General features: G+C 36.6%; 1 protein-coding gene across 6 annotated transcripts; it reads right to left on the minus strand.

Annotated features, from left to right (window-relative positions):
* Positions 1 to 21,603: 21,603 nt before the first annotated feature.
* LOC131061655 (U-box domain-containing protein 62) lies at positions 21,604 to 164,952 on the minus strand. 6 transcript variants are annotated; one of them, XM_057995459.2, is made up of 8 exons: positions 163,390 to 164,952; positions 122,888 to 122,966; positions 102,063 to 102,120; positions 66,317 to 66,411; positions 66,106 to 66,201; positions 63,692 to 63,762; positions 63,404 to 63,538; positions 21,604 to 21,920 (listed from the first exon to the last, which is right to left on the minus strand). In XM_057995459.2, exons 1-7 carry the CDS (start codon positions 164,442 to 164,444, stop codon positions 63,412 to 63,414), a joined length of 1,581 nt encoding a protein of 526 aa, XP_057851442.1. In that variant the 5' UTR covers positions 164,445 to 164,952; the 3' UTR covers positions 21,604 to 21,920; positions 63,404 to 63,411. The 6 variants fall into 6 exon arrangements, with proteins under 6 accessions (XP_057851442.1, XP_057851439.1, XP_057851441.1 ...); XM_057995456.2 differs by having other exon boundaries at positions 122,885 to 122,966; positions 163,390 to 164,951; XM_057995458.2 differs by lacking the exon at positions 21,604 to 21,920 and adding an exon at positions 22,141 to 23,112 and having other exon boundaries at positions 122,885 to 122,966; positions 163,390 to 164,951.
* Between the last annotated feature and the right edge of the window lie 123,406 nt (positions 164,953 to 288,358).

The raw sequence follows: 288,358 nt of genomic DNA on the forward strand, positions 1-288,358 counted from the left end.
TGTTAAAAAAAGTTAGGGTTAGCATGTGAACTTTTAGAATTCTTTTAAAGGTAAATTAAATTAAAAAAAGAAGAAAAGGAAACCCCCCCCTTCTCTTTGGAATATATATATATATATATATATATATATATATATATATATATATATATATATATATATATATATATATATATATATATATATATATATATATATATGTCTTCGATGTATAATTGTTTACACACATATATATGTAAGTAAATTATACATATTAAATGGACACCAAAGGGTTAATTGTAAAATTAATTAATTCATCTTCAATTACTATATGTATGAAGAAGCATTTTAATAAGATGTTTTAGAAACTCTTTGGTAGGATAAATCCTTGGGGAAAATAAAATGATATATGTAGGGTCAAGTTGGCCCCTTTTAAATTTTAGATTTTAAGGTATTTTAATTTATGGAAATTTTAATTAATAGGTTTATTTAATCTAAGAGCTAGGGCAAATTAAATTAGACCCTAGGCAAATAAGGGACAACATGAGATTAATAATATCCCCTATCAATTAATTTTGAGATTATTTGTTAAGTGAGTTTAATTATTTAATGGAAGATAATATTAATTTTGTTAGAGAATTATAATCCGCTTTTAACTTAGATGCTTTATTTTGCCAAATTGGCTTAGTGGTTAGATTCATTCCAAAAAACATAGTTAAGACTAAACTAGTTTGCGTTATTTTAATAAGTTAGTTGTACTAGGCTAAGTATTTTTTAAAAATTTTTTATTCCGTTTGTGCCCAAAAGTTTGGGCATGACAAGTTCTAAGCATTTTACTCACCACTGTGTCTTCTGCAATGGTTCCACCAACACTTTTGATTCCTCCAACCGCCTCTTTTATCCTTTGACCATACTGTGTGATGTTTTCTCCTTCCATCATCTTCATGTCATCAAACTTACCTCTAAGAATTTCCTCTTTAACTTTTTGCACATGCTCATCTCCACCATAGATTAACTTCAACTTTTCCCACACTTCATAGGCAGTTTCTAAACCATGGACATCAATATACTCAGAATCAGAAAGTGTACTTACAATGACTTCCAATGCTTGAATATTCTCCTGCTGCTCTTTGAGCTAATCTATAGCCAGAGTACTGGGGTAGGAGGTGAATACTGATTTTCAACATACAACCAGAGTTGTGCCCCCATTCCTTTGATGTAGATCTTCATTCTATCACTCCATATTCTGTAGTTGTCCTTTGTAAACTTAGGACCCTCCTTCATCATCTCGGATCTTTACCTCAAGCGGTTAAGCTTCTGCACAAAGAGGACCTAGTTCTCTGATACCAATTGTTATTATGAGGATTCAGTAACTACTGAGAGTGGGGGGGTGAATCAGTAGTTAAACAAATTTTGCAATACTTCAAAAACACTTCAAAAACCAGTATCGATAACTACTTAAACAGTCTTCAAACCATATTTACCAAACTATTACCGGTAGCTACTTAAGTGTTCATCATTAAGCAAACATAGTAAAGACATTAAATAAATAACTCAATAATCCATCCACAACATGAAAACAAAGATTTTTCACGTGGAAACCCAAATGGGAAAAACCACGGTGGGAATTAGCACCCACAAAATATTTGCACTCTTTTGGAATGCACTCGGTTAAAGGCCTAGCCCAGTTAGGAGCTTTACAATATGCCCGGTTAAGAGAAGACCCTGTTAGGAGTCACCCAGTGAAGGGATTTACAATATTAGCCCTGTTAGGAGCTCTACCCTATTAGGAGTAACCTTGCTAGAGAATTTTCAACTCAAACTAATGAGTCACCTGGTGAAGGGATTTACAAATAAGACCTGTTAGGATCTACCCAGTTAAGGGATTTCAAACTGTTGTAACTGTTAGGGAACAACAGGGCAAATGATATGATCACAACACTTCCTTGCTTGTTAGTACAAATCCTTTTTAGCTCAATTCTGCTTCTCACATGCAAACTCTTCAATTTGGTTCGGCACACTCTTCTTCTCAAAACCACCGACACAAAATCTCTTCTCAAACTCAACCTAAATACTCTTTTCAACTAAGTCACTTACAAAACCCTAGGAACATTCAAAATACATTGAATTTACATCAAGCACGAGAAAATAGTCCACCAAAATACATTACAGGTCATTACAACAAATTTCAAGACAATTTCCATCGTTGAATGATCACCGCACATCGATTTGATAAGGAATAAAAAACTTGTCACATTTTGCTAAGCACTTTGTTGTTTCCCAAGAAATCCGATCCTTGTATGCGCTCAAATATCATCTTATCATTACACACAATTTATGACATGTCATCACTAAGTTATGAACATGATAAGATCCCTCGCCAAACCATAAATCATTACCGGTCAAAGATCTGTTACCAGTATACATTCTTCTTCATAGAGTTTATGATCGTCAATCATAACTCACTCAATATACTGAATTTGCTGATGTGGTGTGGAACATAGATGCATGTTCCTGTCTTCAACACTCCTGTAAAAGCGCAACGCCTAACTCATCAGTAATTGTCTATACCGGTGTCTTGATCATCACATTGTTCCTGCTCACCTTGTTGTAAACCGGTTTAGCAGTTTTGTTGTCTAACACATTCCTCTACCGGTCAAGCTTTACCAGTAGGCCTAGATGACTTAGATGACTCAACAAACATGGTTGCCATTAATGACAACACAAATAAATTCATCAAACAACTTACAACTATATCATCATCATCTAGCCAACAATATAACTTTATCAACTTTACTAGTTATGCCAACAATAACTTTACCGGTTATCTTCTCATCTCATCATCAATTATGTTCAATGCCAATAAGTTGGAATATGATAGATTAAGTATGCTCTTAGGTTCACTATGTCACATATTTTACCCACCCACCTTGAATTTGATGAAGGATTGTAATGGCATGTAATCTATGAAAAACATTTACCTTGTAACATGTTGTCCCTTAAAATTAAAAGTTGGCTTGGTATACATAAAGAGAATATGCATAATTGGACCAAGTATCTTTGTTGGAAATGGCACATGAGGATTTCCTTACTAGAAAAGTTTTCTAAAAGTCTTCAATATTGAACCCAAGCATGTTGAGTGCGTATATCACTTTATTTTTCAATTATAGCCTCTTCTTTTTTCACAGGAAACTTTTTTTTTTCAATAGATTCCTTATTGTAAAGGTGTTGACAAATAATGCAAGTTGTAATTTGTTAAGTGCAATTAGTTTATCCACTTTAGATATATTTATCCAAAGCAATATATTACACTTATTTATTAAATTTACTTAGGTAGCATAAGATAATGAATTGAACACATTCTCCTTTCATGAAATTTTGTCCCCCCGCCCCCCCCCCCCCGCCTTATCCTCAAATATTTGCAAACTAACATAAGCAATCCCTTGTTTTTTGTTTTACACCTTATCTCCATCCTTATTATATTTAGAAATTACAAGGTTGTATTTATTGTAGCTTGTTTTGCTTCTTGACTTAACAACTTCTCTTTGTGAAGTCTTCATGCAAATTTATCTCTTGACATTCACACATCTCTTGAAAATTATACTCTATAATTTGTTTTTAAATTTATAACTTATTATAGCTTATTTCTTTCATTAAGACTTTTTTAGGTTTATCATTTGTTTATCAAATTTTAACATGGTAGAAAAGCTTCATATTATGAGAATTTAAGTTCTTGAGCTATCCAACTAGAAGAATGAGTGCTTACTATTTTGTAACATTTCTTAAACACTTGTATTTCCTTCTCTTAAATCCTACAATGACCTTGAGAATAAAGAAGGATTTATGGAAATATATTAACACTCTAGATTTGCATGTGTTCTCTTGAATTTCAAGTGATTGCAACTTTTTAGTCAATTTAGCATCATTTTAAGTTGCTTTGTTGCCTTAAGGAGGCTCAAGATAGTCATAATATTGCTTCGTTTCATCAAAATTAGAGAATAGAAGACCAAGTTGCAAATAGGGGTTTGAAATTTGGATCTAGTGGATTTCTTACAAAAGGGGCACTTTTAGGCCAAATGGAACTTGTCATTATGTTTGAAATGATTAAGAACCCTCATCTTCATATAATATTCACTCTATTTCAATGCCTAGAGTTGAAAAGATGAAAAAAAATGTTCATAGGTCATACAAGCCTATGAATTATGTTTTTAACTACGAATATAGTTTCTGATAGTGAATAGCATTTTTGGCTATCATCAATACTTTTCTAGTTCTGAATGCTATTTATCAACTACTTTTCCTATTTTTTGGCCATCAACAATGTTTTCAATAAGTCCCCATCTATTGCTATGTTTAGTTTGATAGGTCAACTTCAAAGCATACAAAGTGTAGACACCTAAAAATGTCTCATTAATTGCACACTAATTATTCGTCTTATTAATTAAGTAATTATTTAATTATTTAATTAATCTAATTAATATTATTTCTTCTAAATTAATTCAATCATCACCTTTCACATTACTAATTATTCAATTTCTAATTCTCCATTAATTAATCATTTAACCCCTTTCTCAAATATTAATTAAATATTATTTATTTAATTAATTGCGATTTTATTTCTTAATTAAATAATCTTTATTATTTAATTAATTCCATTTCTAATGATTGAATAATTTCATTTAAATTATTCAATTAATTAATTCATCCTCCAAATCCCCAAATTCAGATTTCAACTAATTTCAATTAATTTCATTTCTTCGAAAATTTGCATTTCACTAATATTTCAATTTCATCAAATTTTAAAAGAATGTGCATTTCAGTTTCATTATTCGAAAATCAAAATTCAAATTAAAATAATAATGAAATTGAATTTCAATTAAAAAAACCTACAACACATGTTGAAAATTGGGATTGATCAATCAAATCAGTTAACCCAGTTAACTCTCCAATCTCCCCTTTTCACTCCCAATCGCCTTTTTCTAACAAATCAATCTATTCAGTCTTCTCTCGATCAATTTAGTTAACTAGACAATCTATCTAGTTGACTAATCAATCAAATGAGCTATATTTCCAATTTATCCTATTAACAGATCAATCAATCCACTTAACAGATCAATCAAAATGAGTTGACTAATCAATCAAATTAGTTCAATTGTCAATCAACACTTCAATTCTTTTTCTCACCCAATCTGTCTGAAAAATCTATAAAAGTAACCTCATTTCTCCATTATCAACAATCACGATCTTTGAAATTATTGTGCTTAATATATATAGGAATCCCAATACGATATCTAAGAGCCACACACACAATATTGGAGAAGAGAAATGGAAGCTGCATTTTGGATCAATTGAAGGAGTTTTTGATTTGGCTCTTTTATATTCAATTGATTTAATCTCATTTCATTGTTATTTAGGAGTTGGTTTAATTAGATTAGAGTTTTCATGATTTACTCTTCTAAGTCTGATTAACTATGACCAATTTTACCTTGAAAAAAAATGGTGAACCTGACGTGAACAAACATCAACTAACCTTTTTTACTTGATTTTATGTTGTTATTACAAATTCTTACAAATTCCATACAGACAAACATGATTCATTGCGCATTCGTCTTGATAGTGAATCGCATTTATCCTGATAGGAGATCGCATTCGTGAAGAAAGGAATTCACATTCGTTATGTTAGAAATTCACATTCGTTGACATATAAATTCATATTAATTGACACATAAATTCAGATTCGTTGACACAAAAATTTGCATTCGTTGACATAGAAATTCACATTCAACTGTTAAAAAAAAAATGCTTTTACGAAAATGGGCATAACTTTTGCATAACATATCGGATTTTCGAACTTCAAAATGCGTTGGAAAGCTGATTCAATGCTCTATCATTTGGTATAATTATTTTTTCCATATATTTCATAAATATTTTTGGAAAATCTGTTTAATGTCACACCTTCTTGTTAAAACTTCATTTTCTCATATCTTTTCCATACACGATGATATTTTAGTAAGAGTTTTTTTCAAATCTATGAGAAAATAATAAGTAATTCACTCAAAAGATTCCTTATATCATTTTTTATATCAATAATTTTGGGCTATTATTGGTGTGAACAACCTATCTTCTGTAGCTTGTCTTTCGTTTGATAAACTTGGAAGCTTTTTGTTTCTATGTTTTCATTCATATTTTGGTTTTCTGGTTTTACTAATTCTTTGTTTGCAGCCTATGAAAAAAATAAAAGAGAATAAATGATCGATCAAAGAATTTCATGAAATTCCTGAGATGTGTGAATGCAGGATTTGAAAAGATTTTAGCTCATATTTCATTTTGGTGCTTAAAATGAACAATACAAATCTCACACTTGGTTTTGGTGCCTAAAAATGAGCAATACAAATCTCACACTTGGTTTTAGTGCCTAAAAATGAACAATACAAATCCCACATTTGGTTTTGGTTTTAAAATGGACATGAACTTGCAAATCTCACATTTGGACTTTGAGTTTAAAATGGACATCTGCCTACTTTATGTTTAGAATAGCTCACATACTACTATCTTAAAGGAAAGAGAACTCAAGTGCGTTTTCTCTTTGTCTTGGGTGGACCTACCATTGCATGAAGTACCTTTCTACCCACCTTCGAGGTCTTGGGAGATTGAGAAAAGTGATAACAACACCTATCTTTTTTTTTTAGTAGTGAGGGATATCTTTGACAGGGGATTTCATCACCCCATAGAGATACTTCGAATTGGGATACGTTGGGAATATCATATCTCCCAACGTACTCTCGAGCGGGTTTTTCGAGCCACTATATAAATATATTGGTCAAGCGGCTGAAGTGTTGAGTGAATTCCACATATGTGGGGGCCTTCCTTGCACTAATAAGCTTCACTAAAACCTTAAGTGGCTTGCTTTGAGAATCTGTCATTGGATCAAGACCCCTTGAAATTACAATAAGAACCAAAGTAGTAGCCCAAATCCCACATTCAATGGTTCTGGGAGTGCGGATTGAACCCCATAGATACCCTTCACGTACCTTGAAGATGAGATATAAATCCCTCAATTATAAGATCTCTAGATCTTTGGGGTAAGAGAGACTGGCATGCCTGAGAAGTGTGTGTTGTGGAGTGGAGCAAGTGTTGCCAGACTCTCTAGCTGTTCATCTTGTTTTGGTATTTTGTAATGGCCCCATTGAACGGTTTCCTCTTTCCAACCTAGGCTTTGTCTACTGTGATTGTCTGTGTATCATATATTCTGGACCAATATAGAGTCAATATTGATATGGGATATTTCAGGCCCTCCCTTGCATAACTCTTGTTTATAGAGTCTTTCTGAACATAATTCAATTGGCCATACCTATCTACCAACTATGTTCTTAGAATCAGAAAGTTGTCAATCAAACAAAATTTTATCCTCAAACAATCCATCCAAAACTACAAAATTACCAAACAAGGTCCTCAATTCAAAACAAAAACATCTTATTCACATCTTTTGTGATCATAGGTGTGTCCAAATTCCTTAGTCCCCATCTTGCATCTAATCCAAAAATGAAAAGAAATGAGTCCTAACATAAATCAAGATCAAGATACCATGACTCTCTAATCTAATCCAATTTTTTTTATCAAGATCCCACCTACCAAGAATCTCATGTTGATCCCCTAAGCTTTTTATATTCCATCCACAATTATCCCCTTCCATCTCAAGAGTAAAGTGTATTTCCCAGTCCCATTCAAAATCCACTTTCTAAGCAAGATCATGATATCTCTTCTATTCCCTCCAATGATCCAATTCAAAATCAAGATCGAAGCACAAACTCTGATGATCCTATTCCAGGTCAAGATCAAAGTATCCCTTCTTCTAAATCCAAGCATACACAGTCTCTCTCCTCCAAATCCATTTTGGGTCATTTTATTCCAAAGTCGAAGCCTTCCTTCCGTCCATCCATCTTAGGACTCTATATTCATCCATCCACTATTCATATGATCCCTAGCTCACAATCCAATTACCCTATCATTAATCAAGATCAACAAAGTCAGACATGTTTGAGCACCTTCAAACCATCTACCTACATCAACCTATCCAAAAGACCTCCATATCATTCCTATTCATCTATGAATTCCATTCCCTTTGGAAGCAATTTGCATGCCAAGAAAAAATACACAAGTCCAAAAATCCACATACATACAAATATCAACATGTCCAATCTAAAAGACATGTCAAATGCAAGAAAAATTTGATCCAAAAGCAAAAAGAAATTTCAAAAGGCTACAAAGGCCCATTATGGGAAAGTAAAAATAAAAGCAATGAGTTCCAAAGAACCAGAAGGAAAAGAAAAATCAAAATCAATGTGGATTCCCATAAGAACATTATGTCCCAAAGGAAAATCAAAACTGGCATCCAAACTTGCTATTCCAAATGCTTCCCTCAATCACTTGTCTACACATCTCCCGCTTTCCAAATATATTCTTCCATCATTTCCTTCATCTATTTTGGGTCCTTATGTCCCAAAATTTAATTTTCTTCCATCACTTCACCACCCCTCAAGGTGTGTGCCTACATCGACCTTGAAGACATTTACATCTATCCTTGCACAAATCTTCCAACATCCTATCTACTATCCAACATCTCTTTTCCATCATTACATCCCTCCCATTCAATCCTTTTCATAAATCCTTCATCTGTGAAATAAGAATTTGTGTCATTTGGTCACATGCTCGCTCACGCTCAATCTTGTGTTCAATCTATTTCTTAGATATATATTCATGAAACACTTTAGAATTGAGGTTGTTCCTCTTTAGCACTATCTTTTTGTTGGGATGCATACTCAATCCAGAAAATAATCACTTATTGTATCTTGATACCGACATCTTTTGATTACTATATCTCACACACTTAATTAATTTCCCTAAGTCATTGTGGTTTCTTACGTGAAGATGTGGCTAGTGAAAAATCTAAAATCCTACTTCAGCGCCATTGGAATTCTCTAACCAATGTGAGCTTCATTGCTTATGAGCCAATGCACAAAAGAATAAATGATAAGAGCAAAAGCAAAATCAGAAGATCAAAACAAAAGCATGAGCAAGAAGAGAAATATCAAGAAAAGAAAAAATACAATGTCAAAATGCTTGGCTATGGGAACATGCGAGTAACTCCATAAGGTCTATGGACGCCTGGCTGGCAATGGAGCAATATTTGTGAGATTACATCGATAACCTCGTCGGAGTTATAAATGCTTGCTGATAGCGAGGCTCTGTCTAGGATGCTTTTGAAGTCAAGGTAACTCATGTAACTAGTCACGGTAGATTCTAAAGATTACAATGATCATATGAGCCAAAATGAAGCAACTTGCACACACATGGGTAATCAAAGAATAAGTACCTTGATCCAGTTTGGGATTCTTCTTCCCTTTCGAGTATTCTTCCTAGTCACTAGATATGTTCGTTTGAATTTTTCAGAGGTTCTTACTGTGGGTTGGGTCTCTATCTTTGCAATGTTCAAGAACACTTATTTGGGTGGTACTACATGTTCTAAAGATTTCACACATTTCCTTTTTGGCAAATGGATACCTCTACACTTGGGGGCAAGTTTCATACACTCTATCCTTCCTACCAAATCTTCTCTCATCCTTCTTCCACTATCTATCACCCTATCTACAACCATTTGTTTTTCCATCTTTGATTTTGATAAAGATAAGGATCTTAATAAGCATCAGAAATCCTCTAGTCCATATCCCTTATCTCATATATTCCTTTCTTCCATCATCCATCACTGTCTAGGATCTAGCTTCACCTTATCCATACCCTCTAGTCCATATCCCTTATCTTATATATTCCTTGCTTCCATCATCCTTTACTACCTATGATCTTGTTTCTCCTATCTATATCCCCTTTTTCATCCCTTGGACAAAAATAAAAATGCAAAAACATGGTTTCAAAAAGCTCTTGATATGTCCCTTCATGCTCCATAATAAGCTACCTCTGTCTTTCTCCTATCCATCTCCACCTCAATTGCTCATTCATCCATTCATAATATTCCTTGTCTTGCTAGACATTGGGGCAAACAAATACACCTTTCTTGTAATCCAAAAAATCAAATAATATCCTGAAAAAATCCAAAAAATCAAATAATATCCTGAAAAAAATCCAAAAACAATCAAAATATCTTTCACAATCCAAAAAATAAAAATAAAAATCTTCAAACATCCAAAAAATGAAAAAATCTTTCAAAAATCCAAATTTTTTTTTCATAACATGTCCTGAAAAAAGCCCTAAAAATCACAAAAAACAAAAAAATCAAAGCAATAAATTATCCATTGCAAATTGAATACCTAGGTGGATACAAATCAAGAGTAGACCATCCATCAAATCAAATCAACAACAGACAAACTCTACAAGTCTACAATCAAACTGATCACATGTCTTGTTAATCAATCCATTGATCAAACTCTATCAAATATCAACATGTCTTATACAAGGAAGGGTACATTCGAAATCAGACAGATCGGTCTTACATGGGGTATTCACTCTCTGAAACCATACCTTTTTATCAACCATCGCATCAAGTAATCAAAACAATGGCACAGATCAATATGATTGTTGGATTTTGTCCTAGTTAGTCTTATCTTTATCAATTGATGGTAGGTCATGTTTCATCTTTCAAAAATCCAAAAAATCCAAAAAGAAAAAAGTCTCCAAAAAACTCATAAAAATAAAATTAAAACATCAAATAAACTTTGGAAACCCTAAAAATCGGAAAAACAATCAAAAACCCAAAAACAATTCATCAATCACAATCACAATAAATTATCCTTTGCAAAAGACAAGCATTTCAACAGACACAAAATACAAAATAGATCAAAACATTGAGCTTAACAAATTATGTATCAACAGACAAACTACCAAGCTAGTCTACAACTGAATTGATTAATTGCCTATCAATTTAAGCATCCTTATCAAACAACATTCATTTATGGATATTTCGTTCCTAAAATAGGCAACTTATCAGATATCATGTCCTAACGGATACATCTTTCCTACAATGGGCATCCTATCAAACAATCATCAAATCAAAAAACACTTATCCTTGGCAAGAGATCAGTATGGTTGTTGGCTCGTTTGGACAAGTTAGTCTTATCTTTTATCAGTTTATGACAGATCATGTTCCTATGCTACTCAAGGATGTCCACAAGTGACTAGAGGAGTCGGAATGGTCATGATCTTTTTCCTTTGTTTGTTATTTTTGGTGTGAACCGATGAAGTTTTGGGGCAATGGTGCCTTGGATGTCTATGTTGGTACGTTCATTCAGCAAGTATCCTATGCAAAAATAAAGTCAAGGATAGCTATGCTTGTGACTATCACGCATACCTCGACCCTTGGTGCTACACTCAGAATGGAAGGGTTCACTCTTTGTCTGCAACGAGATATCTTTACACCTTGGTTCCTTATACCCTAGTGTACAAAGCTCCATTGGAACATAATAAGGCTCAATGATGAAAATGTTGTGCTAAAAAAAGTAAAGGCACAAGAAGTCATGGTTATATCTTTTTCAATCTGTTTATCTCATCTATAATTCCATCTCAAATCATTTGCTCACATCAAATATCTATCAATCAATCAATTCTATTTCCTAAGATTCTTCACTTCTTACTAATCATTCTTTACTTTCATAATATCTTCATTATTCCTCCAACTTTCATCAATCATTTGTCTTATACAATATTTAGCTTTCCTGAAACCAGAACGATCATCTATCTTCGTCTTATACAATATTTATCCTTCCTGAAAATCAAATCATTCAATCAATCTACAAATCACTCTAGCCATTTCTTCTATCCAATCAAACCCATTCATGTCATCAACTAACCATTCTTTCATTTCTCATATAACATTATTTTCATTTCGAGAGATCATTCATGCTTTTAATGCACAAACAATCTCTCGAGGGGGCATCCTACCTCCATTGCCGGGACATACTAGGGCACGATTTTTTTCCGTTTTCTTTGAAACAATGTCGTATCGACATTGTATCAAAGAGGGGCAATTGTAGACACCTAAAACATGTCTCATTAATCGCACACTAATTATTTGTCTTATTAATTAAGTAATTCTTTAATTATTTAATTAAATCTTATTTCTTCTAAATTAATTCAATCATCACCTTTCACATTACTAATTATTCAATTTCCAATTCTCCATTAATTAATCATTTAACCCCTTTCTCAAATATTAATTAAATATTATTTATTTAATTAATTGTGATTTTATTTAATTTAATTCCATTTCTAATGATTGAATAATTTCATTTAAATTATTCAATTAATTAATTCATCCTCCAAATCCCCAAATTCAGATTTCAACTAATTTTGATTAATTTCATTTCTTCCAATTTGCATTTCACTAAATTTCAAAAGAGTGTGCATTTCAGCTTCATCATTCGAAAATCAAAATTCAAATTCAAATAAGAATGAAATTGAATTTCAATTAAAGAATCCTACAGTACATATTGAAAATTAGGACTGATCAATCAAATCAGTTAACTAACCAATTAACTCAGTTAACTCTCCAATCTTCCCTTTTCACTCCCAATCACCTTTTTCTAACAAATCAATCTATTTAGTCCTCTCAATCAATTCAGTTAACTAGCCAATCTATCTAGTTGACTAATCAATCAATTGAGTTATCTTTCCAATCTATCATGTTAATAGATCAATCAATCCACTTAACAGATCAATCAAAATGAGTTGGCTAATCAATCAAATTAGTTCAACTGTCAATCAACACTTCAGTTCTATTTCTCACCCAATCTGTCTAAAAAATCTATAAAAGCAACCTCATTTCTCCATTATCAACAATCACGATCTTTGAAAGTATTGTGTCTAATCTGAACAAAAATCCCAGCATGATATCTAAGAGCCACACACACAATATTGGAGAAGAGCAATGGAAGTTGCATTTTGGATCAATTCAGGGAGTTTTTTATTTGGTTCTTTTATATTCAATTGATTTAATCTCATTTCATTGTTATTTAGGAGTTGGTTTAATTAGATTAGAGTATTCATGATTTACTCTTCTAAGTCTAATTAACTATGGCCGATTTTACCTTGAAAACACCAAGGTATTTTCTTTAGTAATCTTTTATATTTCACAAAATTTTATAGTCTACACAGTAATCAAATTAGTCTTTTGATTTGACAATATGACTTTCCAAAAATAGTTTTTCAATAAAAATAAACAGTCACTTTTTCAAACTTCAAATGCTTGTTATTTTCACAAATGGGCTCTTTTTTAGGTGTTTTTTATTTAAGTTGATATTTTTTTTCAAGAACTACAAGTTGGTGTAGTTATAAAGTTGTTATTTTATACACAAATTGTAAATTCAACATTTTATTTACTTTTAGGCCTTGAAAAATATTGTAATATAGTGAAAATCATTATAAACACACTAATTGTCAAACTTTGTAATTTCAAGGGAGGTTCATTTCATAAACTAATAAAAAAGGGTGTCTTATGTGTCTTTTTCTTCACATTTCTATAGCGTATTTTTTACGACACTACAACAATCTACTTTTCTGTAATAATAGATCAATTATCAATTTCTATCTTCACACCACAACTATGTTGAATAGAAATCCAAAATAACAATTTATCTTATATAACAAGGATTACATATGATTACAATGGAACTTGAGGTGAAAATTTTAATCATTTAAAAGCCAAATCGTATAGTATGCCTGATGAAGTCATGGTACTTTGTGTATTTTGTGTCTCCTAAATTACTCTTTCACATTGAATTCACTACTCCAATTGAGGTCTAAACCACATTCACAAGTCTCTTTAACAAGCTAGATGAATTGAGGGGTCAACACTTGAAGAACAAACTCAAAAGGTTAAGTCCAAACAATTTTAAAACCATTCAAGATATATTTACAAAGCTCAAAGCCATCATATTGCAGCTAAAGTAGTGTGTGACAAAAAAGAAAACATTTGACTTAACTTGAATATTCTCTTCAAGGTTGGTACAAAATATTTTATTTTTGTTTCTATATTTCATGCCACAAAATGTGTCTTAGGTTCCACCTACAAAATGTCTTTTCTTGATTAACTTTGTTATAAAAAATTCACTAAGAAGCAAGAAAATTACTACATAGGGGTACAATCAAACCGCCAAAGTCACAGGTGTTGATTGCAAATAAATGGATAAAAGAATAAAAAAAGTCAAGCAAACAAGATAAGAAAACAAAAACTAATAGAAGAAGAAAGATCAAAAACTTGTTGCCTTGAATGGAACTAATGCGAACTCTTCTTCAAAAGGTGACAAGCATAAGAAGAAAAAGTTTGTGTTCCTTTTGTAAAAGCCTTAGAAATGATGAACAAAAATGTTTAAAGAAGCAAACAGATCACATAAATCATCTTCTAGAAAAGAAAAATATCAAGGTGCCTAGCTCAATCAAACAATGCTCATCAAAGGGATCTTCTAAAGGTAGATCACGGTAAGGGGAAATGAAAGAGCAATGTCCTAGTTGTAATTGCTACACAACCTTATTCCTGGATTATTGGCTCAAGTGCTTCACATCACATAGCTTCATTATAGGATGTTTTACCTCCCTAGAGCTATGTTTTATGCCAACCATATTAGTGTGTGAAACACCCCTATTGAAGTGTATGTGAATGGGTTTATTGATGTGGGCAAAGGAAGATTTCAAGATATTCTCTATGTACCATCTTCCTAAACTAATCTCTTGTTTTTCAAATCACTTACACGGGCCTTGACAAGTGAGTTGTCCAAATCAAACTCACTAGTAATCGAAAAAATCCATAATGGATTCATAATTGTCATGGGAAAGTAGATTACTATACTAAACTTATCACTTTTCTCATTTACTTCTTCACTATTCCTTGACAACATTGTTCACTCATTAAAATAAGGTGAGTAATTTGTGGCATTAACAAATTGGCCACTTCAACTACTACTACCTACTATAACTTAGTCAACATGAAATGGTTTCAAGGTTACCTTCTACTTGTGTTTTTGAAAAAGTTTGCTAAGGGTGCACTTTTGGTAAGTATCCTCAAAGAAACATGCAAAAAACAAAGCAAGGATAGCCACAAAACTTTTGAAATTACTACAAAATGACTTCAGATGGCCATTGCCACATCCATCTTTTAAGAGGGCTTGATATGTCTTTATCATGCCCTCTTTTTCAAAATCAAAAGAGATTGTTTTCTTAGAGAGTCATTGAAGTTTGAGGATCCAAGCTACCATCTGGCTCATGCCAAGGACTTGTTGGAGGTTGGGGTCAAGGTTGTTGCTTGATGCGCACCAAGAAAGCATCAGAGGTCAAGGATTGAGAGTGCAGCCTAACACATGCCAAGGAACCATTGGAGGTTAAGGATTGAGGGTGTGGCCCAATGTGTGCCAAGGAACCATTAAAGGTTGAGGATCGAGGGTGTGCTTCGAGACATGCCAAGGAACCCATTAGAGGTTGAGGTGTAGCTCGATGCGTGGCTAGGAACCAATAATGATGGGGGATCAAGAGTGCAACCCAACATGTGACTAGTTAGTAGGGACAGTGGGAAAGTTTGTAAAGCCTGTAAAGTTGACCTATGATGTAGCGTGTGGATTCAAATTTGGGTTGTGGCACCTTTTTGGGGCTTAGCCAACTAGTTCACTCTTTTGTTGTGTCGCATACAAATCCACACAACATTTCAATTGAAATGGAGAGGTCATATTATGTATCTTCTAGGTACTTTGTGTTCAAGTAAACTTTTGTGGATGAAAACTCATGGGAGACTATGATCAATGGACGAAACCCCTTGATTACTAGAATTTGAGAATGAAAACCCAATGGTTCTTTGGAGGCATTCTCAATTATGCATAAGAATTTGCAAGGAAGTTTAGTGTGAGCATTTCATATTTGTACTTGGTTCTTGTTGTCTTGATTGTCACAACAGTTCATTATAGATATGATTCAAATAAATACAAATGGTTATTCGAGGTTGTCATTCTGTGCAAATTCACAAACCAACTAGCTAACTTGATTTTTGTTTTTGTTTATAGATTATTTATTTGTTGTTTTCATTAAAATTTTGGAAAGGAAGATTACAATTTTAATGGTATTCATAATCTTTCCAAATACACTTGGGTTTACTTTCCTAAACAAAGACTTCAAACCATTTAAAAATAAACAATCCAAGTAGGCCATCAAGATTCTACGCTTATATAATGGCAATAAATATGTTAACCACCAATTTAAATAATTTTATGCTTCAACAAAATGGTTTTGCAAGACACAATAACAAGTCCTTGAAAGGGAAGGCCAAACATATAATTCACTCTAGATCATTAGCACTTCAATACTAGTTGGAGACCATCAACTATGTGTTATATATAGAATTAGGTTCCTTACCAAGTTGTCAAGGGGGGAACTCCTTTCAAGCTTGGACTAACCGAAAACCCATAGTGAAACACTTTTGAGCATTTCATACTCTAGCATAGGCTCAAATTCAAACAAAGCAATGCAAGGCTATGAATCTATTAAGCAAGCCTTGTATATTTGTTGGATACCCTAAAGGTGCCAAATATATAGCCTTCTCCATCCCATCACTCGTGAGTTCTTCACAAAGGGGTATTTGTTTCAAGATCTCTTCTAGTTCTTCTACCAATTCTACCCACCATCACATTAGAGACATTGTAATGTGATGACAAATTTTAAAAGGATCTTAATCCTTTTGGTCTTGATGAGGAATTTGCAAGGAAGTTTAGTGTGAGCATTTCATATTTGTACTTGGTTCTTGTTGTCTTGATTGTCACAACAACTCATTATAGATACGATTCAAATCAATACAAATGGTTATTCGAGGTTGTCATTATGTGCAAATTCACAAACCAACTAGCTAACTTGATTTATTTTGTTGAGTATAACTAAATTGTTTTTGTTTATAGATTATTTATTTGTTGTTTTCATTAGAATTTTGGAAAGGGAGATTGCAATTTTAATGGTATTCATAATCTTTCCAAATACACTTGGGTTTACTTTCCTAAACAAAATTCGAAAAGCCTTTGAATATTTTTGGGACTTCAGACCATTTAAAAATAAACAATCCAAGTAGGCCATCAAGATTCTACGCTTATATAATGGGAATAAATATGTTAACCACCAATTTAAACAATTTTATGCTTCAACAAAATGGTTTTGCAAGACACAAGAACAAGTCCTTGAAAGAGAAGGCCAAACATATAATTCACTCTAGATCATTAGCACTTCAATACTAGTTGGAGACCATCAACTATGTGTTATATATAGAATTAGGTTCCTCACCAAGTTGTCAAGGGGGGAACTCCTTTTCAAGCCTGGACTAACTGAAAACCCATAGTGAAACACTTTTGAGCATTTCATTCTCTAGCATAGGCTCAAATTCAAACAAAGCAATGCAAGGCTATGAATCTATTAAGCAAGCCTTGTATATTTGTTGGATACCCTAAAGGTGCCAAATATATAGCCTTCTCCATCCCATCACTCGTGAGTTCTTCACAAAGGGGTATTTGTTTCAAGATCTCTTCTAGTTCTTCTACCAATTCTACCCACCATCACATTATAGACATTGTAATGTGACGACAAATTTTAAAAGTATCTTAATCCTTTTGGTCTTGATGAGGAATTTTCTACCTCCACTTAAGATGGCAACAACAATGAAGAGGGTTTACTTCCACACCTAGTCATCACTCAAAAGGCATTCCTCCAAATTCTCTAAACTCTCTAGCCACAAGGCCTTTTTGAGCTTATCAAACATTGTAATCAACACACAACAAGTTTAGAAATCCTTTACATACTAAAAGAGCTTGGTCACAATTTCAAGCTCCCCATCTCTTCATTGCCTCAACTTTTGGTCCATAGTCCCTTTAAGACGCTTCTAGCATCTTTGAGTGGGATATTGCTATGCAAGAAGAGTTAGTTGTAAAGAGGGGAATCAAACTTAAGATTTAGTTCCCATTTCAAAGGGAAAGAATCATGTTCAATGCAAGTGGATCTATCTAACAACACTTGTTGCCATAAGGCTCATTTGGTCACTAGAGGATTCTCTCAAGCTCCTAGAATTGACTACTCTGAGACTTTTGTGCCAATTTTCAAAATGAATTCCATCCTTGTCCTCACTATTGTTGCAACCCACCATTAGTAAGTTCATCAAATGGATATAAAGCATGCTTTCCTTCATGATGACCTTTAAAAGGAAATCTACACATAGTAACCAAAAGGTTTATTCAAGATTCCTCACTAGTTTGTTGACTTTGGAAGCCTCTTTATGGCCTCAAATAGGCTCCTAAGGCTTCGTATGCCAAGATAGACTCCTTCCTTTTGTTAGTTGGGCTCACTTGATGCCACTCTAATCTAAACATATACATTCAATAACAAGATGACACACACATTTCTGATTCTCCATGTTGATGATGTGTTTATCACTTGAAGTCACTCATCCACCAATAAGGCAATGAAAATTGCTCTTCATGATTGATTCTTGATGTCAAACTTTGGCTTGCTACACTACTTCTTGGGGTTTGAAATCATTAAATCTTCTTATGTTACCTTCATTACACTGCCCAAATACATTCTCAATATGCTCTCCAAATTTCGCATGTTTTAACTATGAACCTACACTAACTTGTTTTCTATTAAGGGTCAAACTTGAGGCTCATTATTCTACACCATTAATGGATGCTAGTCTACATCACCAATTAGTTGGGAATCACATTCATTTGACCCACACAAGGACTTGCCTTTCACATGTCATGGGTTTCATCTTCTAGTGGAGCTTCTTAATCATTTCACACTCACTCCACTTCAAGGATTTTTTTCTCTTTTGAGGTGGGGGAGAGCGACAAGAGGTTTTCATAAAAGTATTCTCTTTTTCCTCTTTCATGAGATTTTTATACACTAGCACTTCATTTGGCCTTATTTGTCAAGACTTGTTTCTTCTTTTCCTCCTAAGTTACACTTAAAGTGGGGTGTTAGTATATTATTATTATTCACTTTGAATATGTTTAAACAAAGCACAATATTTCACTTGATTATTAATTTCACTTAAGCAATATAGAATAATGAGTTGCACTCGTATGTTCCTCCTTTTTTCTTTACCCTCATAAATTTGAAAACTTTGGACAAACAATCCTTTATTTTTTTGGTTTTTGCCTTATCCTCATCATCATCCTTGTTAGATTCGGAAACTATAATGATATTAATTATAACTTACTTTCCTTCCTAAGGTGATTCAACTTCTCTTTGTGAGCTTTTGAAGCAAAATTGACTTCTTGATATTTGCACAACTTTGAAGACTCTACCCTATAATTTGTTTACATATTTACAATTTTAAACTTATTTATTTAATAAAAAGTTTCTAAGCTTATCATTTGTTTATGATATTCTAACACAAGGTCTATGAAGTATTCTACTACTATCAAACCAAGCACTACAAAGAGGCAGTCCAAGTAAGAGCACTACAAAGAGACAGTCCAAGTAAGACCAGTGGAATGATTATATATAGTATAGGTGAAGGATTGAAGAGTTGTATTGCAAATTGTTCTAGAGAGTTCCAACTTTTTCAATTGAATTATGAATAGAAATTTTATGTGTAAGGTTAACTTCCAAGTTTTTACCACGTGTCATCAAAATTTTGGTGAAAGTAAATATGAATAGGATAATGGCACATATAAAGGGAATACTTATATTTGCAAAGGCTTGGTAGAATGATCTTACAAGAAATTGCATGGTCTAAAGGGAAGCATCCACTCAAAAATGAAAGATTAATAGCCACAAGGTCTTGCTGGTCAACGAATAATCTACCCGTCTAGCTCTACCAATATACGGATTACGAAGTGGCGACCAAAACCAAGAAAGCAAGAGAGCCCTTTCAGAGCTAACAAAACATGAGATACATGAGATCCACAAAGACTAGACAACATAAAATGTGATGGTACGATCAACTTATTTTCTATAAACGCTCCCATCTTCTCTTATCTCATATAATCTTAAAAGATTTGTACTAGAATAAACTTGCGAGCATCATAGATTGCCGGAACAAAATTTAAGTCTTCAACGAGGATAACATCTCCCACCATCGAGTTACTAAGAGGTCTCAAGATAAAGATCAATGAACAGTGATTCCCAACCCTTGTTAGAGCATGTAGTGAGAAACTGGAGGAAAGTAAATTACTAATTTAAATAGTTTGGAATGTAAAGCTCCTTCGTCAATTGCTAGTTACATATATCTAGCAAAATGGTCAGATCCCTCTGCTCGAATTTTGAAGATTAGAGTCTCATATAAGGAAATATAGACCCCATAAACCTAATGAGTAATGCAGAGCCCTGTCCCAGAGAACCACAGGAATTCAAGTTCAGTAGAGGTTTGTTTCTTGTTCCATAAGTCTCTATGAAGATCAAGTCTTTACCTTTGATAACATCACTTGAAGAACCAAGAGAGAAGAAAAGACAACATCTACGGTCCTATATAGCAATTGAGATAGATTCATGCAGGCAAGACCAAAAAGAGTAGTAAATATCATATGTTTTTTTTGCACTTAACAAAATACATTTGTAAAATAAATTCGATTTACATTGACTCTCAGATAACTGAGCATTAATATACAACTTATTGAACATTTCTACAAAGATTGATGAACTAAAAAATAGTACAGAAGCTTACAAGACAAATATTTGTCAGGAGGTTTCAATATAACATAAAAAATATATATACATATTGAAGAATTCAATCAACGACATAAGATATAATTATTTTAAAATAACTACGTTACCATGTTCGCCTGCCGCCAACCCGATCGGGGGCCGGTAAAATCTCTGCAAGGTATCCGCTGAGAAGGGAAAAGCAAATCTATAGAAAATATCGCAATCGCCTGTAGCGGAGTACGCAGTTGGGTGGATGAAATGCGGAGTATACAGTCGGGTTTTAATTTTAGTACACGTTATAATACTTTAAAATATTTAATTTAAATTCTTAAATAATAAGTATATTAACTTTTTAATATATTTATATTCTACTATTTTTTAATTTATATAAGCTGAATTTAACTATGAACTTTTTCTTCTTTCATATATATTTATATTACATGCACATACACATAACTGTAACTTATACATGTTTTTTTCGTCCTTATGAATCCAAACCCCCCCAAAAAATTAGCCAGACCAGCGAATCGGCAACTTAGTAAAATATAGAAAATTCAAGCCTTTATTTACGCATCTACTTTATTTCCCAAAACTATCCAATACAGACCTGATATTCATCATTAAAAAAAAAAAGATTCTTCCTATTAAGGAAGCAGCAATTAAACCAAGTAGCAAAAATTAGTTTGCCTAAAAATACCAAAATATGCAATAAAAATATTTATAGCACTTATCAGAAATATACTATAATTTACTGGTGTAGAGAAATTTCTGAACATTATTAAACAACCTGGGTAATATAAGAAAGAAGATCCATGAACTAAAAAAACAGCAGAAAAAGCTTATTTGCTATTGAATTTCAACAGTCGGGAATTTATAGAATCCTTCATAATCTACAAGCATATCGTAGGAATCAATCAACGACACCGAAGAATAATCATTCAAGATAGAGAAAAGTCATTGACAACGTAATTGATTTACACATTAAATTTTCTTTTTAAAATGTGTACAGACCTGACATTTGATTTATTTATTTAAAGAAAGAAATTCAACTGTATAGGATGCAGCAATTAAACTATGCTTTAAGTTTATTTTGAACGCTGCCTTTTTTAGCACTCACCTAATACATTTTCATATTATTTACTAAAGAGTGTGGTAGCTGCGAATACTAATTAACGTGCAAAACATAAGGATGAAGATTTGTGAACCAAAGAAAGTAGAAATGCTTACAAGCCATATAATTTAAACAGTCAGGAAGTTCCTGTATCCTATAAAATCTGCAATTACACATCATAGAAGTCAATCAACCACATAGAATACAGTAAATCATTCTAAGTTCAAGAAAAACCAATGACAATGATATTGATTCAAACATCAATTAAATATCAGTTTGCCTATGATGCACAGTAATATAATCAATGGCAGCCACATATAATAATGTGACATGCCGCATAAATATTGAAAAGAACTTAGAAATAAATGAAATACAGCCCTACAAATCATAATTGAAACATCAATGTGATTGATCAATGGGACTTCAAGTAGCCATATATAAACTGAATAATTATGGCATCCATTGTTTCACTTTCAATACATACCTCAACGAGAACTAGTCTCTCAAAATGAGACTGAGTTCCAGTATAAGATTAATTGAATATAACATCTGATGAGACTGAGTTCCAGTATAAGATTAATTGAATATAACATCTGATGAGACTGAGTTCCAGTATAAGATTAATTGAATATAACATCTGATGAGACTGAGTTCCAGTATAAGATTAATTGAATATAACATCTGAAAGCTACAGTAACTAGCATTTTCACAATTTAAGCATGTAAACGATAAATATGTTCTCACCTGTTTAAGAATATAATACTCTTCATGCATATGTCTTGCAATTATATAATACATTTTGGACAGGGCATGATATTCATCAAATAGTATAATGTGAACTTTGTATAGAACACCAGAAAAATTGTTACTGTGAAATGCAGATCTGTCCATTCACCCCCCATGATAAGAAATTTTGGACATAATGACAGATGGAAATTAAAAAATATGACTACTTCAGATAGACAGTAGACCCAACAATAATCAAATCTTTTAGAACACAACCACCAACTAGAGTGGTAAGATTAATATTAGGGATAACTATGGGCTATACAACAGCAATGCACTCGCTCAGAGCAGCACAGTTAGTTTCACGATGCAACAAAGTCATGCCACTAGTCATCTAAGCATTTTTCACAAGTATGCCTTCAGCATGTAGCTTAAAAGAGGAGGAACAATGTGCAAATAATTGACTTCTCACTGCTGCCTTGTTGCAAAGTCAACATAATAATGTTACAGTGTCAACATTGAAGTTCCAGAGAATCTGCATCAAAAAATCAAGGATACGGTACTCTATTAACACCAGCAAGCGGGTAATCTGACTATGCGTGCAAGACAGCAATCATTCTTTTGTACAACTGCAGTGTCACATCACATCAACTATTTCAACTCAAGATCACAACCTACAATAGAAACTCATGGAATTTCATAAATTGCATCCCATATCGACAATCTTCAAGTTCAGACTATCATTCTAGTGAACTTAATTTTGAAGTCTTAAACTTTTTGCACTTGAATATTTAAAAAATGCAAGGTGCAACTGGCAAACCAATTTCTATCATTTAGATATGGGCCTATCAGATCGCCTTACCATACATTACAAAATCTGAGTTCTACCCAGAACACTGCATGCCACAAATTCATATCTTTATAAACATTATTTTGTAGTTTATAGAGATTAAGCAGGGAAACTTCTATGCAGCAATATTTTAGAAATCTTGGTGAACCATATTTAAAATTATTCAAGAAAGTATTCAAACTCCTGTTAGATCTTAAATGTTCAAAACAAGAAGTTCGGGAATCCTGACAGAAAAAAATATTATTCTACAGAAATTGGGGAATAGCATACATTTTTTTATAGGCAAATAATTTGTTAAAAAACATGGAGAAAAAGGCAGTTGGCAAATATTACCCCCAAAAACTTTCCACAAAAGGCAAAACGGCAGTACTCTTCTGAAGCTCTAACATGTTATACATCAACATAACTTTTAGAAAGCCATCATCATAATATCAGAACGCATAGCTGTTTCTGTATGAAGTACTTTGCAAAAGTATACCCGAAGTCTATTCTGATCCTCCTACTACAAAAAATGCACTTTTGTCCCAAGAGCACTGAGATGTGAATTTTAATGTGTTCAAATTTAACTTCTTGATGTCATATTTATGTGTAAATGTTCACATCAAAGGTATAAAAATAACAGTTTCTATAGACCAGAAAACCAGCAATCCGATTCTAGATTCAGAAAAATATAAAGTTTGAAGATAAAAAAGTTTGTCAGCATCTTGGATATAACAAAACCATATTGAGCTCAGGAAAAGCGCACACAAAAGATTCAATGTTTCTAACATAAGAATTGAGAAAATTTGTAAATAAGGCAACAATGCATATCAGGATCCTTTGTTACTGTGAACCAACTATTTATTCAAAAACAAAATTCAAAAAATTAGATAAAAGAGACAAGACTACAGCAAGGAACAACATAGCAGACAGATTCTTACCCACATTTAACTTTCCTGCATGTGTGTGTTTGTATGTATGTATGTACTTATACTATGAACAACAGAGAAATGCCTCTTCAGACAGTTTAAGTCAATTCAAGTGATCAAATTAGACTTTGAAATACTCATAAATGAGAACTATCAGGTGGAATGTTACCATAACCAAATTTTACTCACCAAAATAAAATACAAAAGAGATATGGTTACGGCAAGGAAGAACTTAGCAGACATCAAGGAGATAGATTCTCAAAGATTCTTACCCAAGTTTATCCTTCCCATATGTGTGTATTTGTCTGTATGTATGAACAACAAAGAAAATCTAGTCAATTATCATCTGTAAAAGTCAGTTTTGATGAAGAGATTAGGGCTCCTAGTTTTATGTTCTTTGCCAGAAAGCTGGAATAGCTTGGTTATAGATGTAAGTAACTTTGTTTCTGATTCAAATACGTAGAAATTTGAGGATGTTGTTGGTGTAATTTTGCGCGAGGAAATGTGTAGGAAAAGCACAAGTGAGACTTCAACATTGAGTAATGTTTTGAATGTAGAAGACAAGGGAAGATTAAAGGAGATAGGGAAAAACCCTAAAAGTAATGGCAAGTCATGAGGGAGATTGAAGAATAGAAGGTCTCAATCTAGAAGATGAAAAGATTGCTAGTATTGTGGAAAACCAGGCCACTTGAAGAAAGATTGCTGGTCTCGAAAAGGCAAGGAAGGAGACAAACAACAAGATGGCAACAAAGAAGCAAATGTTGTAAGTAAATGTAAATATGATGCCTTACTTATTTCCCTAGATCGTTCTGATTATTCATGGGTAATAGTTTCAGGGGCTTCGTTTCATGCTACACCCCATAGAAATGATTTCATAGACTATGTCCAAGGAGATTTTGGACAGGTATATTTGTGTAATAATGAAGCTTGTCAGATTGTTAGAAAGGGAAGAATAAAGTTGAAATTGAAAAATGGAAACCAATGGCTACTACAAGAGGTAAGGCATGTTCCAAAACTGAGTAGAAATTTAATTTCAGCAGGGCAGCTTGCAAATGAAGGTTGCTAGTTACATTTATGGATAAAATTTGGAAAGTTACTAAAGGTGCATTGGTAGTATCAAAAGGTTTAAAGGTGGGAACTTTATATTTATGCATTGGTAATATTGTTTTTCCTACCCTAGCCATTAAAAAAACTGTTGCAGGAAAAACTGCAGAGACAACTACATTCATGCTTGCAGGAATAGACACAGAGACTAGAAAAATTGTAGAGTCAGCTACAGCCATGACTGCAAGCAAAGACAACGACAATAGAAATTGCAGAAACTACTACAGAAGTTGCAGCTGAAACAAAAACAGCATTGTGGCACCATAGCCTCAGGCATATGAGTGAGAAAGGTATGAACATTCTTCACTCTAAGAGGTCGTTGCCAAATTTAAAAAAAGTTAACATGAATTTTAGTGAAAGTTGTGTTTATGGGAAGCAAAAGAGAGTGAGATTTCTTAAAGATGGACAACAAAAGAGGAGTGAAAAATTGGAGCTGGTGCATACAAATGTATGGGGACCAACCCAAGTATCTTCTCTTGGTGGCTCTTGCTATTGTCACTTTTATAGATGATGCAACTAGTAAAACATGGGTGTATTTCCTAAAATAGAAATCAGATGTATTTGAAACTTTAAAAAAAATGGAAAAGCTTGGTTGAAAATGAGAAAAGAAAAAGGTTAATGTGTCTTACATCTAATAATGGAGGCGGAAATTGCAGCAAAGAATTTGAACATTACTATTCATTTATGGAATTCGTAGGCAAAAGGCAGTTCCAGGAACTCCTCTGGAAAATGCGTGGCTGAGAGAATGAATAGGGCAATAATGGAGTGTGCACGAAGCATTTAGATTTTTGGGCAAAGGCCTATATATACTGTTGTATATTTAATTAACAGAGGACCTTCAATTCCTTTGGGTTGCGGTATTCCAGAGGAGGCATGGATAGGTAAACTAGTGAGTTATTCTTTTCTCTAAAAACATTTGGCTGTGATGCTTTTGTCCATGTTGATATTGCAAATAGAGCCAAGTTATAAGCAAAATCTATAAAATGTACCTTCATTGGATATGGAATAGATGATTTTGGTTATAGATTATGGGATTTTGAAAATCAGAAAGTCGAGATGTTATATTCGATGAGAACTCGAGATGTTATATTCAATGAGAAGGTTTTGTATGAGGACCAGCTACAAGAGCAGCAGTAGAAAAAGAAACAGAAAGAGCAACAAGAATAGGTACTGAAAGAATATGTGGTGTAGGATGATATTCTAGAGAGTGACACTTCATCGATACCTAATGCTTAGCAACAACAAGAAGTACCAGAAACTCCTACAACTCTTAGACGTTCTACAAGGTTAAGTAGACCTCTGGACAGAATTTCTCCTACTTTATATTCTATTTTATTAACTAATGTTGGTGAACCAGAAGGGTATGAGGAGGTGCTGCAGGTGGAAACCAAATAATAGTGGGGGCAAGGAATGAAAGAAGAAATGGATTCCTTATTGCAGAATCAAACTTGGGACTTAATCAAGTTGCCTGCAAGAAAAAGTTGGTATGAAGATTACAAGGGGCAGAAAAACATAGAAAAGATACAAATGTCTCAAAGTGAACATGTAGAGAATTTTGTTGTCTTCGGAGGTGTAGTGTTGTGGTTAAAACACTTTGTTGGTGAAGCGGCCACCAAGGTTCAAATCCCTATTGGGCCACTGAGCTCACATGCCTTGTGCTTTCGTTGGGCCGTTGTGTTCACGGGTTTGATCAAGTGAAGTGTGGGGATGAGATCCCCCATTTGTGGCCTCACCGATTCATAGCTCTGGGTCAAAAGTGTTTCACGTGGAACCGGAGGGTGTGTCATGCTAGTGTCACTAATCATGTTAAAAAGTTTACCAGGCATAGTTGAATATGCAGAGAAGGTGCTGAAATGGTTTAATATGCACAATGCAAAAGCTGTGAATACACCTTTGCCTAGTCATTTTAAGTTAACTAAGGAGATGTGTCCAAAGACACATGAGGAGGCTGAATTCCATATGCTTCAGCTATTGGTAGATTACTGTATGCCAAGGTATGCATGAGACCCAATATTGCACATGCTATTGGAGTTGTGAGTAGATTTATGAGCAATCTTGGAATAGAAGATTGGAATGTCGTTAAATGGATTCTCAAATATTTGAGAGGTACAACTACAAAACACTTATGGTTTGAGAGATCAAACACTATTCTCCAAGGCTATGTTGACTCTGATTTAGTGGGAGATATTGATACTAGGCACAGTACTACTAGTTATGTGTTTGTTGTAGGAGTAAAAATTGTTAGTTGGATTTCACGGTTGCATTATCACAGAGGCAAATATGTTGCTGCTACTGAAGCTAGCAAAGAGATGATTTGGCTGCAATATTTTTTGTAAGAGTTGAGAAAGTAGCAGACTGATAATTTTTTATACCCTAATAGCCAGAGTGCCATTCATCTTGCTAAGAATTCTGCACTTCATTAAAGAACAAAACACATACAACTTAGGTACCACTTCATCTGGTCCATGTTAGAGGATGATCAATTAAAGTTGCAGAAAATTCATACAAGTGACAACCCTACTGATATGTTTGCGAAGGCAGTAACACAGGAGAAGTTGATTTCCTCATCACTCTCCCTTGGTCTTCAAGACTAATAATGGTGGAATGAGAACCAACAAAGTCCAGTGGGAGTTACAAGTGCAGTGGTGTTGCTCTTGGATCAGTCTCCAAGTGGAAGATTGTTTTGGTGTGGAGCTTGATCAATCTCCAAGTGGCAGATTGTTGATGTGTGGCAACAAATCATGCCGCACAAAGTTCACAGTGCAGTTAGTGGTAGGAAGGACTTGAATTTGTTAAATCATGCCATAGGAAGGACATAAGGGATTAGTTATGATTTTATGGGTAGTTATCTTTTAAGTTATATAAACAATAAAATGTATGAAACTGAAGTTTTTTTTTTCTTTTTGGTGAGAAGTAACAATGAGGGTTTTGAGAAAAACTCATAATAGTAGATTGTGTTGGTGATTGGTTTGCATTGCTGCAAATCTGTCACTATCATTGCTGGATAATAAGAGTATTGGATGTCTGGCTTCTCCATGGATATAGCCGATATTGGGTGAACTACGTAAATTTTTGTGTTTGTTGTTGTTGTGTACATTCTTCTTATTTTTATTCCTGCACTTTTAAATCTGCATTATAATTGTTGTTTTTATTACTTCTTCACCTATCAATTCCTAACAACATACACAAGATACACCTAGTGGGAGTGGCACTGCATTTAGTTGTGGTTCAAATGATGTTGAAAGTGAAGCAAACGATGATCTAAATATAGATCCTTTTGATGATTGATGCAGATTGAAGACAATTATTATTTTGATTGTGTTTATTTCAATTTTGCAATTGTAATGATTTTCATTTGAATCATGACCCTAGACATATATGAGATATATTATATGGCATATGACAAGACATCGTAGTATTAGCTTCTAAGTCTTTATAATGACACTATTACATTTGATAAATCAACTTATTGAATATGCATTTGATTGTTTTTGACGATGGACATCTATGGTGATTTACTGACAGCTATGTATTAAAAATTATTAAGACTTACTTTTGTAAACCACAATGAGTACCAATGACTTGCTTTTGCTGATTGAATGACACCAAATTTAGAAAGTAAATCTTATCTTTGGTACCAATAAATGATGAATGACAAGCAAAGCCAAGGGCTTAGATGGAAAGAATTCAATATGACCTAGCAATTCACTATGAGCAACCATGGAAGGGAAGCTACTTCACCTAATTAACTAATTCTGAGCATATGAGAATGGTGGTTTCGGCTCAAGGTGTGACACCTTATTAGAATCTACAACTCTACATCAACAAACTTAATCACCGAATTAAGCACAATGTTCATTTGTTGGAACCTTGTACATTTGAGAAAGCTATTCAACAGGCATTGCATATTGAAAAATAGAGAACTCTGCCATGATAAGTTCCACACAAGCTCATATCATAGGATGGAAAGACATAAATGTGATTAATCATGCCAATGGAAATGGGAACTTTTTTTAACCCAAGGCAAATTACTAATCTCTCTCATCAAAAAGAGGCAAAAATGAGAAAAAAAGTTAATGTTGGAACAGTGATAGCAAATGGTCTAGAGGTCAAGAACACACTAATAGGAAGAAAAAAACTAATGATTATTCAAAATGAGGTTGAAGATGAGGGAGAACTAGCTACAAAAGAAAAAATGTGGAACTTGGACATGCTAATTCATAGAAGGAAGAAAACATTGCTCTCCCTAAATACATTGAATGGTACAAGCACACTACAAACACTCAAAATGATGGGTTATATCAAAGCATGAAAGATGACAAGGTTGATTGATACAAGTAGTACAAAAAACTTTATTGATAGAAGATTAACAAATGAGCTCAATTGCCTTGAGTAACTAATCTCCAAGTTGTGATATCCAATAGAAAACAGCTCTCTTGTGGTGGTAAATGCCATCATAAACAACTCTCCATGGGAGATTATCAACCATATTAAAAAATGTTTGCTATTCCAATTCGGGCAGTAGATGTAGTTCTAGGTGAGCAATGGTTTAAACAGTTGGGAACAATGTCTTTCAATTTTTAAGAATTATTCATGAGTTTCAATACAAATGGACAAAAGTATAAACTTATAGGGATACAATCATCACCAAGTCAAATTATCAGCTATCATATAATGGAGAAATTAATTAAGATTGGTTATTATGGCATGGCAACACAATTACATTTGTGCAGAAGCACAAGACATGAAAACTCAAGATCCACAAAAGCCTCAAGGGATCAATCAACACCATCAACAAAGTCGGAAATAAAAAAAATTGGTAAAGGAAAGTTGGATTTAGGTGTTGTTCGACCCAACAAAAATGCCATCTTCAATGATTATAGTTAACAAGAAGGATGAGTCATAGAGAATGTGCCCAGCAATATCACTCTAAAAGATAAGTTACCTATTCCTGTTATTAATGATTTATTAGATGAACCGAATGATGTAGTTTTCTTTGCTAAGATAGATTTGCATTTAGGTTATCATCAAATTCAACTAAAGGAAGAGGATGTACATAAAACTACCTTTAGAACACATGAGGGTCATTATGAATTCTTAGTTATGTCGTTTGGTATAATTAATGCTCAATCAACTTTTCAAAGTTGCATGAACTCAGTGCTTTGCCAATTTTTTTCAAAAATTGGTGTTGGTATTCTTTGATGACATCTTCATGTATAGTAAAACATTGAATAATGAACAATTCATACAAAAGCTTCTAGAGATGCTAAGCACTGAGGGCGATGCTTTTTTGAAGGGAATGGGAATGTTATGTTTCTAGTATTCTATATTCCTCAATGTGATAAGATAAGTAATTTTATTAAGGATTACAAACGGCTCATATTTGAAGCACTTAGCTAAGCAATCACTACACAACCAACAACCATTGATGTTGATGAAAGAGAGTATTTTTGACACCAAATGTTGAAAAATGGACAAGAAGAATACCATTGTGCAAGGTGCACTACAAAGGATATAGTCATGCAACCGAAGCACATACTCAACCTTACTCCTTTGGTTTCAAGAGAGATAAGTTATATGAAACTTGTCAATGCACATTTGGGCAAGGCATTTCACCCATGCAAGAATTTGCTTGTGATGTAGAAACATCATAAACTTATGGCATCTATCTTGGCAAAATCATATTTCTATGATCAAGATGCTACCTACAAAGCTAAGCCATGGTATTGGCCCATCAACATCAGCAATCATCTCTATCACCTATTTGAGTTCCACTGGAATAAAATTTCATTAGTATCTACAAAGCAATGCTAAAATCTTGCGCCTAATGCACACAAGTTTGTACTTATGGTCAACCCAAAGTTAGTGCAAACATTACAAATAAATACACTCTTGCAGCTCAATCCATTGAATTCATTGCTGACAATTTGCTACAGCAATATGCAAATGTTTTTGTAGAGCCCAAAGGCATTGCTCCATCAAGCACCTAATTGATCTCATCCCACAATTACCACACCAAAACAACCCTCTAATGTACATCAGTTTGAGAGAATGATGTAACTAATAGGCAAATCGAGGAGCTCATCGACCATAGGTAGACTCAGTCAAGGTCTTCACCTTATGACAATCTAATGAGCTTTGCATTATAGAAGATGGTTAATCGCAACTTTGCATGCACTTTTATACACTCAATGAGAATACCATCAAAAACTAGTAGCCTATTATTTGCATCAATGCTCTTTTGTGGCCACAACATTTTAATCCAGCCCCAGTTGGAGTAACCACAAAGAATAGCCAGCTCAAGCAGCCAAAAACAAGCACATACAATCAACAACAACAACAAAAAATTATGAGTCTGTAAAACAAATGAAAATACAGCTTAACATAAGTTGAAGAGCCTCCAATCTTGGTTACAACCAGCTATAGGCATGTAGACTAGATTGGCTTTTTATGTCAATCAATTAGAAATACAAAATTGTTGTCTAAGCTATTTTTCAGTGATAAACTCTTCTGCTTACTATGCCTAGAAGTAAAATATTCACCTTAGAACTAAGACTCCTTTACTCCTCTTCTATCTTTGCCAAGAAGAATATCTACCAAAATTTTGTGGACTATTATCACCCCCTTTTTTCTTTTCTTTTGTATTCTAATTGTACATTAAAAAGTTTGAAGTTGTAATACTTCATATCATACAAGAAGAGATGATTTCTAACATGCAAGAAGAGGTTAAGTGGATTCCTGATTCAAATATATTCAATGATGAATGGTCATGTGGAAATGTTGCACACCCAGTGAAATTGCACGTGCTAGAAATACCAGGACTAAAGTTCAAGGAGCAAGCTTACAATTGAGTTAACAAGTGCTTTAGAGTTGTCACTCATTGTTCCACAGAGGAATTTATTTTTCTCAGCCTGTCAATGGATTTGCTTGATCATCAAAATCTGGTTATGAGGTAGGCAACCCCTACCATGTACATATTTTTGGTCAAAATTTTGTGGTGTTGGTCCCATTTTTGGTTTGTGTCAAGTTTCTTTACTTAGTCCCTATGTTGTGTCTTCCATCCCTTGTTTGTGAGTCTATTGCCCATGGATAACACACTGATCATTGAAGAGATTCTGGATTCATTCTGCGTCCTTGTCCCTAATTAAAGTCAGTTGTTGCCCTAATTTCAAAGCACCCACATTTTAAACTTTTGCGTTGAAGCAAATGTCGGGTTTGTCCTTAATATGATACTTTCAAAAGTTTTCGAGATATGTAATCATGCGGTTCAGCCCAAGTCTTCATTTTTTAGTCGCCATAAGGTGATGAATATGTGTCCTATTTTCATTACTATCAAATTCATTGTGAGCATGCGAGTCCAAAGGTCAATCCATGATTTTAAGTTTAGTCTAATGAGTTAGAACATAATATGCCATGTGCGCCCCCTCCGAGCTTACCTTTTTGTATGGGCTGAAACACGAAAACAACTAAATCTTGAGAATTGTAAAGCGCTGAGGGAAACTGTGTTATGGGCTTGCACTTGGCATCATTTTGAGCAATGTGACAAATTTTCATGAAAACCCAGTTCACCGTTTGTGAGATTTGAATACTTTAATTTTCGTCAGCCTCCATTCAAAAAATATTCAAATCTTGTACTTGGGACCTCGTCATGAATAAATCTCTTTGGGTTATGCTCATCTCGTCCCCTTCAATGTCTGGTTCAAATTTTGGAGCAAAATTCCATTTCAGTCAAAAGATATGTGTATTTTTTTGAACCAGGCTACTATGTTTCAAATGAGAAATATTAAATTATTTGTCAAAATATGTTTAAATATTTTTAATTTATTATATTTATTTCCCATTTTAATAACTTGGGAGGGAAATATTTAAAAACACTTTAAATTATACTCTTTCCTCCCTATTGTTGCTCAAAAATTCAAAAGTTAATCCCTGATCCCATTTTGCATGAAAAATTTAAAGTGATTAACATCTTAACTACATAATCCCCTATACTCCATTGCTCATTTTTCTAAAACCTATTAACTTCCTTGTTTGGGGATCTACCTATAACTATCTTTTTAGAAGCTTTCAAGCAAATGCAACTGGCAGGTGTGAAATCAAATTCCATAATCTTTGCTAGAATCCTTCCTGCCTGTGTCACTGTGGAGGCTTTGAAACAGCCATAGAAATGCATTGAAGCACTATGGAGAGGAAATCTTTGTCAGATAGTATAGTTGGAAATGCTCTGACATGCATAATGTAGAAACATGGGTGAGGCATGTGAAGCATTAACAGAAATACTTCAAAGAAATATACTATCAAAGAATGCCTGAATGAACTGTCATCTCATGGACTGTAATTCCTGCTGTATATGCACAGAATGGATTTGTTTTAAAGGTTTTGGGAACTTTCAAGTCAATGCAATTGGCAGATGTAAAGCCAAATTCTACTTACTTTACCAGCCGTACTGTTACAGAGGCTTTGAAACAGGTTATGGACAGCCATCAAAGCATTATGGAGGATGATTTTTGTCAGACATTATAGGTGGAAATACTCTGCTCAACATACATGCAGAATGTGGATGTGTGGACAAGGCACATATAAATGAACTGGTCTCATTGAGTCATGATTTCAAGGAATGAAACGAAATGATCGCAGGGACTGCACAAAACGGAGATGTTGAAAAGACTTTATAAACTCTCAATCAAATAAATTGTCAGAGGTAAAGACAGATTCCACAATATATGCCAACATCCTCCCAGCCATGTAAATTTGGAAGCTTATGAACAGAGTATGAACATTAATCAAAATATAATGACGGGATTTTTATTAGATATCATAGTTGGAAATGCGCTAGTAGAAATGTATGCAAAATGTGGAATCATGGACAACGCTTCTGGATCATTTGACAGGATGCCTCAAATAAATGTCATTGCATGGAGCGCATGGTGGCAGGTTATGTGTTAATGGATTTATTGAAAATGCTTTGTGAACATTCGGGCAAATGCCATTGACAGGTGTAAAGCCAAATTCTGCCACCTTTTTTAAGTAATGAGAATGCTGAAACAGCATGTGGACATCCATCAAGGTATATATATATATCAGATGATGTTGCGAGAGCCATGGTAGATATGTATGCAAACACGAAGCAAAGGCAGAGCATCTGAACTATTTGCCAGACTCTATCAAAAAGATGGCATCTCACACGATACAATGATTACAACACTCATGTAAACAGAGTTGTTGAAAAGCCTTGAAGAACTTTCAAGCAATGCACTTCCCGGCTGCGACTACCATGTGCATAAACATGCAAAATGTGAAGCTTATACAAGGATTTGCACTTAATGGATTTGTTGAAAAGGCTTTATAAAAATTGAAGGAAATGCAATTGCGTGTATAAAGCCTTGTTTCAACCACCTCTACCAACATATTTCTCAACTTTGGAACAGATTATGGACAATCATCAAAACATAAATAGGATGTTTTTGCATGCAAAATGTGTCACTAAAGACTAGGCTGATGAATGTTCGACAGAATACCTGGACATACTTCTACCTCATGGGATGCGTAATTGCACAAGATGCACAAAATTGTTTAGTTGATAAAGCTTTAGAAATTTTCAAGCAAATATGAGCGGCAGAGTAGACAGAAGTCAAATCATCTCCAGAGACATGAGAGATCTATGCAAAACGTATGAAATTGGCTTGGCATTTGAAGGCAGCAAGATCACTGGGAATGCTAAATGAAACAATATGAAAAATAGACTTGCACAGTTATAATACACACTATATCAAGATCTTTAAAACAGGTTATCAGCATTCACAATCACATTTATGTCAAATTTGATGCTACCCACTTTGTATACAAAATGTGTAGGTAAGATGCAACGCAGATATTGAAAGACCGTGTCAAGTTCAAGGATAAAGTTAATGATGGGGCTCATGGAAGGATGTTGATGAAGGGCCATCAGCCCTTGTTATTCTGGAATATGTTGATGACTAGAAGCAGTTGGAGGCTCTATGAGGTGATTGGTTTGGACCAGCTGGTATGCATTCATGAGGGATCAACATGATGAAGATTATTAAGAATTGTCATGCAAAGCTGTGGATATATGCAATAGGCTGCCATTTTCACTTGAAGTTCTGGGTGCTCACTTGTACAATAGAGGTTTAAGTCATTGGAATCAAGCCATTCAAACACTAGAATATTCAGGTTTGCATAACAAGAACACCATTCTTGGACTCTGTTACAATGGCCTTGAATCTGAAGAAAAGGAGATGTTTTTAGCATAGATGGCCCACTCGCAGAGTACTCGGCGAGTTTTAAAAACTCACCAAGTTTTCAAGCTCTGCGAGTAAAAACATCTTTTAACTCGCCAAGTTTTTGACAAAAACGGCCGCAATAGCATAATAGACAAAAAAGGCAAAAACACATTTTATTTCATCATTTAGCTTGGGTTTTTTGCTGAGAAGGGGGAAGAGTGACTCCAACACTCTTGCAAGGTGATTTCCAGCTATTCTTGCCAATTCCAAGTGGATTTGAAGGGGATTTGAGGTGGTTTTTCAAGAAAAAATCAGATTCCCGGGTTTTTTTGTTTTTCTATGCTTTTTTAAAACATTTTGTTTATTTTTTGTTGCATCTAGATGAATTACAAATCATTCCTAAGTAGTCTAAAACCTTTTTAAGTTATTTGAACAAGATTTAACACTAGTTTTGACAAATTTTATTGATTTTTTCAATATTTTTTTTGAAGAATCTCTAGTTTTCAAAAAAAAATCAAACCCTTCTAGTTTTTTTATAAAAAAGACTTTGAATGATGTCTAGATTTTTTTCAACTAATTTAAATAGTTTGCTAAATTGTTTAACTAAAATATTAACTTTCTTTTTTCACTTTGTATGTGTAGGTTAACTAAGCATTAATTATGGCAAAATCTGATTGGCCACTAGAACCATGCCCATCTGGATATATAGGCACCTGTCCTAAAGGTGCTAAAGATAGGGCTTGGAGGTATGCCTATGAGGGACCGGATCCTGGAATAGTTATTTGCATAAAGTGTGAAAAATTACTTCATGGAGGCATCAACTACCTCAAATACCACCTTGCAGACATAGAAAGGCATGATGCTAGAGAATGCCAAGAGACCAATCCTGATATAAAAAGACAAATGAATGCCCTACTTGCAGCTAGGGAAGAAAAGAAATTGCAAAGGGAGAGGGCAAAGCTAGCCATGAGATCGGCCATAGCTGAATCTCAAGGTGCTTCTATTGACATTGAAGAAGAACAAGAAGCACTTGAGGGCATAGTGGGCTCTCGACGTGACCCACATATCCGCAAACCCACCACCACCTCGCCCATCGCTTCTGCTTCCTCTTGTAGAGTACCTACGGCTGGCAGTGGCACTGCTGCATCACAATTAGGGTCCATGGGTGATTATTTTGTGCCCAGGAACACACCTGGAGCACAACCATCAATAGAGGCCACTGGATGGAATAGGGAGGCACATGAGAAAACCGACATTGCAGCAGCTGATTTTTGGTACTTCAACAACATTCCATTCAATGTGGCAAACAATTCTTATTGGTTGAATTTGGTGACCGCAATGACAGTTGCAGGAAAGGGGTATAAGGCCCCTTCTCGCAAGAATTTGAGTGGGAGGTTAGTAAATTACTAAATAGTCCACTTGATTTCATTTTTAATTGTTTTTTAGATTTCTTGTTTATTAAATCAAAATTGTGTACTAAGCATAGATCGAGAAATCGCCCAAGACTCGCCAAACTCCGCGAGTCCGAGTACGATTCATGCCCCCCGAGTCTAGCGAGCTCGGACTTGGACTCGTTCGAGTCCAGGGGGCGAACTCGCCAGACTCGCCGAGTTGGCGAGTTTGGCATAAACTCGCCAAACTCGGCGAGTCCCGTGCCTGGGACTCGGCTGGCGGCAAGGCCCAAAAAAAGCATTTTTTAACTTCTTTTTTTTATGTTATTTATCTTCCAACCCTAAAAGTGAACTTCATTTCATTCATTTGGAAAAATAGGAGGAGAAAAGTGAGTTGTGAAGAAAAACAAAGGTGCATTGAAGAAAAACCAGCAAGGAGGAAGTTCAAGATTTCTTCCATTTATCACGTTGGGGCTGCATTGTGTTTGGATTTGGTGCATCCAGAGTTGGATAGGAAGAGTTTGCTGCTCATTCCAAGCTTGTTGTAAAAGGTAAGATTGTTTTTTTGAAGATTTTTTTGTTTCTTGTATGCGAAAATTCCATTTTCTATTCTTTATTTTGAAAGTTTTACATTTTCTTCCAAAATCTTTTGTATGTTTGTAAATTTATTATGTTTTATTGCAGCAAACTTCACTTTATTATTTGCCTCAACTTCAAGTTTCACAAAACTATCCTACAATGTCTACTTCAACTTCTAGACCCTCCATTAGAAAGGACCCTGCTTGGAAATATCATGAGGATTTTCCAGGGCAAGGAAAGGGGCAAACAAAATGTAGATTTTGCAAAACAATATTCCATGGAGGTATATATAGACTGAAATACCATATTTCTAGTGTGCGTGGACATGATGCCGAACCATGCCTAAAAGCACTCCCTTAGGCCGTACATGATTGTTATGTAATGGTTGAGGAAATTGAAAGGAAAAAGAAACAAAAAAGGATCGAGCGGCCATTGGGAGAGAGGCAACTTTAGGAAGAGGGACATGGTTAGGTTGTGTTGGAGGCCCTTCTTCCTTACCTCCATATCGTCCCACTCAGTTTTCTATTGCTGGTGCTGGTGCTTCTGCTTCTACTTCTGTAAGTGGCAGTGCCACTGCCACTTCTCATGTTCCCAGCACTAGTAGTTGTAGTGGGAGTGTTAGCATTGGACCTAGGATTCGTAAATCTAGGTTGGATACCTTCTTTGTGCCTCACACTACTCCTGGGTCCTAACAGTCGCTTGAGGGCATGGGTTGGAACAAGGAGGTCCATGATGCCGCTAAAATGGCAGTTGGCAGGTTTTGGGTCTACAACAGTGTTTCATTCTTTACAGCTAGGTGAATGTTTTAGAACTTTTATGTTTGATTGTTTTAATTTTTATACTTTGATTCTCTTCGTTTTATTTTTTCTCATATATACTACATAGTACATAGAGCATACTTAACTTATCTCATTGAATTTATTTGTGACAGGTCTCCTTATTGGCAAGAAATGGCTGATGCCCTTACCATGTGCGGGGTGGGGTTCAAAGCCCCTACTGAGTGTGATTTGAGGGGACCCATTTTGTCTCAATTGGTAAATGATGTGAAGAAGAAATTAGATGAACAATGCCAAATATGGAGCACTAAAGGTTGCACCATCATGACTGATGGTTGGACGGATAGGAGAAATAGAGCTCTCCTTAATTTTCTTGTTTCTTCTGCAAGTGATTGATTAATTTTAGTTTCATTTAGTCTTTAATTTTTTACTTTTTATTTAATGGTTTATTGAATAATCATTGATCTAGCTTTATTTATTTTTTTCAGGGGGTGTTGAAATATGTAGCATCGGTCGGATGAACAAAATGTCTAATTGGCCTTACGGCCTTAGAAATTTGTATTGCATTTATCCATATATCTATCCTTACGACTCTGATCACATATAGATATATATTTATGTAATCATTTAAGTATTGATTGGTAATGTTATGATTAATATTACAATTAATATTATGAATAATTTGTAACAGCTTTGTGTTACTAGTTATTCATAATATTAATCATATTATATTAATTCATTAATTAACATTATCGGTTCATTGCAAATGACGGCATATAACTCTCAGTTTGTTTAACTGATTATATCTATTAAGAATCCAACGATATTATCAGGAATCATTCTTTAGTTAAACCAACGCGACTCCATGTAGGAGTCACGACTCCTTGGGGAATCATGTCGGTTTCACAAGGAGTCGTGATTCCTTCGTGGACCAATGTTGTTGTATACATATACCTTGCTGTCGATGGAAGCAAAGGTAAGTAAGAAAACAAACACATCAGCAGGTCGACATTCAGGAATAGCAACTGACGTGGAAGGAATAACAAACAGTGTGTATTACGTCTTGTATTCTGCATCCACATGAATAGAAGGCAAGGTTAATGTGTGAAGCATGATTATTGAATAATACAAGCAGATCGATTAGAAGAGCAATCAGATCCGCCTTTACCTTCAGCCTGTGCATTATCATTTGCAGATCGTGTTTGGTCTATTGCTGATCATATTAGATAGCAGATTGATTTCATTCTTCAACCACAATGAATTCATTAGAAGAGCAAACTTATTATGTACAAATTGTATTTTTGTATGACAAACCAACTTGTTCATATAGCTTCAAGAAGTGAAGCAATACTATAAGTCATATCCAGATTTTATATATATATATATATATATATATATATGAGAGATATAATTTCCGTGCTCGGGGGAGACGATAACAGTATATCGTTTATGGTTGGGAGGGCAACAATGATAAGAATCATTGCCCGTGGTTAAACGAGCACACCCTATGATCACTGTGCATGGTCATCTTCTTGTGATCCTAGTATTGTAACAAATTAACAGGGGGCACCGTTTTCATCAAGTCCATTGATGCCTCCGCCCATTGCAAGAATGCCACCTACCTATGTAAGCAGATAGAGGAGGTGATTGATGAGGTGGGTGAGGAGAACGTGGTACAGGTGGTGACCGACAATGCAGCAAATTATGTTGTTGCGGGTAAACTTTTGATTACAAACTAATTTTGTTTGCAAATTAATTACTATTTTGTAACTCCATTAATTACAATGCAACAAATTATGTTGTTGCAGGAGAGGCACCCATCTATAGTTTGGACTCCATGTGCTGCCCATTGCATTGACCTCATGTTGGAGGATATTGGAAAACTCCCATGGGTCAAGAGATGTGTAGAAAGGGCGATAAATGTGTGCAAATTTGTATATAATCATTCATGGATGTTGGCACTTATGAGACAATACACAGAGCAGAAGGAGTTGGCTCATCCAGGAATCACAAGATTTGCCACAAACTTCATCACATTGCAGTCCATGCTTCACTCTAAGTCGGCCTTGAGACGTATGATTGTTGGTGAGGAGTGGTCTTCCTTAACCCCTGTTGCCACCCCTGCAGGGAAAGATATGGCATACTGCATTTTTGATGAGAGAGACTTTTGGGTACCTTGTGATGAGATAGCGAAGGTAAATTTTTTATAAATTCTACAATTTAACTTTTTGTTTTATAAATTATTATATATATTCTCTTATTTGCTCATTTTTCTAAATTACACAATATTTTCAATTTTGCAGTTTGTTAAGCCCTTGGTGGTTTTGTTGCGAGTTGTGGATGGAGAAAAGCCCGCAATGGGCTACATATATGAGGGCATGGATAGGGCAAAGGAGGGCATCAAATTCGTCTATGGAGGATATGAGAGCAAGTATGGTCCCATTTGGGAGATCATTGATAGGAGATGGCATCATCAGCTTCATAGGCCCATCCATGCAGCAGCCTATTATCTAAATCCGGCATTCCATTTTATCCCTTCTTTCAAGGCTGATGTGGAGGTCCTTAATGGGCTATACTCGATCATGGAGAAGATGGGACCTACTGGTACTACTCAGATAGAGCTTATTCGAGAGCTGCAGTTGTTCTCAGATGCACAAGGGGAGACCTCTCGTCCTGTCACCAAAGACAGTAGGACAACTATGATGCCAGGTACAAATAAACTGTAAGGCTTAATTTTAGTTTTATTGTATATTGTTAAATGAGTTCATGAGTGGGACTGATTTTATTTATTTTTCTCATTTCAAACTCAGATCATTGGTGGAGCTTTTTTGGCCCAATGACACAAAATATTCAAAAGTTGGCCATTCGCATCTTGAGCCAACCATGTAGTGCATCTGATTGTGAGCGCAATTGGAGTATGTTTTAGCAGATACACTCCAAGAGGCACAATAGATTATCTGTGGAGAAGATCAATGATCTTGTCTTTGTTCACTACAACCTCCGCCTGAGAATGAGAAAGAATGCATTAGTTGACATCTCTCCTATCATTCTAGATGAGGTTGATCCTGAAGCAGGGTGGGCCAATGAGACAGATCCTGCAGTTGTCTTTAGTGATGATGACACTGATTGGATCGACCAAGGTAGATATAGAGGCTGAGGCTGTAGCCATGGCAGAGGAGGAGTAGAGAGCACGAGCAAAGACAGGAGATTCAGAGGCAGATACTGATAGTGACACAGATGTTCCTGATGTTGGTGAGCATGGCATGGTGTCACGGGGAGCGGCTATGGCTACCAAATCATCCAAGACCTACCTTAGACGCCTTCACAGGGGGCCGGAGCAAGAGCGTGCACGCTCCTTTGAGCCATAGGCTTGTAGTTGTATTTACCTTTCGTATTTGTGTGGAACATTTGATGATGATCATATATGATGACATGGATTTTTTATTCCATGAGTTTTGTAATATTGTATACATTTGACAATATTTATATATCTATGTTCGTTAAATCCTTCAGCTACAATTTGTGTTTATGCTTATGTGATTGATGTATACTTGTGTATGTAATCAAATGAGCCGAGTTTGATGATGTTATTATGTCTTTAAGGTGTATTCAACAAAGGGTGCATGAAACAAGTTTTCAATCTTTAAAAATCTCTAAATTTCTTAAGTTTTTCACTTTCCCGAGTTCAGCCGAGTCTGACTCTGAGTCCCGAGTCCAAGTCCGAGTTGAGTCTGAGTCCCGTTTCTATGGTACTAAGACCTAATTTCACATTGTTCTTGTAGGTTGCTCACAAATGCAGTTGCTAGGGCAAAAAAAGTGGTGGAGGACCAAAAAATGAATAAACAAAATATGGCTGCACCATTCTTTCTTATGGATGGACAGATGGCAAGAACCGCACCATCATTAATTTTTTGGTTGCTTGCAAGGACAATGTAGTGTTCTTGAAATCAGTTGATGCCTCCAATAAGGTGAAAAATGGAGAAACATTGGCTGTAATGTTGGAGCACGTTGTCATGGAGGTGGGATTAGAGAATGTGGTGCAAATCATCACAGATAAAGCAACAGCATATGTGGCAGCAGGTAGAATCCTTTTGAATTATCACCTTTAGCAATATTTTCATTTGTTGTAGCTTTGTTTTTCTTGATTGCATCTTTCTTAAGAATAACTTTTTCTCTTGCGGGTAGAATCCTCCAAGAGAGGCACCCCACTCTTTTTTGTACACCTTGTGCAGCACATGTCTTTGACCTTCTTTTGGAGGACATAGGGAAACTTGAGTGGGTGACTCCAGTTGTGGAAGATGCGAGGATCATGAAATATATTTGCAATCACCCTTGGGTTCTACATTTGATGAGAGAGCACACCCAAGGGAAAGATTTGGTGAGAGTTGGTGTCACAAGGTTTGCAACGATTTTCTTGACGTTGCAAAGCATTCTTGTTGCATTGAATTCTTTGAAACAAATGTTTGTAAGTGAAGCATGGCTAAACTCACCTTATTCAAAGAATGTTGAAGGAGAGGTTGTCGCATGCATAGTCTTCGACAGCCAATTTGCACACAAGGCTGCAGAGATTGTGAAGGTAACTTCAAAACTTTTATTTTTATTTTTTCTTGATTCAAGTCTCACACTAATTTGTAACTTCATTAATTAATCTTTTTGTAATTTGTATTTTTCAATTGTAGGTGTCAGAGCCCTTGGTTAGAGTTCTCCGCATGGTGGATGGGGATCAAACCCCAATGGGGTATATTTATGAGGCCATGGATAGGGCCAAGGAGTCTATCAAAAATTACTACAAGGGGGATAGACTCAAATTTGATCCCATTTGGGAAATTATTTATAAGAGGTGGAACAATCAGCTCCACCAACCCATTCATGCAGTAGGGTACTTCCTCAACCCTCGTTTTGAGTTTGGGGGTTCTTACTCAGATCCTAATGGAGAGGTCATGGAGGGCCTCACTACATGCATTCAGAGGATGGTACCCCAATGTCAAGGAGAGAGACCTCATTGTGGGCGAACTCCAAAATTATGAGGAAGCAAGGGGTAAGCTATTCTCTTCAAAGCTAGCTAGGAGAGGAAGAACCACTCGATCCCCAGGTATAACATTTGCTATTTGGATTTTGGGATCTAAAGTGATTGATAAATTGATAAATTATGTTTTCTCTTTTCTCTTTGCTTTCCAACTTTTCAATTTTTATTTATTTTGCAGATGCTTGGTGGCAAAATTGGGGTGGAAACACCCCACATCTCAAAAAGTTTGCCCTCAAAATCTTATGTCAGCCTTGTAGTTCACCCAATCGTGAACGCAATTGGAGCTTGTTTGAAGCAATCCACATGAAGAAGAGGGGCAAGTTAGCGCAGAAATGCCTCAATGACCTTGTCTTCGTGCAATATAATCTTCGATTGCATGTAAGGTAGAGGAAGTAGAAGGCAATCCAATTGACTTGGATGATATAGATCCTTACTGTGATTGGACATCACAGGAGCAACCTCCATTGTTTTCCGAGGATGACATCATTGATTTGGAGAGGCAAGCTATGGAGGAGGAGGGGGGTGGATTCGGTTTCACATTGGATGGCATTGAGGAGGAAGAGGATGGGGGTGAGGAGTCATTGCTAGTGCCAGAAGCAGCTGGAGACATAGCTTCATCCAGGATGGAGGACGAGCCAGCCATACCGAGCGAGGAGGCACAGTCACGCCCACTGCAGACTTCTAGGACTAGACCCTCTAGTTCTACCTCTCCCCTAATTTTTGCTAGAGCTGGGAAGAGAAAGCTGTAATTGTAATGATGTATTTACTTTTGGTTTTACAAAAACTATTTACTATTTTGCTTCCAAGCTTCCACCCATCAGCATTCCTCATGAGGATGCAATTTTGTAGACACCTTGCATTTAAATATATCTAGAATCAGCTTGTTTCTTTTGTGTTCTCATTTATTGACTCATTGGATGCATCTTTTCATTAAATTTTGCAAAAAAATGCATTTTTAATTAAATTTAAGCGTGTTTTTAAGTTGTCGAGTTTTTCCAAGTTTTTCTCGAGTTTTTTTTTCAGGCCTTGGCGAGTTTTGTCGAGTGGCAAGTAGTTCATCTATGGTTTTTAGACATGGCTTGTTTATTCATAGGAGGAAAGAGGGAAAGTCTAATAAGCTTTTGGGAAGCCAATGATTTGTGTCCCAATGCAGGCCTAACAAAATTGTAGCTGAAATCACTCATTAAATCAGATGAGCACGATAGGTTTGTAATGCACAGTGAGCTGAGGAATATGGGATGAGCTATTGTAGTGGAGGAATCAGCAGAACCAAGGAAGCGTAACAGATTATGGAAGCCAGAAGAGGTTGAACCAGTTATAATGCAAGGAAAGTAACTTTAAGCATTAGGAATGGTGCAAATGATGTCAACATGATTCAAGATGCACATATTGGTGCTGCAGTCAGGGAACAAGAAGGAATGCAAACAATAATTATAAATGACTGTAATTTCTCAGTTCTGATTCCCAACTAACCTCCTACTTGTTAATGAAAGGCCATCTTATGTTTGAATTTCAACGTAGTAGTCTTGGCAGCTTTTGAAGGATTTCAATGAATATATTAATCTACTAAAAGATCAAGTTCAAGCCTCAAAGGTTTTGATGGCTAAAGAAGTAGATGTTATGTATTCATAGGTATCACAAGAAAGTACTTATGTGAGAAAAGATGTTAGTATATACATTGAACAGCTAAACGATATTACTTGTAATAAGTCAGAGGGGGTTCCATACGATTACATAAGACTATGAAAAGGTTACAATGCCCAAGAAGAATCTAATTCCATGGAAGGATTCTTAGTAAATGTAACTGAAGTGGATATCCCTAAAGACAGTCATTATTGAGTTGATAATTCATGGATTGGGAGAAGCCTACATGTCCACATCAAAAGATCAACTGTTTGATGGTATTTCTTCAAGGTTACAAGTTCCTAGTTATCTTTTTGAAAAAAGTGACTTAAATCACTCATCATAGCTAAAAGTTAGAAAAAAGACTATTTTTGTGCAAAAGTGAAGACATTTCTAACTATTCCAAGGTTGCATGGGTAGAGGGGTACTTGGAGACGTCGAAGACTAGTATATTAGAATATTTAATTATATTCTAGTCACCTATATTTAGTTCCTTGTTTAATGGTCATTTAGCTTTTTAGTTAATTAGCTTTTAAGCTTTATTTAGCATTTAGCTTTTTCGTTTTAGTTAATTAGCTTTTAAGCTTTATTTAGCGTTTAGCTTTTTGGTAGTTCACTTTAAACGACTTGTTCTTAATTTAAAACGTCGTCTTGTAATCTCTATATATACGCTTGTATATTGTTGAATACATTATCCGATTATTGAATCATTCATTCAATTTATTTTTCATGGTATCAGAGCATGAAAATTAAAAATTTCGAAAATTTTTGTTATTTTAATTTTTTGAAGTTTTTATTGAAGAGATTTTTTTTTAACTTTATTTTTTTTAAAAAGAGCAGATTCTTTTTCTCTTCCTGGGCAGATTTTTTTTGCAAGTTGAAATTTTTCCTAAGGTTTTTGCAATTTTCGACTAGGGTTTTGACCCTTCAGTTCAAGTCGAAATTTTATTTTTCTTGTAGATTCTTGGTGGGTTTTTCGAGACCTCAACTGGTTTGTCGTCAGATTTTTCTGGGTGCATTGTTTTCCGTGCCTCAATTTTTGAGCCGTCGGATCTATATTTTGATTTTAGATTCTTGGTGGGTTTTTCGAGGGCTTTTCTGGGTTGATCTCAGATTTTTATGGTTGCCTCGTTTTCCATGCCTCAAATTTTGTGCCAACGAATTTGCCTGGGAATTTAAAAACAGTCAGCGATTTTTGCTAATTCTGTGGGCGCTGTTTATGCTGTATATCCGACCTAGGGTTTTTGCCCCTATTTTTTTTACTTTTTGTTTGAAAAAAAAAAATCGTCAAATTTTTTTTTGTTTTTTTTACAAAAAAATCAGGTCTTTTTTTATTTTTTGCAAATTATTATTTTTTCTGATTATTTTTAGGAAAAAATTTCAGGTTTTAAGTTTGCAGAAAATTTTAATTTCTGGGTTTCTTCCAAACCTCAAAACTCGCGCCTTGGAATTCATGCCAAAATTCTCCTCCAGGGTTTCAGATTTTTTGTGCAGTTGCTTCTATTCTGAATTTTTGAATCGGATTCTTCTGTCTCATGTTTTCACTAGGTTGACCTCGTTCAACCAAATTTTTTGTGATGGCATCTTTGACCAACATCATGTTGGAACACAAACAGAAGTTCAACAACTTCCACAACACTTGGAAACAGTGCATGTTCACGATATCTGAATATGGTTGCCTTGATCAGATTGATTTAGGCCAAACCTCGTCCTATAGGTCCCAGGGTTTTCACATTTTTTTCCTCAAAAATTGTTCGTAGGGTTTAGAATTTTTTCCTTAAAAATGATTATCTGTCATCTACAAAGCTTGCGTGGGTTTTCTAATTTTTCTCCACAAAAAATTATGGGAGGGTTTTGCTTGATTTTTCCTCAAAAATCAAGGAGTGTTGTTTTACCACGTGATGTCTGCTATTTTGCCGTGTGAGGTTTGTTGTTTTACGACGTGATGTCTAGTATTTTACCACGTGATGTTGTCTGGTGTTTTCCCGCGTGATGTCTAATGTTTTACCGCGTGATGTTTGGTGTCTTATCATGTGATGTTTTGGGTCTTGCCATGCGAAGTTTCAGGGTTTTATTCGATTTTTTCCTCAAAAATCGATTTAGGGTTTTTTACCATTTTTTCCAAAAAAATGATGATTTGTATCTTCAGTTTTGGAGGGTTTGTCGATTTTCCTCAAAATCATGGTTTCAGGTTTCAGTTTGGTTACCCAACGTCAGGTTGGATGGATTTTGGTATTCTTGGTCATTAACACTTTTTAGATCCAGGGAGGGTCTCCACCACAGTAGAGTGTTCTTTTCATTTGTGATCAAAAGACCTGCAGTGTCTTCTGTAGGGTAGTTAGTAGATAGAATGACCATTAAGGGAGGGTATTAGAATATTTAATTATATTTTAGTCACCTATATTTAGTTCCTTATTTAATGGTCATTTAGCTTTTAAGCTTTATTTAGCGTTTAGCTTTTTGGTAGTTCACTTTAAACGACTTGTTCTTAATTTAGAACGTTGTCTTGTATTCTCTATATATACGCTTGTATATTGTTGAATACATTATCCGATTATTGAATCATTCATTCAATTTATTTTTCATATTATTGGTACCGATACAGCTATTTTTTCAAAATAGGAGACGGGGGGTACTTGGAGATGCCAATTTTTTTTTAATATAATTTAATAATTTATATGAAATCTGAAAATATAATGACATTGAACTTTCAAAACAAGAATTAATATTTAACATTAACTTCGAAGTTTAGGTACATAAATAAGAAATGAGTCAAATCAAAATGGCATACAATCATTGTGTCAAAGTTTCAAACTGATTACTGATTACATATTGAAAATAGCTTGATAAGCAGCAAGCTGATATGCAAACAAAAAGCTGAAAACAAAAATCATAAATCTTATATCTAACATCAACTCTTCGATGCCATGATCATCCATATCAAGGTCCTCAGCTATGAGGCTCTCCAAATAGTCATCACTCTCAAGTTCAAGTCCCTCTGATGGTAGAATAACAAGGGGTAAATCAGCTAGTCCATTTGCTTCAACCACTTCATCCAGAATGTCTGTGACTTCTCCATTAGGTGAAATTTGATCCCATTTGGTTGAAGGAGCCTCATTGTATCCAGGATCTACACGAGAGAGAAGATGAAGTGAGCTATGAATGTACACCAGGTTCTCTGCTTTCTTTGATCCTAATCGGTTCCTCTTTAGTGAATGAGTGAACCCATACGTACTCCAATTTCTCTCACAAGATGAAGAGTTGGCTACTTGTGAGAGCAATTGTATTGCAAATGATTGCAATTCAGGGGGTTCACTTCCATGGTTCCACCACCACTCTATAGGGTCTTTCTTTGCTTTCATATCATATATAGCTTCCACGGAACCAAAATCATCTCGCCCACGAGAAAACTTAATCCATTGAGTCCTCAAAATTGAAGCATCCTCACCTTGGCCATAAATCTTTTTTAATTGCTGCCCAAAATCCCTTCATTACCTCTATCTTGATGTGGAGCCCTATTTTTGGTCACTGTTGTATCATACCATTTAGGATTAAGGGCATAGGTAGTACAATGAAGAGGTGTGTTAAGTTTGTTCCACCTTCCATGTAACTTTTCCTCTATCAAAGGATATAGAGAAATGTCTTTTGCATCTGTTATCTTCTTGACTCTTTCACACATAGAATCTATTGATTCATAAACCTCTCCCAAACATGCAATGTCTGAATCTGCAAATCTGATCACCTCACATATGGGTTTAATAAAGTCCACAACAAACTTAATATTAACCCAAAAATGTTCATCAAGGACCATACCTCTCACATCAACTACAATATTTGACGTAGATTGCTTCCAAGCTGCCCATGCATCACTAACAACCGTGGAACTCAAAGTTCCTTTGACTTCACAAAGGTGGTCAAGAAGAATGAAGATGCAAAACGTGTATCTGCAGGTTTGAGAAGTTCCACCTTGGCAAATTTATGATAAATGGCTTGTGTGTGGATATGGTTACATATGAACATTTGTATTTTTCTGCCCTTCTCTATGAGATCTTAAATCCATTGGAACTTGCCAATATCTTTGACTGTATTATTCAACGAACGCACACAACATGGTGTCCAAAATATCTGCCTATACCTTTTTTGCACCAACATGCCTGCTTCTTTACAAACAGGGGCAGCATTGATAACAACTTGGACTACATGTAATGCCCCCACCTCCTCAATGTTGTCACATAGTTGGTTCTCCATTTTTTTCTTCCCCTGAACAATCTATTGCCTTCAAAAAATAAGGCCCTTTGTTGTATGTTACCATGATATTAAGTAGTGGACGATTACTAGCATTCGTCCACCCATCCATCACAATACTACATCCTTCTGTATCCCACACTCTTTTCAATGGTGCAGTTTGTACCTCTAATCGGGTTTTTTCTTTATCAACTAGAGTGCTGCAAAGCTTTGTATATCCAGGTGGTTTGTAGCTTGTTGGTGCAATGTTGATCACTCGGACCATCTCTCCATAGAAAGGTGAGAGAGCAACATTAAATGGTATTCCATTTGCATAGAAGAATCGCGCAATCGCTACATCAACTACTTCTCGACCTTGCACATCAAACAATCTTCCAATGGGGTTTGAGCTGCTAATGTGTGATCTTTTGTGAGCATGTTCACTTATTCCATCTCTAGAAGTCATATCCACCTCTAAGTCTCTATTAACTTTCAGTTGCGGTAGTTGCCCCTATTGTTGAAGCATGAGAGCTTCGAATAGAAACTTTACCATCCACCCTTTCTTGTTCCCTCAAAGCATCATATCGTTCTGACTCATTTTTACAACCTCCAACACCATTTCCTGGTAGGTGAAGGAAATGAGCCTTCACCCTAATGTAGGTGCCTTACCAAAGCAATGGAGACAGTTTGCATTGGATAGTGGCTATTCCACCCAATCCTTTCGGCCCCGGAACTCGATCAACATACTTTCATAGTGGGTACAAGCCTTGCCTTCCTCCACCCAACATTCTACATGTAAAAATTAAAAAAATATCAGATTTGACATGAAATAATTTAGACTATATTTTGTATCCTTTACTATCGCATTCTTCGTTGTATTCTATTTTAGTTTTAATGCTTCAGTTTTCAGCTTTTCATTTGACAATGATACTACATGGTGTCCAATATATTAACATTAGATACTACAATAATTAAAATATTAATATTTTGATACTAATGTCAGAATTAATATCATTATCTATGTTAACATTTTATATTAGTATTCTGATATTAACACATCAGAATTAATCTCTAATGTTAATATATTAACAGTTAACGCAATTACAAACTTAACAAACAAACAAACAAACTTACTAATATTATACTTATTTGATTTGTTCATATAATATTAACATGATTATTATAATAATAGTCATGTTAATATTATACAAACAAGTACAGTTAATTTAAAAATAAAACTTAATACTATACCCAAAAAAAACAATTTGGGATGATTAAAATTTTCAATAAACTATGGTTTGAAAGTTAAAGTTTAAAAATTGAAATTTCGACCTTATGTTGTGAGTCGAATTTTCATTTGCATGTGCATCGCATTGGATTTTTCCTGTTGTGCAATTTACTACCTACTTCGTGTCAAACTTTATCCTCTGCTTGCGTCACATTAGCGGTTTTTGGTTATGCCCGTGTTGCGTCAATATTTACTACGTACATTTAGGGTTTTTTCTGTCTTGTCAGACGACTTTTTTAGTTCCACGCCTATTTTTAGGGTTTTTAAGCCCTCATTTGCAGGGCACGGTGGGAGAAAGGAGGATTCGTTGACATGGAGTCTCCTGTTAGCAGAGACGTCTCCCGATAGGTCTCTGATGCGGGAGTCATGACCTTGTCTCGGGTTCGCGTCCCAGGGAGCTAGGTTCACATACCCATGCAACACACCTCATAATGTATTTAATAATTCATTTTTTTATTTTTGTGCTAATACCCCTGAATAGCCCCCTTTTAAACAACTTTATCTCACTAGGACATGGGGTCCTTTTATAACTGTAATAATCTATTATAAAGTGACATTATTAATCACTTTATTTTATTTTAATAAAATATTAAAGCCAATACTTTAATATTTAATTTTTATTCAAACCGCATCACCTGGCCATCTTGAACTAAAAACTAATGATGCATGTGCCATCCTGGCGATGTCCAAATATGCAGGCAAACTGATAGTCCCTTCCTTAAAAATAGGGATCCTCCCTAAAAAATAGGAACTGTGACCCAAGCTTCCAAAATGATTCTTGAGGTCTCTTGAAACACTGTGATCAAGTCCCAATCAATCCCTTAAATTTAGGAACCCCTCCTAAAAATGGGAGATTGTCTCAAACTACCCAAAACGGCTTTAAAAGCCCCTACGTAGCTCCACAAACCTTTGGATGGGTCCCCTATCCACTCCGCTAGCCTATGGGAACCCTAATGATAGGCCAATCTTGCTCAACTGCCTGTCAACTAGAGAGGGGATATTACAACATTTGCCACCATCTTGTTTGTAATGTCCCCTTTTGGCTTAAGATATAATTAAATAATTAAAAGCATGTTTAATTATTCAGTAGGCCAAATTAATGTAATTATTTAATATTATTCCTTTTTAAAAAGTACATCATCGGGACAATATTATATAATTACTTAAATGACTTAATAAAGTGGGAAATCAATTTAAGTCACCTTTAATTCAAAAGTGAAATAAAGGAAAAGAAAATGAAAAGGCAAGAGGAAATGGAAGGCCAAGGGGCATTCAAAAAGTTATAAAAGAGCATTGAGAGGATTGTTTGAGCATGTTGGGTTTGTTCATTTCTTGGTTTTAATCTTGTGAGGTTCTGGAGATATGGACTTGGTCCATATCAGCCATCCTAAGGACAAAATCCCTCTGGAAGAAGACTAGCTATGATGGTGAAAGATCTACTCTGGCTAGTGTATGTTGAAGATATCAGATAGATTTGTTGTTGGTATGTAGATTTCCAATCCTTCTATACATCCCGTATCAATAATAAGTTTTCATTAGAGTTGGGCTATTTGATTGATCCACTTACTTCCAATATATTAGTTTTAATCACAATAGTTGGAACCATGCTTATGAGCTACAACGATAATTATGTCTCATGATAAAACATATGTGAGGTTTTTTGCTTACCTTAATTTTTTTATTCTATGTTGGGGCTAGTTATTAGCCCTAATTTATTACAAATATATATATTTTCGGAATTAGTAGGAATGTGTTCCTATTTATTGATAGGTTTTTGGTTTACGCGACCCAATGCGGCTAATGCTTGTCAAAAAAAATTTTTAGTGCATCCAATCTTTTTGTAAGCTTTGTGGCTACAATTCGAAAGATAATTTTGTTGTTTTTTTGTTGGAGGTTGTAATGATTTATCTATTTTGATGACAATATTCATATATTATTTCAGATCGCTATTCTAGTCTATTATTATATGATTTACAATATAGTCTATGTGCAAAAGTATTGGATGAAAAGAAATTAGTTTTCATGCAAACTGTTTGTTTAAATTACTGTGGAATATTTGGTAAAATCTGGAGCAAATATCCATAGGGGATATTTCATTGTTTTTCCTCACAACTTACTCTTCTCCTCCTATTTTGCCAATACAATGAAATGAGCTCACTTTTAGGGTTAAGGAGGCAATATAAACTATGTTACCCTGAGTTTTTTGGGACAGGGATGGTAGGGGACGGCAGGATGAGTTTCTAGGACAGCAATTTTTTTTTACCAATTTTGGGGAAGGCGGGGGTACGACTATATAAAATATAGAGATAATTTTAAATATATAGAAAAAATTTATATGTTCATATGAAAAATAGATAAAACATGTATATATACATTATATTCATATGAAAACATGATTAAAGCATGTATGTGTACATTATGGAACCTTCAATACCACATTTGTGTTCAGAATTCATTGTCAATACTCAACATGCATTCATAATTCAGAATTCATTGTCGATACTCAATATGCATTCATAATTGAAAATTTGTTGTCAATATGCCAACACTTGTTTGCGTGTAGTTCATTGTTTCTTTTTGGTTGGAAGATATTTTAATAGTATTCCATTACTATTATGACCTACAACCACTTCTTTATGCACAACCAAGTTTTGGGTGTTTGTGAAGTTCATTACCAAGCTATTATTCATATTTTTAAGTGTTTTTGGCTATGATTCAGACCTGTTTAACTTTCATATCAGTGACAAGTCCAATATTGCAGACCTATAACCACTTTTTTACCCACTACCAAGTTCTAAGTGTTTGTGAAATTTATTACCAGGTTGTTGCTCATTATTTCTAAGTGCTTTTTTGGAAGTGATTCAGACATGTTTACCCATCATATTAGTGAAAATCCAGTTTTACAGACCTATAATTGTTAGGTCCCGGAGACAACTGAGAGGGGGGGGGGGTGAATCAGTTGTCTAATAAATTTAAACCAAAAACAACTTAACCAACTAAATGCTTAATGCCGGTAAACCAGTCTAATATACCGATAGACAATTTTAACAGATAATTGCAATACCGGTAAGGATTAATGCATGAAACAAAAAGACAAAGTCATTCACAACATATAACACCAATATTTGTACGTGGAAACCCTGTAAGGGGAAAAACCACGGTGGGAAACCTTACCCACAATCAGATGATACTACTGCAGATAGTAAGTGTATACAAATGGGGCCTGCACATGCAGAAAGGCCAAGCGCCTAGAGCTCACTGCTCAATCACAAAATAGGAGTCACACTGACTACAATTGGATGGTTAAATCCAATAAGAATGTACTGCTCAAAATAGCATCTTCATATGTTGGATTCAGTACCGGTGTAGTTCTGATTGTCTTCACAAAAACCCTCCTTCAACCTTCAAATGATGTTTGCGTGTATAGCTCTGCTTATTCTCGCATATATCTTCACACAATCCTTTTTCGCATTCCACATCCGATCTTACAAATAAGATCTTACATTTATACCATACCCTAAGACCAATTTTAGTAGGTCGGCTCTAAAGGATAATACAATAAAATTAATTTACAAATCAATTAATACCCGATGCAATAACCGATTCACCATGTCGGCTTAATGCATTTACAACAACAATAAGCTATCTCCATAGCGTGCCATGCTGATCTGGAAAAGATAAACCTGTTGGTGTAACCTGGACCTATTTGCTGGTAACAGCAAATATGTAAATACGAATATGCCAATTAACAAACCTCCAAGACAAGGTGTCCACACGATGTCTTCGACATAACCATGTGTTTTCCATGCCCTTCCAAGTGTCGGTGATCATTATATCCTGCCGGTGTACCGGATACCGGTGACTATTCATAAGTCATTTGCTTGCCGGTGAATGTTGTTGATTCTCCAAAGTGCCAGAGTTGATAAGTGTTTAGTAGGTGTTGACATCAATGACAAAACCATACCAAAATACCAACAATCTCCCCCTTTGGCATTGATGGCAACACAAGATGGAAAAACCATCAAAATGCCAAAACAAAAATGCCAAGTACCAAAAACCAACAATCTCCCAAAAAGAGATCATAACTAGAAATCAAAATACTGATACAGAGAGTAATAATCTCTCCCAAATAACAATCTCTCCCCCTGGGAGCAACATGTGTTTTCCTTGTGTTTTTCCATACCAATCTCTCCTCCTTTGACATCAAATGCCAAAGTAAAAAAATACCAACCAATTCAGTATACCAACTACTCCCCCTGAGAAGTAGCTTCCTCATCAAAGCCGGAGTAAAAGATTTCTCTATTAATTTTGTCGGTTGATGACAAACATCAACTTCTTAAGTCTCTACTGGTGGGGGTATGACCCCAAGCTGATCTTTGAGATATTCAAAAGTCTCCTTAGGTAGAGGTTTAGTGAAAATATCTGCAATCCGCTCTTTAGTATTCACATAAACCAGTTTTATCTCCTTTGCTTCAACATTTTCCCTTAGAAAATTCCGTTTGATAGAAACATGTTTGGTTTTAGAATGTAATACCGGATTCTTAGATATATCAATTGCTGCAGTGTTATCACAATAGATAGTAATAGGTTCCTTGCATTTTATCTTTATGTCCTTCAACATTTGCTTAAGCCATAGTACCTGTGTACAGTTAGTTGCTGCTGCAACATATTCTGATTCTGCTGTTGATAAAGATGTACAACTTTGTTTCTTAGTCAACCAAGAAATCAATCTGTTTCCAAGAAAAAATGCTCCGCCGGTGGTGTTTTTTCTATCATCCAAATCTCCTACCCAATTTGCATCTGTGTATGCACATAATTCAAAGTTTTCATCTCTAGGATATCATAATCCAAGATCTGTAGTGCCTTGTAAGTACCGGAAAATCCTTTTTACATCTGATTCATGATTTTCTCTGGGATTACTCTGAAATCTTGAAACAATACATACTGCATTCATAATATCAGGTTTGGCTTGTGTCAAATACAATAAACCTCCTATCATAGATTTGTATCTAGTTGGATTAACAAGTGTAGATTCATCCCTTAGTGATAATTTGTCATTTGTAGTCATAGGTGTGCTTACCGGTTTAGAGTTCTCCATCCCAAATTTCTTTAGTAACTCCTTTAAGTATTTGGATTGACTCAAGAATATACCTTTATCAGTCTGAGAAATTTGCAATCCTAAAAATAATTTTATTTCTCCAATCATAGACATTTCAAATTCTTGCTACATTTTAATAGAAAATTGTTTACATAATCCATCTTCTCCTCCAAAGATTATATCAACAAAAACTTCTATAACCAAGATGTCATCATTAGTCACTTTATAATATAAGTTGCTGTCAGCATTACCTTTAGAAAAACCAATCTTCAAAAGATACTTATCCAATCTTGCATACCAAGCTTTTGGAGCTTGCTTCAACCCATACAAAGCTTTCCTTAACCTACAAACCATATCTTTGTTATCTATCAAAGAAAATCCATCAGGTTGTTCAATGTAAACTTCTTCTTCAAGATCTCCATTCAAAAAAGCACATTTAATATCCATTCGATATACTTTGTAGTTCTTATGTGCTGCAAAAGCCAAAAATAATCTAACTGTCTCAATTCTAGCTACCGATGCAAAGGTTTCATTATAATCAATTCCTTCTTTCTGAGAATATCCCTTACACACTAGTCTTGCTTTATTTCTGATAACCTTACCATCTTCATTAAGTTTGTTTCTGAATACCCATTTGGTTCCAATTACATTTTTATCTTTAGGCCGAGGAACTAATGTCCAAGTGTTATTCTTCTCAATTTGTTCTAATTCTTCTTCCATAGCTTTAATCCAATATTTATCTTCACATGCCTCATTAACTGATGATGGTTCAATTTGAGAAATAAGACATACCTCTTCATTTGCCAATCTTCCTCTTGTCATAACTCCCTTATACTTGTTTCCAATTATCTGATCTTCAGAATGATTCAGTCTTATAATAAAATTAATTTACAAATCAATTAATACCCGATGCAATAACCGATTCACCATGTCGGCTTAATGCATTTACAACAACAATAAGTCATCTCCATAGCGTACCATGCTGATCTGGAAAAGATAAACCTACCAGTGTAACCTGGACCTATTTGCCGATAACAACAAATATGTAAATACGAATATGCCAATAAACAAACCTCCAAGACAAGGTGTCCACACGATGTCTTCAATATAACCAAGTGTTTTCCATACCCTTCCAAGTGTCGGTGATCATTATATCTTGCCGGTGTACCAGATACCGGTGACTGTTCATAAGTCATTTGCTTGCCGGTAAATGTTGCTGATTCTCCAAAGTGCCAGAGTTGTTTAGTGCTTAGTAGGTGTTGACATCAATGACAAAACCATACCAAAATACCAACAATAATAAAATTAAAAAATGTTCTTTCAGAGCATTTGAGTCTTTTTTTTTAAATGTGTTGGGAAAAGGGGGATGGCTGGCCATCCCTAGGACAGTTAGGGGACCTCACAAACATCCCCAACCATATTGGGGACAAGGGGATGCCCCCTTTGAGGATCACTGCCGTCCCCAAATTTTTGGGATGTTTCTTTAATTTTTTGCAATTTTGGGGACGGGGGGCACAAAACATCCCCTAGCCATCCACAAGATGACGAGGGGGGATTTAGGTCCAGGGATGCATCCGCGGATAACATAGAATATAAGTAAAAAAAAATGAACTTTTTAAAAGTTTCTTTTATGTTTTTTTGGTGTTGAACGCCAGCCAAGTCTGGGCATCGGGACTCGCCAGGTCCGAGCCGAGTCCCTGGACTCGCTGAGTCCAAGCGATTCCCAAAACTCTAGTTTAATTATTGTGCCTTTCTTAATTTCATTGCCATGACCTTCATAATAGGCCATAGATATGCATGATAAAGTTCCTCAATTATGTTTATATTTGCATTATTTTTCCTTTTTGATCATCTATTTGATCCCTATGTTAACATTAAACTTTTTATTCATAATTTCCATTGTTTTTATGTTATTATTTTTATATTTTCAATAATTTATGTTTAATATATATTTATAATGTTTAGATTAGATTTATATTAGTCAAATTTAATAACAAATTATTTGAATTTTATTTTTGATGAACATGAACACAAGCACAAATCTTGTGACATGGTTCTATATACTAAGATAAATCTTCAAGTGCGCATCAATAGACACATGTGAAGAGTAGAACATGACATAGTAGCTGATTTTGAATCATATAGATCAGATATGAATCTTTAGAAACTCAAAATACAATGACACTTTGATAACGTATTTAACTTATGTTAGTAGATTTCCACAATCCATGAGACTTTTACTGTTGTTGCTTTTGGATTTAATAGCATGATTTTTTTTGCATCATTAGGATGGATCATGGAGATAAATGGTCAGCCCTCAAACCCCTATCCCTATCCCGAATGGCATTTTGGGTATGGTGGGATGACAAGGGACATCCCTTGCTTGTCCCTGAAAATCTTCAATTTTTAAAAATATTTTTGAAACACAATATACGAACAGGAAATGTTGTGGGATGTTATATAGTTGTTTCAAGACTATATCATTAGCTATAAATCTAAATGAAATATATTTATTGTTGTAATACTACTGTCATTGTTGTCACTATTGTCATGATTAATTTTATTGCTATTATGTTGTTTTCATGATATATTTTTTACTACTATACTTTTGTCACTGTCTATTTTCATGCCATATTACTCAATATTAGTTAATCTTATTAAAAATTCTCTCTCTCTCTCTCTCTCTCTCTCTCTCTCTCTCTCTCTCTCTCTCTCTCTCTCTCTCTCTCTTTGTATATATATACATATACCACCATCCCCTGCCATCCCCATAAAATGGCCTCTAGGTTGTCATCCCTGAAATGCATCCCTTGTCATCCTCATCCTTGTCCCCATCCATGAAACACTAAGGAACCTAGCATTTAGCCATTTCAAAGTTATACAATTGGCCTAATTATAATTCCATAACACAAGTGATGTCAATTCCATTCCATTTGTTGGTGCACACATCATTAGTTATCCTCATTACATGCACTTTTCATACTTTTTATCTTTCTTACTTCCTGCCGAGCAATATTTTGGCTACACATATACAAAACATAAAAAATGTATTAGCTCTAATGAAGTAACTATTAATTGTACACCGTTACACAATCAAATTAAATTAAACATGAAAGGAAACTGAGAGGAAACAATAGAATAATTAAACAAAAGGATGTTAAAAAACTCTAGCAAAAGTGAGGCAAATGGCTATTAGAATATTTAATTATATTTTAGTCACCTATATTTAGTTCCTTGTTAATGGTCATTTAGCTTTTAAGCTTTATTTAAGCATTTAGCTTTTTCTTTTTAGTTAATTAGCTTTTAAGCTTTATTTAGCGTTTAGCTTTTTAGTAGTTCACTTTAAACGACTTGTACCTAATTTAGAACGTCGTCTTGTAATCTCTATATATACGCTTGTATATTGTTGAATAGATTATCCAATTATTTGAGCAATCAATTTTTCATGGTATCAGAGCGGGATTTAAAATTTTTTGGAAAATTTATAATTCTAAAAATAATTTCTTATTGAAATTTTTTTTAGTGAGATTTTTCTTAAGTTTTTATTTCTGGGCAAATTGGATCCAAGAAGTTTAGAAATTTTGCAGGTCTGGCCGCCTAGGGTTTGCTGAAGGAAAAATAAAACATTTTTTTTTGGGTCGTGATTTTATTTGGTGCAATTTTCTGGGTGTTTCTTTTGCAAGGTCACGTTTTGTCTTCGGCGCGATTTTATTTTCACGGCGGGATTTCTTTTTTTCCACGATCTTTACTGCACATCCCATGCGCAATATTCACTGTCGTGTCTATGATTTTTTGCACGATCTCCTTCAACCTGCACGCAATTTTCAACAGGTTTTGTTGTTCGTGAGTTTTTTCGACCCCATTTTTGCGATTTTTCGGATTGATTTTATCTGCTACGCGCAATTTTCTGAGCGACGTGACTGATATTTTCTGTGCACGAGGGTTTTGCACCTATAACCGCAATTTTCACATTTTTTGCGCGATTTTTTTGTGGTACTCTACGTGTTTTTCGTGCCCTTATTTTGCCATGTTTTTGGGTTTTGTTTTCCACGACCTGGTTTTTGGAACTCTGCTTCCTGCGTGATTTTCGGACGGGTCTGCGTTTTTTCAAAAGCATTTGCAGAGTTTTTCGGCCTTTTTGGGGGCAGCTATGAATTTTCGGGTCTCCGTGTTTTTTTTGGCAACCTATGACAGTGACGGCTAGGGTTTCTGTTGTTGCAGTTTCACCAGCAATTTTTTTTTTCTTTTAAATCGTGTTATTTTCTGGTTTTTGGGGTTTGATTTGCAGAAATTTTCTATTTTTTGGGTTTTCCAGAATTTCAAGTATTGAAATCCGTGCCAGCACAGTTTTTTTTAACTGTTTTTTTTTCACTAAAAAAAGCAAGCATTCAGATTCGCAAATAAATTTTTTTGGGGGTTTTTCAAAATTTCAAACCTTGGGTTCTGTGCCAGCCTTTCAAATGCCTTGGGTTCCATGTCAGGGCTTTGCTTCTTTTTTCCATATTTTTCGGAACTTGTACCAGCAGCTGCTACAGTTTTTTTTTAACTGAATTTTTGACAGAAAAATCTGATTTTTTAATTTGCAGTTTGATCTCGTCTTTTCGTGCATAAGAAAACAAGAGGGATGACATCATTGACGAATGTCATGTTGGAAAGTAGTCAGAAGTTCAACGAACAAAACTTTATACTTGGAAGCAAAGCATGTTCTCAATTTTTGAGTATCGTTGCCTCGATCAGATTGTTTTGGGCAAGGAATCTTGTCCTACAACAACAGGTGATGATCAAGACAAACATGATGTGAAGAATCGAGAGGTTGTCATGCTTATCAAGTTATTCGTCACAGATGATCGACTCCCTCAGGTGCCTTCAGGTAAAACAGCTAAAGAGATTTGGGATCTATTGAAGGATCTTCAAGAAACGTTTGATAAGAGCCGAGCTTTCTTTCTAAAGAATATGTTGTTTTCTATCATGATGGATGAAAAGACATCTATCCAAACACATCTTACGAAGATCAAGGAGATTTGTGACCAATTGGAAGCTATTGGTCGTACCATGGTGGAAGAGGATATGCTAGTGATCACGTTGAAAAGCCTTCCCCGATCTTACGAGCATTTCATTGACATGCTCAATATCTCTTCTACTAGTGTCGATCTGAAGTTTCCTAATTTTTGCACCAAGCTTCTACAACAAGATAGATGGAAGCAGCAGTTTGGTAGTAACAGTGTTAGTGCGGAACAAGCTTTTACTACCAAGGACAAGGGCAAAGGTGAGTACGCACAGCAGAAAGGGCAGCACAACTCTAAGGAGGGGTTCACGCAAAGATTCACATGTCACTATTGTGGTGGACCTGGGCATATCCAGAAGATTTGCAGAAAGAGGTTGGCTGATCAGAAGTCCAACCAAGGAGGGTCTCAAGAGCAAGTGTAAGCTCATGTTGCAGAGCGTTCTCCACAAAATATCATGGGAGGGTTTTGCTTGACTTTTTCCTCAAAAATCAGGGAGTGTTGTTTTACCACGTGATGTCTGCTATTTCGCCGAGTGAGGTTTGTTGTTTTACCACATGATGTCTGATGTTATGCCATGTGATGTCTAGTGTCTTGCCACAAGATGACTAGTGTTTTACCACGTGATGTTTGGGGTTTTACCGCACGACGTTTCAAGGTTTTTTTTACCATTTTTTCCACAAAAAATGATAATTTGTATCTTCAGTTTTGGAGGGTTTGCTGATTTTTCCTCAAAATCGTGGTTTTAGGTTTCAGTTTGGTTACCCAACATCAGGTTCGATGGTTCTGGTATTCTTGGTCATTAACACTTTTCAGATCCAGGGAGTGTCTCCACCACAGCAGAGTGTTCTTTTCGTTTGTGATCAAAAGACCTACAGTGTCTTCTATAGGGTAGTTAGTAGATAGAATGACCATTAAGGGAGGGTATTAGAATATTTAATTATATTTTAGTCACCTATATTTAGTTCCTTGTTTAATGGTCATTTAGTTTTTTAGTTAATTAGCTTTTAAGCTATATTTAAGTGTTTAGCTTTTTCTTTTTAGTTAATTAGCTTTTAAGCTTTATTTAGCGTTTAGCTTTTTAGTAGTTCACTTTAAACAACTTGTTCTTAATTTAGAACGCCGTCTTGCAATCTCTATATATACGCTTGTATATTGTTGAATAGATTATCCAATTATTTGAGCAATCAATTTTTCAATGGCCACCCTTTTCTATTATCTCCAATGAAAAATATAATCTTAGGCTGCTTTCGCACATAACCAGCCTAAAACAATGATTTTTCAATCCCTAAGATTACTTACAAGTTTACGACAACTCTTTAACACTAATTTTCATTTTGTTCACCTAAATAGAATTCACTTGTTCACTTTAAAGTTGGAACACTTGAATCTTGAAATTTACTTCAAATACCCCAAACTGAATTTCATGTATGTTAAAACTGTGAATTCAACTATTTTTTACTTGTGTGGTAACATTGCTACTTAGTGCAACCGGTGGTTATGAAACTTCCACTTTTTGGAACCAACAATTGTGTAGTTGCCATTGAGACCTTTGCTGCACAACCAACATTATTTTATAAATAGCCTGCCAATTGACCTCATGTACTACACAATTTTTTCCTTAATTGACCTTCCACACCTCTTCAGCATACCCATTGACACCAAGGTACAATCAATGTTTAAAATTCTATTATAGTCATAAAATATTAGCTGTAGGAGAATAAAAACAAAGCATGTGGATGCACAAAATGGTGGAATATAGTAATGATTTTAGGAATTTTGGCAAGTTTGTATATAAATGATTGCCAGACAAAGAAAGTAGACAGTGTGTTTTGTAAGAGACATTTCTTCAATTTTTGAAAACTATGTACTTTTCTTCAAAAACAGCAATAGAACGAAACTTTCAATTCATGTCACCTGTAAGACTTAAGTAGTTTTATGTGATCCTTAACGCTCTTATTCTTTTGGAGTAACTGACCACTCACCAAGAGGATGAGAGCAAGTTGATAGTACTGTAGATAAATACTCTGTTGTATTTTTCTTGTGCATGTTTTCATGTTTATTCTGTAAATGTACATGTCACGCTTGTTCTATAACCTACAAGATTTTTTATCATCCAAACAATTTCGTGCAAAGTTTTCTTTTATTTGATTATTGTCACTGGCAAGGTTTTGAAAATAAACAAAAAAGTTTAGAAAGGCTTCATTTTGGATAGCTTAGTTTTTAATGCCACATTTAATTTCTTAAAATAATATTTTGGATAGCTTAGTTTCGGATTGATACCGCATTTGATTCCATAGAATAATTTATCTTCAGCATTTCATTTCTTAGTTAACAAGCACAAGCATTTTCCCTTGATAATTTTAATTCAGTAGTTAAACTTTAGTTATTTAAATTTGACGTGTGCAGTTACACTTTCAGAAGAGGAGACTCCTAGTTCGGATTCCAAGACTCCTATTGCATATAGCTTTTGGACACCACCCAGATTGACAAGAGACAAACTAGCTTCTAAAGTGAGAGATTCAATGACGTCTTCTCAATTGGCTCAAGCAGTTTGTCATAAACAGAAGCAGAAAAATTTCACCGAAGGCTGATTCAGTCTTTGGTGATACCTATTCAAAAAGAGTTAAAACGAGATATCTTCACATAACCATGCCTCTAACAGAAAAAAAATGACCTTTATGGTAGATTAGGCAATTTGCATAAAATATATACCCTAAAATTCTCACATGTAATACTCCAAATACCATTTCAAAAAGAAGATAAAGAATGTAGGGTCATGATTAAAGTAGGAATGTAATAAACGCACCACTAAAATCACAGCCAGGTAGGTCCCAAAGCTTTATGTGAAATTTCATTTGAAGATTGATGCTCTCCAACCTTCAAGAGAGATCGGTATTGGAGCTTTACACTCTCTGCATTATCCAATGTTTTCACTACATACCTGATGTACTCCAAAGTTATTAGTTAGACCATAAAGATAAATCCTGAATATCTGCCACAATCCTAATGAACCTGTAATAATCTAGCAAGTAGCCAAAGTCAAATAATCGTTTAAGGAAACCATTTCAGTCCGAGGCTCATGTAGAGAATTTACCATCCATTCAGACACTGTGTTGTAATAACAGCCTCACGACCAACAAAGCGTTCTGGAGTTCGTTTGTTTCCCTGTGTTAACGGAACAACAAATGATTGCAATTACCGAATCCCCATAGAGAAAACACTAAACCAACAAAATGATTTAAATTTTATATACAAAGACATAAATTCCCACAAGAAGTAAGAAAAATCTAACAATCACGATGAAATTTGAGGGAAACGGTAAAACAAAACATGAAAAACCAATCGCCTTGACTGCAATGCAAACTTTAGAGTAAAACATAAAGAACTTTTAGAATATGTAATCCCAGCTGAATTCAATTTTGATTTTGTTCTGACTGGATTTTGCACTGAAATGTCAACTTGAAGTTCACTAGCACAGTCACACACATTCTATGCATGGCTTAGCACTATTGGACTATCTCTGTAGTTAAAGTCAGGGGCCCAATGACCAAGTCCATTTGACAGTAATTATAATCCATAGATTATGATTGTCATCTTTAGACTCCAAATGATTACAGAAGACCTTAAGAATTTATATGTACCACACAGAAAATAGTAACAAATAAATGTTGAATCTATAGGTATCTTGAACCAGACAAAATATTACATGATCCTACATACCAGCTTGTTTCAATTTACACTGTAAGTACATATACTTGATATTATGATATTACGCAATTTATATGAAAATACATATAATCATTCTGTCACCCTGAAGTTGAATAGGAAGCGGTTACTTTGCAACACTGAAGACAGATTGGTACAAACATTTCAAGCCATACAAGATTCCATGACATACTTCAAGTTCAAGCTGTGATAGTTCACTGGGTGATAACCTATAGGAACCTCTTTGTCAATTAAAAACTGATAAGAATCAAGATTTACTATGAGTTAAAGAAATATGTCGGAATGGAAACACAATGTAAACTGTTTTATGAAATGAGGAAAAAAGATCATTTCAAGAATAGGATACCTCAGAATATTCCCCTTATTGTAGATCCACTTATCTGGAAAGAAGCAATACTTGGAGACATATGAATGGTGCAGCACCATAGAAAGGTTACAAGATTGCAGTTGAATGATGCGACATTCTTTACCATGCGAAAGAAGATGCAACGCAAGAATTCATGGAGAGTCATGTAACCTCAATGTGATGGAATTTCAATAACAATAGTGTTGCCAGAATCAATGCATTTAGAAAATATATTTTTCTCTAGAGAGATTTGGAAAGGAAAGAGAAAGAAAAATACTGACATGTTGGCCCTAGTCCTGTCCCTTCTGTTGCACGAGACTCTCGAACTGTTTAAAAGTTGGCCTCTGCTGTACTCCCTAATGTATCTATATTGTTTTATAATATAATACAAGATGTATGCTGTAAAAAAAATCTAAAATACATATTCCAAACATTACAGATGGAAGTTATGAGAGAGAATCAAAATTTAAAGGTTCAAGACCAAGAAACTAGATTATTCATAATACATATCCATTAAACACAGATTTCTAGTATGACAATTTGGGTCAAGCTATTTCCGGACAAAAGAGAATTCTCTCCACATGTGAACCTAGTAGAGTAGAACAACTTTTAAACATAGAGATTTCATATCCAATATAAAACTCAACAAACTAGATGAATGGGTTGGCATAACAGGCAATGTATTCAAGCCATGAAGAATTTTCTTGCAACCAAAAAAAACCAAATGGACCAGGAAAATCATATAACTGATAAAAATTCTATGTGAAAGTAGATATAGAATGCATAAACGGAATAAAATTACAAAATAACAAGAACATAAAGTTGATACCTTTCATCTGTATTGTATGGTATGGTAAAATATTCCTAGCCAATAGAAGAAAATAGAATTGATCAAAAAGGATCAAATTAGTGAAACTTTGAAAAGCAGATAAAGGAAACGCACAGCACAGCACCCATGGACTATAGCAACAAATTGGCTCAAGTTTGTAGGAAAGGAAAAGTAAATCCAGATGAAAATCCAGGGCATTAAAACAAAATGTTTGTATTTTTCATTAACAATAGCAAAGAAGCTAAGAACAAACACATTATCCCAACTAACAATCACAGAACCCAAGGCCAAAGGAGATCAATTAGTGACATTGGAATGCCACAAGTAAGGTATGTTTTAAAATCTTCCTAAAACAATGTTCAGATAAATAACTGCATCAACCAATCAGAGAGTATTTGCAAAGAAATAACAATAAAATGTGAGCGATGTAGAAGGCATCAAAGTAGACATGATAAAGAAAGAAAAGAAATAAGATTCAACTATGATTGTAACTCATAGTTGAGACATGCATTCCAATCTCATGCACATATACACAATATATAAATTAATTGATGCTTGGAGCTTATTTTGAAAATAACAATTAAAAAAGGGATAAAGTAAGACAAACCTTAATGATAACCCGATCATTAACAACAAAAGGGAATTGAACCCCTTTACCTCTGGAGCAATCTATTGACACTGTATCACTGAAGGCAATCTTATCCTACAGATATGGACCAGAAAAACATCATTAAGATGTTCCGTAATAACAAAACAATGACTCTGCACATAAATAATGATATGCATGGTGGTAAATATTCAAAAAGCGGTACCAAAACCTGCTCAAACTTGTCTCTCCTTCGTTTGGCTGATTTTGATGACATTGATTGAAATTCTTCCTCTCGCCTGTAAGCCTGAACTGCTGCTCGAAGAGCTGAAACAATGCAAAATTTTGAATGTCAACAAGAGATAACTGACAGATTAGAATAAACAGTATGATGAATACTGTGAAATAGTACAAGACATTATTAAGAAAAATTCAATATAACAGATGGACATTGAGTTATAACAATTTACAGAAAAAAAGAATAAGATAGAACTTTTACAAATGATAGCTATAGCAGATGCTATTGAATTACTATAGGTTAAGATTCTGAGAATGATATTATTTATTGCAATCAGATAAAAGATAAATATCCATGTACTGCCAGATACTACGGCATGGATACCATATACAATCTTAGTTTGGTGCAGTATCCAATTTACAGTAATGAAACAATTCAAAATTTAATAGACAACATTAAAAAGATTGCACATATAAATCATTAGACACAAACATAATATAACAAATGCATATCATAAATTAAAATATAAAATCAGAAGTATACACATAAATAAATATTTTTGAGCTTATGTTCCATACCCTTAAATGCTATGTTACCCCGAATTTCCGAGATGGGGACGGTAAGACACGTTTCCGGGATGGCAAATTTTTTTGCCAAATTTGGGGACGGCAAAGGGGACGGTTATATAAAATATAGGGAAAATTTAAAATATATAGGAAAATCTTAAATGTTCATATGAAAACATGTATAAAGCATGCATATATACATTATATTCATATGAAAACATGGATACAGCATGTGTATGATACTATGAAAACATTTTAGAATGTAAATTCTGAACATACAACATTGTCAATACTCGATATGCAACTATGCATTCATAATTCAGAATTTCAATTCATTCACATTGTCAATATGCATATCATAATAGATATTAAAGAAATAACATACAAAATGTCAAAATGCCCAAAGGCTACACTGCTGCCATATAGTTTCATTGTCAATTATGATATGAAAATCAAAATAGTATTAATGAATTAATATTTTATTATTTTGATTTCTTATTTATAATTTATTATTTATTAATTTTAAATTTTTAAATGTTTACCAATTAATTTAACAATTTAATATTTTCTATTTATAATATGAATTAATTTTAAACGTTTAATATGAATTAAATTTTAAATTTGCATATCATAATAGATATTAAAGAAATAACATACAAAATGTCAAAATGCCCAAAGGCTACACTGCTGCCATATAGTTTCATTGTCAATTATGATATGAAAATCAAAATAGTATTAATGAATTAATATTTTATTATTTTGATTTCTTATTTATAATTTATTATTTATTAATTTTTAATTTTTAAATGTTTACCAATTAATTTAACAATTTAATATTTTCTATTTATAATAAGAATTAATTTTAAACGTTGAATATGAATTAAATTTTAATAAATTTAAAATTTAATTAATGTTGCCTTTTAATTTTTTTAATAACAATTTCAATTAATAGGGGCCCATATATTAGAAAATTCAAAAAAAAAAAATTGAAAATACGACAATTATTTTTTTTTTTAATATTTTTAATAATCTTAGATGTGGGGGACGTCTCGCCGTCCCTGGGACGGATTGGGGACGTCCCAGCCATCCCCGGGACGTACGGACGTCCCCCTCAGCTAGGGCAGACATCCCCCCGTTTCGGGGACGTCCCCTCTAAATTCTTGGCAATTTGGGGGCGGGGGGAAACGTCCCCTGGCCGTCCCCAAGTCCCCGAAACATCCCCAGGACTGGGACGGGGGTTTTCAGGCCGGGGACGCGTCCCTGGGTTACATAGCTTAAATGAATAAAAAATTGAATATATGTATACTTTTATGATTGCCATATCTAACTGTATGTGTATCAGGAGATCTTAAAATAAAAATTCCTATACATATTTGATAACATAACCATTTCCATTCGACTCTAGTTAATTCAAACAAGTCAATTTTCATCTATAAGTCATGTACTAATTCTGTTTTATGAAGTTTAGATGCATTTGAAAATTTTGTACAGAGACACTTCCCCATATCCTTTTACCTATTTTCTGAAAGATCACTTCACATCCCCATTGCAAAACACATGAAAAACATTTAGATCCTACTATTTTGTGTAAGCTGTAATTCATAGGCCACTTCACCAACCTTCCTCACAATCCTATAGGGTGCATAGTAACGAGGTTTGAGCTTCTCAGCTCCCTTCCTCTTAATAGAACTCTGCCTATAAGGCTGCAATCTTAAGAAAACAAATCGCTCACTTCAAAATTTATCTGTCCTTTTCCTATCAACATAGTTATTTTGTTGATTGCACACTTGCTGCAAATTATCTTTTAGTGCCCTCAAGATTTCTTGACCCTGATAAATTAAGTCACTTGTTACAGAAACTCTACTATCTGAATGTAAACATTATCAGCAAAAGAAAGTGCATCATAACCATATAAAGCTATAAAAGACAACATTTCAATGGACATGTGGTGTGAGGTATTGTAGCAGTATTCACCCAAATGTAGCCATTTGATCCATTCACTTTGTTGACTTGAGATAAAGTTCCTTAAGTACCCTTCGATCCACTTATTCACTAATCATGTTTGAACATCAGCCTGTGAATGGTAACAAGCGTTGGGAGTAAGCTCTATGCATGTCAAATGAAACAGTTCTTGCCAAAAAGAACTGAGTAATCTGCTATCTCTATCACTGAAAATGTTCTCAGACAGGCCAGGCATATCTCCTCGAAGAATATATTTGCTACTTGAGGTGCCTTGAAATCTGAAGCAATAGCAAAATAATGTGTATACTTGTCAACCTATCAACCACAACATAAATGCAATCTCTACCTTGTACCTAGAGAAGTCCTGTAATGAAGTCCATTGATATGCTCTTCCATTTTTGCGCAAGAATAGGTAGTAGTTGAAGTAGGCTTGTTGGAAAGATTTGTTCTTTGTTCTACTGGCAAGTCATGCACTCTCTAATATATCTATGGACATCCTCTTTCAATCCTTTCTGTGCAAACGTCTAACAGATTTTCCTGTATGTTTTATAATATCCTTGATGTCCTGTAGTAGGGTATCATGAAAGACTTTTAGAATCTTCTCCTTGATTTTTGACTTGGGTACCAAAAAGATTCGACCCTTGTCAAGGATCAGTCCTTCCTTCATAACATACCTGTCATCCTTCACAACCTCATCAAGTACATCAGCAGCAAAATTGTTTTTAACATACTCAACAATAATGGAAATTTTCCAATCAGCAGAAGTAGTGGAAAGAGAACATAAGACAAGCCTTCTAGAAAATGCATTCACTACCATATTTATCTTACCTTTCATGTACTCTATATCAAAATCATAAGCTAAAACTTAAGACTATTGTGATCAATCTTTACCAAAAATCTTCCACAAACCAAAATTGCCTATACCTTCCAATGTATATGCATAATTGCCAGAATTTTCTTATCATATATAGAATAGCCCTTTTCTAATTTGCTTCATTTTCTGCTCCTGAAAGCAATTCGGTGTTCCCTTTGGGTTAGGACACCCCCAATACCCTCTCTAGAAGCATCACTCAACAACAAAAGGTAACGAAAATTCAAAAATAGAAAGTACAAGCCATGAACTCATTACCTCCTTCAATTTGTCAAAATCTTTTTGGGCTTCTTCAGACCATGCAATTACTCCTTTCTTTGTCAAAACAATCAATGGAACAGCTAACTGAGAAAGCCTCTCACAAATCTCTTGTAATAACAGCATAATCCCAAAAATCCTTTCAACTGTGTTAGATTAGTATGAGGTGGCCAATGTAAAATTGCTTGGTTCTTTTGTTGATCCATCTGTACACCCTTGGCACTTATAACATGTCCCAAATACAAGATTTTAGTTAACCCTAACCCACATTTAGACAACTTAGAAAAGAAAGATTGCTGGTCCAAAATACCCAAAACTATATCTAAATGTCTCAAATGATCCTCCCATGTTTTACTATATATTAGGATATATTCAAAGAACACTAACATAAATTTTCTGAGCTGCTTATGGCATACCTGATTCAAGCATGATTGGAAAGTGGTTGGAGCATTAGTGATCCCAAAGGGCATGACCAAAAACAAGCGGCCTTTGCATGATATCTTCTTGACATCTTCACTCCTCATGTGGATCTCAAATGGTATCCTAATCTCAAATCAATTTTAGAGAAACACATAGCTCCATGCAACTCATCTATGAGCTCATTTATCCTTGGAATAGGATAATTATTCTTGATTAGCTTCTTGTTTGGAGCCCTCTAGTCAATGCACATCCTCATAGTTGCATCCTTCTAGACAAGAACTACTAATGATGGAAATTGATTGGAATTTTGTCCTATGAAACCCATATCAAATAGTTATATTGTAGTCTTCCCAATCTCTTCTCTATAACCCCTTGGATGACAATATGTTGTAGTTATGACAGGTTTGGCCCCTAACCCTATAACGTGCTCCAATCCCTTATCCGGTGTTAGTCTTGGAGGCATATCATTGAAAACCACACTATGCTTGTCTAAAAAAATTTGAATATCAATGTGATAAGTAGTACCTTTGTTATTTGATGGAGAATTTGTGGGAAGGACCAAGCAACTTGCTGCCCATGCTACTTGGCCTCTACGGAAAGCTCTCTCCATTGTAGTCTTCCCAATCTCCTCTATAACCCCTTGGATGACAGTATGTTGTAGTTATGACAGGTTTGGCCCCTAACCCTATAACGTGCTGGAATCCCTTATCTGGTGTTAGTCTTGGAGGCATATCATTGAAAACCACACTATGCTTATCTAAAAAAATTTGAATATCAATGTGATAAGTAGTACCTTTGTTATTTGATGGAGAATTTGTTGGAAGGACCAAGCAACTTGCTGCCCATGCTACTCGGCCTCTACGGAAAGCTCTCTCCATCCTTTTCACTAACACCACTTGTGGGGATCCATTTAAGATCCCTCAAGTACAATATTCTTTCCATTTCGTGTCAAATTAAGGTCCATAGTCTGGTAATTTAGGAATACTCCCTTGGGGAATACAACTATTGTACACCCAAAATCATTTCAATATCTCTTAATCCAACAACATAAAAATCATCATATACCTTATGGTCACCTAGAGTTATATTGAGTTGCTTGATTACTGTGGCACATGGAATGGTAGATCCATCAACCAATATAACATTAAACCCTTAAGATTCTTCTATCTTCAAGCCCCTCTTCATCACCAACCCTTCATTGATCAAGTTGTGGGTAGCCCCACCATCAATGAGATCAATCATCCTTTTTCCCACTAGTACTCCAAGAACTCTAAATGGAAGACATTTTGGAGCACCTAAGAGAGCAGCAAGTGTACTCTCCTTCACGCCTTCATTCTCTTCCTCAACATCTATAAGCTCAATTAAGTCCTCAAATTCCACAGCTTCATCCTTAGACACTAAATATTTATCTTACACTTCCTCAATATAATGCACTCGTCCTTTACCGAGGTATCTATGTCCAAGAGTCCATGGTTCTCTACATGAGAGACATAACTTCTTTCTCCTAAGATCATTCTTTGTCTCTTCCTTCTTTGTAACCACTCAAGGTATACTCTCCTAAGATTGAGTTTGATATCCTTTCTAAGGAAATTTCTCTTCACCTTTATCAAAAGTGGATGCCTTACAATGATAGGAAAGTTTGTTTTTAAGTGTGGATGGCTCTAAGGTTAGATTTTTCTTAATTGCTTCTTGTAGGGTGATGGGTGCAAAGGCCTTCACAAATCCCTTGAGGGGCTCTTTGAGCCCTTAACCAAACAAATATATAATCCTTTTTTCAGATATGTATGGTACCATTATTGCTACACACTGAAATTCAACAATATTAGCATAAATTGAACCATGTTGTTTGATTCCTACAAGCTCTCCAAAATCATCCTCATCTTTTCTTTCAAATTTATTCATAATAAAATCATCAGATGTTTCTACCAATTGATGACCTTTAGTAATTAATCCATTATGCCACCAGTCATAAGCAATACCCTCCAAGTGAAGTGAGGCAGATTGGACTGTAGCTTCCTCCTCAATGGGTTAAGTGTAAACAAGGTTTGCACATTTTCTAATACATGCCCTGGCAAACAACTTATCACTACCATCCAAGGTTGGAGCATTCATTTTAGCAACCTTATGTTGTAACGTTTTATTTTCTTCCTCTTTATGATTTTGAGAAAATATTGTATTAGGAACTTTCTTTCCAAGGATGCTCATTAAACTTTCAAAAGACATTGTATTCTTGAAATCCTAGGATTTACCTTGATAAATTTAATACTGTTTATCAAGATCTTCTGGCACCACATCCTCAATCACTTCAACTCCTCGTCCTTCCTTGGTAAGAACATAGGCTTTATGGGCTTGGAAATAGAGCTAGATAAACCCCTTTTACTCGCAGTAGTGCTTCCTTTGCCTAAAGTGACTTCTAAGCCTTTCTTGTTTTGCTGCATCCACATTTTCTCCACAATGATAGCCAATTTATCAACTGTGGCCATAAATTTTTCTCTTGCTTCTTCATCCTTTGACTTTTGTTTTCCTTCTTATCCTTCTGACATATTTTCTTCTTCTGAATCAGAATTTACAGCTGCTATTTCTCTTTGTTCCCTCTGCAGATACCTGGATTCTCAACCACTATGAAACATTAATCGCATCAAAACCCTACATGCTGGCAAGATCATTGCTCTAATACCACTGTAATGTCCCATAGCAAAAAAATTTAAAAATATAGTAAGGTATAGCAAATGTGAGCCAAAATTTATATTTCAAATCAATATGAATTTACTTCTAAAATTAATTTGAAATTTTCTTAAAGATTTGGCAATATTTCACCTCAAAAGGCACAAGGAGGTCAATTAATCAACACCAAATTCAAACAACTTTGAGACAAGAATTCCAACAATTTATTTAATGCAAAATGACTGATTTCTACAGCAAAATAGACTGTTATGACAGTCCTTACAAAAGAAAACTCAGATCTGGAACAAACAGTGCTTATCGGACACCCTAGAAGTAACATCCACTACCAGAAAATGATTGAAAACTCACCAAACTTTGCCCAAACAAAAACTCATGTTCGCAGCCCCTGGAAAAGATCAAGAACACCAACAACAACAGCAAACAAGAATCCTACAACTACAAACCAAACAACAAAAAACTCAAACCATAAACTGCACCCATTCAACAATAACTGCCTTCGCAACCTACAACAACAAACACACAATCTGAAAGAGTGTATAAACTACAAATCATGGAGCTCCAATGCAATCCCTGTGTGGAACTGCCCTTAAGAGCCAAAGGGTTTTGTCCTCTGAATCCAGCAACCTATGGGTTTTTGTTCACCAACTGCATATCTGCTATAGATTCTCATCCACACAAGAAGTTTGACACGGTGTGCTTAGGAAGATAAAACGACATGAGATGAATGAATCCAAAAATGAAAAAAAATGCAAGATATATCTACCCAAAACCCACACCCTCTTTTGGGAGGGAAAATAAATTCAAGTTTACCTGCCCAACCCACTCCATAACTACCAGCCAAACACAGTGAGTTCGCCAATACCCAAAATGCTTCATAAACAAAGTGCCAAAAAGCTTCTAGAAATTTCTAACACCCCCAAAGCTTGTATTATTGAAGTTAATATTTAATTATCCCATAGGAGCTTAAATAATAAATTATTTCCCTATGAGCCTATTGACCCACTGGAAATAAGATGGGTTAATAAATAATCCCAAATTTACTATCTTTGGAAAGGGAGGAAGACATAAACCAGCAAATTTCAACATCCTCCAAGCATATTGAAGGGGACACAGCAGTGATCATGATCTTTCCTTTTCAAAAATTCGGCCTATTTCATCCTCTGAGCACAAATTTGATTGTTTGCAGGTTTATTATTCAAGTTCCAGCACCATACAAGCAAACACAAGAGTGCAGCAGAGTTTTCATGCTCATTCCACATCAGTTATACCAGTTTCTAGCGATTTCATGGTTGCCAAATCACTACTTCAGCAACTGTACCTGCAAAATATTCCTTTCCAGCCCGTTGCAATGATTTTGTGCTGAAAAAATCATTATTTTTGAGCTATCACAGACTAAAATGAAGGAGGATGTTTTGAAATTATGGAGCTCTGTAAAGACATACAAAATCCAAGGAATCATTAAAGATTGGCTCATTTCATGTCCAAGCATCCTTTAAAAAGCAGCAAACACAAAGATGAGGACCCAGGTTTTATTTTCGCATCAATATCATAATTCTTCCACTTTGGAATCTCCCATGACATCGTTCCAATTTTCGGCATCCAATATCCAAAATCTCCACCAAGCATCAAATTAAAAAAGTTCCATATTTTGGTGTTAGTGTCATAAAATCTCCACTTGACATTAATGAATCAAAACTACCATCAAAAAGAAGGCACCAAAATAGCATGTTTTTCTTGCCAAAAGGAAGTGGGAAACAAAGCAAAAGTGGCACCCAAGTTAGCAAACGGGTCCAAGTGAACAATGAACATCAAATAAAGTTAAACAAAAGATACAAGTGATGAATCTGAGCCCTCATTTCAAAGTGACTCCCAAGATGAAACGTAGATGAGGATCAGTTAAAGCAAATTAAAGATATAATCAAAAGATAAAACCCCTTGATATAGATGGATGTTCGGTATGAGAAGCACAAAGTTTATATTATTTTCAGAGATTGAAGATAGAATTGTGTTCAAAGCATTTAATTATGATATTTTTGAAGCTTCAAGAAATTGCAGCTGAAAAGTTATTGTAGTGTCATAAATTGTATACCTTAACAATTTCACACTAGGTTTGGACCCAATTTGGCGGATGTGACTAATTTATGCTTGATTGTGCGCAATTTCAGAACTGTTTTTGTAAACTTGGTGCATTCCCCTATTCACAACCTTTTCTATGGCTTATTTTGCCAAGACTAGGGTGTTGGGTGCCCCTATCTAGGCAATCAAAGCTCAACTTTCAAAGAAAGAAAATTGGCTTTGCAAATAGCAGGAATTTACCCTCCCGTGTCGGCCTTCCCTGAAAATTAAATTTGAAAAGGTGTAAGTTGCATATAAATACAACTTGCTCTCTCATTTCAAACCCCTATCCTCTAGCCTATACTTTCAATCACATTCATAAGCAATGCAAGTACAAATCTGCATTGGAGGAGCAAAAGCATTCAAGTATACAACTTTGTTACAGCAATCATGATCAACTACATTATGTTTCTCTAGGATAAAAGCATGAACTAACATGTTGTAGGACTTCATATCAAGCCTTGCATGAGACTTCATGCCAAGGGTTTCAAACTTGAGATAACATTTGTCGATTCAGCATTTCCATTATTGTTTAGCCTTTGTCCTCCCTAGGACACAGACTCCTTTTCATCATCATAGCTGTTGTGTAGGTGGGAACACCAACACGGGGTTTGACTTAAGCAAGCCCCTATACAACACAACCCTTCTTCCCTATTTTTTTGTGTGTACAAGTTCAGATCCGATAACCAATGTGGTACAAGAGCACAGAGCAGACTATTACAAATTGCACCAAATGTCATACAAGCAAAAAAGCTTGGACTAATTCACTGGGTGCCCTTGTCCTGCTATTTTGGGTTGAATTTCTGGGAGCTGCATTTCTAAGTCTGCTAATTGCATCCCAGCTCACCTCTATCAATTTTGATGACCTTCAAACTAGGGCACCCAGCACCCGTGTCCGACACTTTCTACTCCAATTTGCAAATCCAGGTTACTTTTTGTATCTTTGTTCCAGTTCTGGTTGACCGTGTCCGTCTTTCTTTCTGTAATTTGTTGTGCATTGCTGAAATCACTCATTTTGCTATAGTTAACCTCGATCACATACACATGCTTCATAATCTTAATTTTTCTTGCAACAAAGGGATAGAATCCAGATGTGTGTCTCTCCCCTTTTAGGACTATAGCTAAGCCTATTTGTGTTCTAATGTTACAATACACCATTGAGATTCTTAGAGAACTCAATTCCACATTGTTTCATTTTGGTGAACCTGACTTGTTTTGCATTTGCATATCTTCTGATTTTAAAGCATAGATCTGATTTACTTGCATATATTTCTGATTTAGATGCAATCATTTCTGAAATTTATTGCTTATGTACTTACATTTAATTAATTGGTTAATCAATCACATCATTTTTATCTCGTATCACTTAATTAATGGGTTAATTAATTGCATCATTGTTACTTATATTACATTTGCAAAAAAATTTGTGAGATAAACCAAAACACTAAAAACAAACACGAACCTCACCCTTTCTTCTTCTAGATTTCTTCCATTGCTTTCTAGGAACAATTGTGTTTTTGAAGTTCATATGTGTTTATGAGTTTTATAACCCATTGTTCTAAATGTGAGATTCCTGTGAGAAGAAGTTACCGACACATGGTTTCTTGTGCTTTAACTAGTAATGGTGTTGAGCCTGAGTTGCATGTTGATTTGTTCCCATCAAGAAACTCATGAGGAGGATTTAGCCAAGGAATCAGGAAATGAAATGGTGGATGGAGTGGAAGATAAGATTTCCCAGCAGGCAAATGAGCAAGAGAAAAGTGGAAGGGATTCTAATGATGGAGAGAAGAACTCGCAGTGCAACTAAATAAATGACCAAAAGGACACAATGGATCAGAATATAGTTGAGAGTGAGAAGCGGGAAAGTAGTCAGATGGATAAGGGAGACAGTCAAACCAAAGACAATAAGGAGAAGGGAGATGTTCCTAACTCAGAAGAAATTTCTTTTGGGTCAGAAAATGGAGTAAGCTGGTTTCAAGATGCTCAACATGATAATACCCTAGAGCAAGGGCTCTCGGAGATATCTCTGGCTTCTCCGGCCCAAGTCAAGCTGACTTTCTCGGAGGAAAATGCTCCAATATGGGGAAATAAAGAAGACGTAAAAAAGGCTTTGAGAAGAGTGGGACAAAACAGGAGGAGGAAGAAATATCGGAGGACAATAGAAAGGGCAAGAACAAAAAAAAAAACTATAATAACAACCATCTGACTACCAGAAACACCAGAAATAGACTAGGGGATGTGAAGGCTCAGCACACATCACCTAGAAGATATTCAAATGCAAAGAAGAGGACCATGGAAACCAGCAAGAATCTAGCGGATGGTACTCAAAGAACCATCTTTGAAGCAAGTATTTCCAAAAAATCATGAAGATTATTTCCTGGAATATACGAGGATTGAATAATCCTCATAAACTAGATTTAATAAAAAGTATGAGTAGAGACAAAAACCCGAATATTATTATGATTCAGGAAACTAAAATGTCTAGGGAGAAGGTCGAATGTCTAAAAATGTTTAGTAATGGGGGAGTTAGTGGTGGTAGTTCTGAAGGGGCGTCTGGGGGTATAGCTACTTTTTGAAATAATAATAATGTTAAGGAAGGGGCGTTGATTCAAGATAGCAACATGGCTTGTATTAGATTTAAGCATTTGAAAGATGGTACTTCATGGGTCTTGACTAATGTGTATGCCCCTAACACCAAAGCTGGTAGAAGTGTTTTCTGGAGAAACCTATCCTCGCTCAGAAGTAAGTTTGCTGAAAATAGCTGGATTATCATGGGGGATTTCAATACCCCTCTGAGAGAATATGAGAAGAAGGGAGGGAGCCAAACCAATCTGGACAGCAGATTGGACTTGATGGAGTTCATTATTAACCATGCTCTCCATGATCTGGACTTGCAAGGGGTTAAATACACTTGGACCAACAGAAGGAGTGGTGAAGACTTAATTCAAGTCAGGCTTGATAGAGCTTTAATCTCTCATGACTGGTTTAATTCCTACTTTTGTTCTTTATCTGCTCATATCAGGGCCGGGCCGGATCATTATCCCATATCTTTTAATGTTGATCCCAAGCAGGGAAGGAGACATTTCCCTTATAGATTTGAAAGAATGTGGACCAAACACCCGGACCTTGAAAGCAAAATCAAGGATTGGTGGCAGTTTAGAGTTGAAGGAAATGCTATGTATAAGGTGGTCAAAAAGTTGAAGTTTGTGAAAGACAATGTTAAAAGATGGAATAAGGACTCCTTTGGGAACATTTTTGTCTCCAAAGCTGCCATTCTCTTAGATATGAAAGATATCCAAGCTGAGATTCAGAATAATGGCTACAACAATGTCTCTAGAGAGGCTAAAGATGAGATTCTTATGAAATATCATGACATCATAGCCAAAGAAGAAACTTTCTGGAGACAGAGGTCGAGAAATATATGGCCGAAGGAGGGGGATAGAAACACCAAATACTTTCACATGTCCACTTTGAAACACAAGGCTATCAACAAGATTTCTCAGCTTAAAGTCAATGGCAGAACTATTGATGATGAAGATTCTATGAGGAAAGCTGCCCTGGAGTTCTTCTCCAATCTTTTGACTAAGGATCAGAACCTGGACCTTCAAGCTCAAAGGGACCTTTTGGACTGCATCCCTTCTATCTTGGATGCTGACCAGAACTCCTATCTTACTGCTATCCCAACTAATGATGAGATTTTGAAAGTTGTCAACTCTTTTGAAGGTAATAAGGCCCCGAGCCCAGATGGTTTCCCTATGTTCTCTTTTCAAATGTATTGGCATATTGTTGGAAGGGATGTTTCCAATGCTGTGAAAGAATTCTTTGGTGCTAGGAGAATTTTGAAAGAATTGAATGTTACTTTCATTGATCTTATTCCCAAGAAGATGGGAGCTGACTCCATGGATCTTTTTAGACCTATCAGCCTCTGCAATTCTTTGTACAAGATTATCTCTAAAGTCTTGACCTCTAGAATTCTGACTTTGCTCCCCTCTATCATATCTCCCCAGCAAAGTGGTTTTGTTCCTGGGAGGCAAATTTTGGAATCGATAATCACGGTCCATGAGAACATTCATTCTCTTTCTAGGGCTAAAAAAGAAGGTTTCTTTCTGAAGCTTGACTTATCTAAAGCCTATGATAGAGTTGACTGGGGCTTTATGCAGACTGTTCTTTTTGCCTTTGGATTTGGAAAACTAGTTGAGAAGGGAGAGTTTAGAGGGCTTAAACCTTCATCAGCTGACCAAGTGTGTTCTCATCAGCAATTTGTGGACGACTCAATTATTATGGGGAATTCTTGAAAGATTCTAGAAGCTTAAAGAAAGCTTTGGACAGATATGGGTTGCTACTGGTCAACTAATTAACTGGTCTAAAAGTTTTGTTTATTTCATAAACACTCCGGAGAGAAGACAAATAGATCAGTAATATTTTGGGTAGCCAAATTGAGAATCTCCCTGCTTCCTATCTTGGGCTCCCTTTATGTCAGGTGTCTCCTGATACCTTCAGGGGCGCTCTAGTGGATAAGGTTCATAAGAAGTCAGCTAGATGGAAAGGCTCTTTGCTCAAACAAGCGGGAAAGGTCCAGCTTCTGAAATCTACTCTTCAAAGTATCCCTCTATATGCCATCAGTCTTTTTAGAATCCATGTTAAGTTTGCGGAGGCTATTGAAAAAATTCAAAGAACCTTTCTTTGGACTAGGGTTGAGGAAAAGAAGAGAATAAATTTGATTGCATGGGACAGGGTGTGCAAACCTATAAGAAAAGGAGGACTTGGTCTTAGAAGAATCAAAGATATGAATGAGTTTCTCATGGCTAAGCAGATATGGAGAGGTTATAATACTGAGGGAGAATGGAAATTGATATGGGACAATAAGTATAAAAGACAACTCCCTACCCTTCACAGTTTCCTCAAGGCTGAAGATATTCTGATTGGTTCCAATATCTGGAAAAATGTCACTAGAACTAGAGATATAATAGTCAAAGAAGTGAAATGAAAGGTGGGGAAGGGTAATTTCATTAAATTCTGGGAAGACACTTGGTTATTAGACTCTCCCATTAGTGACAATCCTGAGTGGGGCAAGTTTCAGGATCAGTGTAAGGAAAAATTTGGTACTACTGTGGCTGACTACTGGAATTTAGGTCAGTGGAAGGACTTATCCTCTGTTGATCCTTCCCTTGAGCACCTAAATAAAATTATGAATTCTATGGTGGTGGTTGATGACGAAGACCGGCTTATCTGGAAACTTACTACTGATGGTTAATTTTCTGTCTCCTCTCTTTATTTTCAGCAATATTCTAGTCAGGAGAGTCCTTGTTGGGCTAAGGCTTGGGTGAAAGGACTTATTCCCAAAATTAATATTTTTTTCTGGACTGTCCTTCAAAATAAGATTCTGACGACTGACAATCTCAAAACTAGAGGTTTTTGTTTGCCTAGTATTTGTCATATTTGTATGCAGAATGAAGAAACCATTAATCACATGTTTATCCATTGTCCCTTCTCTGCTGATATTTGGGCTAGATGTCTGGACAACTTCAATGTCAGATGGGTCTTCCCTGAAGCTGTCCAAGATGCTTTTAATTCCCGGTTCCACCCTTCGAAGAACAATTCAGTTACTTTGTTATGGAGATTTGCTTTACCCCATATTTGTTTGGGAATTTGGAAAGAAAGAAATGATAGAGCGTTCAAAGATAAGGCTTCAAAAGCTCAAATTATTTTTGAGAAAATCAAAAGACATATGGTGGAGAACCTCTACATCACTGGTGGAATAATGAACCCCAAAGATCAAGGTGATAACATCATTTTCAAGAATTGGAGAATAAAGGGGAGTGACATCATACATGCTAATCCTAGAGAAGAGGTGAGATGGGAATGCCCCCCTCATGGATGGATGAAAATTAGCTTCGATGGTGCTTCCAAGGGTAACCCTAGCAATGCAAGGTGTGGTGTGGTTTTAAGGAATGAAGGGGGAATATGCAAAGCTATCAAATGTATTCCTATAGGTAATCAAACCAACCATGTTGCCGAGGCCATTGCTGCTTATCATGGGTTGGTTCTTGCTAAAAATTCCAATTGCACTAAAGTTTGGGTTGAAGGCGATTCTTTGAACATTATTAATTGCTTGAATAATGTTTTCCCTCCCTCTTGGTCTATACACAATGCCATCAAAACTGCGAAGGAAATTAGTGAAACTTTTGAAATGTGTATTTTCACTCATGCATATAGAGAAGCCAACATGTGTGCTGATTGGGCTGCCAACCTGGCTTGCCGCTCTGACAAAATCATTGCCCTTTATGGTGAGAGTAATCTCAAGTGTGAGGCGAAATCTTTGATTGAACTGGACTGTATCCAGATGAAGCAACGTGTCTTTGCTAATCACAATTTCTAATGCCTTTTCCTCATTTTTCTATGATTGATCACTATGGCAGCGAGGCTTGTTTTATTATTTGTCATATCATATTTACTTGGCACGGATTCTAGGTGGTTCTTCATAACAACAACAAAATTGTTAGGTTTCTTCACAGAGATCACAGAGAAAATAACAGAGTTGAGATAAGGAGGAATTGTGAAATTAAGGGTAATATGGGAGGTAATAAAAAGAGGTTTGAACCGGCTTCTTGCTCGAACTGGAAGAAAAACAATGTAGTCTGGGAGATTCTTCAAGAGGGAGGTTTGAGTGTTTTTATGGAAAGGCTCTGCGGCGAAGACCCTACTATCACTAAGCATTTCATAAAAAACTGGAAGAATGGTAAGGATCTTGTTGGTACCCAGATGATGAAGGTGGAGGAAGATGTCATTGCTGAAGCTACAAGTATGGTCAAAGAAGGTATTAAATTTTACAGAGATCGAAGTGTGTCTGACAAGGCTGCGGATAGGTTTCCTATCACTAATGGAGAAAAAAAGAAATTGGTGAAGGTGGATAATCCCTACCATTCCCCTAAGCGTATTTGCAGGCCGTGGAGGTTTGTGTTGTTTGCCACCATCAACTACATTACTTTGGACGAGAGATTCACAAGGGCTTATGGGCATTATTGTGTTGCTCAATCACTTTCGCCATGGTGACAAGGTTAGTCTACCTTACTATCTTGCTTGCTCTATGGATCATACTATTCGTGAAGTGCAGAAAGACTCTCAAAGAGACCATGCCCTCCACCAGGGTTTAATGGTTTTAGTTTATAAGATGTTGAAGGGGAAAACTATTGAGAAACCCATTAGTAAAGGCAAACAAATTAGGGATGATGATACTGAAAGTGAGAATAGTGGGTTCAATCTCTATTCCGAAACTTGTTGTGACCTTTTCACACATCGCCCCATTGCTAACGGGGACCCCCTCTTTTCCAGTTTCCTGCGTTGTTAGGTTAGGGTTTTGGCTGCTTAGTGGGCAATTTTGCGTTTCCCGTGCCCGAGTCTCGGAGTTTTGATCATGCCTAGTGCCGTCTAGGGTTTTTGAAGTGTTAGGATCAAGTTGCAAAAGATGATATTTTTAATGATCCTAAGTTTTGCTAAGTGTTAGACCATTTGAACGTTAACGTGTTTTTAAACACGCGCATCAATGATTTTAAAGTGCCAAGATATTCACAGACCTTTTGGAGTTGTTTTCTCGCTCCTAAGGTAATATTTAAGTTGGTTTCGCACTTTATTCCAACATTTTCCTAGCGTTTCGCTCATATTTTTGGAGAATTAGTATAAGTCCAGTCAAATTTAAAGTCGCTGAGTGATTTTGAGTGGTTAAAATGATAAAATCCTAAGGGAAATTCATATTCCAAGGGTTAAAGTGTCAAAATCTATGCTAGAGGTGATTTTCCCCTCACATTCCAGACTACCCAACCCATTCCCCCACTCAAAATCCATACTACACATGGGTTTCCCCTGGAATCCATACTGGCCACTAATTTCCCCCACTGTTTATCCACACCTGGGTCAAATTTCCCCTGGCGATGCTAAAATTTGGCTAAGTGTCAGGATTTATCCAGACTGCCATCGAATTTCCCCTGGGAGTGTGGACTGGAGTGCGGACTGGAGTGCAAGGATAATTCCATGCCTGGGTCGATTTTCCACCAGGATTTTTGTGACAACTAAGTGAAGATTTTTGTCCGGATTTTTATCCAGACAGGGATCGATTTTCCCCTGAGCATTTTTGTAAGGATTTTTGTCCGGATTTTTATCCAGACAGGGATCGATTTTCCACTGGGAACATTATGAAGAGTTTTGTGTCCGGATTTTTGTCCAAACTGAGGTCGATTTTCCACCAGGAAGGTATTTTTTCAAGTTAAGTGAGTTTTGAGTGTGGACTTTTGTCTAGACACCCATCGAATTTCCCCTAGGGGGTGATTTTTGCAAAATGAGTGCATTTTTGTCTGGATTTTTTGTCCAAACTCATATCGATTTTCCCCTGGGATGGTTTTTATGTGCATTTTGATGATTTTGAGCATGGATTTTTATCCAAGCATGGGTCGAATTTCCCCTATGGGGCGAATTTTGACACTTAAGTGATTTTTGAAGGGATTTTTTAATCCCAACCTATAGCGATTTTTCCCTGGAGGCTTTATTTTGGATTTAAATTGAAATATTTTAATAAAAAGCCCCATTTTGATTGCTTTTAAATAATTATTAAATGATTATTTAAAATTTAAAAGCAAATTTAATAACTTGCAATAATTATTAAATGTTTGAACCTTCTAGAAGCAAGTTAGGGTTTCACCAAGCAAGTATTTCTACAAGTGTTTTTTTATCCCACATTGCTTGTGTGGTGAAAGTGAAAGATGAAAGCAAGTATATGAGAGGAACTTCAGCATTATTTTATTATTATTTTTGCCAGGTGTCTCCACGAAAGCAATTTTTCTCCAAGTTGGGCAAATTTTTTTTAGCAAGGCATTTTTGTGAAATGTGGGATTGAGGATTTATTTTCCTCCATTTTTTCCAAGACTTATTCCTCCTTGGCTGCCATTAAAGACCAGTTCCAGATTTTTGATTTTTGCTAAGTTTGGCGATTTTTCCAAATTTAGCAATTTTAGGTTAAAGTTGGCAAAATCTTGATTGAGGACTTGGGCGATTTTTCCTCCACCATTGTTGCTGCTGTTCAGACCTTCATTGTTGCAGATCAAGGCTGCCATTGGCATCAAATTTTCAGATTTCCATTTTTGGCACTAGACTTGGGAAATTTCGATTTTGCTTGGGAGGTGTTTTGGTGCCATTTTTTGATGATTTTCATGCATGTTTGGTGGCTACCATCACTTTCAGCCTGCTGATTCGCTTCAGATCTGAGGTTTGCTTCAGATTTTGACCTCCATTAATGGCTGCCATTAATTTTCAGATTTAAGTTTTCATTGCCCAGCCAATTTCAACTTAAACATTTAGCATTTGGAGGCATTTTATGGAGTTTTCTGTGCACTTTTTTAGACCATTTTATCGCTGTTGCAGGTCTAAAACTCCATTGCTAGGCGGTTGTCCTCAGAAATTTTCATTTCCAGCCACCTAACCAATTTTGGCGAATTTGCTTGGGGCTGTTTCCTTAGCAATTTTTCATCATTTTCAAGGATTTAAACCACTTTGCAAGGTGTTGGTAACTTTGAAGTGTTCGATTTTCAGACTTGTCCTCAGAAAACTAATTTTTACCTGCCATACTTACATTCCAGAAAATGATTGTTTTCATCAATAAAACTGATTGTTATTGATTTCATGCACATTTTGAAGATTACAACATGTTTTGAAAGTCTGATTTTTCAGGTTGTTTTCAGAATTTTGACCTCCATTGTTGACTACAGAAGGTGTCTTCAAACATTCATTGTGTGAAAACACAACCTTTCACACCTTTCCTAAGTCATCATCAATCCGGTATACTCCTTTGCATTCTTTGCTTGCATATTTTCTAAGCATAAGGAGGTATAAATGAATTTTATGGAAGGCTTCCATGCCTTAGTGTTGTCACACATTGAACGCAATTGCTAAAATTTACTAAGTGTATGGATTATTCTCTTGACTCCATGCTCTAAACTAGCTAAATCTCTAGAAAGTCAGGAATTTTATTACAAGTATTTATTTTTTTCCTAGGACTAACTTCCAGCTTCGTACAGGTGCGATGTCGAAATCAGGATACAAGGAAAGGAAAGAGCTGCTGAAGACGTTGGAGACTGGATTTTATCCAGAGTTCAAGATTTCATCCAGATGGAAGGAGATCACTGATACCAACATGCATTTCCTGGACTTCGACCAGATGCAACGTCGGATGTTCGGATCCAGAGATCAGGTTCCTTCTCTAGCATATGCGAACATTATGAAGAGTGGCATTTTCCATGCCGCTGGGTTTCCACAATCCATACAGTGCAATGAGTTGATCCTGGAATGTGCACGATGTTACGATCCGCTCACAAGAATGATCAAGAGTCCCAAGGATGTTGTCATCGCCTACCTTGCTAAGGACGCCATTGCTGAGGTATTCGGAATTCCACGCAATACAGACATGAAGGATGTGACCAAGGAAGATTATGCAGACAAATATACGAAGAAGATGGGTGTATGCAAGAGTTTAATTAATAAAGAGTGGATGATTGAACCTAGGAATCATCATTCCAAGGCTCCCAAGACACTTATGTGCGTAGATTTTAAGGAGGAATATAGTGATTTGATATTCCTACTCAACAGAGTGATGGGGATGCCGCAGGGAGCAATATTTCATGGATGGATGTTCTACTTCATCCAGGATTGTCTTAGAGGAACACTAGTGAATTGGTCCAAGATCATAAGCGACAATCTGGATTTTCAGTTGAGGAATGTAGAGTGGTACAAGTCATTCGCCATGACTTCCTACCTGGTGTACCTGCTTGCACGATTTGTTTCATACAGAGGATTAATATGCAAGGGCGAAGTCAGGAATGGACAAGGACAATTTAAGAGTTATGAATGCTACCCCCAGTTGAGCATGCACAGAATTGAAGACTATAAGAGAGTGAATGATGCATTCACTATGTACATCACATGGATGCTTCAAGGCGGAATCCACAGAAGATTGTCCAAGGAGGCAACAGAGTTAATAGAAAAATATGGATCGTGGTATATACAGTTTCCCACTTTCACATACCTCAGGATTCATGGGTTTCAATCTGAACCCTACAGACTTCCTAGGTATCCTACTGACAGAATGATATTGTTGGAAGTGGTGAGACAGCTTCTAGAGTTCGATGTTATCCAGAGAGAGAAGCACAGGACAGGAATGACGTTCCCTATTTCAGTTGGGAAGACGTCAGAGGTCTGCCAATCCACCATAGCTGCCAGCACTGCAGGTGAGGAGATTGCATTCTACAGATTTGCTACCTACAAGAAAAGAGAAAGATTTGATCCAGACAAGAAGGTCGGAAGGAGCAAAGGAGAGAAGTTCACTCATAAGGTTGACATAGAGGATTATTGGGCTAACTTAATGGACGAACAAGCAGTGAAGAAAAGAATGTGGTCCAGAATGTCAGTGGATTTCATGAGGAAGTGTGGACTTTTCCTCATCCCCGATCAGGTATTAGATGATAGAGATCATACACACCCGCATTATGAGAATGAAATGAAGAAGGCAATCCTATTGCCAAATTGGTCAGAGTCAGAAGAGATTGACCTGAATGTATTGATGAGAGAAGTCTTGAATTTCTCCCGCACATGGGTAGATATGCAAATGAACAAATTAGTTGACATGGGTGTTCCCTTCACTTATGAAAGGATGAAGCCGGAAGAGTCTACTTCCGAGGATGATCAGAGGACTATCAGTGACGTCGGGATTCATGCAGACGAAGACAGTCAAGCTCCCAAGAGAAGGAAGAACATGCCTGGAGAAGTCAAGGCTAGAGGGAAGAAGATTGAGGATGTGAAGAAGAAGCAGAAGACTATCATTCCTCCACTTATCATTCCTTCACCCCCTCCCAGTGTCTCATCAATCGAAGTGATTGAAGTAACAGAACAGAATAAGGAGACTCAGCAGTGTTCCAACACAGTGATACTACCAGAGAATATTCAGGAGTTCCATGCCACAGCAACATCTGCACCTCCTGATGAGAATGATGACCAGCCGGGATCCCCTACTGTCCTTTTGGAAGTTAGTTTGGGAAATGATGTATATGATTGGACCAGGAATAATCCTGATGATAATGATGAAGTTATCTCGGCATTGAAGGACCTTGATCGAGAAATATGTCTCGATGATGGTATGGAGATGACCGCTATTCCTGAATGGTTGAAGAAGAGTATGGAAAAAAGTAAACAAATGATAGAGGTACAGCCTATTGATGATATTAATGACTACCTAGCTAGGAGTGCTAAGAAGGAGGAGCCCAAGAGAGTGGAGATTTTGTTGCACATTGCTAGAGATGAGACAGGAATGCGGATTGCGCAGATTGTTGTTCCTAGAGCCGGCGTGACAGCGGACACTGCTACTCCCATGGATTTCCAGATCACTTCAGTTGCCCTTGGTCGTCCATCCGCAGGGCAGGAATTCCAGGAGATTGGTGACAACCTCCAAGCAATCAATGCAAAGTTAGACATAGTGATTGCGGAGAATGAAAAGTACAAAGAAGAAAATATTAGACTTAGAGAGTATATTGCAGGGACAAGGCGTGGAGATCCCACCCTTATTTCCCCTATTGCAATTGACCATGGAATACATTCACACTGCGAGGTAGTGAGAGGTACACACTCAGAGGTGGAAGCAGGCAGATGATTTCCTTACTCAGTTTGTCCAAGCATATGATAAGACAACAACGCTTGTATTCAGAATCCAGTATTTGGAGGGAGTTTGGGAAGAATTCCGGCCTATCCAAGAGAAGACTATTCCACGCCTCCTGGCATTGAAAAAGGTTCCTAATTCCACCTTGGTCAGCGAGAACATTGTGCACAGTGGAGACATATATAATTTCCATGGCTGGTATTGTGCACTAGCCTTGAAGAAATCAGCTTATGAGAACGCCCAATCGAGTTGTATGGAGATGGAAGGATTAATTCAAGACATTCAGATGAAGATCCTTGCCTCGATTGAGGAATTATTGGGTGTTGATGTTAGTAATGCTAGTGGTTTACACTTAGCCGAATTAAGAGACAAGACGAAATTTATGTATTTTTGCCAGTTGGATTCTTTGCAGAAGAGTCAGATAGATGACTTGGTCTCTTTGTTGATTCATGTTCATAATTCGCAGAAGCTCATGCCTGAATGGGAGAACACTTTGAATGCTTGCTTGGATTCATTGGATGTGATTGATTTACAGCAGGATACCTTGCCTAGCATTTCCATGGAGGAGTTAGATTCAGTATTGGCTAGATTCTTGGAGTATGCTAGGAGAGAGAAAGATGCAGGGAGGAATCTTCTAGAAGATTCCCTATATGATGACTAGGTATCTTTCTATTGGGCCATATGTTGGTGGCACCATTTTTTGATGTAACCCTAATTAGGGCAATTCTAGGGTTTTGTTGGCATGATCTCGACCGTTGATCTTAGATCAATCTGGGCCATCCATTTTGTAAGAGACTCTATATATGCCCCTTTGTCTCTCATTTGTAAGAGAGAGTTTTTGTAGAATTGTTGGTATATGCTACAGCTATTTGAATCCTAATCATTGTTCAATTGTTGGTGATTTTGCTCTTCAAATGTTGTATTTGCATTCATGGTTCTCAATTCCTCTAAGTTAGATTAGTATTTAGATTAGAATTTATTTTCATGTATGTTAGATTGAGTGGAAGATTTGTTGAATTCATTTGTGTGGAATCCTTAGTCCATACCACTAGCCTCTTTCCACTGGTAAGTGCGCTTTGTGTGGTCAACTGGAGTTTGAGTAAGCATAACTTCAACTATTATGCGTCCGTTGACAAGCATCAACTTGGATGGTGTCTGCGTTTGATGGTAATAGTCTGAAAATCATTAAGTATACCTTAGATGATTGCACTAAGCTTGTGTCAATACCTGATTGTGAGACCTTGCCTGGTTTGATTCCACTAGATCCATTCATCATTTCCTACATTCTTAGTATTAGAATAGATTTCCTGAACCCTATTCTTTTTCCCCCTTTTTTTAGTAAGAAGTAAATCCAAAGCGTTATTGATAAATCTTAAGTTGTCAGCACACCTATTCCGCATCATTCATGATAATCCAAACATTTGCGTAAGTCCCCAAAGTGAAACACAGCAATTCACATCAACCACTGAACTTACCCACTCGTCAAGACCTGACATGTAGAAACCTTGGAATCATTTTAGTTGATCTCATTCTTAGCATCTGAGGTGATTTTGTTCAAGAGAGGGTAAATTACCTTGGTACTTTATTCTGAAATGTTTTGTGCATAAAAAACACATCAACAAAACTGAAGGTGAGTCTGAGGATTTCAGCAACAAGGGGAAGACCAAGGGAAAGAGCAAGGGGACTGTTGTGGATTCTAACCTTTCGGACTCTAAGGACAAGTCTTTTGATGATAAATTCATAAAAAGCAAGAAGAGAAAGGGTATGGGTAAGCAAACCCAAAGGACCAAGAAGACCAGTAAGGGGATAAACAAGGTGAAAAGGAAGATTATTATTTCTTCTAATGAGGATACTGAGGTTGAAAAATTAGACAATAATAAGGGTAAGGAGGAAGATGAAATGTTGGATGGTGATCATGGGGAGAACCTGTGCACACAGAGAATGTAGAATGAGGGTCAGGAGGACAACATGGGAAATCAAAATGACTGTCATGGTGCCATTGGTAATGACAGCATCAAGGGTTTTTGTGAGGTCATTAGCAAAATGGCGAAAGAGATTAGTGACTTGAAGACTGACCTCAATATGATCAAAAAGGCTACTATGGGTGAGAAGCCTCTTTCTGAAAACGTTAAAGAATTAATAGTTGCTATTAACAAGGCTGAAGCAATTGAGGCTATGGTTAGTAAAATTCTGGAAACGGAAAAGAAGGTGAAGGAGCTGGAAGGGATCAGAGATGATAAGGGTCTGAATACTAACTTGAACAATCTGGTCAACAGAGTGGATAGGATGGAGCTTACTGTGAAGAGGATTGCTGAGCAAAACTTCTAGATCCTTAACGCCACTGTTGACCATGTTAACATCCTGATTAACAAATTTGAATAGATTAAAGGCAAGGAGGATGATAAGGATCAAATGGAGAAGAAGGGTCACGAAAAAAGAACAAGGGCCGACACTTGGAAACAAGTTGATATCAAGGAAAAAGAGCTGGATAAAAGGAAAAAATTTGCGATCAATATGAAGCAGATGGTGGTTCATGCTAAAGAACTCATGAGAAACATTTAGCTATCCTTGTGTTGTCTCTGTGTTGTCTTTGTGCTTTCCTTTGGTTGTCTAGTGTTGCTTCCTTTGTCTTGTGTTCCCTTTTTGTTTTGACTGAGAACTGTTCTATGTGTGGGTGATCAGGCACTGTTGTTTTATGCCTCTTTTATGCTTTATCTTTCTCCTGCCATGTAACAAGGTTTCGGGTTCCTTTCAAAAACCTGTTTTTAATTAATCAAAACAATGATGCAATTAATTAACCCATTAATTAAGTGATACAAGATAACAATGATCATCAAACACACATCTTGCCTAATATACCTAAAAACAATCCCCCTCATGATTCCCATGATTAGTATGACCCTACAATTCAAGTGTCTAATGAACAATTGAAGAAGTTGGACAAGGAATAGGAAGACTTCCAACAATTTATGTGAATAAAACATTTGGCTGGAGAGGTAATCCCCTTGATTGAGAGTCTAAGAAGATTGGTGCAAGGTGGTCCACATGGTGTGAATATTCTACATAACATAGCTCACATAGTAGATGAAAACGCTATGACCATAGCTAGTTGTGCAAAAGTGCTTGGATACATGGCTCCTCAAAACCAAATGGAGACACAGGTATTGATACCCACAACGATACCTTGTATTCCTACATTCACTTTTTCTATTATGTCTACTGTTACACAAAATGGTAATGCCATCCATGCTAGTTCTTGCCCTAAACCTATTACCCAATATAGCTATGTTCCACTTCCACCTTCCTCCACTCTCCCTTTTGTTTCACAAAATACCCACCATCACATTCTAACTTCTCACAAACCAATTCACCTTTTGATTCCATCACTAACCAATTGTTGCACCATCCCAACACATAGAGATACCACGTTTTGAGATATATAGCGAGAAAGGTGATCCTAGTACTCAAGTGTCGGCATTTACTACTTTATGCAATGATTTTATTGTTCAGGATGCTCTTCCTGTGAAACTCTTTCCTAGGTCATTGAAAGAAATGGCCATGGATTGGTTTTTCTTTTTGCCTAGCAATTCTATTCACTTGTATTCACAACTTGTTAATCAATTCTTACAACATTTTCAAAACAATATTGGACCTCAAGTAACATTAACTGATTTGGTGCATTGTAAACATGGTGTGAAAGAAAAAGTGATTGATTTTATTGGTATATATCAAACTTTGTGTTTGCAAATTTCTTATTCACTTCCCAATGTTGATGTTCAAAGAGTTTTAATTGGTAATTTACAACCACAAATTAGAGATAAGATATTGTTCATGAAATTTTCTTCATTTACACACTTGTGCACAGCCCTTCGTGATTATTAAAATCTGGTTTGTCAATACGACGACTCTTCCTCTATGACTCCAGTTGACCAATCCAATGAGGCTCCTCAAACTTTCAAGCATTTAAGAAACAAAATAAGAACTCTATTAAGATAAATGCTCATTCTTCTAATATTCAAACTCAAGTTGCACTTGTACCACCTCTTGCAGCTCAATATTCTTTTGGACTGAAAAACCGACACTTTTCCCAATGTTATGAGTCCTTAAATTTCATTATGCTTCAATTGCTAAACAATAATTTGATAGGACTTCCCCCTATCCATCCCGTAGACACTTCAAAACCTTTACTTCCTTCGTTTAACCCCTAGACCTTTTGTCATTATCATCATAATACTGGACATGATATTAAACGACGTATGCATCTATGACATGATGTCCAAGACCTCATTGACTCTAATATCATACAAGTCGCTGGTGTGAATGATGAAGGAAATAAATCCATAGCACTTCCTAATCAAAACTTGCGAATTTTCACTAATCCTTTGCCTTCCAATTCTAAAAATGTTGTAGAGCTAAATTCTGATTAAATATACAATGATTCCCAAACCAACCAAGCTGAACATCTAGTCAACGTGATAGAACCTTGCCCTAAACAAGAAAAACCTAAACCTAAGCTTGAAACTAGTATCACCTTTACCAAAAGAGATAACTCAATACATGCACCTCATTTATAGATTAACACTAGAATGAATGACAAACCCAAACTAGGGGTGCTCATTGATCTCGTTTGCATGGTGAATGTGGTTACAAAAAGAATTTCTTTATACATATGAAATGTATCAAGACACTTATAATAAATCTAAAGTCTTGATTAAGATACATGATAGTTTCACTTGTCCCACTATTGGTTCCATAACCATTCATGTTCAAGTTGGACTTAGACGCTTAGATGTGCCCATTACCATAATCTCTACCTCAAACCAATTTAGTGTGAAGTTGGGTCATCCTTGGCTCGCCTCCATGAAAGTAGTCCCTTCCATAGTCCGTAAGTGTTTAAAATTCCCATTTCAAGGACAAGTGCATACTATATTTCATAGTAGGTTCCAACCCTTGTCTAAATGTGGAAACTTCACACTCAACTACTTTGGCCACAACCACCTCAACCCATTCGACCTCGTGAAGATTCCTTGTTCCTTTCTTACCAAAAGTTTAAAGCCAAGCGAATAGCTAAGTTATCCTTAGGTAGTTCTTCAAATCCCACTCCGTCTACTACCCCTAAGGATCCTACGACATCTATGGATATAGAAGTAATGCAACCTGCCCTACAAGTAACAGGTGAAACACATCTTGGACAAGGAATCCTTCTTCCTAGAGTGTCTAGTGTGTATGTTGCAAGTGCACCTCCCTCATCCTATAAAGGGTAATGAGGCAAATACCCAAACTATCTAAACCTCCTATCTCTCAAACTTTATAGGTTCATAGCATTCCTCCTCCCGCTTCTAGAACAAAAGAAAAAAAATAATCAATGTTGAATTATATCCAACCTCCTACAAAAGCTCTAAGTTGTAACCAACAAAATCGTAGTTGGAGATAACACTACAAAAGACACCATGCTATGGCACATGAGCTTGCTATGAGACATGAGTCTTCCCCTAAGCAATTGGATGTTGATTTAGCCCCGCCTTCTCAACCTTCTCTACCTTTACCTACTCCTAGAGATGATCCTTACCATGTCCAACCTAGCTGAAAGTTTTAGTTGTTGATTCCAAGGGATTCTTCTCCTCCTCCTATTGCACAACCTAGGATGATAAATTTGGATGATGGTTTGGATAACATGCTTGAAACTATAGAGAAAGATTTTAAGTTATCCTTGATGTTTTCTAAGGCATTGACTCTAGCTCCTAGCAACACACATAGTGATCCTTCCTCAGGGAATGGTCCATGTTTGAAACTAGACATAGCTCCTTGTATTGTACTAGTCATATCTCCTTTAGCATCTTGCCCACCATCTCTTTATAATAATAAGCAAGATTGGGAGTCGAATGATTTGCTATAGACTAGCTCGTAAGTGTAATACCTCTTTGTCTTTGTGTGTAAGCTTGCATGTAATGCAATTCCTTATGATGTGTTGCTTGGTGTGCTTTTTGCTAGGTTCTCTTTGGATGACCCTTGATGCTTCATTGGCACAAGGATACAAAAGGATCGGTCCTGTTGTGACATTCCTCTATTTGTATCTTCATTCTTCTCTCTATCCTATATATGTTATGTCGTAAATGTGCTTTTGTTGTACAGGTATTTTTGTGTTGTCTTTTGAGGACAATGCAAAGCATTGGGGCATTTTTGGTCTCATCCATGTTGACCCAAAAGCCCTTTGCTCCTTCTTATGTGCTCTTCCTCCTTTGTACTCATAGTTCCACTACATTTGGGGATGAAGTCAATTCAAAACAATCATATTGATATATACTAATCATCACTTATTCTTACTAACCCAAATCTTTGGATCCCTTATGTAGTTTGTATGTGAAATCGCTCTAATTTGTCTACGTTGGGGGCATTTCATTGTTGGGATGTGCTTGTCTTTGAATGTATACTTCCTTGAAGGCAATAGCTCCCAGTTGGCATACGCAATTACTTGTTTTTGCTATCACAGCACCCTTTTGCAACATGTTACCAAGATTACCTTGCAAACAAAGAGTTTTTGCTTGGCCTTGTAATCTTTGTCAGCGTGAAGCTCACCTAGCATAACACAACTTAATAGCCCTTTGTGAGGGCTTCACTTGTTCATCAGCCACCTAGCATAAAACAACTTGCTAGCCTTGTGACTCCTTCGGTACATGGCTCCTAGTAAGTATATGAGGATCTTACTAGTCCTAGAGGCTATGATTTGTGTGTTTGTGACATGACTCCTAGAGTTTGAGAATCTTATGAATCCTAGATGTCATGCCTTTACTTTGTGGATATGGCTCCTAGTGGGAATCTGTGAATTTTACTACTCCTAGATGCCATACTTTGTGTTGTGTATGCTCCATGTATGTACAAATGTTGATCATATTGCTCAATTTGTGCTTGCCTTTTATCTTGATATTGTAGATTGGTAAGATCCCAAGTCTTGGGGGCTACCACCTTGCCTGGTTTTGTATCTTCAATGTTTTGATGAAAGAATTTTTGGCTTCTATGTACTTTATTGGGAGTATGAGCATTCATACTCTCACTAAAGTGGGAGCTAAATGTAATGTAGTAAATTGTATACCTTTACAATTTCACACTAGGTTTGGAACTCAATTTTGGGACTATTTCTATAAATTTGGTGCATTCTCCTATTCACGACCTTTTCTATGGCCCATTTTACCAAGACTAGGACATTGGGCACCCCTATGCAGGCAATTAGAGCTCGACTTTCAAATAATGAAAGTCGGCTTTACAAATAGCAAGAATTTACCCTCCAGTGTTAGCCTTCCGAAAAATTAAATTTGAAAAGGTGTAAGTTGCATATAAAAACAACTCCCTTTCTAATTTTAAACCCCTATCCTCTAGCCTACTCTTTCAAGCACATTCATAAGCAATTCAAGCAAAAAGTTGCATTCAAGGAGCAGAAGCATTCAAGCATACATCTTTTTTACAGCAATCATGATAAACTAGATTGTGTTTGTCCACGATGAAAGCATGCACTAACATTTGTAAGGCTTCATGTCAAGCCTTGTGTGTGACTTCATGCAAAGGGATTCATACTTGAGGTAGCATTTGTCAATTCCGCATTTCCATTATTGTTCAGTCTCTATCCTCCCTAGGACATGCACTCATTTACATCGTCATAGCTATTGTGGAGGTGGGAACACTAACACAAGGTTTGACTTAGACAAGCCCCTATACAACATAACCCTTCTTACTCGTTTTCCGTGTGTGCAGGTTTAGATTCATCAATGAAAATGGTGCATGAGCACTAAATAGACTGTTATAGGTTCTAACAAATTTCAAACTAGCAGAAAAGTTCAAACTAAAATTGGATACCCCTATCTTGTTGTTCTAGGTTGAAAATCTAGGAGAGCATTTTTGAGCATCTTAATGGCATTCTAGCTCACCTCTCTCAATTTCGAACACCTTCAAACTAGGATGCCCAACACCTCTGTTGCAAGTTTGGACAAAATGAGTTGTTGGTGTGTTGTCATGGATGTCAACATGCTTTGGTTGTCATTAGTGATTGGTTGGTATAGTTGATGTTGAATTTGTTGTGCAGTTATGCTAAGAGATTTGCTCCGTAGTTCTTCTATATTGTACATCTATTCATGCAGTTTGGATATGTTGTTAAGCAGCGTTTAGAGATGTTAGATTTGAGATTTGGTGCTCTGGATTGCAGTGCTTACACATCACCCCATTCCAAATAGGGACCCCCTACTTTTTAGGCCCTCTAAGTCTTTTGGTTTTGGTTTTTGTGTCTTTTCGCGGCATTCTCGTGAGTCCTCTGAGTTTGCTAGTGTTTGGGGGTCAATTTGATCAAGTCTGCAGCTCGTTTGAGCGAATTTGGCTAAGTTTGGAGTATGTTTTGTCTGTTTTAGGATTTTGACCTTCAAACTTGAATTTGGGGCCTTTCCTTTGGGGTTTTGAAAAAACTGAGCATTATATTGGAATCAGGACCCTTTAAGGAACCAAGACGTGAAATTTGAGCGAATTCTTAGCAACTTTCTATTTTTAGAAATTTCCTGTTTTTTAGGGATTTCACTGCCTCCCGGATTGGTCTAATTTTGCAAAAAATCAAACTTACTATTTTTAGTGTCTTTGCGTCTTTTTTGCCCTAACTATGACATCTTGAAACACTTTCTATTTGTGGAAAGTCTATTTGTAGCAGGCTCTTTGCAAGCAGACACTAAAACCAAGCATTCCTGAACAATCCTAAATCCGGAAAAGTCAAAAACCAAGCTAAATGGATCAAAATATGGCTGCATGGGCATCTATTCATCTTCCAAGTCTGGCATGTCGAAAATCACTTCAATTCCCCAAAATGGCATCTTGATTGAGAAAAAGTTTGAAACTGACTACGTATTGACAAAGGTAGGTCAAAATTCCTTCACCCAAGCAAAATGGTGCCCAAGGCCAAATGAGGGCGCCAAATGGGGGCAAGCATGGAAAACTCTAAAAACTTGAAATTCCTTCCTGAAGTGATTTTGGCACCCAACGCCAAAATCAAGGGTTGGGCGCCAAACAAGGGTCCTCAAGGAAAAGCCAAAATTCCACCACACAGTGAAATTGGCGCCCATGCACAAAAAAGAGCGCCAAAATAACTAAGTCATGGAAAATGAAAAAATGTTCAAATTCCTTCCTCATGCCCAAATGGCACCCAAGTCAGCTTAAGGGTGCTAGAATCAAGATGCCATGGAAAACTTAGAAATGTAAAAATTCCTCCTACATGGCAATTTGGCGTCCAAGACAAGTAGAGGGCGCCAAAGTGAGGTGAGCATGGAAAAAGTTTAAAATGCCAAATTCCTTGACCAAGTAGAAATAGCACCCAAGAACCAGGTATGGTGCCAAAATCAAAGAGTCATGGAAAACTTAGAGAATTGAGAATTCCTCTGCAGAGGTGAATCAGCACCCAAGCAAGATTGAAGGCACCAAAGGGATTGCATCAAGGGAAAACTTGAAAAGTTGAAATTTCCTCCATGATGAGGATTCCACGCCCAAGTCAAAGATTGAAGAAATTTTCCAAGGCAAAGAAAACTACGGGTCAAGGATGAACCAGAAGGAAAATTCCCCTCAGGAAAAATTTTCAAAAATCCAATTTTAGGCATCAAAACTCATCCAAAATTCAAGATTCTTTCAGATTTGGATTCATGAGAAGATTTTCTCTCTCTTGGACCCTAGAACCTATTGTGACCTAATTCACACATCGCCCCATCACAGATGGGGACCCCCAGTTTTCTGCTTTTTAGGGTTTTATCCTAGCTCTACTGTTTCGTAAATCTATGTTCTTTGAGAGTTTTGAGTTAGAGTTTTGAAGTCATCTCGAGCCCAAATAGAGAAATCATGCTCAGAATCATGTATGAATGTTGTCAAAGTGCTTAGAAGGTCGGAACGAAGGATTGCAATTGCTTTGGGTCCTTTCTGACAACTTTCTATTTTTAGAAATTTTTGTTTTTTTGCTTTTTCTGCTTTTTTGAAAGTGGCATATTGGTTTTGTTCCTCAGGTCATTTCATCTCTGCCCATGTCGTCAGAATTTGAAAAGCTTGTCTATAGGTATAAAAAGCAGGGCTTTGAAATTTTTGTTTTTTTCTGAGATTACGGTTTTGTTCTTTACGTCATATCAATCCTGCCCATGTCTTCAAATTCAAGAAATTTTGCCTTGAAGTGTAAGAAGCAAGGGTTTTTTTTCTTGCTTTTTTCCGAGACTGGGGTTTTGATTTCGCGCCAAACTATTACTAATTTTGCCTTGAAGTGTAAGAAGCAAGGGTTTTTTTTCTTGCTTTTTTCCGAGACTGGGGTTTTGATTTCATGCCAAACTATTACTACCCATGTTCTCAGAATTGAGAAATTGTCTTTAAGAGTAAAAAGCAAAATGCAAACCTAATTAGGGTTTTGCTCCAGAAGATCAGCCATATGATCAGTGCCCATGTTCTCAGATTTTGAAAATTAGGTCTCCAAGTGCAAAAAGCCAAGTGGAAACCCTAATTAGGGTTTCATTCCAAATAAAATGTTGATCAAGTATAAAGGAGAGGGCACATTGAAAATTTCGCCTAAGTTGAAGAAATGAAAATGGCAGATGATCAATCCAGTCCACCAAGGATCAAACTTAGACAAGTGAAATGGCAGATGATCAGTCAAGTTCGCCCAAGAATGTCAAGCATGGAAGATACCCAAGCATGATCAAGGTCCCCCAAGGCATAAGGAAGTTGTCCAAGCAAAAATGTTTGACACTTGGTAAACTCCTACCAAGGGTTAACTAACTCATGGCAGTGGTGAATCAAACTCCTACCAAAGGTTAAGCTCATTCATACACAAGGATGTCTAACAGTCTTCAAGGTCCGCCTCATGATCAAGCAAAATTGTCCAACACATGGTAAACTCCTACCATTGGTTAATTAACTCATGGCAGTAGTAAGTCAAACTCCTACGTGGGGTTAAGCAAGCAAAATCAAGTTGAAAATTGGGGTTAAGCAAGCAAAATCAAGTTGAAAATAAACTAAGGCATGAAAGTGTGAAGCAAGTTGGAAAGATGATTGTCCAAGTTCGCTTAGACATAAAAACATGGCAAGAGTTATGCCAACTCTGCCTTGTCTAAGGCTCATCCAAGTCCACCTAGGAGCCTTCCAAGTTGGTATGCATATGTCAAGACATCACCTAACCTCGCCATGTTGGAATAAAGCTAAGTTGGCGTGAGAATTGCCAAGTTGGCAATGATATTAATGGCATGGCACCAAGGTTCGCCCAAGCAAATAAAACAAGTGACATGGCATTTAAAAACAAATAAAGCTTTCTCAAATTCGCATTCTAAAGAAAGCAATTAAAACAATAAACAATGTCAAACAAGCAAACAAACCTAAAGCTTACCCAAAGGACCATATCAAGTTCGCCTTCTAGAAGAAAGCGAATAAAACTTTCCAAAATTCGTTGAGATTGAAGGAACTTTCTAAAATTCGAACAAAGCAGGGAATAAAGCTTCTAGAAACCGCCAAGAAGCTATAAAACTTTATTGAAGATTTCTTTATTTGCCAACCAGCTTCCAAGCAAGGTTCGAGGTATAAAGCATGCCAAAGTTCACAAAAGATACAAGGAGATAAAGAAGAGATAAGTTAAGTAAGCAAACATATGAGGATATAGAGCGAACATCAATCAAAGTAAGCTAGAAGATGGCAGATTGAAGGTTCAAAGAAGAAGGCAAACCAAATTCGCCAAACAAAAAGCATGGCACATAGCCTTCCAAGTTCACCTAAACAACTTGGCAAAGATTATCCAAGTCTGTCATAAAGAAAGCACAAAACAAACTTGTCCAATGGACAGAGAACTCTGCCTTGCCAATCATTCAAGCATAACAATCAATCCAAAGTTCGAAATCTGTCTTACAAAGCATGGCATAGCATGATCCAAGTCTGCCTAGGGTTGGATAATAAAACATGACACAAGATGAAATAAACCTTGCCAAGATGACATGACAAAGAGCAAGACAAACTGTCTAATCATCATTAAACTCCGCCATGAACAGCAAGCACATGTCAAGACAACCTCCAAACATACATGCCCATCAAGACAAAAAAAACATATGACTGTCCAAAATCCTTCCAAGTCTGATCCAAGACATAAGTTGGCAAGCCAAACATAAAGCATATCCATAGTCAAAAGAATGCTTAAAACCTTTCAAACTTCGCCATGAACAGACAAACCAAGTTGGCAAATAGACACTTAACTCCAATCTGCAGTCAAGGGGAATATCCTAAGGTCAAGTAAACTCCGCCCATGAGTTAGAGGCAATATCTACAAGCCAGTCAAAGTTCACCAAGCATAAGAAGAGAATGTCTAATGCATTTCAAACTCCACCTTAGCAAGCTGTTCATGAAATCCACCATGAAGGATAAAGCAAAATAAAAACATTGGCCAATCAAAAATTAAAAAAAAACTTCTAAGTTTAAGAACCTAAAACTCTATATATTTTCAACCAATTCATTTCACAATTCACTACTTAGGTTGAGAATTTGGAGAGCATTGAAGAAAAGTTCTCTCAAAATTTGTGATTTTTGAAGAGAAATTTTTCAAGAATCACTTCTAAGTGTTAGAGGTCAAGAAATTGAGTGCTTCTCTGAGTAGAAGGTAAATTTCAGTCATTCAAAGATTCGATTTGACTGAATTTTCTTACCTTTCTGTCTTATTTTCCTCAATTTTATCAATTTCTTGGCCAAACCCTTCACTTTCATTCTGCTTTTTCGCAGAAACTTAACCTTTTAACAGGCTGAAAGTGAAATTTTCAGAAAAGAGGATTACAAAAATAAGAATTAAAATCTGAAAATAATATTACATTTTCATGTGTTTTTCAGGGGGGTGACCAAAGAAGCACCAATGAAGTTCGCAAGCAAGGGAGCACAGTTGAAAACCAAGATCAAATCCAAATGGAAGAACATCACTGACACAAACCTTAGACATGTTGATTTGGAGGAATTTAAGAAAAAGAATGTATAGACATGGTGGACACATTCCTACACCTATTGCTCGCAAGATGATGCAGAATGTACTTGTCCAGGCAGCTGGATTTCCACCAGCCAAGGAATGTGTTGAGCTGATAGTTGAATGTGCCTTGCACTATAACACACAACCAAGAGAGACAATTTCACCAGATGGAAGAGTCCTGGCTAATCTTTCAGAATTATCCATTGAAGAGACATTTGGCATACGAAGCCATAGTAAGGACACATACAAGACTAAAAAGCAAACCAAGAGGGTCTATGACAGTCGGTCTAAACTTTGTGCTGTGAATGTTAACAAGTCTTGGTTAGAGAAGAAAAGATCTCCGGGGAAAGTTCCAAAGCATCTACTGCATCCTTACTTCAAGGAAGAATATGGTGATATCATCCTGCTACTGAACAAAAAAATGGGCAGCCCTGAAGGTGCACCATTCCACACATGGATGTATTATTTCATGGATGAAATCACCTCAGGAACCAGGTTATTTAACTGGTCCGGCATAATCAGCGACAACCTTCATGAACAGTTGATGAGCAAACCTAGTAACATCAAAAAACTTGGAAAATCCATGGAAATAGAAAAATATTTGCAAGAGAGAGGAATAATAAGCAAGGATGATATAAAATAAACAATGTACCATTGTCAATAAGGCTAAAAAATTTAAGTACTTTAATGTGATAGTGTTATGATCGTGTCGTCGTCATAATTGTTGAATTCATTGATGCTATTGTTGTTGTTATTGTGCCATCTTTGTTGTTTTCATGATTGTAAGAAAATTGAATATCAAATTAAACATAAAAAAAAAACTGTACAACTTATGTTCTTGGAGTGAGATACACGCCATCTTTACTCAAACTAAATATAAAAAGCAATAACTAAATGCATATAACACAACCCAAATGATAGCACAACTTGCAACAATATTCAATACTCTTTGAAATCATGTGCTTCAAAGAAATGAAAACCTACCCTATTATACTTAAAATTTTAAAAGCTTAAAAGATAATATATAGAAAAAGCGCACTATGAGAAAGAGAAATGTTGAGTGATAAAAATTTTGAAATATGACAATTATATCTTCCAAAAACAAAATTAAGCTTAAAAAGTTTTTTTTTCACCCTAGATTCCATGGTTTAAAAAACACATCAAGAAAATAATATTCTTTATCTTACCATGGTTAGGAGCCATTGAGTCACTTGTAACTTGCTGACCACAGCTGCAGCACACCCGCTATATGGCATAACAATGGTGAGATAATACATTTGAAAAAATTACAATAACAAAAATGTTGCATATACACAATACTTTCACAAAATGCTTTAACCTAGGAACATCAAGAAAACTTGGCATAAATTGTTTCTCTAGGTACCCACATTTTTCATCAATAGTAAATAAGCCTATCAAAAAGTCCACATTTTTTATGAATAGTTAAGCCTATCAAAAAAATATCATTCTTTGCCGCTAAACATCTTATTTGTAATATTTTACAGTTTACTACAAAGCAATCTTAGGACTCAACAAAGAAAAGCAAGTACTCTAAAAAGAACAGACAACAGCATATATCTGATACTGTCAAAAAACATTAAAGAAAATGCCCAAATTTTCAAAATTAAAGACGATCTGTAAATTTAACAAACTTCATATTTTTCCCCAACAAAATATGAATTTAACTACCCCAAGTAGATATAAAAAAATATAGGAAAAAAGAAACATTTATGGCCCGGTTGAGGTTCAACAGAAAAGAGAGGTTTGGAATCTGCTTTTTCTGGTCCTTCAACAGCTGGAAAATGAAATTTGTATCATTGGAGGTGGCTTTAATGCTATAGTAAGCAATGAGGAGAAGATGGGTGGCATACCCAGAAGTGCACAATCTTTCGAAGATTTTCAAAATTTCATTTGTGGTAATTTATTAATCAACATTGGCCCAATAAATGGAACCTTTACATGGACAAACAGGCAGTAAAGAAAGCTTCTTTGCGGCGGAGAGATTGTACAGATTTTTGTTGAGGGGGGATTGGACTAAGGTTTCCCTAATTGGTTAAAATAAAATTCAACCTTTATGTGGGTCAAATTGATTCCCGATTCAACTATCCTTCACTTCTTTCAAGTTTAAAAATATGTGGTTGCAGGATCCTAGGTTAGAAGCCAAGATTGCAGACAGGTGGAACAACACTCGATATATAAAACAATCAAAATCTTTCAAAGTCTTCAAGAAACTCTCCTTTCTAAAAGGGAATTTAAAAGAATGGAACAAAGTTCATTTTAAAAACATATTTGAAGGAAAAGATAAAATTGCAGAAGAGTTTGCTAAGCTGAATGAAACAATGTTTAAAAATGGAATGTTTCAAGATGCTCATCTCAGAGAAAAAATACTCTTGTGGGGGTGTTGTTTAGAGAATAAATCTTTTGGAGACAGAAATCATCGGAATGTTAGCTCAAAGATGGGGACAGAAATACAAAATACTTTCATAATCCAACAAAAGTTAAGAGGAGTGTGAATAGAATCTCAAGCAATAAAAATGAGGAGGGCTCCAAAGTTGAGTCCTGCAAGGAAATTGGTAAAGTTGCAGTAAGATAAATTGAAAACTGTTGAATACTCCAATAGTTAACTCAGGAACTCAAGAGAAAGTCCTAAGAAAAATCTCAAACCCCATGACACAAAACCAAAACAAGCTACTGAATTGTCTACTTTCTAAGGAGGAAGTAAGCATGGCTGCTTTTTAGTTGGATAGTGAGAAAGCACCAAGTCCAAAGGCTTTCCTGCATGCTTTTTTCACAAATTTTGGCACATTGTAGTTTCTGATATTTCCCAGGCGATTGAGGATGCAAGGAAAAAATCAATAATGTTAAAAGATTGGAATAACACCCTCATTGCTCTCATTCCCAAAAAAAATCAGCTAGAAAATATGGAGAAATTTCAGACTCATTTTGCACTGCAATGTTATATATAAGATAGCATCCAAAGCAGTGGCAAACAGATTGAAAAAGATTTTTCTGGTCATAATCTTAGAAGAGCAAAGAGGGTTTACACCAGGGAGATTCAAAACTAAAGGTATTGTAATTGCTCATGAAGCAATTCATGCTATAAGGAAATTGAGGACAAAAAGAATAACCATAAAACTTGACACTAGGAAAGCTTACAATCAAGTAAACGAAGATTTTCTCATTAAAGTTTTAAGGAAACTGGTTTCCTGTGAAGAATGGTGTAACTGGATTCAAAGTTGTATTAGCACTCCAAGATTTTCAATCATTGTCAACGGAAGCCCCTATCTCTTTTTTTGTTTATCATTATGTCTAAAGTTTTGGGACATATTGTTCATGAGACAAGACTCAACACAGATTGGAAGGGTTCTAAAATTGGCCCCAATGTAGAACTTGTCACTCATCAACAATTTGTTGACGACACTTTGCTGTTTGGTGTGCCTAGTCAAAAAGAAGCCAAAACAATCAAAAGAACCTTGGACATCTATTGTCAAGCATATGGTCAGTAGGTCAACTGGTAAAAGTCTGAGATTTTCTTCTTCAATACGGATCTATGGAAACATACAAATATCGCTCTATCCTTGGGGTTTAAAGTCAATCGGCTCCTTATAAGGCAAGGTTATGGGAATCGGTAGTTTCTAGCTGCATGAATAGGATGGATTCAAGGAAAGATAGATGGCTCTCCTCAACTAGCAAAACCACAATGCTGAAATCAGTAATATCCACCATTCCCATATATATGATTTCATTTTTGAAAACGCCTTCGAAGATTTGTGACACAATCAAAAGATGAGAAATTTTTTTTGGAAAGGATTAATAGATTGTAAGAAGTTTCCCTTAGTGGCATGGGAGAAAATCTGCCCTCTGAAGGTAGCCAAGGGTGTTTGGTTAAGAAATTGGGAAACTTAAATTGTGCCCTCAAAGCAAAGTTGGTTTAAAACATGTATTCAAATCCCCAATCAAAGTGAGCTAGAATCATACAAAATAAATAATTAGGCAACCAAATCCAAGCAGAATTCTCACAATAGAAAATCCCCCGACAGGGTCTGCAATATGGAGCTTTATCGTTGACTGTAGAGATATCATTACCGATCACTGCTCATGGGAAATCAAAGATGGAAAGAAAGCCATGTTTTGGGAAGATTCTTTGGCTAGGGCTCTAGCCTTAGCAGAATGTCTGGAATTTGGCACCATTTGAAAACCGTATGGTGCCCCAATGTGAGATATTAGCTCTCCTCTAGCTTCAAAGATGGCAGGATTAAGTGGAAGTGGAGATCCTTTAAGGGCTTAGAATTACCAGAGCAACTGGTCTCAAAATTGATGGAAGAATTAAAAAGCAGGAAAATTTTCATTTCACAAGAATTAGATGAGGTCAGATGGTGTGCTTCAAAGTCAAGTACATACAATGTAAAAATGGTAATGTGGTAAAGGAGAATGCAGAGAAAAGAGATGATTGTTCTGCACAACTGTGTTGGCACAAAAATTGTTTGCTAAAGGTTGGGGTTTTCACTTGGATGGCTTTGGAGAACAAGATTCTCACGAGCTAAGGAAGTTCAGGTTCATTGGGCCTACAGATGTGTCTTTTGCAAAAATGAAGACGAATTGGCAAATCATATTTTGTTGAGGTGCAATTGCACGGAGGAATGCTGGAAGTGGAAACTACTCCTAGAGAAGCTAAATTGGCCTTGCCCTCTCCCTTAGGAAACCAATCTCCATTAACTCATGGCCCATTCTTTATAGAAGATCAGTGTTTGCAAGTCTATGGGTATCTACTCCTTCCATTGAAATCTGGGAATTTTGGAGAGAGAGAAACAGAAGAATCTTCCAGGACAAAGCTTTCGATCTAGCATTATTCCAAAGGAAACTAGAAAGTGCCATAATAGGAGTAGTGAATAATGCATTAAGGAACTGTTGTGACCATTTCACACATCGCCCCATTAGAATGGGGACCCCCTCTTTTTCGCTTTAGTTTTGCTTGTTCTTCTCTCTGCTTTTAGGGTTTTGAGTGAGTGAGTGGTCTGTCTGGGCTAGGGCTAAACCTTAGGGGTTTCTTTTGGATATTATTCGAGCTGAGTCCAGTCAAATTTTGAAAGTTGTTAAGCGTCCTCCCTAGGATTGAGATTGTTGAAATAAGGTAAGCCTGTCAAGAGAGTCAGATAGGTCTCAGGTTAAGTCTAGATTCAGGGTTTTGGGATAAAATCCAAATTTTGTCTAAGTGTTAGCATTTTGAAGGTGAAATTGTGTGTTCTTGCCTAGGTAAATTTTGATCAAATTTTGGAGGTAAGATGATGCCTGAAACAGAGAAATCGCTCTTGACCCTTGCTAAGGGCCCAGGGTGAAATTCATTCTAAGTGCAATTTCTTGTTTTTGATAGGCTTGCTAACTGGTTCCTGGCCTTGAAAATGACCTAACTCTGCCTTGTGAAGTGATTGGAGACTTAAATTTTGGATGGATTAGCCAGAAAGGATAAAATCGCTCCTGTCCCTTGCTGAGGGTCTAGGGCGAAAATGTTATTTAAGGCATATTTGTCAATGACTTTTCTAATTTGTTTTGTGCAGGGTCTCCAGGGGAGATGATTGGACGTGGTTTTGATGCTTTTGAAGATTTGAAGGCATGAAAACGATGAATTTTGAAGGTTAAAGGAAAAAATCGCTCCTGTCCCTTGCTGAGGGCCCAGGGCGAAATTTTGATTTCCCTCACCTTGCAGTGAAAATAGGCCAAGTGTTGAACATGAATGGAAAGCAAGTGACTTTCTCCACCCGCCTGAAGGAGTTTTAGCTTGGGATGATGAAGGATCTTATTGGAATCATCAAATTCGCTCCTGTCCCTCTCTGAGAATCTAGGGCGAAAAAGCTTATTAGAGACATTCTTGACCTTGTTTGGTCAAATTGACATATCAAAGGCGTGGTGGAGGACGAAATGAGCGTGATAAAGCATCCAGACCTGATTGAAGATAATGAAATGATGGAGTTTTGCCCAGAAGGGTAAATTCGCTCCTGACCCTCTCTCAAGGACTAGAGCGATTTTCTTTATATGTATCATCTTGTGACCTTTTGGGACATTGGAATTTATTCATAGCATGAAACAAGATAACATCTTCCTTAGCCAAGGAATTTCGAGATGAAAAGTGAAACAATTTGATCATGATGGCAAAAGGCGCTCCTGACCCTCACTGAAGGTCCGGAGCTTGATTTTCAAATTCGCACTATTCTTGCAAGATCAAAGTGATTTTATGATTGAAAGAGATCAAGGAAAGCATGTTCTATCCGTTGAATATAATTTGAGTGGTCAACAAAGGAGGAAATCGACCCAGAAAACAAAAAGCGCTCCTGACCCTCACTGAAGGCCCATGGCGTTTTTTCAAGATTCTCCTCTTTGTTTGAAATTTTGAGGCAAAACCTAACTTGGATAGTAGGGAGAGATGATGTTTTGTACCTTAGATATGATTGGGAGTCTAAAGAACAAGGAAATATACCAAGAAGCAAAAAGGGCGCTCTTGACCCTCACTGAAGGTCCGGAGCTAGATTCTAAAAGTGCAATTTTTTGGCAAGGACAAAGCAAGTTTTGTGATTGAAATGAATGGAAGAAGGTGTGTTTTGCCCATTGAAGATAATTTGGAGGGCTAACAAAAGATGGATAAGCTTGAAATTGCAAAATCACTCCTGACCCTCTCTGAGGGACCAGGGCGAAAAACCTAATATCCAACCTTTTTCTTCAAAATTGGGCGAAGCTAAGGCAAGGCGCAAGTTTAAAACGATGTTTGAAATGCCTTGAGGTGGAATTGAGATGCTAGGATTACAAATTTTGATGACAATGAGGAAAATCGCTCCTGACCCTCTCCAAGGGTCCAGGGCGAAATTTCCAAGTATGCCCATTTACCTTACATTTCGAGATGATATTTTTGTTTCCAAGACTCAAAAGGGAGTGAAGTATGATATTCTACGCCTTGAGGGTAATTTGAAGTTGAAGTAATTAAGAATTTGTGCAAAAGACTCAAGATCGCTCTTGACCCTCACTGAAGGTCCAGGGCGATTTTTACAAAACCAATAGCTTCCCTCCAAGATTACGCTAAGGCAAGGTTGTGCAAGGATGGAAAAGGTCTTCTAAAGCATGGTGAACAAAGATTTGACTTCAAAACTTGATAATCCTAGGCTAAAATACAAAAGTCGCTCCTGTCCCTCCCTGGAGGACCAGAGCGAAAATCTTTGAAACACCTATTTTGCCTTGCAAAAGCAAATAAAGCATGCATGGAACGAGTGAAGGAGATCATCGCTTATCCCACAAGGGGGGTTGGCAAATAAAGGATGAAGGATTGAGAGCAAAAGTGAAAAATCGCTCCTGACCCTCTCCAAGGGTCCAGGGCGAAAAAGTCCTAAAGGCACTTTCCTCCTAAAGATCAAGTGAAATCAAACTCAAGACTCCAATTAAAAATGCCATTTTAATACCTAGATGAAGTCTTGGACAAGAAAAATGAGGAATGCAAGGTCTAAATTGAAAGTTCGCTCCTGACCCTCTCCAAGGGTCCAGGGCGAAATTAATAGCATTCTTTATTTTTACCATATTTGAGCGTTAATATCCTCCAAATTGCATTAGATGCCAAATTGCTAACTTCGAAATATTTGAAAAAATTAAATTAAATTGGCATTTAATAAAAGACGTATTGGCATTTAATAAATTAATTTTGAGCCTTTAAAAATCGAACTTTTATTGTTAAGGCATTTAAAATTAATTTTTGTTAAATTAAAATTAAAAATGGAGCGCTTGAGGTCTTATTTTTATTTATTTTGCCAAGTTGGCCTCTCCTTTTTGCAATTTTATTTATTTTTTAGGCCTATTTTGACAAGTCGGCCTAGGGGGAGCAAGGTGGTGAGCGCTCTATATATTGGAGATGTTTTTTCACCATTTAAGTCATTCAATCATTACTTCAAGTGCGAATTTGGAGAGCAAGAAGGAAGTGCGAAATCTGGTCTATTTGGAGCGAATTTATCTCAAGTGTTGGAGATTAAGAGGAAGGGGAGTTGATTCTTGTGAAGACTAAAGGAGGCGCATTTTATTCAAGGAGAGCTTTGATCTACATTTTGCCTAGCGAAATTCACCTCTTTTGCATCATTTCTTAGAGTTAGTACTCAAGTGGAGGTATGGCGTAATCACCTTGGCACCATTGTTGAAGATTTGAATTTTGAGCTTTGTTTTGAAAATTCTAAGTTTGACGTAGTGTTGACGTGTATTTTGTACACAATCATATACAGAATAAAATACCTAAAGGCATCTTATCCTCTCTTGAATAAAGTCGCTAACTGCTGAAGATTTCGCAAGAAGGATCAGTTAGGATGACTCCAATGTTCTTCTTAGTAGGGTCTCTACGTGTGGATAAGCACCAGTGGTCGTTGTGATTGCTGTGTCATCAAGGGGCCTTACGTTGCCGAAGATTTTGCTAAACTAAACAAGCTTTTTCAAAAAAATAACAAAAGGATAGGGTTGGCAAGAGGTCTAATCTAGTCTAACCCTAAGAGTAACTTGATGTGGACAAGACTTGGTGAGATTCTACCAACTTCAATTTTGCCATAAATTAACAACTCAATTGAAATTGATGCGATCTTCTAAGATAACAAATGATTTTTCAATACATCAAAGATCAAGAACACTACCACGAAGGTACATATCCAAGATACAATAACGATTGAAGATTTAAGCGATTCAAATATCTCCAGTCGACCACGCAAGGCGTTCCTACAATCAGCAAGAAGCTAGTGGTTTGGAAAACGAATCCTACCAAAGATCAAGTCCAACACTTTGTCCTTCGAATTAACACACTACTTCGATTGAGAATGATTCAAGGAAAATGAACAACCATGAAGATAACCAAAAGAATTGCAACAAAACACCATAACTTCAATATTTCATTGATCTCAAAGCCATCATGTACAACAATTGCTTGAATTCCTTTCTCAAAGCTCAATCTTGCTACAAAAGTAAATTGCTTCTAAACTCTAATCTCTCTAATACATCAATAATTTCTAACTCTCTCTAATTTCTAGTTCTAGTTCAAAATGAAATGAAATGAGGGTATAAATAGCATCCTCAATTACAATGAACGGTCCAGATCAAAAAGCAGATCAACGGTCAAGATCATGACACCTAAACCCTAATTCGGGTTTGTTACAAATAGCCTCCTTTTTACTGAACAATATTAAATGCATAGCCAAATATTAAATTTGGCACAAAAACCTAGGAGACATAGACCAATGACAATTAAGATGCCATGTCATCTATAACAACCTTTCATCTAGAATCTTATTCCCTTTCCAATGCTCCTTTTTAGCATATGCAATGAATCTTGATACGATTCCTTCGATCTCAGCAATTGGAATCTCGGGAAATTCTTCATTCTTTCTTCCAAGTGGATGACCTGATCAAATGCCTCGAGAAGAGCAGTGTCCCATCCAGGTTCAAGTTCCTTAGTTTTTTCAATCAGGAGCATGGTAGCAAACATCTGGTCCTGTTGTTCATCTGTGATATTAGCGTCCTTGCAAAAGATGACCTTGATTCTATCCTCCAATTCATGCAAATCCACATCTGTCTCAACTTCGATCCTCCTGTCAAGAATAGTACGCAGTACCTCAAATACTTTGTCCTGGATTGGGTTGATCACCTCCTCAACATGGCTACATCTAGTACTGATGTCCTCGAAGAGAACTTCCTTCATCTGGAGTAAGGTTGACCACTGAAGTAAATTGTGAGGTCCTCCATCCATGATCTTTTCCTGCGCTAAGACCTTCCTTGATGTTTGTCTGATTACTCGCAAGACAGGAATGATAACCTCTTTGGTATGAGCAAAAGCAACTACTGTTATCATCAAATTGTGGATAATCTCAAGAACCTGGATAGCCCTATGAATGGTCTTCATCATCCTTGTTGCAAATTCTATGGCAACTGTATGAGATTTGTCCATCCAAGTACTCATACGCTGGACCATACTCCTGAATCTCTCTGCCTCACCAATTGATTGAGATGGCTGAAATATGTTCTCCATGCACCAACTTCTCTCTCAAGCTTTCTATTTTTCTCCATTTCTTCCCTAAGCTTATCTTTCAACGCCTCAAACGAATCGGTGGCATCATCTAGTGTCTGCTCGGCTGTGAGTGGACCAAGCTCAAATGTCTCTACATCATATTCTTCTGCTAGGATCTCACCTTCATACTTGTCCACTACCGGTGTAGCTATCTGTAACTTTCTGGATCCAGTCTCATCCCTAATCATCTTGGACATCTTGGTAGCCTTCCTCTTCTCTGTCACTTCCTGAGAATGTCCAACAAGGCTCTCTAAATCAATCACATTGTCTTCGTCCTCGATCACAATCACCTTCGTTAATCTTTCCTTCAACCAATCTGGGATAGCCGATCTTGTCTCTTTAACCTGTATCTCCTTATGCAATGCTTCTTCTTCTCTAGGAGGAGATGTTACCTCGTCATTGTTCTTGTCTTCATGTAACTCATAATCTTGGAGAGATCCACTTGGTGACCCTCGAGGTGCCTGTCCTTCTTTATCATTCTGTACCATTGACTCCATAGACTCTTCTACTTCAAGTGCCCTCTTCTCTTGTCGAGAAGATGTGCCGGATGAGCGATCTCGGTTGGCCCCTTGCTTCTTCTTGGAAGATTCTTTCTTCTCAGGTCTCTCTTTTCTCTTCGAGCCTCTTGGATGGAGATCGCCTTCACTTGCACTTCGAAGGTTGCCTTCACTTGCATTTCTGGGATTAGGATTACCTTCGCTTACACTAGCTCCACCCTTGGCTGGTTTCTCTTCCAAAGTGAAAGTCATAGCTATGCCTTGCTCTCTCAACTTCTGATGTTGCACATCAACCCATCTGCGAGTACAAGACAAGACTGGAGCCACCAAAGCATCTAGATCCACGACCTCGGGCTCATTCCAATCTAACCTTCCTGATTTGCTTTCTCGGTCATAGGATGACTGGAGATGTCTGCCACTGTCCTGAGCTTGGTCGGTCACTCTGTAAATCTTGCATTTCCTGATGAAATCCAAAGGCAATCTAGAATGCATCTTTCTTTTCACTTCATGATCGTCTAGGAGATTCATCATAAAATCTTCTATCTGAAACTCATGCTTAAACTTCCTACCGACTGTCTCCTCTATATATCCATGTGGATCAAAGCTTTCTCTCAAGGCAAAGAATGAAAAAGAATACAAAGCTAACTCCTTCTCTACGTCATCCATGGCTAAAGCATTAGGACATACCTCAACTGAATTGCCCAATATGATAGGTACCGGAACTCCATTCCCATGCCTGTGCCTGAATGCCTTCGCATAAGCTGCCAACTGTCTTGTTACCTCAAGTAACACAATTCTGTTTGTCGGATATCTCGGCAACATGTATGGAGGTGAAGGACATCCATGAACTCTAATATAAGTAAACTTCGGAAATTGGATAAACCAAGCACCGTACTTCTTTACTAGTTCCTGTGCATCCTGTGATAGCCTATTGTGAATCCCACCTTGCAACGTCCTGGTGATGTTCATGGTGAAGGTATCATTAACTAACTTGTAGTTACTTCCTGGCGGATGATGCAAGTGGACATAAGAATCACAAACCCTGACCTCGCCGGGTCCTCTTCCAATCACCCCTCTGTGAGGTAGTCCTGCGTACTCAAAGCTCCTGATTAAGGCATATATGACGTATGAACTCATGTGGAAGGACTTGGTAGCCTTGAGTCTCCTCAACTGTACGTCCAAGCAATGGCTAATCATTCTAGCCCAATGTATTGTTCCGTTTCCCTGAACTATCACCTGGATAAAGTAGAACATCCACTTCTCAAAGTAGAAGGCTTGAGGGGCTCCTGTGACTCGGTTGAGCATTGTAATCAAATCTCTATACTCCTCCTGGAAATCAATCCTATGCGGTGTGTTCGGTATCTTGCTCAGGCGAGGACGACTTTTAAGCAACCAGTTCTTGTTGATGATGCTTAGGCAAGCATCTGGATCATCTTCGTACATGGACCTGGCTCCTTCTATGCTCTTGTAGACCATATCCCTGTGCTCTGGAAGATGGAAAGCCTCACTTATAGCTTCCTCTGAAAGATACGCCAAAGTGTTTCCTTCCTTGGACACGATCGTTCTAGATTGAGGATCATAATGACGAGCACACTCGATCATCAACTCATGGCACTGCACTGCTGGAGGGAAGTCGGCCGCCTTAATGATGCCACTTTCAATTATCCTCCTGGCGACAGGTGATGGCTTGCCAATATAGGGGACCTCTCGAAACTTCTTCGTACTGAAGTTGCCCAAGTTGGTATCTCCAATGTTGCTCCACTTAGACACGATCTTGGTCTCCACTTCCTCGATCTTTTGATCTTCCTTCATGAGAGCTGGACGACTGGTGGATGCTCCCGCCTTCGGGGTCGCCATACCTACACAGAATTTCATAATAAGAAACTAGATTTTGCAATGTATAACATAGATTAGATTAATTTCAGGAAACTTCATGATAAGTCCTTGAGTAATCATTTCCTAAAAAACGATTGAGCCACTGAAATTCAAAATTTCAAAATTCAAAATTTAAGACAATGACGATCAAAATTCAAAATAAGGAATCACATCGCCATACCTTATTTGAGAGCTAACTCTAAAAATGCAAAATAAAGAGAATCGCCTAGGCAAAAATCGATGCTTGAAGCCTTTCCACGTGATGCCTTTCAAACGAACGTCCACTTTAGCAATTCGCAACCTTTGGAGGGTCTTTGACGTAGTCTTTGGCAAGTTCGCTCAACTCAAACTCGCACTCCCCTTTAATGATGTTCGCACCACTTCCTTTGCTAAATTCACACTTCTCCTTTATGAAATTCGCTCCACTTTGAACACAATTCGCACCTCTCCAAATCGCATGTGAAGGATATTTGAATAATGATTTGAAAATGAAATAAACACCCCCCCTTTATAGGCGCTTACCTCATGCATTACCTTAGGCCGACTTGGTAATTAAAAGATAATTAAAAGCAATTTTAATAAAAAAAACCAATGGCCGACTTTGTAAATAATTGAGAGTTAAAACACAAGCGCCCCAATTTGATTTTTATTTAAATTAATAATTAATTAATTAATGCCTTTGCAATTAATTTTTCGATTTTTTAAAGGCAAGAAATAATTAATTAAATGCTCACGCGCAAATTTTAAATGCTAACTTTTAATTGAATTTATCGATTTTTAGCATTTAATAAAATTCAAAAAAAAAATGTTTTAGCGCCAAAATTTGGAGAGGTGGAAAGATACAAACCGTATCGCTCTGGTCCCTGGGAGAGGGACAGGAGCGAATTACCATCTTAGCCTTGATTCCTTTACCTTTTACGTTCAAAATCTTCATCTTTACGTTGAAACTGGCATTTCTGACAAGAACCTTGTGCTTGATTGATTTGATTTCGTAGACGAATGCCCTTTGTGACCATTATCGCCCTGGTCCCTTGGTGAGGGACAGGAGCGAACCTTGTGTTTTCTCCTTGATCCCAACTTCTTCGATTACCAATCTTCATCATATGGCAAGCAATGACGTTATCCCTTGGGTTCACGCTTACTTTATTCGTCCTTAACAAGGCATTTTGATGTTTGAATGGTTTTCGCCCTGGTCCCTTGGTGAGGGACAGGAGCGAATTTTATGCTCCAGCCAAAATTCATCATCTTTTAATCTTAGCTTCTTACTTGTCGCGTTCCAAATGACGTTTTCGATCTTATATAATCTTGCTTTGACATGATCTTCGAAGGAAAATGAGTGTTTTTGTGAAAATCGCCCTGGTCCTTGCCTGAAGGACAAGAGCGAACTTTAGTATTCTGGGCTCATCTTTGTTTCCATCAATTTGCAATCACCTTCACAACGTAGAATGAGGTCCTTTGATCCTTATTGAGCACTCGAAACGTGACCAACATCCAAAACTTAAGCCTCCATAGAAATTTCGCTCTGGTCCCTGACTGAGGGACAGGAGCGAACTAGGGCATTTAGTGCAAAATCTTCATCATATTGACTTGCAATTGTCTTCAAGGCGCAAAATGATGTTCTTCACTTCCTTTCAAACACTTGAAATGTGATTAATTAACATAAATTTGGACACATTTGAACATTTCGCTCTGGTCCCTTGGAGAGGGACAGGAGCGAATTTGGGTATTTTAGTGTAAATCCTTCATCTTTGGTGGTCCTTGCAACTTTGTTCTTCGTCGATACACCTCAAAATGTCCTTGCCAGCTTGTATCCTGACTTAGAGTGGTTTAAACTTGGGAGGAAGGCAAGATAAATACCATTTCGCCCTGGTCCCTGGCTGAGGGACAGGAGCGAATTTGATGTTTTAGGCTCAATCACATTTTGCTAACTTCCAAAATTATCTTCAATGGACTCGATGTGGATCCTTTCACCTATTCTTGGCATGAAATTCGTTCTAACTTAGTGACAAATTGACCTAAGGCAAAAATCGCTTTGGTCCCTTACTGAGGGACAGGAGCGCCTAGGCCAATATGGGCCTTACTTTGGTATCTTGCAATCTTCAATTTGTCTTCAATAGGTTCATTACACTTTCTTTGTTTGCCTCAAACTTAAAACTTTGCTTGATCTTTGCCCAAAACATGCCTCATGAGGAAATTCGCTCTGGTCCCTGGGAGAGGGACGAGAGCTACCACTGAATTTCGCCCTGGTCCCTGACTGAGGGACAGGAGCGATTTAGCTTCAAAGTCATGTTTTCCTCATGTTTGCGCTTCCAACCTGTATTCAACTGATGAAACATATTTCCTTTGATCTTCTCAAATTGCCAAATTGTTCAAATCCTGCAAGGACAAGGCAATGTTTGATTTTGAGCTCCGGTCCTCCACTGAGGGACAGGAGCGATTTTTGCTCCTGGCACATTTCCATGCTTGTGAAATTCTTCAAATTATATTCAACGGAAAGATCATGCCTCCCTTTATCATTTCCAGTCAAAAATTTGTCTTGATCCTGCAGAGACAGTAAAATCTTGAGAAATAAGCTCCGGTCCTTCACTGAGGGACAGGAGCGATTTTGCTCCTACAGGCCAAAATATCAAGATTTTGGGAGTTTAATCACTTCACAAGGCAAAAACAAGTCTTTTCCAATGCCCGGGATCAATCATCAAAATTTTCAAAATTTGGTCAAAATTACTCAATCGGACAAAAAAATCCAAAATCTCATCATTCACACTTAGACAAATTTGGACTCTGCATTCAAAATTCCGACTGAAACTAGACCAACTCACTTAGCCTTTGGCGAATTCACTTTATTCAAAATTGCATTCTACGGGAGGAAGCTCAAAAAGCTCTCAAGATTGACTGGACTCTGGCCTGAAAACGCAGTAACGGAAACCCCAAGGCTTGACCCTGGTCCAGACAACTAACAAACTAAACCAAAACCCTAAAAAGCAAAGCGAAAGGCGAGCAAAAACGAGCAAAAAGAGGGGGTCCCCATTTAAATGGGGCGATGTGTGAAATGGTCACAACACGTAGTTAATTAGGAAATGATAACTCAAGATTTATCATGAAGTTTCCTAATTAATATCTTTTATCTTCCTTTTGAATCTTCCTTGCTACTCTTCAAGATATATTACTAATTATGAAATGTTGTGTAGGTGTCAAGATGGCGACTCCAAAGGCAAGAGCATCTACTAGTCGTCCAGCTCTCATGAAGGAAGATCAGAAGAGCAAAGAAATGGAGACCAGGATCGTGTCCAAGTGGAGCAATATCGGAGATACCAACTTGGGAAACTTCAGTGTGAAGAAATTTCGAGAGGTCCCCTACATTGGCAAGCCATCACCTGTCGCAAAGAAGATAATTGAAAGTGGCATCATCAAGGCAGTCGGTTTCCCTCCAGCAATCCAGTGTCATGAGCTGATGATCGAGTGTGCCCGCCATTATGACTCACAATCAAGATCGATCGTATCCAAGGAAGGGAACACTTTGGCTTATCTTTCAGAGGAGGCTATAAGTGAAGCTCTCCATCTTCCAGAGCATAAAGATATGATTTACAAAAGCCTAGAAGGAGCCAGGTCAATGTATGAAGATGATCCCGACACTTGCTTGAATATCATCAATAAGAATTGGTTACTCAAAAGTCGTCCTCGCCTGAGCAAGATTCCCAAAACACCACATAGGATCGATTTCCAGGAGGAGTACAGAGATTTGATAACTTTGCTCAATCGAGTTACAGGAGCTCCACAAGCCTTCTACTTCGAGAAGTGGATGTTCTACTTCATCCAAGTGATAGTCCAAGGAAAAGGAACGATTCATTGGGCCAGAATTATTAGCCATTGCCTGCATGTGCAGTTGAGAAGACTGAAACCTACCAGATCATTCCACATGAGCTCATATGTCATATATGCCTTGATCAGGAGTTTCGAATATGCAGGGCTGCCTCACAGAGGAGTGATCGGAAGAGGACCCAGAGAAGTGAGAGTTTGTGACTCTTATGTTCATTTGCACCATCCTCCTAGAGGTGACTACAAGTTAGTCAATGAAACCTTCACGATGAACATCACTAGGATATTGCAAGGTGGGATTCACAATCGACTATCTCTGGATGCACAAGAACTTGTGAAGAAGTATGGTGCATGGTTCATCCAGTTTCAAAAGTTTACATATATCAGAATTCATGGGTGTCCTTCACCTCCTTACATGTTGCCGAGGTATCTGACAGACAGGATAGTGCTACTTGAGGTGACCAGACAATTGGCAGCTTATGCAAAGGCATTCAGACACAAGCATGGAAATGGAATTCCCGTGCCCATCATATTGGGGAATTCAGTTGAGGTATGTCCTAATACTCAAGCCTTGGATGATGCAGAGAAGGAATTGGCTTTATATTCATTCACGTTCTTTGCCTCGAGGGAGAGTTTCGATCCTCATGGTTATATGGAAGAGACAGCTGGTAGGAAGTACAAGCACGAATTTCAGGTAGAGGACTTTTGGATGAATCTCTCAAGTGATTTAGAAGTGAAAAGAAAGATGCATTCCAGATTACCTTTAGATTTCATCAGAAAATGCAAAGTTTACAGAGTAGCCGATCAAGCTCAGGACAGTGGCAGACATCTCCAGTCATCCTATGACAGAGAAGACAAAGCAGTGAAGATAGATTGGAACGAGCCTGAGATTTCAAACTTGAGAGCTTTGATGGCTCCAGTTTTGTCATGTACTCGCAGATGGGTGGATGTACAACATCAAAAGTTAAGAGAACAGAACATACCAATGACTTTTACTTTGGAGGAAAGATCAGAAGAAGGAGGAGCAAGCGCAAGTGAAGGCAATTCTCATCCTAGAGGCGCAAAGAGGAAAGAAAGACCTGAGAAAAGAGAGCCCTCCAAGAAGAAGCAAGAGGCCAATCGAGATCGCTCATCAGGCACATCTTCTCAACATGAAAAAAGGACAAGTCAAGTTGAAGGACAAGAGAAGACGGTGCCTGAGGTTGATGAATCTATGGAGTCGATGGTACAGAATGATAAACCTGAAAAGGGGCAGGCACCTCAACATTCATCAAGTCAATCTCCCCAAGTCGATGAGCTACATGAAGAGAAGAATGATGATGAAGTGACATCCCCTTTCCAAGAAGACGAACCATTGCTTAAGGAAATACAAGTTAGAGAGACAAGATCCGCCATTCCGGATTGGTTAAAAGAGAGATTGACAAGGGTGATTGTGATTGAAGATGAAGATGATGTAATTGACTTAGAGAGCCTTATAGGAAATTCTCAAGAAGTAACGGAGAAGAAGAAGGCCACCAAGATGTCCAAGGTGATCAGGGATGAGGCAGGATCCAGGAAATTGCAGATAGCTACACCAGCAGTGGACAAGTATGAAGGTGAAATTCTTGCAGAAGAGTATGATGTAGAAACATTTGAGCTTGGTCCACTCACTACTGAACAGGCACTGGATGAGGCAACCGATTCGTTTGAAGCACTTAAAGACAAGCTTAAGGAAGAAATGGAAAAGAATAGAAAGCTTGAGAGAGAAGTCGGTGCTTGGAGAGGCTACTTTAGTCATCTCAATCAGCCTTTGGGACGTCAGGATCCAGCAGTATCTCCCGTGCGAGCGCTTCCCCTTGAATCAGTTGGCGAGGCAGAAAGAGTCAAGAGCTTGGTTCAGCTTATGAGCTCTTGGATTGACAAATCCCACACAGTAGCCGTTGAATTTACAACAAGAATGATGAAGACAATCCACCGAGCTATCCAGGTCCTTGAGATCGTCCACAACCTAATGATAACGGTAGCCGCTTTCGCTCACACTAGAGATGTTATCATTCCTGTTCTGCAAGTAATCAGGCAAACACCAAGGAAGATCCTAGCACAAGAAAAGATAATGGATGGAGGAGCTCATAATTTACTTCAGTGGTCAACTCTGCTCCAAATGAAAAAGGCTCTTTTTGAGGACATCAGCACCAAATGCAATCAAGTTGAGGGCATCATCCATCCAATTCAAGATAAGGTGTTTGAAGTGTTGTGTACCATTCTTGGCAGGAGGATCGAAGTTGAGACAGATGTGGACCTTCAAGAGTTGGAAGAAAGAGTCAAAGTCATCTTTTGCAAAAATGAGAATGTCATCACAGATGAGCAACGGGATCTAATGTTCACTACTATGCTCCTGATTGAGAAGATCAAAGAACTCGAACCTGGATGGGAAACGGCTCTTCTCACTGCCTTTGATCAGGTTATCCACTTGGAGGAACGAATGAGGAATCTTCCCGAGATTCCTACTGCTGAGATTGAAGGAATTGTGTCCAGATTCGTTGCATATGCTAAGAAAGAACATTGGAAGGGGAATAAGGTTCTAGAAGAGAGGTTGTTATAAAATGATGTGGCATCTTAATTATCATTGGTCTATGTTCCCTCGATTTTTGTGCCAATTAAATATTTGGCTATGCATTTAATAATGTTCAACTAAAAGGGGACTTTTTGTAACAAACCCTAATTAGGGTTTAGGTGTCAAAATCTCAACCGTTGATCTTCTTTTGATCTGGGTCGTTTATTGTAATTGAGGATGCTATATGTACCCTCACTCATTTTCATTTTGTCATTAGAAATTAGAAGATTAGAGATTAGATATTAAGGAGATAGTTAGAGCTTTTGGAGAGAAGAAAGTTATTTTGTAGCAAGATTGAGTATTGAAGAAAGAATTTCAAACAATTGTTGTCTATTTTGGCTTTGAGATCAATAAAATATTGAAGTTATGGTGTTTTATTGCAATTCTTGTGGCTATCTTCATGGTTGTTTACTTTCTTGAATCATTCTCGGTCGAAGTAGTATTTAAGTTTGAAGGACTAAGTGTTGGGTTTGATCTTTGGTGAGATTCACGTTCCAAACCACTAGCTTCTTACTGATTGTAAGGACGCCTTGTGTGGTCAACTGGAGATATTTAGATTGCTTGAACCTTCAATTATTATTGAACTATTGATATGTATCTTTATGGTAGTATCTATAATTCTTGATGATTTGAAAAATCACTAATCACCTTAGAAGATCGCATCAATTCCAGTAGAGTTGTAATCCCTTGGCAATACTGAAATTGGTAGAATCTTACCAAGTCTAGCCTACATTGAGTCATTCTTAGGATTAGATTAGAATTCATCTCTTGCAAACCCTATCTTTTGATCTTTTTTAAGAACCTATTAGCTTTAGGAAAATCTTGTTCCTACAAATCGAAAACGTAAGGCCCCTTGAAGAAACATCATTTACAACGACCACTGGTGCTTATCCACACGTAGAGATCCTACAACGAAGAACCTTGAAGCCATCCTGATTGATCCTTTTTCGGGATATCTTCAGCATTCAGAGGCTTTACTCAAGAGAGGATAAGGTACCCTTGGGTATTTTATTCTGTGTTTGATAGTGTACAAAATACACGTCAACAGGAACCAATCTCTAAAGCACAATTCCTTTAGCTTTTGGGATTGCAATGAGGAAGGCCTGTGATGGCCTCACTATCCCCCCCCATTCATGGGGCTTGTAGAGTTAATTCTATTGCCAAAGCCAGGTTTAGTGCAATATGGATCCCCCTCCCCCTCAAGGAGGGATGGATTAAGATGAATTTTAGCAGGGCTTCGAGGAGGAATCCTGGACAATCCAGAGCTGGTTGTGTATTCAAGAAAAATGAAAGTAAGGAGTTGCAGGCAGTTTAGCATGGTCTTCATGAAGGTTTGAAATTTTGAATTTAAAAAATCATTTTAGAAAGAAATTCCCTTCTAACAATCAATGCAATCTGAACAGAAAACTTATGCAATTAGAAGCTCAATAGGGTCCTAAAAGGCTACTTGGATTTGCTAAAGTCTTTCAAAGAGCATAAATTCAGCCACATGTATAGGGAGGCAAACAAGGAGGCTAATGCTTTGGCAAATACAGCAGCTGATGTTGTGGTTGAACCATAACTTTTATTGAGGTGGTGTTTGTGAGTATCACTTTGTACATGGGAGGTCCTATTAATTATTACCTCCCCCATCTTCTAGCTAATAATATCTCAAGCGTGTGAGGTACCTTTGATGGGCCGCATTACTACTAGAGAGAGATTTGGGGCATGCAAACAATCCTGTTTGCTCATGCTGCTGTTATTACAAATGGGGAAACATCCCATCCAAAAATTGCAAAACTTTCTTGTTGGAACAATGGGGTTGACGGTGTGTCTTCAGGCCAAGAAGCGGTAGATAGCATTTAATGGTGCCATTTCTGATATGAGACTAATATAGATTTTCAAAACAAATCCCCCCATTGTTTTGGAGGCTATCAGAGTATGCTTGGGAATTTGTTTTTTATGGGCGTGGTTAGGTATAGGGTTAAAATTGTAATTTCATCCCAATTTGTCGCTAAATATGCTTGATCTTGGTGAGGATATATCAATTGTTTGAAAGGTGTCTGAGTCCCTCATTCATCCTAAATGGTAAGTAGGGCATAAATCTTTCTTGCAACATGCAATTTTGGAACTAGGGCTCTAGAGAAATGTGGGGGTGTGGCCTGCGACGCACCCTAAATATAGCGGGCCCTAGGTTCCCTATCTGATCAAGGTGATTGGAGAAAACGTGAATGGTTGCTGCAACCATGCTCACTAGGGTTTGGAATTCTTAAAGACCATCAGTGGGGCTGCAAATCTGGATTATCTCGACTCGTCCTTCACTTTTGTGCCCTGCTCAAAGTCTGAGGAGAAGAAAGGTGATAATGTTATGTGAATGCAATTAGGAGTTATTGCTGATATTATGTAGTGGATTAACAAATATAGTTAAACTCTTTGTCTCTTGGCTGTAGCTATTCCAACAACATTTTGAATGTAATAGTCTATATTATGTAAATCAAAGTGGATAATACTATCGCCCTCTGCTAAAGCAGCCAGTTTTGACAAATTCTTCTGCATTTTTCTATATTGAGGTATTGCTCCCTAAGACCTCTCATCGATTAAAAGAAAAAAAAAGGAGAGATAAGCACTTGCGGCATGCTTGCCCTCAATAGTTTCATTTATTAGTTTTAGTTATTCTTTAAGTTGACTTTATTAGGATTAAAGGGTGTGTTCCTACATAGTTATCCATATAAATAAAGAAGATAAAGGCTCTTTCAAACCATTATAACTTTTAATATTGAAGTCGTATTATTATTTATGATTATTGGAGGTCACTCCCCTTGAAATGGTCTGCTATTTTTTTTTAAATTACATTTATTTCCAAGTTATATCCTGAAAAGGTGTTGGCATGTAAGCAAATATTGATATGTTAGTTTCACATGTTGCATAAGAGGTGTATAGTAGTACATCTAGTTTGACAAACATCTTACCCACTTACAATAGAGAGTAATAGGGTAAAAAGAAATTAGGAAACCCAACAAGATAAGATGATAAATAGGAGCATTGACAAAATTGAAAACAAAATTAAAAACTAACTTTACATCAGGAGTTGAGAAAGTTTTCTTGAACCCATAGAAGCCACAACATAACACACTACACATATGAAACAAGTATAGATAAATATTTAGTTTAATGACCCACCACCTCAAGAACATGTTGCAAACCGCCGCTTCCAAAGGAGTGTCCACATGACAATATCGTGGCATCATCCATTAGTGTGCCTCTGGAACATACAATGAGAATAATTAATAAATTCAAAAAATTTGCATAAGAGATTGAAGAAAACTACATCTAACATAATGTGATGATAACTTCCAACCTAGCTGTCCACACCATGTACATTAGCTCCAATCACAAAACAATCAAACACAACCCAGAGGCAACTCTTGTCTAAACAAACAATGTCAATCTATTGTTCAAGTATTAGTAGCAACTTTTCAAGAAATTATGAAGTTCTTAAGGAACAGTGTAAATTGCACTCCAAAAATTTTGGCACGATACAAACACTACAACAGATTGTAAACATAGAAGTGCTTGATCTACTAAAAACTAGAGAACCCCAAAAGTGAAATGTCAAGGGCATGAACATACATGTGAATGTAAGCCACTTCCCATCGTAAAATATATAACCATGGCGTGTGTTGCAAGATAATACAGATTAGTTCATTGCATCTAATGTTAGACTTTAACTGCTCTCCTATGCCTATAAATCAGTTTTATTTGACCCTACATTTTACAACCCATTTTAAATCTACTGAAAAAATGCCAAATAAGATATCATAACCAAGAAATAAACTCTAAATATGCTAGAATGCATGTGGGGAATTATATAAAATAATAGATAGAAATAAATTATATTTAATGTCAACAAATGACTAAAGTAAGATGGTAAGCCTCAAAAACGTGTTCGATTACATTAAATAAGTAATAGGGTAAAAGAATCCTCACAAGAAATTTCTAAATACAAAGCACTAAAGAAGAGTGAACATGAAAAGAAAACTTCTTGAAGAATTGTGTAGGAGATTTTGCATTAAAATTTCAGATCACACTCTATGATCCATCATCAAGACAAAGACAGATGTTTTAGGATTGCAGATGACAAACTTTAAATACCAAAAAGATGCTAAAAATGGGCCACCTAAAGAAACAGAACACATAGGTATACAAAGAACTAGCCATTATCACCATTAATAACTTATAATCCTTACTTAAAAATTATTAAATGTCTTTTTCTTCAATGGCAACTTTTTAAAATAAATTAAGGATTCGCTTCTCTAGGGGCTAACTCAACCCCTTGTTTCTATTCAAATTTTGAGTATGCTTGGTAATCTCTACAACCTCCTGCAAGTGCCTTATATAGTCATTTCCTCCCTTGCTTATCTCAATCCAAATGTGATGTTTCAAATTTAAGGAATAGTTCACTAATGCAAACTTCCTTACACACTCATATTGTACTAATGGTACTCCCAATTTTCCCAATGTACTAATGAGGCAATCTACACTATGGGGGATGGCATACATTGGAAAAATAGGCTGCTCCATTAGTATGAGGGTAAAGGAAAATAGTGCCAACATAATTCTTGAACTTATAATGAAGTTTGCATTGATGAAATATTCTTTAAAAACAAAGCATCATATTTGAATTGAACATATGAAAGTTTTACCAATAGAAGAAAACTATTTTAAACGACGCATGAAGGAGATTGTTGAGAATAGCAATCATACTCAAAATTTGAATTAAGATGAGAGAATGAACTTAAACTATTTTCGGAAGACTAATCTTGATTTTATTTTATTTTTTAGAACTCTCCACCTATAAAAAACCTTTATTAATATTATATTAAGGTTTAAAATTAATTAATAGTGATAACAACTTTTTTGTTTAATTGTTTCAGGTTTTCTTTCCCTAGGTTGCGCATTTTTAGCATCTTCAATGTGTTTAATGAGATGTAATTCACAATCTTAACACATCTTTCTTCATCCTAATGATAGATCATGGTGTGTAATGTCCCCTTTTTCCAATACAATTCCATAATGATCTAAAAGCACGTTTCCCATTTCTTGTGGACTTGAGAAAAGAATTATTTAAAGGTGTTATACTAAAGAAACACTCAAGTGTTGTTAAAATGGGCACCCAAGTTATGGAGCCTTTTGTGTTGTGTAATAAAGTTTTATTTCTTAAGTGGCCTTGGCCAAAGGCTGTGAATGTTCTTTCGAAGAGAAAAAAGAGAAGAATTTGAAATTGTCTTATGGAGAGAAAGTTGGGCGCTCAAGTACCTACGTGTAATGTCCCCACCTTGAAATAGGATCTAATAATATATAATAATAAAAAAATAAAAATACAAAAGAATAAAAATAACATTTAAATTAAAATATTAAATTAAATATAATTGAAATTTAACTAAGTTAATGAATGGTCAAAAGGCATAAAATGAAAAGTTGTGACTCCCTTGAACATGAGATACAAAAGAGAGAAGAGAACCTCATTTGAGAAGGGAGATGGAGGAGAAAAGAAAGAAGAAAGCATGTAAATCAAGGAAGAGTCAATGGAAGAAGGAATGTTAAGTAAACAAGGAAGTGACTCTTCCAAAGGAAGGCAGAAATTATGAAAGGTTGTGACTATTTCGAAGGGTGGTGATAGTGAAAGGTTGTGACTATTTCAAAGGGTGGTGATTGTGAAAGGTTGCGACTCTTTCGAAGGGCAGGCATGTTGAAGGGGTATGACTTCTCCCTCACAATGGAAGATATAAAGGGAAGAAGGTCTCATTTGAGGATGGGAGGAAGAGAGAACAACTGGAAAAAAATATATCATTTTAAAAGGTAGCAATGAAGGATGGTGACCCAATTCTAATGAAGGGAGGTGACCCAAGTCTTATGAAAGGCAGTTACTCTTTTACCAATGAAGTATAAAAGAGACCATTCCAATTATTCAATGATCACTTATCAATCATCATTCCAATCATTCAAATCAAGCAACAATCAATCAGCAAATCATTCAATCAAATCAGCATACATTCAATCATCATTCACCAATATATCAAACCAGCCTTCATTACATTATCACTCACCAATACCTCGAAGCATACAATTAAAGGAATTCATTCAATCATTCAATTATCGGAGGTTAGACTGAAAAGCTGGACCGATATTAACTGCAGTTATGTGATTACACATTCTGTTTGGCGATATGATGCATAGTAATCATGTTTATATCTGCACTTTTCAGAATTAATATACTGCTGCTTACAAGTATTAAACTCGCATAATGTCATTGTATATATCTACTTCTGCATATTTATGTCAAATTATATGTTGCTGATAATACTGTTTATAGTTTATACATGTTCTGAGCATGGATTTGATTATGGACATTCTGTAATTGACTGAGACTTATATATATTTAGTTAAAAATTTGAATGCATCGTAGCCATGATAGAAAGTGGAAAGATTACCAGCAGAGGAACAGTGTTGGGGCCACCTTCCAGGCATGCCACCTCATGGTATATGACAGGGGAGTCCCATGGGGCCAAGGGGGTATGAAGGGTACTGCCTTTGGGTCTGTGAAGAGTGGACTTTCTGTGCACCCTGTGGTAAATCACCCTCACTATCATGGTGAATGTCTGATATTCAATCTTTGGAAGTAAGGTAGCGTTGACGAGATTGAGGGGAACAGTGATAGGATTACCTCACCAGGTACGCCACCTCATTTTGGCAAGGGCCACATGAGGCCAAGGGGGATAAGGTCTGCCCATGGGTTTGGGTTAGATGGTCTCTAGGGCACCCTATCAACTCACCCTATCCAAGCTTCCCAATGGTCAAATTTATGCTTTCAATATGTATATATATGTGATGTTACTTCCCAAGTAAAATTATCTGTTTTGATGAGTTATAATTATGGAACAATGTCTAACTTGTTTGTAGGACTTTCACCAGAATTAAAGGTATCTCTAAACCCATTCTTGACCATAACCTGTGATCTAGAGCAGAATCTAGGCACTTTTAATTTAGGGACATTACACTACATCATCTAAGCCAAAGATGAAAGATGGTATGCTTGTTTTATTAATTGATTCACTCAAATAGATTGGACATCTTGTTAATCTTTGACTGGAGATCGAAGGACAGAAATCCCCCTAATTTCGATAACCAGATTAGCGGATGGAAACCCTTGATCCAAACTAGTGCAATTCCACACAGGGATTGTATTTGAGCTGCAACGAATTGCTGGTTATATGGTAATTTCTCTAGGCAGAGATCACTGTAGTGGATGGCATTCATAAGCGCCATTGCTGCTGGCATCAAGCGACTGTCATAGCACCAATCTTGCTGTTTTGGCAACTCCTACAGCTCCTGTTTATTCGGGTGCTAGGTGCCTACTTTAGCACCTAGGGATTGTAATCTTGAGGAAGCTCGTTTAGCACCATTACTATAGATTTGCTACATTTTTGAATAATTAAATTTGCTGCTGCTGTTTCCAGAAAGATCTGGTGATACAGAATGGACTACAAGTTGAAATCACATTAAATAATAAGATTAATCAGTTATTGTGGATAGTTGCATTAATTATTACATTTTCAAGGGTTTTTAATTCATTTCTGCACATTAGATTGAGGACAATATCTATTTCAGTAGATCTAATTTTGAATTAAGATCTAGACATATGTGTTGAGTGAAGTTAATCAATTAGATTTCACATAATATTCCTATTGGGGATATTACAGTGGTATTAGAGCCTTGATCCTACCAACTTGTGGAAAAGGGCTCACACAATTTGTTAAATAGAGATAGTAGTGTACTAGAGACAGAAGATGGAATGAAGGAGGCACAATTTGACGAAAAGGCAAGGGCAATATTTTAAAGCAGTGATCAATCTGAATGTGGGGTAAAGGAAAAGGTCTCAAGCACTCAAAGACACAATGGCAATGATGATGTAAGTTGTCCAAGGATAGAAAGCTTCTTGAACGCTGGAATCACCTACATGAAGAAGTGCCTCAAAGGTCAACCAAACAATTGATTCTTCACCCAATCCCTTCTATAACCCAAATTCCATTCCAGAAGTGAAGATTCCACAAAAGAAGAGGCAACTGAGTTAATAAAAGATTTTTCAGCCCTTCATACTAAATAAAGAGCATTTGAGCTAAAATTCGAGATAATCTATCATTTGCTTCATTCTGCAACATTAAACTCCGAAATGGTCCTCAACCCAAAAGAAACCAGTTTAGTGTCAGAATAACATTTAAGATCTATTGACGAAAATACAAAGGAATAAAAAAGAGTTGAAAGAGAAAGAGCTAGAGTCAAAAACACAAAAGATTGTTAAGGGGGTCACTAAGAGGACTACACTACTAGAATTGTTAATACCACAAAGCAAACTCCACCCTACGAAACTTCCTTCAATTAGGAAAATGGTGTCTCAAACTTGCAATAATAAAAGGTTACTATTGAATAATGAGTGCGAGGGGTTGTAAGGGGCCCTTGAAAGCCACATTTAATGTATAATTTAGCATTGCAAATCTTGATTCTTTATCATTAGGCCACAAATCTAGCAATGGATATTTTATGTGCTTTTGCTTGCCCTAGAAGGCAACCCTATTTTATGAGGGAATTGTATTGTAATGTCTTTTGAGAGTCTAATAATTGTTGAGTTGCCTCTGAATCTCCATTGGTGATACTCCTACGAGAAGCTTGATTTGCAAGTATATTATAATTTGTTGTTGATTTCTGAATAATATGTTGGCGGCTTTTGGAATGTTATAATTTTCTCACGTGAAGGCTTTCCCCATGTAAATCACTATGTTGTGGTATGAATGCTATTTATGTCTATTTCTGTTAAGTTTTTGTCATTGTTGTAAGATCTGAAAAAAATTGCATAACCCTCCTCTGAAGGTTAGTGTAAAAATTTGTTTCGCTACCTTAACTTTCTTACAAGTGGTATCAAAGGCTAATCACCTTTGGTTTCAGTTGTGAGTTGTTGGGTTTTTTGAACTAATCTAGATTTGGGTGAGAGTTTGTGTAGAAGATACTTTGTGATCTTGTTGCACGAATTTTCCGAATGGCAAATTCTTCAAGGAGAATAAAGGTGGAGAAATTTTCTAGAATGGTTTTGAGATGTGGAAACCAAAGATGGATGATCTATTAACAGATAGAGATTTGTACGGTGCTATTAATACGAATGTTTACAAACCTACAAATCCTACTTATACTACTCAGTATGATGTTATGGACCATAAAGCCAAGGGTCTATTCAGATTGTGCTTGGCAGTAATCAATGTCCATAAAGAATCCTCTACAAAGAAGCTATGAAAGAAACTTGGTGAGATGTATCAAGCCATATCTTTAGTGAGCAAGATTTTATTAAGAAATTGTATTCCTTGAGAATGGAAGAGAGTGGGCAAATCATAGACTAGCTAGAAGCATCAATATGTTAGTGGCTCAATTAGCATATGTTGGTGTCAAGATGGATGAAGAGGATAAATGTCAAATCTTGGTTTGTTTTTTGCCTAATTCATGGGATTCTCTTGTTATAGCTATCAGTAGTACTTTTGTTATTTTGAAGACTAAAGATGTGGTAGGTTCTTTGCTTTCTGAAGAGATGAAGAAGGTATCCATCAGTACAAGGGATTCGTGGAAGACCTAAGGAAAAGAGCAAGAAGAATGAGAAACATGACAAATCCAAGTCCAAGGGGAGATCTAAACCACTTGGAAAGTACAAAGTAATTTGTTGAAATTGTATTAAGCCTAGCCACTTTCATAAGAAGTGCAAAGAAGAAAAGAAAAAGAAAAAGAAAAAGAAAAAATTTGATTATGGTTCTAGGTTCGAGAAAGAAGATGGTGATGCAATCGTTGCTTTGGCCACTCGTGCAGGTAATGATGCATGGTTCATTGACTCAAGTGCAACTTTTCATATGATGCTCTAGTAGAGATTGGTTTTCTGAATATGAAGAATTTGATGGAGGTAAGGCATATTTGGGTGATGATTCTCATTTAAATATTGTTGGTAATGGTAAAGTAAAATCAAGTTTCTTGATGGTAGAGAAAAAAAAAGGATTAATGGTGTGTTGCATATCCTTGAACTAGCACCAAATTTGTTATTTGTGAGCAAACTAATAGATGCGGGTGTGCAGGTAATTTTTTTCTTATGCAGGATGTAAAATAGTGAGAAGCGCTATGGTGATTGCTAGAGGTGTCAAATTTGGCACACTATATTTGCATACACCGTTGAGTGTAATAATACTTCTTTGAAAGACGAATCTATGGCTATTTCGTTGGAAGAGGTGATTGTTTCACCTTCAACAAATAGTCATGGATTTTGGGTACCTAAGGGTGCTCTTTCTTCTAAATCAAAGTTACCTACAAAGAAGATTATGTTAATGCACGAGAGACTTGCACACATTGGAAAAAAGGGTCTAAGGACCTTGAAAAATAAAAACCTTGTTGAAGGTTTGAATTATTATAATCTTGATTTTGATTTCCATAATCATTGCATTTATGGAAAACAAAACTGTGTTCAGTTTAACTCAAATCATGTGGTGTGTTAAGATCTTATTTATTCTACTCTATTTGGTCCTATATATATTCCTTCCATTGGAAAATCCACATGTTATTTTTCATTTATTGATGATTATAGTACAAGAACATGGGTCTATTTTCTAAAGAGCAAATCTGAAGTCTTCAATTAATTTAAAGAATTTAACGCAATGGTTGAGTTGCAAACTGGAAAGAAAATAAAATGTTTGAGGATTGATACTGGCAGTGAATTTTGCTCTAATGATTTCGATAGATTCTATAAAGATTGTGGAATTCATAGACAAAAGACAAACTTTGTATTCTTCACAACAAAATGGAGTTGCAAAAAGAATGAGCAAGACATTGATGGAGAAGGCTAGGAGTATGCTAAGTGTTGTTGGTTTGAAACAAAAGTTTTGAGCTGAAGTTGTTGCCACTGCTTGCTACTTGATTAAAAAACCATCAGCTTTTGATGAGAAAATGATTATGGAGGCATGGTCAGGTCATAAGCCTTCATTGACACATCTCAAAGTTTTTGATTGAGCCACATGTACATGTGCCAAAGGAGAAGCGAACAAAGTTGGAGAACAAGGCTATGAAATGTATCTTCATTAGGTATACTTATAGTGTGAAATGATACAAGCTATGGGATCTTGTTGCACAAAAGGTAATATATAGTAGAAGTATTATTTTTTGAGAAACTAAGCCTCCTATTACATTGCAACCAAAACTAACTAAATAGGAAACCTAAAAATATTGTAGACCGAAACCCTTCCCAATCACTGGCAAAAAATCTTCACGCAACAACCCACTTTGTCATTGCATGGAAAAAAAAACCTAACACACAGCAGCCGCGACCCTCAAAACCCTCCATATTTTTTGTGGAGAAAAATCAGAAAACCCATCCATGATTTTTGAGGAAAAAGTTGTACAAAACCCCCCAATCTATTCAAAACTTTCGTCGCAGCCATCATGAGTAGTAAACAAAAATAAAAACTTCCTGATTTTTGTGGAAAAAATCAAGCAAACCCCTTCATGATTTTTTGTGGAAAAAAATCAAAAAACCCACGAATTTGCCAAAAAAGAATCTGAGCTCTGATACCATGAAATGATAATTTGATGTTGTGTAACAAAGAAATCGACTTCTCAAAAACTGAGTTTTGTTGACAAAAAAATCAGCAAAAAACTGAAACCACAATTTTGTAGAAAAATTGTCAAACCTAAACCCTCGATGCGATGCTGAAATCACACACTATTTTGTGAAAAAATTGGCAAAAACCTTCATTTTGCGAAAAACTGATAAAACCCCATGATCACGATTTTTAGGAAAAAATCATGCAAAACCCTCTCTAATTTTTTTGGAAAAAATAATGCAAAACCCCGCCATGATTTTTTGTGGAAAAAATCAAAAAAACCCATGAAAAACTTTGCACGGCAAAACACCAAACATCATGTGGCTGTAGAAACACCAACAATTTTTGTATGAAAAAATCATGCAAAAACAAAATAGAAAAACCACCATGATTTTTTTTGAAAAGAAAATCAAAAAAGCAACACCCAAAATCATGCAAAACCCTCCAAAAGCATGAAGTATTCGCGTGCTGAAACCCTAGCCACAAAAAATAGAATACCCACAATTTTGTTGGTAAAAACCCTCAATCTCTAGCAGAAAAAACCACGAATTTTATTCTATAAAAAATCATCCAAAAAATAGGACTTTTGTTTTAAAAAAACCGATCAAAAAACTTCCAGAGATATCCTCGAAATTTCTAGGTGAAAACCATGAATTTTTTCACTCAAAAAATTTGCCAAAAAAGGACCTATGCTCTGATACCATGAAATGATAATTCGATGTTGTTCTATAATTTACAAAGGAGATGAAGGCTCCTTAAATAGATATTACAAGAGAATCTTTCCATAATGGAAATGATCGAGAATAGAAACACAAAAGAAAACATTTTAAATAAGAACTAACTACAAAAAGAAAAGATCCTAAACTAATTGAATTACCATTATCGAAACATTACAAAATTACTTTAATAATAGAAGATATGATTCAATTTCCTTCTACGCCTAAAAAAGTTTAATCAAGACCCTTAGATAGACAAGAAGTCGAGTAGAGCTTATCTAGCTCTAAATCTTCAGAAGAGGAGGAAGAACCTCCAACTTAGCTTGTTTGAATATCTACAAGACATAGACAACCACCTAAAAGATATTCGCTTGATGATTGGAGATGTATTTTTGCTTTGAATGCTAATATGGATGAGCCTAGATTTGCAAAAGACGCATTAGATATGAATGATGCAAAAGCTTGGAAAATTGGTATGGATGAAGAAATGGCATCTATGAAAAAGAATGATACATGGGATCTTGCACCATTACCAAAAGGACGAAAACATGTTGGTTGCAAATGGGTGTTCAAAAAAACAATTAGTTCAAATGAAGGTATTGACAACTATAGAGAGATCTTGGTTGCGAAAGGCTACTCTCAAGTTGAGAATGTTGAATATAGTGAGATATTTTCTCCTATTGCAAAAATGACATCCTTTAAATTTTTGCTTTCTATTGCTACTACTTACAATTTAGAGGTTGAGCAAATGGACGTGAAAATTGCTTTCATTCATGGTTATTTGGAGGAGGATATTTATATGACACAACCAAAGCACTACGTAATAAAAGGTAAAAATAATATGATTTGTAAATTGAAGAAATCTTTGTATGGCCTCAAACAAAGTCGAAGGATGTGGTACAAAAAATTTGATACGTTAGTGAGTTGAATTTAGGATTTGAGTGTTCTAAAGCAAATCACTATGTTTGTTATAGATTTGATGTTGATCGTTTCCTATACGTTGCATTATACGTTGATGATATGTTATTCGTTCTTAAAGAGAGAGGAATGATTTCGGAACTAAAGTCTCAACTTGTTGCTAAATTTGAAATGAAAGACCTTGGTGTTTGTCTGTTAGCCTTTGCAGGATGAGTGTTGTCAAGGGGATCGTTGGATTGCAGGCTTTGCTTGAGCCAGGGTGAGTCCACAGGGCCCCAGAATTAGGGTTTCTTTGAGAGTCTTCCTTAGGGCCTAGTTTTGCTCTTGTTACTAATTGTGTCTTGCTTGGTGAGTGAGTATCATTCTTGAAGGTCCGAGCTAGGTCAAGTTGGTGAGTGATAAAGTCTAGAATATCATCCTAATCTTTAAATGTCCTGAAATTTGGCTAAGTCTGGAATGTCCTGATCCTGAAATTTGACTAAGTCTGGAAAACTGAAGAATCCTCCAAAAACTAGATTTTGCAATATAACTCCTGGAGGTCCGAAACCACTCTCAAACATCCTGGAAGTATATATGAAATATAACTTAAAGTATAAGTATACTTAAATGTTATATTCCATAAAATAATCCTGACGAAGAGGCTAAAATGTCAAAATTCGCTCCTGACCCTTCCAAAGGGTCCAGAGCGAAAATTCACCAAAGACTCAAGATCTCGCCTAAGTCAAAGAGTGGTCGAGCAAGTTTGCAAGGATATGGAAGGAAATGGATCTAGGATCGAGTCTAAGACAAAGTCAAGTCAGTTTGAAGGTGAATTGAGCCTAGAATAGAAATTTCGCTTCTGACCCTTCCAAAGGGTCCAAAGCGAAATTCTTGAAAACACTCATTTTCCCCTTTGCTAAAGTCAAGACCAAGATGGAGATGAAAGGAGAGTAGTCTATGTTTGCCTCCCAAAGAAAATTAGAGTTGAAAAAAGCAAGAATCATGGTCAAATCATGATTTTTGCTCCTGACCCTTCCAAAGGGTCCAGAGCAAAAATCCTTGTAGCTCTTATTTCCTTCTTTGTTTTGGCTAGGTGTTGGCGTGATATAGGATAAATTGGTATATTCTTGCCTTGGGAGGGAGTTGGACACTTTGAAAGATGAAGATTTTAGCCAAAAGGTGAACTTCGCTCCTAACCCTTCCAAAGGGTCCAGAGCGAAATTCATCATAAACCTTTTTTGCTCCCTTGTTTTGGCTTGAAACCTTGCTCCTTTGATGGAAAACGATCTATATTTGCCTCCAGGAGAAAATTGAAGTTTAAAAAATGAACAATCAAGCCCAAATGGTGAATTTCGCCCCTGACCCTTCCAAAGGGTCCAGAGCGAAAATCTTCCTAAAGCTCATTTCCTCCCTAGTTTGACCAAATTTTGATTTGCAGAGCATCTTGAAAGGAAGGATAGACGTGTTTGGACTTTGGAAATGTGTGAGAGCTTTGAAAAAATGAAGGATTCTACCCAAGAAGGTGAATTTTGCTCCTGACCCTTCCAAAGGGTCCAAAGCGAAATTCCTTGCAAGCCTATTCTTTTGACCTTGTTTTAGCTTAAGACCTTATCCCTTGGCTGAGAATGATGTCTAGTTGTCTTCTAGAGTGGATTGGAGTTGAAGAAATGGAGAATCAAACCAAGAATGAGATTTTCGCTCCTGACCCTTCCAAAGGGTCCAGAGCGAATTTTCTTAAAACCTATCTTTTCCCTCAAATTTATGCCAAGTCTAGTGTGGGTCAAGATTAGAGGTGTCTTTAGGCATGTCCTTGAATGGTCAATAATTATCAAGTTTGAAGGAATTGAGCCAAATGATGAAAATCACTCCTGACCCTTCCAAAGGGTCCAGGGCGAAAATTCTTCAAACACCTATTTTCCCTTGCAAAATCAAGTCAAACTTGGGTTGGACATGAGAGGAGAAGTGTTTCTAGCCTTTTGAGGTGAATGCAACTTGAAATGATAAAGGAATAAGCCTAAAAAGTGATTTTCGCTCCTGACCCTTCCAAAGGGTCCAGAGCGAAAATCTTAAAAACCATCTTTTCTTCCAAAATTTGAGCAAAGTCAAACCTGGACATGGGTGCGAGGAGACATGTTCTTGCCTTTTGAAGTTAATTGGTGTTGAAAAATGATGGAAATTAGCCCAAACCAAGGATTTCACTCCTGACCCTTCCAAAGGGTCCAAAGCGAAAATCTTAGGATCACCTACTTTCTTTGCAAGACAAGTCAAAATTTTGATTTTTATGGCCTAGTTAAGAGTGAGGCAATGTGTCCTTAGTCTTGGAGGTGAATTCAAGTTGAAATGATGGAGGAATGAGCCTAAAATAAGATTTTCGCTCCTGACCCTTCCAAAGGGTCCAGAGCAAAAATCCTAAAATTTACATATTCCTTTCAAATTTATGCTAAACCATGCCTAGGCCAAGGTGAAAGATGCCCTTGAGATTGCCCTTGAGTTGATTGTTGTCTCCAGAAATGATGATTTTGGGCTAAAGGAAGAAATTCACTCCTGACCCTTCCAGAGGGTCCAGGGCGAAAATTCTTCAATCACCTTTTTCTCCTTGCAAAATTAAGTCAAACTGGAGTTGGATGAGAGAAGAGAAGTGTTTCCTTGCCTTGTGAAGTGATTTTAAGTTGAAATGATGGAGAAGTGAGCTACAAGCAAAAAATTCGCTCCTGACCCTTCTAAAGGGTCCAAAGCGAAAAACCCTAAAACCATCTTATCCTCCAAATTTTGTGCTAAGTCAGGCCTAGACTAGGGTGAGAAAAGCTATTTGGAATGCCTTGGAAAGATGTTTGACCTTCAACAGTGTGAATTTTGAGCTAAAAGGTGAATTTCGTTCCTGACCCTTCCAAAGGGTCCAAAGCGAAATTCTTCATCTGCCTATTTCCTCCTTGTGTCAAGTCAAGACTAGGAGTCCTAAGGCGTAGTTGAGGTTGAAATGATGTTACTTTGCCCTGCAAGATGAATTGAAGTGAAGGAGATGAGGAATTGAGACCTAAAGCTTGGATTTCGCTCCTGACCCTTCCAAAGGGTCCAGAGCGAAATTCCTAGTATCACCTAAATTGCTCACAATGACGATCAAGAAATGGATTCCCAGGCCTTGGTGGAGAAACGACTAGTGTATGCTTGCCTTGGAAGGTATTTTGGAATAAAGACATGATGGAATTTGTCCAAAAGTGCAAAATTCGCTCCTAACCCTTCCAGAGGGTCCAGGGCGAAATTCTTATACAAACTTAATTTTGATGTCTTCTTGTTGATGATTTAAGGTATAAAATGCTATGTGAAATGAATTTATTATGTGTCCTTAATCATCTTTTTGTTTGTCTTGCAGTTAAAAGGCGACCTTCTCCAACCCAGCATCATCAAGGATGACCTTCTCCAGCCCAGCATCATCAAGGACGGCCTTCTCCGATCCAGCATCATCAGGGACGACCTCTTCCAGTCCAGCATTTGAAGGAAAGGTACACTATCCATCCTACACATCGAAGACAAAGGAAGTTAAAGCAAGGGTTCGTTGAAGAAGCAAACAGTTTCAGAAGAGTTAATTAAAGCTAGCTTCTCAGCAACATCAAATTGAATATCTACCAAGTTACAAGTGTCAGACAAGGTGGCATCTCAGTCATCACTCCTCCAGTCGGATTGGTCCACCTCAACGTGTCCAGATTCAATGTACCTGACTCATGGGAGATGGCACAAACTTCAATGTACCTACCCCGGTTCTCCATTGGTTGAATATTCTAGAGAAGACGTGTCCAAATAATGCAATTATTTCATTGGCCGGAATTGAGTTTGTTGTAACAAACCCTAATTAGGGTTTTCATTGTAAAATCTCAGCCATTGATCTCAAATTGATCTGAGCCATTGAATTGTATTGAGGGCGCTATATAAGCCTTGGCTCCTCATTTGTAAAAGTCAATAGTTAGTCAATAGTTAGTCAAGAGTTAGAAGGTGAATAGTTAGAAATGGTGAATAGTCAGCTAATAGAATAGCAATTAGAGTAAATTAGGAGGACAAGGCAAGAAATTGTTGCCAGTGATTGTAAACAAACTCCATTTTCATTGAAGTTATGGTGAAGTGTGTTGTTTCGTTGCAATATGCATGGTCTCTTGTTGAATCTTCATTTTAGATGATAGATAATTAAATTGAATGAAAGAAGTTGTTGAATGCACCTGTGTGGAATCCATCTAGTCCATACCACTGGCCTCTTGCTGATTGTAAGTGCGCCCTACGTGGTCAACTGGCATAAAATGAGCTTAATCTTAAGTCGTTACACGTCTATTGTTCATGCATTATCTTGAATGGTGATCAGTGTCTGATGGTGCACGATTTGAACGTATTGGAAGCATCCCTTAGAAGATCGCACTGAGTTGGTGTCGAATTGTTCAAGCCTGATGGTGAGACCAAGCCCAGTAGGATTCCACCTAGTCGTTTATCCATCTTCTCGCATTCTAGGTCTTAGAGTAGGCTTTCTGAACCTTTCATCTTTTGATATTTCCTTATATCTCAACCAGTAGATAGGACTTGTGATTCCAGCAAATCAGACGTTCAGTTCATCGAGTGTAAGTCCCCTTGTGATTCCAGCAAAATCACATCATACCACGAAGAGCTTATCCACAAGTAGAGAACCTACATACAAGAACCTTGGAGTTGCCTCGACTGATCCTTCGGCGAGATCTTTAGCAGTCGGGAACTTTGTTCAAGAGAGGATAAGGTACCTTTAGGTATTTTATTCTGTGTTTGGTCGTGTACAAAATACACATCAACACTAGGCCAGAGTATGTGAATTCAATTTTACAGAGGTTTAACAAGCAAGATTGTAGACCATTATGTGTTCCCTTTACAATTGGAATAAAATTATCTATTTTAAATTGTCCTACATCCCCATTAGAGATGGAAGACATGAGCACAATGTCTTACCAGACTACAGTTGGAAATTTGATGTATGTTATGGTCTGCACTAGTACAGACATTGCCCAAGCAATGAGAGTTCTTTCCAAATGTATGTCTGATCCTAGTAGAGTTCATTGGGATGCAGTTAAAAGAGTCATAATATATTTGAAGGGTACTTCAAAGCAAAGAAACATTAATTGTTTGGGGAATTAATCGGCAAAACAAAAGTCTAAGATTTTTTGAAAAAATCGTGAAAAAATCGTATTTACAAAAAAATGTAAAAAATTGCAGAAAAACAATCAAAAATTACTTTTTTTTAATATTTAAGGGCATTTCCATAGCATAGAGATATTGTAGGCAAATAAAATAGACACTTCAACACATGAATTGTAGAAAATAGATTTTCGTTGTTTATATTCATATCACTAATTACATTGCACAAAAACATACCTCAACATAAATAATATCTGGATGGTGATAGATGTCAAAATGTCGATTACAATATAGTTTGTGACTTTGTACAAAGTCAACCTATAAACTAAATACAAAATTCTAAAAAATCAACTATAGACAATGACATGCTAGAGAGCAGTAGGCTCTGATGATGAAGCTCCCGGGTGAGAGCCTCTCTTAGCTCGATTGAACCATTCACAATCCCAATTGGCTTCCCTCATGATATCAAAATCTTCAAACTCAAGTGGAGTATCATCATCATCATCATCATCAACAACAATCAACTCACACTCTGGATCTATCTCATCAAGGTCAATTGGCGAGTCTTCCTCAATAGTTCCTGATTTTTGCCATGTAGAAATTAGTCTTTGCCTTACGAGTGAGAAACATAATGAATAGTGAATACAATTTCAACTATTGCAACTATATATTAATATTCTCACCTTGAGCTTTCTTTATCTTCAAGTGGAGGTTGTGGTGAACGAATACCAAGTCATTCATCTGTTGTTGTGATAGGTGGTTGCGTTTCTTGGAATGTATGTGTTCAAAAACACTCCAATTACGCTCACAAGCTGACGAGCTTCATAGTTGGCTCAAAATGCGCACCGCCATCCACCTTAAATTTGGTATTTCATCTCCAAAAGAAACCCACCATTGAGCTGAAAAACACAATATATGGAGGTGATCTTGTAAGACTATCTTAAAATCTTAACAAACTTAATGAGCATGTTGGCAAAATAAAGAGATTCTCAAAAGTTTATAGAGTCTACCTCTAGTTGCATAGTCTTCCTGCTTTGCAGGGCAGCCCTACAAGAGAGAAAACCCTTAGCCTGCCTATACACTTGCAACTCTGTCGTAGCCGCATCAAGTTTTTCCACAGTAGGAAACATTTTCTCCATGCACTTGAAGAAGCCTTGTTTGATCTCAACATCAATATCCATGTATGGAGTCTTGTAGAATAACAAAGCATTGAGAAAGTATCCCGCAACATGGAGAGGAGTGTGCATCTGTCCATCCCATCTCCTATCAATTATGTCCCACAACGGCATATGCATATCCCTGTTATTTCCCAACTTACTCCTTATCACCTCTTGGCCCTATCCATGGCCTCATACAGATATCCCATGGGGGGTTTTTCCCCATCCACTAGTCTCAAAACTTTTACTAGAGGCTCTAAAAAATTCTACAATTTGTTCAATCAATTCCCAAAAGCTGGTAGAATAGATGAACTTTGTCGCTACTATGCCATTTGCTTGATTTCTAAAGCTAGACTCCATCCACTCAGCTGAAACAAATATTCGCCTCAAATTAACTTTTTGCTCACATAGTTTCCGCAATGCAAGGAAGTTTGTTGCAAATCTTGTCACCCCCGGTCGAACTAGCTCCTTGCCCCCAGTGAAAGAGCGCATCATAGCCAAAACCCTTATGTGATTATAAATAAATTTGGTCACCTTGTGAAACTTCTAAAATGCCTCTTTAACCCATTCAATTTTTCCAATGTCCTCTCGGGTTAGATCAAAGCAATGTGTTGCACATGGTGTAAAAAAAATTGAAGGGTATTTATCTGTCAAAAGTTTCCCAGCAACAAGACATGCAGCAACATTGTCAGTGATAAATTGAACCACATTTTGTGGCCCTATATCCGTAACTACCATTTCATACGTCTCAAACAATGCAGTTGTGTTTTTTGAAATATTAGATGCGTCCACAGATTTCAAAAAAACAATGCCAATCTCACAAGAGACAAGGAAGTGAGAGTTTGGTTCCTTCTATCTGTCCAGTCATCTGACATAATGCTACAACCAGTAATAGCCCACTGTAACCGATGCTCTTTAACAACATCTTCAACATCCCGTATTGCATCTTGTAGCATTCCAACCCTCAAAGACTCAGAAGACGGGGCTTGAAAACCCGGACCTACAGCTGCAATAGCATCTACCATAGGTTGCCAATATGGATTTCTGGAAGCATGGAATGCCAAGTGAGAGGAATACCAAAAATTACCAATTGCGTTCTTTGCTTGTTCTGTGACATTTTTCCTCCATCCTGTACTCTCCAAAGTGGTTTGCGATCCCGGTGTAGTACAAGGTTGCAAGAAAGTACTAATGTTTCCTCCACCTATGTTTGGTCCACGTGCTATAGAACTAGGTGGTGACCCAAATTCATTGAAACCCCCTTCTTCACCATCCTCCTCACCCAAACGGTTCCTCCTGGCTTTTGCAGAACTAGAACCTAGTTCAACCCCAGTTCTTGCCTTTTTGGCCTTGCTCTCAGCAATCCCTTCAAGAGCTTGCTTTGCCTGATACAAGACATCTGCAAGGCATCTTTTGCATATCTCGGTGTTATTTCTTCGTTCCTTTGACAAATGCCATTTCAAACGATAAATTCCACCACTGATGTCCTCTAGACACCAATTGCACTTGACCTTCGTGCTACCTGGAACTGTTGTGCAGTGTGTCCACGCAAAGTCTTTTTGAAGTGGCATTGTGATTGATAATCAAATCTGCAAAAACATTACACTTAGCCTTTAACTTTTGAGGGATCTAGGGTTGGGTTTGTGTAAAATAATTGCATTTGAATTTCCTTGACATGGGTAATTGGAAGTGTTAATGTAATTGAATTTCAAGTTTATAAGAATGGTATACTTCAATCATTGCTCAATACATAATCTAGTAGATGACCACGAGCAACAGTGACATTAATTCATAAATTTATGACATCAAGACAAAGAAATGATAGTAGAAGTCACACACAGTTATATGGGCACCTATATCAGACCTTTGACAGTTAAAGAATCAATGATAGTCATGTTTAGAAATAATCTTGAAAGTAGATGTAAGAACAGTGTTAAAAAGAGTTAACTACTGTTAAAACTTTAACAGCAATATACAGTTCAATATAAAAAATATGTTGAACTGTATATTACACATACAGTATAACTATAAATAACTACAGTATATTACTATATTGAACAAAAATGAACAGCATATATTTAACTGTAGTATATTGAACAAAATTATATGGGCATATATTTAACTGTAGTATAGTGACATTAATTCTTAAATTTATGACATCAAGGCAAAGAAATGATAGTAGAAGTCACACACAGTTATATGGGCACCTATATCAGACCTTTGACAGTTAAAGAATCAATGATAGTCATGTTTAGAAATAATCTTGAGAGTAGATGTAAGAACAGTGTTAATAAGAGTTTACTGTTTAATATTTAACAGCAATATACAGTTCAATATAAAAAATATGTTGAACTGTATATTACACATACAGTATAACTATAATTAACTACAGTATATTACTATATTGAACAAAATTGAACAGCATATATGATGAAGCATTTATGATTGAGGTTGAAAGAAATGTTTGTGGAAGATATATAGGAGGATGTTAATACAGATATAGAGAAGAAAATTATGCAGATTTAAAGACAGGTTTGTAAGAGTTTATGGAAGAGTTATAGAGAGGAATAACTGCAGATTGGAGAGCAGATTGTAAAGAGAATTTAGAGCAGATTGTATGCAGAAATCTGAGTGAAGTGATCTTAATAATTGTGATCAGTTTATGAAAAGAATTTATGCATGATATGGATCAGATAATAGATTTGTGAGAGTTGAAAAGAGTGTGTGAATTAAGTGCTACATCATATATACTCCAGCAAATCTAAGGAAAGAGAAAGAAATGTGAATAATATATATTTTCATTGTAGAATTTATATGAAAAAATTATAAGAGGCAGACTTGAGTAAAGAAGTGTATATGAAGAGTATATTACTATAATTAACTACAGTGTATTACTATATTGAACATAATTGAACAGCATATATTTAACTGTAGTATATTACTATATTGAACAAAATTGAACAGCATATATTAAAATACAGTAATCAATACAGATTATCATAATATGACCTAGTATTAATCAGAATATGTTGCGAATCAATACAGAATATCATACAGTAACTAATCATTGTATCATCATACAGTAATCAGAAAAATATTACTGTATTATTAGTAGGTATTTACTGGAAGTGATTGATTACTAGTAACTAATATACAATATTGTCAATCACTAATATTATACTGGTACTGTCAATCACTAACAGATAATATACCTACACAGAATGGTCATTTATCACAGAATGTTGAGCGTAAATACCTGGAAGTGTTCCACTCGCAGCAGCTCGCGCTCAGATTCAAGCCACTCACACTCTATCTGCAAACTATCACACTGTCAGCCTGCAAACCATACGCCACACTCTCAGCCTGCAAGTTATCGGGCAATATGGAAAACCCGAAGCGTGAAACTGTTATAAAGAAAAAATGCGGACGATTTTCACGCCCTTTTTTGGCGGTTTAGGGTTTTTTTTTGTGCAACGGTTTATTGGCAATTAATCGCACGATTTTCCGCGATTTAATCGGTAAAAAATCATTGAAAATCGTTTTCAATAGTCAATGATTATTATGCGTGATTTTGGGGAATTGATCGGCATTCCATCCGATCCGCGATTAATCGGGAAAATCGCGGTTTTTTCCCGACTGTTTTTTCTTTGCAGTTCTATTCTCTGTGCTGTGGTAATTTGACAGGAGACGAGATTTCACTTAATATTCATGGTTACGTGGATTCAAACTGGGCAAGTGATGTTGATACCAGAAGATCCACCAATGCTTATATGTTTAATTTATTTGGTTGTACAATCAGTTGGATGACTAAGCGACAAACTATGGCTGCTTTTTCCACTACTAAAGTTGAATACATGGCAGCTACTCGTGCTTGTAAAGAAGCCATTTGGTTTAAGAGACTCTGTTAAGATATTAGAATAAAACAAGGTGCGGTGACAATTTATTGTAATAATTAAAGTACAATCTACCTAGCTAAGAACCCGAATTTTTATAAAAGGGCCAAACACATTGATGTTCAATATCATTTTGTCAAAGATATGGTCGAGGATGGCAGGGTTAGGTTGATTAAGGTATAGACATTGATGAATGTTGTAGATTCTTTAACTAAGGTTGTGAATCTTGTAGAGTCTTTAACTAAGGTTGTGAGCACAAAAAAGTTCAGATGGTGGTTCGGAGTTTATGTATAATTTAGCATTGTACATCTTGACAGCTATCATTAGGTCATAGATCTAACGATGGATATTTTGTGTACTTTGCTTGTCCTAGAAGGCAACCTTATTTTATGAGCATATTGTATTACGACATTATATTGTGATATGTTATGTGAGTCTGATAGTTGTTGAGTTGCCTCTGGATCTCAGTTGATGATACCTCTATGAGAAGCTTGCTCTGCAAGTATATTGTAATCTATTGTTGATTTCTAAATAATATATTGGGCAGCTTTTGGAGTGTGAGGTTTTTCTCCCGAAAGAGTTTTCCCCACATAAATGACAGTGTTGTGGTATGCATGTTATTTCTATTAAGTTTTTGTAATTGTTGTAAGATCTGAAAAGTTTTGCATAACCCTCCTCTCAAGGTTAGTGTAGGAAGTTGTTTCGCGACCTTAAGTTTCTTACACTTTCAAGCAAACAAGAGAAGAATTCATAACAAAGGGAGATAAAAGCAAAAATGAACTCCAAATAAAGAAATTTTGCTTCTCGTGTGAAGAACCTTGGGAGAAAAGTCACATATATCAAGACAAAGGGCATATTCACTTCATGGAGGTAATGTTAGAAAAACTAGATAAAGGGACAAAGAAGTCATGGTACTAGTGATAGATACGCTATAGACAAAATTACAAGATTACGTCAAAGAAGAATTTGAAAAGCATAAACCAAAAGAAGAAAGACCAAAACCGAAACTACCAAAAATACGTGAGCAAGAACGAAAAGAATCCCCCATACAAGTTGATGGTGAAGGGTCCTTAATAGAAAAAGGTAGGTTAGTAACTTCTAACAAACAAAATGTTTGTATTAATGAAGTCAAGGAGAAACAACCATTACAAATTGAAGGTAAAATGTCTATAATTGGAAAGAATCTTCTAAAGCTTGAGCCTCTACCTCATACAATAGATTTTTAGAATCACAAAATTGATAGGCAATTGAAGGAAATGTTCTACGCTGAAATTCTTAGTCACAAGGGTAGAAGTGTTCAAGGAATCTTCACAATTCCTATTTCAATAAAACAGAGTGAGCTCATTGTTGGCAGCCTAAGGAATGACAAAGATGATCATATTTTTAGATTTTTTGCTTCATCATATGTCACTAAAAAATATTTATTATGGAAAGCATGCTAAAACAAGTGACAAAGCAAGAGATACAACTTGCAATATAGGGCATGTGGACTATTTGATCAAGTTCAAAATCATTTTTAACAATGGTATCCAAGTGATCTTTTCAAGGTTAAAGTGGACAGAGGCATTGATATTACCATTGAGTTCGTCATCTTTTGCATTTGGGTTGAAGGAAGTTTATGAGAAACAATATAAGGTTTGTAGTGCATTCTAACCACAATGTGAAGGATCAATGTTCATGGTTCATAGACCACTCCTGGGAGCTAAGTACCACACTTGTAGACAAGAAGGTAGGTGATGGCAAAATGGAGATAGTCACTACGAGATGCTTGCTTGATGAGGAAAGATGATAAGAAAATTGACTATCTCCATGATCATAGGCTAACTAATGAAGGAGAGTGCAAAGTAACTTTCAAGGTTGTGGAGGATAATGAATTGAAGTAGTTGAGTGGATAGCTTAACCCTTAATGATTGGGAAGTAGTAGTGCAGCCTTCCATGGGAAAAAAGTCAAAATTTGATGATTCAAAACCTTCATTGGGTGGTTAGCTAAAGTGGAGCATACAAGAAGCCATTAGCATCAAAACTACACCAACTCAAGTATGCTGATCATTCTCACAAAGGAAAAGATATTTCAGTTAGTTTAGTGGATCATATGGCATTCCCAAGTAATTCTCCTTACATTTATGATAACACTTCCAAGACCTAATGTGGAGATGCTAGAGTTTGCAAACAAGAGCAAGAAAAGAAATGTCATTTTGCCACTATAGTGCAAAGGCCTAAAGAGCTACATGAATGGAAAGGGCTGCTATCAGTAATAGATGAGATAGAGTTGCAAGTCCTAACTAAGCTAGATAGCATGAAAAGGCTTATCGAAGAGCTAACTCTAAGTTGTAAGAGGGCTCAAAGGGCTAATGAAGTGAAAATTATTGAGATTTAACATATAGTCACTCTTGTCGATTTCCTAGCGAAGAATATTTTGGATAGGATGAAACCAAAATATCTGCTTTTAATTAAAAACAAAGATACGGTCATCAAATTTGCAGAAATGGTCATAAATGCATCTAAGAAAAGATATAAAAGGTTGATGAACTCACCTATGAACTGACATAAACCAAGGACTCTTTAGAAAAGACCCAAATGACAATTTTGGAGGCAAAAGAACAACTTCATGCTGCAGCAAATTTCAAAGCACGACAGAATGAAGCAAGGGCTAAAAAATTAACCAAGTAATTGAATAGCTTGATAGGCTTCAAGAGGATTTTTATTTTGAACAATTTCCAAGAATACCAAAAGTTGCAAATACCAAGTTGGAATTAAATGAGATAGTTTGGCAAGGGATTGAAGATCAACAAACAAAGCAATGTGAGGCAGACACAATTAGTCAAGAATCAAAAATGCTGGTTCCAAAAAACAATTACATAGAATTGGATCAATATGAAGATTTGTTCAAATAAGATAACAGGAATAACTTTCCATCTATGTTCCACAGGAATGCATCTCTTGGCTTTGAACCCCGTCCACATACCAGAAACGTTTTGGGGACGGGGGACGACCTAGAAACGTCCCCCTCCCATTTCCTATTCTGGCTAAAAAAGTACACGTCCCTCGGATGGATAGGAAGCTTGCAAGGGATGTCGAGGATTGCTAGTCGTCCCTGTTAATTTTAGTGATCAGATTAACATAAAACATAGATAGAGACAAAATACACACACATAACACACATATACCCTGGGAAAACCTCCCTCTTGGAGGAAAAACCCAGCAACAATGTTCAGATCTTATTTATTAATATCAGCAATTGATCAAATACAATTCGCCCTCCTAGGGCAAAGGCAAAACTGACTTGTTTGACTTGTAACTTCTGATCTGAACTTGGAATATCCTTCAATCACCAATAGGGCAGATTCTGGGGTAGATTCGGCAGATGAGATACACTCAGAACTTGATACTATGAGCAGAGATGATGTTAGCTAAGACTCGGATGAAGATCGCAGGCCTTCAAGGTGTGATCGCTAGTCTCTAATGTGTATTCCCTGATGTCCAAAACAAGTTCGCTGATATTGCAGAGATATTCGCTGATGAAGAGATGATTGCTTGAGTGATTGTGACAAGGCATCACTATGCCTTGTATTTATACATGGTTACATTGCCTTATAGGCTAGGTTGGCTAAATACACTTGCCGCCAAAAATACAAATAATGATTTATTTATTACAAGTTACATGTTGTTTGCTCAACCGCCCAATTTGGGTCCTGCCCTAAAACACGTTACACATTGCTTATACGCCCAAATAGGGCCAGCCTCATATGATTTACAAGTTACAAATGGGTCCAGCTTATACCCCGAATTTCTAAGGTCAATGGCCAATTAGAAATTCAAAGGCTAGGTCGGCCCAATCAAAGGATGCAACCTAGCTATATTTCAACGGTCCCCATAGCCCAACTTATGTTTGGATGCCAAAAAAAATTTAAAAAAAACAAACATTTTTTAAAGGAAAAAGGGATGGAGAAACTAAGCTACGCACCACCCTTCTTGGTAGAGAGTACTCCAAGGTGAGTGTTTTGATGGAAGATATAAGACAAACATGGATAAGGGATGGATGCTCCATAATCATGGATGGGTGGACAGATATCAAACATCGGCCACTCATCAATCTTATTGTCACTAGTTTAATAGGCTCTTATTTTCTTAGAGTTGTAGATTGTACGGGGAAAAGAAAGGATGCAGCCATCTAATTTCAGATTTTGAGAAATGCCATAGAGGAGGTTGGAGCCTCTAATGTTGTGCAAGTAGTGACCAATTTGGCCCGTGTGTGTAAATTATATGGGTTAATGGTGGAGGGTGCTTATAAGCACATTTTGTGGACCCCATGTTGTGAGCATGCATTAAATAATACCTTGAAGGGCATTGGGAAGATAGATACGGTGAAGGCAATGGTGTCAAAGGCTAGAGATGTGCAAATATTGATTTGCAAACATCATACTTCACTTCCTTTGTTTAGGACATTTTTGAGGGAAAAATTCCTCAAGTCAGTGGAGACTAGATATGTCAGCTCCTTTATTTTATTAGAGAGGATGCTTGAGGTCCAAAAGGCTCTACAACCAATGGTGGTCAATGCAGAGTGGAGTTGATGGCATAAGGCAAGCACACCAGAGGGAAGAAGTGTGAGACAAAAATTCCTTGATGATAAATGGTGGGCCACAATGAGTTAAGAAAACTGCATTGATGATTTTATTATTTAATATTTAAATATTAAAATGTTAATTTATTGATTTCATATATGTTTCTAACTTGTGAAAGATGTCCATTCTTTTTTATGATTTTAATTTGTGTAACTTGTTTGCACTTGCAAATATGTTTGCTCCTTCATTGAGTCTATTGAGCGAGTAATTATATATGTTGATATTGATCCTCCTTACCTTGGAGAGATTTAAAAGACCTTTGAGAGCGTGCTTGGACAGATCAAGCAAGCAATTCATAGCACCCTACTTTGGGATTTTATGAGCACCTTAGGCCCATCGTGACATGACGATGGAACATTATGAACACCTCCCTTCATATGGCAGCCTATGCTCTCAATCCCAAATGGTATGCACCAAGACCTAGGAGAGTGGCTCCATCTAGTGATGAAGAGGTGAAAGATGGCTTCATGAGGGCCCTTGCAAAAATGTATACTAAAGATGAATCTAATATACTTCACACACAATGGCTTGCATTTACCAATCTTTGTGGTCCAACATTCAGCAAACCAAAGGCAAGCTCTAATAGAGCTACATTAGCTCATGTCAACCCTATTGGATGGTGGACGTGACATGGCAGAGATCCTAAAGTCAAGAGTACTTGCAGCTCGTCTTCTTTCACAGGTTACTAGTTCCTCTACTGCAGAGAGGAATTGGTCCACATATAGCTTCATCCAATCGATCAAGAGGAACCACCTTACCTCTAGACGATCAAAGAAGTCCGTGGTTGTTCACAATGTTTTGTGGCTACGGGATCACCAGACTCATGCGTATCATCAGACTCCAACCTTACATTGGGATGTCAATCTCAAAGATGCTATGCAGATTGATAAGGAGGAGACACCTAAGGGATTGGTTGGGGTTCCATTGGTTGACGCAGCCACTTATACTGGCAATGACTCAAACTCAAGCTCTAATTTTGATTTAAACTCATAGACCTACCATCTATTGATTATGGACAGCCATATATTTTCTTAGTTCTATGTTTATTGTGAAAAATAATTGAATGAATTATTCAACGATATACAACTGTATATAAAGAGTTTACAAGACGATGTTATATAAAAAGAACAAATTGTTTAAGTGATAAACTAAAAAGCTAAAACGCTTTAAATACTAAATAAAGCTTAAAAAGCTAAATAAAAAGCTAACTATGCGCCTTTAATTAAGAAGCAATAGTTTCACTTAAAGAGCTAAAAAAACTAAAAAGCTAAATGACCATTAATAAAAGAACTAAATATAAGTGACTAAAATATAATTAAATATTCTAATACCCTCCCTTAATGATCATTCAATCTACTACACCAAGTTGCCCTCTAAATTTGACAAACTTTGTCGGGCTCAAAGACTTGGTGAAGATATCTGCACTCTGATCTTTTGTTGGAATGTACTACAATATCACTCATCCATCTTCAACATGCTTGCGGATGAAATGACAATGTAGTTCCACATGCTTGGTCCGCTCATGGAAGACTGGATTTTTGGCTAATTTCAGATTCCTTTATCACAAAACAAGCGAGTAGGTCTTGGTTGAGACAACTGCATGTTTGCAAGCATCCTACGCAGCCAAATTGCCTCACATGCTGCCTTAACAGTTCCCTGATACTCTACTTCAATCGAGGAAAGAGCTATTGCATATTGCTTCCTGCTGGTCCATGTGACTGCACCTGTACCCAAGCTGAAAACATACCCAAAGGTTGACTTTTTGTCATCAACAAACCCTGCCCAAGTTGAGTCTGTAAAACCAACCAGCCGAGGATCTTTGCTTCTACTGTATAGAATGCCAAAATTAGGAGTGCCCTTCACATACCTTAGTACACGCTTCGCTACAATCCAATGTTCAGCTTTTGGAGCTGACATGAAGCGAGAAATATAACTCACAGCATAACTATTGTCAAGCCTAGTGGCGATGTGATAGATGAGGCTGCCCACTAGTTGTCTAAATGAAGATTCATCCACCACAAGTGAATCTGATTTAGCTGATAATTTCAGCCCTATCTCCATAGGTGTAGATGTAGGTTTGCAATCTTGCATTCGAAATTTATCCAACAAGCCCTTGGCATACTTTGACTGAGAAATGAATATGTGTCTATCAATCTGCCAAACCTCTACACCGAGACAATAATGGATAAGTCCCAAATCTGTCATGTCAAAATTCTTGCACAAATTTTGTTTGACCTGCTTGATCAAATGTGCTACACTGCTAGTAATGATGAGATCATCAACATAGATGACTAGAAATAAAATATCATCACTAGTTTGCTTGACATGCAAATCGGGATTGGAAGGACTCCTCTGAAAGACTTGATCAATCAAGTACTTATCATTTTTTATGTACCAAGCACGAGGAGCCTGGTTGAGACCATAGAGTGCTTTGACTAGTCTACACACCTGGTGTTCTTTACGGGCAACCTTGAAACCTGGAGGCTACGTCATGTAGACTTCTTCCTGCAAAACACCATTGAGGAAGGCACTCTTGACATCCATTTGATGGACTTTCCATCCAAACCAAGCTGAGAGAGCAAGGACAAGCCAAATGGTACTCATCTTGGTTGTGGGAGCAAATGTCTCCTCATAGTCAATGCCCTCCTTCTATGAAAACCATTTTGCTACTAACCAAGCCTTGTACTTATCGAGGGTTCCATTAACTTTATACTTGTCTTTAAACACCCATTTGCAGCCAATGGGCTTCTTCCCCGATGGAAGATCTGACAACACCCAAGTGTTCTTTTTCAGAAGACTATGTTGCTCAGCCAAAGAGTGTTGATGGAAGTACTCCTCGCTGCCATGGTGAGCTCCTGAGAACCACCAAAATCAACAAGTCTATAAAGACCATGATCCTCAATGCCAACAGCAACTATAGTGTGAGTCTCCCTGTCAACAATGTTGCACTTGTGCAACCCAAAGACGACATCCAATTGTGTTGAATGCTGCATAATCTGACTAACTGAAAGTAGATTGAGCTTCATGCCAGGTACAGAGTATACATTGAGGAATATCAAATCCCTCCCACCAGATGAATTTGAACGTTGCCCTTGCCGACAACAATATACTCTTCGCCTCCTACAAAGATCACTGAATCGATGAAAGGCATGTACTCTGTAAACCAATCCCGACAATGCGTGAAATGTCGAGAGGCTCCAGAGTCAATGTACCAAACTGATGATTGCACATCATCAGATGGGCTTTGGGCCATGAACACATACAAGGCAAATTCCTTCTAATTAGGATGTGTGGCAAAACTAGCTTTCTGCTTGGACCCTCCCTATTTGAATTGTTGGGATGCTATCAACTTCCTACAATCTTTCACTAAATGGCCAAACTGATGACAATAGTTACACTGTAAGGTCCTCTTCTTCAAAGATTGTTAAGGTTGACCTTAACCTTGCCCTTTCTACTGGAAGGATTGAGCTTTACCTTTGTGCTTATCCAAAGTTGTGGCTGTGAAGGCCTGTTCAGTGGACGAAGTAGCGCTACTTCCAAACTGTTGCTTCCATCGATCCTGTTGCAGAAGCTTGTTGCAGAGATCAGGAAACTTAAAATCAACACTAGTAGAAGTGATATTGAGCATATCAATGAAATGCTCGTAGGATTTGGGAAGGCTTTTCAGCGTGATCACTACCATACCCTCTTCAGCCATGATGTGGCCAATAGCTTGCAACTGGTCATGGATGTCCTTGATCTTCGTAATATGTGCCTGGATAGATGTCTTTTCATCCATCATAATAGAAAACAGCATATTCTTCAAAAAGAAAGCGGCACCTGAGAGAGTTGATCATCTATGACTAATAACTTCATAAGCATGACAGCCTCTCAAATGCATTCATCAAATTTATCCTAATTTGCATCTGAAGCTGTAGGACAAGTAGCCTTGCCCAAAACAATCCGATCAAGCGAACGATACTCAAAAATGGTAAGCATGTGTTGTTTCCAGGTGTTGTAGTTGCGGCCATTGAGCTTATGGCTATGTTTCAACATGATGTTGGTCAAAGATGCCATCACAGGGTCTGAGGTTGAATGAGGTCAACCTAGTGAAAGCAGGAGACAGCTGCACAAAGAATCTGAAACCTTGGAGCGAAAATCGAGACACAAATCCCAATGCACATATTGTTGAATAAACTCAAAAAAATTCCTGCAAACCCTAGATGGCAGAAAAACAATCAACAAAAAATAAAGGCACGGCCCTTGAGGCATAAATTGGGGAACGAAAACCAAGGTGATAATCTGGCATGCAATGCTAGGAAAACCCAAAAAAAAAGGGAAATTTCTGAAAATAACAGGAATATTACTGCAAACAAGATCCCGAGATTAAGAACTGCACAGAGCAACCTGTGAATTTATTTGAAAAAAAAAACAAAAAGGAAAATTGTAGAAAATAATCAAACAATTTGTTAAAAAAATCGTAAAAAAAACAAGCGAAACCCTAGTCGCGACTGATGTATGTGGGTGCAGAAGACGAAATCGCGCACAAAAATCCACGAAATTCAACACGAGATTCAAATTGTCCGCCATCGCATAGAAACACAAGAAATCATGAAAATCACGACACGAGACTACGAAAATTTGCAAAAAAACGCGACGAAAAATCGCAAGAAAATTCGCGAAAATCGCACAAAACTCACAACAAGGTTTCGGAAAATAAAAATGCAGCCGAAAAAACACTGAGATATCCGCGTCGAGCGAGAAAAGGCTAAGAAAAACATCGTCGAAAAAGGTGCGAAAATTGTGACGGAATAAACACAGCGATTTTTTTAAAAAAAACGAAAATCTATGCAAACTTTACGCCCAGAAACCCTCCGGAAATAAAAATAAAACATACGAAATCCGTAAAATATGCTTGCGAAAATCCAAAAACCCTAGTCGTATTTTGTTGCACTAGACCTGCAAAAAATTCCAGAAAACTACGAACCTAAAAAAAACTTCTTGGATTCAATTCGCCGAGGAAAAAAACTTTAGAAAAATCTCAATAAGAAATTATTTTAGAATTATAAATTTTCCAAAAATTTTAAATCATGCTCTGATACCATGAAAAATAATTGAATGAATTATTCAACGATATACAACTGTCTAAAAAGAGTTTACAAGATGATGTTCTATAAAAAGAACAAATTGTTTAAGTGATAAAATAAAAAGCTAAAAAGCTTAAAATACTAAATAAAGCTTAAAACATTAAATAAAGCTTAAAAAGCTAAATAAAAAGCTAACTATGCGTCTTTAATAAAGAAGCAATAGTTTCACTTAATGAGCTACAAAACTAAAAAGCTAAATGACCATTAATAAAAGAACTAAATATAAGTGACTAAAATATAATTAAATATTCTAATATATTGTTTACAATTTATGTCATTTCATAGTTGAATCTTGAAGCCTTTAGGCATTTTTGTTATAATTCTAATATGATATGCATGCACATTAATAATGAAAGCATTTCAATTTTGTTAATTTGATTGTTGATTCTCATGTGAAACCTCAATTCAAGTCTAATGCTATGTATTAAGATTCTACAATGAATATGATGAATGCTTTATCAATGTTATCATATGCGTATTTAAAGTTTCTCTATATTTTTTAAAATTTCCCTATTTTTTTTAAGGCATCCCCTACCATCCCCTAAAAAATGGCCCAAAAGTACCCCTTTATCGGAAACACATTCCCTATCGTCCTCATCCCCAAAACTCTGTGGAACATAACTTTCAATCTTTTTCAAATAACCCACTTTTTGAGATATTTTGTCATGCATCCCGTTACAAAAGAAATATAAGGTAAATCATTGAGGCCAAAGACCACTAAACATCGCTGGAGGAAAGCATTCAACATTAAACTTGGCCGACTTTATTACTAACATTCAATAAATAAATTATTATCATGGTGACCGACTTCATAGATATTATGATATATATATGACTTGCTAGGAAACAATTACTATATATGGGGAGAACCACCCAAGCATTGGTAAAAGAGGCGTGACTAAGGAAAGCAGCCATTTGTTAATGAGCACACATTAAGAAGAGCAGCGAATTCACAAAAGGCAGCGATTAGTCTAAACTATAAAGGAGTGATTAAGTTTAATCTCGTAAGGCAGAGATTTTCCTAGAGTAAGAGAGAATTAAAATATAATTTAGTTTAAGCCAGCAATTAAGAGGAAGAGTTGTGACTCTTCCAAAGGGGTAGAAATATTGAAGGGACATAACTTCTCCCTCATATTGGAGGGTATAAGAGGAAGAAGCATTCAATTAAAGAAGGGGAGGGGAAAATGGCATGATCTGAGCGCTTATTTTGGAAATCAAAAAATTGTCTTATTTATAAGACTTCACAATTTTCTAATATTAAGGCCAAAAGCCACAAAAGGGAGTTAATGAAACTCATTCCCTTGATCAGCGATCCTTAAGTCTTAAGTTTTAACACGTCATAGAACAAGGCAATTTCCAAAAGCTACGATGGATAAAAAGGCATGTGGTCAGTTTAGAAGAGGTGTTTGATTAAGAAAAGACACTTCATTTGGAAAGAGGTAAGGGAAGCGTCTATTCAGCATCTTTGAGGGATATATAAGGAAGGACCTCATTTCAAGGAAGGCATCAAGGAGTTCGATAAGATCAGATATACAAAACTACAATCAGCAATCAGCAGGCTGGTAGAATATGAATGAATGAATATATATTTATATATATATATATACCTTTTATATGTATTTGATCAAGATTTTTTTTTGAAGATCGGTAATTGGCCGAAGCCTGAATAGCTTTTGACTGGAGCTATGAACCAGTGGGGACACAGTAGGGGGCCCCATCCCCATTACATATCTTTGAATTATTATTATTATTATCTTTGAGATTGATCCCAAGACCTTCCCCATTCTATGGAAGGCCAAGAGTCACAGCTTAGAATTCCACTTCAGATGTCCCTATTGGGAATTGAACTTGGGTCTCCACAGTGAGAACCCAGTGTTTTAACCAGTTAAGCTCAACCCCTTGGACTGATCAAGATATTAATGATGTCTAGATAGTTTATTTATTTTTCTATAAATAATAAATTTATCTATTCCTTGCCCTGCAAGCAATCATATGGGGAATTGGAGGAAATATGTTATGGAGAGGCAGCAGACAGGTTCCCACAATGTAAGCACACCACCCCAATGTTGGATTGTAATGTCCTTTTTGGGAGTGCCCTAGTTTTTGCCCTAGTTTACTATTCTTAGTCAATAAGGGAGGGTTAGAGGCGGAGTACCTTTATCTCCTTAAAAGGGGAAACCCTGCAAGCAAGTTAGAGAATAACCTACAAATTATATAATAATTACAAACAACTAACTATGATGATGCATAAAGTAAAGAATGACTGATTATAATGCATAAAGTAAAGAATGACTGATTACGATGAAACATAAGGCATTTTACAGTTACAAACAACTGTCAATGTAGAGATCAGAATCATAAGTCATAACTAAAGGAATCCCAATCATAGCAAACTCAGATAAGTAACTTGATAAGGTGTCTTAACAACCATTCTCACTTAATAAAGCTACACTTGATAGGGTGTCTTATCAACCATTCTCCCTTAAGCAAGCCATATTTGATAGGGTGTCTTACCAACCATTCTCCCTTAATAAAGCTACACTTGATAGGGTGTCTTATCAACCGTTCTCCCTTAATCAAGCCATATTTGATAGGGTGTCTTACCAACCGTTCTCCCTTAATAAAGCTACACTTAATAGGGTGTCTTATCAACCGTTCTCCCTATTGCAAGTCATATTGATAGGGTGCCTTATCAGCCATTCTCCCTATTATAAGTCTTATCAATAGGGTGCCTTATCAGCCGTTCTCCCTATTACAAGTCTTTATAACCATGGTTGATTCCAAAAATCAGATATAACACGTATAGATGAGAACATCATATTAACCATAATAGATCACACGGTATGAGTCAGAAAGAGCAGATTGGAGATAACATGCAGTGAATAATCATAACGACGATCTGCTATCAATAATACTATGCAGAAAATATTATCAGAAATATGCACAGAACATACCAGAATATCATCTTATCTTAACAATAGTTGCAGATTCAGTCTCTTTATTATGTTCACCTCTTCCAGGATTGTTTGATGCCTTTCCTTTGGGTGGTTGTTATGCTGTATATAAACCCTTGATTTGCATGGAAAGTTATGTCTTTCCAAAACAGTCACTGTCCTTGGAAAGGTGGTGACTCCACATATCATGTCTTTTGCCTTAACTAATTAATCTGCTGCTGATTATCGCACCTAATCAAGGATTATTAATAATACTTGTTAATGTAAACAAAATTCTTCTCGTTTCCTTAATCCATTTGCTAATATGCTAATGCTGCATTGACGTATAATAAGATCTCTGCTTAGATTGGTATCGCTGCTCTGCAATGATTAAATGTGCCTTTTTGTGTAGTGCTTGTTATTTTTAGATCATCCTATGCATCGGCCTTATATATATGCCTTTGTTTGAGTATGAAGACAGCCTGTAACTTTATAACAGTTCTCATCTGATCTGATCAATGTTGGTCTCACTAGATGCTTTTAATTCCTTTCCGTTATATCTCTCAATGTGAGGGAGAGGTCACATCTCTTCATCATGTATGTCCTTTGGCAAGAGACACACCCCTTCACCATTAGCACCCTTTGAAAGAGTGCAACTCTTCATTATTTCTGTCCTTTGAAAGGGACACAACCTTTCACAATCAGATCTGCACTTCTGATTTCCAAATTATCCCCCCAAATGAGATACTCTTCTCCCTTTTATATCTCATGTTTGAGGGAGTCACAACTTTTCATCCCATGTCTTTTGATCATTCATTAACTTAATTAAATTTTAATTATATTTGATTATATTCTTTTATACTTTTATTTTTATTCTTGTGAAGTTTTCTAAGTGGGGACACTACATGGATAGGAGAGAGTTCCTACCACTTGTGAGGCCAAGGGGTCGAATTGTCTTAGTTAGACATTCTGCGCTCTTGGGCTTAGTTGTGACGAGCAATCTCTAGGCATCCTATCATACCGTTCTTTCCAATCCCTACTATGGTTGATTATGGGAAGTAAACTATTGCCTAGAAGCAATCATGTATGGGTTAGAAAGGAGACACGTTAGGGGGAGGTGTAAACTGGCTTCCACAACGTAAGCACAAGACCCCATGTTGGATAGGAGAGAGTTCCTACCACTTGTGAGGCCAAGGAGCCAAATTGTCTTGGTTAGACGTTTCACACTCTTGGGCTTGTGATGAATAGTCTCTGAGTGCCCTATGAAAGCACAAGACCCCATGTTGGATAGGAGAGAGTTCCTACCACTTGTGAGGCCAAGGAGCCAAATTGTCTTGGTTAGACGTTTCACACTCTTGGGCTTGTGATGAATAGTCTCTGAGTGCCCTATGATGCTTTCCCTTCCAATCCCTACGATGGTTGATTTTTAGAAATGAATCTATAGAAATAAGTGTGTAATATTAATTGTTTATTTACTTTAGAGAGTTCAATAGATATTACATGATTTGAATATAGAATACCATTTAATTGTTAGTGCAATTGATTATACATGCATTTATATGTTATTATGGAAATAATTGGCCTTATGAATTACGTTTCGAATGTTGACTAACATTATTGCAGGGTTTAAACCAAAGTTTATGTTGATAAGGCAATTGTTAACTGGTAAGTTTGTATTTTAATAAACCATATTTCTTATTTTAATTGAACTTGTGATTTTAGGGCAAGATTTAAGTATAACTCAAAAGGGGACATTACATATTTGCAAAAATATCTTTTGGTAATCCACTTTTGAGTTGGATGTTGAGATATCTTCTAGTTCAAGTTCTACCAATTGTGATAATATCAGAGTTGAGCAATAGAAGCCTACTACATCACAAGAAGGATTGGGTATTGGGAATTGCAAATTCCCAACATTGGTATGAGATCTGGATGAAACTTTCAAACATGAGAACGGTACCTCACCAAATACTAATATTGGCTTTCAGCTTGCTAAAACTTTCAGATCGGCAACTAATGGTAAGCAATTTAATTATCTTCATGATTATAGCTTATGGTATGAAAATATCGATGTTCATAGAGGCTTATCACAAGGCTTTTTGTCATAATGAAAAGTACCATAAGATTGAAGAAAAGGTGGAGGATACAACTTGTAGAAAAGGACACTTGTGTCCTTTTGTTTAAGGTTGTCTATACATAAGAGTGTGGAACGAAACCAAATTGTTCTTTTATCAAGAACAATGGGTTGTCCTTCATACAAAATTTGCAGTTTGCTAGATAGGGCAGCAGCTGTTTTCTTTTCTTGCATTGGACTTGGCATGATACTTCCATTTGTAATGAGTTAAATCTATGTGGGATTAATAAAGGTTTAAGGAGAGAAGTGCTCAACAACATTAAGAAGGAACAAAACAAATAATGGAGGCATTTGTAAAAGCTTTCCCACCCTCTGACGGATTGAACAAACGAACACGCCAATGCCCTCGATCAATTTGAATACCTAGTATTTGCAAAAGGCTTCAGTTGGAAGGAGTTGGAAGGTTGAATATGCATTGCTTGGGCAAGCAATTTCAAGGAAAGCAGACTGTAATGTCTAGTTTTCCAATACAATTCCATAATGATATGAAAGCACATTTCTCATTTCCTATGGGCTTGTGAAATTATCATTAATAAAATGAATTACATTATTTAAGGGTGCTATATTAAAGAACCACTCAAGTGTTGTTTAAGTGAGTGCCCAGGTTATGGTACATTTTGTGTTATGTAATAATTTTTTATTTCTTAAGTGGTGTTGGCCAAAGGTTGTGAGCGGGGTTCTTTTGGAGGGAAAAAGAGAAGAGTTTAAAATTGTCTTATGGAGGGAAAGTTGGGTGCTCAAGTGCATATTTAATTTAAGAAAAGGATGAAAGATGGTATGCTTCTTTTATTAAATTATTAATTGATTCCATAAAATAGATTGGACATCTTGTTTGTCTATCACTTGAGGTTGGAGGATGGAAACTCCTTGATTTCCATAGCTGGATTAGTGGGCAGAAACCCCTCATTCTGACTTGGTGCAATTTCACATAGAGATTGTGTTTGAGCTGCAGCAAATTACTGATTATATGGTGAGCTCTCAAGGCAGAGATCACTATCGGGGATGGCATTCATAAGAACCATTGTTGTGACTATCTGTAATAACCACCCTAAAAAAAAAAATTCTTGCCATTGAAAATTGCAACATAAAGAGTATAAACTAAGTCACAACCACAAACATAAATCTCTGATATGATTATTCATAAAATCAAATACTGCTCTTACAAAGCTCTGGAAGTCAAGCAATACAGATACAACGTGCTAGCATATATTAGCACTGAAATATCCATTCCCAAGTCTACCCACATTGACTAAACACAACACCCACATGAAAAGAATCATGAAATACCTTGTCATGCCCTGCCTGAGGTTTATGGCTGACCTAGGGTTTAAGGGGTTTAAATTAATTTAAATAAATTATTTTCTGGCCAACCCCCCTGGTTCCAATGCCTAACTGGACAAGGAAAAATATAATAATAATAAATTAAACATATCTTGGCCGACCTCCTAGGAATTAGCACCCATTTTGGGTGAAATAAATTTAAATGATAAAAACAGTTATACTGCTGGCCGACCTAGTATGAAGAGCTGTGACCATTGGGTTGAAGAGGCGTTTCAAGAGGTATAAATATATGTTTTTTGAGGATCATTCTAACATCAATTCACTTGCAAAATAATTCCTATTTAAGAGCAGACAGAAATATTTCAGATAAATATATATCTCGGCAGTAGACATAAATATATCATAACAGCAGAAGGGGATTCAAGCAATTTACCAATCAGATATATCAGAACAGCGAAGGAGATCAGCAGTTCCATAATAGAAATCAGACCAGCGATAAGATCAGATCAGAACTATTATTAAGTTACAAGCTGTATCATCCTATTCCTGTGGTATGCATGATAATTGTTTAATATATATATGCCTGATGTATACAGTAATAGATGCACAAAATCCTCATATGCTTAATATAATGCATTTAATATGATTTCCAAATAAGCCACAATCAATCATGGCAAGGTAAGAAAGGGAATGCAAGGAAGGGGAATGGCTATAGTACCCTCACTAGGCACACCACCTCATCTAGACGGCTGAAAGGCCACATGAGGCCAAGAGGGACAGAGTTTCTCCTCTTAGGGCACCCTATTACAGTTTCCCCTACAACACCTACATTGATCGATTATTGGGATGAACTCAAGGAGCCTTCAATCATAAAAGAGTGAGAAACATGATGAAGGGGAAGAGCTATGGAGACCTCGCTAGGTACACCACCTCATATTAGGTGGCGAAAGGCCACGTGAGGCCAAGAGGGGCAGGGTTTCTGCTCTTGGGCTGACAGTAGAGAATATTTTGGGCACCTTATCATGTCTCCTTATCTCATTCCCCATTATGGTTGAACCCCACATAATAGTTTAGAATTATATATTCTATGCTTCCTTTAACCTAGTAATGGATTTATCTCATGAATTAAATCTTCCATGTTATCAAACTTGATTGTGGGTTTCCAAAACAGACTTATCTTATTCTTGGGTGAGAATTATATCTCAACTATATTATGTTCCCCATTTCATTTGGATTTGTGAATTTAGGGCAACATAGCCCTGTCAAAGAGGCATGCAAGTCTGAACTAGGTCAATAGAAGTCGGATTTGCAGGTATGTTAGGCTGTATGGCAACCAACACAACATCCAAAATCTCCCAATAACACCTCAAGTCTGTTATAAACCCTTCCAAAGATATTGGCACCACTGTCCTGCAAGGAAAAGCCCCTAAACAACCAACAATTTGCAACTTGAAGTCTCATGCCAGCTGAGGATGACAAGTACAACCTGCAGAATGGTACGGCTCCTACACAAAATTCAAAACTGCTTCAAATGACCTCGAAACCAACTTAATTGAGTCGCCCAGCCATGATGGAGACAACCCAGATGGCTCTTGATGATTTCAACCCCCTTGCGAACCTTCCTCAGCAAAACATGGTGGTACGACCTCCTCTTGGGATGGTACAGCCTGCCAAGGGACTCTGATAAAAACACTCCAAAATGCACAACAATCACCAAATGAACCTCCAAAAAAAATTGCAATCAATATACTTTGAATATCTTCATTTTTTTTAAAACCCCGAAAATGTAATACTGTTAAACAATGGCGACGCGTGTAGAATCACTCCAACCAGCTAGGGATCATCTTTCAAATCTGAAACCAATAACCAAAAGAGGGTTTTCATCTTCAATCGATCTTGGAAGAACTCACAAGTTCAATCCGGTAGCATCTTGTTATGTGTACTCTTCTGCATAATCAAAAATAGAGCCCAAAACCTCCTTTCATAGCTTTGGAGAAAAAATAATTCAATTTGAATTTAACATAAAACATTTCCCACCCAAAACACATTTTGAAATATAAAATTGACTCAATTGTTAGTCCCCTCCCCTAGGCGTCCACTTTACGGGGTATTAACTTATCATATTATTATAAATTTATAACATTGAAGTAAAATAACAAAGCATTAACATTAGTAATTCAGTGTATAATTTAAATACTCCTGTCCAAGTTGTAGAAAGAATTGCCAGAGCATCAAAAACTGAAACTGAGCATGCCAAGATGAAACTTAGGCAGTGGGATGAAAGCTGGCACCAACTTGATGACTTACTAAAAATAGGCATGCTCTCCAAGAAGTGTGGAGAACAGCCTAGGAGGCCAAAAACACTTCAGAAAGCATCACAGAAAACCAAATCACCAATTAGCTCAACAACACCAACAGAAGCCAAGAAAAAACGAAACTAAGCCTCCAAGAACATTGGAGTCCCCTAATCAATACCAATCAGCCTACATGAACTCAAGAAATAGGCTAACAGTCACACCAGCTAACTAGGCCTGAGAGGGGGCATTACACATCATATAGCCACTCTTGCTGTTTCGGTGACTCTTACAATGCCGATGTGTTTGGGTGATAAGTGGCTACCTTAGCACCTAGGGTTTGTAATCTTGAGGTGGCTCTTTAACACCATTACGTAAGATTTACTACATTTTCGAATAATAAATTTTGTTGTTGTTGTTTCCAGAAAGATTTGGTAACACTGAATTGACTGTAAGTTGAAATCATGTTGGATAATCAGATTAATCAAATTATTGTGGATGGTTTGTTAATTGTCACATTTTTTAAAGATTTTTAATTCATTTCTGCATATTAAATTGGGAATAATATCTGTTGCAATAGATCTGATTTTGAAGTAAGAACCGGTCATTTGTTTTGAGTGGAGATAATCAATTAGATTTCACAGTTTTTTTATTGGGGGTATTACAGTGTCATATAAAACCTTGATGCGAAATCTACAAAACATTTTTTTCAAAAGCTTTGTTTTTATCTAATCAAGTTTTGTGGAAATCATGTGTTCTTCAGGGTAAACATAACAAGAAGGGATAAACCCAAAGTGATTAACCCCCAAACCAAATAAATCAAAAACAAATTACAAGTACAAGTAGCCTTGTGAGCAATGAATTCCTCAATGAAGAATGTAATTGATGAAATTCAAAGCGAGAGATCGTGACAAAAGACCAGCACCATCCCTCAAAGAGATGCCTCTGCAAATTTGACTTGGTCATTTGCAAGGGATGTAATTGATTGACATTACCAAACCAATTAACGCTTTTCCACCACCAGACAAACTTGGGTTTCTTTTCACTACTCCGTCAAAATTTTAGCTTTAACACTTTTCCACCACCAAACAAACTTGGGTTTCTTTTCACTGCTCCGTCAAAATTTAGCTTTATGGCACCATGCAGTGGATTTTTTGCCTTCGAAACTAGCACTACTTGGTCTGTTTGCCCTTGAACATATCAGCAAGGAGCTTAAATGCATTTCGTTAAATATGTAATTGGATGTTTTTATGGTTAATAGGTATTAAGGTAGAAGTCATAGGTCTCATTTTCCCTGCAGTAAATCTTCATTTAAATGCTTTTGGTTTCAATCAGAATACTCTCTGTCAAAAACTTCAAAATTGTATTCAAGGCTTTATGCTATGGAGCCTACATTTGTTTTGGATATTTTATCTGTTCATTAGTTTGCAGTTTGAATCTTGTTTGATAGTTGAATCCTCTATGTGTGAGCTGAAAATCACCACATAGAATTACGGGGTTTTGAAAACAAACACAAATTTGGCATGCAAGCCTTGGCTTGTCCTTCATTCTATTTGGTCTCTTAAGGTGTAGAAGCATAAGAAAAAATATGGAAAAACAAAAATGTGGAACTTGGGGAATTTATGGAATCTTATTTTTTTATATTGATAATACATGTTTTTCATGAACGTGATTAAAATCTAAATTTTGTTTAAGATGAACTTTAAGTAAACTTTGTATTGAATAAGTAACTTTGATCTTACGATCAAAAAGATTTAGTAAAGGGTTTCATTATCTCTTTCCCGAGCAAAAACAAGTTCAAATCAGAGAACTTACGTAAGAGGATCCGAGAGGATGGTCCGCAGTGAGGTCTCTGGTGATTCCGTGCTGGGAACCGTGCCTTTTTTTTCAGCAAAAGCACCTCCCTCGTCTACTCCTGCGTCCTTCTGAGCAAGTGGCACAGGGGACTGTAACAACTGAGTATAATAGTTGTCTGTACCCTGAACGGATCCAACAGGTAGGGCCCCCTCACTATGATGCATGGATGGAACCCTTGGTTGATGGTGTTCATGTAAAGAAGATGCCGTGTTGGAAGCGGTGCTGTTATTACTATCTCTGGACTCTTTAACCAAGCCATCCCTATAAAATGTCCCCCCATTCTGTGCTGCCGATGAGCCATCCAGAATAGCTGGGGCCGAAGCCTGGAAGGAATTATGAAACGGAGAAGGGGACAAAAACATACCTAGAGACGTATGTTGCTGGTTTGGCATACCGCTTTTCTGGATACTTCCTTCTCCTTTCTGAAAACCTCCTTCTAGGGGCCCCTGTGTATTACTACCATTAGCATTATTGCTGTTACTATTAGTATTAGCATTAGCATTCTCGCTGGACACCATGCCATCAACCTCTCCGTCCATTTCAGCCTCAGCATCCTCATCATCTTCGTCGTCATCGTCTTCTTCTTCAGAGGGAGTCCCTGCACTTCCCTCGCCACCCATGACAGCAACCCTCTCGTTCCAATCCTGCTGGTTCGGTGTTCTGCTGTTCCGGCCAACCATGCCCCTCATCTGCAAACCACCACTGCTCATGTTCGTGTTCATGTTCATATTCACTGGTCCGCCCCGCCGAGAATCCGAGTCCAGGTCATCGGGATTGTAAATGGTGCCCCTGAAATCTCTCTGCTGGGGAAGAAAGCGCCCGCCAGCTTCCACAAAGCCGCCGACTCCCATGGGCCTAGAAGTTTTCCGGGAAGAATCTGATCCCCCCCGCCTCTGGTTTACAGCAGAGGGCGGACACCTGTACTGCAAATGCTCGGCCTGGTATACACGCTGCGAATTCAAAGCGGTATCCATTCTCTGAGACGAAACCAGATTCATCTCTTCCGAACCCATCCTATCGTTTCCTTAGGGTTTCTCCTTACTCTCTTAAACATCTCACTTTTCTCAACATGGCGTAGTCTACCCCGCTTAAGAAAACCAGTTCGAGCATGGAGCCGAAGAAATGGAGCATCAAACAAGAGAAGTATGTGGAATTTCAATAGAAGGAAAGACAAACTACAACGAAAGTAAAAGAGAATAAGAGGCAACGGCGGGTTTCAACAGGGGTTATGTTTAACAAACAGTAATATTTCCTTATTCTTTGAACAAAATATATATTTCTTTTCCTTGCTTTCTAAATCTGCAGAATATATGTTTGATGATCTCTTCTTTTGAAAGTACTTTTTGTTGTTTTCAAATTTGGGGAAGAAGCCAAATTCGTGCCCGATTTTCATGTATCTGTAAATGAGGAGTGAGGAAGGCATCCATTTTTTTTTTCGATCGCACGCCCGCTCACTCGTACGATTGATTGTCTCTTACAAACACCGTAAAATCAAATCTTGCTGCCCGTGGAGAGTGCTGTGGACTCCGATTGTCACTATTGTTTTTTTACTATTTTTATTATTTTATATTAATTTTTAAATTGGAAAAGCTTCAAATTTTAATAATGATAGTATAAAGGAAAATAAACTGTGTATAAATATTGTAATTTATCTATTGTATTTACATGTATAAGTGATGAATGTTCAAAAATTGAGGTAAATATTAAACCTGAAAAATTTAGGAAAATATTTCTATCAAGTATTCGCATTAGAATCATTTTTTATTTTTTTTAAGACCATTTAATAGTGAGTTTGGGGATTAGGGTCAAGTTCACAATCACAAATATATAAATTTGATCTAGTATTTAACATATTTATACTCTTTGGTTTATCTAATGCACTTTTATTATCATTGTTTTTCAGGGTTAAAATCATCATAAATCACTCACATTATAAAAGCGAATCACAAACTCTAATCTAATTAGAATTAATCTTAAATGACAATCGAATAATGCAAAATCAATTGAATAATGAATAAATGAGTCTAATTAAGACTCCCTCAATCAATTTGACAAAGCTTCCATTGCTCTTCTCCTTAGTTGTTGTTGAATTGACTCTCTGCACTAATTTCCTGCAAACAACTATTTCGAAGACTGTGATTTTAGACTGATTTGTGAAAATGATGTTGTATTTATAGATTTTCAACACACAAGCGGTGAGGATTTGAACTCAAGTTCTGATTGATAGTCAATTGATTTAGATTGATCAGTGAACTAGTCATGATTGATTTGTTAACTTATTTTATTGATCTGTTAACAAGACTGATTGGAGAGTGAACTCAATTGATTAACCAGTAGACTGAATAGACTAGCTAGTTGACTGAATAGATGGATTAGAAGACTGATTTGATTGATTAGTCAGAAAAGGTGATTTGGAGTGAAAAGAGGTGATTAAAGAGTTAACTGATTAGTCAACTGATTTGATCAATCAGTTATGATTCCAACATGTGTTGTAGGATTTTGAAATTGAATTTGATTTTTCATTTTCAATTTGGATTTGAATTTGGACTTTCGAATGCTGAAATGCACATGAAATTAACTGAAATTCAGATTTGGTGAAATGTGAATTTGATGATTTGGAATTAAATGAAATTAATTGAAATTTGAATTTGAGGAAATATGAATTTGGGAGAAATGAAATTAGATGGAATTATTTGAATTTGGGGAATTGGAGGAATAAATTAAATTAATTTAAATAATTTAAATGAAATTATTTAAACATTAGAAATAGATTAATTAAATAATAAAAATTATTTAATTAAGGAATTAATCATAATTAATTAAATAAATAATATTTAATTAATATTTGAGATAGGGTTAATTGATTAATTAATTAGAGAACGGGAATTGAATAGTTAATAAGATGAAGAATGATGGTTGAGTCAATATAGAAGAATAATTAAAGAATTAAAGAATTACTTAATTAATTAGGACTAATAATTAGTACATGATGAAAAAGACATTTTTCAGTGTCTACATTTTTCCCTCTTTGACACAATGTCAAAACGACGTTGATTCAAAGAAAACAAAAATTTCTGCCCCAATATGCCCCGGTGATGCTTTATAATGTAAATATGCCCCCTCAGAAAAAGTGGTCAAAAAATTATGAAACTGGGATCATTTTTTCGATGCCATGGTATTGAGCAATTGTGCAAAGTTTCGTGCGATTTCGAGTTTGTTTGATTGTGCTACAAGTGTGTGAAGTTCAATTAGATCGCAGTTGTTGGAGTGGTAAAAACCCTAACATTGGCTATAAATAGTGAATTAGCCCTTTTTAATTGATCATTTGCATTCATTTGATTTGTGGAGCTCTTCTTGATTTTTGTGCTTTTCGGTGACTTTGGAGCGTGATGGTGGGCCACGGAGCGAGGTTGCACTTGTCTGATCGAGTGCGTGCATATTAGAGACCGGCCAACACTGGAGGCCTGGTACGTATTTCGAATATTTTGCTCATTTTGCTTGTTTTTCCAAATTTTTCTCGTTTATGTCAGAGCAAAAAATATAACTAATGCACAATTGAGTATTGATGTATCTGCAATTGCATATATTTGTGCGCATTTGCATTTAGTAATTCACACTTGATGTTTTGGCTCGCAACTATGTTTAATAATGCACACTTGTCTTTAGTAATTCGCCTTTGATTTAAATGATGCGCAATTGACTTTAATGATGCACAATTGATCTTATTGGTGCGCATTTGTATTAAATGATTCACAATTCACTGTCCTCAATATATCTTATTCGCAATTGATATTTTGTATATTCTTCCAAAATTTATGATTTGATTTTTGTAATGCGAATATAGTATCTGACATTTTCATGTTTTTCATCTTGTAGGCGCATTACCTTGTCCTGGTTGGTAGGCAGACAAGTCTAGATGGTCTTGAGCATCGTTATGAGCTTATCGATGAGGAGACTGCCTTGATTAGACATTTAGGTTTATATCATATATTACATTTGCCAAAGGTTACGGCCAACAGGGCAATGATTACTGCATTAGTCGAGCGATGGCATTCTAAGACTTGTTCTTTTCACTTACCTACTGGTGAGACATCAGTTACATTAGAGGATGTGTGGCGCATTCTGCATATACCCATTCATGGCACCCGAGTTACTTTCGATCGTGATGATGGTGTTGTCGGACTGTGTGATTTGTTCAAGTGTTTTGAGGAGGATTTATCCGCATGGGGTCGATATGAGATCCCATGGGATGATCTAGATTACAATGATCTTACTGTCTTTCTATGCTTTGTTGTTGCTGGCTTATTGATTCTTGATCAACGGACACATGGTTTCCTTGTCGTATGGGGTGGAGTTATCCGAGACATGATTATTAATAGATGTGTTTTTGCTTGGGGTTCATGCTTATTAGCCACTTTATATCACTAGATGCATTGTATTGTATACTTAGAGCAAAAATACATTGGTTGTGGTATCTGTGTGTGTGAAAAAGTGAAAAGAGTATGATATTTGCAAACACAACACTTCAATTAAGTCATTACATGTATGGTTAGACATATATAAGCATAAATAATAAAACCATAACAAAGCGGCTAATTGCCTTCTAAAAGATGTGAGTATAAGATTGCTCTCAGATATTTATAAGCAATACCAGTGACTAGACTACACCAAGACGAAGGATTTAATCTATATGAGCGTGATATGGATGCAAGATGGATGATTAATTCAAGCAATCAGAATTCAAGCAATATGGATTCAAGCAATAATGAAATAAACTAAATATGGATGCAAATAAATAAAAAAAGCACAAGATCTTCAATGACTCCAGAGCAAAATCAGCATAATAATAATCTCCAAGTGTTTTTCTCAAATATCTCTGGGGTGTTTTGGATGAGACCTGAAGGCTAAATTTATAGAGAACTCTCAAAAGAGATAATGAAAAAGCTCAATTTAGGATTAATTGAAAATAATTGAGAAATTAAGTTCAATTAACCTTGAGATAGATTCCAAATATAGTTTAATTGAAATGCATTAAGATAGGAAGTTCAAGTTGCATTAGAAATAAGAATTAATTAATTCCTTGCATTTGTGATAAAAATAGATAATTCTTTTATTTATTCAAGAAAAGAGTCTTTTTAATGCAATGGAACTTCTTTTTCTCAAAAGCTTTGAGTTCTAATTTTAGAGAATAATCAATTTAATTGCTTTTCTGGTTTCAAGTTCTAAATTTAGAAAAAGAAATAATATCTCAAGTTTGATTTCTCTCTCAATTTAATTCTTTTATTTTATTTTCAATTCAACTCTTGCTTTGTGATTAATTCCTCTTTTGTAATAAATTAATTCCTTTTTTGCATGATTAAATGACAAATTTATTAATTAATTAAATATGCTATGATATTTAATAAATTAAACAGGATAACTAATCAAAAAATGATATTTTTGGAATGATTCAATTAATTAAATAAATATTTAATTAATATTGAGTAATTGACTTGCCATGCAATATTTGATGATTAAATAATTAATTAATGTGCTCAAGATTGATTTAATTGCCTTTGTTAGGACCTTGGTGATGTTTGTCGAGATTAGGGCCCATGGTTTAGATGACCATTTTTTAGGGTATTACAGTATCACTTTGCTCCAGGTATGGGCTTGGGAGCATATGGCTATCTTTCATTTGATGGTTCATGTTGATCTTGTTGATGAGCAGCCATATGCCTATAGATACACTGTTGGCATTAGACATAGGGCGTCAGGGAACACCCTTTATTGGAGACATCGAATATATATTCTATAGTATTTCTCTTGGAGGTCGTATCTTGATTGTCGTAGTTGGTCTGATGATGCATAGCATTTACCTTATTACAGGCAGCAGCGTTATTATTGCAGGCAACAACGTTATCTCATTGGTCGAGATGTTGGGAGACACAGGGTTATTGACATTCATCTGCCTGGTTGGGTACTCCATCAGTTTGGGGAGGTACAGGGTGTGCCAGATGTGATAGTTTACTTTGCTTGAATTACACGGGAGATCAGGGATTGGGGCGCTTGCGTATAGCCTCATGCTGCTATCATAGAGTTTGACTCTCTTCGGACGGTTTAGTGGGGTTGGTCCGCCGGTGTTGCAGATCTAGGTGCCACTCCACGGTATGATGCTTGGTGGGTACACCATATGCCGGTACCATTGACAGATCCTATGATTCCTACCTCTCCTCAGCAAATTCAGCACAAGAGGGCACAAGGAGGGAGAGGGAGAGGAAGAGGGAGAGGGAGAGATGGTGTAGGTCAGGATGGGGGAGGAGGACGAGGTGGAGGTCAGGTTGGCTTGATTGCAGTAGTAGCAGTAGTAGAGGCAAAGCGAGAGGATAGCGAGGGTGATGTAGACATTGGTGGAGACACTGAGTCATGGGTAGCTCTGACCAAGATGGGAGTGAGAGTGATGATTTGGAGACAGGATCATCTAGTAGTGGGGAGATGTGTCAACTGTAGAGGGAGGTGGCAAGGAGGAGGGTGAGGATGAGCATGTTTCGAGAGCTCGGATTAGGATCTTGGAGAATCTTGTTGTCACATTGCGACAATGTCGGATGGATGATAGGGAGCACTTCCACATAGTGTATGGTGATTTAGAGGCAAAGAGAGATCAGATTGCAGGAGAGAGGGATCATCTCCAAAGGGAGAGAGATGATGCAGTGAGGCGGATGTAGTTGGTTCAGGCCACTTATGACCAACATTTTGCTTCGGGTACAGATGCACACTCACAATCCGACAAACTTTAGTATGCTACACAAGAGGCCTTATATTATAGACAACTCTATCATGGTGTCGTACCTGAGGCACAAAGAGCTCCTAACTTTAGTGAGTTTAGAGGACATTCGGGTTCTAGCGGGTCTACTTTGTGGAGGACCAGCAATGGTGGTGTTACGGGTTCACCTCATACTTCTTTGGGACATCCTGGGGCAGGATCGAGTAGACAAGATCCACGTGAGGATATGGGCAATGTTGGTTGAGACATTCACTCTTGCATTTGATAAGATGTATTCTGACACTTTTTTGAGATATATGATATGCATTTTGGTGGTGTTTTGCATGCCTTGTGTTATTTCTATAATGTATGGTTATATATGATGTGTATATGTGATGTGTTATGTGTGTGTGATGCCTTTTATGATTCTAGTGCATTCTATTTTATGAAATGTGATTATATGATTGTGTAATTAATGCTTCTATATGATAATGAGTCTAAAATGATATGATATTTATCTAAATGAATCTAATGCAATTAACTTTGAGTAATAATGCAAGTGAATCTAAGTAACATGTTTTAAATGCAATCTAACTAATGGACGTAAAATGATATGCAACGTATATGAATGTTTTTGTTGTGACAGAATACATTGTTGATTGTGCCTCTTGACTTATAAGAAGTGTTAGTAAGAAAGATAGATTTGGAAAAGATGATGAAGAGATAGGAGAAAATGATGAATAAACCATGTTAACTTGGTATCAAAATGGACATGATATGATATGAATGATAATGATGAGTAGTCTTCTTTGCCTTTATTCATAATGCAATACATTATCATCATTGAGCCTTATTATGTAACAATGAAGCTTAGTACACCGAGGTATAAGGAACCAATATGTATAGATATCTCATTGCAAGAAACAAACACGTAGCAGACAAGGAATGAACCCTCCATTCTGAGAATTTCACTAAGGGTTGAGGTATGTGTGGCATTCACAAGTTGAATGCTCCTATCACAGACACCCACTAGAGCAATTGCCCCAGAACTTCATTGGTTCACACCACAAAACAACAAACAAAGTAGAGGATCATGCCCATCATGGCTCCTCTAGTCACTTTTTTGGACATCATTGAGTAGCATAGAAACATGATATTTTCCAATTGATAAAAGATAAAAACCAAATTAGACAAAACTAAGCAACTAAACTGATTGTGCCTGTGCTTTGATTTGTTTGATGTGATGGTTGATAATGTCTGGTTTCAGAAATTTTGGACCCCGTTTAAGTCTAATCTGTCTGGTTTCAAGTGTATCTGATTCTGTCTAAGACATGATAATGATCACGTTGATGTGGATATCAACAATTGGTAAGACTTGATCAAGTTGGTTGCAGATGTTTGATAAGATGGTTATATCTTTTGTTAAACTTAGCGCAAAGTGTTTACTGGATATCTGCTAGGGTATTTGTTTCTCACAAGACATTTTATTGCTAGTTTTGAATGTTTTTTATTTTTAGTTTGTTTTTGAGTTTTACGATGTTTAGGATTTTTCATGTTATGCAAATGTTTTTGTATTTTTGGTTTTCCAATTTGTTTAGATTTTGATTTTTCGATGTTTTTTATTTTATTGTTTTTCGATTGTTTTTGGTGTTTGTTCGGGATCTTTTTATGACTTTTATGGTTTTTTCACGACTTTTTACGATTTTTAAGATTTGTGTGTGTTTTGCAAATGTTTTTGGATTTTTTAAAGATTTTATCCGAATGTTTTTGATTGATTTTGTTCAGGATCATTTTCCGGTTTTTAAGATTTTTTCAGTACTTTTTTACAATTTTTAGGATTTTTTCAGTTATGCCCCCAAGTATGCAGACCTATGGTGACATGATGATGGATATGGAGACAATGAAATTTCGATATGAGTTATGCTAATGCAAGATGAAGATGCAATTTCTATTTGAACAAGGGTGCTTGTATGCATCTTTCATTCTGAAATACACTAATTGAATTAAAGGTGTGAAACGTTTCAGAGATAGGAGTTCAATCCATTCTCAGAAGACTTTAGATCATCTGATCTTAACACACTATGTAATCAAGATTTATAAATGGAGGTGCACAAAAATTCTCCATCAATTGTTGAAACTTTGATCTTCTTATGCCCACGTGTGTGCAATTGAGTTTATTTTGACTCTTATAACCATCAAAGGCCCTTGGAATCCTATGTGGATAGCTATGTGTGTTATTTTGACTTCAAAAGCATCCTAGATAGAGCCTCGTTGCCAGCAAGCTTTTAGGGCTCCGATGAGGTTATACACCGTAATCTCTTGAATATTGCTCCATTTCCAGCAGGCGTCCATAGCCCTGATGGAGTTATTCACATGTTCCCTTAGTCAAGCTTTTATTGCACGTAATTGTATGATATTTCAGTTATATATCTGTGCTATTTTGCCTTGAGATGGATATTTGGCATAACTTCTTGTTTTCTTGCCTTGACTTGTAATTAATGAAACCTACTTGGGTATGACAATTACAGCGGCACTGAAGTAGAATATTGGATTTTTCACTAGCCACATGACCAACTAGGTATCTGTAATGACTTAGAGTTTATCGATTAATGTGTGATATATAGCAGTCGATAGATTTTGGGTAACATGGCTCAACAGTGAAACCTCTACTCAAACATGGATAAAGCTCATTCACAAGGTGACGTTTGAAGATAAATGATTAAAGACCTCCTAAAGACTTTGTTGGTTCCCAAATCAGCAGGTCCAAGTCCTGGAGGAATTGCCACTAACTCATGATCAAACCTAGAAAAGGATTTGGCCAACGAACAAGACTCAATCACAATGACTGAGATCTCCTATTGTCATGAACCGTATTTATCTATAATTATTTAATTAGGAAAATAATGTTTATTTTTTGCTTATGAAATTGAAATGAATGAAATTTTAAGTGAAATTAGATGATAATGAAATGGAAATTTAAATGCAATGAAATGATTTAAGTTGATTTCCTTTTTGATGTGTAAATGCAATTGAATGATTAGTATTATTTTTATTATGAAATTGGGGATCGTCATTACTAATGAGCAATCGAGTGCAAGTGAATGCAAGAACAGGTGAATGCGGATGAAGGCGACAACATGGTTTAGGTAGAATTGTTTTAGCTCTTGGACTTCGGTAGAATAGATGGAATCCCACACACCACATTAGATCTTGTTGAATGCATCTTGCATATATGAGTGTTTTAAATGACTTTAAATAGAATGTTTGTTTAATTTTGGAAAGATGAAGTTCTTATACAACTTCTCAAAATTGAGTTCATATTTTTTTTTTAAAAGATTGATTTGAACGTTTTTAAAGTGACTATGTACGTATTTTGATTCATTGTTAATATATTATTAATGTAGATGGAGTTTTATATATATTCCGAATAAATGGATGAATGCTATGTTTATTTCTCGTATATATATAGTATGAATTTATTACACTGAATAAGGAATACAAATCATAGTCGATGTGAAAGATTTTGTAAACTGAATTATCAGTTGAAGTGTGACTCGTGGCAAGACTTGCAAAATGTATGCAATGTGTGGAGAAGGGCGGGGGTCGTAAGCTTGGCCAGTCACTATTGTTAATAGCAGAAAAACCCGCCACCACTGCCTTGGAATTAATACCAACTTCAGTTAATGGTAAAAAACAAAGTGTTAGCCACAAATTTTGGAAAAAAAAATATGAACGCCTTCAGCATCATAGGTAATGTGTATTCATTTTTGAAGAGACACAGAAAATACAACGAATACTCAAAAAAAATATTTTTTATTGAATTATGTTTAATGCTTAACGAGTCAATATAGAAAATCAACATTGCATGATTTATATTGAGCATTGATATTACCGAATGGTGAATGCCACTTGGAAGTTGATATCTAATGACTCTTGCGATAGAGTTTGAACTTCTTTAAACTCATTATTAATGAGTAAATGCAAACTGATTTTTAACCAAAAACTCCACATTGTTGGCGCAAAACAACACTTTGATGACTGGCGTTTGAACTCCCATCTCCATGTTGACAATTGTTGTTAACAACAATGGAATGTGCAGTAAGACTCGCACAACCAAAGGGAGGGGTGAGAAGATATTTTCTCATGGCAAGGATAAGTTGGATTTTTGGGTTGCTCGGGAAAGCATATCGATAGTGAGCTCTATTTTAGGGAGAAAAATGTAAGAGGGAGGGATTAGACAGAAAAACGTTGAGATTAAAGGCTCAAACCCATGCTCAGGAAAAGGGTAAGAAGATAGACAGAGAGAAGAAAAGCCCTCAACAGTTAGAAGAGGAGAATTTGTTGCAAGCTAGAGGCTTGATTTCCTTCATTGAAAACGTAGATAACAAAAAGGTAGATAATCTACTCATTCACATTTATAGGTAGGCAAATATATGTTACTTTACATTATTTTCTTAATATTTTTAGAAAAATGAAATGATTTCAAAGTTGTTACTGTTTGTGAAAGGAGATCTCTGTTAAATTTGAATCACCTTTGTTAGTTTTTATGTATAGACACTACAAGATGATGGATTTATTTATATGTTGTTCATGTATTTTCAGATTTCAAACTGAGAAGAGACAACTTTTAGAAAAACATAGTAAACTCAAGATTTTTCTTTTATGAACTTGTAACAAACAAGAAAACAGAGCAACCATTAGATTTCTTGTAAATGCATATGTATAAACTCAACATTCTGGAAACAATTTACTGTCATTGAAACATTTTAAATACTAATTATTATTATTCCATTAAAAAAATAGAAACATCGGAAATGAATATTAATACTATGAGTTAATGCATGCTAAACAAATATCTAGAATACATGAGGAAACATAGAAATAAAGAATGTGTACTCATAACTTTCAGTTTCAAATTCTTATATATGTGAATACATGCATACATGTGTTATACCGTCTTTTCCTTTTATATTATGTTTATTTAATAAGCTAAAAAATGAAAAGAAATTTTTTCTTGCAATCGGAATTACGTTTTATTGCATACAAACTATCAATGCTTGCGAGTGAAGGTGCATGTCATATAAACTTAAAGAAAATGCATGACAGACATAGGCATGCTAGATGAATGAATATGCTAGTCACGTGTATTAGGGAAAGTTTACCTTCCGGGATGGGTCTCAAATATGGAGTTAGAGAGTATAGTTTGTTTTTCCAAACTAGTTTTATTGCTATGCATGGCATTATATTCGGCCGAGTAACTTATTGACCGTTGAAATAGATGGATTTAATTATGTTCTTTACCATATCCTTGTTATGATCTTTCTTATTTCTTAATTGAGTTAGAATAATAGAAAATGCATGTATCATTCTAGGAACGCACCAGATTCCATCTTGTATATCGAATTCTTTTTGCTAAGCAATTTTTGCAGGGTCTGGTATTCTAAATTGATTAAGAATTCCGAGGAAGTGTATACTTCAAGGCTGGGTGGAAAAAGCACCTAAATCTTGTTCTCGTCTTCATACTAAATATTGCATTGAATATAGCTTGTGAAATTGAAGATGAAAAGGATGTATCATGTCACATATTTGAAATACTTGTATATTTATATAATTCAGCTTTAGGCAAATTGGAAAGCCCAAGTTTTGTATTGTAATCAATAACCATGCATAGTATGGTTTATTTAATATGAATATACTCTATGTTGTAAAGATACCTTTTACATCTCTTATTGAATATAGAAGTGTAATATCGTTCATGAAATTGTTTACATAAGAATCTTAATTAAATGTTGCTTTTGAATTTCAGATAATACCTACGAAAAGTAAATGAATTTATTAAGAGAATTATGAATTTATTTAATAATAAAGAGTTTTTGTTTTATTAATTGAGTTAGAACGTTTACGTCTTTACACCTAAACTTTTGACTCCGCAAGACCAAGGCGGGTGAACCTATGCAATGTCCTAGTAACTTTCAGCTTCAACTACTCTTGACATTACATGCTACAATGGATCACCTCAATGAAATATACCAAGGAAAGATGGATAAACTCCTGGTTAAGGATTTAATCTTAGTTTCTATGCATCTATGAACTTCATTGAGGAAAGGGGGAGGCTCTACACTAATCCTACTCCTAATGTAGAAAAAAATGGAGAAAATAAAGAGATTTTGATACTAAAGAGATCCTAAAAAACTAAAAGCAACAACCATGACTAGTGCCTTGTATGGGCAACATAGTCAACCTTACAATATGCAGACTTAACATTCAAATAGGGAAACATGCAACCTTTGAACTTTAAATGCTAATGCATTACATCAACATTCTCCCTTTTGGTTTCACCAACAACCATACTGAAGAATCTCAGATATACACAATACTATTTATATACCTTGAAGAAGCAAATTAATCTCTTCCTTGAAGAGAAACAAACAACGAGATATACACCTGACTTGCAGGGGCAAACCAAAAGATCCTTGATCATTTCATTTCATAAAATAGAGCATACATAAGAGAGACAACTACAAATAAAACCTCTGAAACTATTTGTATTCAGGTTACAAACTATTTGAAATATTAAGAAACTACAGATTGAAAGAAAAATAAGTTGTCATGAAAAAAATGCACTATGCACATGGAAGCCTTGCTTCCAGAAAAATTACAATCAGAATCCTCTCTTTCACTGGCCCTTAATTCCCTTTAATAAGAATAAGGGAGCAAAACAAGCTACAGGCCAGGTGAGATACACTTGTCAAAATTTGATTGCATGGGACAAAATACACAATGAGGTGTTTGTCTTCCTACTTTGCACGCAATCCATCCGGAGGCAATCAATGCAAGCAGCAATGAGAATAACCTCTAGGATCTAGGACCATGAGCCTCAGGACAATCAATAGGGGTAGGTGTCTTGAGCCACACAAAATTTGCCTTAAGTTTGTCCCCTACTGCACCTTGACTGATATCTGAATCTAGATTACTACATTTAGTAATCCACACCTGCTTTGTGTCCCTTCATCTTCTCTATCAATGATCACCTGGTGCGCTCGAAGCTGTGAAATTCTGCTGACAGATCTTCTGATTTCATGGAGCCGCTCAACCATCGTTTGTCTGATCCTCATTCAATGTGAGCTCCCACTTAGGCTTTGTCGTTGTGATCCGATTTGATTTGGTCGCAAAAATCTACTTGCAATGTCGGCAAAACAAATCTTCATTGGTAGCGTCTCTCCCTTTGATAGATAGAATCTGGCCAATCTGCACGTGCCACGTCCTCAAAATACTCCCCTATGTCATTTGGTCAACCTTCGTCAACCCTCCACGTGGACAATTTGACCATTGGGTTGTGCTCTACAAATCGCATAACACACGTGTTATGTGCCCCTGTTGTTCCATCATTTCATTTTTAGTGTCGCGGGATAATGGGCTGCATCGTTCTCTCTTTGTCTTACTTATCTTGCGACCTTTTCCTTATCCCTGCGGGAATGCACGAGATATGAAAACCTTTTTTCTCCACTTCATCTTCTTATCCCACGATCCCATTTGAACTGGTGAGAACGTTGGTGGGATAAGCTTTCATTGATCTCCTTTGTTATTTCTTATCTCGGAGCATCAGAGGATGCACCTCCTAGCCCCCTGGAATAAGCCTTCCATTGTATTCCCTTTTGTCTTCTTATCCTGGGCCTCTTTTCTTTGACCTTCGAGACCCTCCGGGATAAAGATTTCATTGCTCCTTTACTAATTTCCTTATCCCGGAGCCCAAGTTTTTATATGCATATTCTCACTAAAACCCAAATTATTGCTCTGTATATGCCCTCTATTCCCCTAGGATAAATTTTGCTTTGTTCCATCTCGCTTCCTTATTCGGGGACATAACCTTTGTTCTTGATAAATCGCCCGGGGCAAAGAAAACCTTCTTTGTTTCTTCGTAAAATTATCCGGGGGCCTCTCAACACTAACTGAAAATCTCTCTGGGGCAACCTTTCTATGGTGATTTTACTCTTCGAAAGTTACCTCAGGATAAAACCTTATCCCCTCACAACTCTTTCTTAGGATTTATCCCAGGTGGTCTTTAGACATTGCCTTCTACTCCTCGAGATAACTTTTCTTCCCTTTGTTGCTTCACTTGCCTTATCCCGCGTGACCCTTTGGTTGGTCACCTTGCCTCGCGGGATAACAAATGGTCTTACCGCCAGCCGGTAAGAATGAACCATGGAGACCGACCCGCCAACGACATGGAACCCTCCAATCGGTGAAACCTAAGTGAGTTGACTAGTTGGGTCAGTCAACTCAAAAATAGAATTTTGGAGCCTGAAAGACTGTCTTGTGCTGCAAAATACATAGCCACTTATTTTTGCCTTAGTAGTCAATAACATGCTGCCCAAATACTTAAGGTGGTGAATAACACGTCGTGTTATTGACGTGAGATGTTGATGTTAGGCACAGGGTCAATAACATATCATGTTATTGATACTTCATATAATCCTCATGTTATATGACCATTGTTTCCTTTTGCAATACTATAACCTGCGTGTTATATGATACCTCTAGACCTTTGACAATTCTCTGGCTCAAAACTGCAAGCTCACAAAATGAGCTACTCAATCTTGCTCTGAAAGGTGATTCTAAATGTAATTTGCAAAATTTTGAGCCTAGGACTCCAAATTTAGACAAAATATTTGAAGTCCTAATAGTGGTTATAGCTCGAGGATGCATGCCCCCTGCAGGTGTGGCAAGATCCTAGATCTTTGGGGAGCAGGCCAAGTGCCCACTCCATTGGGTGCAGAGTCGAAAAGGGTCTTCTCTGACCCAAACCTTTGTGTCTTGAACATCAAACCACATGTGATGGCCCAAGGCCACTTGAAAAGATTAGTAAATGCTTCCTTTGTCATAAACATTATTCTCCTTAGACTGTACTGAAGCAAATTTTATAACATAGTTGGAATGCCATTGATCAAACATGTTGGCATCTCTTACCCAACTACCATACTGAAAACTATCATTGCACTTGTTGTCATTAAACATGTGAAACTTGTGCAATGATTGAAAATTTAAATTATCGTGTGACAAAAAGGTATCGTGTTCATTGAAAAACACACTTCCATGCTGAAATGGAGAGCAATGATCTGAGAGAAGCCACTAAGGCCGTGATGCTTTTGGTTCAGAACACTGAGGAGTCTATAAAAGTTTTCATTTGAAATGTAATGCTGGGTTTTGGATGCCAATTTCTTGTTGGCTCCTTGTTGTCCTTTTGTCCTAGCTACTGGTTTTTGTGCTAGTCTTTTGCAGTTGTTTTGTCTTGGTCTTATCTTCTCTTGTTTCTTTCTTGCTCATCTTTCGTATTGTAAGCGAGTTTCGGGTCCCTTAAAACCTGATTTTCCTTAATCAAAAACATTCATCGTGATTCAAATCATTGTCACACCCAAGAAAGGCACCTCCCAACTGAAAAAACAAATTCTCACATTCTGACATACAGCTGGGAGTATAGGCCTTATTCAAATTATTAGTTTGCTTATCCGAAAGAAAGTTCTCAAAAGAACATACCTTCATATTGTCTACACCAAGCAAACCATTATCAAGAAAAGAAAAAGGATCACTTATGATCCTCTTGTGTAACTGTAAATCATGAAGTTGATAAGAAACTTTAGCCTCTGGCTCTGAGTCCCATATTATATCACTTGCATCAGCAACTTGTATGCATGTTGGATCAACATTGTTACTTTTCCATGATCCCTTAAATGCAAGCATTTGGTCTTCCCACTCAAACAAGAGCTCATCACCGTGGGGTTAAACACACTAGGCTGGAAGTTGGCATCCATTTTTTAAATTGGATTCATCATCACACTCTACCAACCCATCACCAATTTGATCACAACAACCAAAAGACACCTCCCCCTCATCCTCACAAGGAATGCCATCACTAGCATCCATACACATGCTGTCAAAAGAAAAATCTGAGTTTTTATCAACATGTAAATCCTCTACATCAGCACACGTCATAGTCATACTTAAAAAATCCCATGCATTCAAGATTTTCATGTTGTTATACATCAACCGGTTCAAACATGGAAAGGATATTGACAGTAGGTGCATTACATGATGCACCATAATGGACAACCTCACTGTCAAAAATCAAATCAGTAGGGTGCAAAAAATCTTCATTTTTTCCATGTGCATATCTCAGGTACTCCATTGCTAGAAAGTTTGAGATGCCTTCACTACTGATAGAACATGTGTCCTCTTCACTTAAATTCTCCCTAATATTGTCCTCTTCAACTGAAATCCCACTGGATTCATGAGAGCATGTATCTATCATGTTATGGGAGATTGCATCTCCAACTACCTTCTAAAAATCACAGTTACCATCCGAAAAAGAATGTTGACCTTGTAGATGTTCTTCTTCAACTCCATTTAGGCTATCATGGCATCCATTTCCAGGTTCATGCTCTTCAACCATCTGTTGTTCACAAGTATTGTCTTCTTCATGCTGATCATGTGACTTATTTTCAACAATGCAGGAAGCATTATTATTAACTGGTGCATTGTCATCACACTCTTTCTCAACCTTATCATTATCAACATGCAAGCCTTGATTACCAAGCTGCATCCTAAACTTGACATCCTCAAACATGTCAATCCACACAATAATATGATCCATACTAGCTAGTTTTGAACTCCTTGGCCAATGAACAACATTAAGTTCATAGACTTGCAAAAATAAGTCTACCCATTCAGACTCTTGGAGCATGAAGCTCATTGGGACACTTCGAAGTGCTTCCAAGAATTTGGACAAAAGTGCATAAGGTTGCTCACCCACTTGTTTCTTCATGGCCAGCTGAGTGCTAACATACACCATTGGGTTCTCAACATTGAAGCCTTGTTCTTGCACTATTTGGGGCTGATAAACTTGCTCATACTGTTGAAAAGTACAAGCTGGGACAACAGGGACATACATGATTTGAAATCCATTTTCAACACTTGACATTTGATGATCTTGTGCATACAATGCATCTTCACATGTTGAAGTGTTCTGAGAAATAGGAGGTTGTTCATAATTGATTGTATCATCACTGAATCTTTCCAAGAACAACCTCCTGAAGCAATCCCATGAAGACACACTCTTTGGTGCCAGACTCTCATACCAATCTGCATCATCTTTCAATGACCTCACAAAGAACTTTATAACTATATCTTCCTTGCAAAAATAAAAGTCTTCAACAAACTTACTAAATGCTTGAACATGGTGGATTGTTGATTCAGATTCTTGTGCATGCAACAAAGGCACTTGATCCTTAAACTTAATGGGGAAGGGATGCGGGTACCCCTCAATGTTGTTGAAACTTAAAGGCCTATACCTCTCAGGGATGAACACCCATCTAGGCATACCTTCAAGTTGCTGATTATTCATTATGCCTGGGACAACACAATGACTATATATCTTGCTTGTCGTTACAAGCTTCTCATACAAGTTTCACAGTTACATATTTCTTGATTCTTTTACAACAAGGTCTTAAGTAAAAGCAATACATATATAAGATTGAAAATCAGACTTAGAACCTCTTTAATTAACCTATTACAAAGATTGCATACCTCTTCTTGTGTCGACTTGAATTTCATCCTCAGAATGCTACTTGCAACAAGTTAGCTTCACAAAATACTAATGGAAATGCTGCAGGAAATCTAAACTCAACCAATGAAACTACATGAAATACATATGAAATAAAAATACTAATATTACTTTCATGGTTTATGTCTCCTTGTGTCTAACTCCACTGTTCCTGGTTGTAGATGGTGTGCTCTCAGACAATGCACTGATAGCTTCCAAGATGGCATATGAATAATGGACTGATAAATAGTAGTTAACTGATACTGTGATATGCAATACTACATGATTATGCTAAAATGCTATTTGCTATTTTGCTTCAAGATTAAAACTCACAGATGCATAAGTTTTACAAATGATTTGGCTTTGGAAAACAACTTGAAGACTAACTTGAAGATTAACTCTCTCAATTGAAGCTCTTGATTTTATAGACCTTGAGAGGATGAGATGATGTGGCTCAGATCAATGGTCATGATCAGATCTGCAGATTTGGATGGCTATAAGAAAAGGTGAAGGTTGAGAGAAAGGGGGAAGGAGAAGACAAGTGTCACTCATCTCACCTTGAATGGGTTGCTAACTGAGGGAATCTAGGGATGGTTAGAGAAGATTTAGGCATGAGAGGACAAATGGACTCAAGTCCTTCCTAAGATGTAGGGGGTGTTGGAGAGAATATAGAAGATGGTTATGAAATATGTGTACGTACACAATATTCCTTAAGTTTGGAGGTTGAAGATAAATGATGAATTAATATTTAAGAAATATTAATTTCCTTAGCCACATGATGGATGAGTTGGCAAAGGGAAGATGAAGTGGAGATGGAAGGTGAGTTGTATAAGAAAGATTAAATAATTTAAGAAATCATTTAATATTTGAGACTATAGGATAGGAGAAAAACCATTAAATATTAGATATTTAATTGTTTGGAGGAGATAATTAAACATTAGATATTTGATTAACTTGGTTAGAGGAATAATTAAATATTAGATATTTAATTATTTTAGAGGAATATAATAGATGAATTATTTAATAAAATATTAATTAATAGAAAGACACGAAATGAATTAAATAAATTAATCTTTTCAAATTAACTATTTAATAGAAGAATAATTATTAAATAAATATAAATTGATCATAGCCATTTTTATGTGTATACATTTTGCCCCTCTTTGAAATGATGTCGAGACAACATTGTTTCAAAGATTAAATCAAGTCTCGATAGTGTGTCTAATGGAGATAAAAATCCTGGTTGTGTGCCCCCTCAAGAGATTGATCATGAAATTGTTGAAAACTTTGGTTTGAACGATTGATCTCATGATAATTGATAAAAAAAAGTCCCATCAATTAAATTCATTTGTAAAAAATAAATTAAATTGCCCATTGAATAACATTAATTACTCTTCAAATAGTAAATATAAAATTAACCAAGGTTAATTTTAATTTCATTGTTATCCTTGTCAGCTTGTGAAGAAAAATTTATTGGTGAGGTGGTGAAATGGTGATTCCTATGGAGAATTATCGATTTGAGCGTGTTCGACGATATCAACGACCTCCTGAGTATGGGTATCCGGTATGTATCTTATCTCGAGCTTTGTTTTCAACTTATCATGCAAATTTTCATGTTTTTGAATTTTGAATTTTTTGTTTGCGATTTTCGGTATTAGGTTAGCGCTTTTGCATTTAGATTTAGCGCATATGCCATTAGGTTTAGCGCATTTGCATGTGATAGTGCATATGCTCATTAGGATAGTGCATATGTTAAAGATGTTAGCACATTTGCTTCTGTTAGCACGTATATGCCATTTGTTAGCACATATGCATTGTTTGATAGCACTTTTGCATGTTTCACGCATTTGTGTGTAGGGTTAGCACGTTTGTTGAAAAAGTTAGCACATATGCTTTGTTTAGCGCTTATGTTCAATAAGATAGCGCATATGCTCAAAATTTGATGTTTTTGATAGATGCAAAAGCTAAAATCACTTTGATGATTATATTTAACATGTTTGATGTGCGTGTGTGATGAATAGGGACTTGATTGATTGATTGATTTTGTTGGGTAGATCGATTTGATTTTTTTTGATAGAGTAGCTCTAAGAAACTAATTTAGCTTTTGATGCAAGAGCTTAGCAGAGTTTTGATTGAACTTAGTGATTGATAGAAAACCATGATTGATAGGTTTTAAAATGATTTGATAGCTTAAGTTGCTTCAATTTGATTTGAGTGATTTGATAGCGTAAGTTGCTTGAGTTTTATTTGATAGAATAGCAATCGCTTTGATCTAATTTTGATAGATTTGATAGAGTAGCGATCGCTTTGATTTGATAGATAGATAAGTGATGATTGATCTAATTCTCTTGGAAAATAGGAGAAACTTGATGTTCTCCAGTGTCGGGAGAAATTATCGGCAGTACGTCATTTAGTGCCAGAGCTGACATAGGCAGAGGTTAGACATATAGATGCCTGTGGTTTACGTCATCTATTGTATATGCCTGAGATTACACATAATAGAGGATTGTTGATGGTGTTAGCCGAGAGATGGCACAGTGAGCATAACACATTCCACTTGCCCATGGGTAGGATTAGTGTGACGCTCGAGGATGTTTATAGGATTCTGCACATCTCAGTGACTAGCGAGTTAGTGCAGTTTGATTTTCAGAATCGTGTTGGGACAGAGGCTTGCAGAGTCATTTTTGCTGATGATAGAATCGCTAGAGGAGAGATCCGATGGGAGGATATGGTTATGTATTACAAGACTCTTCCTATGATTCTTGTTGGTTTGATTGGAGGATTTATTTGTCCTGATAGGTGATCGCAAGGTTTTGATGTTGGATGGGGTGAGATTGTTCTGAGTATGATGCAGCATCATACTCGATATGTTTGGGGTGTTTGTATGCTTGCTCATTTATATCATGATCTTCATCAGGTAGTGTATGATGAGAGTGTTAGTTTGTCTACAAGATGCACATTATTGTAGATCTGGTGTTGGGAGCACATTGCTATTACTCGGCCTATCCATCATAGAGTTCATGGAGAGAGGCAGTCGTATGTGTATTTTTATGCAGGTATCCTTACTCAACATAAGCTGGGTAAGATGGAGTATTGGAGTTGGGTGCTTGATTCATTGGATAGCATTACTTGGAGACCATATGTTGATTGTGAGCCATGGATGGATGATGCACAGACATTACCATTTATCATGCAGAGTAGATATCTCATTAGTCGGACTCCTTATATTATTGAGCGACAGTTGATTAGTCGCATTCTTAGACAGTTTGGTATCATCCAACCTATGCCTACTGGTGTGACGATATATGCTCAGTGGTACAGAGATAGGCGAGATTGGGGACCTTCTTTGTCATTTGAGATTGCTCGCTCAAAGTTTCTTACTACTCTGAGAGTGGCTTATGATATGAGATTGCACATTCTTGATCCTGGTGTTACTGTAGAGTATGCGTAGTGCATACTAGCACATCCATTTCCTCGTATTACTGATCCAACAGATCCTCCTCCAAGCTCAGGAGATGAGGATGATGATTCAGATGATCCAGATTTTAGGAGACGGAGATGGAGATGAGAGCTCAGATCTTCTCAGGAGGTTGGGGGATATGGAGATGAGGGTGGAGATGGAGGTGGGGGTGGTAGGAGACCTGGACGGAGGGGAGGTCGATTAAGAGTCTGTGGAGGACCGTTTGGACCAGTTGGCAGGATTGGGAGACCACGTCCTATGGTTGGGAGGGATGTTGGACAAATTGGGAGGGAGCATGGCAGGGCAGGGATGAGAGCACCGAGAGGGTTGCCATTGACAAGAGGAGGCAGGATGATTGGACTAGATGGGGGTTGTGGGAGAGGCATTGACTTTGGTCAGATTCAGCCAAACCCTAGAGTAATTGCAGCTCACGGTGGAGATGATGAGGATCTAGAGGATCATGTTCCACTTATTAGACAATGAGTTCTGAAAGCTACTCGGTTTGAGATGCCAGCAGGTGGACATGGAGGTGGTGAGGAGGGGATTGGGGTTCACGCACCACAACAGGATTTGCCAGAGCAGGATGCACCAGAGTATGATATGCTAGAGCAGGAGACCATTGATAGTCTTAGAGCACAGATTGATCAGCTTCGAGCACAGGTACAGACTTTCATGGCTGAGAGGGATGGAGTTGTTAGGAGACAACATGATACTCGGGGCCTTTTTGATCATATTCAGTAGGTTGGATCAGGTACTCTCTCGACTGACACTGTTAGAGCATTAGTTCGGGTTGGGAAGTTGACTTCCCACTGGCGACGATGATATGAGGAGGTAGTTGCAGAGAGCCAGAGAGCAAGTAGTTATCATACCACCCTGTTGATGGATACTAGCAATGGTGGGGTCATGGGACCTCCTCAAAGGAGTGGTGATCATGGGAGACAGGTATCTAGAGGAGCTTCTCACCCACAGCCACAAAGACAGACAAAGTCAGGTGGTAGTGGTACAAGACAACCGTGACTTGATTTGGAGGCACTTGTATTGTTTATCGGATAGCATTGTATACTTGGACTTTTTAATGTTTTATGATGATTCTATATGTAGACATGGACTTTATATGATGATGATATTTATTATGCATGTTATTCTATTCGATGATGATCTATATGCATTGATTATGTGGATGTAATGATTAGATGGATGATGATATTTATGCATGTTACTCTATTTGATGATGATCTATATGCATTGATTATGTGGATGATGATTAGATGGATGATGATATTTATGCATGTTACTCTATTTGATGATGATCTATATGCATTGATTATATGGATGATGTTATGATCTTTTCTTGCTTTATGATAATGATCGACATGATGCAATGATAAATGTTTTTGATTTTCGATTTTGATGATCTTGGATGCAAATGAAAATGATTACTAACTTAAATGATGCAAATGCAATGATCTATACGAAAATGCAAATGAATGATTGAATTGTCTTTTGATTTATATGTAATGCTTAAAATGATTATGAGTCTAAGTGCAAAGATGCAACTAAATGATTGTTAATGAACTTTAATGATAATGCAAATAATAATGATGATACACTACATGATGAATGAAATGCACTTAATTGAATGCAAATTAATGCAACGATTTAAATGCAACTAAATGAAATGGATGATGATTAAATGCAAATTGTTTTTGTTTGTCCAAGTATATTCAATCTTTATTCATGACCATTGATCTATTAATTAAATGATATGCTTATAATGCAACTGACATTGAATGCTTATAATGCAGATGAATAATGAGCTAATGAAATGATCTAACTAAAAATGATACTGCCATTCTTCATATGTTATCTTGTAACCGTACTTGATTTCATCATTGAGCTTTTAAATGTTGTAAGAAAATACAAGCAACTTGACATAATGATTCAAGATGACCTAAGTATCTCTTACATGGATTTTGATATAGCAAGTTAATACAAGCAACTTGATATAATGGATCAATTTGACCTGAGTATTGCTTGTAGAATAGACAAGGATTATCTCCTTTCATGCATGACTTGGAACGTCCTCCTTGATCTTTTGTTGATAATATCCTGAGACAAGTACATATCGTAGTAAGAGATAAACCACAAACAACAATCAAAGAAAATAATCATGCCCCATCATGGCTTCTCTAGTCATGGACATCCTTGAGGTGCATATAGTACATGATTAGCAATAAAATCAAGATATAAACACTGAATCTTGTATGTCATTCAAATGTTCTTATGGTCATTAATTGATATAATCATCTTGATGAATGATCTTTGATAATCCTTTATAACTTGTTGATCTATTCTTCGGTTTCTGAGTTTCATGATTCAGTTGTTGATGAAATGCCTTGATTTTTTGTTGCTCGTTATCTGTTTCAAAACCCTAGGTGTTTTTGGTTTTTCTAAGTTTTTTGAATGTTTTGGATTTTTTAAAAATTCAAGAGATCACCTTAGCAAAAGGAATTAGGATTTTGCCCCCAGCAGAAACAAAAATTTATTATGGATGTATGAATTGATCAAGATCCAAACCATGGATGGATACAAATGCAGATTGATTGATTCTGATAAGATTTAAGATAGTGACTATGACAATTATGTTAAAAAGTTATAACTATTGGTAAGCTGCATATTTTCTGCTAATGGTTCAGAGCAATGGATGTGAAAGATGGAATGGATAAGCTAGGATATGATGGAAGTGATAGATTGGATATGATGAAGTGGATAGGTGCACAAAGCGATCTCATAGATGGAGGAACTCACTTTTTAGATAGCGCCTATTTACCAGGTTTTCACCATCTAAATTTATTGCATTTTTTTTCATATTTTGATTTTTTTAGGGCTTTTTTTTCTTTTTGGATGTTTACTGAGTTTTTTTTAAGGACTTTATATGCTTTTTATTGATTTTTTTAGGACTTTATATCTCAAGCATGGAATTTCTTGAGATGAATAGAATTGATAGGTTCATCAAACCAATCACCTTCAGGGGTAGATAACTTGTATGCTCCTGATCCGTATGCTGCTACTATGACAAAAGGTCCTAGCCAATTTGGTTCAAATTTTCCCTTCTTGTCTCGGTCTTGGTGATTTCTTGGATTCTCCCATAGAACTATATCGCCAATCTGAAAAATGCACGACTTGACACTGTGGTTATAACTTCTTTCCATTCTTTGTTGATATACTTTTAAATGATCTGTTTCATTTTGGCAACGTTCATAAATCAGTTCAAGTTCCTGGAGTCGAGAGACTCGTTCTTCTTCTTTTGGTATAAGACCTTGCAAGGATACCCGTAGAGAAGGTATCTCTACTTATATAGGTAGTATGTCTTATGATCCATAGACCAAACAATATGGAGTTGCCCCTGTTGGAGTGCGGATGCTAATTAGGTATGCCCAAAGAGCAGGATTTAGCTGAATGCGCCAGTCTTTTCCAGCTTCATTGACTGTTTTCTTCAAGATTTTCAAGATAGTTTTGTTTGAAGTCTTAGCTTGAGCATGTCCCTGTGGATAATATGGAGTAGAAAACCTATGTTGGATATGAAATTGTTCACATAGCTCCTTCACATCTTGATTTTTGAATGGTCTTCCATTATCAGTGATAATGGTCATAGGAACTCCATAGCGACAGATTATATAATTCAAAATAAATGATGATATTTGTTTTCCTATCACTATTGTTAAAGGCACTGCTTCAATCCATTTAGTAAAATATTCAGTAGCAATCAGAATAAACTTATGTCCATTAGAAGATGAGGGATTTATCTTTCCTACCAAATGAAGGCCCCATTGAGAAAATGGCCACGATCCTGTCATAGGATATAACTCTTGTGTTGGTGCATGAATGAGATTTCCATGGATCTGACATTGTTTGCATTTTATAGCATATGTGAATGAATCTCTCTCCATAGTAGGCCAATAGTAACCCATATGAAGAAGTTTCTTAGCCAATGTTAAACCACTTGAGTGTGTGCCACAAATACCTGCATGAATGTCATTAAGAACTTTATCAGATTCTTCTTGTTCAAGACATCTCAACAAAGTACCATCTAAACCACACCTATATAGGATATCAACAATAATGGTATATCGAGAGGATTGATGGATAAAATTCCTTCTCTGATTGCGGGATAAGTCAAGAGGAAGGATATTTTCTTTTAAATATTGATAAGTTTGATCATATGAGGATTGACTGGTTCCTGATATATGGCAAATTTGGTAGGCATGCTGGGATTGAATGGTAGGGGTTAAGATATCTTCCACAAGAAATTCATAACGTTGTTGATTCTCCTTATTTTGCAAGAGAGATGCTATTGTAGCCATTGCATCTACTGCTTTATTCTCATTTCTTGGAATCTGAGTGAATGATATTTCTTTAAAGTGTTCTTTAAACTCCTCTACCAGTTGTTTGTATGGCATGAGCTTATCATCCTTAGTTTAATATTCATCATTTATTTGATTGATGATAAGTTGTGAATCACCATAGACATGTAGTTCTTTGATGTTCCATTCAATGGCCATCTTAAGCCCAATAGCCAATGCTTCATATTCTGCAGTATTATTGGTGAATGGAAACCATAGTCTATATGATATCAGAATTGTGTGTCCCTGAGGTGTGATGAAAAAGATTCCTGCGCCTGATCCATATTGTGTATAAGAACCATCAAATTACAATTTCCAAAAGTTTGTACTTACTGTCAAGATATCTGCATCAGGAAATTCGATGTGCAAAGGCATGTCATTTTGTAAAGGTGCATCAGCCAATTGATCAGCGATGACTTGTCCCTTGATAGCTTTTCAATCAACATACTCTATATCAAATTCACTCGGTATCATAACCCATTTGGCTAGTCTCCCTGTCAATGTTGACTTGCTCAACAAATATTTGAGTGGATCTATCTTTGCTATTAGTTTCACATAATGAATCAACATATAATCCCACAACTTCTGAGTTGCAAATACAACTGCTAGACATGTCTAATCTATTGAGGAATAGTTTAATTCATAACCAACAAGCGCTCTACTAATATAATATACTGCTCTTTCTTTTCCTTCTTCATCATGTTGAGCTAGGAGAGCTCCTAATGATACATTTGTTGCTGAAATATAGAGCAACAATAGTTTCCCTTTGGTTGGTGATACCAGTACTGGAGGACTCATAAGATATTCTTTTATTTGCAAAAAATTTTCTTCACAGTTTAGATCCCATTTGAATGGAATATTTTTATGTAGAAGATGGGTGAATGGAATACATCGATCTGCTAATTGAGAGACAAATCTCTCGATTGATTGCAATCTTCCTTGTAAAGATTGCAATTAACTTATGTTCCTAGGTGACTACATCTCCATGATGGCTTTGACCTTTTTAGGATCTACTTCATTTCCACGAGCTGATATAATGTACCCAAGGAGCTTTCCAGAGGTTACCCCAAATGCACATTTCTTTGTATTTAATCTCAATTGATATCTTTCCAGCCTGTCAAAAATCTTGCTTAAGATGTTCAAATGTTCTTGTCTTGTATGAGATTTTGCAAGTATGTCATTGACATAATCTTCCATAAATGTATGCATCATATCATGGAAAATTGTCTTCATAGCCCTTTGATAAGTTGCTCTTGCATTCATAAGCCCAAATGGCATAATATTCCGGCAATATTTTCCCCATGCATAGGTGAAACTTGTCTTTTCTTGATCTTTAGGTGCGATTATTATTTGATTATATCCTGAGAAGCGATCCATTAATGAAAACATCTCATGCCCTGCTGACAAGTCCACTATTATATCCATGTTTGGTAGCGGGAAATCATCTTTTGGACATGCTTTATTCAGATATTTGAAATCTATACAAACTCTTATGCTTTTATCTGGTTTGGACACTGGTACAATACTTGAAACCCATTATGGATAAGCAACGGGTCTTATAAAACCCACTTCTAATAGTTTCTTCAGCTTAGTTTTTACAAGAAGAGCAATGTGTGGATGCATATTTCTTAGCTTCTACTTAACTGGTTTTGCTTTTAAATCCACATTAAGATGATACATGATAAGATCTGGATTAAGTCCTGGCATATCTGTATAGGACCAAGCAAACTTTATTTGTCTTTGCTTAAAGAATTCCATGTATTCTTTCCTCTCTTCTTTTGATAATGAGGCAACATAATGAAGTATTTTAGGATCCTTTGATGTACCAATGTTTACTACTTCTATTGGTTCTATCAGGATAGCAGATCTCTCTTGAAAATTTGCAGGAAGAATGTCAAAATTTCCATCTTCTGGCGCCTCAAAGAGGTTCTCACCATCAGATATGTTCTTCATTTTCTCTTTTGATTGATCTAGTGTTTCCATGAAATGGTTTTCAACAATAGGTCTCTTTCGTTGTTTTATTTCGCTTTTGTGACTGGAGAGTTTGGCATTCTCTTGACTACGAGAAACATTACTTGATTCTGCAATGGAAGATATCTTAGGTGCGATGGGTTTGATAGCATTAAGGTACACGACTAAGTCATGATCATTGGAAAAGATATTCAGTTCAGGGTTGTCTAAATTATCCCAATCAATTAGTTCAGGATTAAGAAGGGGTAAATCATAATCATTGTCATCATTAGGTGTTTCAATGTTCATGACATAATGATCATAATTTGGCATAGAATAGGTACTGTCATAGATTAAATGTTTTTGAGAATTGTCTTTCCCAAGCATCTCCCAATTGGATCTAACAAAATCAATATTAGTATTTTGTAGTTCACACTCAAGTAGTTCTTCAACTGACGTTTGTCCCTTAAACGAATGGATTATATCAACACACACGTCTTTAATACTGCAAATCTCTTCTTGATTGACCTCATTTGCATTTTGGAGTTGACATACTTGTGTACATGATAAAGAGGATTCTTTTGCTATATTTTGTCTCCTTTCGAGCTCAACTTCTTCTGGACTAATAGTCAATCCATCTTGACTATCTCTTAAATCTTCTATGGTTTTGCCACATCTGGATACATCTTGTTCCTCTTTTGATGAAAATCTTATATTTCCAGATACTTGATCTATCCTTGTTTGTATTTCTCATGGCATTACTTCTTTGTCTTTGTCATTCCCTTTCCTTTCTGCATACGCCTCTTTTCTCTGAATTATGAGTTTTTCTTGCCTTCTTTCTAACTCCATCTTTTGTTATGTAATAGACAAGTCTTCTTTCGTGATAGCTGCTTGGTCTTTATTGTATTCCTTACTTGATGTAGTAGACAAGACATCTGGACCCCACTCATGCTCATTTGAATCTGTCTCTAAACCTAGATCTAGGATTACTCCACTATACCATGTTGGCATATGTGCAGAGCTTGATGATATGATGATATTGTATGTTGTCATTGATGTCAATATGTTGAAGTATGAACTGGTGTATTGAAGTAAGCAAATTGGCAAGAGAATCGGTATGATGATGTGAACTGGTATATGTGAAAAAGTGAAGCGGTATGTTTGTTCAAGTGAACCGGTATGTTGGAATGTGAACCGATATATGCAAAGTTTTGTATCGGGGTTTCATTTGATATGACTACCGGTTGGTAGTCTCAGCTTCAGGGTTTCTGGTTGATGCATTCCAAGTCTGTGTGATTCGACCGACAATATTTTGTGATGGGTTAGCATTGAAATGGAGATCAGATCGTGTTGCCACGTCAGCCTTGTGCATGTGAAGGATTTCCTTGAGGATCTTGCATGATGAAGATTGATCCTATCTACCTCGGGAATGTGCGAAGTCTCAGTAAACGGTGGAGAGCGCGTGATGGGTTATCAGCTTCCAGAAGCGGCAAAGAACGAATAATGGAGAATGTCTTGAGATCTATTCAAGACTATTTTATTCAATGCAATGTGTTTTGAACGGTCAGGATTGGACCGACTGTAATGATAAACCTAAATGTTTAGGGTTTAGGGTTTATGCTACTGACCTATCTGTTTCCTATAAGATCGATGATGATTTGCATTGTGAAGTTGTTGGCAAATGTTGTGTGTGTATCCAAGTGAAGAGATACTTGATTCTTTCCAGACCAAAGAAGTGTGTTGATACCTGCAGAGTGTGATTGCAGAAGTAAAGGAACTAAAATGGATCTATCTTGGCATTGAGTGTTGTTATCAGATCAGTGTATTACCTATTGACTTCTAACCATTTCAGCAATTGGAAAATCCCTTAACAGTGTAGCTTTAACAGGCTTTCTGTAAATCCTTTAACAGGGCGACTCAAAGTCATCGAGTTTTTCAAATCCTCTTGCGAGGTAACCTTTAACAGGGTTCTAACCTTTAACTAGGTATTTAGCCATCCCTCAACCGGGTGATCCCTAGCAGGATCAGTTCCTAGCAGAACCTATTGTAAAGTCCTTAATCGAACTAGGCTCCTAACAGAGCGGACTTCAGAAGAGTTCAAAGAACAACTTGTGGGTATTCATCCCCACCGTGGTTTTTCCCAGTTGGGTTTCCATGTGAAAAATCAGTGTGTCATGTGTGATGCTTTTTCATGTGATGATTAGTGTTTTCTGTTAAGTGGTAATGCATGCTAACCCAGTGGTCTTTATATTTTTGATGTATTACTTGTTTATGCATATGGGTGAAGTGGAAAGGAGAGATTAGGTATTATGAAGATCTAAGTGTTACCGGTTTATGTGTTTCACAGTCTCACTGTGTTTTACCGGTTGTGCCCTATTTTAGATCGGTGACTCTATTTACCAGTTTGTGGAGTCTTTACAGTCAAAATGGTTTAAGGAAGTTTTTGTCTATATTGATTCACCCCCCCCCCGCTCTCAATATCTGTTGAGTACTTATTGTTCATCATTATTCATCATACCATACATGAATGTTGTATGGTGCAAAGAGTTCCTTGATTTCTGTCATCTCTATTTTCACTGCTTCTGGGCTATCTTGTTAAGATTTTGCATTGTTTTGTATTTCTAGAACTTGTTGACAAAATTCTTCTTTACCTTTGATGGTTATCTCCTCTTCTTTCTTTTTATGTTCTTCTTGCTTCTTTTGTTTATTGATTACTATTTCTGCTGCTTGATGTAGCTTTTCTTTCCATTGTTCTTCTTTAGAGACTGATTTCTTTCTCCACTTTTGTTGTTGATGATTATGTTGCTTTTGATTGGATTTTAGATATCCAAGCCCAAATTTATCTTCCTTGGATTGCGAGTGTGGACAAATAGGTTCTGAAATACCTTGATGTCGCTTACCAATTGGTCCTTTCCCTTTATATCCCATTTTTTGCATGATTTCATAACCTTTGCCATATTGTTTCATGGGAATATTGACTTATGCTGCTATTGCTATAGTTTTATCTTCATCCTTGTACAACAAACCAAGAGTGTCTTTTTCTTCATTTTCTTCTTCAAGAGTTCCAACACTAACAAATGTTCCTTTAAACATATGTTTTGATCTTTCTGATGTCTTTAATTGAATACCTGTAGGATTTCCACATGACTTAGGGGAAAGTGGAAAATTATGCAAAGAACATTTTCCCATTCCTTCATCATTTAATTTGAGATTTTCCTCAAAAGTTTCCCATAACTTTGCTTGAATTTCTTTGGTAGGATATACTGATTCTCTGTTATGTGGAATTCCTGTATCTTGTGTTGGCTTCAAATTATTGCAATATTGACTAGAATCTGTAATTACAGTGATCTCTCATTCTTCATGAGGAAATTTTACACATTGATGATATATAGAAGGAACTGCTTGCATCTTGTGAATCCATGGTCTTCCTAGAAGAATGTTGGAAGAGAGGTTCAAATCTAAAACCTAACACAATGTATTCATTTCCATAGGTCTTATTTTGATTGATAGCACAACAGTTCCTTTACAAGAATGTTCTGATTCATCATAAGCCTTGATGGTTATTTTCTTTTTTGGGTCTACTGCATTTTTTGAATATCCCAAAGCTTTTATCAAACTGAATGCACAAATGTTTAAGATGACTCCTCCATCTGTGAGTACATGTTTGACACGAGTTTTATTGATGGTGACTTCAACATGTAAGGGAGCATTGTGAGGATGTTGCAAGGATGCGTCATCATTTTTAGAAAATGATAAGCAATGAGGAGCTATAAGGTGTGCTACCATGTTTTGGAACTCATCTAAATCCAAATCTTTTGAAACTATTGTTTCCACTAAATCTTTCTCCAAAATTTCCTTATGCATAGGTGAAACCTTGAGAAGTTCCAGAATTGATATTTGAGCGGGTATTATTTGTAATTGCTCTACTAAATTGTATTGTTGTGAAGTAGATGTTGGTTCTTTTGCTATACCTGGAAAGGTAACTTTTGCTTTACTTCTCGTAATAACATTGATCGGCTTTGAAGATGGATTATCTTTAACAATGATAACATTTACCACATCATCATAGGTATAAGTGTAATTCAATTTGGCTTTTCCTTTGTCATATTTTAATTGGGATGGTTCACATTTGTCATAATTTGGAAGTGGAGTTTTGAAAGCTAGGTGTGATTCGTTTGTCTTATGGCTATCCATTGCGATGGTTCCATTATCGATTAGATCTTGGATAAGGTGTTTCAATCTCTGACAATCATTTGTTTGGTGTCCTTTATTCTAATGGTAATTGCAAAAAGGATTGTCATTCCACCAATTTGGCTTGACTGGTGGTTCATAACTTCTTGCTTCTGGTAAAACAATCAATTTGTTGGCAAGCAGAGTTTTTAGAGTTGATTCCAAAGGTTCTCCAATGTTTGTGAATTTCCTCCGAGGATTAGAGAAGAAGGACTTGGCTTTATTGTTTTCTGGATTGTTATAGCTTGGGATTTGACTTGATAGATTAAAAATTGGTTGTTGTTGTTTTGTAGCACTATTATCGTCATTCCCTTCATTGCTGATATTCCTATTCTTTGACTAGAATTTAGGTTTGTCATTGTTATTGTTGTTGTTATTGTATGAATTATTGTAAATTTTTAGCTCTCCTTTCTTTACCATCGCGTTCTCTATTTTTCAGACCATTCTCGATCATTTTGGCAAAAGAGGGAGGACATTGCATTCTTAGTTGATAACTCATTTCATCGATAAGATTATCAATGAATATGTCCATTTTTTCTTGACCAGTTACATCTCGGGGATACCTATTAAACATGCATTTCCATTGTTGTAAGAAGATCATAAAAGATTCACCATTCTTTTGTTTAACATTGCAAAGATCCAACATTGTTATCTCATTCCTTATATTGTAGGAGTATTGTGAAATAAATATATTCACAAGTTCTTCAAAAGATTTGATTCCGGATGGTAATCTTGAAAACCACTCTATTGAATGTCCATTTAAACTCCAAGGAAAAAGACGCATAAGGTAAGTTTCATCGTGAGCAAATTCCATGCTCATAGTACAAAACTCCCTAATGTGATCCCAAGGATCGAATTTTCCATCGTATTTATCATATTTAGGAATCTCGCAATGTTAGGAAAATGGTATCATATTCAAATTCTCATCGAACGGATATGGGCATATATCTTCTAATGAATACTTCTTGGAGCTTGTTCCATTTTGCATGTCTTGTATCTGTTGTTGTAGAGTTTGCATTTGTTGAGTAAGGTTTAACAATGGATTATCCACATAGTTTCTCCTTGTTTCTTTGTCAGTTCTTTTATCACTGCGCTCTTTTCTTGTGTCGTCCCTTTCTTTCCTTGTTTCTTCATGACTTTCTTTGTTTAAATCTTCGTTATTTGGATCATCTGTGTTTTGGGTGTTACTTGCCTCCACATCTTGTTTTAAGCTTTCTATGTTAAAGTCTTGTGGTAATTTAGCTCCAGATTTTGCCAACATCAAGAGATATTTCTCTTTTTGCTTTGCCAACAATTTTTCCATTAGCCTATCAAATTTGAAATCTTGCTCAAGGTCTTTAATAGTGCTATTGACTGCTTCTTCGTCAACAACAGTAAACCCAAAAGTTTGGAATATAGGATAATCTTCTTCCTCCATTTGTTGTTGTTTTCTAAGTTGTTTGTATTGAGCTCTAGTCCAAACTGGCATGTGATTATTTCAAAGTTGTTGAAATTTCCAAAGGACAAAGTCAATAAGTGATTATTGGTTTAGGAAGATATGCTTTGTTGATTTTACCGCTATTGTTTGTTCATTGTGATAAAGCATCTCTTTGTTGAAAAGCACATCTTTGCAAAAAAAATTCTGTCAAGCTTTGTACCACAACCACGTAAGTAGTGACGAAAATGGTGTAGGAATGTCCTATATTTTAATAAGATCTTGCGATTGATATACAAGAATCTTATTCTTTTATGAGTAGCTTTATAACTGGGTTTTCTTTTCTTAAGGTGATACTTAAAAGTCATATAAGCATCTGACAATTTACAAGTTTGTTTGATTCCAATGTTGGTGTGATTCTGATTTTGATATAACCTAGGTTCAAAATAGGAAAGATATATCCAAGATTATGAACCTAGTATCAATTGATCAAGCTTCGTGATAGAGGATTTGATTATCCTGATGAGAGACTTGACAATGATGTTGATTTTTTGCACTTAAGATCTTTGAATCAATAGCTTGTTGAATGTTTATGTTATAGAAACCTCTTGGGAATGACCTGTTGGATTAGTGACCCAGTTGTTGAGCTAGTTTGAAAATACGTGATGGTTTAGAGACAAATCTACTTTCAGAATTATTTTGATACTGATGTTTTGACACTCTAGTTTTGATTTGGTGTTTCAAATGTTGGAGAGCTTTTGTATTACCCTTTTGATCAATTTTTTTTTAGCAATTTGTTGGATTTTTGCTCACTCGTAGATGATAATTTTTTTCAATTTTTGACCATTTGGAACATGTAACAGAAATAGAAGACACAATGTTTAATAAACAAAATGCACAAGCAAGTACAAATCTTATGGCAGGCTGAGACAATAGTTGTTGAATCTCACATGGGGTTTCCCTCAAGGCTACGCTATTCAAAGTGGATATTTAGATGCTTGACCCCACTAGCTCCACCCTCGACACTCACTTCTCCAGGGCAACCAAGCACCGGTTTCCATGAAAACTCTCCATAGAAAACTTTATATCTCTACTAAGAACCATATGTGTGTGAGCCACTTCAGAGGTCCGACCTCCTACGCCAACAACTAGAAGGATTTTGGCAACTAGTAGAAGTGGTTTTTAGTAAAGGCTTCCAGTCATGTGGCCATACATGCGGCACTTTCAGCTCTATAAATACAAAAGGTTCCCAGCCTATAGAGGTTACACTCCATAGGGTTTATGGGGAAACATAGTGTCGGTATGAACTCATAAACACATGTTGTTTGGGACTTTCATCACAAACATGATTTATTTAGAGTGGATTGGAAGGACTCAGTATTAGCTCATTTCCACTTTAGGTCGTTCCCCTCTCACTGGCCCCCTCAAGGCAGCTTGGGAAGGCAGGCCCTTTAAAGGATTTATTTGCTTGAAAGTAAAAAAAGCATAAAAGAGTGGGTTTGGCTTTTTGGTCACCCAATTAAGGGGAGAGCATATACCTACCACTTTCGAGACACAAAATATAAGTGTTCTTTTTAACTTTCCATGGCAATGTGATCTATCTTCTACTTGGAGATGTTGCTCCAACAAGCATGGTGTTTATTTTAGCCTTTTTTAAAAGTCTACGTGCAACTATTTTAGAGAAGTTACTAAAAATGCAAGTTGCATGCTGTCAATTTTTCCTCTTAGTTAAACTAAGTGAGCAAGACATGCTATATTACTTCCCAAAATAAGTCTTTTAATTAACTATGTGAGAAAATGCATGAAATTTGCCTCAAACACCATCCTGCACATGCATGTTAGTAGTTTGAAATTTTTTAATTTCTTGGATATTCGAACCTGCAAGAAAATTTTGTTAGTTGCAAGCAAAAGCGCTATTCTAACATATGCGCTATCTTTCCCCTCAAAAGTGCTAATCTGCAGAGAAAAAGCGCTAACCTGTACTACAAAAGCACTGCTCTGTGGATACAAAAGCGTGATTTGTTTAATAAATGCGCTAACCTAGAAGACAAAAGCGTTAACCTGTAAAGCAAATACACATATTTTCAGACAAAAGTGCTAACCTGCATGACATATGTGTTAACCTGAGATGTAAATGCGCTAACCTAAGATGAAATGCGCTAACCTGTGGAACAAAAGCGCTGTCAGAATTCACACATGCATGAATTTGCATTACAAATGCGTTAATTTTACTTTTTGCAAGATTTTTTTAAAGGTTTATGCGAGGTTCGTGAGCCCCACGGTGGGCGCCAGAATGTGTCGACTTAAATTTCATCCTCAGAATGCTACCCGCAACAAGTTAGTTTCACAAAATACCAATGGAAATGTTACAGAAAATCCAAACTCAACCAATGAAACTACATGAAATACATATGAAATAAAAATACTAATATTACCTTCATGGTTTATGTCTCATTGTGTCCTAACTCCACTATTCCTGGTTGTAAATGGTGTGCTCTCAAACAATGTACTGATAGCTTCCAAGATGGCATATGAAGAATTGACTGATAACTAGTAGTTAATTGATACCATGATATGCAATACTATATGATTATGATAATATGCTATTTGCTATTTTGCTTCAAGATTAAAACTCATGGATGCATAAGTTTTACAAATGATTTGGCTTTGAAAAACAACTTGAAGACTAACTTGAAGATTAACTCTCTCAACTGAAGCTCTTGATTTTATAGACCTCGAGAGGATGAGATGATGTGGCTCAAATCAACGGTCATTATCAGATTTGCAGATTTGGATGGTTGTAAGCAAAGGTGAAGGTTGAGAGAAAGGGGGAAGGAGAAGACAAGTGTCGCTCATCTCACCTTGACTAGGTTATTGACCGAGGGAATCTAGGGATGGTTAGAGAAGATTTAGGCATGAGAGGACAAGTGGACTCAAGTCCTTCCTGAGATGTAGGGGGTGTTGGAGAGAATATAGAAGATGGTTATGAAATATGTGTACGTACACAATATTCATTAAGTTTGGAGGTTGAAGATAAATGATGAATTAATATTTAAGAAATATTAAATTTCTTAGCCACATGATGGATGAGTTGGCAAAGGGAAGATGAAGTGGAGATGGAAGGTGAGTTGGATAAGAAAGATTAAATAATTTAAGAAATCATTTAATATTTGAGACTATAGGATAAGAGAATAACTATTAAATATTAGATATTTAATTAACTTGGTTAGAGGAATAATTAAATATTAGATATTTAATTATTTTAGAGGAATAGAATAGATGAATTATTTAATAAAATATTAATTAATAGAAAGACACGAAATGAATGAAATAAATTAATCTTTTCAAATTAACTATTTAATAGAAGAATAATTATTAAATAAATATAAAATATTTATTTAATTGCTCATAGCCATTTTTATGTGTATACACTTCAAATATAAGCATATGATTGAAATATAAAACTAAGAAGTATGCAAATCTAAAAAATGAACTTTTTCCCTTTCACTTAGTGCTGCAACACTGAATAGGGAGCTCTTTCAAAACTTAAATTTTTATGGTTTTCAGAAAACTTCCAAAAGAAGAATACCTGGAAAAAATGCAATAGTTGTTATCTTGCTTTAGACTGAGAACTCCTTCACAACTGGAGCTCTTCTTGCTTCATTATCAGGTTATTTTAGGACAGAGTCACCACCTCCTTGCAGAGGAACAAAGTTTGAACAATATAAAGATATTCAAAAGATTTTATCATTTTGGGTCTTCTCCATCAGCAAAATCATTTGACTTTTTCTTCACACAAGCTGCTACAAGACACATTCCAAGATGAAAACCATGTAACCAAAGACTCATGGGCAGCCAACTAATATTTAACAAGCTTTTATTTTAAGACTCTCACCAACAGAGCCGCCAATCTATTGGTTCCCAAATCAGCAGGGCCAGGTCCCAGAGGAATTGCCACTAAAACATGATCAGACCTAGAAAAGGATTTGGCCAATGAACAAAACTCAATCACAATGACTGAGATCTCCTACACTTTTGTCTCCCCAAGACCAAGGCGGGTGAGCCTATGTGATGCAGGAGCATCCCCAGTTCATAGCAATCTTGCATCAACCAAAAACATTTTCCTTTCTGTTTTGCTTTCTGTTTGCAGTTTCAGTTTTCCTTTATGTGTGTCCCGGTTTTGGCTCACCGGATCCAGTGGAGTTGGATTCTACTTGAAGACTTGATCATCTTTCTTGCTTTCAAACCACATCACATTTGGATCACTTTCTAGCAAGATATCGCTACCGGTTTCCATGACAGTTTCTTGTTACCAGATTGACAGTTCTTTGTTACCGGTTGCCTGGACCTATTCTGATGATCTTCTGGAACCCATTCCGAAGCTTGCAGAGCCTTGACATTGATTTTGATGTTCCTTGGCATGTGGCCGACCTTTTCCCATGATCTACATTTGATCCTTTGGATTTTCTGGAGGAATCTCTTGGCGGAGGTCGACCTTGTTATTTTCAAGTTAGGTCTTGTTCTTCGGGTTTTGATCCCTTTTGGGTTGAATGGATCCTTTGGATCGATATATATATATATATATATATATATATATATATAATTTATAATTATGCTTTAGAATGGAACGAAGAAGAGAATCAAGTAGCTAGACTATGCATAGAAGATAGATCATAAGGTTGAAGGTCCCGGTTGTGACCTATTCTACCAGGCCTGTGAGCCAGTATGTTGTAACCCAGTTGTTACCGGTTGGATGTAATCAGATTTTATGCAATAAAACTATCTATTATGCATTGCCTCCATCATATATGTGTGTTTCCATTGTGTTACTCTTGCTGACTGGTCCAAATTGATCTCCTTGAGGTCCCTCCTCACTGGTGATTGCTTCAAGTGGTATCAGAGTGAAGTTTCATTTCGAAGGTTGTGTGTCCTGAATTTCTTCTTGTAGGGTGGCAGATTGCGGATTCGACATGCAATTGCAGAGGACTAGCGTGAATTGATGGCACGAAGAGGAACTATGAATGGTGGAGAGCGTGGGAATGCAAACCCTATTGTGATGGAGATGTTGCGAGGAATAGTAGCCCGGTTAGAAGCCGTGGAGACAACCCAAAGAAGAGGCCGACATATTGAAGATGTAAGTGAAGATGAAGGAGAAGAAGCCCTGGCAGAACAAGCAAACCCACTGGCGGTTGATCCAGATGAAGAAAGGTTTTTAAGGGTTTTGAGTAGGGAAAACACTAAACCTTATTTTACCCCACCAGAATATGATGGGAAGTTAGATTAAGAAAAATTCATGGACTGGATTTCGAAAATGGAGAAGTATTTCGATTTTGAAAACACTACAGAAGAGAGGAAGGTGAAATATGCCTGTACCCAGTTGAAAGGTCATGCATCTCTTTTGTGGGAGCATTTGCAAGTTGATAGACAAAGAAGAGGAAAAGAAAAGATTAAGGCATGGTATTAGATGACAGCTAAGTTGAAATCGAAGTTTGTGCCGACAAATTATCAAGTGGATTTGTTCCAAAAGTTGCAGAATATGAGACAGAAGGAATCTAGTGTGAAGGAGTACACCGAAGCATATTACAAGTTGAACATCAGATCCATACATGTTGATGATGAAGTTGAACAAGTTGCAAGATATTTGAATGGATTGTGGATGTCTATACAAGATGAACTCAGTATGATAAAATTAGAGAGTGTTGAAGAGGCTTACAAGTATGCCCTAAAGGCTGAAGAGAAATTGAACAAAAGACATGAGCAAAGACAAAGAGGTAGAGGTGGAATGTTTACCAGAGGAAGATTTCAAGGAGTTAGAGGATATACTAAAGGAAGAGGAACCAATATAGATCAGAACAAGGACAAGGAAGTGAGCAAAGAAGGTAACTCATACCATAAGGATGATATTAATTTCTATCGGAGGAGAGAACCAAATGGTTATTAGAATGATAACTTTGGAAGACAAGACAATAGGACATTTAGAGGAACCTGGTTTAAGTGTGGAGGAGAAGGACACTGTGCATTCGAGTGTAAGAAGATAGAGGCTACCGGAAGAGCATCAATGATGGAAGAAAACCCCACCGCATCAGACAATAAACCGAAAGATGGAGAATTGTTGATGATGAGGAGAGCTTTGTGTCATACCAGAGGAGATGAAAAGCCCTTGTAGAGGAAGAATTTGTTCAAGACCAAATGTAAGGTATTTGATAAGTGTTGTAAAGTTGTTATTGATAGTGGTAGTTCAGATAATCTTGTTTTAGAAGAGATGGTGAATAAGTTGAAATTGGAGAGATTGAAACACCCTAAGCCTTATTAGATATCATGAATTTGGGATGAACATGAGTTGTTAGTAAGTGAACAATGTTTGGTGAAATTAAAAATTGGGAATTATCATGATGAAGTTTTGTGTGATATTATGCCTATGGATATTTGTCATCTTTTGTTGGGTAGACCTCGACAGTTGGATAGATAGGCAATACATGATAGGAGGAAGAATACATACACTATTGTGGCCAATGGGATGAAGCAAACCATGTTACCTTTGGAGGAACCTTTGAAGAATGAAGTCTGTACGAATGCCAGAATCTGTTTAGTAGATGGAAGGAAATTCATGGATGGACCGAGACATGAGAATGTGTGTTTTTCCTAAATTCCTAAGAAGACTGAGAGACCGGAACCAGAAGGAGAGCACCCAAAAGAGATAAGAGATTTGCTAAAAGAATATGAGGACAACATTTCAGATAATGTACATGATGGATTGCCACCTATAAGAAGTATTAGTCATTGCATGGATTTGGTTCCCGAAGCTAGTTTGCCTAACAAAGCTGCACACTGGTTGACACTGACAGAGAGTGAAGAACTGAATAGACAAGTGCAGGAGTTGTTGAAGAAAGGTTTGATCAGGGAGAGTCTGAGCCCTTGTGCAGTACCAACAATATTAGCACCTAAGAAGAATGGTGGAGAATATCTACCGATTCAAGAGAAATAAACAAGATCATAGTGAAAAACCGATTTCCTTTGCCTAGGATGGATGACATAATGGATTGTTTGAGTGGAACAAAATACTTAACAAAGATAGATTTGAAGAGTGGATATCATCAGATCAGGATCATAGAAGGTGATGAGTGGAAGACAACATTTAAGACAAATGAAGGACTATATTAATGGTTGGTGATGCCTTTTGGATTGACTAATGCACCAAGTACTTTCATGAGGCTGATGATTGAGGTATTGAAGAAATTATTGGGTAAGTTTGGTATTGTGTATTTGGATGACATTTTGATTTTCAGTAAGATAATACAGGAGCATTTGTTGTAGTTAAGACAAGTTTTGCAGAGGTTGAGAGAAGAAAAGTTGTTGATCAATATCAAGAAGTGTACTTTCATGAAGGACGAGTTAGTCTATTTAGGATTTGTGATATTCGAGGATGGTTTGAAGATGGACCCTGAGAAAGTGAAAGCCATTATTGAGTGGCCTACACCGAAAAGCATTGGGGAGGTAAGATCATTTCATGGATTGGCTAGTTTTTACCGGGAGTTTATCAAAAATTTAAGTTCAGTTTGTAACCCTATGATTGAGACCATGAGAGGAGATTAGAAGGAATTCAAGTGGACCACCAGATGAAACAAAATTTTTGAACTGTTGAAGCAGAAAGTGACTGAGAAGCTTGTGTTAGCTTTATCGGATTTCAATAAAGTATTTCAAGTGGATTGTGATGCAAGTGGAACAACAATAGGAGAAGTATTGAGTCAAGAAGGGAGAGAAGTAGCCTATTTCAGTGATAAATTGAATGATGCCGGGAAGAGATATTCAGTGTATGATCAGGAATTTTATGTCATAGTTCAAGCCTTGAAGAAGTGGAGACATTACTTATTGCCTAGGGAGTTTGTGTTGTATATAGATCATCGAGCTTTGCAGTATTTGAATAGTCAGAATAAGTTGAATTAGAGACATATGATATGGGTAGAATTCTTACAGTGTTACACCTTTGTGTTAAAGAATAGAAGTGGAAAATCTAACAAAGTTGTTAATGCATTGAGTAGGAGAATGAATTTACTGACAGAGATGAGAGTGATAGTATTAGGATTTGAATATTTGAAGACCTTGTATGATGAAGTCTCATATTTTGTAGAACCTTGGAAAGCATGTAGAGAACCAGTTATGGTAGACAGAATTAAATGGCTGGATTATTTCATTCAGGATGAGATGTTATTCAGAGGAGTTCAGTTGTGCATACCTAAGAGTTCTATGAGATAATATGATAAAGGAGAAACACAGTGGAGGACTAGTTGGAAATTTTGGCATTGATAAAACAGTAGCATTGGTAAGTGAGTAGTACTTTTGGCCCCAGATTCATAAGGATTTTAAGAGATGTGTGCAGAGTTGTAGAGTTTGTCAAGTTGCAAAAGGTAGTAGTTAGAATGTGGGATTGTATAAACCTTTGACTGTATCAGTAAGACCTTGGGAGGATATAAGCATGGATTTTGTACTTGGATTGCCTAAGACACTGAGAGGGAATGATTCTATATTTGTGGTAGTGGATAAATTATTGAAGATGGCTCATTTCATACCTTATAAGAAGACATCAGATGCATTGCATGTAGCAGACCTATTTTTCAAGGAAGTGATGATATTACATGGATTACCTAAGAGCATAGTTTCAGAAAGAGACACTAAGTTTGTTGGCTATTTTTGGAGAACACTTTGGAAGAAGATGAAGATAGATTTGAAATTTAGATCTACTTTTCATCCATAGACTAATGGACAGACATAAGTTGTTAGTCGGAGTTTGGGAAATTTGTTGAAATGTTTAGTGGGAGATAAAACTGGAAGTTGGTATTTAATCCTTGCACAAGAAGAGTTTGCCTACAACAATTCACTGAATAGAAGTACCGAAAAAACACCTTTAGAGATTGTTACCGGAGTGCACCCTAGAGGTATAGCAGAATTGAGAGAAATTAGCAGTGAAGACCAGAAGAGTTCAGAAGCAGAAGATTTTGTAGATCACATGGAAGCATTGCATATTCAGGTTAAACAACATTTGGAAGACATGAACAACAAATATAAGGAGTGTTAGACAGTTCAAATAACGGGAAGACAATTGAGAGGGGGGGGGGGTGAATTAGTTGTCACAGATACCAGAACATTTAGCAATTAAAACTTTAATACCGTAACCCAAAACATTAATAATGAAATGCTTAAACCAAATACTGGAATAGCAGTTAAACCAATTAAGCATAAACAATAATCACAGAATAAATACCATCACATGACACCAAAATTTATAAGTGGAAAACCCAGTAAAGGGAAAAACCACGTTGGGAATCCTACCCACAGTCAGATAATACTTCTGCACTAAGTATGTGAATTACAATTGAGGGGCCTGCACTTGCAGGAAGTCCAACAACCTAGAGCACACTGCTCATCACAAAAGGAGTCTCACTGACTACATAGAATTCCAGACTACAATCCAGAGAAATGTTTGAACTACAAAGATAGCATCTCCTATGATTGAGTACAGTTCTGGTTAAGCTCAATATCAGAGGATTAAATCCTCTTACATAAACCCAATTCGATCTCCAATGATCGACCAAATCCTTTGCCTGAATGATTTTACATTATTCGCACATTATATATCCATATCCTATTCCTTGACCTTATCCCTATACCATGATGATCTACAATGAGATCTTACATCATATATATACAAACCCTCAACAATAAACAATTAGGTTGCCCACCAGACAATAAACCAATTACATAATTACAAAACATGTAGGCCTTAGATCAAACAAATAATATCCAACATATAAGACATCTCAGAAACCACATCGAGATGTCCAATCCACACGTTACATTAAGTTGGTCCATAACCTAGATCTACTAGGACCCAATATAGGTCCATATGCTAAAGCAATGATCTCCATCCACCAAGTCTCAAACTTTATCACCAACAACATCCTAAATCTCCACCAGAAGCTGCACCAACACCACTTATGCATATCATCAAAGATCTTCAACAAAAGCTCTATCAGTGAAACCCTCGCCGAAACCGCAAGCCAAGCTTCCAAGCAAACATGATAGCATTCGATCACTAGACCAAAACCAACTAATTGAATATAAACATGAGTATCATGAATAAGCCAATTCTATAACCAAACCATATCAGAGCCTACTGGGTCATGTCGGATCCAAACCAACCAAAAACTACTCAATCTACCAGGACTAGAAGGGTGTCGGTAAAGCATCCAAACAACTAGTGTTGACATCAATGGCAAAACATCAATGCAACACATAATCAATTCCTCCAAATGGCCAACAATCTCCCCCTTTGGCATTGATGGCAACAATAGATGTGAAAACATCTAAGTAACAAGAAATGCCGAACAAGTCTCCCCCAATGGAAGACAGCCAACAATCTCCTGCATAAAAATGAACAAAGACCAAACACCCCCTATGAATGATATCTCTGGAAAGCTCTGAATTATACATATATCTTTCCCCCTAATGTATATAACTCCTTAAGTTTTTCTTTTTCACATCAATATCTCTCCCCCTTTGACATCAATGCCATAAATCTGACAAAAATATCAAAGCAAAAACATAAACTGCTTAATCAAAGAGCTAACTACCCCCCCTAAGCAGTAGCATCCCCACACGAGTGCTGGAATGAAAAATATCTCTGATAATGCATACCAGACCGATGCCAAAAAGCATCAATTAGTTCTTTGCTGGAGGGGAAAAAACCCCTAACCTGTCTCTCAGGTACTCAAATGGTTCTTTAGGCAAAGGTTTAGTGAAAATATCTGCAATCTGCTCTTTAGTGTTCACATAAACCAATCTGACTTCATTTTCTTCCACCTTCTCCTTCAAAAAGTTATACTTGATAGATATGTGCTTTGTCTTAGAATGAAATACCAGATTCTTTGATATGTCAATAGCAACAGAGTTATCACAATGAATAACTACCAGTCCAATGCAATGCACTTTGATATATTTCAACATTTGCTTAATCCATAAAACCTGTGTATAGTTAGTAGTAGCAGCGACATACTCAACTTCAATAGTAGATAAAGAAGTACATGATTGTTTCTTGTTGATCCATGAAACCAACTTCTTTCCAATAAAGAAAGCTCCACCAGAAGTACTTTTTCGGTCATCAACATCTCCAGCACAATCAACATCTGTATATGCACATAAAGTAAAGTCATCATCCTTAGGGTACCACAAACCATATTCTGATGTACCTTGTAAGTATCTAAAAATCCTTTTCACCGCACTCTCATGATTTTCTCTAGGATCACTCTAAAATCTAGATGCAATACAAACAACATTCATTATGTCATGCCTAGTCTGAGTCAAATAAAGTAGACCTCCAATCATAGATTTGTATCTTGTAGGATTTGTCGATGCAAAAACATCTTTTCTCGTCAATTTCTCATTTGTAATCATAGGATTACTTACCAGTTTAGAATCTCCCATACCAAATTTCTTCAACAATTCCCTAGCATACTTAGTTTGACAGATGAAAATACCTTTGCCACTCTGAGTAATTTGCAAACCTAAGAAAAATTTCATTTCCCAAATCATAGACATTTCAAATTCTTTCTCCATATTCTTAGAAAATTCCATGCATAACTTATCTTCACCTCCAAAAATAATGTCATCAACAAATACTTCAATAATTAGTATATCATCATCAATGATCTTATAATATAAATTGCTGCTAGCATTACCCTTAGTAAAACCAAGCTTCAAAAGATATTTATCCAACCTTGCATACCAAGCTCTAGATGCCTGTTTCAATCCATAAAAATCTTTCCTTAACCTGCAAACCATGTTTGTATCATCTGATAGTGAAAAACCATCAGGTTTGTCAATATAAACTTCCTCATCAAGACCCCCATTAAAAAATGCACACTTATTATCCATCTGATAAACCTTGTAGTTTTTATGGGTAGTGTAGGTAAGAAATAATCTTACAGCTTCAATCCTAGCTACAGGTGCAAAAGTCTCTCCATAATCAATTCCTTCATTCTGAGAATATCCTTTACAAACCAATCTAGCCTTATTCCTTACAACTTGACCATCCTCATTCAATTTATTTCTAAAAACCTATTTAGTTCCAATAACATTCTTATTTTTAGGTCGGGGAACCAAAGTCCGTGTGTTATTTTTCTCAATTTGATCTAATTCTTCTTCCATAGCTTTCAACCAATATTCATCTTTACATGCCTCAATTACTAATACCGCTTCAACTTGTGAAATTAAACATACCTCATTAGTTGTCAGTCTTCTTCTTGTCATCACTCCATTGTTCTTATCCCCAATGATCTGATCTTCTGAATGATTCAATCTCACATACCTAGGAGTCCTCTGACTCTCTGTTGCTCTTCCCAGTTCTTCAGTTACTGTAAAATTTTATGATATTGCCAGAGTAACTGGTTCAACACTCTGTTTCAGTAAATGTGCTACCAGTTCAGATATAATCATTTCCACCGCCAGTTCCTTCTCATAAACTCCGATTCGACCTCTATTCAACTCATCCACTTTAACATTAGCACTCTCAACAATTATTTGTAATCTCTTGTTATAACATCTATATGCCTTGCTTTCATTAGAATAACCAAGAAATATGCCTTCATCACATCTAGGATGAAATTTGCCAATGACATCATCTCTCTTGATAGAACATTTACTACCAAATATTATTTAATACTTAACTGTAGGTGTATTCCCAAACCATAATTCATAAGGTGTCTTACTAGTTTCTCTTTTGATATGTACTCTAATGAATGTATGAATTGATGTACTCACTGCTTCTCTCCAATAGATATGAGGTAGACTAGCTTCCATCATCATTGTTCTAGCAACATCCAAGATAGTTTTGTTCTTCCTTTCCACAACTCCATTCCGTTGAGGTGTTCGGGGAGCAGAAAATTGTCTTCTTATACCATGCTTCTCACAAAAGTTATTAAACTCACCGGATGTGAATTCTCCACCATGATCTGACCTCAAACATTTAATCTTCAATCCCATCTCAATTTCCACTTTAGCCTTAAATATTTTAAACTTTTCAAATGCCTCAGATTTCTCCCTTAGAAAAGTAACCCACATCATTCTAGAATAATCGTCAATGATTAGAATGAATATCTATCACCTTGAAAAGCCACACAAATCAATATGAATAAGATCAAGAACATTATTAGATTTATCTTGTATACTCCTAAAAGAGGTTTTGACTTGTCTACCCATTTGACATTCTTTATATACCGGATTATAGGGCCTCTAATTGCCTTAGTTGAATTGATCTTCACAATGCAATCAAAATTCACATGACACAACCTCTTATGCCATAGCCAACTCTCATCAATTTATACAATCAAACATGTCTTCTCATCGGAATTCAAATGAAATATATTTCCTTTTGTCTGTGTACCGGTTGCAATCTCCAAACCATATCTAATAATGATTTTACATTTTCCATCCTTGAACTGTAAATTGAAATCCCTTATCTACCAATTGTCCTACACTCAAAAGATTATGCCTGAAACCTTCAACATAATAAACATTATCAATAGTGTTCTTACCATCCAATGATATAGTTACTTTTCTTTTTATCATACATGCTTTGTCATCTCCAAATCTAACCAGACCGCCATCAAATTCTTGCAAAGATAGAAATTTCCCTTTATCTCCAGTCATATGATGTGAACAACCACTGTCAATTACCCATTCATCATTGTCTTCAATTTTAGCAACAGGTGCCTTCTCTTCAGGTAAATTCTCTTCCAGTGCCGAAACATCTTCCTTGATAGCCAGGAACACCCATTCCTTCCCATTGTCGAAACCCCTAGTAGAATCTTCTGCCAGTTCATCATCAGAATCAGTAATGCCTTCCTCATTCGCTATGTAGCATGATTTGTTTTTGTTTTTCCTATACTTATATTTGTTCTGATATCCAGGGTTAGGCTTAAAAGATCTTCTAACTCTTTCTTCAAATCTTGAATTCCTTTCAGGACAACTAGATGCAAAATGACCAATCTTATTACATGCAAAACATTTAAATGGTGCTTTTCCTTCATACTTACTTCCTATCTGTCCTTTAGGTACTCTTCTAGCAAATAGTGCTTCAAGTTTCTCAAACTCATCATCTTCTCTCTTCATATCATCCAATACCTTTGCATATAAAGCTTTCCAATCTTGCTTATCGGTTGTTGATGCAGATGCATGAAAAGCAGGTCCAGTCTTCATAGCTCCAGAAGGTCCAAATTCTTGAAGCTCAAAAGTAGATAATTTCCCAACCAAGGTATCTATGTTGACAGATGTATTAGCCATTGTTCTCAACTCATTAATAGCAATAGCCTTCATCTTGTAAGCTGGTGGTAGGGCTCTCAAAACTTTAGAAACAATTTCATTTTCACTCAGAGTTCCACCACAACATTGAATTCCCATAACAATCTCATTTACCATTTCCATGAATGTAGTAATCCTTTCATCTTCTTCCATCTTTAGGTTTCAATATCTCACCCGATAACCATCAAGTTTAGCAATCTTTACTGTAGGGTCACCTTCATTTAGATTCTCCAACTCAGCCCATATAGCCTTTGCAGATGATTTGTTGGTTAATCCCATTATTTGTTGATCAAAAAGTGCACACAAGAGTGCTTCTATTGTTCTACAATCATTCTCAAGCTCCTTATCCAAGTTTTTCGGAGGAGGATTTCCAGATGTCAGATTATGAGGTGTAACACCATTCTGTGTGATCTCCCAAATCTCCTTACCAAGACATCTCAGATGAGTCTCCATTAATCTTCCATACTGTGTAATTTGTTCCATCAAGCCTAGGAACATCTCTCTGAAAGATAGCTTCAGATGAACTTGAACTGTTAGTCGCCATAGGATCTTCCTCAAGCGGTTAAGATTTCTGTAGAAAGGACCAAAGCTCTAATACCAATTGTTAGACAGTTCAAATATCCGGAAGACAACTGAGAGGGGGGGGGGGGGGGGTGAATCAGTTGTCACAGATTACCAGAACATTTAGCAATTAAAACTTTAATATCGGAACCCAATACATTAATATCAGAATAACAGTTAAACCAATTAAGCATAAACAATAATCACAGAATAAATACCATCCACATGACACCAAGATTTATACGTGGAAAACCCTGTAAAGGGAAAAACCATGATGGGAAGCCTACCCATAGTCAGATAATAATTCTGTAGTAAGTATGTGAATTACAATTGAGGGGCCTGCACTTGCAGGAAGGCCAACAACCTAGAGTGCACTGCTCATCACAAAAGGAGTCTCACTGACTACATAGAAATTCAAACTGCAATCCAGAGAAATATTTGAACTCAAAAGATAACATCTCCTATTCCTGAGTACAGTTCCAGTTAAGCTCAATACCGAAGGACTAAATCCTCTTACATAAGCTCAATTCAATCTCCAATGATCGACCAAATCCTCTACCTGAATGATGTTATATTATTCACACATTATATATTCATATCCCATTCCTTGACCTCATCCCTATACCATGATGATCTATAATGAGATCTTACATCATATATATACAAACCCTCGACCATAAACAATCAAGTCATCCACCAAACAATAAACCAATTACATAATTACAAAAAATGTCAGCCTTAGACCAAACAAATAATATCCAGCACATAAGGCATCCCATAAATCACATCGAGAGGTTCAATCTACACGTTACATTAAGTCGGTCCATAACCTAGATCAGTTGGGACCCAATATAGGTCCATACACTAAAGCAATGATATCCATCTGCCAAGTCTCGAACATGATCACCAACAACATCCTGAATCTCCACCAGAAGCTGCACCAACACCACTTATGCATATTGTCATGGAAATGGGGACAAGGCAACAACAAAGTTCAATGTTAATAAGTTAGTTTCAACCATAAAATCAAAACAAAGAACTAAAAACCATTCCAAACATATCAAAAGAGATTTCAAAAAGCATGAAAGAAGTTTAACAAAACAAAAGAAAGGAGAAGAGCCTCCCTAAGATGCTTCCATGATGCCTTTTGATGCTTCTCCCTTGTTTCTCCCCTCTCCAAGTCCCAAATGAGTGTAGCTCTCAGCTTTTAGCACTAGCCATGGATGCCATATGGAGATTCAAGATGGTTGGATGTGATAAACAAATGCTATGCAAGTGTAGATAGTGATGCTATGAAAAAGCTCTATGCTAATACCACTATAGCAAGAATACTCTAATGCTTCCCTCTTTGCTTGAGGAGAAGGATTCTATTTATAGAAGAAATGGGGAAATGAAGGGTTAAGATTGAACAATCTTAACAAGGGTTAGGATTGAAAGATATTCAATCCATGTGAGACTTTCAACCCAATCCCATGTTGACAAGTGTCACAATGAGGAGGCTTGAGAGGAGAGATAAGGAGCATTAAATGCTTGAGGGGACATGATGGTTACCCTAGGGGGTTGGGTTAGGGTTAGGTTAATGGATATTCCTTTTATCCAAGGGATAAATGAATGTGCAAGGGTTAAATGGTTACCTTAGTCAAAGAAATAAATGCTTTGAAGAGACCCATGAGTCAAAAGGATGGTTAAGTTAGAGGAAAGTCTCTAAACAAAGCTAAAAGGTGAGTTAACCATAAATGGTTATGTAAGAGCCTTTAATGGTTTGGAATACTTTAGAGGTTAACCATTTGAAGACATAATGCCTTTAATGGTTATTGAAGACTTTGGAGGTTTTTGAGAAGTGACTTCCTTTTGTTTAGGAATGTGACAATGATTAGGATAGGATTAGGCTAATTAGAAGGAGTTAGAAGAATCTATAAGGGATTTAGGCATGCAAGTGGATTTTGTAGGAGAATGCAAGTGTGAGGAATTTTGGGATTTTCAATTGAAACAAAATCATTTATTTCAATTAAATGGTGTAATTTGCATTTGGATAGATATTTAAATAAATATTAATTTATTTAAATGTGAATGTGAATTTTAGATTTTATTTAAATAAATCTTAATTTATTTACATGAGAAAAAGGAAGATAAAGCATTAAATGCTTGAAGACTTTGAGGGAAACCATTAAAGGCTTAAGAAGACTCTAGAAAGAAGCCATTAAGTTTGAAGACTTTAAGGGAAACCATTAAAGGCTTGAGAAGACCCTAGAAGGAAGCCATTAAGTTTGAAGACTTTAAGGGAAACCATTAAAGGTTTCAAGTAGGTGAGGATAAATATGATTTTAAATAAATAATTTATTTATTTAAAATAGTTGTGCAACTTGCATTTGTAGGAAAATGCAAGTGGGTGGAGGATAAAGGTGATTTAAATAAATGTTAATTTATTTAAATGTGAGAGATGAGATTTTGGGGGATTTAAATAAATATTAATTTATTTAAATGTGAGAGAAGATTAAATTAAACAAATATGATTTATTTATTTAATTAATGGTTTGAATTTGGTTAAGTGAATTAAATTAAATAAATTAAATAATTTATTTAATTAATAGGAGAAGAGGGTTAATGTGAATTAATTAAATATTAATTTAATTAATTATTGATTGATGGTTAAACAATCAAATAAATACTAAATATTCATTTAATTAAGTGGACAGATTTATGTGTCTACATTTGCCCCTCTTTGAGACGATGCAGTCTTATCGCGTCATTTCAAAGAAAGAAAAATAGGTGTGAAGAAATATGCCCCATAAATGTTAATTTAGTGGGTGGTATGCTCCCTCGAGAGATGAACAGAAAAATTTCAAAAAATCGGGCGATCTCTCGAAAAAGAACGAGAAGTGGAGGGGAGGTAGAATAGAAGAAATTAGCAATAATAGTGAAAGAATGAAAGAAAACAGAGTGAATACGGAGAAATGGCAAGCCAGTGAGTACCCGTAGGTTATGCAGGAGATACGGTGCAAATGTAGTCTTGTGCTTTTGATTGATACTATACAATTGATCAAAATTGGTTGGACAATCTGGTGCAATCGGTTTAATAGCTCCGGTCGAGTCAAAGCATGACAATTGATGTCAGTTGTTTGCTTGGACACTATAAAGTCTGAGTAAGTGAATCAAAGTGACCTGTTGGTGACTTAGACAATTGATGTAATTGCCCGATGAAGTCAAGGTATAGGAAGCAAAATACTCATTGAGACTTAGATAATTGATGTAATTGTCCATTGTGATTGTGTTGGATTGATTGAGCAATTGATAGTGTGTGTGTTGTGGGTTGGTTGTGATGAATCAGAGCAGCCCTGTTGAGACTAGGTCATTATGATAAATGCATGTTATAGTCTAGGTTTTCCGTAATTGATTACCTGTTGAGACCCGAAGATACTTGATCAAAGTATCTGTTGATAGTCTAGGTGTGTGGGAGTCGATGTACCTGTGTAGATAGAGGTTCTTGCTTGATTAGGATGACTGAGGATGGGAAACACAACCCCTCCTGTTAGAGATGGATGGTGATGAACATGGCTTGATTGGGTTGATAGGACATGATGAAGGGATTATGATGATTATAATGATCAAGATAGGGAGGGTGGGAGAGGGGGATTTGATGTTAGATAGAAGAAATGGAGGACCTATGACCCATTCCTATGGAAGAAGAGAAAAATAGAGTATGCACCCATTGTCATTACTATGTATGAATGATATGTAGTTATTATGAGTTTATGGATGGATGGAATGCAATAGAATGCAATATATACAAATGAGATGAAATGACGATCCATAGTGCTTTATTTTCCATCATTGAGCATTGTAGTATCAATCTTGGACGAGGCAATAGGAAGCAAGTTTGGAGCATTGTACTTGTAAGCAAGCAACATAGATAAAGAATATGGACCCTCCATAATGGTTCATGCTCATATGGTCGAGGTATACGCTGTAGTCAGCAAGCCGTAGGGATCCATGACTGTATTTTGCATAAGATCATGTAGCTTAGTGAGCTTCCCACATAGACACCATTAGTACATGCCCCAAAACTTCATTGGAATAATTCACATACAACAAACAAAATGATACTTAGGAACCATCCTGGCTACTCTAATCACTTATGGATATCCCGGAGTAGCATAGGAACCTGATATAAATGAATAAATAACTAACAAACCGACCAAGTAATTGATAGCTTAAACAAAATTTTCTTGTCAAAGAAAATGTTATCATGTCTTTGTTTTGGTAAGGAAGGATGCATCCGTGTTAAGACAGTTGTGTGTTGATGTTGATTGTTTGGTCGATGTTTGAGTATTTCAAAATGTTTGTTTGGTATCTTCTTGGATGCGTATGTACAAGGCGTTGCTACGTTTTTGTTTTATTTTTGATGTTTTATGATGTTTTTTGGATTTTGTGAGACAATTTTGAATGTTTTTGGTTTTTGTGAGACAATTTTGAATGTTTTTGGTGTTTTTGTGAGACAGTTTTGAATGAAGAACTCAATGAATCACAAGTAATGCAGAATCCACTTCCATCAATAGGTTAAGGGCATTTCCCCCAGTTTAGACATGACTATGAAAAAGCGGGATGCAAGACACATGAAGTACTATCCTTGATTGCAAATCAATAACAAGCCATGGTTTGAATGATGGATGGGTGGATGCAATTAATGTGATCTCAGAAAGTATGAAAGATAATGGAGCCATAGCCTTTACGAGTGGCGCCTATTTGCCAGGTTTTCACCATCACACTTACCCAAGGTGCCGCCAGAGTGGTTGTTCACTGTTTGGATGCATGATTTTTCTTTACTATGTTGATTTTTTTGTATTTTCTTCAGGACATTTATCTGAATGTTTTTGGTGTTTTTCAGATATGTATGGGAGCTTGATTCTTAGTACAACTCATGTATGAAATCATTTGAGGTGCATGCTGTTGATCGGATTTGCTAGCGGTTCTCCTTCTGAAGTGGCCAACTGATACACCCCAGACCAAATACAACAGTGATAACATATGGGCCCAACCAGTTTGATTCAAACTTTCCTTGATGTTCTCTGTTTGGTTGGTTACGAGGATTCTCTCGAAGAACAAGATCACCTACCTCAAATGTACGAGGTCTAACTTGGTGATTATAGCTTCTGCTCATTCATTGTTGATAGGCTTTGAGGTGGTTGTATGTAGCTTGTCGCCTTTCATCAAGTAGCTCTAAATCTTGGAGATGTGATACTCTATAGGCTTCATCATCTATGAGATTATGCAAGGAAACCCATAGAGATGGTATCTCAACCTCAATAGGAAGGATGGCTTCTGCGCCATAGACCAGTGAGTAGGGAGTTGTGCCCGTAGGGGTTCGAATGCTAGTTCGATACACCCATAGTGCTAGATTTAATTGAATGTGCCAATCACGACCAACATCATTGACTATCTTCTTGAGGATTCTTAATATGTTCTTGTTTGATACTTCGGCCTGATCATTTCCTTGTGGGTAATAGGGAGTGGAATAGCAGTGTTGGATGTCAAACTTCTCACAAAGCTCACAGACATCCTGATTTTTGAAAGGATGCCGGTTATCTATGATGATGGACATGGGTACACCATACCAACAGATGATGTAATTAAGGATGAATGAGGCAATTTGCTTGCCGGTGACTTGGGTAAGTGGAACAACTTCAATCCACTTTGTGAAATATTTAGTAGCGGTAATGATGAACTTATGGCCATTGGATGAAGATGGATGGATCTTACCTACAAGGTCAAGGACCCATTGATAAAAGGGCCATGGTGTTGTGATTGGTTGCAATTCCTATGCTAGTGCATGTATCAGGTCTCCATGAACTTGGCATTTCTTGCATTTTCTGACAAAATAGTATGAGTCTTTTTCCATGGATGGCCAATAGTATCCAGTGCGCATTATCTTCTTTGCTAAAGAAGGACCACTTGAGCGAGTCCCACAAATTCCTTCATGTACTCTTCCAAGGCCTTTGTTATCTCATCATGTTCCAGACATCGAAGGAGAGTACTATCAAGACTGTGTCAGTATAGGGTTTCAACAATGATGGTATATCGAGCGGTTTGGCGAATGAAGGTTTTATGTTGGTTATTCGATTGGTTAGGAGGAAGTGTGTGATCGCGTAGATAGGTGTAAAACTCACCGTACCACGGGGATTCAAAACCGGTAAGGCGACATATCATCTTGGATTCAGGGATATCATAAGCGGGAATCCAAAGCTGTTCTACCAAGAACTCGTAGCGTGTTGAATTTTGTGGAAGATCTAGGAGAGATGCAATGGTAGCCATGGCATCAACAACTCGATTCTGATATCTGGGTATCTCCTCAAAGCTGATAGTTGTAAATGATGCTTTTAAACTGTCCACCATTTGCTTGTACGACATGAGTTTATCATCCTTGGTCTAATATTCGTTTGTGACTTGTCGAATGACTAGTTGGGAGTCTCCATATATCTGTAACTCTTTCAATTTCCATTGTATGGCTAGTCGGAGTCATGTGATCAAGGCCTCATATTCTGCTATGTTGTTTGTACATGGAAAAGTTAGCCTGTAAGACTTCGGGATGCTGTCACCTTGAGGTGTGATAAACAAAATGCCTGCCTCTGAGCCATGTCTAGTATAGGAACTGTCAAAGTATAGTTTCCATGGTTGTGCTACTGTGATCATGAATATCTCTTCATCTGAAAAATTGGAAACAAGAGGATGATCACCTATGAGGGGTGCATCGACCAACTAATCTACAATAACTTGGCCCTTGATAGCCTTACGATCAACATACTCGATGTCAAATTCACTCAGAATCATCACCCATTTGGCCAAGCGGCCTGTCAATGTTGCTTTGCTTAGTAATTACTTTAGTGGATCGATATTTGCAATGAGTTGTACTTTATGTGTTAACAGGTAGTGCCTCAGTTTAGTGGCTGCCAAGATTATTGCTAGGCAAGCTTGCTCAATAGGTGTATAATTGAGTTCATAGACGACTAATGTGCAAGAGATATAATATGCAATACACTCTTTCTCTTTTGCATTATGTTGAGCCAGCATCACTCCCGATGCTATATTTGTTGCTGACATATAGAGCAATAGAGGTCTACTTGGATTTGGTGGGATCAACAATGGTGTATTCATGAGATAGTCCTTAAGCATCTGGAATTTTTGCTAGCATCTGGCATCCCATTGAAAGCATATGTTTTTGTGTAACAGGTATGTAAAGGGGTGACACTTATCTGCTAGTTGTGCAATGAATCTTTGGATGGATTGTAGTCATCCTTGTAATGTCCTTAGCTGATTGATGTTCCTTGGAGGTGGCATGTTCATGATTGCTTTGACTTTGGCTGGGTCAACCTTAATGCCTTTGCTTGAGACAATGTATCCTATAATCTTCCCCGAGGTTACTCCAAAGACATATTTCTTTGGGTTGAGTCAAACATGATATTGTTATAGTCTATCAAATATTTTCTCTAATATTACTAGATGACCTTCCCTTGTTAATGATTTTGCCAGTAAGTCATCAACATAATCCTCCATTATGGTATGCATCATATCATGAAATATGGTTGTCATTGCTCTTTGATAGGTCGCCCCTGCATTCTTTAGACCAAAAGGCATTACGTTCCAACAGTATGTTCCCCATGGACATGTGAAGGCCGTCTTATATTGATCCTCTGGTGCGATCTTTATCTGGTTGTACTTGGAAAAGCCATCCATGAGAGAAAGTATGGCATGTCCTGCTGTTAGGTCTACGATCATGTCAATGTTTGGTAGGGGGAAGTCATCTTTAGGACATGCCTTGTTTAGATCTCTAAGATCAGTACAGATACAGATGCTCCCATTTGGTTTGCCAATAGGCACAATGTTGGAGATCCAATTTGCATAATCAATTGGTCTAATAAAACCAACATCCTGGAGTTTCTTAATTTCTGCTTTGACTAGTACCACAATCTGGGGGTGCATCTTGCGAAACTTCTTCTTTACTGGTTTAGCTCCTTCTGCTATGGTGAGGTGATGCATGACTAAATCAGGATCAAGACCAAGCATGTCTGCATATGACCATGCAAAGTTGATCTGATGCTTTTGGAAATATTCTACAAACTCAGGTTGTTCCTCTGGAGTTAAAAGACATGCTAGATGCATGTGGTGAGGAGTTTCAGGAGTCCCCACGTTGAATTATTTTGTTTCCTCAATAAGGATCGTTGATCGTTCTTGATTTTTACTAGAGGGGAGGATGTCAAACCTTTCATCCTCAGGCACCTCAGGGAGGTTTTCACCATTGGATACACTCTTTCTTTTTACTTTTTTGGGATCAAACAGTGCCACCGTGTGGTTTTCACTAGAAGATCCATGTTTTATTGTAATATTTTTGCAGCTAAAAGGTTTGGCATCCACCCCGAAGTAGGTTGTGCTATCAAGTTCAATGACGAATCCAGCCTTGTGATCCTTGCTTGGTATGTTATCCCGTAGTTCCAAAAAGTCAATGATCGCCTCATCATTTTGGAAATGATTAAGACATGGGGGAGTAGGTTGGTTCCATTCGATGAGTTTAGGATGGATAATGGGCATTACCTCATCGATTAGGTTAAGTTCATAAGATGTGTCAGTGAGGGTCAAGATGTTGTGGTGATGGTCGTTGATGGTACTCTCCCTATCGGAATCGGGCGTAGGATGTGACGTAGGGTCTGTGGAAGATGTTTCCAGTTCAGGAACCCAAGAGGTTTTAATCTGTGCTTCTCCGTAAACAGGGATTTCTTGGTGAGGTGGACGTGGTGATGCATCTTCCTCGTCTAAAGTATTGAGATATACTGAATCAAATTCCCACTCATGTGAGCCGGTCTCTGAGTCACTTTCCAGTATCTGATTACTATACCATACCAGGATATCCTTTGAGTTAAATACCGCAGGTGTGATCGGTTGATGTACCTTGGGAGATGGAATGGTTGGTGCTGCAGGAAGGATTATTGGGATTAGTAGATCTGATACTGGGAGTATCGATGTTGTTGAATCTACTGCTTTTGATGGAATTGTTGGCGTTGTCGATACTGATGGGGGTTCTGATACTGTTAATGGTGCTATTGATGCAGTTGTTGCTGCTGATGGGGTTGTTGGTTTGATTGGTGGGATGATTGTTGCCGTGGATGGTATTGCTGGGATTGTCAACCACATTGGGGTAGTTGGTGCATTTTTTGGTGCTGCTGATATAATCAAGGGTGGCCTCTTTAGAGTATTAGGCTGATATAGAGGTTTGCTGGGTTTCCCTTTGAATCTGAGCTTAGGAAGAGTCTCCTTTTGAAAGCTTAATCCAGTGTTATCTTTAGGCTTTAATTCGAGTTGCAGCGACTCATGTCGTCCTTTCTTGCAAGGTCCCAATGCACTCTGACCATCATAGCCCATTCTTTGCATAATGAGAAGGCCTTTTCCATATTGATCTGTAGGAAGCTTAGCTTGTGGGATTTCCACGGTGATAGGGTATTTATAGATCTATTCTGCTAAGTCCTCATCTCTGGTCTCTTCTTCTTGACTCTTTTCAAGGATAAAAGGCGCCAAAGTGCATGCTGGCTTGACCAGTGGTGCTTGAAGTAACCTTTGAGGCTTACCATGAGTTCTAGGGGAAGTTGGTAGTCCAACACAAAGGAGTTGGCTGAGATTGTAGTCCTCGGGACCTTCCTCTGCCATTTTCATTTTTAGCTTCTCTTGCTTGGGTATAGTGGTGTTTGAACTGGAAAGAGAGGCTGGACTTACATATGATGTGGATGGGATAACTTCTCTATTGTTGGGAACATTAATCTTTGGTTGATGGTTGATATTGTTACAATATACAAATGGATTTGCATCACCCAGGATTGTAATTTCTACACCGTTATGAGGAAACTTGATACACTGGTGGTAGGTGGATGGAACGGCTTGCATGGCGTATATCCAAGGTCTTCCTAACAATAAATTATATGGTAGAGGAGGGTCCAGAACTTGACATATGATGTGCTTCACCACTGGGCCCACTTAGATTGGTAACACAACTGCTCCTTTGGATGAACGCTCCGCATCATCATAGGCTTTTATGGTTATCGTTTTGTGGGGATCCACTGATTCAACTGCATATCCGAATGTTATGACCAATTGTAATGTACAAATATTTAGGCCTGCTCCATTGTCGATCAGGACTCGCTTGATTCTGTGTTGGTTGATAAATCCTTCAATATGGAGTGAGGCGTTATGAGGTTGTTGGAAAGATGTATTGTCACTTTAAGAGAAAGTGGGACATGGTGATGAACTCAGACTACCAACCATATCTTGAAATTGATTTGTATTTAGATTGGAAGGGACTGACACCTCTTGGAGAGCTTTATCCAAGATTGTTTTATGAGATGGCGATAGGTGCAAAATCTCTAAGATGGATATAAGTGTAGGCATCTTATCTAACCGTTCCATAAGGTTATACTATTTCAGGATGGAGGTTGTGCTTTGTGGAGCTGCTTTAATGGTGATCTTTCCATGATGCGTAACAATATTGCAGGTAGAGCTTGGATCTTTGATGGTAATGGTTGCAATTTGTTCTTTGGCATCATATAGGTGATTCATAGTGTAATTATAGGCAGCTCGCGTATAATCAGTTGTATCTGTGTTTCGTCCTGAAGTGGAAGGACCCCATTGATCTTGTGATGGAAGTGGATTCTTAAACATAAGATGATCATTATTTATGGTTTTTGGGTCGTGTCCTTCAATTTCAATCTCACCTCGGTCAATAAGATCCTGAACAATATCTTTCAATCTATGACAGTTACTTGTTTTATGCCCTTTCCCTTGATGGAATTCACAATGTTCATTATCCCTCCACCATGGAGGTTTGACTTGAGGTTCATAATTAGATGGTTTTGGTAATGTCAACAGATTTGAAGAGACCAATTGACGTAACACTGTTTCAATAGGTTTCCGTAAGGGAGTGTATGTACGTTTTGGTTTATAATTTTGCTAGCGTTGTCTCAGTTCCTCTCGTGGTACATTGCATCCTTGATTTGGCGGGGAGCAACCTTGTTGTTCTTAGGAGGGGGGTTTTTCCCCGCAAATCAAACCACAGGGTGTGCACTCTTGATAGTCCTTGCATCTACAACCCCGTCATTGACGATGTTTTTTCTTTTATTCCAGAAGTTAGGTTTATCACTGTTGAAGCACGAGCGAGGGGCATCTTTTGGTTCATTTTATATCTTTATAAGCCCCTTTTTGATGAGGGCCCGTTCACATTTTAAACCCTAGGTGATCATGTCATTAAAGGACTCTGTGCCTTTCATGTCTAGATGGAATTCCATTTCTTCGTTCAAGCTGGAAATAAATATTTCCACTAGTTCTCATTTAGGTAAATGGAGAGAACGTTTGCTAGACATTTATCGCCATCATTGCAGGAAAGCTGAAAATAGCTCCCCTGGTTTTTGCTTGGTGTTACACAGATCGACCATGGCGACATCACATTCTATGTTATGTGAATAATGTGCAATGAATTTATGGACCAGTTCTTTGAATGTCCTAATGCTGCATGTTAGTCAGGAAAACCATTGCGTGGTTGTCCCTCCCAAACTCTGAGGAAAGAGGCGCATTAGGTATGTGTCTTCATATGCCACTTCTAGGAAAGCTGAATGAAATTCTCTGACATGATTGCGAGGGTCTCCGTTTCCCTGATACTTTTCGAACTTAGGTGTTTCAAACCCTCGTGGAAAAGGTGGGATATGTAGAGTCCTATCAAAGGGATAGGGACAAATATCATTAAGTGAAAATTGGGTAGTTTTCACACCACTGTGGAGTTGTTGGGCTAGATTCTCAAATTGTTGCCTCAACATGTCAATGTCATTAGGAGGAGGAGGAGGTGGGGGATTTCCTTGATGAAGGTCATATCTGAATTTATCTCGACCTCTTCCACCCTCACTATGACTATGGTGCTCCGATGCTTGCCTTAATTGTGCAGTATCAAAATCAAAAGGTAGTTTGGCTCCCTCTTGGGCAAGTCTTAAAAAGTGAGCATCAACGTTGTTCTTGAGGATTTCGTCAAAAAGTCGATTGAAGAGGGGGTTGTGTTGTGCCCTTTCTATTGCTGCAGGAGTGGGAGTACTCAGATTTTCATCATTTGCGTTTCCTCCAAGGGCTTCTTGGAATTCATTGAGATTTTCCTCCTCTTCCTCTTCTATCTCTTGTTGTCTAGACCTTGATCTAGTTTGAGCCATTTTGTTTAAAACTTATTGTTAAAGTTTGGTGAAAATGATTATGAGTTGGTGATGAAATGAGAGATAAATATTTGGTGAAGTGTTTTGCATATGGATCTCTAACACTAAAGGTAGATGTTACCAAAGTCCTTCTGTGAATTGCTTGTTGTGTTTGGTTGACAATGTTTGATATGATAAGGTTTAGAGAGGCCTGAGATGTGTTACAGACCCAACTACCCAGTAATGAGAGGATGCACTCATAGACTAGTTTTAACCTGCGTAGAAATGCCTCTTAGGATAAGTTTATCCTAGATGTAGAGATACTCTAAAAAGTGATGTGTTTGTGTTTGATTCAATCAATATCAAAAAAGAACTTAGGACAAGACGTCTTTATGTTTCGAGAGTTGGAATGGATTGATGATGTGTGAATGTGAGAATGGATGAAATGTTAACTTCAATAAAAACTTTGTGTTAAAAATGGGATAAATTCTTCCTCTTCTCTTTCGGGGGTTGGTGGTTCTTCCCGAGCTATGTTATATGTGATGCAGATGTCTGGAAAGAAGGCAGGATTGATTTTTCCTCCCTTGTTTTTATGATAACTCAAAGCTTTATATTGAGTAAAAGTTCTGTGGTTTAAAGACTCTTGATCAAACTCATTGGATTTTCCTTGAAGATATAGACGCATATGACGTAAGAAGGTTCTATGTGAGACAAAGATTTGTCTATTGAGATAGAAAAATTTCCTTCTTTTGATGAAAGCCTTTGAGCTCAATGGTCTTTTCTTCAAATTGATATCTTGATGCAGATTTCTTTTTTCTCAAAATGTGAAGGATGGTCATATAGTTTGATACTTTGTTTTTTTATTTTTGCCAAATGTTGGTGTTGAAAATTTGTGTTGGATGAATACTTGTTTTTGAATTGGTTTTGATTTTCTTTGACAAGAAAATAGAGCAAACACACAAACACAATAATGTTGCCTAAAAGAAGGCACAAATAAGTGTGGGTCTAAATCAACCCAATCTTTGGAATTTTTGACCCCTTTTCCAATTTTTTTTGAGTATGTTTTTCCCCAAAAAAGCCTAAAGTCAGCTCATTTTATCACTGGTCTTGACATAAAATGAAGACACTTCAAACACACTTTATCCTTAAGGTGAAATGGCTAGTTGCGATAATTTAATCCCACATATTGATATTTCTTCAACTTTGGTACTACATACCTTATGAATCCTGTCATGGTAGGTAAGGATGTGTTATACTAAGTCTTGCACGAGCATAACAAATAGATGATCCCTATGATGGGGGAGTCACCACTTTTTATCAAGCTACAAGTAGCCTTTCAAAAAGATATGTTTCTATTCAAGGAAATATGTATGGTGAGTATCTTGGGAGCAAAACCATCTATGCTCTTGCACTGAATTTATCACAAATATTCTCAATCAATAGAACAGGTGGGTTTCTACATAAAAAGGTGTCTAGTAATTTTTGATGTTTTTGGACATAAGTTCATTCTGCAGTGACTCACTTAAAAGCCTTGTAACTTGTGGTGGGGCCCATTTGTCCTTTTAGCAAGTTACACTGTAGGAACAACTATACCCAAGGCTACAACATTTGCTCACACCTGATTTCTATAGCGGCTCGAAGGACTTACCGTGCGAGGTCGTTCCCAAGAGTGATGTGTCTCTTGGCAGGCCTCTCTTAAAAATGTAAACTTTGAGTGTTACTAACACTTTTCTCTTGCACCTAGGACCATGAAAGCCAAGGGAGAGGATAGTGTGTGTTAGAAGTAGGACCACTCGACAAACTTTGCACAAGCATGCCAATCACTGAAAACACTTGTTCTTTTTAACTAATTTTCATTGCAATGTGATCTAACTATTCAGAGATGTTGCTCCAACAGATATGGTGTTCTTTTTAACCAAGATATCAAAATGTTTGGCACTTGACAAACTTTTGGAAAGCAAACCTGGTCAACAAAAATAAAGTCGTGTAGCCTTTGTAGCAAAAAAAGTAAATGTGAGGTTCTTTTTATGCACCAAATGAAAATTTGAGTTTGTTTTAATTGCACCAAATAGAAAATGTGAAGTTCTTTTTATCAATTTGTGAAAAACAAGAAAGATGAAGTTATTTGTTATGCACCAAATGAAAACTTGAGTTTGTTTTAGTTGCACCAAATAGAAAATGTGAATTTCATTTTATCCCTTTGTAAAAAACAAGAAAAATGAAGTTCTTTTTTTATGCACCAAATGAAAAAGTCGAGTTTGTTTTAGTTGCACCAAATAAAAAATGTGAAGTTATTTTTATCCCTTTGTGAAAAACAAGAAAGATGAAGTTTTAAACCAAAGAAATTAAAATGTTTTAAACTAACTCCTTCCAAAACCTGCACAAAAAATATATTAGAAAATCTGCAACTAAAACATTAAAAAAAAGGTTAGTGCACATGGTGGGCTCACAAGCCTAAAAAAATGTCTTTGAAGTTACAAAAGTGTTGGATTCATGTTGGTTTCACCAAATGATGTCATAGAAATGGGGACAAGGCAACAACAAATTTCAATGTTAATAAGTTAGTTTCAACCATAAAACCAAAACAAAGAACTAAAAACCATTCCAAACATATCAAAAGAGATTTAAAAAAGCATGAAAGAAGTTTAACAAAACAAAAAAAAGAAGAGCCTCCCTAGGATGCTTCCATGATGCATTTTGATGCTTTTCCATTGTTTCTCCCCTCTCCAAGTCCCAAATGAGTGTAGCTCTAAGCTTTTAGCACTAGCCATGGATGCCATATGGAGATTCAAGATGGTTGGATGTGATAAACAAATGCTATGCAAGTGTAGATAGTGATGCTATGAAAAAGCTCTATGCTAATACCAGTATAGCAACAATACTCTAATGCTTCCCTCTTTGCTTGAGGAGAAGGGTTCTATTTATAGAAGAAATGGGGAAATGAAGGGTTAAGATTGAGAAATCTTAACAAGGGTTAGGATTGAAAGATATTCAATCCATGTGAGACTTTCAACCCAATCCCATGTTGACAAGTGTCACAATGAGGAGGCTCGAGAGGAGAGATAAGGAGCATTAAATTTTTGAGGGGACATGATGGTTACCGTAGGGGGTTGGGTTAGGGTTAGGTAAATGGAGATTCCTTTTATCCAAGGGATAAATGAATGTGCAAGGGTTAAATGGTTACCTTAGTCAAAGAAATAAATGCTTTGAAGAGACCCATGAGTCAAAAGGATGGTTAAGTTAGAGGAAAGTATCTAACCAAAGGTAAAAGGTGAGTTAACCATAAATGGTTATGTAAGAGCCTTTAATGGTTTGGAAGACTTTAGAGGTTAACCATTTGAAGACAAAAAACCTTTAATGGTTATTGAAGACTTTGGAGGTTTTTGAGAAGTGACTTACTTTTATTTAGGAATGTGACAAGGATTAGGATAGGATTAGGCTAATTAGAAGGAGTTAGAAGAATCTATAAGGGATTTAGGCATGCAAGTGGATTTTGTAGGAGAATGCAAGTGTGAGGAATTTTGGGATTTTCAATTGAAACAAAATCATTTATTTCAATTAAATGATGTAATTTGTATTTGGATAGATATTTAAATAAATATTAATTTATTTAAATGTGAATGTGAATTTTAGATTTTATTTAAACAAGTCTTAATTTATTTACATGAGAAAAAAGAAGATAAAGCATTAAATGCTTGAAGACTTTGAGGGAAACCATTAAAGGCTTAAGAAGACTCTAGAAAGAAGCCATTAAGTTTAAATAAATATTAATTTATTTAAATGTGAGAGAAGATTAAATTAAACAAATATGATTTATTTATTTAATTAATGGTTTGAATTTGGTTAAGTGAATTAAATCAAATAAATTGAATAATTTATTTAATTAATAGGAGAAGAGGGTTAAGATGAATTAATTAAATATTAATTTAATTAATTATTGATTGATGTTTAAACAATCAAATAAATACTAAATATTCATTTAATTAAGTGGACAGATTTATGTGTCTACACATATCATCAAAGATCTTCAACAAAAGCTCTACCAATGAAACCTTCGTCAGAACCGCAAGCCAAGCTTCTAGGCAAACAGGATAACATCCGATCACCAGACCAAAACCAACTAACTGAATATGAACATGAGTATCATGAATAAGCCAATTCCATGACCAAACCATACTGGATCCTACTGGATCATGCTGGATCCAAACCAACCGGAAACTACTCAATCTACCGGGTCCAAAAGGGTGCTGGTAAAGCATCCAAATAGCTAGCGTTGACATCAATGACAAAACATCAATGCAACACATAATCAATTCCTCCAAATGGCAAACAAGGAGAAGACAAATGAGAAAAGGAGACACAAGGAACTTGAAGTTGGCGATGAAGTTATGGTATATCTAAGAAAAGAGAGATTCCCGATTGGAACTTATAATAAGTTGCAGAGGAATAAGTTTAGACCCTATAAGATTTTGAGGAAGTTCAGTTCTGGAAATGCATATGAAGTGGAGCTACCTTATAGTCTAAGTATTTCACCCATGTTTAACATTGCAGATCTTCATGAGTATCATGAACCAGAATTCAGTGAGGACAATATTACAGACTTTGAGAAACAGTTGCCCCGAAAGGAACTGGATCAATTTGAAGAGATTTTGGACAGTAGTATTAGGCGTAGTACCCAGAATAGTTAGTGTAGACACCTAAAAATGGTCAACGCTTGCAGGATCATACTTTAATATTTGCGCATTGCCTCATTTTAGGTTTTTGCATCGCATTAACATTTCTCCTATGTCACGCACTTGGTTTTTATCATTTGCGAGCATTGAGTCTTTCTTCTACATTCTTCATTTGTCTCGCTCTCAAATTTGGTCTTGTCGACAACAATCTTCAATCATGATTTTGGGTCGATCTTTGTCCTTGTCAATCTTGTCATATTGCGATCGATTTGTCATCGATCCTTGTCCTCTTCAATCATGTCAATTTGGATCAATTTGTCATTGTTCCTCGGCGCATTTATCAATCAAATCATTTATTAATTCAAAATCATGATCAAATCGATATCAATTATCTTTCATCAAGACCTAATTGTCATCCTTGCATTTCTAATTCATCTTCCAAGGTTTTGTGATTTAATCATTTAACCTTGTTTGTCATTTCTTCCTCTAGGATTAATAAATTATTTATTTATCCTAAGTCTTCTTGTCACAATTAAATGTTTATTTAATTGGCTAATTATTCCTCTTTGTGAATTAATTAATAAATGACAAATTATTAATTAATTTACCTAATTTGCATCAATTTTACCTAATTTCCACCTATTTTCTAATTTCCTAATTCCTAATTTCCACCTATTTTCTAATTTCCTAATTGCAAATTCCACCTAATTAACTTGTCTCTAGTTCTCCCTATTTTTGTGCTTCATGTGTCATACTCTTGACATAGCAAGATGTCATAAGCTTTTAGTCCTCTAACCATTGCATTGGAAAGATGCCATAATTCATGACATAGAAGGTGTCATAACCTTCTTCTTTCCACTCAATTTTCCCATTTTGAAATCAATTGCCTCTAATATCCATTTCATGCTAATTTGATCTTTTTCTCCAATTTATCTATAAATTGGATGAATTTCTTCACTCAAATCGCTTGATCCTTAATTAATAATCCGAATTCCTATCAGACTAATGAACTTATGCTTCTAGTACTCTTGAGCTTTTCATCAATCTTGCTTTCAATTGTGTGTGCACTTGTAGGTGAGATCCACGAACCCATTGAAGAGGAAAGAACAACAATGGAGCCGCATGGAAGGAGCATTCAATTCTACATTTGGTTTGCATAATTTTTCATCTTTGAATGCTTTGTTTTCATACCTCTATTGAATGTACTTAGAATTAGGTTCATTTCAATGAGTGTTCTTTTGATTGAGTTATCATGTCTTGTGTTTTGATTGATATACTTATCTTGTGATGATTCCTAATTTCTACGCTACAGTTAGTATAAGGAATATCTTTTGAAGTGGAAGGACATACCAATTGAAGATTCATCTTGGATTTCTCAGGCAGAGGTAGACCGCCTTGGTTTCCCTCTGACCCCAACAAAGCGAGGCTCACTTTTTCATTAATTCTGGATGTCTGATGCAGGAGCATCCCTGATTCACATCAATCTTGCATCAACCAAAAATATTATCCTTTTTGTTTGCAGTTTCAGTTTTCCTTTCCGTGTGTCCCGGTTTTGACTCACCAGATTCCGTGGAGTTGGATTCTACTTGAAGACTTGATCATCTTTCATCCTTTCATACCACATCGCTACCGGTTTCCATGACAATTTCTTGTTACTAAATTGACAGTTCTTTGTTACCGGTTGCCTAGACCTATTCTGGTGATCTTCCAAAACCCATTTTGAAGCTTGCAGAGCCTTTAGCATTGATTTCGATGTTCCTTGGCACGTGGCCAAACTTTTCCCATGATCTACATTTCATCCTTTGGATTTTCTGGAGGAATCTCTTGGCAGAGGCCGACCTTGTTATTTTCATGTTAGGTCTTGTTCTTCGAGTTTTGATACCTTTTGGGCCGACTGGATCCTTTGGATTGATATATATATATATATATATATATATATATATATATATATTTGTAATTATTCTTTAGAATGGAATGAAGAAGAGAATCAAGTATCTAGAATGTGCATAGAAGATAGATCATAAGGTTCAAGGTCCCAGTTGTGACCTATTCTACCAAGCCTGTGAGCCGGTATGTTATAACCCGGTTGTTAGTGGTTGGATCTAATCAAATTTCATGCAATAAAACTATATGTTCTACATTGCCTCCATCATATCTGTGTGTTTTCATTGTGTTACTCTTGTTGTCTGATCCAGATTGATTTCCTTGAGGTCCCTCCTCACCGGTGACTGCTTCACTATGCAATGTCCTAGTAACTTTCAGCTTCAACTACTCTTGACATTACATGCTACAACAGATCATCTCAATGAAAATATACCAAGGAAAGATGGATAAACTTGTGGTTATGACTTTAACCTTAGTTTCTATGCATCTATGAACTTCATTGAGGAAAGGGGGAGGCTCTACACTAATCCTACTCCTAATGCAAAAAGAAATGCCAAAAATAAAGAGATTTTGATACTGAAGAGATCCTGAAAAACTGAAAGCAACAACCATAACCAGTGCCTTGTATGGGCAGCATATTCAACCTTTCAATATGCAGACTTAACATTCAAATAGGGAAACATGAAACCTTTGAGCTTTGAATGTTAATGCATTACATCAAGATTCTCCCTTTTGGTTTCACCAACAACCATACTGAAGAATCTCAGATATACACAATACCATTTCTATACCTTGAAGAATCAAATTAATCTCTTTTTTGAAGAGAAGAAAATGACAAGATATACATCTGACTTGCAAGGGCAAAACAAAAGATCCTTGATCATTTCATTTCATAAATTAGAGCATACATAAGAGAGACAACTGCAAATAAAACCTCTGAAACTATTTGTATTCAGGTTACAAACTATTTGAAACATTAAGAAACTACAAATTGAAAGAAAACTAAGCTGTCATGAAAAAACATGCACTATGCACATGGAAGCCTTGCTTCCAGAAAAATTACAATCAAAATTTTCTAATCATTGAGGTGTTGTTGGTAACGGTATTTCACAAATGGCGTTCTCCTCTATAGTAGCACTCCAAGCATTGGGGAGTGAAATCATAGAATTTTCTAAACTTACATCTTCATAGACTGTGTCATTTGCTGTGTCCATTGTTCATAGGCTATTCTCTTGAATAGATAGAAACTCATAGTCATGAGAATCATTCATACATTTCATGTATGTCCCGCTATCCAAAGTTGTGTCACTTATCTCATCTTGATCTTGTAACAAAAAGTGTTCCTGACTTGACGATCTTCTGAATGTGGTAGAAACTCTTCTTAAACTTGGTATCAAACATTGCAATCTTTCCTCATCTGACTCATTAGGTGGAGCTAAAATTATCTCCCTTGGTAAAAGTATTGAAAAAATCCAAGGATTAGGCACATTTGTAGGTGGTGATCCAGTTTCTACCACTACTTTTGCTTGTGAAGTTGTTTTGGGCAACATACTATTAGGTGGTGTCTCATTATTTTCTTGCAAGAGACATCTGAGGTCTTCACCATCTGATTCTATACTAGGATATGTCGACGCTAGGCTTGGCTTATTTAGTATATCTAGTGTTTGTTGCCTTGCTTCTGTTATTTTCGTGACATGCTTATACCCTAACCCTTGATTTTTTGGGTTTTCTTGAGGTAGAACAGGCTCTAATCTTCCTTGTTGTTGTAGTCCCAAGCTTGTGGTACCATCATAACCATGTTTTGTAGCATTTTAAAACCATTTCCATAATTATCTAAGGGTAAGCAAGCTATTGTCATGCCATCCTCTTCTCTATATAACTAGTGATTAACATCTTCTTCTAGGGATTCTTCCTCTAAGTCTCCCCATCTAATGAAAGAGCATGAATCTGAATATCTAACTATCTCCTTTCCTTTATCCTATTTCGCCACGATATTTTGAGGTTTGCCAAAAGACCTTGGAGAAAGAGATAATTTTTTGACACCCGATGCACTGGATATAGAGTATTCCCCACAACCAATATCTTTGATTTGTAAAGAAGATGTTGTAGGTGTATCTTCTTGTGCTCCTTCAATTTTTAATGAGTCCATGTGTGTAATAAGCAGTGTTGCTAGGTTATTTGGGACTTGATTGTATGTGCTTGCTCTTAAAGTAATGCAGTGTTGAAAGGGGTTAGGATCCCCATGCATAGTTATTTTTTACTCCATTGACTGGGAATTTGATGTATTAATGAAAAGTAGAAGGTACCGCTTGCATGGCATGTATCCATGGACGTCCCAATAGTATGTTGTATCGTAATTCTTTGTCCAACACTTGGAATTTGATGTTTGTAGTAACTGGTTCAATTTGTACCGGTAATGTGACCAACTGTTGGCATATGTGCATAATATGTTGACATGATGATACAGTGTTGTCATTGATGTCAATATGCTGAAAGAGAACTGGTAATATGCTGATGTTGTGAACCGGCATATGTGAAAAAATGAACTGGTATGCTTGTCCAAGTGAACCGGAACTGGTATGTCAGAACGAGAATCGGTATAAGGAATGTTTTGTATCTAAGGTTCATATGGCATAACTACCATCTGGTAGTCTCAGCTTCAGGGTTTTCAGTTGAAGTGTTTCAAGCCCGTGTATTTCAACCGATGGCATTGTGTGATGAGTTAGCATTGTAATAGAGATCAGATCATGTTGCCACATCAGCCTCATGCACATGAAGGATCTTGCATGAAGGAGATGGATCCTATCTACCTTGGGAATGTGCGAAGTCTCTACAAACGGTGGAGAACGCGTGATGGGTTATCACCTCCAAGGAGCGGCGAAGAACGAATGATGGAGAATGTCTTGAGATCTGTTTAAGACCGTTGTATTCAAATGCATAGTGTTCAATGGTCAGGATTGAACAGAAAAAATTTCTTAACCTAAGTGTTTAGGGTTTATGGTTTATGCTACTGACCTATCTGTTTCCTATAAGGTCGATGTGATGTTTCATGCTGAGGGTGTTGGCAAATGTTGTGTGTGTATCTATGTACAGAGATACGTGATTCTTGCCAGACCAGTTGAGAGGATTGATACTTGCATAGTGTGTGTGCAGAAGGAAGGAACTAAAGTGGATCTACTTTGGCATTGAGTGCTATTACCAAATCATTGTAATACCTGTTGATCTCTAATCACTTCAACAATTGGAAAATCCCTTAACAAGGTAGCTTTAACCAGCTTGCTGTAAATCCTTTAACAGGGTGACTCAAAGCCATTGAGTTCATAAAATCCTTTAACAAGGTAACCTCTAACAGGGTTTAACCCTTAACCGGGTATTCTAGCCATCCCTTAACCGGGCGATCCCTAACAGGATTGGTTCCTAACAAAACTTGTTGTAACAGTCTTTAACCGGACTAGGCTCCTAACAGAGTGGACTTCTAAAGAGTTCAAAATAGCTTGTGGGTATTCATCCCCACCGTGGTTTTTCCCAGTTGGGTTTCCACGTGAAAAATATGTGTGTCATGTGTGATGTCCTTTTCATGTGATGCTTTGTTGTTTTCTGTCAAGCGGTGAATCATGTTGATCTAGCTAGTTATTGTATCTCTGATGATAGATTATCTATTTATGCATAAGGACAAAGTGGAAATGAGGGAGTAGGTTGTATGAAAAGTCAAGAAGATTGACCGGTTCATGTCTTTCATAGTTGCACTGTGTTTAACTGGTAGTAATCTGGTTTGGACCGGTATTAGGGATTGCCAGTAGTTTTTAGTTTGCAATCAAACCGGTTCAGGAAATTTTTTTGTGCCTATACCGATTCACCCCCCCCCTCTCAGTACTGGTTTGGTACTCACTTTTCATCATTGAGTTATCAATTGGTATCAAAGCCTCCTCCAGGTCCTCTGTGTTGTAAGCTTAACCGCTTGAGGGAAAGATCCTATTGTAATGATGAAGAGGGAAGGTGCAAAGTTCAACAGAGATAACTTTAAAATATGGAAGGACAAAATGAAGATATACATCAGAAGCATGGGTGCTCAACATTGGAGCTATGTTGAGAACGTTTATGTTATCCCTACCGGTACTCTCATCGATGACCAAAAGAGAGAGATTTAGGAGAATGGGCAAGTCATGGAAGCCCTAATCAGTAGTTTATCTAACATTGAGTTTATTGATGTCCAGGATAAAGACAATCCCAAAGAAGTATGGGATACTCTTGAGAATATCTATGGCGGTGATGAGCATGTAAAACAAGCTAAGGAAGAAAGCCTTAGAGGGAAGTTTGAAGACATGTAGATGGTTGAAGGTGAGACCATTCAAAAATATGGAATATGAATCACAGCTGTTATTGGAGATATCAAGAGTGAAGGTGGTAAAATGGAAGATTCCACTGTTGTTAGCAAAGTTTTGAGATCCTTATTACCGATCTATGCAATAAGGGTTGTTGCTATTCAGGAGTAGAGATTAATAGACAAGACTAAGACATCCCTAGACTCCATCATTGCATAGTTGACAACCTATGAGCTAAATAGTTTTGATGGCAGTGTTCAAAAGACTGAATCAACTTTTAGAGCATTTGTTGCACCATCCAGAAAAGGAAAAGAAGCAAGCACCAGCGGTGAACCAAGATAGAGAAGAGAAATGGATGATGAGGAGATTCTGATGGAATTTGAAGCTCTTCTTGCCAAGAGACTTCCTAAGGGAACCGACAAATACAAAGGTAAGCTTCTTTTGAAATGCTTCTCTTGTAACTGGATAGGACACATTGCTATAAACTGTCCTAATGGTGATAGCAAGGACAAACCGGAAAGGTTCAAGAAATTCAAAGGAGGAAACCAGAGAAACTATTTTGTAGTAGTTGATGAAGGTGTCACAGATGAGGAATCAAAATATGAAGAAAATGAAGATATTGTGTTTGTTGCAGTCAAAGGGGATGTGTCAGACAAAAAGGCTCTTGTCTCCCGCTTTGATAATTCCAATGAGTGGATTATCGACAATGGTTGTTCTCACCATATGATTGGTGACCGAAGCAAGTTTATATCTCTGGAAGAGTATGATGGTGGGGTGGTTCATTTTGGCAATGATGCACCATGTATGGTCAAAGACAGAGGGTCCATCTCTCTAAATGGAAAGAGCAGTGCTAACAATGTGTATTGGGTGGAAGGTCTCAGACACAATCTATTGAGTGTTGCCCAGCTGAATGACAATGGACTCACTTTGGAATTCAAAAATGGAGTCTGCAAAATCAAAGGAAAGAATGGTGAACGGATGGCCACCGATATGTAGACCAAAGGTAACTTATTTCAACTGAATGCAAATATAAGTACATGTCTTATGGCTAAGTTTGATGATAGCTAGATATGGCATAGGGGACTCTGCCATGTAAACTTTGATAACATAGTAAAGGCCACTAAGATCAAGGCAGTTAGAGGACTGTCAATGCTGAGCAAACCAGAAAATCCTTTGTGCAGAGAATGTCAACTGGGGAAAATATCTTCCTCAACCTTCAAAGGTAAATATTTCACTGCTGACAACTTACTTGATCTTGTGCATACTGATTTGTGTGGTCCTATGAAAACTAGGAGTGTGCACGGAGATAGGTACTTTATGATTCTTACAGATGATTGCTCAAGAATGATGTGGGTCACATTCTTGATGGACAAGTCTAAAGCCTTTGGATAGTTCAAAGCTTTCAGAGCACTGGTAGAAAAGGAAAGTGGTAGAAGAATCAAATGTCTTAGAACTGATCAAGGAGGGGAATTCACTTCCGATGAATTCAACAAATATTGTGAAGAGAATGGCATCAAGAGGCAACTGTCTGCCCCCCGGACTCCACAACAGAATGTCCTAGCAAAGAGAAACAACCGGATTGTGGTTGAAGCGGTTAGAACTATGTTGATCCAAGGAAAGGTCGCTCACACCTTTTGGAAAGAAGCAGTGAGAACTACAGTCTACATAATGAACCAGGTACTCATCAAGAAAGGAAAGGATAAGACTCCTTATGAGTACTGGACCGGTAAGACACCAGTGGTAAGCTACTTCAGAGTGTTTGGTAGTAAATGTTATATCAAGAGGAGTGAACATCAGAGCAAGTTTGATGCTAAATGTGATGAGGGAATATTCCTAGGGTATTCCACTAAGAGAAAAGCTCTCAAATGTTTCAACAATAGGACTCAGGGAATTGTTGAAAGCATCAATGTTAGGGTTGATGAAAATTTTGAGAAATCAGAGGAAACCGGTAGAGAGCATGTAGGAGATGAACCAGTAGTAACCTTCTGGGAACCAGTTGCAAATCAACCCAGTACCAGCAACTATGCTCCTACACCGGTAAATGCTGATGAAGATGAGGATGATGAAGAAAAGCAAGAGGAAGTTGTTAAGAATATACCTAGGTATGTCAAACTCAGTCATGATCCAAAGCAGATCATAGGAGATCAAGATGCAAGAATTCTTACAAGAAGAAAGGTCAGAGAAAGCTCATGTATGATCTATGAATTTGAGCCTAAATCATTCAAAGAGGCACATAAAGATGAAGACTGGATCAAGGCAATGGAGGAGGAACTTGACCAGATAGAAAAGAATGGTACATGGTCTTTGGTACCCAGACCGAAGCATAAAAATGTCATTGGAACCAAATGGGTTTTCAGAAATAAGCTAAATGAGGATGGCACAATGGTAAGGAACAAAGCCAGACTAGTATGTAAAGGATATGCCCAAGAAGAAGGAGAAGACTATGGTGAAACCTTTGCTCCTGCAGCAAGATTGGAAGGAGTTCGTATGCTTCTTTCATATGCAACTTTTAAAGGATTCAAGGTATACCAAATGGATGTAAAATCTGCATTTTTAAATGGAATACTTGAAGAGGAAGTGTATATAGAGCAACCAGATAGGTTTGCCCTATCAAAAGACAGTGACATGATGTGTAGGCTACATAAAGCCTTATATGGATTGAAGCAGGAACCAAGAGCATGGTATGAACGCTTGCATTCTCATCTTGTGAAGATAGGATTTGAAAGAACAAGTGAAGATAGCAATATCTACTTGAAATCAGATTCTGATCTGCGAAGTATTTGTTGATGACATAATCTTTGGTGGAGAAGACAAGATGAGTCATGACTTTGCAGATGAGATGAAAAGGAGTTTTAAATGTCACTCATAGGGGAAATTAAGTTCTTTATTGGACGACAGATTCAGCAAATGGAAAATGGAATCTTTATTACTCAGTCCAAGTATGTCAAAGAGGTGTTGAAGACCTTTGGCATGGAAGACAATAAACCGGTTGGTACACCAATGGTGACCAGTTGTAAACTATCAAAAGAGGATGACTCAGTATTGGTAAATAAGAAGGAATACTGATCAATGATTGGTAAGTTGCATTATGTAGTGCATAGCAGACCGAACATTGCACATGCAGTGGGTATTACCGCTCGGTTTCAACAAAGCCCAAGAGAATCCCACTTGGTAGTAGTCAAGTGGATTCTTAGATATCTGAAGGGAACTATTGATTATGGGTTATGGTATCCATAAAATAATGATTTCAATCTGAAAGTGTTCACAGATATTGATTGGGCTGGTAATGTAGATGACCGGAAGAGCACAACTGGCGGTGCATTCTTTCTCGACGGAAGATTGGTCTCATGGATGAGTAAAAAGTAGAGTTGTATCTCTCAGTCTATAGCATAAGCAGAGTATGTTGCAACTTTTATGAACTGTACCCAGACTATTTGGATGAAGCATCTATTTAATGGCTTCAAAGTTCCTGTATCTGAACCAGTAAGTATATTCTGTGAAGATACAAGTGCAATTAACATATCCAAGAATCCGGTTTTACATGCTAGAACCAAGTACTTTGAACTCAAGTATCATTTCTTGAGGGAAAAGGTTCAAAACAAAGAGGTGGTATTGGAACATGTTTTCAGTAAGGAGCAGTTAGCAAACATATTCACCAAGCCTCTATCGAAGGCTACTTTTACCTATCTAAGAGGTGAGTTAGGGGTACTGCCCCTTCAAGAGTTAATCTAAAGGTTTGTGCTCCACATCAGTCAGATCTTACTTTGCTATATCTTTTTAGGATTGATGTGTTGAGGATGCTACTGCAAAGGGGGAGCAACATAGTGGAATAGGGAAGCTTGTGCCTCCACTTTGGCATTGTTGTCAAAGGGGGAGAAGATGTGAAGTAGAAAAGATATCTGCAGTATTAAGGAGAAGATGTGATGCAGAAAGAGAGATATCTTTGTATATTGCCATCAATGCCAAAGGGGTAGATTGTTGGCATATGTGCAGAATATGTTGACATGATGATACAATGTTGTCATTGATGTCAATATGGTGAAAGAGAACCGGTAATATGCTAATGTTGTGAACCGACATATGTGAAAAAGTGAACCGGTATGCTTGTCCAAGTGAACCGATATGATGTTGTGAACTGGAACCGGTATGTCAGAATGAGAACCAGTATAAGGAATGCTTTGTATCTAGGGTTCATATGGCATAACTACCGGCTGGTAGTCTCAGCTTCAGGGTTTTCGGTTGAAGTGTTTCGAGCCTGTGTGTTTCAACCGATGGCATTGTGTGATGAGTTAGCATTGTAATAGAGATTAGATCATGTTGCCACGTCAGCCTCGTGCACGTGAAGGATCTTGCATGAAGGAGATTGATCCTATCTACCTTGGGAATGTGCGAAGTCTCTACAAACAATGGAGAAAGCGTGATGGGTTATCACCTCCAAGGAGTGGCGAAGAACGAACGATGGAGAATGTCTTGAGATCTGTTCAAGATCGTTGTATTCAAATGCATAGTGTTCAATGGTTAGGATTGAACCGACAAAATTTCTTAACCTAAGTGTTTAGGGTTTATGGTTTATGCTACCGACCTATCTGTTTCCTATAAGGTCAATGTGATGTTTCATGCTGAGGGTGTTGGCAAATGTTGTGTGTGTATCTATGTACAAAGATACGTGATTCTTGCCAGACCAGTTGAGAGGATTGATACCTGCATAGTGTGTGTGCAGAAGGAAGGAACTAAAGTGGATCTACTTTGGCATTGAGTGCTATTACCAAATCATTGTAATACCTGTTGATCTCTAATCACTTCAACAGTTGGAAAATCCCTTAATAGGGTAGCTTTAACCAGCTTGTTGTAAATCCTTTAACAGGGTGACTCAAAGCCATTGAGTTCATAAAATCCTTTAACAAGGTAACCTCTAACAGGGTTTAACCCTTAACCGGGTATTCTAGCCATCCCTTAACCGGGTGATCCCTAATAGGATCGGTTCCTAACAGAACCTGTTGCAGCAGTCTTTAACCGGACTAGGCTCCTAACAGAGCGGACTTCTAAAGAGTTCAAAACAACTTGTGGGTATTCATCCCCACCGTGGTTTTTCCCAATTGGGTTTCCACGTGAAAAATATGTGTGTCATGTGTGATGTCCTTTTCATGTGATGCTTTGTTGTTTTCTGTCAAGCGGTGAATCATGTTGACCTAGCTAGTTATTGTATCTCTGATGATAGATTATCTGTTTATGCATAAGGACAAAGTGGAAATGAGGGAGTAGGTTGTATGAAAAGTTAAGAAGATTGACCGGTTCATGTGTTTCACAATTGCACTGTGTTTAACCGGTAGTAATCTGGTTTGGACTGGTATTAGGGATTGCCAGTAGTTTTTAGTCTGCAATCAAACCGGTTCAGGAAAAGTTTTTGTGCCTGTACTCATTCACCCCCCCCCTCTTAGTACCATTTTGGTACTCACTTTTCATCATTGAGTTATCACCAACCCTTCAGAAGAACGCTCCTCATCATCGTAGGCCTTGATGTTGATCTTCTTAGTTAAGTCTATGTGAAATTGGGAATAACTTAATTCCTTGATCAACTTAAGAGTATAGATATTGAGTCATGCCCCTCCATCTATGAGCACTCTTCTTATTCTTTTTTTATGAACATAAGCTTCTAGATGTAAAGGATCATTGTGCCTGATTCTATTTGTGGGGATGTCTTTCTCTGTAAAGGCCATCCTTGATGAAGCAGTTATAGTTCCCACCATTTCTTGTAATAAATTTTCATCCATGTCTCTAGATACAATTGAATCTTGCAATGCTTTATCCATAATTGCTCTATGAGTTGGTGAAATTTTGAGTAACTCAAAGAGATATTTGAGAGGGAGTGTTTTTTAGTTGATCCATAACATTAAAGTTGCTTTCTTTATGGGGTGCCTGAGGAGGTACTTCTTGTAATGTGATTTTGGATCTATGGGTTACCACTACACAATCTATGTTTCTAGGGTTGATGGAGATGGTTTCTACCATTTCCTCCCCTTCATTAATTGCATTGATTGTGTAATCGTATGCAACCTTGGTGTAGTTGGTTGTATTTTCCTGTCCTTTTGATGTAGACGCTTCTCCTTTATTATGATTCACAAAAGGATCTTTATATATGATATGTGCCTAGTTTGATGATCCTTTATCTGTATCTACTATTACATCACCTTGATCTATCAGGTCATGGATGAGATTCTTGAGCTTGTAACAACTAGATTTTTTGTGTCCCTTGGAGCGATGATAATCACATAAATCATTGTCATTCCACTAGGCTAGTTTGAATGGGCTTGGTTCATATGGTCTTGCTTCTGGCAAGGTTACCATGTTTGTTTATATAAGCTTCTTTAAAGCAACATAAATAGGTTCCCCCAAAGGTGTAAAATTTCTTGTAATATTCACCCTTGACTTGACTTGTCTTGACTAGAGTTGACTTTTAATTCATGTGTGATAAACATTATTTGGCATAGGCTATTTCAGATGATTTATATGATGTTGATACTATCCTTATTGATTGTGTGATTTATTAGACAATATATATTTATTATGTGATATATTATCGAAAGACTATATTGATCATGTGATTTGATGAGCATAAGTGTTGATGGAATTTACATGCCTTACTATAATCATGAATTATACTAATCATGCACTTGATGATGTTTTTATGTAGTGACCATATTTAATGATTATCTATGATGAGTTGATCTTATGGTATGTTTGATTGTTGTATGACAGTCTTTGGGATAGAGACAATTCCACATCACTCATTGTGAGTGGGATGTGTTGTTGCGATTCTCTAACCCTTGTCTGTTATAATATATATATGCATATGTCGTATCGTTGCTTTGTGGATGCAGGATTTGCAGGTACCAGACACCAACTCCACCTGGCTCCATAGGTCTGAGCGTGTCTTTAAATCCCAATGGCATGTGGTTTGGAGTTGACACAAGTTCCCCTCACATACTCTAGGTCTAAGTTGTTCACTGTGAGTCGTCAGCATCTTGGTGCAAGTCGCCATGTCAGTTAGTAAGCTTGATTTCTTCTGTGTTGTGAGTATGTTAGTATTGGTTGGTTAGTTCTATTATGTTGAGACCGATTGATTATTGATGCGAAATTAAATAGCTAATAATGTTTATTCTAATTATTTTGATTAATAGCGATGATTATTTGATTATCTAATGCTTAATTTAATTTATTGGATTCTTGCCTTTTTGGGTATTTAATTATTTGATATTTAAATGTTTATTTATTTTAACGATTATTTAATATTTATTGTTTAGATTATGTTGTGGTTTTATATTTATTTGTGATTTGACCTTTTTTGGGTATTTAAATGTTTATATATTTATTTAATCGCCTATGGTTTAATATTTATTTGGCATTTAATGTTTATTTGGCTCTTTAATTCATTTATGAGCCTTTGGTTTATTTAATTTAATTTATCCATTTGATTTATTTAATTGTGGCTCATGTTTTATTTATTAGTTTGACTTTTATATTAAATGGGTTGTATAAATACACTTTAAAATAAAATAATAAAATAATAAAATATTCCCACCTAATTGTAAAAGCATGATTTATATTTATCTCACCTACCCTCTTCTCTTATTAGTTGAATTTGAAATGCGAGGTAAAATTATATTATATGGTGGGGTTGGTAAAATATATTATAGAATCGAATATTTTGATTGGCTGTTGTGGAGGCTAGGGTTTTTGGTTATTGTTTGGCTTTTTATTTTCATTTCCGTGATGTGTTTTGGGTTGGCTATTCTCTAGCAAGTTTTCTCCTTGGTTTTGGATTTCTTCACTCTTGGTTTTGGCTGGAGCTAGGTTGGATTTTGGTTTCACTTTGTGGGAGCTCTTCTTCAGTTTCATTCCATTACTTCAGGTTGCAGGTTGGAGCTTGAGCCTATGTATTTTAGTTTTAATGGCCTCTCTGTGTATGTTCTGTGTTTGCAAGTGTATTGGGCTTGGGTTGAAAGAAATATGTATTGCATATTCTATAATCTTAATATAGTTTTGGAAATAAATATTTGGTGAGAACTTTATGTTATGTGAGTTTCTGTATAGCTGGCTGGAAATTATATTTTGGTTTTTCCGAGAATGTGTTCATGACTCTGTAGATTTTTATTCTCTGTGAATGTTCTTCTTGTGGATTCCATTCAAGTTGTTTGAGGATATTTTGCAATCCCCTCTCGAAGTGTGATTATTTTGTGAGAGTTTTGTTGGGTTATTTGGAGATTTTCCGAGTTTATTTGGTTCTCTCTGTCAGTATTGTCGTGAGAAAAACTTGATATATTTTGATTTATACTTGGTTAGATTTTATTTCATTTATGCCCTTTATTTCCATATTTCTGGGTGACCTTGTTGGCCTTTGTTTCATAAAATTTGGTTGTGTAAGATTTTATTTTTCCGTCGTAAGTTTCTGAGTATTTTCGTCAAATTTATGCATATGCGCTGTTTTAACATATGCACAAACCTGTTGAACATATGTGCTATTATGCTGAACATATGCGCGAACCTGTTGAACATATGCGCGACCCTGTTGAACATATGCGCTAACCTATTGAACATATTCGCGAACTTGTTGAACATATGCGCTAACCTGTTGAACATATGCGCGGACCTGTTGAACAAAAGCGCGAACCTGTTGGGCAAATGCGCGAATCTGTCTGATTTATATGTTTTTCATAGTTTTACTTATTTTAATTAATTTTTGCCAAATTAATTTTGTACCAAAGGCTTTATTTGAGGTCTGTCAATATTTTCCAGATTTGGCTTTTATCAGTTTTGAGGTATTTTGATGGTTTTATGTATATTTACTTCTCTACACCATCTTGGATATTTTATCTCTCTTCCATGTGGATAGGCCATGGATGATTGAGATGATTACTATGTTGTTTTGGACCAGCAAGTGAGTAGGCCTTGCTGTGATGGTATCTTTTATTTGATGGCAGCATATGCCTTTGTTTATTGCTATCCAAGAGGCTCATTTTGCTATATTGATGTTGTTGTAGCCTTGCATATGTTGTAAGAGTATGTGTGGAAGTTTTTGGCTGCATTGAGTATTAGTTTCATGTATTTATGTTGGTAGAGCCTCTTGTGATTTATTATTGGGCCATGTTAAGAGGAGTGGGCTTCCTTGTGATGACCGGGGTCACGAGAGATAGGCTTGCATGAGGTTCCTTGTAAGGATGCATGAAGTCTAGACCACCAGGGCACATTGGATTTTTCCATGATTTGTAAACAAGTGATAACATTGATAATGAATTAATTGGGATGGGTAATTATAACTCATTTAAACAAGATAATGAATAGTTTTGGATCCTCATGGCTTAGTCCTAGGGAGGATATTTTAGGATAAGCATGAGAAGGCTGTGAAGACGATAAGCTAATCTCCCTTGGTCTCTCATAGGTTGAGATGACTCCACATGTCCATCAAGCTAGTGCCGTGTGTTATTATGTTATTATGTTATGAGGATGGCATGTGATGACACTCCACTCCTACATGTGTTCCCCCTTTATGATTTATGATTATGCTTATTGGATGCATTTATTTCCTGATGAGTTTTACACATCTGGGAGTTTATTCTTGTGGTTCTATGTGAGTTCTTTCTTGAGAGCCCTTGTGTGGTTAGTCTCCTTGGTTATAAGTGTCAGCCTAGATGTAGAGTGTGTGTTAGGACCTTGTGTCATCTCCTAGCACAAGGGGTGGTTCCTTTGGTTGCACATGGTCGGGTGGTTGGTGCTTTTAAACCATTGGAATGTTCCTACCTTTGGATTCTTCTTGTGTGGATGAGGATCAGATAGTTCTTAGATAATAAGTGCAAAAATAATGTAAATGATGATGTGATTTATGTAGTGAAATTCTTATGTAATGGTTGTAAGAGAAATCATGCTTATGAGAAATGATTATGTTGTTCTAGTTATAATGATAACTTTTGGTTATGGTATATGTTTGTAATGATGAACCTTGAGTTATATTGTAATGCTTTTATATTAAATGAAATAGATGCATGAGATGTGGATAAGTATGCAAGTTTGGAATTAAATGATGCATTTTGTATTCTTGATGATCCATGTTAAAAGGAAATGATGTGAGTGTTATCATAATGGTAATATCTTAGAAATGATATCTTTAACTAATTCTTTAAGTAGAATAAATGTTAAGCCTTGGTAGGATGTATGAGTATGAGTAATACTGGAAGATATCTTAGGATATGTTTATGAGTTGTGATTGAAGAATTTGAACTTATAGTATCATATTTCGTAGTCAGTGATCTAATGGTAGGATTGAAATCTTATAATGCTTGGGATGTAGTTGAATGTTCCTTATGAAAATATTGTATGGATTTTCTTAATGAATGAATTACTAATCTTATTAATGGAAATTACTAGTAAGTTAATGGGTAGACGATAAGACGAGTGCTTGTCTTTTAGGAAAGGATTAGAATGTATCATGTGGTATGGTTTAAGATTATATCTCCATTTGGTGGATGTTATTAGTTTTTATGGAATTAGGATATTGTACCTTAATTTGTAATAAGATGATTGTTGGATAATTGATATAGTGTAAGAGATTTTAGGAGTATTAAATGAGCCATGGGTTAAATGTTTAGGAATACTTTGTGATTATTGCCTTATGTACTTTAGGAATCATGATGAAGTAATAAGCATGCTAGGAGCATAGAATTATAAAGGATTATGTGGAAGTTAATCATAAATGGAAATGGTGTTAATGCAATGTAAGGAATAATCTTGATATGTGAATGGTGATGTTAATAGTCCAAGGTTGGTTAATGGTAATAGGAACTGTAGTCACATAAATCTGTCCACTTAATTAAATGAATATTTAGTATTTATTTGATTATTTAAGCATCAATCAATAATTAATTAAATTAATATTTAATTAATTCATCTTAACCCTCTTCTCCTATTAATTAAATAAATTATTCAATTTATTTGATTTAATTCACTTAACCAAATTCAAACCATTAATTAAATAAATAAATCAGATTTGTTTAATTAAATCATCTCTCACATTTAAATAAATTGACATTTATTTAAATCACCTTTATCCTCCACCCACTTGTATTTTCCTACAAATGCAAGTTGCACAACTATTTTAAATAAATCATTTATTTAAATCACCTTTATCCTCCACCCACTTGCATTTTCTTACAAATGCAAGTTGCACAACTATTTTAAATAAATTATTTATTTAAAATCCTATTTATCCTCACCCACTTCAAACCTTTAATGGTTTCCCTTAAAGTCTTCAAACTTAATGGCTTCAGAAGACTTTAATGGTTTCCCTTAAAGTCTTCAAATTTAATGGCTTCCTTCTAGAGTCTTCTCAAACCTTTAATGGTTTCCCTTAAAGTCTTCAAGCATTTAATGCTTTATCTTCCTTTTTCTCATTTAAATAAATTAATATTTATTTGAATATTTACCCAAATGCAAATTACACCATTTAATTGAAATAAATGATTTTATTTTAATTGAAAATACCAAAATTCCTCCCACTTGCATTTTCCTACAAAATCCACTTGCATGCCTAAACCCCTTCTAGATTCTTCTAAACCCTTCCTAATTAACCTAATCCATCCCCTAAATATTGTCACATTCCTAAGCAAATTGGAGTCACTTCTCAAAGACTCCAAAGTCTTTGAAAAGCAATTAATGCTTTGTGTGTTCAACAAATTAACCTCTAAAGTCTTCCAAACCACTTATGGCTCTTACATGACCATTAATGGTTAATTCCACTTGCACCCATGGTTAAGGACTTTGACCCCTAACTTAACCCTCATGTAACCCATGTGTCTCTTCAAAGCATTTATTTCTTTGACTAGGGTAACCATCATGTCCCCTCAAGCATTTAATGCTCCTTATCTCTCCTCTCAAGCCTCCTCATGGTGACACTTGTCAACATGGGATTGGGTTGAAAGTCTCACATGGATTGAATATCTTTCAATCCTAACCCTTGTTAAGATTACTCAATCTTAACCCTTCATTTCCCCATTTCTTCTATAAATAGAACCCTTCTCCTCAAAAAAAAAAAGAAGCATTAGAGTATTGTTGTTATACTGGCATTAGCATAGAGTTTTTTCATAGCATCACTATCTACACTTGCATAACATTTGTTTATCATATTCAACCATCTTGAATCTCCATATGGCATCCATGGATAGTGCTAAAAGCTGAGAGCTACACTCATTTGGGACTTGGAGAGGGGAGAAACAACGGAGAAGCATCAAAAGACATCATGGAAGCATCTTAGGGAGGCTCTTCTCCTTTCTTTTATTTTGTTAAACTTCTTTCATGCTTTTTTGAAATCTCTTTTGATATGTTTGGAATGGTTTTTAGTTCTTTGTTTTGTTTTTATAGTTGAAACTAACTTATTAACATTGAACTTTGTTGTTGCCTTGTCCCCATTTCCATGACATCATTTGGTGAACCCGACGTGAATCAAATAGCAATCATTTTGAAGACTACTAACTTTTGAATGTTTTAATTGACACACAGGTCATTCTCTTGCGTTTTTGTTCTCAATTTAGCACCTTCGCAAATTGATACTTTAGCGCTATTGTCTATATTGTTGCTCTTTCGTGTTAAATAGCACTTCTGTTTTCACACAGAGTAGAGCTATTGTAACAAAGAGTTGTAAGAAAATTCCTTGTAACCGAAAACCAAAAATTTTAGGCTTGTAGAAGCCCACCAAAACATGCGGTTTTTTCTAACTAATTATCTTTTGTGCAGGTTTTAACTAACCCCTACAATAGGATTTTTTAGCAATTTTAGCTTAGGAAATAAATTTGTTCATATTTCTAACTTCATCTTTCAAGTTAGGATAAAATAAATTTATTTTCCTTTTGGGTTAAAATCAACTACACATTCATTTGGAGTTTTAAAAAGAACCACATCTTTCATTTAGAGCTCTAAAAAGAATCACATTTGTTCAAAGTTAAAAAGAATCACAAAAACAAACACGCAATTTTTTTTTTTTGCAAAGTTAGGATCAAATTCTTTTGGTGCTTAAAATCAACAAGACAAATTTTATTTCTTGCATCAAGATAAAACTCACAATCCACACTTCCATTTTTGGTGCAAATAAAATTCACAATCAACTTGTCTCATTTTTAAAGCAATTTTACTTCATGCAAACGTGTTTTTCATTAAGTTGACCAGGATTTTCAAATTTTAGTTTACTCAAACAATTGCCTTTGAAAATTAAAAAGAACACCATGATTGTTGGAGCAACATCTCCAAATAGATAGAAAATCATTGCGATGACAAGTTAAAAGGAACAAGTGAATTTTGTGTTTGACACACTTGTGCAAAAGAGTTGGTCGAGTGGTCCTACTTCTAACACACACTGTCCTCTCCCTTGGCTCTCGTGGTCCTAGGTGCAAGAGAAAAGTGTTAGTAACACTCAAATTTTATCTTTTTAAAAGACGCCTGGCAAGGGATCAATACTCTTGGGAATGACCTCGAGTGGTAAATCCTTCAAGCCGCTATAGAAATCAGGTGTGAGTGAAAGTTACAGCCTTGGGTATAGCTGTTCCTATAGTGTAACTGGCCGAAAGGACAAATGGGCCCTACCACTGGTTACAAGGCTCTTAAGTGAGTCACTGCAGAATGAACTTATGTCCAAAAACATCGAACATGACTAAACACCTTTAAGTAGTAGCCCACCAATTCTATTGATTGAGGATATTTGTGATATAATTTAGTGCAAGAGCATAGATGGTTTTGCTCCCAAGATACTCACCATACATATTTTCTTGAGTAGAAACATAGCTTTTTGAAAAGTCACTTGTGGCTTGATAAAAGTGGTGACTCCCCCATCATAGGGATCATCTATTTGTTATGCTCGTGCAAGACTTAGTATATCACATCCTTACCTACCACGGTGGGATTCATAAGGTATGTAGTACCAAAGTCGAAGAAATATCAAGATGTGGGCTAAATTTATCACAACTGGCCATTTGACCTTAGGGACAAAAAGTGTTTGAAGTGTGTTCATTTTAGTCAAAGACCAAGTGCAAATTGAGCCAACTTCAGGCTTTGAAAACACACCTTAAAATACATCTAAAGGAAGGGTCATATAAAAGTCCAAGGATTGGGTTGATCTAGACCCATACTCATTTGTGCCTTTGAGGCTACATTCTTGTGTTTGTGTGCTTGCTTTGTTTTCTTGTCAAAGAAACATCAAAAGAAGATCACTTCCAAAAACAAAGTATTCATCCAACCAAACATTTCTCAAAACAACCAAACACATCAAAAACATAGTGCAAACAACAAAGAGTCAAATTTTATGACCATTCTTCACATCTTGCGAAAGAGGAAACGTCATCAGAATATCAACTTGAAAAGAAGACCATTAAGCTCAAAGGCTTTGATCAAAAGGAGAAAATTCTTCTATCTAAATAGACAAATCTTTGTTTCCCATAGATTTTTTCTACGTCACATGCGTCTCTACCTTCAAGGCAAAACAAACGAATTCGATTTAGAGTCATTGAACCGCAGAGCTTTTATGCAATATAGAGCTTTGAGTTATCACAAAAACCAAGGAGGCAAGATTAATCCCAACTTTTTCCCAAACGTTTGTATCACATACAACATAGCTCGAGAAGTGCCACCAACGCTCGAAAGGGAAGAGGTAGAATTTGTTCCATTCGTGACACAAAGCTTTTATTGAAGTTAAAACATTTCATCCATTATCTCACTCATACATCGTCACTTCATCATCAATCCGTTCCAACTCTCAAAACATTAAGAGGTTCTTGTCCCAAGTTCTCTTTTAGATATTGCTTGAATCAATCGCATCACATTACTTTTTAGATTTTTTCTACATCTAGGATAAGCTCATCCTAAGAGACACATCTACGTAGGTTAAAACTAGTTCATGAGTGAATCCTCTCATTACTAGGTAGTTCAATCTGTAACACATCTCAGATTTCTCTACACCTTATCACATCCAACCTTATCAAAACAAACAAGCAATTCAAAGAAGGAATTTTGGTTACATCTACCTTAAAAGTGCTAGAGATCCACATGCAACACAATTCACCAACCATCAATCTCTCATTTCATCAAAAACTCATCATCATTTTCACACAACTTCAACAAAAGCTTGTAAACAAAATGGCTCAAACCTGATCACAGTCAAGACAACGAGAAATAGAAATTGAGGAAGAAGAGGAGGAAAATCTCAGTGAATTTCAAGAAGCACTTGGAGGAAATGCGAATGACGAAAACCCAAGTACTCCTACTCCTACAACAATAGAAAGGGCCCAGCATAACCCTCTCTTTAACAGACTTTTTGACGAAATACTTAGGAGCAATGCGGATGCTCACTTCTTAAAGCTTGCTCAAGAAGGAGCAAAACTCCCCTCTGACTTTGATCTTGCCCAATTAAGACAAGCATCGGAATGACAAAGTCACCATGAAGAGGAAAGAGGTAGAGATCCCATCAGATATAACATTCCTCGAGGTAACCCACCACCTCCTCCTCCAAATGAAATGGAGATGTTGCGGCAACAAGTTGAGAATCTCGTCCAACAACTTCATAGTGGTATAAAGACTAACCAATTCTCACTCAATGACATCTGTCCCTATCCTTTTGATAGGAATCTTTATATGCCACCCTTTCCACGAGGATTCGAAACACCCAAATTTGAAAAATATGGAGGAAAGGGAGATCCTCGTGATCATGTCAGAGAATTTCATTCCGCTTGCCTCGAAGTGGCATATGAAGACACATACCTAATGCGCCTTTTTCCCCAAAGCTTGGGAGGAGCAACCACATCATGGTTTTCTCGACTATCAGGTGGCATTAGAACATTTGAGGAACTCATCCAGAAATTCCTAGCTCATTACTCTCATAACATTGAACGCGACATCGCCATGGCTGATCTGTGCAACACTAAACAAAAACCAGGTGAACTATTCTCAGTATTCCTACAACGATGGCATCAAATGTCTAGCAGACGTTCTCTTCAATTACCTGAATGAGAACTAGTGGAAATATTCATTTCCAACTTAAACGAAGAAATGGAATTTCACCTGGATGTCAAAGACACAGACTCTTTTAATGATATGATCACCAAGGGTTTGAAGTGTGAACGGGCACTCATCAAGAAAGGACTCATCAAAATCTATAATGAACCAAAGGATGGTCCTCGCCCATGCTTCAATAGTGATAAACCAAGCTTCTGGAACAAAAACAAGAATATCGTCAACGATGGGGTTGTGGATGCCAGGACTATACAAAGTGCACAACCTGTGGTTCGATTTGCAGGATAGAATCCTCCACCTCAGAATAACACAAATGTCCCTTCCAATCAAGGTCGCATCACATCTCACGATGAACCAAGACCTCGTCAGCAAAAACAGAAACGCACATACACTCCCTTAGGGGAACCCATTGAAACAGTATTGCAACAACTCATTTCTCAAAATTTGGTCACTCTACCAAAAACATCAAACTATGAACCTCAGGTCAAACCTGCATGGTGGAGAGATACTAAACACTGTGATTTCCACCAAGGAAGAGGACACAAGACAAGTAATTGCCACCGATTGAAAGATCTTATTCAGGACCTTATTGACCGAGGAGAAATTGAAATTGAAGGACATGACCCAAAAACAACAAATAATGATCATCTGATGTTCAAAAATCCACTTCCATCACAAGATCAAAGGGGTCCTTCCACTTCCAGGAGAGGCACTGATACCACTGATTATACATAGGCTGCGTATAATTATACTGTAAATCACTTGTATGATGCCAATGAACAAGTTGCAACTATAACCTTCAAAAATCCCAACTCAAATTGCAATGTTGTTACACATCGTGGCAAGGTCACCATAAAGGCAGCTCCATAAGGCACCACCTCCATCCCAAAGCAGTACAATCTTGTGGAACAATTAGACAAAACACCTGCGCTTATATCCATTTTAGAACTATTGCACCTATCGCCATCCCATAAAACTATCTTGGATCAAGCACTCCAAGAGGCGTCAGTCCTTGCAAATCTGAATACAGATCAATTTCAAGCCATGGTTGGAAGTCTCAAGTCATCACCTTGTCTCACTTTTTCCGAAAGTGATAACTCTTCCTTCCAACAACCTCATAACGCTTCGCTACACATTGAAGGCTTTATTAACCAACATAGGATCAAGCGAGTCTTGATCGATAATGGAGTAGGCCTGAATATTTGTACACTACAATTGGTCACATCATTGGGATATGCGGTAGAATCAGTGGATCCTCGTAAGAAGATCACAATCAAAGCCTATGATGATGCAAAGCATTCATCCAAAGGAGTTGTGGTACTACCAATCCGAGTGGGCCCTGTGGTAAAGCACATCATCTGTCAGGTTCTGGACCTTCCTCTGCCATATAATCTATTGTTAGGGAGACCCTGGATACATGCCATGCAAGCCGTTCCATCTACCTACCATCAATGTATCAAGTTCCCACATAACGGTGTAGAGATCACAATCCTGGGCGATGCAAATCCCTTTGCGTATTGCCATAATATCAGCCATCAACCAGAGATTACTGTTCCTAATAATAGAGAAGCCATTTCCTCCACATCATATATAAATCCCGCCTCTCTTGCCAGTTCAAACACCACTATACCAAAGCAAGAAAAGCTTAAGATGAAAGTAGCAGAGGAAGGTCCTAGGGAATACAACTTGAGTCAACTCTTTTGTGTGGGACAAATGCCCACTTCTCCTCGAACACATGGTAAACCACAAAAGTTACTCCAGCAACCACTAATCATGCCCGCATGTGCTTTGATGCCTTTCATCCTTGGAAAGAGTCAAGAAGAAGAAACCCAAGATGAGGACTTAGCGAAATGGATCTATAAAGATCCCATCACCACTGATCTACCACAAGTTAAACTTCCTACGACTCAGTATGGCAAAGGTCTCCTCATTATGCAAAGAATGGGGTATGATGGTCAGAGTGCTTTGGGATGTTGCAAACAAGGACAACATGAACCTCTGCTGCCGGAATTAAAGCCCAAATGTAATACAGACCTAGGCTTTGAAAAAGAGATATTTCCTAAACTCAAATTCAAATGAAAACCCAGCAAACCATTATGTTAGCCTACTGCAAAAAGGACACCTTTCATTATCAAAGCAGCCTTGAGAACCATCACAACTGCCCCACCGAGGCTCAAAACCCCAACACCACCATCTACAATACCAATCATCCCACCAAGTGAACCAGTAATCCCATCAATAGTACCATTAGCAGCAACAATTGTATCGGAACCCGCAACAGCATCTATGGCACCAGCAGTTCCAGCAGAAGCCACTGAGTCAACACTACCGATACTCCCCGTACCAGATCCTTTAATCCCCATCGACCTTCCTGCAGCACCGATCACTACAAAGGTACATCAACCAATCACACCTGCAGTATTTAACTCCAAAGACATCCCAATATGGTATAGTAATCGGATGCTGGAAAGTGACTCAGAGACCGACTCACATGAGTGGGAATTTGATTCTGTACAACTTAACACTTCAGATGAGGAAGACACATCACTACCTCTACCATGCAAAGACATCCCTATTTATGGAGAAGCACAGATAAAGACCACTTGGGTTCCTGAACTAGAAACATCTTCCACAGACCCTACGTCTCATCCTACGCCTAATTCTGACAGGGAGAGTACCATTAATGACCTTCACCATAACGTCTTAACCCTCACTGATACATCTAACGCACTTAACCTAATTGACGAAGTAATGCCCATTATCCACCCTGAACTCATCGAATGGAACCAACCAAATCCCCCATGTCTTGACTTCTTCCAAAATGATGAGGCCATCATTGACTTTTTGGAATTAAGGGATAACCTACCAAGCGGGGATCACAAAGCTGGATTCGCCATTGAACTTAATAGCGCAACATACTTCGGGGCAGATGCCAAACCTTTCAGCTGCAAAAATATAACAATAAAACATGGATCTTCCAGTGAAAACCACACTGTGGCACTGTTTGATCCAACAAAAGTAAAAAGAAAGAGCGTATCCAACGGTGAAAACCTCTCTGAGGCACCTGAGGATGAAGGGTTTGACATTCTCCCCGCTAGTACACAACAGGAACGATCAATGATTCTCATCGAGGAAACCAAAGAGTACAATGTGGGGACTCCTGAAAATCCTCATCTCATACATCTGGCATCTCTTCTCACTCCAGAGGAACAACCTAAATTTATAGAGTTCTTCCAGAAGCGTCGGATCAACTTTGCATGGTCATATGCAGACATGCCTGGGCTTGATCCTGATTTAGTCATGCATCACCTCACCGTAGCAGAAGGAGCCAAACCTGTCAAGCAGAAGCTTCGTAAGATGCATCCTCAAATTGCAGTACTAGTCAAAACAAAACTCAAGAAACTCCTAGATGTTGGTTTCATTAGACCAATTGATTATGCAGAATGGATCTCCAATATTGTGTCTGTCGGCAAACCAAAAGGGGGCATCCGCATTTGTATTGATTTCAGAGATCTGAATAAAGCCTGTCCTAAGGATGACTTCCCCTTACCAAATATCGACATCATAGTGGATCTGACAACAGGACATGCCATGCTTTCACTCATGGATGGCTTTTCAAGATACAATCAGATAAAGATCGCACTAGAAGATCAACATAAGACAACCTTCACATGTCCATGGGGCACATATTGCTGGAATGAAATGCCTTTTGGTCTAAAGAATGCAGGAGCGACCTATCAAAGAGCAATGACCACCATCTTCCATGACATGATGCATACTATGATGAAAGATTATGTGGATGACTTACTAGCAAAATCACTCACCAGAGAAGGGCATCTCCACATCTTAGATAAAATCTTTGATAGACTGGAACAATACCATGTTCGACTCAACCCAAAGAAATGTGTCTTTGGAGTAACCTCCGGGAAGCTTCTAGGATACATTGTCTCAAGCAAAGGTATTGAGGTCGACCCAGCAAAGGTAAAAGCAATCATGGACATGCCACCTCCAAAGAATATTAGTCAGCTAAGGACATTACAAGGACGACTTCAATCCATCCGAAGATTCATTGCACAACTGGCTGATAAGTGTCACCCATTTACACACCTGCTACACAAGAACATATGCTTTCAGTGGGATGCCCGATGCCAGCAAGCATTTCAGATGCTTAAAGACTATCTCATGAATCCACCATTGCTGATGCCACCAGATCCAAGTAGACCGTTGTTACTCTATATCTTAGCAACAAGTACAACATTGGGTGTACTACTGGCACAACATAATGCAGAAGGAAAAGAGTGTGCTATTTACTACATCTCTCGCACACTGGTGGGCTATGAACTCAATTACACACCTATTGAGCGAGCTTGCCTAGCAGTAATTCTGGCAGCCACTAAACTAAGGCACTATCTGTTAACACACAAGGTACAACTCATTGCAAAGATTGATCCACTCAAGTATTTACTCAGCAAAGCAGCATTGACAGGCCGCTTGGCCAAATGGGTGATGATTCTAAGTGAATTTGACATCGAGTATGTGGACCATAAGGCTATCAAAGGGCAGGTCATTGCAGATCAGTTAGTTGATGCACCACTCATAGGCGAGCATCCTCTCATTTCCAATTTTCCAGATCAAGAGATATTCATGATCACAATAGCACAACCATGGAAACTATACTTTGATGGTTCATACACTAGGCATGGCTCGGGGGTAGGCATTCTATTTATCACAGCTCAAGGTGATAGCATCCCGAAGTCTTACAAGCTCACATTTCCATGCACTAACAACATAGCAGAGTATGAGGCCTCGATCACAGGACTCAGGCTAGCCGTACAATGGAAGTTACAAGAACTACAAGTATATGGCGACTCACAACTGGTCATTTGACAAGCAACTGATGAATATCAGACCAAGGATGATAAACTCATGCCATATAAGAAAATGGTGGACAATCTAAAGTCATCATTTACTACAATTTCCTTTGAGCAGATACCAAGAGATCATAATCGAGCTGCTGACGCTATGGCTACCATCGCATCTCTCCTAGATCTTCCACAAAATTCAACATGCTATGAGTTCTTGGTAGAACAGCTTTGGATTCCCACTTATGATATCCCCGAATCCAAAATGATATGTCACCTTGTCAGTTCTGAATCCCCATGGTACGGTGAGTTCTACACCTATCTCCACGATCACACCCTTCCTCCCAACCAATCAAATAACCAACGTAAAACCTTCATTCGCCAAATTGCTCGATATACCATTATTGCCGAGACCCTATACCGATGCAGTCTTGATGGTACTCTCCTTCGATGTCTGGAACAAGATGAGATAACAAAGGCCTTAGAAGAAGTACATGAAGGAATTTGTGGAACTCATGCAAACGGTCCATCACTAGCCAAGAAACTCATGCAAACTGGATACTATTGGCCATCCATGGAAAAAGACTCCTACTACTTTGTCAGAAAGTGCAAAAAATGCCAAGTTCATGGAGACTTGATACATGCACTAGCACAGGAACTGCAACCCATCACAATACCATGGCCTTTTTTTCAATGGGGCCTTGACCTTGTGGGTAAAATCCATCCATCTTCATCCAACAGTCACAAATTCATTATTACCGCCACCGAATATTTTACAAAGTGGATCGAAGCTATTCCACTTACCCAAGTCATCGGCAAGCAGATTGCCTCATTCATCCTCAACTACATCATCTGTCGGTATGGTGTACCCATGTCCATCATCACAGATAACGGTCTTCCTTTCAAAAATCAAGATGTCCGTGAGCTTTGTGAGAAATTTCATATCCAACATCGCTTTTCCACTCCCTACTACCCACAAGGCAATGGTCAGGCCGAAGCATCCAATAAAAACATATTGAGGATCCTAAAGAAGACAGTCAATGATGCCGGCTGTGATTGGCATGTTCAACTGAATCCAACACTATGGGCATATCAAACTAGCATTCGAACCCCTACAGGCGCAACTCCCTACTCATTGGTCTATGGCACTGAAGCTATCTTACCTATTGAGGTTGAGATACCATCACTACGGGATTCCTTGCATAATCTAATAGATGATGAAGCGTACAGAGTCTCATGCCTCCAAGACTTAGAATTACTTGATGAGAAGCGACAAGCTGCATACAATCATCTCAAAGCCTATCAGCAGCGCATGCGCAGAAGCTACAATCACCGAGTTAGACCTCATACATTTGAGGTAGGTGATCTTGTTCTACAAGAGAATCCTTGCAACCAACCAAATAGAGAACATCAGGGCAAGTTTGAATCAAACTGGCTGGGCCCATATGTTGTCACTGTTGTATTTGGGTCCGGGGCATATCAGTTGGCTACATCAGAAGGAGAACCACTCACAGATCCAATCAACAGCATGCACCTCAAACGGTTTTATACCTAAGCTGTACAGAGCATCAGGCTCCCCTGCATACCAGAAAATACCAAAAACATTCAGAAAAATGTCCTCCAGAAATACAAAAACATCAAAAAAGTAAAGAAAAATCATGCATCCAAACGGTGAACAACCACTCCGGTGGCACCTTGGGTAAGTGCGATGGTGAAAACCTGGCAAACAGGTGCCATTCGTAAAAGGCTATGGCTCCATTGTCTTTCAAACTTGTTGCGATCACATCTACTTCATACATACATCCATCCATCCATCAACCATGGCTTGTTATAAATCTACAAATCCAAGAAAGTACTGCATGCATCTTGCATCCCGCTTTTTTTTATAGTCATGTCTAAATTGGGGGCAATGCCCTTAACCTATTGATGGAAGTGGGTTCTACATTGTCTTGTGATTCGTTAAAGTTCTTCATTTAAAACTATCTCACCAAATCCAAAACCATTCAAAACAAATTCAAAATCCAAAAACATCCAAAACACTTCAAAAACCAAAAACATTCAAAACACTTCAAAAACCAAAAAATTCAAAAACAATACAAAATCCAAAAAACAACGAAAAACCATCAAAAATCAAACAAAAACATGGCAACACATTGTACATACTCATTCGCGCAGATACCAAAAAAACATTGTGATATACTCCACAAAATGACCACTTATCAATCAACCACACAATCAACATCAACACTCAAAACTGTCTTCAACAAGGATGCATCCTTCCTTACCAAAACAAAGACAAGATGACATTTTCTTTGACAAGAAAATTCTGTTTATGCTATCAAATACTTGGTTGATTTATGGTCTAGTAATTTATATCAGGTTCCTATGGTATTGTTTGTGTATCTTCGATGCATTATTCTGATGAAGTTCTGGGGCATGTACTAATGGTGTCTACGTGGGAAGTTCACTAAGCTATGTGATCATAGGCAAAAATACAGTCATAGATCACTACGGCTTGCTGACTACAACGTATACCTCGACCATATGAGCATGAACCATTATCAAGGATCCATATTCTTTATTCTTTATGTATATATTGTTTGTTTGCAGGTACAATTCTCTTTCTTTGGTTCCTCCTACCTCATCCACACTGGATAAAGGTTTTATCTCTTATTACGGTATGCACTTGTCTCAGGATATGATCAGCCTAAGATCAAGGCGGATGATCCAAGTCATGCATGAAAGGAGATAATCCTTGTCTGTTCCACAAGCAATACTCAGGTCAACTTAATTCATTATATCAAGTTGCTTGTATTAACTTGCTATATCAAATCCATGTAAGAAATACTCTGGTCATCTTGAATCTTTATGTCAAGTTGCTTGTATTTTCTTACAACATTTTAAAGCTCAATGATGAAAATAGAGCACTATGGATTGTCATCTCATCTCATTTGTATATATTGTATTTCGTTGCATTCCACCCATCCATACATTCATAATAGCTGCATATCATGCATACATAGTCATAATAATGCATACTCTATTTTACTCATCTTCTTCCATAGGACTCGGTCCTAGTCCTCCATATCTTCTATCTAACATCGAATCCCCCCTCACCCTCCCTATCTTGATCATCAACATCATCCTAATCCCTTCATCGCTTCCCATCCTCACTCATCCACAAAATTAAGCCAGTTACTCTGTCTACATAGATACATCGACTCCCACGCACCTAGACTATCAACAGATACTCTGATCAAGTATCTTCGAGTCTCAACAGGTAATCGATCATGGTAATCCTAGACTACATCAGACATTTATCATAATGACCTAGTCTCAACGGGGCTGCTATGATTCCCCACAACCATCCATCACACACACACACTATCAATTGATCCACCAATCAAACACAATCCAACGAACAATTACATCAATTATCTACGTCTCAACGAGAATTTTGCTTCATATACCTTGACTTCATCGGGCAATTACATCAATTGTCTAAGTCACATCAGGTCACTTTGATTCACTTACTCAGACTTTATCATGTCCAAGCGACCAACGGACATCAACTGTCATGCTTTGACTTGATCGGGGCAATTAAATCGATTGCACCAGATTGTCCAACCAATTTTGATCAATTGTATAGCATCAATCCAAACCCCACACTACATCTGCTATGTATCTCTTGCATGACCTCAGGGTACTCGCTGGCTTGTTGTTTCTTCATATTCACTCCATTTTCTCCCATTCTTTCATCATTAGTTCTAATTTCTTCTATTCTACTTCCCCTCCACTTCATGTTCTTTTTCGAGAGATCGCCCGATTTTTTGAAATTTTTCGGCCCATCTCTCGAGGGGGCATACCACCCACTAAATTAACATTTATGGGGCATATTTCTTCACACCTATTTTTCTTTCTTTGAAACGACGCGATAACACCACACTATCTCAAAGAGGGGCAAAAGTAGTCACATTAATCTGTCCACTTAATTAAATGAATATTTAGTATTTATTTGATTATTTAACCATCAATCAATAATTAATTAAATTAATATTTAATTAATTCATCTTAACCCTCTTCTCCTATTAATTAAATAAATAATTTAATGTATTTGATTTAATTCACTTAACCAAATTCAAACCATTAATTAAATAAATAAATCATATTTGTTTAATTAAATCATCTCTCACATTTAAATAAATTGACATTTATTTAAATCACCTTTATCCTCCACCCACTTGTATTTTCCTACAAATGCAAGTTGCACAACTATTTTAAATAAATCATTTATTTAAATCACATTTATCCTCCACCCACTTGCATTTTCCTACAAATGCAAGTTGCACAACTATTTTAAATAAATCATTTATTTAAATCACCTTTATCCTCCACCCACTTGCATTTTCCTACAAATGCAAGTTGCACAACTATTTTAAATAAATTATTTATTTAAAATCCTATTTATCTTCACCCACTTCAAACCTTTAATGGTTTCCCTTAAAGTCTTCAAACTTAATGGCTTCCCTTAAAGTCTTCTTAAGACTTTAATGGTTTCCCTTAAAGTCTTCAAATTTAATGGCTTCCTTCTAGAGTCTTCTCAAACCTTTAATGGTTTCCCTTAAAGTTTTCAAGCATTTAATGCTTTATCTTCCTTTTTCTCATTTAAATAAATTAATATTTATTTGAATATTTACCCAAATGCAAATTACACCATTTAATTGAAATAAATGATTTTATTTTAATTGAAAATACCAAAATTCCTCCCACTTGCATTTTCCTACAAAATCCACTTGCATGCCTAAACCCCTTCTAGATTCTTCTAAACCCTTCCTAATTAACCTAATCCATCCCCTAAATATTGTCACATTCCTAAGCAAATTGGAGTCACTTCTCAAAGACTCCAAAGTCTTTGAAAAGCAATTAATGCTTTGTGTGTTCAACAAATTAACCTCTAAAGTCTTCCAAAGCACTTATGGCTCTTACATGACCATTAATGGTTAATTCCACTTGCACCCATGGTTAAGGACTTTGACCCCTAACTTAACCCTCATGTAACCCATGTGTCTCTTCAAAGCATTTATTTCTTTGACTAGGGTAACCATCATGTCCCCTCAAGCATTTAATGCTCCTTATCTCTCCTCTCAAGCCTCCTCATGGTGACACTTGTCAACATGGGATTGGGTTGAAAGTCTCACATGGATTGAATATCTTTCAATCCTAACCCTTGTTAAGATTACTCAATCTTAACCCTTCATTTCCCCATTTCTTCTATAAATAGAACCCTTCTCCTCAAGCAAAAAAAGAAGCATTAGAGTATTGTTGTTATACTGGCATTAGCATAGAGTTTTTTCGTAGCATCACTATCTACACTTGCATAACATTTGTTTATCATATTCAACCATCTTGAATCTCCATATGGCATCCATGGATAGTGCTAAAAGCTGAGAGCTACACTCATTTGGGACTTGGAGAGGGGAGAAACAAGGGAGAAGCATTGAAAGGCATCATGGAAGCATCTTAGGGAGGCTCTTCTCCTTTCTTTTATTTTGTTAAACTTCTTTCATGCTTTTTTGAAATCTCTTTTGATATGTTTGGAATGGTTTTTAGTTCTTTGTTTTGTTTTTATGGTTGAAACTAAATTATTAACATTGAACTTTGTTGTTGCCTTGTCCCCATTTCCATGACATCAAGAACATTTGGACTTGGTGTATAAAATGAACCTAAGATAAAAAGGGAATTAGCTATGCATTGAAAGATAGAATCGCATATTGAATGAAAGATCAAGTAGGTTGCATGTCATGAGTGTTAGGTATTGACTATGTTGCACCCATGCTTGTAAATTGATTAAGATTATGAGGTAATGGTGTGGAAGAAAGTAAATGCTTATTGCTTATGTAGGTAGATTAAGTAATGACATTGAGATACCCTAGGGAGTTAGTAGAAATGATTTATTGTATTCTTCTTGCGTAATTGTTTGAATAGCTTGAGTGAATTATTCTATGTTCATAACATTTAAATGTTGTTTGTCTGCTCGCTGCATTGCTTAAGTGATGTTATGTGTTGTATTGTAAAAAAATAAAAATAAAATTAGCGTGTATTTAGCTATATTTCTCTGGGGTATTTTGGCGGGCATTACATTTCTCTTTGGTGCCATATTTTTCGAAGGTGTAATTACATTGGATAGGACTGCATTGGTTGTGGTTGTAGTTGAATTATTTGCTTGTAACCGATTCACATTTTGGTTTGGTCCTTGTAACGATAGTGTGGGTTGAGCTCTATTGACCACTCTTGCATCAACCACACCATCATTTGTAACGTTCTTGTTCCTTGACCAAAATCTGGGTTTATCTGCACTTGTATTATTGTTGGGTGCTCCTGCATCTTTGTTATTTTTGATGATACCTTTCTCCAACAATCCCTTCTCATATTTGATACCCTTTCCTGTGATATCCTTGAATGTATCAAAACACTAAATTTGTAAAGGATATTTGACTAGTGGAAGGAGATTCTCACTGAATATGTCCACTTGTTCTGCCTCTGGTATATTGCTTGGATACCTTCTATAGAGTTCCCTCCATCATCGCAAGAATGTAGCAAAAGTCTTTGTTTCTTTCTTCTTTGTGGTGCACAAATCTATCCGGATCACTGGATTGTCTATATTATGAGAGAAGTTTGAGATAAACAACTTTGCTAGCTCTCCCCATGAAGTAATTTTAGGAGGTAGATGTAAGAACCATTCTAATGTGGGCCCTCCAAGACTCTTAGGAAATAGTCTGAGTAGATATGTATCATCATGTGCCACCTCTATGCAAGATGTGAAAAATTCTCTTATATGATCCCTTGGATCACCCTTTCCTTTGTATTTATCAAACTTAGGTGTCTCAAGTGCAGAGGAGAGGGTGGCATATATAGAGATCTATCATAGGGATAAGGTCTGAGATCTTCCATTGTGTAGCTTTTCTTGTCCTTACTTGCTTGCATGCTCACCATTTTCTTTTGCAAGTTTTGGACTTGCTGAGCCAAAATTTTTGTTTGTGTCAAGGGTATGCCTGATGCATATATGTTTGTAACATATGGTGAAGAGGTGGTGTATATCGATGTTGTTGAAGATGCTTGAATTTGCACTGTATGGAAACCACTACTAGGTGTTGTGAAGTAGATAAAATAAGGCATTGTGTTAGCCTATGTAGACCCAAAGCGATTGGTATGTCCATGTTGTATCCCTTGGATACTAGTTGAAAATCCTGTTGATACTCATGTAGTTTCTTGTGGAGTACCATTGGCTTGTGAGTTGAATATGGGCAGTGGTTGGAACCTTGTTGAAGTAACCCCTAAAATTGGTGTACAACTCATAACTGCTTGTTTTGTGTTTAACTGAGTTGGAGCCATTTGTGTGCTTGGAGCAACACTTCATGTAGGAGTTGTTGTTGTAGATGTATTAGACATCTATGTTGCATTTAGATTCAATGTCACTCCTAGTGGCATTATTGTAGAGATGTCAAAATTAGGAGGCAACTTTGCTCCATTTTGAATTAAGAGAGATATATATTTGTCTCTATTATTGTTGATAAGGGCATTGATTGGCATTAAGACTTAGGGGTCTTGTTGAGCTGCCTCTATCTCCTCTTGTGTTAACCTTATTTGTAGTTCCTCTATTGTTGGTAGCCTATTGGGATTTGTTGGTATCAAAGCCCTATTTCTTGATTGAGAACTTGAGCTTCCAGGTGTATTCATGTTCCAAGTTGGGTTGTAGTATGGGTCATTGTTCGGATCCATCTGATTTTTTGCATTCTTTGATCTTGTTATTGTCATGTGATCTTGACACTCTATGACTTACTATGATCTTCTAAATTCAAATGGTAGATTGATATGGATGCAAGACTTATGACTTATGTAGGCAATCTATGAATGATGACACCCTACTAAGATTACTGGTGAGGAACATCTGCCATAAGTTTTTTGACAAATTGTCAAAATTCTTGTTGTTCTCTTTGTTCCTTGATTTCTTTTGCTAGCTTTGTATCAAGGCGGACAGATTTTTGGATTTCATCATCTATGACAACTTCTACTTCTTCGTATTGTGGAAGATCAATTCTTACTTGCCAAGCAAGATTGTCCAAATCATCAATTATCTTGAATTGATCATTGTTTGGTCCAAGATTGGGTTGTTCGAATGGAAAATCTCCGTCTTCTTTTAGACCCATGTAAATGATATGCTCTTAAGACTTCTATGATGAAAATAACTATGACGAATTAAGACTATGCAAACTGACTTGGGTACTAAGATGTGTAATGTAAAGACTCTATCCTAAGAGGAGTGTGAATGATAGATTTTGACTCTCCTAACTTGAATGTAAATGATGGACTTTTACTCTCCTAATTGTGAATATTTATGCAATATGTGGATGAAAAACTTAAAATATGCATTCCCTCTATGTGTGAGGACCTATGATCATATGAAGCACAATTTTCTTCCATATTCTTGAATGTTGGCAAAATTTGTTGAACTTGTTGGATGTAAACACTTGGTTGTTCTTTTGAATTTTTGACTCTTGATTGTTGCGTTGAGAAACTTTTGGTTGATGTTGGTATGAAAAAATTGGTTGGTGTTGTTAATCTTGTGAGGATCCGGTTAATACTAAGAGGGGGGTGAATCCGTATTAACACAATTTATAACTTCAAATCAAAATACCATTTACAATAGATCTGAAATCATTTAATACATGAATCTATCCCTTTAGCAGATCTCATACACTTGTTACCCACTTATGCAATCTTATTAATCAGAATATTCACCAACTAGATATCTGACCAACACATACTCATACTGACTTATTATCAGATAAGAATACTTCATCTTATCAATTCATTAACATTACCGGTAACCATTTACAGATCTCTGATAAACAACAATAAACTTATCATAACTGGTAATCATAAGTAATGCATGAAAACATAAACACTATGAAAAGACATTCCACACATGAACACCAATTTTTTTGAGGTGGAAGCCCAAATGGGAAAAACCACGGCGGGGATTGGTACCCATAATAATTTGTACTCTTTTAAAGTATGCCTTGTTTGGATCTTAGCCCGGTTAGGAGCTTACAATATGCTCGCTTAGGAGCAGACCCTGTTAGGAGTCACCCGGTTAAGGGATTTGCCTCTCACTCTAGCTAGGAGCTTAATGATTTGTTAGGATCAACCTGGTTAGAGGATTTAAACACTCTTTTGTGAGTTGCCTTGTTAGGGGACTTTATATGGCAAAGGCCTGTTAGGACCTACCTGGTTAAGGGATTTATGTTGTTGTAATTGTTAGAGAACAACAATGAAAAATGATCTGTTACTTTACACTTTCAAATTGCTAAATCAGATCCAATTATGCTTCACAGTCTGCAACACTTAGATAGATCTCTATCTTCTATGAGATGGCTTAACTCATTCTCCTAATGCCACCAACACATGAAACATCAGTTGTGTTGTCCTAAATAGCCATAACAACTAAGTTGGCCATAAAACCTAATTACATCTTGAATTTACAATACAATACATATCATATCAATATCTAGATCATTAAAACAAATTACAATGCAATATCAACCGTTGATTATTCATAACTCATCATGGAAATCTGATCTGTATCCTCAAAACACTCTACTAAGCGTTTCATTGATTCCCAATAAATTTTTCCTTGAATCGCACCAAAACAACAATTAAATCTTTCAAGGGGGTTGTGTCATGTTACCAACTTCATGTTGACTCATCGTCGATCACTATCATAACATAAATCATTACTGGTTAAGAGAATTCATCACCGGTTCGAAAACCCTAGCACAACTCCATTAGAAATTCAAAACATGCCTTTCGGCAATCAATATAGGATGCGGTCCTAGTCACATACACAAATCCATCATAAATCTTATGTCTCAAACCACAAGTCTCCAACCATCACCTATTACCAATTCCATCAAAATCTTTTTTTTAATCGGTTGAAGTCTTAATTCTCATTCCTGCCGGTAAACGCTGTCATACTTACAAATTCTAAATCCAGTAGACCAAATTACTTATCTAACAAGTCAGACATCAAAGTTCATCTGTAACCATCATTGAACATTAATTGAAATAAGTTGCCATTAATGACAACACAAATAACTGATCATGTCATCCTCATTCTCCTATCGATACAGTCAACAACTCATCTGCATCAGTTATGCCAATCATACCAACAATCTCCCCCTTTGGCATTGATGGAAACACCAATCAGTTATACAATCGGTATACAATAATATATGCCAATCATCTACATCTTAGCACATTAACTGTTGGTCTCTGCATCTGCTGGTCTTCACTATCTTTTCTTCTCCTCAAGCCTGATCATCAGATTTCTTTTTCTTCTCCCATAACTGATTAGCTGATTTCTTTTTCTTCTCCCCCTTTGACAACAATGCCAAAGTTAAAAATGCATCACTTGACTTCAATCTGACCAGAACTATAAATCATATCATACTACATTAGAGCCGCTCCCCCTACGAAGTAGCTCACATCTTCATCAATCCTTAATGAAAAATAAACATGAAATCCACAGGATTGATGCAACTCCAACATCTTAGTTCTTCCGGTGTAGGGGTCTAACCCCTAATTTACTTCCGAGAAACTCAAAAGTAGTCATTGGCAATGGTTTAGTAAAGATATCAGCTAACTGATCTTTACTCTTCACATAATCCATCTTTACCTGCTTCTCTTGAACTCTTTCCCTTAAGAAATGATACTTCAATTCTATATGCTTGGTTCTTGCATGAAGTACATGATTCTTGGAATATTTATTGCACTCCTATTATCACAATAGATAGTCAATGGTTCAAACATATCTATCTTGAATCCTTTTAGCACGTCTCATCCATATGACATGCATACAATTCATGGATGCAACAACATATTCGGTTTTAGCTATAGATTGAGAAACACAAGTTTGTTTCTTGCTTGTCCATGCTACAAGTCTTCCTCCAAGTAGAAAAGCTCCACTGGTTGTGCTTTTCCTATCATCCACATTGCTTGCCCAATTTGCATCAGTAAAAACATCTAAAGTTAAACTGGATTTTTTTTAAAATTAAACAGAATGAAAAGACAGAAGAGAGAAGTTATTCTGTGATGATATCACTCCAGATTACACGAGCCATCACTTCAATGTCATCATAGATGTCAAGTTTGGCAAGGAATCAATGAATGTTTCTATGGTATATAGCGATTACCTCTTCTTCTTCAAGTTCACAAAGTTTTCTCTCTGCCTTTAGAAGCCTTTGGTATACTCTCTGTTGTCTTCTATGTTGTCTTGCCCTCCTGGCACCTGAAATTTTAAAAGTTACCTTACCTGCCATGGGGTTAGAGACATTTTATGCAAAAAAGATAATTTTTCCAGAATTACAAAATATTGATGGGTTAATCTTGCAAATGACTATAAAGCTAAAATGACACAAAAAACCAGAAATATGGGTTAATCCTGCAATTGCGCATCAGTTAGAGCAATTGTGCATCGGTATGTAGTCAATTGCGCATCAAAATGAGGTCAATTGCGCATCAATATTGTCAATTGTGAATTTTTGTACTGTCAATTGTGCATCAAATTTCTTGTATGACCCTACAAACCAGAAAAACAAAAAATCAGATCAGAAAACATGATTTCACGATGGGTTCACCAAATGTGTTCAGGTTTAAAATCATCATAAATCAATCAGATTATAAGAGTGAATCACAAACTCTAATCTAATTAGAATTAATTCTAAATGACAATCGAATAATGGAAAATCAATTGAATAATGAACAAATGAATCTAATTAAGACTCCCTCATTCGATTTGACAAAGCTTCCATTGCTCTTCTCCTAAGTTGTTGTTGAATTGGCTCTCAGGTATTACATTGATTTCTTGCATAGATTAGAAAACTATTTCGAAGATTGTGATTCTAGATTGATTTGTGAAAAGTATGCTGTATTTATAGATTTTCAACACAGAAGGGGTGAGGATTTGAACTCAAGTCCTGATTGATAGTCAACTGATTTAGATTGATCAATGAACTAGTCATGATTGATTTGTTAACTTATTTGATTGATCTGTTAATAGGATTGATTGGAGAGTGAAGTCAATTGATTAACTAGTAGACTGAATAGACTAGCTAGTTGACTGAATAGATGGATTAGAAGACTGATTCGATTGATTAGTCAGAAAAGGTGATTTGGAGTGAAAAGGGGTGATTGAAGAGTTAACTAAGTTAACTGATTTGATCAATCAATTATGATTTCAACATGTGTTGTAGGATTTTGAAATTGAATTTCATTTTCATTTTCAATTTGGATTTGAATTTGGACTTTCGAATGCTGAAATGCACATGAAATTAACTAAAATTCAGATTTGGTGAAATGTGAATTTGATGATTTGGAATTAAATGAAATTAATTGAAATTCGAATTTGGGAAAATATGAATTTGGGAGAAATGAAATTAAATGGAATTATTTGAAATTTGAATTTGGGGAATTGGAGGAATAAATAAATTAATTTAAATAATTTAAATGAAATTATTTAAACATTAGAAATAGTCCAGGGGGTTGAGCTTAGTTGGTTAAAGCATTGAGTTCTCAATGTGGAGACCCAAGTTCAAATTCCAAGAGGGACATCTTTGTGGAATTCTAAGTTGTGACTCTTGGTCTTCCATTGGTTGTATTTGTCACATTGTTTAAAATGGATTTCTAAGTTGTGACCCTTGGTCTTCCAATTGTTGTTTCTAGTTTGGTGCTCGAAAGGAGCTAGTATTTGTAATAAGCTTGCTCGAAAGGAGCCGGTATTTGTAATAAGTTTGTAATAGAAGAATAATTATCTTAATTAAATAATTAAAGGATTAATTAATTAATTAGGATGAATAATTAATACATGATGAAAAAGATATTTTTCAGTGTCTACAATCATTACTTTTTTTAATCTTAAAGGGCTTGTTGTATTTAAAAATACCTAGATAGGTTCATGATTATTATTGAACACACCACAAGAGACTTCACGTTTAATCTATTAAAGTTTAAATCACACTTAAATTATTATTTTAATTACAAAACATAAAAGTGCAAAACTTAACATACACATGAACACCAAATTTACGTGGAAAACCCTAAACAGGAAAAAACCATAATGAGAATCACACTCACAATATGAATAATTGTTTACAATGTTTAGGCTCAAGGCTAAGGAGCTCATTGCCCCTTGAGGACTTGCAAGACTAAGTCACATAATCCTAGGGCATACAAAGGACTTACTTTATTGAGATTCGCTATCTCAAGGAAAGATACAAATGAATGTAATAATTGCCAAAAGAAACACACCTTTTTCCAACAAGTGCAAAGGATCAATGAATTCAAATGAACAAGATCTCCTGATCATGAAATTATCCTTGAACCATTGTGTCAGGCGACCAATTATCATGGCAAACATATCCGACCTCAAATACTATCTCAAAGCTCTTCACAAACTATCTTCTGCACTTCTGTTATACCAAATATACTTGTGCATCATTCATATCCACTTCGCATCAATTCACATACATCCCATATTCAACTCATACATACACACTCACATATATACAAGATAATTCATTGAAACCCTAGTTGAGCATTAGCCATAGACAAAATAAACAATATTACATAAATTCGATCAACGAAACCTATAACATCCATTGCGGTCCACTTCATGATATAAAGGAGGCCCAAACACATCACAACACGTCCTTTCCAAATTATTCCAAGGAACTGCACACGCTAACACATCCTCCAAGGCTTCCATAAAATGAAGCGTGGATGAACAATGTAGCACGCCAACCAATTGGCCCAAAAACATACTCCAATACACAAGAAATAATGAAGATCTACACACACCAAAGTGAGACCTATATCAACATCTAAATTAAACCACCAAAGCATATTTGGACCAAAAGAGCATGATCCAAATATAATACACCACCTTAGTCAACTAGAAACCAACACAACTGGTAGCAAAAAACTTAAAACACCATAACTTCACTTGCTTATCAAACCTTCACCAAAATATTGAATTGGAATACTACACAAACCTAACAAACATGTCCTCCAAGCCACAACATTTGAATCCACAAATCAGAGAACAGTTAAGCATTTTCTGAACCAATTCTGGAAAATAGCCATACTATCATAAACAACAACAACCAACTCTACCGAGGTTCACCTCGTAGCGTGACTGTTCATCACAAGCCTGATTATCAGGTTGTCTTGAGTTCGAGACCCATACTCTGTGGGCACTCTCACAGGCATTGCTTGTGTGAATGATTGGTTTGTTGGTGTTAATAACAAGGCAAATAAGTCCATGGTGGAGTCTCGGTAGTAGGGAGGATGCTGACACTGAATGAGGTGTTGATACCTTAGTATAGTGGATGATAATCGCAACACTCGACAAGAAGGAGATGAATGCAAAGTGGAGCGATAAGGTGGTTGAGGATAAGTGGAAGGCACAAGGAGTACAAAGAGATAAGGTGGTTGGATCAATGCAAAGGAGAGATAAGGGTGGTGCACAAGCAAGGAGATATAAGTATATTGGAGGGATAATATGCATGGGGAGATAAGGAGTATGAATTTCGCAAGATCTAAACCTAGGAGGTGTTAATACCTTGGCAAAAATTGTTACCATGGGGATGGGGTCCCCCAATGTTATCCCACTAGTTCAAAGCTTCAGTCAAAAGCGTAAGAGACCCAATTACTGATAAAAAAATAACAACCAACTCTACCATCTAAGCAATAGAGGACTTGCAAACCTAATAGTACAACATGCACATATCATAGACATTATATCCAGAAGAACAATACTTCATAATCTACACATATCAGAGGAATGCATAGCATTCTTCTACTAGAACATTAAATACTCTTTCATCATGCATAAATATTGTTTCTTGCATATTGAAACTTCCACTACACCAATCTTTTGAAAACACCTCAATAATACCATTAGACCACTCAAAGATATTAGAACACACACTTTTGAAAAAAAAACACATAGTAACATCAATGACAACATCAAACAAGTTGACATCAATGGAAACACAATACAACAACTTAATTTTCCAACATTCTCCCCCTTTTCCATTCATGAAAACACCTATATTACCAACATCAAAGAAAACTGAACTCGTAATTGATTTCTCTCCCAATCTACATTTCTCTCACCATTGGACATAAAGGACAGAGGGCACTCTACTGAAATTTCTCCCCCTGTCTAATATTTTATAATAACTACAACACTCGTTTCTCCCCTAGAGATCAGTCACTACATCAATCCAAGAACAAAACATAAACTTTAGAACTCCCTTTAGGTAGATGCACCACCTGAATGCATCTAGTTTAAAGGAGGGGCAATAACCCAAATATCCTTCACCAAAGTCCTGGTAAATATATATGAATTTTTTTTCTTAGTAGGTACATACTCCAATCTTACTTCCTTGTCTACAACTTTTTTTTCTTAAGAAATGATACCAGATTGCAATGTGTTGGTTCTTGAATTGGTGTAGGATCACCTAATAGGCCTTCATGCCTTAATGAAGAAATGATGCAATATTCTAAGATTTTTGAGTTTATTTTATGGAATAATTTCAATTATTATCATTCTTTATGTAATAAGTTCCTTTGAGATCATTAGATAGGGTTTTGAGTCATAATGAGGTCAATTGACAAGACTGTCAAAAATTGTCAAAAGTTGTCATTATGTTGAAAATGAGTGTCAATGGGTCAAATATATTATTTTTATGATATGTAAGGGTCTGTGTGGTCTATTTGGACCTATTTGAATCATTACTGGGTCATGTAAGTCATAGATTAAGTCTAGATTCAATTTGGAGCAAAATTGTCAAAATTGTCAACAAGTTGTCAAAGCAACTTTTGTGTTTGAAAAGGGTAACTAAGTGATTGTTAGTGAAGTTGGTTTCCAAGGTGGTTACAACCGATGGGAGGAATTAAATTTTTGTAGAAGGCCCTTTCCACATTGATTTTGTGGTTGGATGGAAGTTAGCGTATGAAGAAAACAAAAATCAATAAGAATTATCACCGAGTTTCTGCATTTTCTGAGTTTTTCCATACGTAGTAGTCTGATCTTCTTCATATTTTATTGAGAAAAATCAATCATAAACCTTGGAAGCCCATTGGTTATTATTGGGGGATGAATATAATTATTTTCCATATTTATTGCACTTGATTTCATTGTATTTTGAAGGAGATATAGTGATTTTTGTAAAAATAGTCCATACCCTAACCTAGGGTAACCAATCACTGTGCAATAATGATTTTATTTTATTTTCACATTAAATACACCAATTCAAAGGGTTTAAAAGATTTTTATATGTGAACTTTTATTTCCTTATTCTTTGTAGGGTTCCATGACTTGCTTTTGCACGTGCAATATGATGTCAAAATGTTGATTTGACAATGCCACAGTCTGGTAAAACTTTGTTTCCCATGTGCTACAGAGCTTTGTACTCTTTTGTATGGAAGGATTATGGTTAAAATTTCATATGGTTGGAAATAATATTTATTCTACTTTCTTTTTCTTTGTTTTTTATTGAATTTCATGGGAAATGAGTAATTTATGACCATTTTTGTAAGGATAGCCTGTTCAGAAAATGGTTTTCCAAATCTATAGTTAGAAAATGTGTTGGTACAGATATGTATGGTCAATTAAGGACCTTAAAATTTATGTGTGGATATATTATGATGTTTTTAACAAACTTCCTTCTTATTAGAAAAATGCATCTTATGATTTGAGGGGTCAAATGAGCCAATTTCTAAAAATTGTCATGTCATTTCCTATGTGAGTTCCTGTCACTACTGCTACAGGAAGGTTGTAGAAAACTATTATATGATTTTTTTATGTTCTTGGTGACAATTTGTGGTCTTTTCATGTCACATTTATCATTCCAAAAGTGTCTCAAGGTGTTGACTTGTAGAGTTTGGAGTTTGTGAAGGTATATTGAGAGTTGTTGTTGAGCATTGATATTTGATGAGTCTTTATGCTTTAGAGAAGTTGGAATATCAAGGGGCCTATGTTAGAATCCTTGTGTTGAGTTTGGTGAAGGGAATTAAGCCCATTGTTGTGAAATATTCCTAATTGGTATTGAAATGTTTTCATGTTGTTAAGAATTGAACTCGAGCCTCTGCATCATGAATGCATTACTAGATTCTTTGAAATGTTCATAACACTTGTATTGCCACACGTAATAGGAATTACCTCATCATACATCACTTTAATATTACTAAGAGTTTTCTTCATCCACATAACTTGAGTACAACAAGATGTTGCTGAAATGTATTCCACTCTGCTATCGATAATGACACTAGATCTTGTTTCTTACTTAACCAAGAGACCAATCTATCTCTCAAGAAAAATGTACCACCACTTGTACTTCTCATTTCATCAGCATATATGGCCCAATTATCATTTGTATATGTTTTAAAGGTGAAATTATCATCCTTTTATACCATAATTCATAATACAAAGTCCCTTTCAAATATCTAAATATCCTTTTCACTACTTTATCATGAGATTGCTTGTAATTATTTTGATATCTGGCAACCAGATAAACAACCTACATAAAATCCAGTGTTGAAGTAGTCAAATACAACAATCCTACAATCATAGATCTATATTATTTATGATCAACATCTGGAGATCCATCATCCCTGCTTAACTTACAACTAATAGTCATAGTGGTTGCAACTAGTTTAAAATTCTTCATCCAAAACTTCTTCAACATCTCTTTGATATACTTGGTCTGAGAAATAAAAATACCTTTTTTTTGATTGAATAACTTGAAGAAAAAGGAAAAAGAACAACTCACCTATCATAGACATCTTAAATTCCTTCTGCATCTCTTTTGCAAAATTCCTACATAGATTATCATATCCTCCAAATATGATATCATCAACATACAGAACAACAATCAAAAGTTTATCACCTTCAATTTTGAATTCTAAATTTTTGTTCCAACAAATACCTATCCAACCTTGCATACTAAGCTCTAGGAGCTTGCTTGAGTCCATAAAGTGCCTCCTTGAGTTTTCACACCATATATGGATATTCTAACAACTTGAATCCATTCGATTTTTCAATGTATACTTCTTATTCAAGTTCTCCATTCAAGAATGTTGACTTAGCATCCATCTAATACACTTTAAAGTTCTTGTAAGCAGAAAAAGAAAGAAACATTCTTATAGCCTCCATTCTTGCAACTGGTTTAAAAGTCTCCTCAAAACTATTCCTCAAACCTATGAATAACCCTTACATGCCAATATTGCCTTGTTCCTTGTAACTTTTTCATCTTCATTCATCTTGTTCTAAAACATCCACTTAGTTCCTATCACATTCTTATCCACCAGTCTAGGTACCAATTCTCATGCTTGATTCCTCTTTATCTAATTTAGCTCCTTTTCCATTGCCTTAATCCAACTTTCATCCTTGCTAGCTTCTACATATGTCTATGGTTCCACCTGAGATAAGAAACAATAGTTTGTTTGTTCACAGGTTTTTGCAAGTCTTCTTCTTATCTAAACTCCTTTATTCTTGTCTCCAATAATCTCTTCCTTTGAATAATTCTTCCTCACATACTTTGTTGGTGTCTTAGGAGTCTACTTTTATTCTGCACTTGTCTCTTCTTTCTCTTCCAGAGCAACCTTGTCTTCTATAGCTATCAGAACAAATTGTATCTCCATCTTAGATTCAGGTACAGTCTCAATCTAATTTCATTCTTTACTAACTCTGATCTTTTCACTCTAAATAATGTTAAATTCAACCTTTTGTTGTAACACTAGTAAGATTTAATTCTTGTAAAGTATCCCAAAAATATTCCTTCATCTAACTTGCATCAAACTTCCCTAGATCTTCTTCATCTCTCCTTATGTAGCACTTGCTTCCAAAGATTCTGAAAACTTGATGAGAGGAGGTATTTCATTCCATAACTCATAAGGTGTCTTTGTGTGATTCACTCTTATCTTAACCTTTTCAAGAATGTACACAACAGTATGCACAACCTCTTTCCAGTATACATCTAAGGCAAGTTGGCATCTTTCATCATAGTTCTAGCCATTTCAACAACAATTGTATTCTTTCTTTCTACAACTCCATTCTATCGAGGAGTCCTAGAAGCCAAAAAATGTCTTCTAATACCATGTTCTTCATTAAATCTATCAATTTAATTTGATGTAAACTCTTATCCCCTATCAAACCTTGAGAATTTGATCCTAGAATCTACTTGATTCTCAACCATAGACTTGACTATTTTAAACTTTTTTAATGCTTCACATTTTTATCTCAAGAAAGTAACCCATGTCATGCTAGAATAATCATCAATAAGCAACATAAAATACCTTCACCATTCAATCCTCTTATCTTTGTAGGTCCATGTAGATCTATATGGACTAGCTCCAAAGGTTTTGAAGTAGAATATTCCTTGTTCTTGAATCTCCCCTTTGTTTTCTTTCCCAGCTAGCATTCCCTACACAAAATATCAATAGGTTTGATAATCTTTTGTAAATCCCTTACAACATGAGTAGAATTGATCTTCACCATATTGTCAAAGTTGATATGTCTCATCCTCTTATGTCACAACTAGCATTCATTGCTTGGTGCCTATTGGTCTCGAATAATGGACTAACAACTAAGCATAATGCCTCAACTTAGATACATGATATATTTATTGAGTAGCCGTCAAATCCCATTATTAAAGATCATTTATCCTATCAACTTAGGTATGACTTGAAATGGGATGACATTGTTTGTGCACTAAGAGCTTCTTGGTCCTAAAACAAAAATAGAGAAAGGAAAATAAACAGAAAGCAAACAAATCTAGAAACCATCAACTATTTTTCTATTAAGGTAAATGCTGACAAATATTGCAAAAGAAACAGTCTTGCTCTGTCTTGGCTGCAGGAATATGCACATAATAGAGTTTCTGTGACTGTTGGAGCAATCAAGTATTAAAACTATCTTATGAATAGAAATGAAACCAACTGAAAACTAACAAATGGAATCCTCATCAAGTGGGGCCCCTTGGATGATTCTTCTAGCAAGCAAATCAAAACTCAGAGACTATGTATTTTGAATTCCATTAGGCTCTCATAGAGATAAAAAAGATAATATGAACTTGTTTCTTTATTTTTGATGCACAACAAAAACATGAAATTACATATGTCCTCACATTAGCCTTTTTTAAAATAGGCTTATCGAGTTTATAAGGGAGAAGAGATTTTATTATCTAACTACTACAGTTGGTCCACTCTTAAAGATCAAGAAGATGGCCTTTATTGGAATCATGTAAACAAGGGATAGAAAAGTCGGAATAGAGTAGGACTCTACTAATAGTGGTTAGTCTTCATAACATATTTCTCCTATATTTGCTCCACCAGTGAACATGATGAGTGAATGAGAATATGAATACTCTTGACTGAATCAAAGGGCCCTCATATGTCATAACAGTTGGCAAACTATTTATAACAATACTGACTCTTTCTTGGATTGCTACTTCCAATCTCCTCATGGCTCTACTGCAACTTGGCAACTACATTAATTGCTTTTTGAACAACCTGAAACCATTCTTATAACAGTTTCCTTCAAGAGGTTAAGCATGCAAAGATCTATATTCATTTAAGATTACTTAAAACATAACATTTATCACCATTCATAACAAAAAATGCATTCATCTAACATTTGTGGCATTCGTTCAAAAAGACTTTAAGAAATAAAAGGTTCACTTAAAGTTATGGCCTAATACATACATAAGTTGTATAATCATTGTGATGCTAAAAATATGGTATATAGAAGGCATACACATATAATGAGACAATAAAATGTAATTGAAAAGCTTAATTAAAAACTAGATTAGAAATGCAAACCATAAGCCTTCCTTGAAATGTCCCATTTTCCTCTATTCTTGAGGACCTTGAAGGTGTTGGATTGATGGGCTCTCAATGGAGCAATGACCTCCAAAGTGACAAATCAAGAGTTGAGTAGCTATTTGATCATGATTGACTATGTAGATGATATGAAATGCATGATTTAAGAAACTATATTAACATGCTATGATTAATCCAAAAGCTAATTGCTAGATAATTGATATGCAAATTGCCTATAGTAATGATGCTAAGAATATGAATGCAAGGGATCCTTATTGCTTAGAAATGGGGGATATTTATAAGAATTCCAAGGCCAAAGCTGAGTGGCAGGAATCGATGGTCCAGATCTGATATGAAGATATCAGGGGTCAAGATTGACGAAGTTGGAGAAGAGGTTGGAGGAAGGGACACTTGTCATCTCTGTGGTGACAAGTGTCAAGGAGCCTTGCTCATGAGAGGGCAAGTGTCCAAGGGAGGAGACATGTGACAAAATTACCATGTGTCTCAAGGAGAGAATATCCACACCATATGAGGTTAGGATAAGGAGGTTAGGATGTGCAAGATAGGACAGGGTTAGTTAAACCCATGGTTAGATGGAATGTGTTAGGTTAGGGGATGGTTAGGTTAGGTGGTTAAAAGTTAGGAGCCATGTGTTCATTTGAATTTAGAAATTCAAATAATTGGAAAATGATAATTAATGTCAACAAACTTGAGTTTGTTAATCTTAATTAGGGATTAGAAGAATTGATTTATATGGGGGGACATTAATTAATTTAGAATTAATTAATCAAACAAGGATATGAAATGAACTATATAAATAAATCACGTAGATTTATTTACTAGTAGATGAATAGAGAAACTAATTAAATTGCTTGTGAATTCAATTAATTGGGAAGGGGAATTAATCAAATAACTGCGTATTTAATTAACTATCTTGAGACCATTTTTAGGTGTATACATTTTGCCCCTCTTTGAAGCAATGTGTGACGATGCTTTGGTTCAAAGAAAACTCATTTGATGATGTTGCTGATATTGATTTCGATAGGATGCATATTTGATCTTAATTTGATGCGGATTTGGTTTCGATATGATATTGATTTGATTTGATTTTGAGATGATAAATCTCGATATGATGCAGTTTCAATCTTTGAGATGATAAATATCGATATGATGCCCTAGACGGTGATTGATAGATATTGATGTAAGGATGCCCCCTTGGGAGATGAATCAGATAATTTTTGAATGTTTTTGAATTTTTCACGTTTTTTTTGTTTTGAAAATTTTGAAATTTTTTCGATTTTTTGATTTTTAATGATTTTCTGATTTTTAGAGATTTTCAGAGTCAATCCGATTCATTTCTCGGTACGAAAATTGAAAACGCTGCCCTGCCAGGTTGATTAGGTGATTAGATGATTAAAAATTAGTGGAATAAAAATCCCACTTAAATGCCCCAGTGTGAGTTTAAAAAGGTGAATTCCTTTTACCACTCCTCATTTGTGCACTTCAGTTGTTTGAGAAAATTGCTCTGGAGGAAGGAATGGCAATCCCGTACCACCAACATAAGTTCGAGCGATTTCGGCGATAAGAGCATCCTTTGGCATACAGTCCACTGGTATGTACTTCGAGAAAACCCGACTTCGTTAATTTTTAGTTGATTTTTGAAAAAAATTAGCTATTTGCATAAAAATCATTTTTTAGCGTTTTCACCAGATGGCTTGGGAAAAAAATTATATTTTTGAGATGCGTTTTTTGATTTACCAAATGGGTTTGTAGGATTTTTTTTGAAAAAAAATAACGCGCATCCCCCAAAAAAAATTATTTACGCATATAAATCTTGCTTGTTTTTGAAAAAAAAAATTGAATTAAAATCTCTTTTTTTTTGAAAAAAATGTCATTTTGAGGGGGCGGGGGTGGTGCCTTGGCGGCGACCACCACCGGCGCTGCGAGCGGCCTTGGGCACCATTGCGGATTCCTTCGGCACTACCGCTGGTGCCGTTGGTGCGACGCTTTGGGCACCACCGTGGGTTTATTTTTTTTTTGATTTTGTTTTGATTTTTGATTTTGACGATGAGTTTTTGATTTGTTGACGATTTGATTTGATTTTTGTGATTATTTGATGATTTTTCAATTATTGAGATTTTTTTTTTGTTTTTTTCGATTATTTGATTTGGGTGATTTTGAGAAAATGATTTGATTTGCCGATTTTTGAAGAAAATGATTTGATTTGCCGATTGTTGACGAAAATGATTTGATTTGCCAATTGTTGATGAAAATGATTTGATAAAGAGGTTGGATTTGCTATCAATTTGATTTGATTTTTGATTTTGATAGGGTAAGATTTGATTAGCTATCTAATTGATAAAATTAGACACTCCTGATTGATAAATTTGATGATCGGTTCTAATTATCTCGATGCACATGTGAGATGAGATAGGATTGATAATTACCTCATGATAGATGAGTGTCATTGATAGGGGCCCAACGAGATTTGATAAATAGACCGATAGATAGATTGACTTGATAGATAGATAAATCAAGAAATTGATATAATAAAATGATTTGATTTCAGGAGCACTTTACTGTTCTCCAATCTTGGGAGCGCTTCTCGAAGACATGGATGCTGATACCTCACCTCAGCTAGGTGGAGCGAGACCACACTGGTAGGTTTGGTTTATCTTCTCTTCTTGACATGCCCCGACCCTTGATAAACTGGGGTTATTGACAACCTTAGTAGAGCGTTGGCATAGCAAGCACAATGCTTTTCATTTGCGATGGGCGAGATGACAGTGACACTCGAGGATGTCCACCGGATATTGCACATCCCTGTGATGGGCGAGTTAGTGTATTATGATCTCAACGAGCGAGGTGAGACATATGCACTTTGTCAAGTGTTCAAGGATGATGAGATAGGTGGATACGACATTGCATGGCAGGAGATGCTAGAGCTAGGATATGCCACATTAGCTACTGTGCTTGCCGGATTCATTGGAGGTTTCCTTTGTCCTGATCATAGGTCAAAGGGATTATCTATTGGATGGGGCCTTCTTCTTGAGCAGATGGTGACACAGGGGACCCGATTTGCATGGGGGTCATGTATGCTGACGCACTTGTATCATGACCTGCACGGAGTTGTGTACCAGAGATCAACTGCGTTATCAACAGGGGTGACTGTGCTTTAGATATGGGTCTGGGAGCACCTGCCTATCACACAACCATTGGCTGATAGAGATAGACCTGTAGGCAGGCCTTATGCTAATGGGTATCCAGGTATCATTGTCCAGTGAAAGCTGGGAAAATTGGAGTACTGGAAATGAACCTTGGATGATCTAGATACTGTGATATGGAGACCATACAGGGATTGTGAGATTTAGCCTGAGGATGCAGTGGAGATGGCGTATGTATTCATGATACGATATCTGATTGGATCGACACCCTATGTCATTGAGTGATTCATTTGTAGAAGGGTGTTGAGATAGTATAGCAGGATACATGGGATACCATAGGGTACAACTTATTATGCTCATAGGAGATTTGATGTGGCTACTTGGGGGCCTCCTATTTCATATGACCAGGCATGTGCAGAGTATCGATCATTGGGTCCACTAGATTGGGATTATCTTCCAGGTGTGATGGATAGCGGGATGACACATGAGTATATCATGCATATACTGTACATAGGTTTCTGAGGCTGACATGTCCGGATGAGCTAGAGCTAGTTTTTGATGAGGATGATGAGAGGCTACGACACAAGCTCCTAGATGACAGAGGGATGGTAGGGGGGAGGAGGTGGAGTTAGAGATGATGGTGGAGATGGATATGGATATGGAGGAGATGCAAGAGATTATGGTGCTGGAGATGACTATGGAGGAGATGATGATGGGGGGATGGGGGAGATGATGATGGGGGTGATGGTCGAGCAGTGGCAGTGGCAACAACAGGCACACCAAGAGCAGGCAGTTCTAGATCTGCTAGAGATGTATATACAAATTAGATGGCTCGGGTGGTCAGACGTAGGAGATTAGGTCCAGGGGATCAGGGGCATTAGGTCCCAGAGCAGGAGGTTCCCCCAGTTGAGCAGGTACCTATGATAGTATCATGGGTTGAGAAGCCATAGGTAGAGGCACCTCGACTGATCCTGATTAGGATGTAGTCTCATCAGTAGCAGGCTCAAATTACAGACTTACAGGCTCAGGTTCAATAGCTAGAGAGTCGACTAGTAGAGAGGGACTTCAGATGGCCCAGCTAGAGACTCAGAAGGCCTCTCTCATAGTCGAGAGAGATGCAGCTAGTGGTAGGTGTTGGCAAGATGAGGCACAGGTACAGTTGTCAGCAGAGTCTATTTTAGGGAAGACTGCTCTGAAGATGATGTGCCAGGGGATCCGAGACGCTGAGTATTATAGGACCTTATCCTTTACTGTTGTTCCTGCTGATCGGAGGGCTCCACGATTTTCACAACTGAGCAGGAGATCGGGACAGGGATAGACTGAGAGTCGAGGAGTGACAGGGCCACTTTAGAGAGATCCCCCAGGTGGGGACTCAAGTACAAGAGTACTAGCTAGTGTTACTATACCTGCCGCATCAGGACAGAGTTCCGTTCCGCATCCTAGTGATCACACTGATATGGGACACTTATCCATTCATGTACACACCTTTTTGTGATGAGATATTGATGATTCCCATGATGTATATTTGTGATGTATCTCATATATTTTGTGATATCATTGTACCTTGGACATTGATCTTGTTTTGATGACATGATATGCAGTCGATCCTATTCGCTCTACATGACCTATGAGATGATGGGTGTATTCTATTTGATAGATGATTATGATGTGCAGTTTACTTTCATGATGTATGCTTTATTTTCTATATGCTTATGGATTCTAGATAATGGATATATGATGATGCAATATTTACATGATGTATGCAAATGCAAATATGTATGGTGAAGCTTATAAGTAATATGTGATGTATGTGCAATGCAATGCTTTCTATGTTTATGATATTTTTATGATTTTTTCATGCATGCTAATATGAGATGGAAGCAATGCAATGCAATGGTGCTACTTTATATGATTTGAGATTAGATGATTGCCATGCAATGATCTAACTAAATGAATGAATGATTGGATGCTTTATATGAATGATGTCTTTGTATGCAATGGTTACATGAGATGAACTAACTTATCATGCAGGATGAATGAATTGATTATTTTTGTTATTGTCCAATTTACTTAATCACGTAATAAGAGAGATAACACCATGTTAGTCTTTGGCCTTGGAAAAGATGAGCATTGTGATCACATGCAAAATGAGATGCAAATCTACTTTAAAATGCAAATGCAAAAATGAAATGCAATGCAGTGATTGGACCGGTCATGGAGTCATTGCTTTGTTTCATCATTGAGCCTTTAAAATGTGGGAAGTGAGTGCAAACATCAATGGTATAATTGAACCATGATGACCTGAGCACTACTTTCCTAGGTTTTGATATTGCAAGTTAGCACAAGCATCGAGGTATAATTGAACCAAGATAACCCAAGTGTTGCTTGCATAAAACAGGCCGTATTAACCATTCATATATGCAAGTCCAAAATGTCTTCTATGATACTCCGATGACCATGTCCTGAGACAACTTTGCACATGTTAATGATTAATTTACAAACAGTAGACAAGAAAGATATCATGTTCCTTCCTCGTTCCTCTAGTCAAAGACATCCTGGAGTTACTCAGAAATCATGATAGCAAAAATCCAAATAAAATAGTTGAACCATTATTGTCAAAGTGTTAAAATCATGAGTCAAGATATATCATCCATTGATATGTGTTTGTCCTGTTTAGATTGATATGTGATAGTTAATGGTTGACAATGTGATCTTATGTTCAATGTTCGATGTGTCTCATTTTTTTGCTTCTCCAGTGTTGTCTAACTATTGTTCTACCTGTTTGATTAAGCTCAAAATGATTGAAACTTTTTGCCCCCAGCTAGGTTCAAGATTTTGCCCCCAGTCTAGAAACAAAGTTTATTATGATATACTCAATGATCCAAACCATGACGAGAAATCACCTGGGATGCCTGCATATGTACAAAGGCTTTATGATGGATATGAATAACGCTGAAGGAAAAAGAAAGCAAGCAGAAAAATGCATGTACTAATAGATGGAAGAGCTAGCTGACAGATATCACCTGTTTGCCAGATTTTCACCCTCTATTTTTATTGCACTTTTTCTCATATGTGATTTTTTTTTCACTGTTTTTGTATTTTTCTGCTTTTTCAGACATAAAACTTCTTCAGATGCATGCTATTGATGGGTTCCTCGAGCTGATCCCCGTCCTGTGTTGATAGCTAATATGATCTTGACCCAAATACTGCTGTGACCACAAACGGACCTAACCAGTTTGGTTCAAACTTTCCTTTCTTTTCTCGATCTGCCTGGTTGCGTGGATTTTCCTTTAGTACTAGTTCCCCAACTTGAAATGCTCTCAGTTTGACCTTATGATTATAACTGCGACACATTCTTTGCTGATATACCTTTAAATGATCAAAGGCATTTTATCTTCGTTCATGGATCAATTCTAACTCCTGTAATCGAGATACTCGTTGTTCTTCATCTGGGATAAGACCTTTTAATGATACTCGTAGAGAATGTATTTCTACTTCTATTGGCAGTATTGCTTCTGATCCATAAAGAAGAAAGAAAGGTGTGGCACCTGTTGGTGTGCAGATACTAGTATGGTAGGCCCATAGAGCAGGGTTCAATTGAATATGCCAATCTCTGCTAGCATCATTTACTATCTTTTTGAGGATTTTCAAAATAGTTTTGTTTGGCGCTTCTACTTGCCCATTCCCTTGTGGATAGTAGGGTGTGGAAAATCTGTGTTGGATCTTGAATTTCTCACATAGTTCTTAGACATCTTGATTCTTGAACAGTCGCCCATTATCAGTGATAATGGTCATGGGTATTCCATAGCGACAGATGATGTAGTTCAAGATAAATGCAACAATTTGTTTTCCTGTGATATTTGTGAGAGGTACTGCCTCAATCCATTTTGTGAAATATTCTGTAGCTACAAGGATAAATTTGTGACCATTGGATGAAGAAGGATTTATCTTTCCTACTAGATCAAGACCCCATTGGCAGAAAGGCCAAGATGTTGCCAAAGCATGAAGTTCTTGTGCTGGTGCATGAATCAAATTCCCATGGATCTGACATTGTTTGCATGTTCTAGGTATCTGAAAAGAATCTCGCTCCATAGTTGGCCAATAATAGCCCAAGCATATGAGTTTTTTTGATAGGGTAAGACCACTTGAGTGAGTGCCACAAATGCCGTTATGGACTTCATGTAAGGCCTTCTCAGATTCTTCTTGTTCAAGACATCTTAAAAGAGTAGCATCTAGACCTCGTTTAAATAGGGTATCCGCGACAAGAGTAAAATGGGAGGATTGGCGAATAAAGTTTCTCTTTTGGTTCTTTGATAAATCGGGAGGTAGGGTGTTATCTTTCAGGTACGTATAAATTTGGCCATAGTGGGAGGAATCATGCCCAACAAGGTGACAAATAGTTTGGGAATCTAGACAATTATGAGCGGGGTAAAATAACTCTTCCACCAGGAATTCATAACCCTCTTGATTTTCCTGTGTTTGAAGTAGAGAAGCAAGTGTTGCCATGGCATCTGCTGCTTTGTTGTCATTCCTTGGAATTTGCTCAAAAGTTATTCTACAAAATTGATCAGGATTAAATTGGGAAAATATTGAAATCTAATTTTCAAAATTTTCTATGTTTTAGTAAATTGCAATTTTGAGGGTCTTCGGTGCATTTTTGGAGAAATGTTGGGTGCGGAAAGATGAAGAGACATCTTTGATGTTTCCGAAATTTGGTTCTAGATTATTTGAATACCTTTCCAACGCATCAAACGGTTTGTAATTCGGAGCTAGGATGAGAAAGTTATGCCTTCTCAAAGTGGACTAAAATTTTATATTTAGTTTTTTGATAATTTTGATAGTTTTAGTAGTTTAATTGTAATAAACATTATGGTGACTCTTCGTTTCAATTCCAAGGGATTTGTGTGACCCTTGGGATACATTCGACTTGTATAAACTCCAATTTTGAATAGAATGGAGACAGTTTTTGGTTTGCAATCTTCTTGTTGTCAATTTTTGTGTTGAAATCTACAATACCGCAGGTATCACACCAGGTATTGAAATCATCTACCATCTTTTTGTAAGGCATTAATTTATCATCCTTTTTTTAGTAATCATCATTAATTTGATTGATGATGAGCTGAGAGTCTCCAAAGACTTGAAGCTGTGTAATATTCCATTCTACAACCATTTTGATACCTGTAACCAAAGCTTCATATTCTGCTATGTTGTTGGTGTATGGGAAGCTTAATTTGTATGCTTTCAGAATTGTATGACCTTATGGTGTGATGAATAGAATACCTGCTCTTGATCCATGCTGTGTGTATGATCCATCAAAGTACAATTTCCATGTTTTTGTGGTGACCGTTAGGATATCAGCATCAGGAAACTCAAAGTGTAAAGGACGATCATCTTGAAGCGGTGTCTCAGCTAGTTGGTCTGTAGTGACTTGTCCCTTGATAACTTTTGTGTCTACATACTCAATATCAAACTCACTTAGAATCATGATCCATTTTTCTATTCATCCTATTAATGTTGCCTTGCTAAGAAAATACTTTAATGGATCTATTTTAGCTATCAACTTGATGGAGTGAGATAGTAGATAGTGTCTTAGTTTTTGAGAAGCAAAAACTACTGCCAAGCACGCTTTTTCTATTGGGGAATAGTTGAGCTCGTATCCCACTAATGTTCTATTGATGTAGTAGATGACCCACTCTTTTCCTTCATTATCCTATTGTGCAAGCAGAACTGCTAATGATACTTCAGTGGTCGATACATAGAGTAATAATGACTTTCCTAGAATTGGTGACATTAGGACGGGTGGTTGCATGAGATATGCCTTGATCTTGTTGAATGCATCCTCACATTGATGGTCCCACTTGAAATAAACTTTTTTATTCAATAGATGAGTAAATGGTTGACATTTATCTACTAGTTGAGGAACAAACCTTCTGATTCACTGGAGTCTTCCTTGGAGTGATCTGAGTTGACTTATATTCTTGGGAGATGCCATTTCCATGATTGCTTTGACCTTAGCAGGATCTACTTTGATATCTCTACCTGAAATAATGTATCCCAATAGATTTCCTGAAGTGAAACCAAAGACACATTTCATAGGATTTAGTCGTAGCTTGTACTGTTCTAACCGGTAAAAGATCTTTTCCAGTATCTCTATATGTTCTTCTCTATTGTATGATTTGGCCAAGATGTCATCCACATAGTCTTCCATGAATGTATGCATCATGTCATGGAATATCGTTGTCATAGCTCTCTGATATGTGGCACCTGTGTTCTTTAGTTAAAAAGGCATGATGTTCCAGCAGAAAGTACCCCACAAACATGTGAAAGCTGTCTTTTCTTTATCTTAAGGTGCTATTTTGATCTGATTATATCCAGAGAAACCATCCATTAGAGAAAACATGGAGTGTCCAGCCATTAAATCTACAATGATGTCAATGTTAGGCAAAGGAAAGTCATCCTTTGGACATGCATTATTAAGATCTCTGAAGTCTATGCATACTTTGTTACTTTTGTCTAGTTTTGAAATAGGAACAATGTTTGATACCCATTAAGGATATGCTACAGGTCTAATGAATCATACATCTAGTAATTTCTTTAGTTTTGCTTTGACCAGAAGAGCAATATGTGGATGCATCTTCCTTAATTTTTGTTTGAGCAGTTTGGCTCCTAGACTGACATTTAAGTGATGCATAATAAGCTCTGGATCCAATCCTGGCATGTCTACATATGACCAGGTGAAATTGATTTGTCATTGTTTGAAGAATTCCATATATTGTTTCCTTTCTTCTTCTGATAGAGATGTTGCTAGATGTAGGATCTTTTGTTGCTTTGTTGTCCCAATGTTGACTGCCTCTGTTGGTTTGATCAAAATTGATGACCTTTCTTGATAGTACTCAGGTAAAGTGTCAAATCTCCCATCTTCCGGTGCCTCAAGGAGGTTTTCACCGTTAGATGCATCTTTTCTTTTTACTTTTTCCTGATCTAATGTTGCCAAGAAATGGTTTTCAGCATTAGACCTGATATTGTTTTCTTTATTTTCCTTTTTGTGACTAGGAGATTTGGCACCCACTTGAGTGGAAGATGCATTGCTAAAATTCATGGTGAAAGTTGTTGCGGGTTTGATGGCATTAAGATATACGGATATGGCATGGTCATTCGGAAAGGTATCAATGGTAGTATGTCCTTCATTTTCCCAATCAATAATTTTGGGGTGGATTAGAGGCAGGGGATCTTTGGGATAAGATGCTTCGAGGGCATTTAGGGTCATGATTGAGTTATCAAAGTTTTTGATATATAGGTCCATGTCTAGAACAATACTATTGTCAAAATGATTTCGCACAAGAAGTTCTTGATCGTCCTTGATTAAATCCAAGTCAGCCAAATGTGATTCTAATTCAAGTGGACTAGTTCCTAACATTTTCCCTGCATACGTGTGAACTACATCGACTCCTACGTCTTCTTCAAAGCATTTTTCTTTAGTTGATTCTTTAGAATGATAGGAATCCCATTCCTATTCATCAGAATCTGTCTCACTGAAAACTTGCAATCTACAAATTTGTTCATATAGATTTTGATGTGCTTCTTTTGTTTGTCTTACTATATCTTTTCTTCTTTCATATTCAACTTCTTCTGGACTGAGATTAAGTTATGTTAACTTTTCTATCAGCTCTCCTTGATTAGTACCAGGTTCGTGCTTATTTTGATTGAGAGTTAATGCTGCTTGGGAGGTATCATTGGTTTGTTTTTCTTGTTGATTTGAGGATTTCTTCTTTTGCCATTTCATGTTTGTTTGTTCTTGGTACTTGGCAGATGCTTCTTCCCTTTCAATTGCAAGTTGTTCTTGTTTGTTTTCATATTCCTCTTGGTGCTGGTTAGAGGATGTGTTCTCTGGTAGAGTAACTTGTCCGTACCCTAAGCTTGTTTTGTCTATAGCTTGCTGAATATGAGGTTGGATATCTTCTGAGATACCTTCTTGTCATTTTCCTACCGGACCTGTTCTAGTGTATCCCATTTTTTGAAGAATGTTAAATCCTTTTCCATACTTTTTAGTGGGTATTTTGACATTGTTGATCTTTTGTTGGAATTATTCATTCTTGTATAGCCACTGTAGCACATCTTTGTCTTCTG

This window comes from Cryptomeria japonica, chromosome 7 (genome assembly GCF_030272615.1).
Source record: "Cryptomeria japonica chromosome 7, Sugi_1.0, whole genome shotgun sequence".
NCBI lineage: Eukaryota > Viridiplantae > Streptophyta > Pinopsida > Cupressales > Cupressaceae > Cryptomeria > Cryptomeria japonica.

Coding starts and splice junctions, on each gene's coding strand:
- LOC131061655 (XM_057995456.2), bottom strand. CDS start 164,444: ATGGGTTCGGAAGAGATGAATCTGGTTTCGTCTCAGAGAATGGATACC. Junction 102,121..122,884: donor TGCAACATGTTCTTGAGGTG/GTGGGTCATTAA, acceptor TATGCCATATAG/CGGGTGTGCTGCAGCTGTGG. Junction 63,539..63,691: donor ACACAGTGTCTGAATGGATG/GTAAATTCTCTA, acceptor GGAGTACATCAG/GTATGTAGTGAAAACATTGG.